General features: G+C 39.5%; 2 protein-coding genes across 6 annotated transcripts; one reads left to right on the forward strand and one right to left on the reverse strand.

Moving 5' to 3' along the window:
- Positions 1–58,470: 58,470 nt before the first annotated feature.
- On the reverse strand, positions 58,471–187,499 carry SIPA1L2 (signal induced proliferation associated 1 like 2). 5 transcript variants are annotated; one of them, XM_072330959.1, is made up of 23 exons: positions 187,364–187,499; positions 157,907–157,979; positions 135,818–137,525; positions 130,159–130,292; positions 128,213–128,401; positions 124,759–124,933; positions 122,893–122,996; positions 116,906–117,063; positions 114,848–115,424; positions 108,549–108,823; positions 96,002–96,259; positions 92,984–93,067; positions 91,408–91,508; positions 90,905–91,008; positions 87,557–87,945; positions 83,387–83,611; positions 80,836–80,989; positions 77,871–78,090; positions 71,899–72,030; positions 65,207–65,260; positions 64,130–64,253; positions 61,405–61,486; positions 58,471–60,570 (listed from the first exon to the last, which is right to left on the reverse strand). In XM_072330959.1, the coding sequence occupies exons 3-23, from the start codon at positions 137,280–137,282 to the stop codon at positions 60,424–60,426; spliced, it is 5,151 nt and encodes a 1,716-aa protein (XP_072187060.1). In that variant the 5' UTR covers positions 137,283–137,525; positions 157,907–157,979; positions 187,364–187,499; the 3' UTR covers positions 58,471–60,423. The 5 variants fall into 5 exon arrangements, with proteins under 5 accessions (XP_072187060.1, XP_072187062.1, XP_072187064.1 ...); XM_072330961.1 differs by lacking the exon at positions 187,364–187,499 and adding an exon at positions 181,593–181,660; XM_072330963.1 differs by lacking the exon at positions 71,899–72,030.
- Positions 187,500–249,052: 61,553 nt separating this feature from the next.
- Positions 249,053–255,083, forward strand: MAP10 (microtubule associated protein 10). Its single transcript, XM_072332206.1, is given in 5 exon segments — positions 249,053–249,126; positions 249,678–249,786; positions 252,398–252,478; positions 252,480–252,565; positions 252,567–255,083. Coding segments are annotated over 5 exon segments (2,832 nt in total). The 3' UTR covers positions 255,049–255,083.
- The last annotated feature ends 33,275 nt before the right edge of the window (positions 255,084–288,358 follow it).

Raw genomic sequence — 288,358 nt, forward strand, 5'->3', positions numbered from 1 at the left:
CTGATGTGTCTCTCTTCTGCTCTGTCTGCCTTCCTTTTTAGAAAGGGGTCAACTAAGAAGCTGATCATGTCAGGGAAGTGGCACCTATTCCAGCTCTGAAGTCCTACCAACACCTTTAGGATGAGCCTGTCTGGTTTTCAGCCTCTCTTATGTTGCTGACACTGGCACCCAGTCACCCAGGCAGAGCCCTTTGCTGCAGCCTGGGCAGGCTCTCAAAATCAATTAAATTACAAGAGGAAACAAAGGTCAACTTAATACCTTTCACAAACCCATGTGAAGTGGTGGGGCACAATCTTCCTTTTCTTCCACATGGACACCCAAGCATTGGAAGAACTCTGGGTGCCTGTATGAAAATCTGCAGGCTGTTCCCAGCCTGCACCAGGTCAAGAAGATGGTGCAGAACAAATGTAGTTTTATTCCATGGGAAATGTATTTTTACTGAAACTGCAGCACATCTGGGGATGTCCAGGAACTGACAATATCTCATTTTGTGGTTTCAGGCAGCACTTCTCTGTGTCTTTATTAGTTCATTTGCAAAAACACAGTCCTCATATAAGTATTTGGAACCCATGTAATTCAGAGCATTTTACTATAAATACCATAGACTTCACTAGGTCAGTGAGTAAAAAAAGGCCCAGAGACTTAAAATGAATCGCCCAGAGTATAATAGCGGCCTCAGGATGCATCTGGTATGCCAGATCTCCAAAATCATGCAGTAATCTTTTATTCACTAGATAGTATTGCTTCCCCGAAGCCGATCTAATGATATTCACTAATGAGGTTGTTAGGTTTAATTAAAGCTGGTAGAGTGCATTACGTAGCAGGAATGAAATTATTGTTTCATTATTGTATATTATAATAATTACAGAATAGCTAGACTTCTGCATTAACCACAGAAAGATACTACCTAAATTCTGTATCCTATAAATGGTTAGACACATCATACAGGAATTGCAATGGAGAAAAGGACTGATGGGCTCAACATCAAGTGTTAGTACTTACTTAAAACCTTCTGGGCTTTTAGTCACTGAATTATTTAATATGCATTCAAAATAAAATTAATTGAGAATCAGATATTAATCATAGAAAGGCTGATCTTTGAATCTCTAACTTGTTACTGAAGGTCTCTTATAAGATACGGAGATATATGCCAAAATAGTTGGAGGAGGGGAGACTTCAGAATACTGAAATATGAAATATGGCATTGTAACAATTTAAGGAAAATACTCTGCTTTGTTTCCAATCCAGACTGACTCCTAGCTGGAAAATGTGAGCTGAATTTAAGGCAAAGTCAAAGATAAAACGGCTAAAATTGGAATAGAAGATTTCTAAATTACTCCAATTGGGTTTGTTTACCCCTTCATTATAAGTTTACAATTGCATTACTACAGAGTGACACGTGTTCTTTTCCCAGATGGATTTCCCTAAGGACCAGATGTTGATCCTGTAAGTGTACCCTCAAAGAAGATAAATATAAGCTGCATAGGAAGATCTGCAGTCTTGGCACATACTGAGAAGCACCTTGTTTCACAGAAATCCACTCTGACTCCTCTTGTGCTATATTATGAAAGTAAGGGCATCAGAATCAAATCCATAATTTGCTTGCCTGATATTTATTCCCTGAAATACTATCAAAGCACAGCAGCAGTATGCAATACAATTCAAGTGCATCAGATTTTCTTATGTGAGGACACAAGCACTTTGGGAGCCATTGCTCACCTGGGTGCTCCCCAACACAGAGGTGGGTTAGGGCAAACACCTCAGCCTTGGAGAGCAGAAACCATTCCAGAGGTCCCACTTCGGTATCTATGGGGATGAGACATTCATGCTGCTGGGATCATCTTCAAATCCAGTAGAAATGGCATGGAAGGAAACAGCCAAATGAGTTTATAGCTAGCAGCCTGAGCAGTATATAAATAGAGCCAGTCTTTTGTTGTTGTTTCCTATCCCTTGCAAGCAATCGAGAAAACCAGGAACAAGCACAACAGCCATAACAAGTATTGCATAAGTCTCATTTTTTCTTGTAGTAATTAACAACACATACACTTAGAAACTGCAGAGAAGATTCCTGCCCTGTGCAGTCTGAATGTTCACATACTGCAACAAGATGCCGCCCATAAAGCCTAAAAATATTTCCTATATTCGGTAATGTTTTTTGTCTCCTTTCCTCCCTTCTACATTGCAAACAGGGCAAGGCTTCCTATTTCTGTCTGACTGCTCAGGCTCTTTGTGGTTCACAGCAGAGACACAGATTTGGGGGTTTGTCTTTTAAGCAGCTTCTCCAAACATGTTGGATCATTTCAGTCTTAGAGTGAGTACAGTCACACATCATGTAGACAGAAGCATGCACACGCACTCAGATAAAGAAGTTCATACTCCTGGTTACACAGAATAACTAACTATTCATGATAGACAAGGAGGTGTGCATGTCTGTGCCTAACTGCTCAATTTGTTCCTCTGAGCACATCTTCAGTTGTGCAGTTCACTACCAGTTCTCTTGAAGGATCAGACTGAAAAGCCACAAACAGAAGCAGCAGCAAACTTTCTACTGACTGCCAATAGCTTAAAGTTAGGCAAAGGTAGCTTTTCTAATAACCTTTTTCAAAAGCACTTCAGCTTAAGGCTACGTTGTCAACTCCATTACTTATGAAGACTTCTATATATTTGTTACAGTTCAGCATAAAGACTCCATGAACACCAAATATCTCAAAGCATTATACAAAAAAAGTGGAATGCCGGGAAATGTTACTTCCAGCCCCTGGAAAGGGACAGAAAACAAGGCATGGATTCTTTGTCTCCAACAGAAGGATCATATGACCATGGTGCAATACTCAGGTGTACTTTCCAAAGTTTGAGCCTAGAATCCCAAGCAGGGCTCACTTGTATTACCTGCATCCCAAAGTTAGAGCCTCAAAATTTGCCTGATCTCTCGGTTCTGGCCAGTTTTGCAAACTAATATTCCTTCACAATTGTTTTTGCAGAGACTAAACCAATAAATATGCCCTCAGAAGGTCAAAGCTCTCAACTACATTACTAGAGGATCTACTAGGGACATGAGAGGGCTTCTGCCTGGTCCATATGTATGTGACGTCCAGGGTAAGATGATAGAACAGTTTCAGTAAGGGATCCCAAAGAAATCTCTTTCTTAGGAGTGCTGAAGTCAGAAGAAGAGTACCAAGGGTACCCATGGAACCCAATGAGATGCATCCCAGGGTTCTGAAGGAATTGGCTGATGTAGTTGCCATCAAGTCACAATATTATTTGAAAAGTCATGGCAGTCAGGTGAAGTCCCTGATGACTGGAAAAAAAGGCATCACACACATTTTTAAGAAGGGTGGAAAGGATGACTCGGGGAACTACCGACCTGTTAGCCTCACCTCTGTGCCAGGGAAGGTCATGGACCAGACCCTCCTGAAATTTATGCTAAGGCACATGGAAGAGAGGGAGATGAAATGGAATAACCAGCATGGCTTCACCAAGGACAGGTCCTACCTGACCAACCCTGTGGTCTTCTATGATGGGATAACTGCATCAGTAGATAAGGGAAGAGCCACTGGTGTTAAAAGGCTTTTGACATGGTCCCCCACAACATCCTTCTCTCCAAATTGGAAAGAGTACTGGGTTATGACAGTGTACCCAGAGAGTGGTGGTCAATGGCTCAATATCTGGATGGAGATCAGTGATGAATAGGGTCCCTCAGGAGTCAGTACTGTGACAGATGGTCTTTAATATCTTCATTGATGACATCAGCAGTGGGATCAAGTGCACATTAGGCACATTTGTGGATCACACCAAGCTGTGTGGTGTGGTCAGCACACCTAAGGGGCAGGATGCCATCGAGAGGAACCTAGACAGGCTCAAGAAGTGGGCCCAGGAGAACCTCATGAGGTTCAACAAAACCAAGTACAAGGTCTTGCACCTGGGTTGTGGCAATCCCTGCTATCAATACAAGCTGGGGGATATAAGGATGGAGCACAGCCCTGCTGAAAAGCACTTGAGGATACTGGTGGATGGCAAGTTGGACGTGAGCCAGCGATGTGTCCTTGCAGCTCAGAAAGCCAACCATATCCTGGACTGCACCAAAAGAAGTGTGGTCAGCAGGTTGAGGAAAGTGATCTTCTTTCTACTCTGCACTAGTGAGATCTCAGACGGAGTACTGCATCCAAAAGTGGAACCCTCTGTACAGGAGAGATGTAGACCTTTTAGAGTGCATCCAGAGGAGGGCCACAAATGTGATCCAAAGGATGGAACTCCTTTTTACAAGTACAAGCTGAGAGAGCTGGGGCTGTTCAGCCTAATGAAGAAAAGGCTCTAGGGAGATCTGCGAACAGCCTTTCAGTATCCAAAGCAGGGAAGGAAGGGGACAGACTCTTTTGTAGGAGATGTTATGATAGAACAAGATGAAATTGTTTTAAACTAAAAGAGAAGAAATTTAGATTAGATTTAAGGAATATATTTTTTCCAGTAAGTGTGGTGAGGCACTAGAATGGGCTGCCCAGAGAGGTGGTGGACAGGATTCTGAGCACCCTGACTGAGCTGTAGGGGAGTTGGACTAGATGACCTTTAAGAGTCCCTTCCGACTCCAATGATTCTATGATTCCATGAAGAGTGAAACCCATGATGCTGGGAGGATCTGAAAGAATGAACTCATTTCTGGTAAGAGTGTTTCACGTGAAGAGAAACTACACAATTTTCTGCAAGGAAGGGCTGATCTAGCTCAAGGGCTCAGCTGATGAATATGTTAAATGCCAGATCCACCCCCTTTCCTCAGAATTTCCTACCAGCTATTGTAGGCAGCACCTGGTTGGCACGCTGGCTTTTGCAAATACCATTTGCAGGTGCCTGCTTCACCCCACGAGCTGGGGCCTCTCACCCATGCTCTCCTCCAGGCAAGAGGCTATGCTGTGGCTTTGGGGTGAGGGCCAGGCCACAATGCCAGGCTGCAGATGGGGGCAAGATATAACCCAGATAAATCTGTGAGGGAAGTGAGGCTGAGGCACATGCTGGGCACCAAGATCCATGCATCTGAGCCATGACTTTCAGTGGGGTACCTCAGGTCATGGCTCCAGGTCCCTCCACCCTCTCCAATTAGACCTTCCTTACTGCAGCCATCAGCCACAAGGCAGCCCATCTGGTGGGCTAAACATTAATTCCATCAGTTAAAGATGGAGAATTGAGCAATCTACCATGTCCAGCCAGGAAATGGGGAGCTTCAGTAATTTGCACTTGTACAGGAAATGTTTCTGTGCCAGTGGCAAAGCCACATCAACCACACATAAGCTTCCAAGAGTACTGAAGATAACATCTTCTTAAGCAGCAAATATAGAGACTTAATTTAATGAGTTGTAACATAGCAATTCTTCAAAATGTCTGAGACACCCTCCTAGAAAAGAAATGCAGTTTAAATGAAAATAAAAGCAAATCTATACGCATAAAAGGGGGGAAAATTCAGGCATCCATTCTTTTCTTACTCTCCCTCTGCTTATGTTTCCCCTTACTTGCTATCCTCTTACTTTCACATTCTGAAACTCATTGCATCATTACAGTGATGAAAGGGAGAGAAGGAGAACGCTGAAGAAGAGAGAGAATACCCATAGCTGCATATTATCAGCAAGGTCTGCTTAGCTTCAAATTAAGGCTGGTCTTGGTGAAAGTACTGATCTGAGACCTGGAGGGAAGCCCAGGAGCAAAACAGGCTAAAGCAGGCAAAGAAACAACAAAGCAGTTTAATAAAGAGGGTGTAAGGAATGGATGGATATCAAAATGTCCCAGTACTTACCTTGATTTTAATGATTTATCTACTCGGGTTATAGCTGGAAAGCTGATGTAAACAGATGCTTTTGTATGTTTCCAAGGCTTCTTGATTTCTGTCAGGGGATTTGCAGAAAATAATCTTCTTAGAGTTTTTCCAGATGATTCTCATAGCTGGAACCACAAGCAAGCAGCCATGTAAATCCATGTATATGAGTGGCCATTTTCTAAGCTCAAAAATGTCTTGAGCTTCATTCAGGCTCTAAGCAAACACCCACAGTGGTTATTATGCTATCAGAGGGGTTCACACTTCTGCAGTTGTTTCTGGCTCTATCCTGAGACTAAAAACAAATGCCTCCTGTCAGATTTACATCTCAAATGTTCAACATCTTGTTCGTCAGTGCTTGCTGCTTATCAAAGAAGCAAAATATTGCAGTGAAATAGACTGTGGTAAGGATCCAAGAGGGAATTTAAATTTATGACAGCTGTGATACAAGAAACACATTTTGCTTTTAAAACTGTATATATATCTTTTTCCTACTGAAAGAAAAGAAAAGTGTAGAGTAAAATACAGAGAAAAATGTTTTGCTAGAACTGGACCATCAGTTGTTATTTCTTCCAAGCTAAGCCCTCTCCTACAGAGACCATTCAACAGAAGCACAGAAAAAGCCTTTTGTTACACTGCACAATACCTCCAACAAACCAGTTTCTTGCAAGTGGGTCACTTTGCACATAAGACAAGATTTTTAAGTCCACGAGGTAAATTCTAATTTGAATATTCTATTCTTCTTTTCTATAATGGGGAGCTAAATGATGACAATAATGAAGCAGAACATGAAAATATTATAACTGGCACTTCAAATGGCTCTTTTTTTTCTTTCCCCCAGTGTGAACACGCATTATTTTCAGTCTAGCTTCCAGTAGATGGCTACGTACATGTGAAATGTCACCAGGCTAATGCTATTGTACTAATTGGCCAAATAATGAACAATTGCAGAGCCTACTCTAAGCACGCCTGGGGGTTGACTCTTCCAAAGCAGAGCTAAGACACACCGCCAGTGCACCAGCTGCACAGGAAAAGGCCTGTGAGGCTGTGCCTATTCAGTATCCAAAGGGAAGAGAGCAAACACCCAGGGCAATTCAGCACATCCTCTGTCAGAATCTCTCCATCTATCGAAAATTTTTTTAGAAGGGTCTCTCAATGAGCTGCCATGTCTAGGTGTAATTTAACTAGGTTTAGAATTTGATCCAAATTTCTTCTCATCCTTATTATTTTACATTTTCACACAAGACTTCATGATTATTGGTTTGGAACATTAAAATGCAAATGATAGAGGAAGCAATACATATTTAAATGTACAGTGTCAGCTTGGTATAAAAGCCCTTCTGGAACAGAATGACACTATTTTCTTCTGTAACTTCTAAGAGTAGGAAAATAAAAATGAAAGGGGAAAAAATAAGGGACCCAGGCCTATTTGTATTCATGCTTTATTGGTCATGCTGAAAGAAAAAGCTTAGTAAATAAGCCTGGGAGGGGTAGCAGTGGGAGAAAAACAGTCATTAGTGTAAATGCAACCTACAACCCACAGCTAACTGTGACTTCCCAGACAGAGCAGGGAGGAGGAGAGAACACCAGAAGCATTAGATTTTATACAAGGGTAACCTCCTCTCTACAGAATAACAAAGAGGAGTTTTGACTTGTCTTTGTCACTTCCACAATCAATATACTCTCCAAGTAAACACAAAGAAAAGAGAGAAAAGAAAGAAGGAAGCAGGGCAGAATGCAGAAAGGCTCTCTGACTCCCAGCCCATCCTTGCTAGATGCCCTGTTATTTTACTAATCTAACTTCTGGCTATGAAGTGACAGAAGGTCACTTATTCTCTCTGAGCATTTTCAAAGCTTGTATGGTTTGCAGGGTAATTCACATTGCTTCCCACTACACCTTTTTATTAACAATTTTCCCACTGCCACATTCTGTTTCCTGAAGAGATAAGCCAATATTTTAAAGGTATTTTTCATAGTCTAAAGCTGTAACTCTGGGTACCTGTGAATTCCCTCTTTTTACTGATTTTCTGCTGCACCTTTTCCTTATGCAACTATGAAATGTTCATGCTAGCTTTTCTTGCTCCATTGGACATGGCTTTGCATCCCATGAAGGGACTACACAGCTGGGATCTATTTTAGCAAATGTGCATATTTATTAGAGATAACCCCCAAAAGTAAATCTGTATTTAGTGTCTAAAATCCATGAAATTAAAGAGTGTCAGAACACAGGCCTGGACCAGTCCATTTATGGAACAGCATGTCTTAGTGAATTGACAAAGTCAACATAAAACCTAATTCAAGGCCCACCGTGTATGTACATGCAATTGCACACTGGTACAAACAGTCCCTCTCAGGTAGAGATTAAATCAGTTCCCAGAATTTAGTCTGAATGTGTTGTCAAAAAATGTTTTTTGTTTTTTGGTTTTTTTTGATGGAGGAGTTGTTACTTTATTAGCTTTTGGCAGGATGGGTGGTATAGATGGAAGATTAACAGTCTTGGCTGATGGAGCTAATGACTTGGCAAAGGTGAAGAGTGCGCCAGCCCTGGTGAGGGTGGAATTAGGAGCTTTGAAACTTGTCTCCTTTGCAAGTATTTGCATTTGAATTATCACATGATTGGAATTCCAGAAGGTTGCAGCAAAACAAATTTGAAAAAAAAATAAAAATAAAAATAGGAAAAAGCTCTCCTTAGAAAACCTGGAATTGTTACCCCTTAAGTTATAACTCTGGCAACGCTCTAAAGAGAACATGTATTACTCACAGGGATCAGATAGCCTTGAAAAGGGACAGTATTAAGCTCACAAATTCTGAGCTGCATTTCCGTCTGTAGATAATCAAGCCATAACTGAATTAGTGTGCTAGAGTCCATTGCTGGCATTTCCCTTCACCATAAGTTCAGGCATCCTGTGCTCTCTCTTTGGACATGGTCACCACATCAGGGCCGCAGCCAGCAGGATGAGTGCCTGGGTGGTGGCTGCTCTTTTTTTGCTGCTCTTTCCCTTTGGCACACAGAAAGCTGCTGAGCCATGAATACACTTCAGAATCACAGAATCATTAAAGTTGTAAAAGACCTCTAAGATTGTCTAGTTCAACTGTCCACCTATTACAATGTCACACAGTAATTGTGTTCCTATGTACCACATCTACAGTTTTCATGAACACATCCAGGAGAAGTGATTACACCACCTCTCTGGGCAGCCTGTTCCAGTAGCTCCTCACTCTTACTGAGAAGAATTTACCCCTAATATCCAACCTGATTTTCCCCTGATGCAGCTTAAGGCCATTTCTTCTCATCTTATCACTGTTACTTGGGAGAAGAGACCTCCCTCCATCTCACCACAACCTCCTTTCAGGCAGTTGTAAAGAGGGACAAAGTCTCTCCTGAGCCTCCTCTTCTCCAGACAAAACAATCCCAGTTCCCTCTCTCACCCATCAATAACATGTCTACCATAATGCTGATTTATGGTTATAAATAGAAATTAATTCCAAATAGTGTCACCCGTTCATCCCCACACAGGCATTATTCAAGTGAAAGGCTGTCTGTTCCCCGGAGTCAATCCAACTTGAACCAGGCAAATCTTGCTCTGGGACTCCAGCTTCCTGTGCTAGTCAGTGAATCACACTGGAAATTATGATGAATGTGAATTAAAATATTCTGTGAAAACACTCTAAAAAGCTCGTCTTTATCAGCTGAATGTCAGCATCAGGGCAATGGCCACAATAGGAAATCTGATTCTATACTCCAGAGGATCCAGTCAGTTTGCTAATGTCTTTCTGGAGGAGCTGCTGTCCCCAAACAAGACAGTTATTTATTTGTGTTCCATTTGGCAAGGGTCAGACTGGCCAGGCATGCTAACTGTTTCCTTATAAACTAATCACCTCTTTCAAAACAGGCTTTGATTTGCCCTGTTCTGAGTGTCTCTGTGGCTCCCTATTAATTGCTGAAAGAGTGAAAAATTTCCTTCTCAGACTTCCATCACAAATAGCCTTGCCTGGGGTGTGTTCTGACACTAACAGAAGAAGTATGTCCTTGTTGTCCTCATTCTAGAGCACTTCCCACAGATCAGGAAGCTTGGTGGTATTGTCTCTCATTAATATCAAGATCTTTTTTCTTCATAAACTGATACCAGTGTATGAAATCCATAGGTCAACTCAGTTTTTTTACCCCAGCCATTCCTTAGTTTGCAGATTTTTCATGTATCCACTCACCCGAGTGTTTTCTTCAGTATCCCATTCCTATGACTGAATCCCATTCCTTGGATTCACATCTCCTGGCCTCTTCAGTCACTTCATTTTTCTTCTCCATTATTTCCACTATATCATTTGAAGATCTATTTTATTTTGTTTCCTACCTGCTGCTATCCTTTTCACGCAGTAACTCGCTCCCAGTCAAAAGAGCAATGGGAATGGAGTATAAAATGAGCCTTGTATTTTCCTGAGAAGTTTCCATAGGTGCAACGAGCAGCTGTCTTAGTAAAACTGAGCAAATTACTGCTACTTCAAGTCACTCTGCAGTCCCATGCTATCCCACTTCAATGGGAATAAAGAGGTCAGTGAGGTTCAGAGACGGCCATGATGTACAATTCAGGCACGCATTCCTACACAGAGAAATACAAAGCAATTTTGTTACATGATTTTTCTCCAAAAGTGTATCTATTTTCTTAATGACCTGTCCTGTTTTCAGCTGAGGCAGCACTAACAGCAAACTGGTATTTTGGTTGTTGCTGAGAAATGGGTATGAACCCAGGGCCGGATCAAGCCTTAGCAGGGAAAAGCCACCACAACCAAGAAGGCACGGGGGACAGGGTGGAGCCATGGCAGGCAGCCTGAAATAGGGCAGTAGTTATTCCATACCATCAGGTACCATGTAGAAGATCATAAAGCTTTGGGGAGTTAAACCACAACGTTACCCTTGCAGTTTCTCACAGGGTAGTAAAATATGGCTAAGCTGTGGTAAATCTCATCCTCAAGGTACAGATTTGGTAGAAAGGTAATAATTAAAGATAATCAGATGACAAATTGAATGTTTCTGTTTAGCTATCCAGAATGAGCAGGATATCTGGAGATGCTGAACAAAGCACTAGTTTTGCACCATGCATAATTTGCTGATAGAGATCTAGTCATGCCATACCACTGAGGCCTTGATTTTTAGAACCAGGTTTAGACATGTATGTGGATAACCACTAATCACTAGCAGTAACATTAGATACATTTTCATTTTGTTTTGCTTTAAGCAGGGATACAGAGCTTCTGTAGGTAAGGTAATCATGAGGAAGAAATTTCAGAGTAGTTTCAGTTCTGTCACAGAGAAGAAGTACTGACCTTGTGCTTGAAACCAAGAATGTAAGTGTAATGGCACCCTTCATCACCGAGGACCCTCAGGTTTTGACAGGGTGGGGACTGCTTTCCTGCATTACCCTGTGATGTTGTATTTCCATCTGGAGCCTGATGTGGCTTCTGCTTCAGTGTAGTTTGTGCTTCCTCTAGAAACTACTCTTATGCCTATTTTGCTTTTCAGTCAGGATCCAGCTTTGCTCCTCAGATATGCATGGAGATGGCTTGACACATCACAAGGTGATAAGTCAGGCTACATGCCTGGTAGCCTCCTGGGCTATCTTGGCTCCTTCTACCCCTCTTACAACCTCACAGGCTGGAAGAACCCCTTGGACTATGCCCAACCTCTGAGGAGGCCAGCCCTGATATCAGTGCACAAAGGTGCTTGCCCAAATGGGCCTGACCAGAAGCTGGACAACTCCTCCCAGCTGCTGTCTTCACTGCCTCTGTGGCTGATGGTGACAGGGCAAGCAACACGGCCCGATTCATCCATCCCATTTAATCCAGGAATAGTGGTTAGTGGGATGAATCACTGTCTGGCACTACCTCCACTGACTGCAGAATGAATTAAGCAATAAACTTAGATGAGATGCTTCATCTCTAAGTGACTAAAATTAGGTTCAATTAATCCCACCTTGTGTTGCAGTGTGATGAGGAAGGCTAATGATGGCATATTATTTGAAGAGAGATACTTTCCCTCAACACAGTAAAACAAAATCACTTTGTCATTTGTTTTCCAGCTGTGCTATTTGTTCTGATGTGTGGATCGCTGTTTTCTAATACTGCAGGTAAAATGAGAGGAGACATCTAAATCACTGATGCAATATTGCCAATTGTTTGTATCTTATTCCTGGCCTCTAACAGCATGTGCTACTTCTTGAAGCCTTAGGCATTGAAAACAGATGAGAATATCACCTTCCTTTTTTAATATAAACCAGAAGTTTATACTTCTAGTCATCTGGAAAACAAGTGTGAAAAAACATGATTTGAGAGATCTACAAAAGCCAAAAAAATAAAAACCAACAAAAACCCACAACAAAGGCAAGTGAAAACTACCCTGGAAATACTAAAAAAGGAACAACTGTCCTTCATTTAAATCTAGCTTTCAAGTCTAGTGCATGGTTTTCTCACTTCTGCTTCTAGTAGTTATGCTCATGACATGTACATCTACAAAATAAAAAAGCAGAATGGTCCCTAAGATTATTGTAAACACTTACAAATAGTTTTTTTTTTAAAAAAAGGTCTTGAGCTGTAGTAGCCATTATGGCACAGTCAATGAATGGCACCAAATATATTAGCTTTGCACCTGAGTCAGACACTCCAGGATTTCCATTCTACTTTCTTCCACACACAGGGCCCACAGGCAAAACTGAGAGTCCATCTCTGACTGCTGCTTGTTAATTGGGCTCTTGTGTAAAAGCAGAATAGAGTTCAGAAGGGCCCCTTGACTTTCTCTGCTTCCCTGCAGATGGGGTCCTAGGTCACGTGAAAGAGTCGTGCAGTACTGGGCCAGGCAAAATAACCCTACTTTGACTTATTGCCCCCTGTAGTTACACATTCCTTCAGGTCTCAGGGCTCTATCAACTGCAGGTGAAAGCCTTCAACTCTTCCACCACAAAAAATCATCCGAAAAGACAATCTACTTGGCGCAGAAGAATTGTGCATATCATAGAATTGTAGAATCTTTTCAGTTGGAAGAGACCCTCAAAGGCCAGCTAGTGCAACTCCCCTGCAATGAATAGGGGCACCTACCACTAGATCAGGTTGCTCAGAGCATTATCCAGCCTGACCTTGAAGGTATCCAGGGATATGGCATCCACCACCTCTCTGGGCAACCTGTTCCAGTGCCCCACCACCCTTACTGTAGAAAACTTCCTCCTTATATCCAGCCTAAATCTCTCCTCTCCTAGTAGTTGGAGATCCATGAGCAGGACTCATGTCTTGACAGTTGATTTCTGTCTTATTTGGGCAAGACACTGCTCTTCTAGACTTAGTTAAGTAGCGGACCCGTTCTGCTTCATCTTTTGTGGTTGACAGCTTAAATCATCTTAGAAACATTCTGAAATTCTGCAAAGCAAGGAATTATACATGGCACAAACTATGACTAATATTTTTGTGAGTCATTGACTGTGTTACCAATGATAGTTTTAGTAAAATGAATATGCAGAAAATAAGGCTGATCCTGCAGAACCCACAGATTTTCCACTGTGTATGCCCTGTAGGTGAGCACACCAAATGGTGCACTGGGATTTTCCCTAGCACCCCACCACAGCCTGCTCCAGCCTGCTTCAGAGTGATGCAAAATGCCCATGCCAGGCCATGGTTGAGGGCTTTGGAAGTCTTGCTGTGTCTTCTTGTTATGTATGAAAAAGCAGAAGGGCCTGGAAGTGAAAAGAAAAAGGAATCTTGCCCATAAGCAGAGGAAATGTCAGGCCGTGATGCTCTGGCTGGCCATGCTGCACTCAGAAGCACTGATGGATGTCGACCCAGTGAGCTGGCCATCTGGTACCCACAGTGTGCTGCAGCAGGAAGAAAGAAGAGCTACTCTCCAGCAGCACTGTGGCCAAGCAGCTAGCAGCAGTGGCAACCAGGGAGATGTCCTTATTCTTTTGGCAAAAGCCTCTCTGTGCATCCGTACGTCTGTTCCCTCACCCACCCCCTGCCTGAATGAGAAATCAGAGCCTTCCTGACATGAGGCAGCACGTGCCAGATGCTGAGCAGTCAGCAAGACAGATGCTGCCAGGGGGACAAAAGAGATAATCATATAAATACTTAAAAGCTCTTTTTAATCAAAGTGCTCATTGTCCTTTTTAAAAGGAAGGTACTTTTTAATAGACATTTAATTCATTTTGAAGGCGAGGAAAGGGCGGAGGAAATATTTCTTTATGAGCATGAGATATTATTTTCCTTTCATAAAACGCAATAACTTAGTTGAAACTTCTTTATTTTCACAGTGATTTTTCCCTGAGGGAGCTTATAATGAAAGAAAACTTGGGGCTGACTATCTCCAACATTTGCTTTTATTATTCATTTCTGTATTTATTTCTAATATTTCCACTGACCCTCAGCACTGCTTGTAAGGGTATATAGATGATACACCTTTCTTTCCTCCATACATGGCAAGGCTGAAGGGGAAAGGAAATGCCTGCCCCTCCAAGAAGAGGAGCAGCTGCCTTTGGGAGCAGCAGTACCAGCTTTGCCCTTGTCTGTTGCGTGGAGGAAAGGTGGAGTGATGGCAGAAGGATGTGACATCCCAGGTTGAAGTGCTTGTGTGCTCCATCCCAGCCCCTCTGCCCTCCCTGCTCCCTGTGAGGATGCTGGCACCAATCACATGCCCAACATGGTCCCAGGGGCTGGTACCATCTGCACTGAGACTGATGAGTTTGGCTCTGCATGCCTGTGGTGGGCAGAACAAGCAGTGACTGGCCCACTTGGCTGATGTGGAAGTAATGATGGGGGAAGAAACCTTGTTCTGTCATTGTGTCTCTTCTTTAGCACATCCCAGACAAATGCTTCCCTACCTCCTCTCATTTGTGAATGCAGCCCTCGTTATGGCCTTCACAGCAAATCCACTGCTGATGGTGCCAGGTTCTGTGCACAGCTCTGCTCTGAGCCATCCCTCTGGATCTGACAAGGGCCCAGCCAGGCTCTGCTAAAGCATCTTATTTCTGGTATGTAAATAGCATGAGATCAATGTCATCTCCCATATTACACAGCCTGTCTTTCTTATGCACTAAGCACCTCTTTACGGTGGGTGGCACAAGCAATTCAAAAAGGTGAAGCTGGCTTAATAGGCACAGACAGGCCCAGTGCTGGATGTCTTACTCAGATCTTGTTTCCTCTCACTCAGAAAGCAAGGCTAGAATTTCACCTGGTGACGGACTTTGCTCAGCTCAAAGGAAAGCATTCAACGTGGCCCAGAATGATTACTCAGGTGCATGTCCCAAATGTGTCACAGTTCCATGACTGATGGCTGCCAGATGGTGCCTCTGGAGAGGGCAGAAACAGGCAATATTTTACAATATTTTTGTCTTCAGAAGAAGGCAGAAATGAGGCATGCAAGAGGCAGCATCCCTGGAGAGGATGGGTTAAACAAAGCTATGTCCTGTTTTGGCTTGGGCCTTCAGTGCACACTCAATGCACACTAACTAGCCATTGCCACAGGATCATTGGAGTTGGTCCCCTATCCACACAAAGTGAAGAAAGGCAAAGGAAATCAGGAAGAGAAGACAGGCTGTCCCCATCCTGGTGAGAGCTGAAGCACACAGACACTGACAAAATCCTCTGTAGGAATCACAACAAGACTTGTAGCAGAGGCTATGCATTCATGCTATCTAGTCCAGTTTGAATGGGCACTTGATCCTCTCCTGGCAGGCAGGGCATGTTGGGTGGTGTGGTGAGGTCACTGCCAGGCCCCTGGGGCTCCCACCATGTGAGAGAGATGTGCATTTGAACCAGCCTCCAGGCTTTCAGACATCACAGTTCAAGTTCCTTCACAATTCCCCTCTGTGCATAGGAGGTGCCATCCAGCATACAGCCACAGTGCAGGAAAATATCAGAAAAAGACCAGCTGATAAGGATAATTAGCATATCGAACAATTGCTGCTTGATTTCACATGCAACGCTTTCATTTCTGAGGTATTGCCCCTCCCACATTGCTTGAAATCCGTGTGAAAAACAATGAAACCCCTGTGTTTCATTTCTCTTAAGAGCAAGGAAGAGTTCAGCGAGCAACACCAAAAATGGAAAGCTGTTTGTCTTTCTCTGCAAATCTCTGGTAAAGAGATCAGCTCCTTTCATTAGAGACCATGAAATAACGTGCATCAACATTTTATGCTGCAGAACTCTGGTAACTTCTGTGCCCTCCAGTAAGTATGAAAGGAAACCTCCTACCTTCAGTGAACTGCCTGGTTTGGAAAAGGTAACTAGAAGCTGCAAGGTGCCTGATAATGAAAGAGATTCAATTTGAACATAAGCAGAGAGCAGTTCTCACCAAACCTTTCACGCTGGTGGTCCTTTCATGCCACCCACCCATGCTTATATTTCCACACCAGTGGGAGGAAACTGCGAACACTCCCTCAGGGGAAGATCCCTTGGTGGCTTCCTGCAGGGTCAGAACTCATTCATGTCAGTGTGAATGCTCAGGGCTGGATCTTGAGTTATTTACCGCTACTGATCTGTACAATCAATGCAACTTTTGTTCTCATTCATGAAGCCTCCACAAAGAGTCTTTTACGAGCATCTCCTTTCTTCTTCTTTTTTTTTCTCTTTTTTTTTTGTTTGTTTGTTTGTTTGTTTGCATTAGTTCATGGTTTGTTTTAACTCTAATAGCTCAGAGCATTAGAAGACCTTTTCTACAGACAGACAGAAAACCTGTGACCAAAGCTGTCATCCAGCTTCTACCTTGGCTGGGACAACCAAAGAATTACAAGCAGGACTGGAGCTTTCTCTCATTTACTACTGATTGTCAAAGATTTGCAATCACTGAGAAAATCTAGCATGAATTTTGTGAAATATTTAAAACTAGGCTGGGGACTGCTGTCTGGGCCCAGCTTCTTACACTGCTGGTATTTATGATGCTTTGATTTCTATCAGTAATTCCACAAGTCAGAACCTGTCCATGCCTGTAAAAGGCAATGGAAAGGACTAGAGGTGCAGCAACATGAATCAGCAGCTTTTATTTTCAAAGGCAATTGTGAGTGCTTATTTGTTGTGTATTAACAAAAGGTTTCCTTTCTTGCCAACTAAACAGAAAATGGCAAGATGTAGGGTCTCAAAGCTTCTCCTCCCTGCTCTCTTGATGGTTAGGCACACACAACCCACATGCATGGTGGGTGCAGATACATATAGCATCATCAGTCCATCTGGGAATCCACAGTTTCTACTTTTCCAAACAGCATCAGTGAAATGTCACTGACTCTTTTAACAGCCTGACACCCACCTCACAGTCTCTCCATGAAAGTCCCATTAAATTCACTGGGAGGTGGAACAAATTAGATTGTTCCCTACTATTGGCATCCCTTCACAGTTCTGAAATACACCTCTTACGACCTGTTTTCAGGTGCTGATGTTCAAGCCAGTGCAAAAACAAAGACCGAGGATTCTATGCATCTGCAGCAGCATCTCTGATGTTCATCTGTTCCTTCCGGTAGAAGCCAGCTGATTCATGCTTCATTAACCTGCGCAAAATTTGCAGTCTTCCCTCTATCCCTAAGCAATAATTAACAGCTGAGTGCTGTAATGACTTCATGTTTTACTAAGACTTCATTTTTTACTAAACACAAAACAGCACATTTACTAGCACATTATGGAATATTGCCATCAATAATTAAAAACTGAACTACAACTGTCCAAATAAATGAAAAGAGCATATTTTATAATGTATGCTTCTTGCTCTCATATTGCACTTAGTCACTTCCTAATTTGCAGCAGCTAGTCATTCACCACAAATTAACATTATTCTAATGCACATATGTTTTAGGAATGAATCTTTAAACATCTGTTCTTCCCCTTTCTTTGCTAAAGGTACCTGGGAGTGCAACTGGGAGGAAAAGTGATCCGTCAGCAGAAAAGAATGAAATATAAAGAGACACACAGGAACCACACAAAACAAGCAGGGAAATTCCTGCTTCAACTGTCAATAACTATCAGGAGGCAACAGAAGATGTTTTGATTTGCAGGGACCAATTGGGACCAAAAGGGTCACCAATGCTGTTCTTATAAGCCAAACTTGCTTAGGACAGGATCTGATTTAGCCCAGTTATTTAGACAGCAACAAATAGATTAACACATTGTGTTGAGAGATAGAGGGTGAGACAGAAAAGGAGATTGATAATCATCATTAAAAATCTATGAAGCACTCATAAATGATGCTTTGTTATCAAGGTAGGCTGTACTGTCTCTGTGACAGTGGAACTTAATAGCAAGTCATTAGCTATCAAATCAGTAATGCTAATTTTAAATCAAATAATGTCTCTTTAAGATTTATCTATATGAGCTTGAGTGTCTAAAAAATAATGTGCTACTTAATCATTAGACCAATTAGGGGCTACAGGTTAAATATGCTGGGTAAAGGAGAGACAATTTTCTGCACGACAATAGGCCTGGCTCTGATTTCCTTTACCCAGACAACCTTCACTACATCTGATATCTGAAGGCAGACCAGTCAGATTAGAATTCAGACTAACCTTTCAGATTATCACTTTTTTCACCCAGTGTATAAGGAGAAGAAAACCTCATTAGATGTGATTGGCTGCTCTGTGAGTTTTTCAAGGTGCAAGAAGGTGAGAAAACCAAAGAGGATTAAATGAAAAACACATGCCTTTCCTTTTTGCCCTGTAGTATATTTATATATATACACACCTTCCTGTTTAAATTGCAAAAATAGACAAAACTGATGAAAATCAAACCGGTTTCTGGTTAGCACTTTGAAGGGAAGTTTGAGCCTGGAGGAAGTTTCACAGCTGAGGGAATGGAAGGCTGTGTAACAGCAGCTCTGCTGACACAACCTTCAGAGCTGGAGTGCTGGCAGTGTGCAAGGTCTTTTAGCCTGAAAAGTGCTAAAAAATATATGAAAGCTGTTTGTTTTCAAAAGCATCACTTTGTGGGTAGGTTACAGTTATGGGGATACGTATTTATGATCTGTGATCTCTCTTGCCCCTTTTAACACTTTTTAACCAGAATAAAAATCAGAAGAGGGCATAGTTATATGTAATTATACAGGAAAGCATGATGGGTGGCAGGGACACAGGAGCAAACTCACATGAATTTAAAGAGAGACCTTTGAGGAGCCCAACCGGGTCTCCATGGAGAAGCATTACACTGCTGCAGTGCGTGCTGAGGTAACACTACTAACCATTCCCACATCATGGCTCGGCAGCTCTTGTCAACCACAGCAACATCAACCACACAAATCCCTACTGCCCACTGGGCTTACTGCTGTAGTGCTTCGTGGTCACTTCCCACTATTATTTGCTTGTTTCTGAGGCACATTCATGAAAAGCATAAGGAAGAAAATGAACCTGACCCAGAGCGATACATGGCACATGTATTTAATGTATTCCCTTTAATGTCACACAAGGGACATTCATCCAAATGACTCGCCATACATCAGCCAGGGGCAATGTTCCAAGCCTTATTCTTGTAGGAAATCTTAGGGGGTGAATAGAGAGCTGAGCTTTCTTAAATTATAACTACTCGCTGCCAAACCCACACTATTTTTCATGATGTGGGCTATGGGCCTCTTACTCTGCTGTTTGTAATCTAGAAAGTAGAAATTACACATCCTCCTCACCTGCCATTTAGCTCCCAGTTTCAAAAACACAAGCTCTTGTTTTCTCCACTGTTAACCATTTTCTTGCAGTTTATCCATTTCAGCTGTGGGGAAGTGCTTATCTTTTGCACTAGAGCTTCACAGAAGGCAGAGCAGAGCCTTGGGGGTACATCTGCAGTGTCAGTTGGCCTAATCTCTGTGGAGAGCTGTGGAGCAGTGAAAGTCTGAATGAAAATGCCCTCCCCTCTGCCTAGGGGTTACAGCCCCGTCTGCTGCACAAGCCACTGACCTCCAAGTCTGCACCATGTGCCTATGAGGGAAGGCAGGTAGCTCTGCTGGAGCCACAGCCCCAGGCTGGCACTGCAGATGGTATGTGGGAGCCCTACTGCCTCTTTCACCTCTTGGCTCCATCCCTTCAGGGAGGAACTGCAGATCTCAAGCTGAGAGGAAGGCTCAAGGATGTGGTTTGTCCTTACCTTAACTGGAAGATGCTGGAAGCAGCCAGCCAGCCAGCTGGCTTCTCCATTGAGTTACTAGTACAGTCTTTGAAGCAGATTTCTGTTCAGTATGTATGTCTGCTCATGAGAATCCAGGAGCTACTAAATCTGTCAGATATGTTTTAATAACTCAGCAAAAACCTAAATTACTAATCTGTCAGTACAGAAAAGGTTTATTGTTGTGGGAAAGCAAGTCCACTCAGTGCAAGCAGATATTTTGCTGAATGTTGGAGGATTATGGACACAGATATCTCTCACTTCTGCTGCTGGTTTATTTTGTCTATTAGCTGTCCTCTATTCCAAAAGCTCATCTCTTGCCACTTGTCAGCTTTTAGGTGGAATTTGCAAGGTATGTATAATTGCAGAGAGAGACACACACGTAAAGAGCTGCATGTACGATACACATATGTGCTGTTTTCTACATTGCAGAAAGTGCTGTCTAGGCATTTCCACTTAAAATAAATAAATAATATAAATAATGTAAATAAAATCTTATTAATTGCTGAATACTTTTTCAGTCATTAAAATTTCTGTCTGAATATGGCAGATCTGAACAAGCTGATTCGTCTCTCTGTGGCTTGAAAATAGTATTATATTACATAGACCTGGTCTAGCATTAAATGGGGAGGTTGTTGGCCCTGCCTGGCAGGGGGGTTGGGGGATTAATGATCCTTGAGGTCCCTTCCAATTCAGGCTATTCTGTGATTCTGTGGAAAATGGAGTTAGCAGACCTACATATGCAGCTCTTCAAGGTTTCTCCTGTCCTTCAAGAAGGAAGGAGATCTCTGGGGTAAAAGCAGAGGACAAAACATGGAGCAAGTTCAAGTTTGCATCAGAAATTCCTGATGGGTGATATGGGAGTTTCATCAGGCTCTGGATGAGACATTGGGTAAGGCAGCTTCTGATAAGGACATAAAGAGAAGCCAGAGCAGGTACTCTGTGACTGCACAGCTGCAGAGCCCCTACTTCCAGAGGAAGACATAAAGGTCCTGGTGAAACCATTATGTGTGGCTGCAGTGAAAGTCTGCTTTGTCCTGCACAGCATACAGTGTTACAGATGTGAGAACTCCAAGGGCAACTTTATCACATCAATTTCCCTGCAGCTGGTTTTGCAGCTGGGAGAACCTAAATGCTCTTCAAATGTTGAACTTTCTGTATGGAGTTTTATGACTTCATTTGTCATATAGTTATATCTTAGGAGGTGCTGTCTTTATTTGTGCTCAAAACCAGAAGCTGTGTGGAGAAAGGGCAATAACTTGCCTTTAATAGGGGGTAGAAAGAACAATTTCCTTGCCTCTTTTTGCATGAAGCTGAGGCAAAATATTCAGTGTAAGAGAGTTTTGATGATACCTTATCTTTCAAGTCTTTCTCATATTTCCCAGTAATGGTGCTATTATGTATCTTTGATTCTTTTTATGATTACAGCCTGTGACATCCTAGCGCAATGCATGAATTTATCCATTTGCAATGATATGGAAGCTTTCATTTCCACTTCACTGCTTCCCTTATCTGCCAGCTGCCCATCACTCTCTGCCTCCTTGGCGCCTTCTCTTTTTCCTCACTCCTCATTCCCCTTTCGTTCCCAAAGGAAGAAATCGACTTTTGATTGAAAAATAATCTTTGTATGATAACTTTCTGACCCTGTGTGGAAATAATAGCTACAAATGGGACCTGCTGGCCTCATGCTGATCAAGGGGGAGGGATGTTAAGACAGCACCAAAGGTAGAGAGTGCACAAAAGTGCATCAGCATTCCCTGTGCAGGACTGCAAGGCTGACAAAAGTACATGTCTTTGCTCACATAAGTGCTTTAGTCACAGTGCCCAAAACTATGGTGTCTTTCTTTACAGACAGGTGAGGACACAGGAGCCCTGGAAAGATGATTACTTTGGTGACAGGATATACAGGAACAACAATGATTAATAGATTAGAGAGACCTGATGTGACCTACTTAATTGCAGGTACTTAAACCTGCTCTGCAAGGAAGGGAAGGGAAGGGGAAAGAGAAGGGGAGGGGGAGGCAGATGGGAAGGGGGAGAAGAAAGGGAAGGACAAGAGGAAGGGGAAGAGAAGGCAGATCCATTACATCATGGCTGACAGGGGGATGGGAGACAGATTGACTGCTATGTTTCTCTGGTTTCCACCTAGTGCAGTGCCAACATAAATGCAACCGCAGTGCCTTGGCCTTGGAGCTCCTCATCTTCACCACTTGCCAATAACTGCTTATTCATTTAGCAACCCATAGACCACAGCCTCTCCTTCTGAAGAAGGCTACTTCATTGATTTCAGTGAACACTTCAACTCTCTCTCCAGATAATTTAACCACAGATGTGCTTAAAGTATCTCCACATACAACCTTGGAGTTAGATGTGACTTTCCTGGTAGCAAACCTGGTTCACTGAATCGTATATTTGATATACTTCGCTATGCAAAATGTAGCTTCAAAAAAGTATATTTATCACATTCTCAGTAAAAATAAAGAGAATAGCCACAATTTCTCCTGATAAAATAATACCTGCTCAGTCTTCAAAATTTTCTGTATGAAAATTAAACAATCAGTTAAGTTCTGTTTCCTCTTCCTTTCCCAAGAATAATATTAGTTTCTGCTTCCACAAAGCTCATAGATCACCCTCAGCAGGAAGCCAGGTAGAGCACATTAGAGAAGAAATGATACAGTGGATTAGGTTTTATGAAGAGAAGAGACAGTGCCTGCTTGGTCTTACCACGAAGCATTGTCTGGCTGAGGTATGTTTAATCTTCTGCTACACAGACACCTACTAAGCAACTTATCTTCTTATGGGATATTTTTAATAGCCTTTTTGGAAACACTGAATAAAGCTCTTCTCAGTGCTGTGCAGTGATCCCGTTTATGGCAAAACTTTCTGGACGCTAGGGGTGCACAGACCTTAGGAATTTCACATCTAAAATACATATTTGCTCACCAATTTGGTTAGAGTCTGAGGCAAAGCAGTGATCCAAACCAAACTTTTTCAATGAAATGTAGATCTCATTTAAACAGAAAGAAAAGGAAACAAAGTCTGAATCCCTATCCATATCAAACACATCCTGTACAATACACAGGGACATCCACAAGTGATGGAGTGGAGGTACCCTGCTGGTAAGCTGGTTTCCTCCATGAAGCAGATCTATTTAATTAGAGATATAAAGTATACTTGGCCACCTCATACACAGAGGTCATGACCAAGCCTAGGACAGCACCTTACTCATCAAAACAGAAAGGGTTTTTATGCAGACAGAATTTTTTCTTGCATCTGCTTTGGGGGCCAAAAAGCAGCCAAAAAAATTGCTGGATTCACCTGAGCAGGTTGCCTGCAGCTCACTTTATGCCCTGTGGAGAGCAAGAGGTTGGCCAAGTTTCCCCTGCCCCCTTTTGACACCTTTGAAGCCAGCCCTTGGTGACAGTCTACTGCTTTAATTTCTACCTCCAAAATGGGAAAACACTGTTGTGTGACTCCACCTTCCAAAGCTTATGCAAGATTTAATTCATCCATTTATCTGTTCACTCCTGCTTTGGGATTCCTGGAGGGGGTGAGTGGATATGTGTAAGGTCAGGTTAGCTTACCCACCTGTCATTGAGGTGCAGGTATGTGTCATCCTCTTGTAGAGGAAATCTTGTGCTCATACAGTGCTAAATTCTCAGACCCTTCAGTGGGAGTGAAAAATTTCACAGCACTTAAAAAGTACATTTCTCTTTTGGCATTCTCTAATATGCTCATTCCTCATAAGCATTCATGTTGTTAGTTCTGCTTGCCTTGCAATCTCAGCCATGAGTAAAATGTTGCAGGAGCTAAAATAAAGGACCTCTCTGCACAGATCTGTGTTTGCATTTTTAGTGCTACAGTCCATGTGTGCTGAGGCTTCCCCTGAAAGCTGATTTACAGTGAGGAGTGCTTTTTTTTCCCTGCTGTGTCTTCATCTTTACCACTTGTCATGTCTCCCAATGCTAGCCCAGGAACTGCCTGGATGCCAGCAGGATGCTGGTGGGATCGTGCTCTGATATCTACTGAGATCCTGGGGCTTCCAGCAGTGCCTGGAGGAAGTGCTCATGTTGGAGAGCATCTGCAATGGTTGCTTTTTGGCTGCAGTAGGGGTAAGGACAAAGGCAGATGGTGAAACCAGCAGCTGGCTGGGATGTGCTGAACCAGGTTCTCATATCTGCTTGTCTACAGGTCTGCTGAGGTGACCAGCATACTTTGTGGGGTCTTCTTAGACCTTTGTGCTTGGTGCAGCTTCTTTCTCCCATCCCAGCACTTAAAAAGAAGGAAAGTAGACGTAGTGTTTTCAATCAAGGTAATTATGCATCAGTGCTGAGTTTTACAATCATCCTTCTTGTTAGCTTCTTCTGATAACGCTACCAAGCTGAATCCTTCACCGTGCACATGCATAGTCTCCACCATCTCCACTCAGGCCCTTGGCTGCTCCATGACCTGGGTATAACATTCAAACTGGATATTAGGAAAAATTTCTTCTCCATAAGACTGGTGACATATTGGAACAAGATATCCAGATGCAGTCATTGTCACTGGAGGTGTTCAAGATAAGGGTAGATGTCTCACTCAATCACATGGTTCAGAACGGCCATAGGCATGAATAGTTGGTTGATCTGAATGATCTTAGAGCTCTTTCCAACCTTAGTGATTCTATGACACTAAGCAAAGTGCTCCCAGAAGCACAGCAAGCATGTGGTAGCAAGGTTTAATTCAGTTTTATTTCTAGGAGAAAAAAAGTTTGTAGCTGCTATTTGAAAAGATGTTAATGTGGTGTTACTTTTGAGGGTACTGGACTGCAGAGGGGAAGAGGCAAAGACTGGCATGGGGCCACCACACAGAAGGGTCGTGATGGGAATGGGTTTGGGGATGGGAATGAGTTTGGGGATGGGAATGGGGTTGGGGATGGGAATGGGTTTGGGGATGGGAATGGGGTTGGGGATGGAGATGAGGTTGGGGATGGGGATGGGGATGGGGATGGAGATGATCTGCACATATGTCAACTTACTGTCTGTGAGAGAAGGGCTGTGCCTCTTGGGCACCACACATGTACAGGGATGGGCCATGGCTCCTGGCAGACCTCCCAGAGTTTGTCATGTTCCCTTACAGCAAAGTCAGGGAGCACTGCTAACACACTGAGTTGTCTCAGGAGCAACTATAAAACAAAAACTCTTTAGCTGAAATTACTGCTAGGAAAATTTTGCTCCCAAGCAGTACAGGTTTATATGTATGTATATTTAAGGTACCACTGAAAAGAAATGCACTGACACAAGGAAAACGTCCAAGGAAATTTTGATGCACACTAACAATGTTCCAATTAATTAATAGCAAGTGACATAGGAAGGCCACGTGCGACGCAGGACCATCTGCTTGGCACTGTGGCAGTGCTGCGGCATGGGGCAAGGGAACTGTGCGTAAGCGAGGGCTCCCTGCCGCACTTTGACGCAGGTGGCTCTGGAGCTGCGAAAGGAGATTTTTGAAGGGCACAGGAGTTTACTAATTAAAAAGATAAATCTTGTAAATTGCACTCCCATAATTGTATTGTCATTACAGCAAGCACAGCTAAATTAACTTACAGGAGTATGGCTTTTGCCTTGCCTCCCAATGTTTACATACAAATCCCTTAGTGTAGCAGCCCCTTGGCCGCTTTGCTGGCTTGTTCAGTACCATATGTTTCACCCTGTACACTTCAATGGGCAAATCCAGTCATCTTGATAACTCCAGTAACCACATCTTGAAGGCCAGAACATTGACTTTGGTCATATGGTTCCCTGTCTCCCCAGTGGCAGGGGATTCTGACTCACTGCCGGAGCTCAGATTGACTGTCGGAACTCATCTTTTCTTCTTAAATAATTGCATTTGTTATTCTTCTGCTGCAGCAACACTCTCAGACCTTTATTTCTTTCGAAACTCAGCCTTGCTGGCTCACTACTCATCTTTGTGGCTGGGGATTTGTGTGCACAGCTCTTTGAGGCCATTCAACCAGACTTGGACATAGGTTGCTCTATAAAGGACAGTTCTACCAGAGGAAAACTGGAAATTTCCCCCTTGTGAAACACAGAGGAAAGGGGAAACATGACATGACAGGTCCACTCTTTCTGGCCAGAGGCCAGGGAACACCCCATTCCAGGGTTCAGTGGAGCAGCCCCAGCTGCTTGCAACCACCATCATCAGCAAATGTGGGGCATGGACCTGCCTCCTGCCTCCCTATCTCCCATGAGCAGGTTCCCAATGGAGCAGGGAGGGAGCTGCTGTTTAAAATTAACATTAAACTATCCAGGGTCACTGTCTGTAACAACATGAGGGGTTAAGAGTCACATACATTTCCATTTGTAAGGCTTTTAAGGGCCTGTTGATAGGGAGGAGCTCTTCATTTTATGTCACTTCACAAAACAGAATGTCAGTGCCTCAGCAGCTTGGAGCTCTCTGTACATCTTTGCAATTCTTTCCTCTCTGAAATGAAACAAAACCAAGGAAGGTGACTCCCACTGTTTGCTGGGCTCAACACCCAGCTGTGTGCCATTCTTGTAGACATTTTTCCTAAGGCACTCGGGGAGCAGGATCATTGTAAGGAAGAGCAGAGTGATCATTACCTTCTTGTGTAACTGATGGGAAAGTCTCTACATTACATGCTTCATTGCCCTTCATTTCCCATAACCCGACAGACCCATCTCAGGACAGAGCTGCAAAAGTAACTGCTGTTCCTGAAGAGCCACACAGTGACCAAATCCAGGCCTGCTGCAGACTGAGGTGAGGGAATTCTTTTCTAAGGCAAGGGTCCATATGCAGAGGGATCTGTCAGTACTCTGGCAATACAGTTACCGTCATCACCAGTGAATGGAAAAAAAGAAGGATGAAGAACCATCCTCAAGCTTTTCTATGCCCAGCACCATCCTGTGAAACCATACATTTAAATACTGCTTCAGGCCTAAGTATTCTCAGACCAGATTTCTTGTTTGGAGCACTGCTTCTGCATTTTCACTCTGTTCATTTTCTGTACAGTAACCATGTCAGAGGAAATAGTGACAAGGTGACATGCCTGTCCTGCGTCAGGGGCCTCCTAGAGAGAACATCTTACTCAGAGCATTACTTTTTAGCATATCATCCTTCTACTTCTTGAAAAAGAAGATTTGTGGATTTATTTATTTTTTTTCCTGAAGTAGGAGCGTGATCACACTGCTGTCATGGAGTAAACTTCCCTCTGGGATATCAGAGCATGTTGGATGGCAGCAGGGCAAAAAGTCACCATCTCCCTCTCCATAGGGGGAGGCAAGATGGTGGGCTGTGAGTTCAGGGAGAGAAGGAGGCCTGCCATGCTGCAGGGCTTCCAGCTCTCTGTCTCCCAGCACCTGCTGAGGATGCTCGGAGACACAACAGAGCTGCTAGAGCACTGTGGTACATCATGGTGGTCTTTGTGAAGCCCCAGGAAAGGGTTTCAAGTACACACAAAGCTCTGCCTTGATAATGACCATGCCTTTTATTTGTCAAATCACACAATAAGTCTGGCTCTTCTGAGGTCTATTCAGTTTGCAGCTCACACAAACAAGGCTCCCAAGCATCTAGATGTGTTGTTGTGCCCCTTCTCATAAAGCTTTTTTTAAAGACAGAGTACAAAAGAGTCTGGAATGTGCTGGAGATCTGTGCCAGAGCTGGCATCCTGGGGAGAAAAAGGCTGGAAACAGAACTGGTAGTTTCACTGTCTTGATTTTGTAAACACAAAACCACGCATACCTTTGCTTCACTTAACCAGAAGCAGAATGCTGGAAAACTCTTTTGCATCTAATAGCTTTGCTGCAGGTGTGCAGAGCTCAATAATTAAGAACAATGCTGTATTCAAGACACATACAAATAAATCTTGATTACTATAGATGCTTGTCTTCTATTTAAATCCAGCTGAATCTGTACTCAACAGGTTCCTGTGTTATTGCTATTGCAATATGAAAGTTCATGCAGGTGTTGTGATCAAGGATTGGTGGATGACAGAATGCCTTTTCTTTCTTATTGTTTCCTCCTAGCTTCTGCCAGAAGCCCATACATTTCTCTCAGAGGTGAAGTGCAAGGGCTGCTCCAAGAGTAATGCCTCCTATTTTACGATGTCAGCTCATGATATCAGAGGCAGATGTTGGTGCTATGGCAGTAGAGATTGAACCTTCCCTCCAATATTCTGTTACTTTGTGTTGCCTTGTGACAGATGACAGCAGAGGGAGAGTCTGACAAAATGACATCTGATGTGGAAGTGCATATAAAACAAAGATGTGGCACTGAATTCCTCCATGTGGAAAACATTGCACTCACTGACATTTATGGACAATTGCTGAACATTTCTGGAGACCAAACAGTGGATGTGAGCACAGTAAGTTGGTGGGTGGTGCATTTCAGTGGTGGTAACAATGATGTGAAGGATAAACTATGTACTGGATGGCCATGAACAACTGTCACACCACAAAGTGAAGAGCATCTTGGTCAGCTCATCCACAGATTACGACCAGGGAACTGTGTACAGAATTGAATATAAGATTCAATGCATTGGAAACAATGATGCCAAAATTAGAATATCACAAACTTTGTGCCTAGTAGTTCCCATGAACTCTCATCCGTGAGCAGGAGGAACCCTATGGAGTTTATCAGTACCTACTAAATCAATACAAGACTAAGGTAACAATCTTCTGGAATGCATCACTACTAGCAACAAGAATTGATGTCACCACCAAGTGCCAGAGTCAAAACAGTGGCCAATGAAATGGCAATATGTGAATTCCCTAACAAAGAAAAAGTTCCAGATGAAGCCCTCAGCGGGTAAAGTGATGTGCACTCTTTTGGGATAGGAAAGGGAAGATCCTTCTGGATTTCCTGGAAACCAGATGTATCATCAGCTCTGACCACTACATCAAGATGCTGAATAAGCTGAAGGCTCCAACTTCCAGAGTCAGGACAGAGAAAAAAACAACTTTTTTTCTTTTCTTTTCTTTTTTTTTGCAAAGCAGGAGTAACCTTTGTTTTTCACTGCAAGTGTTCCTATCCCTAAGCTTCAGATGCAGATGTCCCTGCAGCCCCCAAGTAAAACTTCAGTGGTCTGCAAGTAGTGTGAGGCTGGGATGGCACAGTGTGACTCCAAGCGAAATGAGCAAGGAGACTGGACAGAAAGAGGGAACAGGGCAGGAGGGAAACCTGAAAGTTTACATGCATACATCCCAACATGAAGCAAAGAAAAGGATTTAGAGCATGAAGTCCGGGTACTCAAACTCTAGAGAATACTCATGTAAATGCAGCTTCTCCCTTTTCTTCACATGTCCATTGCATACAATGCAATGGCACATTTATTCAGTCCCTGCAGCACATAGGATGTGAACATTTGTGGATGAATCACGGCTGAGTAGAGCAGAAGTCTCTTTTGGTGAAAATGTATAATGAAAGAGGAGGGAAAGGACTTTTGCAGGAGAAAGAGCAGTTTCCTGGGAGTTAAACTATCTGAACACTGCGCAGGAACACAAGATGTGAGACCAGCTTTTGCCACTAGTTCCTTGTGTAAAGCTGGGTGAGTCACTTACCTCAGTTTCTTGTTTTCTACATACCTAACACAAAGTGTGGTTTAATTCTGAGGCATGGACAAGCCCTCAGAGCCATGAGGCTTTTCCTCCTTCTTGTCCTTTCTCAGTTACACAGGAAAGAAATTCATTGATGTCTGAAGTCCTCCCATAGCATGGAGACAAGTCTCTTACAAAAGCCTGAAAGAAACAAATTGCTCCAGCCCGACAACAGTGCTTACACAGCAAACTGCAAACAAGGCAAGGGGCCACGTACCCAACAAAATAGCAGCTGCTGCTGAAGCCAGATCTGTCTTTTCTGTACACTTGAGCAGGCAAGACTGTGTAAATGCAATGTAAAACCCCCCTTCCTTGCAATGTCTGCAGTAAATTTGACAGTGGTGAGGAGCCAGGAGCTCTAGGCTTCTGACTTGCTTTGTTGATAGGCCCTTTCCTCCACTACCTTATCTGTGTACCTGGATCCATCATTTTTGCCTTGTCCACCACTCTGGAGCAGGGATGGAGCAGGGTAGAGCTTACATTGATGTAGATATGAGTGCAACAGCCAAAGCAAGTTTTAGAGGCTATTTCAGTGTGTATACTAAATGACTGAAATAATGTAAACATGCACACAAACTTTGTTCCAGTCTTCTCTTTTGCTTGCACAGCTTCCTCTTTGCCTATATTTTTCCCTCTCTGCATTTGTGAGGCAGCATCTCTGCAATCCTTTACCTCAGCTTATCTAAGTTCTCTGGCTTGCAGCCAGCTCCAAAATGCCTTCTGATTGGAGAACTGGCAAGTCATGGGCCTGAAGTGAGGGGGTGAACACAGGATCAAGGGGTAGCTCCCTGTACTGCTTCCAGGCAGCAAGCAGCAATCTCCCGGACTCCTGGGCTCCTCACATAACACCTTGGGACACTCCTCTCTCCTGTGCTCCCAGCATCCCCAGAGCCCCCTCCAAACAAAGCCCCAGACAAGCAGCCAGGGAGGCTTTTCAAGGGCTGTGCGTGCTCTGAAGTGGAAACGGCAATTCTTCTGCATTTCCCAGGGGATCGCGGTGTGAGAGATTTCACATTAAAGAGGAGGGCAAGCCAGGGCACACTGACAAGAAGCTGTTTTTCCCTTCCAGATTATCAGCAATAAGCTGTCCCCTCATAGTCCCTTGCTGCTCACCTGCTTGGCAGTGCTTCTCTGACTGAGCGAAGTTGGCTATGCATCCCTTGGGACGCAGTCTTGCTGAAAAGCCTTGTGGTGCTGTGTCCAGGCACCACTGAGAGCTGTGCTGGTGTACAATGGCTCTACTCTTATCCAGCTCCTGACTTTGGGATGGATTCTCAAAAGTACTCAATAGCTGTGATTTAAGAACAAGAAGCCTAGGCTTTCTGTAAAATTGCCCTAGGCACCTGCTGTAAACCCTCAGATTTCTAAATACATTTGAAAATATTGACCCAGAGGTGTTTAAACAACAGCACCCCATGCTCTAGGTACCTCCCACGCATTTTGCAGAGTGACCCTTGCCAAATCCCAAATGCGCTGCAATGTTTTGCCTACGCTCAGATTTTTAAGGGAACAAAACAGCAGCTGAGAACATCAGTTACAGCAAGGACTGTTTTGGCAACACAAAATTCTGGATTAGGTCATGTGCAAATGGCACATGTGCAATTACTGCTTTTGTTACAGGCTGAAATGTGGGTATCTCACATAAAAAGGACTTTTTTCTTCTTGGATTAAGTATTTTAAAAAATCTTGCAGTTGAAACGGGAGAAGAGGGAGATAATGTGAAAGGGTGGGTTATCATCACATAATAAGTGGCCATCTTGTCATGACACGTCCCTTCTGAGAGGCTGGTGAAGAGAAGGGGAATGTGGTAAGAAATGTCTCCATGTCCCCAGACACAGGCAGCGTGCGCATTAGCCTGACCCTCAGGCAACAGCAGTACCCAGCTGCTTATGCTGTTCCTCCCAGAAGTGCTATTAAAACAGCCTCACTTACTAGAAAAACCCTATGGCTTTAAGCTAGCTGAGAGGCTGGTGGCAATGTGAGTCAGGAGAGAAGAGTGGGATCTCTTTGCATGAGCAAGGAAGGAGTTTAGCTTTCTTCTCCCTGAACAGGAAGGTTGACCTTACACAACATGTTGCAATGAGGTTTTGCGCTGCTTACCCTTTTCTTTTCAGCTTTGTTCATACAATGGCAAGGTCCAGACCACACAAAGTTTACAGGAACACCCATCATATAGATAGTCATGCAGTCAGGCTGGTTGGCTCACTGCTTCTCCTCTTGATAGGGATGCCTACGTGCTGTAGATGTCCTTGCCTCAATTTCTGTGGCTGGCCAAAGCCCTGCCAGGAGCAATGGGCTGTAGAACCTGCAGGGTGGGTAGAGCTTCCCCCCACTGCCTTCGAGGTGTTCATTATGGGAGGCTGCAGCTGGGGCCAGCCTTGAGCTGGTCTCCAGCCATCACCACAGCCTCAGTGAAATCATTGCCTCAGCAGGATGGAAATAGAGAGGCCGGTAGTGAAGCGTAGAAAACTGAGAGATTCGATTCCAAGAATAAGCTCCTTTTATTCCTTTTTTCCCTCTTTTTAACAGAAGTATATTAATGGCAAATATCCATGAAGCTATTGTAGCAGATATGAGCCAAATATATACCAGAAATCTGCGTCACAAAGCTATTTCTAGCAAGCGTTGCTTCTGTTTCGCCTTTTATTAAAGGTATCCACCAATGTCCCTACCTGCCTTTAAGCCATTCATGTGGGTACGCTGTCCTTCAGCCGAGAGCACACTGATGCATAGCGGGGTACAGGATCAGGCCCCTAGGAAGTGCTGGATTACAGGAAGAGAGCAGGGAATGAGGGTATAGTTTCAAAGTGGGGGCTGCTGCATGGAAAATGCATCTCATCCAGTCCTGATGGGAAAGGGACAAAGGAATTAAGGTGTTACATAGAAAAGTGAAAGAGAGAGAAGTGTTGACTGAAATCAGGACTATGTCACAGCACCTCCTTAGGATGAACTTTCTATTTCAGCTTTTGCTTATCTGTTTTTTGGCCACTCAGATTGCAATTATGCATGTCCTCAGCAGTGCCACTACTTCTCCTGCTGTGGGAAGCTGGCCTCCATCCCCACAGGCTTACAGCCCTGCCCATCCGGGAGCTACCTGTCTCAGTGCCCCCGTGCAAGACCAGGATTCTTGGGATGCACCACTGACCTACAAGGATCCCACAGAGACAGCATGTCCCATTGTGGGGACCACATGTAGAAGAGACCTGAACAAGTACAAGGCCAAGGGACTCAGGGAGAAGAGCAGCTCATACAGTGTCTAACCTGGTAAGGGGACATGAATCTGCTGTTAGCATAACGAAGGCTCTTTCTTCCTTATGGCTTCACAAAAATGCTGCTGAAACTTCACAGAATCAAACTACAGTGTAGCTTTTCAAAGCTCCTGCCCTGAGCAACACCTTCCTTGCCTGTTACGCACAGCCTTCCTTCCTCCTGATCATCAAACACCACCTGTATTCACCCACTTCTCATCAACATTCTCCTCAGCTGCTCTCTGAAAGCTGTACCTGGCTGCAGACCAGTTCAGGATCAGTGGGTGGACGTGGTGATGCAGCCCAGGTCAGCCATCCCTAAGCAAAGACTTAGGAGCATGCAGCCACCTGATTCCTGCCAGAATAACAGCCCCAAGACCTGGAAGGCTCTCAAGCATCAGGCTTCTGGCCTGAAACTACTGTGTTTGGGTAATTAAATGGGAACACAAGGATGAGGAACATGCCAGTTCCCACCAGCTCTGCTTATCTCAGTTTTTCTCCACACTTTGGAGTCACACAGCCACCTCTCCCCAAGCCACAAGTAACACTGGAGTGTGAGCACTGGAGTTTGGAACTCACCTCTCTTCTTCCAGAGGTCTGCAGTTTAGTCATGCCAGCTTTAAATACTCTACATGGGCTCCCTGAACAGCCAGGTAGGAATGATAGTCATTGGCTTCTGGAAGTAAATGTATGTCATCATTTTGACAGCCTGGTGACCCTGAGTGAGTTGGTAAGAGAAAGTCTGAAAGACAAGACAGGGTCTCTGCAGGTAGAAGAGAATCAAACATGGGCTGTATCTTTGAGGCCTTCACTCAGTTTGTCACGAGCAGCATCATGTGAACATAAGTAAACAGTGATGTAATAAGTCCAGTGCATTGCACTCTTTTCTCTAGGTCCTCCAAAAGAAGCAAGAACAATAAAATGTCTGCAAATTCAATTGTCACTGTAAAGAAAAGATGTTCCTTGCTGTTCTGCTCTCTAGAAATCCCAAGGACACTTGTTGGGTTAGTGATGGCCTCAAATGCTTTTTGTTCACCTTGAGAAAACGGTATCACACAGCAGACAAGAAGGCAACCTTTGTGAGTACAGCCCTGCAATTGCAGCTACACTGGCATGCATGGGAGAAAAAAAGTCATCAGTAGGTCTACTTAATGGCAGAAAAGAAAATCCAGGTCAGTTAGATTCTAAAGTAGCTCAGAAAACCTGGCAGCTACCCCAGAGAAGTCAGGAGAAACAGCAGACTATGAGGGATCAGCGTCAAGAAACACAAGCCAGTATGAAAATCTTCTCAAATAAGAACTTGGGAACCAAGTTAATCTGAATAGTATGGATCTAATGTAATAATATTGAAACTCCTGTCTATGGCCAGAGTGGACTGGCTGCACAGGTGCCTAGGGAAGAGCTGTCATGGGCCTGCAGCCACAAGGCAAAGAATGGACTGGCTCCCAGCCTGCTCAGCACCAAGCTGCCCCTGGGAAGAGCTGGCTCACTTAGTGGAGATTAGAAAATTAAGGTTTTGAGTACAGAGGTGGAGCAATTTCTTGTCACACAGCTGGTAGCAAGGCTGCAAAATCTGCCGCTTAATGCTCTTTGTCTTTGAACTCAAGACTCACTGTACAGTCAAGTCTGACTGTATCAAGTTCCTCTCTCCCTGTACTGCCATTAAGTGTAGCCAGCTGAAAAGACTTTCCTGGTGGTGATACAGTCTTCCCTCCTCTTTGCCACATATCTCCAACTGGAAGCTTCCCTCTTCTGCACCCTCCCTGAGGTCTGGAGGCACAGGGTACCTGAGGGTCTCACTGCATTAGGAGTAGAATGTGCCAGGTCTTATGGGGCTGCATGGGAGTACCCTGTGTTCTGGACCTCCAAAAGGGGCCCAAGTGCAGCACAGCTATAGTGTGAGTTTCTAGGGAAAAAGTGGTTTTTACTCAGAAACTCTGGAAGAAGGGAAACCAAGAAAGGAAGAGCTGGTGGGTGGACAAAGCCAGTGAAAAAGAGAACAGCAAAAGGTTTGCAAAACAAATGCAAAACTTTCATCTTATGCTGTCATACCCTGACATAAATCACAAATACCTGAAGGATGCTATAATTAAATGCAGGTCACCAATGATCCCATGAACAACTGCAGCAGCTACCATTACAAAATGAAAGGGGACTTTGTGAGTAGTATCCCCACTGTAAGGCAGAGTTAGGTGGGAAAGCAGTGTCTTCTGCATGGTATTTTGGGAACCAGCATGGTGTTTTGCCACGACTGCACTGCTAATGATGGACTCTGCCTGGAATATGCTGTTTGGCTTCAGTTCCTGGCTACTATAACACTGTGATGGCTCTCACACTCTCAGGATGCTGCGGCGTTCAGCCAGGCAGAGCAGCACTTCACACCACTCACCCCAGCATGTCAGCACAAGTGGCATAAGGAGATATGACTCAGAGTGAAATTGAGGTGTTTGCCTTGGGGAATCTGCAAAGAAAAGAAAAAAAAAAAAAAAAAAAAGAGAGAGAGAGAGAATGCTTTTAACACTGTAAATGAAAAGCAAGCTTACCACAACAGACCTGAGGGTACAGGTTGGGTGTAGGAGTTTCCCAAGGGGAAGGATGGTGGGATAAGCATGGTGTTTGCAGGGACAGGTGCAGCATCACCCCACAGAACGCAGAGGCACTGGGCTGCCTCTGACTTGCAGTGTGCGTCTCCTGTCACATGAACAAAAGGGCAAACAGCACCAATAGCTTCTGGGCCAGAGTGGTCAATTACAGATGGCTTCAGAGAAAGTGACTTGGCAGAGCTGCACAGTTTTTCAAGATGACAGGATACCAAGGATCTTAGAGCTGAAGCCTCACTTGCTGTGAAGATATTCACCTCTGGCCTTGCTGGTCAATGCCCTCCAGCTCTGGGTCTCATCAGCTCCTTCAAACATGGCAGGCATCCCCTGCAGAGTCCCTGACAGTCACATGCTCCTCCTTGCTAGTGCAGAGGTTAAACACTGAGAGCTGTCCCTCCTGCCTGAAAAAGCACTGAGCGAGTGCTTTGTGCCCTCCATTCCCCAAGGACTTTCTTTGCTGATATTAGAAGCACTGTTCCCATATGAACACAAAGATCTGCTGTGCTTTCCAAGGAAGAGTGACAAGAGGTGCCTAGTAGGTCCCTGGGTCAGGAGATTTGCTTCACAGAGGAGAGACAGGCAAGTAAAGAATGAGTGACAGCCTAGCCATCAAGTCCAAGGAGGAGAGGTCCCTCTAGACCTTGCTTCAAAGAAACAGTTCAGAAAACACCAGAGGGGTGAGGGAGAAGTAACCTTGAAATGCCTGGTGCCTCTGCAGAGGAAGGAAGGAGAGGGAAGAAGGACTTAAGGAGAACTTGGGATGAGCTGAGCATATTTCACACTGGTACCTCTGCATCGCTGCATTTGAAATGTTAACATCTTTGTGAGCTGTTAATGAGCTCCATACCTTTCAGGTGAGCTAATTAACGCAGCTTCTTTCTGGCTGAGAAAACGTGGTTGTGAATAAGTTGCTTGTAGGCAGTGGGAAAGGTGGTGAGCAGAGCTACCCACATTGGTTCCCAGAGTAAGGAGATAATGGCACTTGCATCGTGACACCACACTGGAGCAGCAAGTGCCACGGCTATGCAACCCCTGTGAGTCTTAGTGCTCCCCAGCTTTAGGGTTGCTGGCTGCAGAGGGACAGCTGATGGTATTCCTCTCTCTGCACACTGTGTATTTATGTTCAATTTCAGCTCATTTCTGGTAACACTGAGGCACCTTTGGCAGCTGAGAAAAGCTGAGGGTTCACACGGATTCTGAGAGAGGAGAAGAAAACATTAGGATGAAGAAGGACAGGTGATTGAAATTTTGAAGAAAAACAAAAACAGTTTTACTGCAGCTGACATTCTGTTTGGAAAAATAGTAAGAATATTTGTTATCTTCTGTGCCAGAATGGTCAGGTCCTGGTTTATTGATGTTATCTTGAAATGACAGAAAAAAACATATTAATCTACTTGAAATGAGAATCTGGGCTTTAAGAACAGCAGTTGACACCTTCTAAGGGACAGAGTGATAAGAATCGACCATGTTTCATAACTCATAGAAGTCAGTTTTTGTAAGAAACTCAGACACTCAGCTGCTCCACAGCTACCACCTCCTTCAGTTTCTCCCTCTCTGCTGTATACTCCAGCCCTCTAATTGTTGTGGTAGTTGTCTGCTGAGCTTGTCCAGAGAGCCACAAAGATGACTGGGGGCCTGGAGAATCTCCTTAGGAGAAAAGGCTGAATGAGTTGAGGCTGCTCACCCCGGAGATGAGAAGACTAAAGGGGGATCTTATCAACACTTACAAATATAAAATCCTGGCTGTTGATGAAGATGCTAAATAGTATCTACTCCAATATTAAATCTTGCAGACAACCACTCATTACAAAAGGGGCCATTTGGTCTTTGAACTGTTGACCCTTTCCCCTAATGATCCAGCCAGAAGAAGCTGTTCAGATGCTTTTTCTCATCTCTTTCACTTTCTGTTTTCCTCCCTGCGTACTCTTTTATCTGGTTAGTATTGCATGTGAAGATGGGGAAAATGCATAACAGAATGTGCATATGGATTCCAGCATCACACTTTTTCCTTTAAAGTAACGTCTCTGTTTATATGTCTGGCAGCACTGCCTGTGTAATTCCCTCCTGGTTGATTAAAACTATCAGCAGGAGACAGTAAAGTTTCCTCAGAAATAAAGCATGACAGTTGTCTCAGCAGGCACCAGCCTTACATGCAGTGCACATACTCTATCGTGAAAGCTAGGAAGAGCTGATTATTGGTTCTTATCAACTTATTTGCATTAATACATACAGAGATCCCACTTAAGAGACTTAGAGAATGACATTGCTGAGTGAGTATCAGTGGTCTAAAGGCAGCAGAAAACCAGTTTCCCTCAGGGACTGTCTAAAGCTCTCAGCTCTGCACCATGCTGGTTTCCACACACCTGCTGGTGTCATTAATGCCTCACGACCATGATGATGTAGGGCAGAAAGAGCATGGGGGCAAAGGTGCCAATTCATGCCAAATGGGATACAAGCACTCACCCAATGGCATAGAGGCGCTGGCTTTTCCTCTGCTTGTCTGCTGTGTCAGTGCTTGCTGTCTGTTTGCACAAGGCCTACCTTGCTGAGCATGCCGATAACAGCTGATGGCCATCCAGCCTGTCAGCCACTGGACACACAGCCGCAGCCTGAGCTGATGTCTGTGATGCTGTACCTCAGACTCCTGTCAGCAAAAAGTAACAAAGATGGCATGTAAAATCCAGAGTTATAACAGGGAGAAAGAAACACCACCTGGTATATCCTATATGTTTCTGTACAGAAGCTCTTTACCACAGCAACTGCGCTCATGCTTATGACCTGTAAATCACTGAGGCAGTAAGCACAGCCATTTTACTCTGCTTTCTACAAAATACTCACCAAAGATACCCCTGATGTACACCAGGTTGAAATCAGAGCTTAAAGAAACTTTGCAGTCAGAGGGGCCAAGCATAGCTGTAACCACAGCTGTCTGAGGCAATCCATGGGGAAGTCCAAATATTCATTCATGCAGAGCATACGTGAGGGTATGTGATGCAATCAGTGTAGTTCACGCTGTGCAGCTGCCACAGCTCCAACCTCAGCCAGCTCACACATACAAGCCAGCTTACTGTGCACACTCAGCCTGAGTGCCTCCCTGAGAGACAGGTGTATAATTAATGAATTACTCAATAAAAGTAGGCACTTGCTTATTGTTTGTTGGTCACCAGTCATCATATGGAGCTATATTTATCCAACAGCACTAGAATGATACTGCTGGAAAGACCTATCCCCAGCCTCTCTCTGCTTGCCACTGGGTTGACTGCTGGCCACAGCAGAGACAACATTGGGCTCAAGGATTACTGCATACCTGTAGAGCCAGTTGCTTTTTCTTTTGGATATTGCTGAAGCAGTCCAGACCCTTGCTTTATGGAAATGCTTCATTTGCACGTAGATCTATTTTTTCTCAGTCAGGCTGGATGCCTTGCAAGCCTTCTAGAGCATAAAGTAGTGCCCCGTCCTTTTTTTCTCTTGGTAAAGGGATGCCAGATTTCCAGCTTTTTCTACCAGCAGATTAGCAAAGTGGAGCTGATAGTTCCTCTGTCCAACATTCCCATTCCCTCCTGCACAGGAGGTTCAGCCCCATGACCTACAAGTCTGAGGACTTCTTAGAAGGCAATAAAAAGCTTGTTACTTCTGCATCCGGGTGCCTCACATCTGAGGCTGCAGAAGTTAAGTAACTGAGTCTTTTCCTTGGACTTTGTCTTCAAGGATGTTGTAATATTCCTTAATAAGTTTTAATTTGGATAGGAACAACATGCTCCTGAATGCAGTTCTGCTCATGCTCTAATGCTTTCATCCAACTATAATACTATGGAAAGTGGGTAATACTGGCAAAATAAAGCACTAATTCAAAGTGTTTAGTATAGAAGGGATCTAAATTGAGTTTTTGAACTTATTCTTCAGTAAATACAGCTAGGACCAAAAGGCAGTTGCTGGCTCTCTCCCAAGAAGCCAGGCCAGAATTTGGGCTTCTGAGTTTTGCATTCCCTTTATCAAACCCTTGAGTGCACAGGAATTTGTTGGCTCTTTCCAGAGCAAAAGTGGTGATTGTCTGCACTGAGTGTTTTCCAGTGAGTTTATTGTGCCCACAATAGCATTTTTAATATGTGACTTGATTTTTTTCATGATGTTTTTTGTGCATCATCAAGCATAGTTAATTACATTATTTATGTTTTAAACCCAGCCAGAGTTTTCAGTGTGTATTACATGGACATGGTACACATGATTTCTCCAGTAATTAAAGTATTGATGTGAATGGGGCATGCCTGCAATTGTAATGCTTGGAGTACCTCTGCTCTCTTTGCCTGCCTTGTAGTACATAAATGTGTCCTGTCAAACAGTACATTAAGAATTCTTCCATTCACAGAATCACAGAATATTCTGAGTTGGAGAGGAGCCCAACTCCTGGCTCCATGCAGCACCACTCAAAATTCAAGCTCTATGTCTGAGAGTGTCATCAAAACACTTATTGAACTCCAGCAGCTTGGGGCCATGACCCAATTGAAGGTGCCCATACAAATTTGGAAAAGGAATGTCAATTTGTCATATCATCAAGGCTGTAAGTACATACACCAAAGCAATCGGTCACCGTGAATGAGGCAAGAGAAACAATTTGGTCCTGTTTGATACTGGAGGTAAGACATGGTGTTTACCATGCTCCTTTCAGGCTTGGTCATTCCCCATGGGAAGCCAGCTCTGGTCAGTCTGCTTTGTAGGGTAACACAGGTGGCTTAGGGGAGATATCCTACTCCTGCTGAGAATGTAGATATCCTCAAGGAGATACAGGCAGTGCTGTATGAAGGAAATCCCAAGTTCACCAGAGTTTAAGGAGAGATGGCAGACCTTATGGTGTATCTGTAACTGAGTGTCTGGTGTTTCTGAATTTCCTAAGCTTGAATACCTACTTCCTGTGCCCGGAACTCTCTTTCCAGCATCACCCCAAATCCTATGACTCTCTGCCCACCCCCCTCTAACAAAGAGACAATTGAGAAGAGCCCATACAAGCAAACAGCTGAAGTTTCCTAGGTGAGTAATCCTGACACATGGGGAAAGACCCAGGCCCTGGTGCCTGGCTAGCATGTGAAGCAGTGCAGTGTACAGGGGTGAAGGATGAAGACCCCTACATGTACAAAGATGTATGATAAATTGTATCTGCAAGGGATTCACATTGATTACAGCTGTTATTCCCATGGTATTGCTCCAGGTATTGTGTAGGAAGCAATACTTACTTGGGAAGAGAGATTGTTAATTTTTTGAGATTATTTTTGTTGCTTCATCTGCCTTACCATACTTCATGCCACTAAGAAATGCTGAAGGAAATACTTAATGTTGTACCACATAAAATCACAGAATACTTAGACAGAAGAGACCTTAAAGATCATCTAGTCCAGCTCCCCTTCAATGAACAGAGACATGCACAGCTAGATCAGATTGCTCAGGGCCTGATCGAGTCTTGCCTTGAAAGTCTCTGGGGACAGGGCATCCATCATATCTCTGGGCAACTCGTTCCAGTACCTCACCACCCTCACTGTAAAAGACTATCTCCTTATATCCAAACTAATTCCACCCTCTTTAAGCTTGAAACCATTTTCCCTTGTTCTATCACCACAAACCCTGCTAAAGAGTCTGTCCCCTTCTTTCCTGTAGCTCCCCTTTAGATACTGAAAGTCAGGTCACCTTGGAGCCTTTTCTTCTTCAGGCTGAAGAGCCCCAGCTGGCCATGCTTCATTTGATGCAGCCCAGAATATGGCTGGGTAGAAATATGGTATGAAAAACTGTCAGTGAAAAGTTACTTGGATATTTATTTTTAAATAAATGCCAGTCAAACTAGTGAATGTTTTGTCTTTGCCAGAACAAAGACATTATTCAAGGGCATTATTGTGGGGACTTGAATCTTTTATTGCAGGCAACTGTCTCTTTCCAATAGTCTCACTTTTAGTTACCTCCATAGCTGTTGCTCAGTTTGAGGTCACATTCCCCAAGAAGATGCAGGAATCTCACATGGGTGGTGGTGAAAGCATCATGTGCTCTACCAGACTTGTCATTGTACAGTGTAAGCTGAGGACTGAATTCACAGCGCTGAACCAGAAAACTAGAAGAAGGGAGATTTTCAGGATGGCAGTGAAGAGGACAAAAAATAACTAAACTAAACTAAACTAAAATAAAATAAAATAAAAATAATTCAACCCCAGCTACTAAATCTTCTAGTGATCCATATCTACTTTTAGTGAGGATTCCTACAATGTTTCTGTGACAGACACACCTTTCTGCAAATCTTCTCCCAGCATACACACTCACACACTTTTGGATACTCAACAGCATTCTGTATTTTCTGTAGTTGTCAAATTGCTTTGACGATTACAGCAAGAAACTTTACTAATATATTATTAATGCCGTTATTCAAGCTGTTTCTTCATTAGAAGTTATGAAATATGGATTATGAATAGAATCTGAGTAAGAACGTATTTCCTTTGTTGTGTTAATGGCCTGGCAGAGGTCCACAAAAACAGATTTGTGTGTACCGCTGACTGTTTTGTTTCAAACCTCTGGATACATTATCTACACAGGCTAGAGAGAGGGTACTCTGCACAGGTTTGTTCAGTTGTGCTAACTAAACCAGGACAATAGCATCATTTGAAAACTTTTTACTTGAGATATTATTATAAAAACAGTTTCATAATTGACACTCGGAAGAAATTTCTCCTAGTAATAGATAATGTGAGAGATGTCTTTTTTTTCTTTAGGATAAGAGAATAATGGCTTCAAATTGTGCCAGGAATGGGGAGAAGAGGTTCAAGTGTGATATTAGGAAAACCTTCTCAAAAAGAGGTGTTGGACACTGGCACAGACTTTCCAGGGAGGTGGTGGAGTCACCCTCCCTGGAGGCGTTCAAGAAATGTGTGGATATGGTATTGAATAAAGGGCTAATCTGTTATATTGTTAAACTTGTAAGAGTAGTTGAGCACCAACAATGGGAACAATATGGGGCCATCAGTTAGGGGTGGAGTTTGGGGCCTGGAATAGGCATACAAAATTGTAACAAATTCCTAGAATTAATTGTAATAACCACTTCTTGTACCGTGAATATGCATGAATTCAAATAGGGATCTTCACCTGCTTTCAGTGTGCAGGCTAGGAAGGAGTTATCCCCCTGCACCCAGCCGGCCGAATAAACATACATGCTCTACAACTACTTCATGGTTACAAAGTTCGTTCCACAAGTCAGTATTAAGGAACACAGTTTAGTGGGGAACATTGGTGGTAGGTGGATGATAGGACTAGATGATATTGGAGGTCTTTTACGACCTTGGTGATTCTAAAAGACAGAGTCTTATATTTGTCAAAACTTACTTCAGTGTCAAGAGGTGATTCAGTACAGATACAATATCACATAAATTAACCAGATACTCTAATACTTTTTAGTTTCTGTGATGTCGATTCTTGCCCAAGCAATGAAACAAGTTAAACCATGAGCTAAAGAGATGGGTAAATAACCTAAAGGCTGACCACTAACTTCCATCAAGACATACATACTACCTCTCTTTAGGAAAACTGCTGGAAACAGATTTTTTTTTTCTGATTCACAGCATTTTGGTCTGATTTGAATAGCACAGCAGTGTGAATATTTTCAGTTTTTCCACCTCTGATTGTAGCGACCTTGCATTTTAGCTTCTTAGCTGATCAGCATTCAGGAATGTAATTGCTTTCCTCACACTCCAAGCTCATAGCAGTCTGACAAAACACCATCACGAACAACTTTTCCCCAGTAGGCAGATGGGCAGACTATATAGCTGAGTCTGAAGAAATACACAGCCACCTGAAAACAGTGAGCACATAAGATGGCCAAAATAACTGCCCTTCAGACTTCAAAAATTTCCAGGAGGCACTGAGATAGAATCTTGAAATCAGGTCTCTTCACCCACTAATAACTTCAATGGACCCTGGCTATCTGACTGAGTCCTGGCAATTTGCTTCAGAATAACTTCTAGTGAGGTCATTCCATTCAGAAGGATTAGTAAATTAAGCTTCCCCAATGACTTCTTCTGAAACATCTGATGTTCACCTCTATTCATGCAGTTAGTACAAGCTATCTCAAGCCTTCGATCAGAGCCTTCAGCTTCCCAGTACTATGCAAGCATATGCTGGTATTCACCAGAAGCCCTTGCTTCTCTTTTGTTTCACTGACATGGATTTGGAGCTTGTGGGAGACTCCCCTCTGCCAGTGTTGGCACAGGAGCACTGTGTGCAGTCACACAGGACACTTGGAGGCAGAGTGTGCCATGCCGTGGTTGTATTTCATGTCTGGACTGGACTGGACTGAGCTTATAAGAACCTTGTCTTTAACTCAGCCTTTTGCCACTCTTTCAAGACTGACAACAAAGTGTCAACCAGCATCAGCTGTGATATTAATACCTTTTAGAGATGCTCCTAAGTACCTAATTGAAGTATGACAGCATTCTGCTGCACCACATCAAAGCTACCAAAAACCTGCTCTTTTCTTTGCTCCATGCGGGCCAGGGAGGAGCGTAGGGAGTGGGGTGGGGAGGAGGAGGCAGGACTGCTATTGTAAGCATGTGAAGTACAACCAAACCTCTGAATCCTCTCCTTTACTTTATTCCTAAGCCAGAAGTAGTTACTGTCTTTTTGAGAATAACATTAAGTCATCAAAGGTGTTGTGCTTGCCAAATGACTCACCAGAGATGAGGTTCTTTTGAGTGGTGATGCTTCAGAGCCATTGCCTCCTCAAAGCACAATGCTGACACCACCCCGGGTAACCAAATAGGAGAACTAGTTCCCAAGGAATTGCAGACTGTGGGATCTGGCATTTCACCTTGCTTTTGAATGGAGTTTAAATCAGTCATAATGCATGCCTATGAGTGACCTTACACCCAGGCTCACGAATGGAGACACAGAAGCAGACACAAATCCTTGGGCTATAAAAGCGCAAACCATTGGATGAATTCTCTCATATGGAGTTTTCAAAAGACATAAATACAGTCCTACAGTTTCCTTTTGGAGCGGGCCAGAACCCATGTGTTTAGGGGAAGCACCTAGAAGTAAGGTAACTAGAGAGCTGAGGCTGGCAGGAGCAAACCTGCGTTAGACCTTTCACCCAACATAAATGTGATTTGCTGGGTCAAGAATGTTGCTTCACCTGTCTCACCCTGTCTGCTGCGTGCACTGCTCTTCTTACAGGATCCTGGGCTGGAGCTGGCACAGGCAACTGAAACTGCCCAGGCCCTACTGTGGGTGAGAAGATTTCTTCAAGGGGGGAACCCTGCCCAGAGAATCCAGTAGCTCTGTAAATCACAAGACCAATGTTCCTTGTAAATTAGAGTAGAATCAGCCAGGCAGGAAACTCCAGTGGCTGAACTTATCATGAATTATAAATAGAAGTAGTTGCTCTCTACAACCTGGAATAACCAAGAGGCAACAGGATGCCCCTTACATTGCACCAATAGCGACCTTTTCCATGCACCTGCAGGAAGCATGTGCTGCAATAATATCATGTATTTTATGATCGGTGCTTAGGCTTCAAAGACAAATTCACGTTCTTTTTTCTTGGCTACTCTCGGGTGAAATTGAGTTTGTTGCTTGCTTCCTGTTGTAGAGAGAACAAAGCTTTATGCATTGTTCATCCTTTATCAGCATCAAAGAGAAATAAACAGATTTAAATTTAACATTTCCCTGGCTCCAACTCTTATCAGAATGCTATTGAGCCTGCTATCAGGTTGAGGCTTAATGACATACTTAGACCTATGGAAACACCCAAATCTCAAGGCTTCTCTAGGGTCAAGAGAGAGCCCTATGCACCAGGCTCAGAATGGGCTGTCAGCAGAATGTGTGGTGGGGATAGCAGTGATTCTGCCTTCCAGGTGGGCCTCCCCATCTGCTCAGCTTATTGCAATGTTCTCTACCAGCATAAAAAGCCTGATTCTGCACAAACATAGAAAACACTGAGACAGCACATATTTAGACACAATCACCCCTACCCAGCCTACTCCAGATGTCTGCAGCTTGAGGCAGCAGAAATCAGCTGCTGAGAAAACTGATGTATCTCCAGAAAGAAGTCAGATGTCTGTCATCAGTGGGTTGTGTCTGCCTTCCTTCATAGTGATACTCCTTGAGGCTGGCCATGGCGGTCTCAGATTGAGCACTGCTGGGAGCTGGGGCAGGTAGCTCCACATGGGATGAGAAGGCCCATGGGACCCCCAGTGGATGGAAAACTTCAGGCCAGTGCTCCAGGAGGGATATCTGAACAGAGCCACTCATTCCCATGCTCTCTGTGGCCTCCCTGTTGCTGTAGCTTCCTTCACCACGCCTGGACTTGCACTTTCTCTCTTGGAAAGAGCTTCCTGAACTTCCCATGCTTTTGCAGTTATTGTAGGCATCTGAAATGATGATATCAATGGTCTACAGCACAAGCATCCAGGTCAGGGGTCCTCACTGCAGCACTTCAGTAAGAAAAAAATCATTCACACGTGGAAAATATCAATCCTTTCCATTCTTCATGGGGAGATCACAGTCTTACAGTGTTTCTAGAGGTTCTTCAGATTTTTCCCCCCCACACTTTTCTTCTTATATGTCCCAAATATGAAACTTTTGCTCACCCATCAACAGCACTGAGCAAAACATGCTCAAGGTAATGAATATCAAGCTTTGCTCTCCCTGTTACAGTCAGTCTGCAACTTTATAATTTCTCCTGGTTGACAGCAACGTTCTTTGCAGATAGGGGTGGGAGCCACAGATGGTGTTTTTTGATGCTACCACAGTTTTTCTTTAAGATTGAGGTAACCCATACTCCCTCGTAGTCACTCGGGCCTTCCAAAATACCCTTTTGTGTCTTCAGTCTGTGGCCTAAGAATAGAGTTCATCCAAATCATTACCAAGCACAGCACCAGATCAGCAAAAACAGGTTAACACTTCACAGCTAGTAAAATAAAGGCAAAGTGTGTTTGCCTAGTAGAATGTCCAGAGGACATGTAATAATGACTCTGTGCTGATGAATCAAGTATCAGTATCTGTTTGTGGCTCTGACTAGTTGTCATCTTGGCACATACCTGCACATCCCTCAGGAACTGATGCAGTGTATGAAGGATCTGGAATTCATAGCAGATAGGAGGATATCTAACTCTGCTGCACTTAGTGGAGCCTAAGCAAAGAGATTAGGCAAAGCAGACCACAGAGTTCAAACACTTCTTCTGTAACACGTGCTATGTGGCTTAACAGGACTCTTGGAACTGCCCTGGGGTCGCTCAGGTGGAGTGGCTGCAATTGCAACAGGAGTGCATGGGACTCTGTACCCTACCAAAAGATGTTAATGGGAGAAGGGGAGATTGCACCTCAATAAACCTGTCTGATCATTCACAGATTCATAGAAAGTAGGAGGGGTTGTTTGTTCTTTCTTTTAATTTGCACTCTTTATCTTCAGGTGTCCCAGTTCCCTCAAGCACTGCCACTTACACTGAGACTATCAATGAGCATTTTTTAAGGCTTCAGGAGATGGAGTCACCCTATGAAATCTTGCATGTCTTGAACGTAAAAGGACATTTGAAAGATGGTTAGAAATGATTCAAAAGCATACAAGTTCCAAATATTGTCTTGGAAAACAATTTTATTATTTTTCTAAGGGACAAGAGCCATATACAAGCTGGAAGTCAGGAACAGCATGATTTCCCATTCTGAAAACAGGTCTCCTCTGCCATCAGACTAGTAGTGTGCTTTTGTTTTTAGTGAGGGAAGCCCAAAATACGGCATTCAGCTTCAGCTGCTTTGGCTTTCTTCCACTGCAGTGCCTGAAACAGCCTTTTGGAAAAAGGAAATGGATATTTTCTCAGCAATGATCAAAGAAACTCATGATTTCAGAGAGATGCCATGACTTTACCTGTCATTTGTGAGACAGGCAGTAGAATCTGTGTGTCCTCTGCTACTTACACTTTCAGTGTGGCAACTTATTCATCTTATAACCTTATAACCTCCCATGTATATGGGCTCAAACAGTTATTTAGAAAAATCTATGGGAAAAGTTTGCAACCGAAAAACTGAAATGTGGTATAATCCTAATAACTCCTCAGTATCTGTACATAGTTCTTATCATGATCTCCTCTCCTCTCACTTGATTTTGCTACTAAATCCCTCACGCTTTCTCAAGCTACTTATCCTTGCAGACTGGAGGTCAGGTTGTACACAGAGTGGCAGATTCTTCCTGATAGCATGCCCAATATGAGGGAGATTCCCTGCCTTCAGCAAGTTTTTTAAATGAGGTTATTGATTTCACTTTGCAATCGAATCAAAGTAGATTACCTGACTGAGTGTGATGGGATTTCATCTGTGGGGTGAGGACAAAAGGTGAAGGTTTTTCTGTGGAATATGGGCAGAACAAGCAAGGAAACTCCTAACTCTGCCTTGGAGGTTATCAGAGAAAATGGAGTAACAAAAACTCCACTTATATTAGTTCGTCGACTTGTGGTTGTTTAATGTAAGATTTTCTTGAAGACATTCACCTAATACAAGGTTACCTTCTTTATGTTGATTATCTGATCTAGGTATTGAGACCGTTAAGTGCATCCTCACCACAAATACGTGTGTGTTTTTGCATAGCTGTATAGACAAAGGTCTATTTTCTGGGCATTAACAATGCTTTGGTCAGTCTAAAAGAGAATATGAGGATATTAATTAATACTAATGGAACTGGCAAATATGTGCTCCATATTGGCTCTCAGATAGATATCCCAGGATGCAGCTCAGGGAGCCCAGAGCATGAAGAGGGAAAGGCCATGTTGCTCTTCCAGCTACTCTGGTTTTCAAGAGGCTGGCTCTGCTTCCCATGACCTTGAAGAATGATCCAAGCAACAATAGTAGTACAGTCTAAACTGTATGCAAAAGATCCAGAGGTGACTCAGTATGGTGCCAAAGAGGCGCAAATGTAGCAACATACCTCCATCTTCCCGTTCTCACTGCCTCCTACGCAACAGTAGTGTCAGTGGAGGGGCTCTGAGCACCACCAGTAACAGGGGGGAGCAGCAGCAGAAAGCACAGCTCTCCTTGACATCTCTTCTACAGTTGCTATATCTGACCCCCAACTGGCACTTTGGCAGAATCCAGAAATGTTCCATTGTGCTAGGAAAACATCCTCCAGAACAGTAAGAGTTCCTGCACTTGTTATTGGGTTTTGCATACTTTTGCTCTCTAGAAACAATCAGCTGCGATCTGTTAGACATGCTTTCTTTTTTGGATGATGATTCTTATACTTTACTGCTGATGACACTTTAAACTGACCAGAATAATGAATCTATTTATTGGTTACTTGTATTACGTAACATATTGAGTTTCATTGCAAATATCTGGAAAATGTTTCTGTCCTGATAAACCTTCATAGCCCTCATGTTCAAGGATCAATTTATCCCACAAGATGAAACAGAGGTCAAAAATTCAATACAGTGTGGCAACATTCTGTTATTCTACTTATTATTGTGGCAACAAGCACTGGTACCACAAGTGTTAAGGCTTGCATAAACATTCCCGTTTAAAATCTTATTTTTAGAGATCTGTAGCTCAGTCAGAAATTTGCTGTAGGCAGAACATGTCATACAAATATTCAGCCTAGAACTCATTTTCCTTAACATGTTTAAACACCTTCCAAAACAAATAAACATACACTTCAGCACTTTTAAAAACACAAATCTCTCCATCTTGATCTAAACATGAGGCTTGATTCAACAATGAGCAGCTCTACTTTGAAGCTAATATGAAGTACAATAACATTTACTGAGTTGGGTTAGCCTAGAAGTAAACCAGAATGACATAGTGGTAGATCAGGCTCAAAGGCTCTTTGTTTATTAAAAGCTTGATGTGCCTTTACTCGAACCTGCTTTAACACCAGCCTGGAAACAGCTGACCTCTACTCATAACAATCTGTCCAAATGGATAGAAATCCTGGGTTATAAAACTGGCTTCCAGATGACCATATATCATTTTCTAAGGCATCCAACAACACTTCAAACTTGCCTCAGCCAAAATATGATAGGTGAGTGCATCCCACATCCTCTGTTCTCATTTATTCAAAATCCCCTTTGAGGGATATTACTTTGTATAGAGCATAAAGCAGCACCGACTTCAAACACCAACACTTCTCACTGCACCTATCAAAAGCATGTGTGCAGATCTTCACCCTTGTTGCCACTTCCACAGATGCCAAACACAGCAAAGCATCTCCTGTGCTCTGACTGTAGTTAGATGTAACAAAAATTATGTCATCTCCAAAAAGAGCTTGGAGTGGTGGGAAAGGGAGGAAAACAACAGTTACTCCACCTGACCCTGGATATACAAGATTGGTAACTTCACCAGTAAGGCACATTGGAATATTGTTTGAGTTTAGACTCCTGGTACAAGAGTGATGGCAACAAACAGGAGAGGGAGCAGAAGAAACATTACTGAGACAGTTAGGGGCCTTCAGTGCATGGACAAAAAGGGGCAGTGGAGAGAACTGAGCCTGTTTAATCTGATATCACGGAGGTTAAGGGATGATTTAATAGTAGTCTACAAATACTTATGGGGTATTCACACATATGAATCAGCCAAAGGAATGTCAGATGACGTAAGGAGGGGTAAGGATCACAGATCATGTGTTGGGCTGGACATTAGGAAAAAAACCTTTATTGGGAGTTAGTGTGAGCTACCCAGTTAGACTGTGGATTCTCCATCCCTGGAGGTCTGTAAAACCATAACTTACAAAGTATATTGGTGATGATAGTCCAAGAGACTGGACAGGATGACCTCCAGACATTCCTTCCAGCTAACATTTCTGGGGCAAATTGTAAGTTCTGTTAATTCATAGTAACTCGGTAACCAAAACAGCTTCAAAAGGAAATGTGGTTAATCACAGAGAAAGAAGAAAGTCTATGCATGCATGAAAAATAGACTCTGGACCCTGCAAATCCAAGCAGGCCTAATGAAGAATGCTCACTTTGAGATGAAGGAGAGTGTTTACTCTTCTGGCAATGTTGCTTCAGCTAGTTTAAAGTCATCATGTAATAAAGTGAACAAAAACCAGCCTCTCTAAAAACTGAGAGTTCTCCATATGTTCTGCTCAGAGATGGAATAGAAGCCTCAGTAGTATGAGGTTCATGGAGGAGTGCTTTTTTCAGACATCACAATACCTTAAGCATATTGGAGGTTAAAAATGCTTTCGAGGGATAGATCTTTAGCTGTACAGTTGTCCGCTTTTGATTGTCAGAAAAGTTACCCTATGCACAGTGAACTCCTACATTCACTTCCAAAATAACCTATTTGTTTGCCACCAGAAACATTTCTACAATCAGTCTCAGAGCCTTCAAAGTATTTAAAGATTCTTGTGCTGCTTCTCCTTGTAGATGACTTCAATCAGACCAAGCTGTTTACATTTTTTCAAGCCCACTTTATTTCCTGCATTTCCAGCTGCAGTCCACAGCAGGTGCTTAGTACTGGTAACACCAGATTTTCCAGAGTTCTTGTTATAGGACCACATGCAAACATTTCAGAAAATGAGTAGATAATTGTGAGGGATGGTATCAGCTGCACTTGTTTGATCACTGTTTACAGTATGAGCACTGTGTGCTAGGTACAATTTAAAAGGCTGCAGCTGGACAGCAGAAAGGAAGGCTGCTTTGCTCTGGCATGCAAGAATTCAGTTTGATGCAGCATGTGGGGCAGGTGAAAACCAGTGGTGGAAGCCAGGGAGTAGATAGAAGGGAGCCTGTAGGCTGGCTGAGGACTCCCAAAGGGAGCAGGAGGCCCTCCTGTGACACACAGACTCACACATAACCATAGGCTGCCAGGGGAAAACAGTTTCCTCAGGTATCAGATGAGACCCTGCAGTCCAGGAAGCTGCTCAAAGCACCATCGTACAAGCAAGAAGAAACAGCTAGCCCTCAAGGGCAGAGAATGTAGATTCATTTTTCAACACTAGAAAAAAAAAGGTTTGTCTCCATCAAAAGATCAGAGTATCTCTGTCAGCAATTACATCGCTCTCATCTGTATTCTAATCAAATTATGCATTTGACTGGGAGGCCTTCTGATATTTCAGGAGTATTCCCTTCAAAGAAAGGTGCAAGAATATCTGCCTCTGTGTTCTGGGTATCTCAGTTTCCTGTCAAAGTAGATCAGCAATCTCAGTCTCATTCATAACACTAAAGGCTTCATAACATTAACAGTAAGTAAGTATTTATTTCCACATCATTTCCACAAAAATGCAGCTGGGGTATTAATGAGAATTTTCTTTGGGATGAAAACAGTGATTTTTATGGAGGAATTTCACAGCAAGTGAACAAGTCATGACCTCCATATTGTCTTCCATTCACTGTAATGTGGTTTGCTGTCTGCATGGTTTGACAGACAATGCATGGTGTACTCAGGAATTCTACAGTGGCCAGTTAAATAAGCACATGTAATCATTTCTCTCCTTTTCTCTCTGTGAGGATTATTAAATTATCTCTATGATGTTATAGAAACATGCAAAAAGGATGCTCATCTGTGCTAGTCTGAATCTTCTTACATATCTTATATTTCATACTTGTTTTAGATACGAAAATAACAAATCAGCAGCTGAACAACTTCGACTTGCTCCGCAATAACAAACTAGGACAGACAGAGAAGGAAAGTACCTATACACATTCTTAGCAACAGTCCACATTTCAAGTATCCAAGAGGATTTTCTGCATGAACCTTAATAAGGCTATTTACAAATGATGAAACATTCCTGTCAGCATCCCTTTAACATTTCTCAGCAAAAACGTTTCTCTTGCCGGACAATTGGCGAGACGTTAGGAGGCTTACTGCATGCTGTGCTGTGAGGCTATCTAGTTTTAAAGAGCAAATGACTCATTTAATAGATATGGTTCTGTTGAAAGAACATTCTTCAGAGCTTAGTAAGAGGTTTAAACCACATTAACATTAGAAATCAATGAGCCAAAAAACTGCGGGCTACTGAGGTCATGGTTAATAAAGACAGACTTCAATTTTATTTTCATATCCTGTTTTGGTCTAATCCCTTGACCTCATTTTTTTAAATATGGTCTGGATGTAATTCACCATTTCAGACAACGAGACTGATCATTTTTGCCACTTTTATTCTCTTCAGTAATTTTAATTATATTAAACTTGATTAACACCAGAGGAATTTAATCATATTTACTGATATTTCCAAAGAAATCTGCCACCCTGTATGCACCCACCCACAAAATGCAGTCCAATTTAATGGTGCCATTTGGAATACTTCTGGCGAAATGATAAGCATCTTCTGATGGCCAGGTGACAGTAAAATATATCGGAACGAGCCCATTGTTTTCTCTTTTGAATGTTATATGACTCATTCCTCAATGTCCAAATCAGTGTAAGCTGGAATTGATGGAACAGCATTTCCCTCGCTTGAAACAAGTTCACTTCCGGTTGTACGCAGTCTGAAAGTACGTTGAACACTTTCTAACATTAATTACTGCTTATACTTATGTTACCATACGAATCAACAAACATTTCATTAAAAAGGACTTTGAATTGTTGAGGTGCTGAGCCACCTTGAAGTTCTGTTTTGAGCTCCATGACAGAAGAAGGCCCAGAAAAACAAACAAACAAACAAACAAGAGAGGACTTTTGTATCTCTGAAAAAACCATAATTTTTACAACATGAAGATTCTTCAAGTCTAAAGTTCTGTGCTTATTTAAACTGAAACCTCTACTGATAAACACTTTGCTCTTAGCAAAGGAAGGGATGATCAAGAATCTGGGAGTTATGAGGCAACATATTGAAACAGTTCAATTTCAAAAGCACTCCAAATCTGTTAAGGAAGAACCTTGAGCCCTGCAGCTTGAAGTTTGCTTAAAACACGTATTTCCTGGAGCACTTGTTCTTTAAAAGAAACAGTATGTATTGGGTTTGTGAATAACATGTCTTCGAAGCAAGAGACACAGAATCAATGAGAACACACATCTCAGATTTACATACATTAAAAAACAAAACAAAACAAAAAACAAACAAAAAAAACACAACCACAAAAACTTAAAAATACAATATCTACCAAAGTCATGAAATAATGTTATGGGTAGTGAAAGATGGGTCGGCTGGTATTTTCTTCTGGACACCTCTAGGGCACATATTTATTCTATAACTGATAGCTTTGGTCACTTGAATAGTCACACACTCACCAGTTTCAAACAGGAAACAAAGATGAAAAGGACTGAGCTACCAACACTTTACATTTCAGACTAATGAAGTATCCCAGTTTACACATTATGTCGGAATAATGTAGATTTTCTTCCAGATTTCTTCCAGGGTTAAGTCATGAGAAAACGTTTTCCTGAGGTAGTCACGATTGCTTTCTGGGTTCTAAACAGTGGATTTACACAAGAATAGGCAGGATACATAAATATTTCCAATTTTATTAAATTCTAATATTTGGACATAGAGCCATCTCTCATCAATAGAAGTACAACTCAAGTAATGCCCCCAGTTACTATTACTGTATTTTACACATCCCACTTCCTGACATGGTACGTTTTGTCTCTTTATTCTCCACCACCTTGCCTCAGATTTACTGCAAACACTTCCAGCTACTCTATAGATATGAGGACACATGAACTGATATCACAGAATATGTAATCATCTTTTAGGTTTTCTGATGTTGGTATGCCCATCTACTGCTTTTCAACTTTTGAGATTTAATGGTTTGCTATAACAGGAACACAGAAAAACACAAAATAGATTTATACCTTTTCTGCAAAGCTAGCATATTTGTATTGCTCCCCTACCAGCTTCTGGTTGTTCCTGCTACAATGTCAATGTGACTTTTACCATATTAAGGAGACTTTAAATATCAATGGCTAGTGGAAGCATAAAGCTCGTATGCCTGAAAAATAGAACAAAGGGAGTAAAACTACCTCTCTAGATAAGTAAATAAAATAAATAAAAATCCCATACTAAAAAGTTTGACACCTTCACATGATCTCTTAAGTAGAAGGGAACAATTAACTGGAAAAGTGGAACAATTAAGCCCACTCATTCCATTCTGTGGTCCTACTGGTTTCCCATAATTTGGCATAACAGCCAAAAGTGTCATTTGCCTGTCTGGAAGGATGGAAAAGAAAATTAAAAGAATTGAAAATGTAAGCAAATATCCTCCCTGCAACCCCCCCCCCCCCCCCCCCTTTTTTTTTTTTTTTTCTAATTGCTTCCCTGGTGAAGATTTTAGGAATTGGCCAGATACGGCTATTTTGGAAACACAAATTCTTCACTGGTGGCTTTACTTGTGACTCAGAAATGATTCTGAAAGCAACTACTGTGATAAGGCAGTGAGAAACTTAACAAGTTGAATGTTGAATGATAATTCACTCTTATAGCACAGAGAAGTTTTACATTTTGCAAGGCTGGATGGAGGTCTGTCTGTCTTGCTTTCTATTCTACAGGCACTGTGGAGAATGACAGAGGAGCAAAGTCTGAAAAACACTTAGTCTTCGCCTCTCTGTGGCTTTGTCCAAACACACATAAAACCATTCCTAGTCATCCAGACCAGGGGGCTATTGCAGCTCAATGTGTGTTCCTTCTGGATCATGTGCCATTGGATTCTTCTTGAGGAAAAGCAAGGGAACTTGCTAAGGAATGAAATAAAGGAAGCGTGGGGAATCAAACAAAAAGGCATCCTGCATGCATAGAGAAAAGAGCTTAGATTAAGGCTTATTTTCTGGGCAAATTTATTTCTGGATTCCTAACATACATACTTCCTCCCCAGTTTGCGTAATCATTCCCAAACACACAGAAGCAAGCTTTTGTCTAAAAATTTTGCTTTTGGATTGAAATTTGTGTGCCCCGTTGGCACAGCGGTAGAATTGCTGCTTGCAACACTGGAGGCCTGGGTTCGAATCCCCCCTGTGCGCAAGTGGTAGAAGTGCCGCTCTGTTACACAGAGGGTTCGAATCCTGGGAGTTGGACTCGATGATCTCTGAGGTCTCTTCCAACTCACACAATACTATGATACTATGAAATACATTCTTCTCCTTCTAGTTTTTGATGTGGAAGTGAGAAACTGGGATAACGAACAACTTGTTTAGCAATAATTAATGTTCGGATTTTTTCAAATCATAGAACACCAGCTCCCAGATTTCACTATGTTTCTTAGATACAAGAACAAAAATCTGATTTTAGAGCATTTAAGAGTAAGAAAGAAGTATTACAGAAATTTCATGGAATACTGGTGCAAAAATATCATAATATGTCTAGGAAGTTTTTTACAGACTGAAAATTGTTTTTCTAAATGTTTGCTCTAAAATTTACTTACGTGTTTGTATTACAAGTAATTGAAGCATTTATTTCTCAACCAACTTGCATTGGGGAACCAAAAAAAAAAAAAAAAAGGAGAGTTAATTTCAGAATTTATATTAAATGATACACAGAAGACATCAAGAATCACAGGATCATAGAATGGCTTGGGTTTGAAGGGACATCAAGGATCACCAGGTTCCCACTCCCCACTGCAGGCAGGGTTGCCAATTGCTAGATCAGGTACCAGATCAGGCTGCCCAGTGCCCCATCCAACCGGGTCTTAACACCTCCAGGGACAGAGCATCACAACTTTTCTGGGCAACCTGTCCCAGCATCTCATGACCCTCCCCTGATCAAATCTAAATCTTCCTTCAACTTTCCTTAACTTGAAACCCTTTCTCCTTGTTCTGTCACTGTCTATCCATGTACAACGTTGATTTCCCTCCTGTTTGTAATTTCTCAATAAATACTGGAAGGCTGCAATGAGGTCTCCCTGCAGCCTGGTCTACTCCAGGCTGAACAAGTCTAGTTCCTTCAGCCTTCATAGGAGAGGTGCTCCAGCCCTGTGAATGTTTTTGTGAAACTCCTCTGGACCCTCTCTAAATGCTCCTCCTTTTTCCTGTGCTGGGGGCCTGAGACCTGGATGCAATGCTCCAGCTGAGGCCCTCTGAGGGCAGAGCAGTGAGGGACAGTCATCTCCCTCACACTGCTGGCCATCCCTCTTCTGATGCACCTAGGATACCATTGGTCTTCTAAACTGCTAGCACACACTACTATCTCACACTAAGTTTTTCATCTACAAAGATCCTTAAGTCTTTCTTAGCAGTGCTACTCTCAAGAAGTTTTTCTCCCAGTCTGCATACATGTTTGGGATTATCTTGACCCAAGCGTAAAATCTTGTACTATTGTTCGTTGAACCTCATTAGGTTCACATGAACCTACCTTTTGACATGATCAAGGTCCCACTGGATAGCGTCCCTTCCTTCTGCTGTATCAACTGCACCACTCAGCTTGTAGTCATCAGAAAATTTGCTGAGGGTGCACTCAATCCCACTGTCTGTGTCACTGATAAAGATACTAAAGAACACTGATACCAAGACAGACCCCTGAAGGATACAACTTGTGACCTGCCTCCCCTTGGACATAGAGCAATTGATCACAACCCTCAGGCTATGATCTTCCAACCAATTCCTTATCCACCAAATAGTTCATCCTTTGAATCCATATCTCTCCAATTTTGAGACAAGCACATGGTGGGGGAACATGTCAAAAGTCTTGCACAAGCCTAGGAAGATGACCTCAGCTGCCTTCCCTTTGTCAACCAGTGCTGTCACTCCATCATGGAAGACTATCAGATCAGCCAGGCATGAACTGCCCCTGCTGAAGCTATGCTGGCTGTCTCAAGTCACCTTCCTGTCCCTCAAGTGCCTCATAAAGATTCTGTACAAAGCTACCACATGCCCACTGACCACAGTAAAAGCATGTTGTCAACAAAATAGAAAAATTAGCCCTGATTTTTGTTAATAGCGATCTCAGAAAAGAAATCTATACACAATAAAATACAGTCCATGTTGTGACAAGTCTCAATAAGGATCCCTTTGAATGAGGATCTATATATAAGTTATGGTGTCATTTTTAAGGCAGAAATAGAACATTTGGTAATCTTGCCACAATTTATATTTTTCACTTCTACAGAAATAAATGCCTGAGTTGGTTCAGTTTCTGCATCTTGGTATACTTCACAGCATGGCCTACTGTGCTAGAAAGACTTCTCTGACATCTAAATCACTTCCACATTATTGTTTCAGTTCAGTACACAAAAGAATCTTTGAAGTGGATTTTCAGACCATCCCCACTTACTATGCTTTGGTTCATATGGATTGGATTTATTGCACAGTGCCTGGCATCCTACCAGATAAAACTAAACCAGAGCCAACCTAACATACGATCTCAACCACCAAAGGCTGCCCAGTCACGAGACCGGACAACAAAGAGTCCGAGTGATCTCCTCACACTCCTAAAGCTTGCGTTATCAACAGTGTCAATTTTTCTTGTGTTCCAAACTAGTTGCTAACGTTGACTTAAGTCTTTGTCTCTCCATGTATTTAAATCAGGCATGTCAAACAGCAAAATGTCTCAGAGTATTATTCTTAAAAAAATCATATAACTGAAATGTCCAGTTAAATACTCTTTGCCTTTGCCAAATCTGTATTATGATCCCTAATAGATATTGTATTCACATGTCATCAAAACATCTTCCTACAGTGAAAGACACTTGAGGAAGAAGAACACACCTCTGACAAAACTACTTTTGTGAGGAAGTGGTCAGCAAAGGCAGTAAGAGATTTGTAGGAAAGGTTTTCTGCCACTGTCAGAAACAAAACATTTTTAATTGGTGGGAAAAGGAGAAAAATAACTACGGAAAATCCCTTCTGCACAGCTAATTAAAATAATGCCTGTTTTCAATAATTGAGAGACAGAGATGAACACTGAAATTAATGTTGGACTATAAAATCTCACACAAACCTAACAGCATTCCTTCAGACAAAGCTTATTCTCCAGCTCACTTCCATTAACACGGCTTTTCAAAGAGGGCGAACCAGTCCTCACGGAAACATGTTCACAGACAAATTGCAGGAGCTGTTCAGCACTGCTATTTTGGCAAGGTCTCCAGCCAGATGGATTTGCTAATGACTCTTGTAAGGTGTTTAAATTAGAATCTAGTGTAACACGCGACTGCCATGTTTAATTACTCTATGTTGATATAGCTTAATGAATATTCTTTGGTATGTAAGAGTCAGAGTTTTTGATGAAAAATACAAAGACAAAATAGACTTTTTCATTTGAATATAAAGATATCAAAGCGTTAGTTTACTGCCCATGTAACTCTTCCTAAGACCAGTTAATCAGAACAATCATTAGAGCAGGAATATACATTTGTCTTATGAAACATTTCTTAGCCAATATAAGCTAACAATGGATACAGAATTTTATTTGCATCAATTGCATATATATTTTAACAATTCTACAATTTTCTGTAGGTCTGCCTGAATGCACTCAGCCACTGAAATGTAAACGGGATACAAGCATGATCTTGAATGATTTCTTTTTCTTTCAGAAGGATAACTTTAAGGGTTCTTATCAGCTTCATTTCATTTTGTAAACTTCTACTTTTTTGGAGCAGACTTAGTACATATAGCTCAATATCACACACAAAACTGTTACAAAAGGAGAGGAACAAAGTAGTGCAAGCTATCATCAACCTACTTTCACATCTCACATGCTAACACTGCAATCAAATCTTCAATTGCAGACACAAGAGGAAGATGGAAGTTATTTGCTGCTTTGATAAGCATAAAATAATACAGGAAAGCTAGATATCTTTTCAATTTTTGTTTTTTTCTTTAGAACATATTTATGTGAAAAGCAGTTTCTGTCATTGGTCACTAATGAATGCCTATAAACAGTCAAAATAACTTTTACTCCTTGACCTATGAAGCTACCTCCTCAGTTATAGGATAGGATCCACCAAATAAATCAACTCTGATAATAGTGACAATCCCTCATCAGTAATAAGGGATTGTTAGAGCTATGGGAACTTGGACTGATTCCAGATTGAGAACCTAGACTGAGCTGAAAAGAAACCTGAACTATTAGTGATGACAGTAGTTGTAGGTGATACAAGATAATTTTTTTTCAGGTTTAGATTTTGAACATTTATTAAAAAAGCAGGATGTATGTTCATTTCAAATTAAACAGTTAAAAATGTTAAAGCATACAAACAAATCAGTTGTGTACTAGCAGCATCCAATTGTTAGAATTTTCTAGAACTCCTCAGTACAGTCTTGGCAAGCTAAAAATATTACAACTTGCAACCAACTGACCTCACCATAGTGCAGATAAAACAAACTTTATAAAATCAACAATTTAAGGTTAAATAAGCTTAAATAAAGGTGTTAAATACAAGACACTTGATCAAAGCTTCTGTACAAAGATAAACAAATTTGGCATTGTACAATTGATTGGCTGGCTCACACCATATATGATTCCAATGGTTAAGCAGTATAACTGTTTAGCTGAACATCAACTATACAAAAGTAAGAGAAGTTGGGAGTGGGCTAACCCCAGTGAGCCATTTACAAGGCATGTGTATCTTTAGAAAATCAGAACACTGTTTATATTCAGGCACCATTTGTTCCTGCAAATAAATAATCTCTAATGTATCTGCATCCAAACTAGTGTTAAACACATCAGTGCTAACATTTTATAAACACAGCTTTTTGACTATTCACTATACCTCCATTCTTATTGCTATGATGATGTGGACTGTGGAAATAAAACTACTGTACATACAAAAAAATAGAGCACCTTTTAAACATTAAAGTATACGTCTGGTTATTCTTTTTATCTTACAATACTGAAGCCCAAGCTAATGTAAATTGCTTTAACATCTCCACCAGTGCACCTGAAATGCAGGAACTAAAATCCCAAATATTCCTCTTCAGGCAAGCCCTAGTCAGCGCATCCTCTAAAAATGTCTAAAATGACACTAGGAATTTTTTTTACATTCATCTTCACACAAACAAATATCTGCTATTCTCTGCTTTCTTCATACGAGTTTAAAGACAGGTTACCACAGGTCTCTCTCCTTTTCAAATGAATAAAACTGGATTGAGAATGTAGCAGAAACACCTACAATGGATTGTGAACACAGTGAAATTATTACCCCGTTAATTCAAAAAAATACAGCTGCTACATAACAGCTGTTCCAAGTAAGTATTTTCTAGGGGTTTGGCCATTAGGATTTTTTGTCTATCGTATTGAAGAACCATTCTGTAAATTTCCTCAGTTGAGCAGCTGCTGTTTGAGACTCCTCTTGAAGCCTCATGTTATCTTGCCTCAGATGCTGCACCTCTGCTTGAAGAACTGCTTTGTCCTGTTTTTCCTGGTTAAGAAAGATACAAGTTGAAGAAAGTAAGCAGTCAAGATTCAAGCACCTATTGTTACTGTTAATATTTCTGTGCAAACCATTCAACTATATTCTGTTGAGCACCCTAATCCATTCTGACAACCACTAACTGTAAGTTGATTCCCAGAATGTGTTTCAAGAGTCTCACTCCTCCTTGCTAAGTTGTTCTGAGATAAAATGATGCAAGCTAAAAAGAAAGCTAGACACTACTTCAACTTCAAACTCATAGAAATTCACTCAATTCAACAAAAATTCGAGGAGTAAAAAAAATAAGAAGATTCTGAGTATTATACATGATATGTGAAAGCCCAGGAAGGAAGAAAATTATCTACGTTCAAAATCTTCCACATAATAATTATTTTCTGACCAAAAGCAGACTCTTTTCCACCAGTTCTTGGCATTGTTCCCAGCTCAGGAATTACAGCAATTGAGATAAATCACGTCACTGTTATATGACTGAAGCACACAAGAGGCAAGAAGGGTGACAAATCTAGAGTGCCACCTGCTTAGCAGTAGCCCTGTCCTTTGTTAAATCTGAAACATCACAGGACAGGGATAAAGTACATTATTTATTCTAAAGTATGTCAGTATGTAGGATAATTTCTTCTGCAGGGGTCAGTGACCTGCAAACTAGTTAGCCTTGTTTCAACTTGTTGGTGCAGCCACTCCTTCATTTATCACTAGGTCCTATTATTCATAATCGTCATTATGTTACCTATTTTAACTTACTTTTTTCAAGCCCTAGGTGAACTCCACACAAAAATCTAGCTATTAAAATTAGGGAGCAATAATACAATAGCAAACTCTTACCTTTCTCAGGTCAGTTTGTAGTTGCCGGAGGATCACTTCCAGCTGGTTAACTTTTCCAGTCAGAGTAGTTGGAGCGTGCTCCCTGTAAAGACAACCACAACCTTCACTCTGGGTTACTTAAAAACATTTCAACCCCTGTTTTCTCCTCCCGCTTCTGCAAAATAAGACTTCTAGTGACAGCAGAGGAATCAATTTGTTTTAGGGACAGTTGGGGAAACCAAGATAAAGGCAGCAGCAGTGGAAGACTACTTATTATCAGAACACAAACCCATTGGTATGCTATTTGAAATATGACACCGCTTCTCATGCGAGTCTCTCACAAATTAAAATGATTTTAAGGAGGAATGTTTCGGTTATTATTTGCATATACCTTCCCACTGCAAGTCAAACTTGCTGGTAAATGGTACGCTGAGCACGTTTGTTAACAAGCTACTTTCAGATAAGGACTGTACTAATCTGAAGCAAGCTGCAGCAGTAATTTTTGCAAATTAAATGAGCTGTTTGAATTCTTTTGTCTGGTCTGCAGTTGTGTCATTTCCAGCAAAAGATAAACCTACAGCTTCGTGGAGACAAATATTTTGTTTAAAGGTCAGAACATATGAAATATTGCTACAGGTTAATCAAATGCGTGACTGGGGGAAAATATTGAGAATAGCTCCTGTTTCCTGTATGACACTGAACACTGGGAGAGTTTCATATATGTTAGAGATGAAATTAGCCATAACGTGAATTATTGTCTAGAAAAAAAAAATCTGAAGAGAGAGCAATTTTGTTTTTGCGGAGCTGTATCAGTTGCTTCAAGCAAGTGCAAAAATCAGTCATTTTCCTGTGCTTAAAGATGAACAGTTAAAAATCTTTCTTCAGTCCTTACTGATCACTAGCTGGTGAAGGATGCGAACTTAAAAGTAATGGAAATAAATGTATTTAATCAGGTAGGTTAATTTGTTTAAAATGTGTTCAAATTTAAATGTGACATTCTAACAAGCAAGAAGACTAAACCCCTTTTTATCCCTTCATTTACTGTTCCTCCATTCCTGCAACTGAAGAGTAAAACTGATCAAAGATGGGCTTCCCTTCTAACATGAGCTAACGGACAGAATCTGCTCCCCACAACAGAGAAGACAGGATTACATTCAGATCACTGAGGGTGAAGAATTCGGGCAGTTTTGGCATGCAAGTTTCCTGCAGCCCCCAGTTGCAGGTTCTGATTTATTTCTCTCCCCACAGATGAAAAAAAAGTAGCAATTTTTCCTTGAACGTGAACAGTTGCAAAAAATAAGTAGGAACACTTGCTCCTAGATCTGAAATGTTTGCTGCAGATAAGAGTCTCGCATCCTACTGAGCTGAGCTCCTTTTAGCAGTCCAGATGAAAAACAGATATGAATGCAACACAAACTACTATTGCAAACGAGGAGCACAGAGAAAAATCGAGGCTTTGAGGTGGAATAGATCAGTTCAGGTTAACTGGTTAAACTCTACGTCCACCTGTATTATTCTAATGAGAGAATTTTCCCTGCCTATGTTACGAATTTCCTAGATGAAACTGCTTTGAGGTCAATCCCAAGAAACAACATTTATCAAAAGTAACGTGAAGGTGTGATTTGTCAAGGCAACAGCTCTGCTATGAAGTAATGAGACATTCAAGTAGACAATTAGACATCACATGTTTTGAAGGAAAACCCTAAGAGCCATTTTCACTGATAGTTCTGAGAGGGTTTTTTTTTTTGCTTTGTTTTTATTTATTTATTTATTGTTTATCTGTTATTTTAACAGTAACATACATGGCAAAAATACAACTGTGAAGACAAAGGCAGTGTTCACACAAGCAGAACTGTGTGCGTTAAACACAGATTGCTTTGGTAGATTGAGACTCAGAGGAGGAGTCCTTGTTCAGTAAATTAACGATCTAAATGAGGACTGTAAGGAACTGCTAGGATTTTAATTCTTTATGGCAACTATTATGCAAGGCAGTGCCACTGAGAAGACTTTTGAAGTTAAAGAGCTTGTCAGTCCCCTTTGGTTAAAATCTGTCAGCTGAAGAGCAGTAAGGAAACATTCTCAGCTTTCATAAACTGGACTGAGATAATTCCATCCAACGTCTTATTTTCTTCCTCAGGTCTTATAATGTATTAATTTTCAAATAGTTTCAACAAAATGCTAAACCGCTCATAGCCAAAAGGTAGGTAATATCAGAATAATTACAGGATTTGTTCCAAAACACTGACCTTGAAGCAAATATCCAAGTATATCTCCTACCCTTTTTTCTCTATTTATTTATTTGCTTATTTGCTTATTTAATAATAAAGTAGTACATTCGATTTTGAAACTTGCATATTTTCAGAGCAGCGGTGCTCTGCTTCCTATATTCCTCTGGTTTCTTTTTTCCACATTGAATCGCAGGATCATAGAATGCTTTGGGTAGGAAAGGATCTTAGCTATCCACTAGATCCAAACCAACTGCCATGGGCAGAGCTGACACCCACTCCATGACATGACACCCACTCCATGACAATAGGAGTCAGCTCTGATTTTCCTTCTTAACTTTTTAGATGCACAAATTATTCATTTCTTCCAGTTCTTTCTTTCCATCTCCCTCCATGTTCCCTTCTCCTTTACAGCACTTAAGGAAAAGGATATGTAACAAACAACATTAGGAGAAAAAAAGCTACTCTTTTTTTTTTTTGCTTTGTTTTGTTTTAAGAAATGTGCTGTAGTTTTGACATACCCAGCAGCCTCAAGAAAATCTTTTCCATCTGTGGGACTCTCATCCAAAGGTAATTCTTGTGCTCCTTCCAAACCCTGAGCGTGCTGCATATCATCCAAGGTACAAAAAGATGCTACTCTCTGATCTGTAAAAAAAGTAACGTAAAGTTATGTTTAAAGCTGGATATGCACATATATATATATATATACATAAAATAAAAGGCTATACTACAGCCATTGTTCTTGCCCAGTTCATCAAAAGGATGTAGGTTTCTACATCACAGCTTTGAAGATAGTCAGCAGATGTAAAGTGCATTCTAATTAGTTGGCTTCCCCACATCTGCATCCAAAGGCAACCTCAAAGCAAATTTTTTGCACCTCAGATCTGTTTGGACCAGTTAAGGTTGATATGATCATTGAATTGGTCTTGATGAAATCCACAGAAAACCACTTGAGAACTCAGGGCCACAACCAGTGTCAATATGAATTCAATGAAAAAGTTTGTATTTTCCATGGACTTAGAGCCCTTGGATTCCTCAGAAATCTCTACTGCCCATTTTGTACTTTTTTGCACTGTTTAATATCGTCTCAAGCATTTTCTGGTAATCTGCAGACTGGAAAGAAACAACAAATTCATACTAGTTTTTATCAGTTGAAGGGTTTTTTTTGTTATATATGTTACAAAGGCACACAATTACCTACATTGGATTGCACTAGAGTGTAATCTAACAAGCACAGGTTTTACCTATGGATATACAGTGTGGTTGCCAAAATAACTCAGTTATCACTTAATAGAACTATGCCATGCAGATCATAATTGCACAGAATGGGAGTAAATTATGCATTCATTAAGATTTAATTTGCCTTCTATAAAAATACAATCCATATTCTGTGGAGATTCATTTAACTTATTTCCGTCAAACAAAATCCAAGTCCTTAGGTTTGTTTAAATTCTGGTGACAACATGCCTGCCTTGCCTTTTCTCCCCTTGCTCTACCACCCCGCAGACCCAAAGCTTGCATTATCATGCAAACGTGCAAACATAGGAAATATTAAAGAAAGTTTACAAAATATAAAGTCATCAATCCCAGATCATCACCTAGAAACGGCGTATGATGACAGAACGGCCCAAGTTCTTCATCTGAGTCAAAACCTGGAATAAGATTTAGAATGTTCCTATAAACAAGACAGTCCATCTCCACTAAAGTAGCTGTGGCCCTTAAGTAAAGTTCAGATAATGGGATACTCCCATTGCAACTCAAGCTGGCTCTCACTGCCAGCCTTACCAAATCATTTTTGTACACCAACATTAGAGTAAAGCATGCGATGTCAGGCCCAGTGTCTCTAATAGTAATAACCAATGTTGTGATACACAGCATGGCAATTTGGCACAACACACAAAAAAGACAGTCCTCCAAACTCCAAGCACCCAAACAGCAAAAACAGGTCAGAACACTTTAAATAGGATGAAAAACTTGTTTTAAAACTCCTCTCAAATAAAAATAGGAAATCATTTAAAAGCCTTTTTTTTTTTTTTTTTTTTTTCCTTTTCAGAATAGCAAGTATTAACAATTCATTCATATATGAAGAACAGAAATTGGATATCATATTTTTATCTGGTTTTTAAGACCACAGCTCATTTATTCTGATTTTATCTTCATTTCTAACTTGTGATGGACCTCAGCAAATTTCAACATGATGTTTTCACATGAGTTGAAAATAAGGTAAGAATATAATTTTAAACACTAAATCAATTTGAAACATACTATGTTAGATAGATTTAATAAGTTCAGATAAACCAAAAGTAATTTCCCAACTCAAAAGCAGTATGTAGGCCAGAAACAAAGCTGTATAAACAGTCAGACTGACAATGGATTGGGTCAGAAGTTTGAAGTACATACCTAATTATCAGTTTCACTTTTATACTGTTTACATTTTCATTATCTCTTGACAGAAGAAAACAAAGTCAGCAACAGATGTTATCCTATGCTATTGCTATTTTTTCTATGGTCACTAATATGTGATGCGTGAGATCGCATCTCAGAGGCCATACTATCTGTAAGATAAAAGCCCGTGTTTTTATTACACTGCCAAGTAAGTTTAATTAAAGAGAATGGCTACTCATTCATCATATTTTGTCAGTTGAGAACATGTTTTGTCAGTTCTCTCTAACAGTGTTTTAAAGTAGCTTTCTCTTGTTGGGTAAAAGCAGATGTAAAAGTAGATGCATGCATGCAGCTGTTAATGAAATCACATGATGAAAGTTTTAAACCCAGTATTTTAAAATATCTTCATAACATTTCAACACATAACAAAATGAAAATGCAAACAAAACAAAACAAAAGGAAAACCAAACAGGTGCTTGCAATTTAGTATAACTTGTGGATTGACTTTTTCTTCTTTGTATATTCCATACTGAATTTCAAATGCATGCCATTAAAAATAGTAACACTTAGAATAGGAAGTAAATTATTAACCCTTCTCTATTTACATAGCATAACTTAAAAAATATTTCTGAAACATTCCTATGTTCATAAAATATGAAAACATCTTCTCCCATTTCTCAGATGAGGAACAAAGTCTCTACACGGCCATCAATAACCAGAAGTCTCCAGTTATATAGCATACTACAAAAACACCTGTGTTCCTCTTCAAAATAGACAATTTTCAAAAGCCTGGTTAGTGTCAAAATCATTCTCTGAACATGTTAGCAACACAATAAACTGTTACATCAACAAGATCCATGAGTACTAAAATATTTTGCCTTTGAATAATTTTCAAGTACTTTTAAGGATGGAATTTTTATTTTCCATAACTCCACCATCAAGCCTCATAGATCTCTCTGAAAGCATTCATGCTTCACAATAGTTTCACCAAGTTACTATTTAAATCAGGATGCCTTCTGAATCTGAACTGTGGTTAAAATTGAACTTGTGTTTCAGAGACCAACATTTTCCTACAGGTTTTGTTTTTATTTATTCCCAACTGAACTGGCTTGACTGTACTCACAAAAAATGAAATCAATGCCACCTTTCTTGATGCTTAGCTTTTCACAGAACAATTGAGCATATTTCTGCCTGTTATACTGTAGATACTGCTTCCTCAAAATTATGAGGACACCTCTAAATGCTAAAATCTCAGAACTTTAGTTTTCAGCTGGGACATTCTTGCCAAATCATGCAAGGACCCAGGTGCATAAACAAACTGAGAAGATAATGCAATGACAGGCTGAGAGAGTTGGGGTTGTTCAGTCTGAAGAAGAGAAAGCTCCGAAGAGACTTCACAGTAGCCTTCCAGTACCTATCCAGGGCCCACAGGAAATATGGGTAAGACTGTTTATCAGGTAGTAAGGTAATAGTGTAAGGGGAAATGGCTTTAAACTAGAAGAGGAGAGATTTAGGTCAGACATTAGGAAGAAACTTTGTACTGTGAGGGTGATGAGGCACTGGCACAGGCTGCAGAAAGAAGATGTGGGTGCCCCATCCCTGCACTCAAGGCAGGGTTGGATGGGGCCCTGGGCAGCCTGAACTGGTAGAAGGTTGGAACTACATCATCTTTGAGGCACTTTCCAGTTCAAACCACGCTATGATTTTACAATGTATCAGCATTTGTACAAAAGTTTAACAATCTCAAAACAACTTTTGCTTAATGGAGAGCAGAAAGGCTAAAATAAGCACGGAGCATGAAACAGCCATTTCATTATAAGGCAAAAGCTGCCTTCAAACATACATTGAGATTTGCATGGAAGCAAAACAGAGCCACACATGCATGCATTAGAAATGACCAAATCACAGCTGAATATTTTCAGTTTTTATCAATCTAACAGTTTAACTTACTAATTTGATTTGAATAATTTTCTCTTGTTGAATGCTTCACTTCTTTCTCATTATGTTGTGTGTAGCATTATTTGCACTGAGCCAAAAAGATTTTAAATGGAAATATTAAAATTATATTAATTATAGTAGAACAGATGTTTCTGCAAAGATAAGTTGGCATTAAGAAACACTACATTCTGATTGGCATGGCTAGTAGATGATCACAAAAATAACCTGGAAAATAATCAGAAGCTTAAACCACCTATTTAAATTAACTAAATTAAAGACATCACAGGAATGACTTCTAGGTTGTTAGCTCCCAAAATATTATTTATAAAACACAAACCTTTCCAAAGCAGAACACAATAAGTTTAAACAAACAAAAATAGAACAAAGATCTATTCATAGTAATAATGTTTATGTTTGGGCCAACCCTCTACTATAATGGCAGTAGAATATATAGACACCTTGAGAGACTTGACATTTTATTCCACAAGTTCTCTAAAAATTACAAAATGAAATATCAGCCACATAACACGTATTGAAAACCTGCCATTTTCCCTTACTTGGTGATCTATCAAAAGGATAATACAGAAAGAGAATTTAAAAAGCAAAACAAAACAAAACCCACATTCTCTCATTTTTCTTTTCTTTTTAGATGTCTTTGTTCTCCTTCTTCTTGTTCATCTTTCAACTTTATACTGTAAATATCCTCAAAAAGTTGTTCTACTTCTCTTTGCTTCTTTTCCTCTCTTTTGCTACACAGTCACATGCAGTCCTATCTATTTTTCTTACGGTTTGTTTCAGGTGCAGATACAAAAGTACAGATACAAAGATAAAGCAACAATGAACTTCCAACATGTCAGCTGTCATCCTGTCTCTCTATAGCTTCTACCAAAGTAATATATGGGAACTGGAAATAGTGAATCTATATATAAGAGGAATTAAGTTATACCCCTTGCAACTGACTGCATGAATGCTAAAAATAATCTCTGGAGAAATATCAGAGTCAAATCTATGGCCTGCAGGGGAAGGTAGTGCAAATACTTAACCAATGTTGCACTGAACTCCAATTTCTAGATATTAATCCTCAACACAAACAGCTCCAACAAAGCTTCTTACAGATGCAGATTCCGGAGTTTGTGGAGGTAAACCCTGCACAGCTCTTCACTGCACTATGGAAATCATGTAAAACTGGATTTTCCTGCAAAATTTGAAGTAAATATTCAGCTTCTCACAAAACTTCTTGCCAAGCAAAAGTATCAGAAATGAAATTCTCACAAACCATATATAAAAAAAGGCCTATCATGATAATTTTAAGTTAACAAGTTACGACTTCCTCCTACTCTTTTTCTCAACCATTTAATCCACCCTTGTTAGACTATAGTTCAGAAACTGCTGTTCTGCATGAGATCAAGGCATCAGCAGGGTAAAGGCTAACATCAACCTCCTCAACTGTTCAGTTAGGTGGAAAAAACTTTGAGACAACGATAGGAACAATGTCGCTACTGGATATAATTATTTATCCAAATAATCCCAACAGTATAAGTACCTCAAAAGGCTACGCAATATGCATATCATTAAGCAAAATATAACTGCATTTACATACAGACAGATAAAGGATACCGGGGCCCACCGGTTGTATGGATTTTGAAAAGAGAAGAATGTAAGTTCTTAGCACACCGTCTAGAAAAATCATAGGGGAAATACCATAACCTTGCTATCAGTTTGGTAATTCTAATCAAAGAACACTAAGAAAAGACATTGTACAAATTAAAAAAAACAAACAAACTCAAATGAAGACTTGTGTCTAGAAAGGAACATAACTTTTAAACATCAGTTTGATAAAGCCAAACTAGAAATCAACTCTAACATCAATTTCCCATCTTTAATCCTTTTCCGTTGATCTTCTTTGATCTGTCCTATTTAAAATGTGACCTTATTTCCATCCCATTTAATGAAAAGATCAAAAGAGTTTTATATTCATCAGTTTATGATTTTTAGAATTACCCACTCTCTCTTTTTCATATTGATAGAATGCAGAACAGTAGTTGCAAGTTATTTTTAAATGTTAAGATGAAGCAGCACCTCCATTATCAACATTAAAACACATGGGGAAAAAACATCTGCTAATTCATATCCAACTCCTTCCTTCCCAATGATTTTTTTTTAATGATATCCCTATCAGTTATTCTTTTTAAAAGTGATTTTCCAACTGCAGGACATAGAATAGAGGAAGATGAACAAGAGCTCAAAAATTCTCCCTGTCAATACGTTTAAGTTGCAGTATTATGAGTAAAGTCAAAATATACTACAAATCTGCTTGCACAGATGTGGATATATCTACTGCAGAGTTCTAAACGTGAAGAATTGCATTCCTTCACACACACACACACAAATATATGTATATATATTATTATATATATATCTCCCTCAAGTTCTTCTAAAAAATCAGGTTAAAAAAGTTTCCATCTTGCAGTTCTTCACCTTAATCTACACAGATACTAAGATATTTGTAAATAAAATCCAGCAATATTTGCCCTCCGTAGAACAGGCACTGTATATAGTTGTGTTTGTTCTACATTTATCTCTTAAATGGAAACATTAAACAGTAAAGGTAATGAAAATTGATTCCAGTTTTCAAAGAAATCAACCAGTATAGGAGCAAAACCTTTTAGATAGCTGAACTCAAATTCTGTATTTGTATTAGCATTTCAAAATATTCTTCAAGCACCAAGTTATCAAATATATAATTTACTGCTGTTTCAGTTATTTACCAATAACAAATAGTACGATGTTTCCTGTGCAAACATCCAAATGTATGGGGCCACTTGTCAGATTCCCAGCGTTACAATACTTTCAGAGAGCTACAACAGATGTGTAAGCAGTAGTGAAGAGTAATGAGTGTATTTAAAACAAACAATACAGTTCTTTTGGATGCTAATCATCATTGTTGATCTCCACTTTTTTTTTTAATACTGTTTGTTTTGTTTTCTGAAATTTTAATTATTCCAACTAAATTAGTAAAGTAAGTATTTCTGAAGAGCTTTTGAAATTTAATCACTTCATACTCAGGGAAGGAATCAGTACCTGAGATCTTATTATCACGGTTGCTTTTAGTTGAAAAAAAAAACACAACAACAAAAACCAAAAACCAACTAAACACAACAACAGCTCATTAGTAACTTAACCCATTCAACTCATAAATACGAGACCTATACATCATCATTACTCTAATATTTCTGATTCACACATTTTCTAGTGAGAATAATACCAGATAAAAAATGTTTCGTGTTCTAGGATAGTCTTGTGACCCAACCAAAACACTTACAGGAAACCAAGAAATACAAATGTACAAATGGATAGATGGTTAGACTCAAACATACATCCACCTTTCTGTGTTTATACATTAAGTGTATGCTTAGCTACCAGAGAGGAGAATGAGGTTTTTCTTTGTTAATCCAGTCTTACAATTTAGTAATGCAAACTTAGTTTATATCCCGCACCTCAAATTCTGCTACATGCTTTCAATGGTTTATGAAAACCAAAAGGGACGCAACATCACTTGGACTATGTACACAAAGTTTTTGAAGACAACACAAGAAATCCAGAGAAACTGCTACTCCCAGTCTCATTTTAAAGCATCTAACTTAGGTGCTTTGAATCTCTCCTTCAAAGCACCTGATTTGTCCAATAGATTACAGACAGCACTGTGGTCCGTAAGAGACAAATGGTATTTTAGACAGACACTGAGAGTATTTTAGAGAATACTCCTACTTTTCAGTGACAATCATCAGCACTGAGAAGGAATACGGCTAAAAGAACAAAAGGTCTTTGGAGGCAAACACTGGATTTTTGTTAATTCAAAATGTATTCATTTGTATATATATATATATATATATATAAATATATATTCTTTTTCCCCAAAAAATTTTTGTGTAGTGAACAGTGATCTTTATTTAACTTTTCCTGTTACCTTCAAACGCTCGTGCAGCATCTACCAGGTGGGACCAGTCTAGCCCTGTGGCAGTGTCTGGCAGGGGCATCAGGCCAGGATCATTGAATTTGGCTTTATCAGATAAGGACCCATCTGAGAACCAGAATTCATCTAAACAATAAACACAATAATTAGTCTTCCTATAACAATGAAGTACAATTAATTTTGAACCTGTTATAATGAACTGTAAATATATATATATATAAAATTAATGACTGCTTTCTTCATTTTTCTTTTTTCTGTTGTTTCTTTTTTCATACTCAGTAAGGGTGGACACACAACAGTTAACTCAAGAAGAATGAGCTGGGAAGGGTTTCTAGAGGTTTTTGTGCCCCTCCACACATTATGTGCTCTTTGCACTTTCCTGCGAATTCTGTGAGTAGGCAGCATTGATTCTTAAAGCATACAATATTAAACTTGGGCACTGAGCAGAAAAGTTGCTAGGTGAACAAAGGCATGTTTTAAAGAAGGCTGTGAATCAACATATGAAATATTTACACACAAGGTTTCATTCTGAAACTTAAACCTTTTAGTTCTTGAAGCAATTTCAGAACAATCATGTACTGCTATTACATTTGTAAGTTCTAACCTGTATCCATGACTCACTTTCACACTGAAAATATTATCTTATTAACTTAAAATCTGTGTATCTGAGAATGCAAAATTTGCATGTTGATCCTTGAGCTGCAGATTAAGGTGTAAAATGCCATATACTGAAGATCAGTGTATGCATTTCAGTTGATCTATAATGTTAGTTTATACAGTTATGCAGTCTTTTAGAAAGATACTGCAAACATATCATAGTAGAAGAGATGTTGATTTTCATAACTATCTTAAATAGTTTAACATTTCCCTTATCTTCCTATAGCAATCTTCACTGTGAATGAATATTGTGGAATAGACACAAAGATGCTTTTAAAACTGCATTAAACACAAATAGATTATTTTAAACCAAATTTCATCTAAAGCCATTGATGCAATCAACTTTATTAAACAGTACAGTCAAAAGAAAAATGATATTTGCTTTTCAAAATGCCTATTTTTTCATTAAATATTTCAGAAGTAGAGGACTTTTCCATCTAACTATCCTAGTGCTTCAGACTACAATATTTATAAGTGATGTTTTTTTCCAGCACAGCACCATACATAAAAATCACTGAAGGAAAAAATGCACACACACGCACGGAAGATCTATTCTTGTGTAATAAAGTGGCATGTTGTCATTGTCCAGAACTATAACAGAGAATACTGAAGTTTATTTGAATTAAAGATTTCTGACCTAAAAATCCCAAAGCAGTAGCCTGTTACAGAACATTCTACTGCACAGAGCAATGATTATGGCATATAAAATTAGTGCTTTGTAAAAAAATTGGGGCTTTTGTTATTTGTTTTTAAATCTGAACATATAAGCAAAGGAGTTTTGGCAATTCTCTGTCAAGAATTGGAAGTCCTGAGAATCAAATTCAACGCCTCTGAGGTAGAAATCCTATTTACTGTGGAATTTATCTTGTTCTACAACTTACATGAAAGTAGTGTTCCACTACAAGTGGAAGAGAATAGACAATTCTCTGTAGAAATGTATTCCTTAATAACCATTTTTGGTATGCCAAAGTGGATGCTATATGAAATGTAACTACTCATACATCTGTACTAATATTATATTTTCAATTTCTTATAAACACACACAAAATCTTATCCAAGGTTATCTTGGGGTAAAAATGTTTTGTAAGCTCAACAGTAGAGTATGGTCTAAACTGTTGTATATGATTTGGGAATTGTAAGAACCACATTCATGCTAGTAGAAGCGTTTTATATATCACTGTTGGGGAAAACAGACAGAAAGCCTTATTTGAAGACTGGCAAGCCAGATTTTGGTTCTAGACCAGCAGGCAGGCCCTAAGGGGCAGCCATTGCTTTTATACAATCAGCCTACAGAGGCTGGTTGTGAAACCTGTCAGAAAGATGCCTGTTCTCGGTATGTTCTGCTGGCTATCCAAATTAAAGTCTAGGAGTGATATATTCACCAGCAGTCAAACTTCATTACACGTTGTCTTTGTGAGAACCTCAGTTCACCTTAGGGTGGATTCTATTTGGTCCCTGACAGAGTAGCTTAACTGCTGAAAGCCTCCTGGAGTAGCAGATATGAACACTGATAGCTCTGGAAACAAAAGAGCTCATGTTGATGGCTGTTATTATAAGCAGGATAACTGAACAGGCATCAGTGAGCCACTGCAGAATAATTTGTTTCCAATACACGAATTATGCAAGGGGGTGTTTGGAATTAAAAAAGAAGCTCTAAAGACATAGGCCTTTTTGTGAGCCTGAATTTCAGAGAATACTATTCAAGAACACTAGCTAGGAAGAGTTATTTCTGTTGTAGTGCATTTGCATTGCTACCTTGTTTCTTTAACCTTCCCCTTGCCTACACATTTCCATTGTACTAATGCAGCATCAGCAGCATGCAGGCTGCTTGCTGTTTTCCTTTTTGACTTGTGCAAAGGTGACAAGATACACTGGAACATGTGCACCTCTGCATGTCCCAGAAAGTATGCGTAATCTCAAAAGTCATTCTCTTCATTGCCCACTAGTTTGGTTTTGAACCAATACAGGCTTATAGCTTTATTTCCTTGAGGAAATAATGCACGTGTTATGTTTCAGTTTTAAAGATTACTTTATTTGTTGTACTCCAATTTAGCACAAAATCATTGATCACCTGGTTTCTGTTCCTTTGAGTCATGCCATTTATTTCCTGTACGTACAAATTTTCTTTATTTTTTTATTATTGTTACATTACAGTAAAAGCATTTTCAAGAGTTCCTATTTTCACCAGAATTATTTATTAAACTCTGTTTCCAATAGAGATCTCCTAAAATTGACTGCTGTCAGTCCCACACCCTCCTGTGTTACTAGTTACTCGAAGAGTAACAAGAAAGAGAAAGAAAAAAGATTCATTTGGCTTAATCTTTTCTACTTAGAAGATAAGTATCTTGCTTCAGTTGGAACTGCTGTTTTTAAGTAGAAATTGTAGGCAATGGAAGAATATCTGCTATGTACTTACTGTGTTCATAAAATTACGCATCATTTAATAAGAAGATTATACTCAAAAGCTGCCGCAAGTGAAGGAACATAGCAAGACATATGCGGACATAAATCCCAGTGTCTGCTTCCAGTTCTTATTTCCTGCAACCAGCAATTACCTGCCAAGCCTCTCCCCCCACTGCATCATTGCCTAGGGATGATCAAATCCTCCCTTCAAACATGCCAGCCTACTAGTAGACTTTATCATGAGACTATGTTTATGTTACTGTGAGAACAGTGGGCACGTGCCCCAATAACTACTTGCATGCTGAACTTCTCACAGTCGTTTCCTACAACATAAAAGCAAACATTCAGAATTTGCTAGTGTCTTATTCCAGAATGTTCCCTTCCTGAAAGCCCTTATCAGTGAAATTATCCTGCACTTTTTCCCAAAGCACAGCATTTTTCTTTCCCTCTTTTTTTTCATTACAGGAGTGGACCACGGTCTCTGACTGCCTCTGTATGTCTTCCTGGATTATTCTCAGTTATGTTTGTACGCTAGTTCTGTATCTGTAGTTCTCATTGTTTTCATTTCTTCACTGCTAGTTCAGCTGCAATGAATTGGCAAGACAGGGATACATTTGTACCTGCAACTGTGCATGGTATGCGAGAATCACTCAACACGAAAAGCACTGTCTCAAAGAATCTTCAGTGTCCCCAAGGTAAAATTACAGAGTTCTCAGCTACAAAAGTTCTGCTTTCTGGTTTAAGTTAAAAACTAAGATAAAACAAATCTTTCTGCAGTTGTGTACTGTGTGCAATCCATAGTACTCATTTCAAGCTCTACTGAAAGCAATATTTTTTTTCAGTTCACTTCCTCCAGTGATAAAATGATAAAAAAGTCCTACAGCTTCATTTTCTCATCTCCTTCCCACAGTGAACATCACACAGTTTAAGTTCCTGTTTCCATATTTGCACAGTCTTTTTGTCTGATAATTCTGATTTTCTAGTAATCTGAAACCCTTCAGGTTGCCCATTATGCTCTGTTTTTGCTGCTGCTTTGCTTCCCTATTAATCACAGTCAGTTCCTTGCTAGAGGGGTCTCACGAGACTTGGTGCTGCCACAATATGCATGCTGGGTAATAACATGCAAGAGCGTAGCTAAAAATGAATTTTGGTCAAGACTACACTATTTCTACTGATTTCTGCTAACATTAAATATCAGTAAAATTTAAATGTTTTAAGATCACAAATGGATGCATTTTATGAAAGACAGTACTATCACAGCTAGGAGTGCAGGTATCTGAAACTACAGCCTCAAACTATTACTATAAATGCAGTAGAATGGAAAGACGTGATATGTGCTAATTACAAAATCCTCCCTAACAAGAGTCAAAATTAGTTTCTTATAACCAGATATTGATTAGCAGTATTTTGAGAATAATGGTGGGCAAGTCATTATGTGTTTGTTTTCAGGTGGCAATTACAGAACAATTATAGCTTCCTTAAGGCAGTTATCATAACAGATCTTTTATCACTGGCATTGAAATGCACTTTTATAATAAAAAACCAGAAGCAGAAAATAGGGGCTGTGTATGAAAATAACACTATCTTGGCTATTAACAATTGGCTTCACACTGACTGACAAGATCTTAATTTCATGTTTTTTTCACCACTATGCAAGTGTCTGTATCTAAGAAGCACCAAGAGGAGGAAATAATGTAAGATAGCACCAATACAAAGAACACTAAAATTCCACTGCTGGAAGAGCAGTATAAAGCCTGAACATGCACCATTAGGTGCCATGTACCAACCTTCAGAATGCTGGAGCCTCCAGCATGATGAAGGTTTGATCACTCTGCATATGAATCTTTCTAACAAATAGCTCTACAAGCACAAGTCTAGAACGTGTAAGAAAAACCAAATGCAATCAGGAAGCCATTTTAAAGTCCTTAACACGCTACAAAATTTCATGAATTAGTCTCAAAGGAAAGAAAATGGAGCTCCAGTAAAAGTAAAAGATCTTCCTATTCTGAATTTATGCTAAAGAGTTTCATGCTGATGGAAGAGGAATATTTTCAAGTTTGGCTAAAAGTACATTAAGCTTGCATTTCCAGCTGAAGCAGGAGTTTAGAAGTTTATCATAACAGTTTAACATGAAGCTCAGTGTTATGCACCTCAGTGTTACAGGAAAGTATTTTTTCATATAATTTCATTTTGAAAGTAAGTAACTGCCAGTGCCATAAGGACATGATAAATGACAGAGGCCCGTCATTATTACTTCAGTCATTTGTCCATATTCTCTCTGGATATGGGTCTACAAGCAGTCATGAAATCCACCCACAGCTCCTGAACTACCAACTTCAGAGTTTACAGTTCTACTATTTTCCTAAGTAGTAGTCAATTGTAATACTGTATTAACACAGTTAAGTAAAAGTACTTCTTCATTTCCAGATTTCATGTCCCCTGTAGCCAGAGTAAAATAATTGAGCAGCATTGAAAAATAATCAAATTACCCTTGCTAAGTATATAATTATGTGGCCTACATATATGTATCTGTGTATGCAGGTTTGGGCTGTGGTATATAAGCATTCATGTTTTACACCATGAATGTAGCATTAATTTGAATATACACACACACAGAAACAAAACAGGCCAGCTTGGCTTGATTGGGCCACTACTAGAAAATAAAATTATAACCAGAAATATCTTCAGACAATTGATTGTTAACTATCACTGATCATCTGAAAATTTCATAGGAAGTGAACACCATCTCTGAACATAATAAACCTGAACTGATCCCCAAGGTAAGAATAAGCATGTACTGATGACCAAATATGTTTTCACTAGGATACGCAGAAGACTGATGTGACATTTCATAATAAATTCTAATATATATTCTGAACTCAGAAACAACAGTAACAATCACTTACTTCTCAGATTTCCCATTCCAGGTGTCAGGCTCATTCTGGGAGGCAACGTGCTATGATATGGTGGAGTAGTGCTGAATAAGATATCATTTGGAAGAGCCTGGTCTAGCATTGAACTTCGAGAGCTGGCATATGAAGATCCTCTTCGATTGCTACATATACTTTCATCTGAGAGGGTACGATAAAGTGTCCTCCGTGGAGAAAGGTTTCCATAAAATGAAAACTAAACATCAAAATATGGAGATAAAAGATTATACATTACCGGTTAAAACAATTTCCACCAGTAGATCCCATCATCAAGCTGAGAGTATTTTTCTGGGCAGGCATTCTGAAATTGGTGAGCTAATATAGATCACAGATTTGTTCCATCACATCAGCCCTACTGAGGGCTCATAAAGTCGAATTGGATTTTCATACTTCCTCCTCTTGATATTTTGGAACAAATTTCCATGAATTAATCAGATTCTGTGCAGCTTTATTAACTCTAAATGTTAAGTGAAATCTCCATAGCATTATGACAGCAATCTTTTTTTTCCAGCAATACATGTATCTAAGGCTACCAGCTCTTGGTAACATTTATTGAAGACTGTGCATATAACTCTTTGATTTTAATTTGAAATGCTCTAATATTAAACATTCTGAACTGATATAGGGTGCAATATAATTCATTGAACAGCAAGAGTAATTTTAGAGACTGCATTTCTCCAAATATCATGAAACAGGCTCAGTAAGTGGGATAATAGAGTTTAGTGGAAACTGTTACGTATTTCAAAAAGTTATTTAACCACAACCCAAACATCTACAGTAAAACAAGATGTTATTGCCATGTAAAACTGGGCCATTTCACTTCATAAGTCACTCTTCAGCACTGAAAAACCTGTTATTTCTCACAGCTACAAAGGTCAGTTATTGTCCTAATTATTTTAACTGATTTGTTTTGCTTATAACAGTTTAACATCTAGCCCTATTTTCCATTTAACTAAGTACAAGGAGCATACTCTCAATGAAGAAAATATGCTTAGGACCAGTAACTCTTCAAAACAGTGAATCTAGCATAGAGTTAAAAATATCTACGTTGTTATATTTCTGAACAAAATTCACTCACTGATGAACGCTTCTAAAAAGAATAGAGAGAAACGCTCAGTCATGCCACAAAGAACAGTCTTTGTAGAACAGTTCAATATACTTCATATCTTTAGTTCAGGAAAGCATCTATATTGAGGACAATACAGAAAATACTTAATTGTTAGAATGTTTAGCTACGTCCCAAAAAAGTTTAAGGCAGATACTCAGATTCTAATCTAGGAAAGCATCATAATACCAGCAGGGGGGGAGAAAGAGGGGCAGTGATCAGAGATACCAGATAGTGGTATCAACAGTCATGAGCAGCAGTCCTAAATGGATGCAAGACATAGACGACATCCTTAAGTATATGAACACATGGTTAAACAGTGGTTGAAGAATAGTAAAAGCTGCTGAGTCCTAATAGGGACCACACTGAGCAAAAGACTGAAAAATTAAAAGCATCTGTAAATTAAAAGAATCTCCAGTCCTCTTTGACATACTTGAGACTCTCAGCAAGCATTCTGCTACAACTCTTGTGTGTTTCTGAAGTCTCCCAACATCACTTTGCATTTTTATATAAAAAGACTGGCCAGTAGCTCTTCAGATACGTTAAACTTTGATTGTTAAAGCTTTATAGAGTTTAAGAGCGTGACAAATATTAAACTACACATTCTAGAGAGTTCACTATTCCCTGACCTTTGAAGAAGGTGTGATAAAACAAAACCAAAGACATGACTCAATTCTGTAGAATTTTACATACTCACAAAAATTACTTTCTGCTTTGCTATCAAAGGCAACTGACCAAGCTATGGCAAGATAACTACTATCTGTGAGGACATTATCAATGACTGGATACTGCTAATTCCTGTGGATGGAGGCCCCTTGCAAACCAGGGCCCGTGGTCTCTCTTACTTAGTTGCCTTGGGAGGAGAAGGGGACAGTAGCCATACAACTCAGAATGGTCATACCACCTCACTTTTTATGTAGGCAGCCAGAAACATTCGCAGCTCTTGAAATCATCACAGAAAGCCAATTTTTGCACTAATCGTAATTCATAAAGACCTCTAGGATATAATTCATAAGAATTCAATCACATACTTAATGTACTTAACATACTTAACATATTGCACTTTAAAAATACATATAATCTGAATTTCAAACTCTGCACTTAGAGGATTCCCATGTGTTTCTTTTGTTCAGACATGATGATTATGCTATTTAGCACGCTGTATGAACACTGGGGGTTAAGAGGGCATTGAATTTATATCTAAGTGTGACAGTTACTCAAGTAATTCAATTGCTTTGTGCTTTATTGCAAATTAAGCCCAAAAATGAGAATCATGTATACGTGAAACATAGTAAATTCTAAATTCCCTATACTCTTCCTGTGAACTTTTTAATATTCCTGACTGTCTTCATACTGTATAGAGTTATGCACTCCTCTAGCACCAACAACTATGCCTTCTGAGTACTTCCAGCAACTGCCTATGCAAAACTGTGATTCAAACAGAACTGTCTGTACCGAGTAGAACAGGACAGGGAAAAAAAGGCTTACTTTTTATTCCTCTGCCTAAATATAATTTGAAGTGAATAAATGTAACAACCCAACCATGAAAATGTTACTCTTAACCTTTGAAATTATAATTAACTTGCTCAACCTTTACAGTTAAGCAGAGTCACACTTAGACAAACGCTGTATTTCATCCATTATCATGAAGTAGGTATCATTTTCATAGTGTGGGAGACAATGTTTTGGGATTTATGGTCAGCATTTAAAGCATTCCCAAGGAATATACTTAGTTTACACAAAATGATGTTGCCTTTCCTATAGAAATTTCTGGAATCCCAGAAGATCATTTCTAACATCATTGTGTCTGAATTACATACAAATAAAGTAGCTAACCTTTCTTCTCCCCTCCTCCACAGATATATTTTCTGGAAGCATCAACTTCAGAAAATCTTCTTTGGACAACACTTGCTGGCTTTCAACAATGGCATTCCTCACGGAAGTTTGAAGTGGACTTGATGCAGACACAGCATCGATATCATCGTATACTCTGTTGAAACAATTGCAAAATAAGCAATAGTGCTCTTGGATTTATTTTCAGGCACACAATAAAACATGTTAGAATTATCTCCTGCTACAGCATGCTTTGATTTAGAACACGTTCCAGACATTTCACATGAAACCGTTTGTGGGTTTTATGGGTCCAAGATGAAATTCTTAAGTCACTGAACGATCTGAAAGGGGAAAAAAAATATAGAAAAAAGAAAAGAAAAAAAAAAGAGCATAATGCTAGTTTATCCCAACTTGCCTCTCTCCTTTTCGCACACAGCATTTCTCTATTGTTGGGGTTTTACTCGTTATCAACATTTTCAATAGTTCCTCACAAATCAAAATATTTTTTTTAATTACTTAGCAAATATGACAATCAAGATTTTTTAGTGTGGTATTTTATCCAAACTGAAAAAATTACCATGGTCATCAACAGCAACATTTGAAGTATATTTATAATCAATTGTGCCATGTGCCAAGTGTGTTTCATTATCGGCAATTTCATACAGCTGTTTAGACAAATAAAACAGCTGTCTTCTTTAATTATCAGTATATAAAAATGTATTTACAGTCAACAAAGGACTGTCAAGCTGAATTATGATTTTTCACCCTCCTTCCAGTGAGAAAGGAGAGAATTTTAGCAGAGTTACTTTTGAAATGCAATCTAAGGAACCAGAGATCTGCAGTCACATAGAACATGCATTTGAATCCATTACTTACTGTCAAGTGCAGCATAATCAGTGACTCTGTCCTCAGCGGAGAGAAAACAAGCTTTGCTATGGTAAAGTGTAATTCTCAGTGAATTATATCCTATAGTGGCACAACATTCAGCAATTGACCTGATTTCCAACATCATTGCTAATTAGAGATGTTATTTTATTTCAACATAATTATCCTCAGAGGGATATTTCCTCTCTGTGATGTATAGAAAGCTTTCCTAGAAAGAAAGAGGTGAAGAAGTGCTCTAAACCAGGGAAAAACCTGAAAATGTTTTCTGGTATCAGAAGTGCTGCCATATTCAATTAATATTTCATAAATGGAACTAGCTCTTGAAGATGCTTTTCAGAATAGCTGTGGCTTCAGTCTAAATGCTATGCCTCATTATGCAATTTGGTTTTAAGGGTTCTATTTATAATTTAAAAATATATATATATTTCATGGGTTCATTAACTTCAAAATACAAAAACTAGGAATCAATGAAGCTATTATTTTTCAAACGCAAGTACTACTATGACTGAACAATTTAATATTTGAAAGCCTAAAATAAATAAGTAAGCAAATAAACAAATCACCTGTACAATAACACAAAGTAATGTAAATAACAAGGACAGGAAGGTAGTAAAGCAGTAGCATTTTTAGATTTTGAAAATTAGAAATGTTAGAGATAACATCAAGCTCTTATCTCATAAATATGCACACGTATTATAAAGTACTATGTGCAAATATCCCATTCCTATTAAACAAAGAATAATCCTGTATTAGGCACTTGAAAATCAGGGTCTGCGTGTCATCTTGTAAATTTATCAAGATATGAAGGACTGAATATGATTTACTGAGACACAGAACTAAACAGGTTATGCACAGAAAGAAATCAAAGAGGTTATCAGACAAGATGATTCTGAAGGTAACAAAAATTTAAACATTTGTTTTTAATAGTAGATTCAAATATTAGTTATTATTGCTGCAGTACTTGGAAAGTTTCATCTCTATTTGAAGTACTGCATCTTTTCTTTTGAATGCAAGTGTTTTCCTTTCACCTACAAGTAACACATTCTGAAAGAGCTATTCCTACATTAAGCTGTACGTGCAGATGCTGACTATAACTGATAAGAGTATCTTTGTCTAAATGTTACTTGTTTAAAAAAGTAATAACAATGCACTTCTAATGAAGCCTGCACGTTGTGCATAATCTCTCGAGCATCAGAGATCACAAACTTGACCTTTGTCTTGTGAGGTCCTATCCACCAGTTCCTACCTATTTGTTAAAATATGTCAGAAAAGCAGTACATGAAAATCACCCAAATACCTCAAAATGGCATTGATTTTCCTAATTATCCACATATACTTGTGCTCAATTTATAGTCATCTTTCTCAATCTCTAATGAATTTGTTGACAGAGTATGCAACAAGGTAGGAAGGTTTAATACAGAAACATTAAGAAGTAAGCTATTTTCAAATAACTCTAATGTTTCCAAACATTTCTTGAAAAGGCCTTTAGACATAAAACTGTGGCTTCCCAGCTGTTTCCCAGAGATTTAAAAAGGACATACATAAAAGCACAGGAATAAACCAAACATTTGAATGTGAAATAGAATCCATAATTTTTCATCTTTCTATCCTATTTTAAAATATATTTCCTTTGCCTTTCTGCCCCAAACATAGTTGAAAGAATTCTTACTCGTGGCATTCAGAAATTTCAGATTCTTCAGGTGTAGGACTTCCTTCGGATTTCTTCCACCCAATGACGTATTTACTCACTGCTCCTTGTCTGTGGTACGGTTTCGAAACTGACCCAGAAATCTGTTGACTACTACTCTGCGACACTATATAGACTTTGGAGGTATCTAGGGAGCCACTCTTTTTAGAGCAATGTGTTGATGGGCTTCCAGAATGATGTGACCCACTGGAAAAGCAAAGGAAACATACAAAAGCAAAAGCAAATTCTGTTACAAAAAACCAGCAAATGAAAAATTCTTCCCCATATATTCAGATATAATTCTCAGTGTTAACTTCTTCTTAAGTGAAAATCAAGGGAGCAGCATCAGTAATTTTCTGAGTATTGTTTATAAATATGTATATATAATAAAGGTCTTTGATGACAATAAAATAATAATGAGCTTTTAAAACAAGTAATATCCAAATTAACTTGCTGAAATGCAAACACAAACCAGGATGTGAGCCAAAACTAAAGACACAAGCTTAATAAAAAAACAGGGATTTGTATGTGCTTTTTTCAGTAAATACACACACACACACACACACATTATTCATAGTATAATTCAATTTATGCAAAAATACTATATAGGGAATTACCCCAAATACTACTCTAAGTGTAAGAATTCTATGTCTTTTCCCTTTCACTTTGATTTTTCAAGTTAATGCCAGTTTAAATTCGGTCTTTCATTCAGTACCATTCTCTGGATGATTTTAATAGTCTTTCTTATTACAAATAACAGCCTCTGACGACTCTCAAAATGATTCAAAATGAACTAACTCAAACGCTTCCTTGAAGAATGAAGTTGTTCTTTTCATCTTGCAGGTGAAGTAACCAACACATTCACAAACCAAGAGTATTAGACTGGAAACCAAAGCAACAGCTCCTAACTTTCATTGCTGATTTGCAAATACCAAACACAGTCCTACCTATTAACATAGCACAGGATTCACTCACAAGGGACAAGAAGACGTTGCTGAATCAAATGCAAGCAAAGCACATGCACTGTGCATTAGATGTCATTAGATCTGATTAAACTATTTGATATGGAAGAAGCTTCAATCATCTCTCTTCTTCCCCACAAATGCAGAAACAAGATCAGGAGTTTTATGAGGAAGACAATAATGGAGGTGATGTTAAAAGAAGTATGGTTGCTTTCATGCTTGTTATGTTTGCAAAAATAAACAGAAATTATATAAAGACATATATGTAAAGGCATAATCAGAATAATTCAGCAATGGAAAACTAAAGTCTAAAGGTGAAGCAAGCATTGAAGCATAATGTAAAAAATATATTGGACTGACAGCAAGGACACTATTGAGAGTATTTTAGATTTCTCTATGTAACTAAACTCCAGAAAAACTGAGTATCCAACTTCATTCTGTATATTTTAAATAACAGGATATTTTTTCTAAGAAATGAAATACTCTTAGAAACTTGCTTTTAAATGAGTTCAAAGCAATGGTTGGAATAAGTACCATATATTCTCAGCACCCGAACGATACTGATGGTCTATGAGTGCGAAAAAGCCTAAAGGCAACGGAGCTGTTTCAGCTACAGTAACCTAAAGGAATTTGATAATTCATGTGTGTACTTAATATAAAATAAGAGAGAGAAAGCCATTAACAACACAGCTACAAGACACGGTGTTGTGCACAGCTCAAGTCAACCCTGTAGTTTGAAATAGTGTTTCACGCATCAGGCTTAATTCCCAGACAGTTTTTTCAGGGGGCTCTTTATCTGATCATGTTAGAGAATCAAACCAATTGATGTCCAATTGAACTTAATTTATTCATAGAATCATCATAGAGCCACAGAATCATTATGTTTTTTTATTCAATAAATTCAACTTTAATAAGGAAATTTTTTATTTATAGATCTATGACTATCCACTACTCTGTGGGTTTTTATTTCAGTTTTATACTGTTTAGCCATTGTAGAACACGCACACTGTTTAACATTTATAAACTAATTTTGAGTAAATGCCTCATTTAGGCTAGAGCTTCATCACTGCAAATTATGAACAATTAAAAACTCAGTGTCAGACCAGCTGAAAATATACATGGGATGTGGCAGTAGATAGCACTAAAATAGTAACTTTCTTGTTCCTGTTTGAACATTACAGTATTGCAACATCACAGTTATATAACGAGAGTTTAAAAAACTAATATAAGCCTGCAGGTGCTATAAAGGTGATGTCAGCTTTTGAAACAAACTGTAAAATCATTTATCACTCTGGGATAATTTGAAAGACATAGAAGAAAAGTTTAAATAATACGGTCAGGTCACATAATGTAAGTCTGAGATTGTCTTGTGGTGAAAGGATTTGGTACACAGATTAGAAGCAGAACATTGCTACTGCAAAGTAGAATTGGTCATTCCTAACATGAGTTGTCACCTCAGTGATAATTGCATCTTTGTAAATGTCTGAGTAAACTCACTTAAAATCTATATAAATCCATATGTTTTTCAATCGTTTTTTAGAGTAATCTATGGCATGTTTGCTCCAAATAAGAGAGCAGCATAATACTTAATAGCTGCATGAAATCTTAATTATGAATGCAGCCAACACAAGTGATGAAAACGCATATTGATTACAGCCCTCTATGATGAAGTCACAGAAAAAGAGCATATTTCTTCCTAATCTGTAAATCTAAATTTCAACACATACAAAGTAGAGTAAATGTGGAGCTTCTACATTACCACGGTTGTGGTGAAAGCTTAGTGTGAATGTATTTACTTTTCACATCAAAACTATAATATCAGTCAAAACTATCTTCCATAAGTTATAAAGAAAAATACTAACATTCATAGTAAGCATAGAAGACTAATTCAGTCAAACATATGAAGACACGAGAATATTATTTTGTTATTTTCCTGTCCTAATTGACATTGAGAACAGAAAGACGAGATGGAAAGAACAATTTCCTTCAACTACTTCACAGAGTAAAAAACTTCCACATATAGACCAAAGTCTCAAGTTCAAAGTCATCATAAAGTGGGAAAAGGGAGACAAAGGCAACCAGCTAAAAAGAGTACTTTCACGGTTTCCTTTTAACAGATGTACCGTGCACACATTCCATTAGTAACAAAAAGAAGAGTGAAAACACAGCTAGAAATACAGCACAAGATACAAAAGCATAAAGTATATGTCACAATAGGTAAATTAGGGTTGATTGTATGCAATCACTTTATGTAAAAATTGCCAATTTTAATTACTTTGATTACTTCAACATCATTTATTGTCTGGATGAGGAGCTACAAGATATGGTTTAGTAGCTTGTGGTACTAATGGTAATGGGAGGACGGTTGGACTAGATGACCTTGTATGTCCTTTCCAACCTTGTGACTCTATGATCATCTGATGTAATTTCTTGTCCAGTACTAAATAAGTTTGAAGGGAAGTAAGCTTTAGGGGAAAAAAAAAAATATATTAAGGAAAGCCGATGTCAAAATGACATGACTGAAGTGTTTGGACCTGCTCTAATCCTTGTAACCAAGAAAGATGAGGAAAGACTAACTTTCAATTCACAAGAATAATGCAAAGTATGAAAGCATCTTAGGTTTCCTTCTTTACAAATGAAAGTAAAATTGTGGGTTTTCCAACATTTTAGCTCTCAGATGATCATAGGTAGAATATCATGGGTTTGTCAAAGATTAAGTCCAATAAATTTCAGTAAACTTCTCAATAATAGTACATGGTGAATTCTCAAATATAAGTGAAATCAGTGTCAAAACATATCCTAGAAATACACTGTGAGAATGAGCTTCACAAATACTAAGAAAACAAATAAAAATGAAGAATTCAGTTTATCATACCACTTCATTTCTAATCAGATGTTTCCCAGCTTTGAAAATCTAAGCAATTTGTATAAAGCTATACACAAATTCCTGATCAGATCTGGAAGCAGGACTAGTCATGCTCCTTAAGAAGACTCATCAAGAATTGCCTGAAAAATACTATAATTCCTCACACGGGTATTTGAATAAAACAAAAATCAGTATCAGTTAGGTACATTTTCAAAGAAAAGCAAAGAAAATAACTCCAACAACAACAACAAAAAATCTCTGAACATCAATCTATAAACCAAAACCCCTGATTTATAAGATTTATAAGACGTATAAAACACATACCTGGAATGAGAAGAGATTTCACTGAGGTCTCCCATACTTCCTTCAGCCGTATGACTGGCAGAAATAGCAGAGGCATAGCTATGAACAGCATACATCTTAGCTGGATCCTCATCTAGCCCAGGAGTTTCAGAAGACTCAGTCCATTGCTCAGTACGACAATGCACTCCAGACCTGCTGCCAGCAAGATGCAGAGGAGCCAGAAGAGGAGCAGACATACAAGGAGCTGTATCAATTCCACTATCAGTTGAAGCTCCTTTTATATAGGTTAATCCAAGCAGCTCAGGATCCATAAGATCTCCAGAACCAAAGTGTTTTTCATCACTGTTGCTGGATGTATTGCTAGATAGGGTATTGCTGCTTGAGTGGCTTGAACAGCTTTTATCTCCAATCTTAACAGCAAGAGGAAAACAAACAAAAAAGAACCAACTCAAGTTAAATGGTAAACTCTTAATTTTCATGCAAATTACTGAATTTGTGCCATTCAAAGATTATTATTTTTTACAGCATGCTATAACTACAAATATGAAAAAACAATTTCACAACTTGTTTCCATTAAATAATTGCACAATTGGCTAGACAGACTAGAGGTTGATGTGGATAGGATTAGAAGGAATGGCCTAAAGTTGTGCCGGGGGAGATTCAGGTTGGGTATTAGGAAAAATTTATTCACAGAAAGAGTGGTCAGGTGCTGTAATGGACTCCCCAAGGAGGTAGCTGAGTCATCGTCCTACATTTAGGTGTGGTAGTAAGGAACGTGCTTTAGTGGGGAAATATTGGTGGTAGGTGGACAGTTGCACTAGACAATTTAGGAGGTCTTTTCCAACCATGGTGATAATACGAGACAGCAAATAAAAGTTAATACTAGACACTACTTCCATCCTATATTGCAAATCATAAGATCAGACTTGAATTTTTTGATTATAGGACTTGCTTAACATCCATAAAATTGAATTTCTGGAAAGTTGAAACAGGCATTTGCTACAGCAAGAAGCATTCATAATTATATAAACAATTTCTGCTGCAAGTCTGAAGAACACTGGAGAATGAATTATCCTTGGCTTTTTCTCATTGCAGGTGAAATACACTGTTTATTGAATCAAATCCAATGGCTGCTTGAACTCCAGCCAAGTGCAATGTATGTGAACCAGATGAAAGTAACTTAAGTAATAGGCCTCCAAACTAAGTATGGCAACTGAAGTATAAGAATTATGTCACGCATTTGTGTCAATAAAGTATTCATGCTTTGTTTTGTTTTTCTACAAAGAGATTTTATAGAATCTTGGATTGACTTTATCTTTGTATTATCTTTGAATAGCCAGAATAAGGACAGATGGGCTTCTATTAGGTAGAACATAAGTTGGAAGGGAGACTAACTCTTTTTTTTTTTATCTTTCATTTTTTAATGAATTCTTCTTCCTAGGAGATGTATATAAACATAGTTGTTGCTCTGTAACTGTAAAAGCAGTTTGAAAAGACAGACTCCAAAAATAACATTCCTGTTCCATATGGGAATTAATGTGCCTCAAAATTTGAGAAAATTATTTTTTCAAAAAAAGTAAGGGTTATATTTGTATTTATAATAACCCTTATGAAATGGCTGTGACCTTAAAACCAATAGAACAACTGACAAATATACAAATGAGCAGTTTTTCCAAGGAGCTACTCTGTGAAGTGTCCGGCAAAAAGGCACGTCTCTTTCTATTGTAAATGTGAAATGGAACCAAAGTGGAAAGGAACAGAAAAAGAAAAGGGCAAAGTCATTAAATCAGCCTCAGAAGACACAGAATACATGAACCCTCCCAAAGAGTTCCTGTATGTCATTGAATGTAAATGCTTAGGCACCCCTGACTCTGCAAGCAGCTAAGTATCTGGACAACATCTATTGATTCAGACATTTTGAACAGTTGGAAGTTCACCACAGCTCAGGATTGTTTTATCCATTTCCTTGAGCCATGAGAAATTTTTGTATAAAAGCTCAGTGTGACCCTAATTCTAACTTGTTTCTGAATATTATGTCGTGGAGTAAGATTCATAAAAAAAGAGTAAAATCAGGAGGAATACGATAATCATCCAAGGCCAAAAAAAGAAAAAAAAGAGCTTGAGGGTATTAGGTAAGATTTGTCTCACTTTTTTTCCCCTACATAAATCTGATTTAAAACAAAAAAACAAATAAACAACAACAACAAAAAAACAACCAACAACCAAACAGGATAGACGCTTAAATGTTCTACAGAGCTCTTGTATGTTTACAGTGTGAATTTCACTGGCTATCCCATAGCTGGCAGTTATATGGCAAACTGAGTTGAATAAAAAGGGGGTGCACAGAAGAATGTTAAGGTTCCTTTGCAAGGTGATGACCATTTTTTCTGTTTTACAGCATATAACAAGTAAATTGTATTATCTTGTAACAACCATCTTTATTGGTTCCTATTTAGTACAGTGCAGTTCTTTATTATGTGCATTACACAAATGAAACACAAATGTAAGTCCACCATCGAATTTTCTGTTCAGGAGCCCATCATAAAACTTGAGAGCTGTCGGTAGCTTAAAAATCGGAATGGATTTTAGCAAACTCAGCATTAATTTTGGGATCAGTACTGTGTCTATATAATTGTTGTATATACTGACTCCAGCTTCATGTAAACTTAGGCTTAAGGCACAGAAAGTATTTTTGCACATAATGGGTCAGCATGATTCTGCTTTTGATAGTACTTTTTTGAGAAATATCGGGCTAGATTTTCAGAAGGAATCAAAGTATATAATATGAGAACATGGCCTTAGATTCTGACCAGTGTGAGTCTACAAATAGCGTATAATTCCTACTATGTAACAAGTTTCTCATGTGTCAAGCACAAAAGACAATGGAAGACGAAGACTGGGCATATAATTAGATTCATTCATTGATGATTTTGCCATTACTGAGGACAAACCTCTGAACTAGGAGACCTGAAATCTTTTCAGCATCCCCAACATAGAAACTGCACGTATACATTGCTTACTGGTGAATATAGTACATGTGTATTATATGCATCATGACAATTTTCTTGTTTCATACAAGAAATACTTCACATATTAAACAAGCCAGTACGAACGAGTCTGTAAACAAACAGCAGAGCGTAGCCTATATTAGTAAGTGTCCCAGACTCAAGCCCTCTTGGGGTATGTAGTTTACAATCAAGTCAAGCATGCCCAATTCATCTCTCATTCAAGAGCTGTTTATAAATTACCCAACCATAATTTTAATGTGTGTTTCTTTAATCCAAGATTGGATTCCTTCCCAATCCATCCCCACCCCCTTTTATTTATTTATTTATTGGAGTTTTGAATGACACTGAGGTAAAGACTTACATGTGAAAGTTTATTTGGTGACTCCTTGCCGCTGCCATCTTTTTGTAAAGCCCGGTCTTTGTAGGAGCCGAGGATTTTGGTCGATGGTGCATGCCACTTGGTTTCTGCCATAAATAATTGTGTTTTAATTTCTGAATGTTAAAAAGATGAGTATACTGCACAAAGAAAAGAGCACATGGCTTAGCATCAGGTTTCAAACCTGCACACTGTTTGGAATCAAAGATGTGCAACTTTGCAGAATTATTAAAATCTAGCTTTTAAGTGAAATTCAACCACTTTTCCATCATTCATGATGCTTTCTAAAGTACCAGAGCAGTTCATTGGATATCTAGATATCCCACACCATATTCTACTAGATTGTCTGTAACAACTTCAGTTTTCGCTGTCATATCACCACTTTTTGGGTATCAAACTGTTACATCAGAAGGTGGCTGCACTTCAGCGAGTAGTACAGTAGAAAGAACAAAGAACATTTGTTTTTGAGATGTGGTATTTGTTATTACCAGAATGTCTAGATCCTTCCAAACTTTCATCTCGTTCTCTGCCTCCTTCAATCTCCAGTGAGCCTGAACCTTGGTGTTCATGAAGCAAAGGGGACTGGCACCTTTTAACATAAGCAGAAAATTAAGCCGTTTGGTTTTATTCTAGAAAACCATTTACATGACAAACAACAACAGTTTCTACTCTTCAAAGCAAATATTTTGTAAAGTGGTTTGTTTAAGCAGTCATTATTTCTCCCACCAAGCAAGTATAGTGACATTTCCAAACACTGAATAGATGTATTTACATACAATTTTCTCAACAGCACACTTAAGTCTTAAGTGTGAACAAACCATGATGACTTTGAGCTTTAAAAACAAATGCATTCTTGGAGCAAAGGGTTTTGCAGGGGATAACTATGGTAATGCATACTTAACTGCTTAATAAACTAAGCCCTGGAGAAAATAAGAGTATTTTTGCAAGGTTTCACACTCAGAACACATTTGCTTGATCAATTGCTTTATATTTTGTAAAATTTGCTACTTCATTTTTACATAACACTATGGATGTCTGCACTCATGTCAGAATTAGATCTGTATGAAATTCTACAAATATTTCGATCTGAAGTACAAATTCTACTGTAAAACTTGCATAAATTATATTATTTCACAAGGCCACATAACGAAAATAAAGTCACAGTTAGTAATCTCTGTCCTGGTAAAATAACACCAGAGAGATTTTTGTGCATATACAGTAATAAATAATAAATAAATACATTTGCACCTATTTAACTATCAGAGATTTCAGTGAAAAATCTCCAAGATATTGCACCTATATCTGCACAAACAACTATGCCAAAAGAATGTTTCACACAGTCAAGATGATGCTTTCAATATTTACATTTCTTCTTACAGATAGTTTCCAAAATCTTTTTCATTATCCTATCTAAATGCTGCCTCATCCCAACATTTTATAAGCACTGTCAGTTAAATTTGTACAACAAAGTGATTCATTTCAAGTAATGAACAGATTTTTCCACACAATATTTTTAAAACTTGAACAGCATGTTGGTCTTTTACTCACAGATAACTAATTTATAAAACGTTCAGCACCAGTGCATGCAAACGTGACATCTACATATTGCAACGGTCTTAAAAGGAGAAGAAATACCGCTACTCTTTTGAGGAAAGACAATAGGGAATGGATGCCACTGAAACAAGAACAGTAGGAAATAAAACCTTACAAGACTACAATGATCATTTTAAAATTAAATCTTCCCCCAGTTAAACTGAAGGAGGAGAAATTACTGTATAGTTTCAGTTCTGAGTTACCAGCTGATTTCTGACCCATTCCTGGGAAAGCAAAACTAAGAACTTTTTGTTATTTACCCAAAATTGTAAAATAACAGTTTGTTCCTAAAGAGTTAAGTAGCATGAGTAAAATTTTAACAGCATACAGATTAAAATACAGTAAATCTCAAGAGTCTTAAAAGTTTACTAATAGATTTCCCAGAGAAATTTACAATATGCAACATCCAAATAAAATCTGTTTTGGAAAGAAGATGCATGGGAGATTAGAAAAATGAAACAAAATCAATACCCATCATATCCCACTTGCTGTCGCCATTGGCTGCTCCCACTGGGACCTGGGTCACTGGAGGAAGATTGGTTGCTTGGAGAACTTCTGCAATATTGACTAGAGTCATTAACAGTGCACTGAAGTATTTGTAGACTTTCAGACTTGAACTGTTCAGTTGTTTTTTTTTTATAAATTCTTTTTTTACAAACAATGCAGATAAAATATGTATCCTTAATGTACACTCTTTATCAGAATTTTTGAAATATGCTACTTATTTCATGATTAATCAAGTATTTCCATTTCTTCTTCTAAACAACTTGGATTACTCACAAATCAGAACAGATGGATTAGACCTTTAAATTCATGCATAGGAACCTCTGCCTTTCTGAGCAGCTGAAATGCAATGCTGAAATTTGTTTTTGATTACCCTCCAACTCTTCACTTCTGTGAGTATCAATCCGTAACTGCAATTTCACTCAGCTACCTTATCTCAGTTCTTGTTGTTTTTTCAAGACTATATGTAGGAATGAATTTATATACTCAGGGAACACTTGGAAAAAGGTTGTTTTAGATTTAAGCGCCAAGAACATGAAGTTCAATAAGCAACTTCACAGTTCAACTTGAAAATTTCAAAGACATTTACTATTATATTTTGTCTAACCATCAAACACACATATGATAACCACATAGATGGTTGAGTGTCTAACTCTTCACCATATCCTATTCTGATAGGCACTGACAGGACTGAGCCTTTCACAATCAAGAAAATTATTCTGTGAGCTACAGCTGAGTATCAGTTGTGTGTTCTTTCTTCTTATTGCCATGAATGTGGCACTTCTTGCACAGCTTAAATGAACCAGCTTTAAAGAAATGGCAATTTATCATCCCATCCATGTCTAGCCTTCAAACTAATATTTAGGACATTGTCCTCAAAACTGAGATACTGGTGTATAGAGACAAAAATCTAGACCTCAAACCTATTTCCCAGACAAGTGTCTACTTATTAGTCTGCTACACAAAAAGTGGCAACATGATTTATTCTGTGGATGCCTCACACAGTTCCTTCACAGAACAGTTGCATCTGTCTGATAGTTGGAACAGATTCTGGACTCCAGGTGAAAGAACATGCTCATCTACCACTGTGACTCAAAGACTAAAGTACACAGAATCTTCTGGGTGTGAAAAGCCAGAAAGTGAGTCCAACTGAAGCTTCACTTCTAGGCACTAATTGGACAAAGCTGTCACATAATTAGGCAAATTGTAAAAGAGGTAGATTTCAAACATATCCGTGTATTTCTCAAGGACAAATTACAGGAAAAACCTTCCTGAACACAAAAACATTTAAATTGCCTTCTCAAAGAACTCTCCCCAGGAGGAGATCTTGGAGTACAGGTGTTCAGCTCCCAGTTTGTAATTTCATTCTGGGCACCTAACTTGACACACGTCTCAGTTCTTAAACTGTACCTGCTGATGTCTTTTGCTATATCTAGCCTTTCAAAGCCTTTTGCTGTATCTACAAACATTTCTGTTGTTTCTTCCTCTTTTTATCTCTAAAAAGAGCCCCTTTATCACAGACTTCAATGTTAGTTCATTCTCAGATCATCTGTGATAATTTCCTTCTTTTATCAACCTACTTTTCCCTGCTCTTCAGTTTGACTAAAATGTCATTGCAGCTCCAACCCTCTAAAAACTCTTCATCATTTTTCTAGTCTGAGTACAAATTTTCACATTTACAAGACTTTAAGTACTAATCAACCTTACTTCAAACTCGTGTTTTAAGCACATCTCTCTGTCAAGCTATTAACCATGCCTCTTCCTATGTGGAAAAGACCTTGCCAATTAGGAACAGTTCATGTTTCAGGACCCATACATCACAACTGATCATTTATCTCCCTTTTCTTTATTTATACTCTGAATCATGTCTTCCCCAGAACAGCTCTCACGCAGTGCACTTGATTTGTTTAAGTAATTTAGAAATTTCTTCATGAGAAGAGAGAGCCTCCGTATTCTGAGCTTTTTATGTGCTTTATGGAGAGTAAGAATTGAAATTTATGTTTGTGAACATTTTTTGGAGATGAGTAGCATTTCAGGAACCTTTCAATCTTTTCCTATTCATTCACATTTAGTATGCTTAACAAATACCCATCAAACCTGATGTATTTGAGGACATTCAATGTATTTTTTCCTTATTTTACCAAAAAATTCTGTAATGAGACATTAGAACTCTTCTACTAATAAGGTAAACAATACAGCAATAACAGCATTTAATGACTTCAGCCAGAAATTTTAAAGCTGTACAAGAATTGTACTTTATAGTTTTATATAAATTAAGCTATTCCCAACATTTTCACTCCAGTGAAAAGGACATAAGCAGAAATAATGAAAACAATAAGGGACAGAGAGTACAAGACCTACAGTTTGCCTAAATAACTGAAGATCTATTTATAATTTTTGAAAAGAAATTGTTTTCTTACGACTACAACTAAATTAGAACAGAACTAAGATTTAAAGACACCATCCCATCATCTAACATACATCACATATTCAAATCACAAGCTCTGCTTTGTTTAATTAAAAGCAAGGCAAAGCATAAGGACTAGTAATGAGTTACACAATCCTTTGAAACTATGCAAATAGTGTGGTAATGAGATTAAATCGTTCATTTTTAAAACGATGGGTTCATTTTATTTACACTCATTATTTGCTTAAATAGGATCCCAAAAGGTGGAGGACAGGACATTGTTAAGATCAAAAAGTAATTAGAGTTTCCCATTTTATTGATTTGGGACTAAAAGGAAACGTAGGCATCCTCATCAGTAGGATTCTCTTACAGTACACTCTCATCACAAACAACATCACTTGTTTTATATAGAATGAACTAAAATCAATTCCCTCTCATTCAACCACAGAATTATTGTTGAAACTCACCAAAATAAAATGAATGTTCGGAAGGTGTTTAAAATCAAGTACACTAAAATTCTAGAGAACAGAGATATTTAAGGCATATTAGGAAAATGACAGTCATTAAAGGTATACTACCTTGCACCATCTGGCAGTTTTCTATCAAAAGAAGTGCTGCGAGGAATGGCTGTCTGAGCCTGCTGGAGAAGCTGCTGGCACTGCAGTCTGTCAGATGTTCCTAGGATTGGAGAGGCACGAGAGAGAGGCTGCCCAGCGGGAGTCGGCACCCGATGCCAAGTGGTATTTCTTCTGAAAGGGGTTTTATACTCACATGGGGTGCCTTCACTGTCAAGTTTGTATTCCACCATGGGTATACGACAAAGTTCTGAACAACCCCTGTTGGATGAACAAAAATTATGATCAGCTTCACTAGAGAGAACAGAAAAAATAATCTTGTATTCAGATGTACAGGCATTTTTTTCTGGATGCCTAAAGGTGTTCATATAGCATCATGCTGCCTTATGCACGCTTCAAAGCTATCATGCCAACCAGGTGGGAAATGTTAAAATAGAGTATTTGCTCTCATGTGCTCAAAGGTTTTGATCTCTCACATTTATCTTCAAAAAAAGAAAATATGAAGCTTTTATGTATTAATGTGAAGCAAGAGTACCTCTCCTATGAAGACAGGCTGAGGGAGCTGGGATTTTTCAGTTTGGGGAGGAGAAGGCTCATGGGAGACCTCATTGTAGCCTTCCAAAACTTGAGGGGAGCTTATAAACAGTAGGGAAAGATCAACTTTTTTCAGAGTGTGATAGTGTGGAGGCTTCAAACTAAAAGAAGGGAGATTATTTACTCAAAGGGTGGTGAGGCACTGGCACACACTGTGGATGCCCCATCCCTGGAGGCATTCAAGGCCAGGTTGGATGGTCCCTGGGCAGCCTGAGCTGCTGGGTGGCATCCCTGCCCACAGCAGGGGTTTGGAACTAGATGGTCTTAAAGGTCCCTTCCAACCCAAGTCATTCTATAGTTCTATGATTAAAGTTTCACATAACAAGAACTACTAGAAATAAAGCATTCAGAAATCAGCAAACATCAAGTTCTTCAATAAAAGCATTTTTGTTGTTGTTGTTTAAATTTCTTAAGTTCAAACAATTTCTTAATGTAAAATTTAAATATATGAAACTACAAAACACCTAGATGCTTTCCAGCAATCTAGACATTTCTTAGTGGTATTGAGAACTATCCTTCATAATCTGTTCTGCTCCCACTGACTACACTGTGATGTCAATGATTTGGTAGCAAATAAACATTTTTTTCCATTTATTTCTAAACAGTACTTTGTAGTATCTCACTGGGAATCTCCATTCTGAGAAGCCAAACACTGAAGCAGAAGACAGAGACAAGTCAGAAAGCTTACAACTTTGGTTTGAATCTTACAGCACATTTGAATATTACAGGTATTCCAAGAAAGCTCAGATAATATTAGTGACACTACTGTCCAAAAGATCAATCTGTACCTCAGGGGTGTTTTCTGCAGACTTGAGCTGAACTTGTATTAACAATAATTGTTTCACAAATTCATTAGCAGATACTACCAATGATTATCACTGCAGTAATATCTCACATTCTCACATATAGTATCTATTATTTCTGTGCTTGATAGACAGTATGTACTAATTCTAAGAACACCATAAAAAATTCTATTGCCACACATCAAATTAAAGCAAGAAACAGTCAAAATTCACTGCTCTGTCCTTGAGCTTGGTCTTAATTAAACTTTGCTTTTGTTGAAAACTCAACATTCATCATTTCTGACTTAATTAAAAACACTTAGAGAAATTGTAATAGAATGATTATAAAGTGTTTACAGTCTTAACCCTGAAAACACTTGGGGACAAATGACTTAATACAAATACATGGTGCAGATTCATATAGAATCTGTTCAAGACTTCTGAACAAAATCTTAAAGTAATATCTTCACTTCCAGTGTTTCAGTAAGAAGATCAAAATTAGGTATTATAAAAATGCTAATAATGTTATTCAAGGCTGTTGAAAAGAAGATGTGTGTAACTGTAACAATTGCACGCCACAGATTCTGCATCCACCCAGTGTAAACCACCAAATGCTTTTGGCTGCTGAATTTTATGGTATTAGAATAGGAAAAGTGCTTATCATGAGGCATAAAACCTCAGACTCCAAAACAGGTAAAGAAAGAATTACAGTCATAATACAGAGGATAAAGCGTTGAGGGTGTATATCAGTAGCTAGTGCAGAGCAAAGATGCTGTGATAAAGATGAGATAAAGAAGGGTCACTAGAATAAAATAGAACTTAGAATTCCTGCTTTTTCAAGGTTATTCTGTGGTTAAAACAAACAAACAACAACAACAAAAAAGAACAAAACTTGACACTAAAAGTTAATGTGCAAACTCTGATGATGTAGTTGGACATGGAATTTCTTGTGTTACTTTTAACAAAATCTAAAGAATCATGCTAAAACTGTATATTAAAAGAACGTTACTTTTGCAAGCTTAAGAACTCAGAAGGTAAGAAATCTCAAAATTAATTTTGCATACAACTTTATTCTCTTTCAGTCAGTGGAGTGAAACAATATATTTAGTACTTCACTTTTAGCAAAGAGCTCTCTATCTCATTCCATGCATATAAAGATCAGAATTCACTGGGGAGATGCTGTTCAATATGTAATTATCATTATGATTGAATGTGTTAGATATTCAGTTGCATTTCTGCACTGATTTATGATGAGAAATTATTTGATAGCTGCATAGTTTCACTGGGTATAAAACTCATTTCTCTCCAGCTCCTCTGATCACAAAGCATCAGAGAACGGCTTTCTGTTTTTAGCTTACTTTTGGAGGTAAAAAAACCTTAACAGTCTGCTACCAAAGAAGAAATGGAGCTACAGAGAAACCAATATTATAAAATAATCAATTAATTTCAAAAGATCAATTTGATACCAAAATCAAATGATTTGCCTCTCCCATCTCCCCTGCATGAATGTCACATTTATTCATCTACCACTTCAAACCAGTTCATTTATGAATATTTTTAACATTGTTTGACACTTCGAAAGTTATGGAGCGCATATATCAGACTACTAAGATGACGAGCCATGTGGTAAAGACAAGCTAAGCAAATTGCATAGAATTGCACAAACATTTATACTGGAAATAGAATGAACTTCTTCAGTGTCATATTTAACTTCTCATATCCCGAGACCCTCTTTGTCTTCCTAAGATTCCCCACATTGTTACTATGTGCAACAAATGAGACCAACATCTAAGGCACAATAGCCTCTAGCAGCGCAACCTTGATTCATTTCCAAAGCAGGGCCACAATTTTATGAACACAGAAGGTTCTCAGATAAAAAAAAAAAAAAACAAAAAAAAAAAAACAAACAGAAAAAAACACAAAAAAACCATGATTGATTATTCAATTAAAGACTTTCATAAAACCCTACATACAAAATAAACAGAACAAAGAACGTGCAGATGATAAAGCAATGTTAATATTAGGTTAGCATGCTGTGCAATTTTTCATGCAGTCGTATTCATTATTTGAATAGGAAGTTCAACAATTAAGTAGGCAACTATTTCAATCATTCCTCTGTTGATTTCTATGTACTATTTCATTCACTCCTTCATTCCCATAAATCTTAACTGTTGGAAACAAAACATCCCCTCTCTGACTTTAATTATTAGGATATTGATTTCACAGTTTGTCTTAGTAATTGGGAAAGGCAACTACTGTTCTGTCCCTTACTAATTACTCTGTAGGGTTTATCTAAAGTGCTGTAAGAATAACCATGAGCTCTGAAGGCAAAACAGATTTTACTACTATTAGTTCAACTTAGCTTGCTGAATCCTTGTAACACAATATAAGAACAGCCAACAAGTTCTCCATCAAAGAAAATTATTTCCAGTGCCTTCAAACAAGTATGTTTACTACACTCAACAGGACAGTCTTCCTCTAAAGGACAAATTACAATGATTGAATATACTGTTATACTGTTTCTGACAAAATTAAAAAAAAAAAAAAAAAAAAAAAAAAAAAAGCTATGGAACTGTTATCTTGTATGAAAAATAACTGATGAAATTCAATGCAATTACCTATTAAACACTTAATCAAACCATCATCTATCTCCTATTTATAAAATCACAACTTATTCCATCAGATAAAGATTACAAATTTGTGCCAGTAGGCCACGATATATTTACGTAATTAGTTTTTAAACTTCCAAAATTCACTTTAAAGAGCACGTAAAGACAAATCTGTATCTGTATCTCTTGCCTAATAAAGAGATATTATGTATATGTATCAGTACAATAACTACTTGTAATCCTCCAACTCAAACTTCGAAAGTAATCTCTTCTATTACTGTGTATGTTTGTCCTTACTCTATAGCAATTCTTGAAAGGTGTCACAATGAGAACTTACCACACATCTATTAAATCCACATGATAAAACACATTAATTTCATATAATTGTAGGGATTTGATTAAAAAGCAGAGTTTATTAGCTTAGTTTTTCTTAGACTTGTTGTGCAATTAAGTAAGATATACATATGCTTTTTTTTTTTTGACTCTCTGAAGTAGCTCCCAGAGGTAACCCCTGAACTCTATTGACTCTCTACATCAACTACAAAGCAAGCTCAAGATATTGGATAAAATCCAAATGGCCTGAGACAACTTGGTAAAAAATGAAAACACTCCCAAGTTATGACATCTAAGAAGTCTATTAGCAATAGACAGGCATCAAACAAGGAATACATATCATTTGAAAAATATTAAATGAGTTTTAGTTTACACCAATTTCTTTACACAACAGATGTATGCAACTGCTTAATGTAATCTCAGGCCATAGGGCTGCTCTCACTTTTTCTCTCCTAGTTTTTGGGGGATAATAACTGTCTGGTTAGCCCTTCTCTGAATAGCTGAAGCTGACATTCTCTCCTTTATGAAAGTACTTTTGTTGTCTTTTGACCTTTAATACAGAATCTTGGCTTAGCAAACTGACAAACAATTTTGAAGCTTCTTAAAAGCCTCTATGCCCAAAATGTTGTATGAAAAAAAAAAAAAAAAAATAGGAGGAATACTGACAGGACACATGCATTGGATGAAAGGAACTAGTCAGGAAATAAAAAAGGGGAGAAAAAAAAACCACAAAGCAACCATGGTGTTTGACTTCATTGAGCAACCAGTGAGGCAGTAACAATCCTTGCAGTCTCCACTGATTGAAAGCGATACAGAAAAAGAGCAAGACACATCTCCAGTTCCCAGAGAATAAGAAGATAAGCACATCAAAAGATAACAGTTATGGGGGGTAAAGGCTTGAGAAGCTATTGGCAAGAAGTAAGAATCAATGAGAAAACAGAATAGAACTTTGTGACATTAAAGAGAAACAGTTTCAAGATTAATCAGAAGTCTGTAAGAAGATTTGAAAAACCCAGGACTGGGATTCTTCTAGGATGAAGAATTTATATTATGCTCCAGATTATGAAGTAGAAAAGGTAAGTAACAAAGAGCGTAAACGAAGAACCACGTAGAGACCTAACGTTTTGAGTCAAGAATGAAATCTGATTTTGGAATTATCTTTAAGATAGTTGAGATACAGGATTAAGATGAATGAGTGTAGATCCCTCAATCATACACTAAATGGTTATGCATATTTTACTTTACTTTGGCTGATGTACTAAATGAACAACTTGAAGCCCAGAGCTTCTATCAGTTACAGTACATACATAAAGTATGGTCTAGATGCATGCATAGTGATGTCAACTGAAAAGTGTCAGACTCACAGAGATGTGATCAATGGTATAGTTGATCTAGATGACTGAATCTAGCGGTGAACCCCAGGGTTCAATACGGAGTCCAATCCTGTTTAACATCTTTATTAATGATCCAGATCAGGGGACAGAATATGCGCTTAGAGATTGCTGATGATATAAAACTGGGATGAGTGTTTGATAACCCCAAGATGGTCGTGATACCATTCAGGGGGATTCTCAACAGGTTGAAGAAATGGGCAGAAAAGAAACTCCTTAGTTAAACAAAGGAAAATGCAAAATCTAAGTGAGCTAGAACTTTTCAGCTTGAAAAGAAAAGGCACGTGGCTAGGGAAAGGATGGAGTTTGATCAGTGTATACAAAAACTTGATGGAAGAATGAAAATTGGACAGAGTCAGGCTCTTTTCTGTTGCGTTTAGGTGCCAGTGGGTTCAAAATAAACAGAGAAGGTTCCCTCTGAACATTAGAGGCACTTTTGCATAAGATTTGTATTTCTTTATTTTACTAGTGAAATGTGAACAGTGAATAAGTATGTCAGGCTGCTCAGAGAAGTTGTGAAGCCTCCTTCCCCGGAGATATTCAACTGCATACACAGCCTTCTCTAGGTGGCCCTACTTGAGCAAGGGAGGCTGGACAAGACCTCCAGAGTCTCCCAACCTCAATCATTTTATCATTATGTGAATGTGTAAGTTCGACTAAGTCAAATACAGGAGAAAATCGTGCATACAATTTTTCTTTGTCACCATGCTTGCTGTTACTCAGAAAAAAGAAGGAAAAAAGGAAAAATTATCTTTATTAAGCAAAAAAATCAGTAACAGATGTGTGATTCAATTGCAGGACTTTGTAATTATTTTACCTGAAATCATAATTTGCTATACTTTAAGTCCTATAAAATGTAAGCAAAGGTCATTTATATTTCCATTAACTAACCATGGAATCTTTTTCTACTAATGCACTTCCCCAGAAATCAAAGTTCAGTTGTAAAGATAGTAACATAAATTATTTCCTTTTAATGAAGTTGGATTTTTTGTGTTTTTTTTTTTTTTTTTTTTTTTTAAAGGCATACAAGTCTTGCCTTAGTGAACAAATATAATAAATTGCATGAGCTAGTATTCTGCTCTCAATTTGCACAACAATTAGCACTGTAACATCTCATTCAACTTACATGGCCATACCTTCTAAAATTTAGGTATATCCATGAACCTGTCAAACATATGAAGACTAAAAAGAGGGCAACCAGAAATTGCTTCAAATTAGCAAATAATCTGTCAGTAGAGATAGAACTTCCTGTTTGATACTGGTAGATACTGGTAGATACTGGTATTCTTGCAAATGATAATAAAATGAGAAAGCTTTAAACCAAATAGAAGGGATATAATATGAACCAAAAGGAGGAGACAATTTTATCTCGAGTCACTAGGATTCTTTTGAAATTAAGGGAAAAGGTTTAGTTCAACAGAAAAAATACCCAATAAAGTTGCCCAGTAGATCAGCTGATAGCACTGAATGCTACACTAACATTGTACAGATACACATTAGTGCAGATATATAGCTGGAGTTTCTTAAATAGATATTTATGAAGTACACACACACAGACACTGACATTTTTTCCTCTATTTTTTGTGGTTAAAATAAATGAATTAAAACACATCAAATACTTTTCTTATTAAAAAGCAAATGACTGTCACTGAAGTACTACATCTTTCCCAAGTTACACAGTTTCCATCTTTGGAGTTTTTAAATCTATGACTAGATAAAGCCCTCGATAACCTGGAATGACCTCATTGCTGATGTGGTTTTGAGGAGGCCGGACCAGATAATTCCCGGCATCCATTCTACCCTGAATAATTCTGTGTTTCCATGAATGAAAAAAGTTTTCAATGAAGATCAAATCAGCCACATTTTCTGTACAGAAGTTGCACATTCCAACCCACATATCACATCCATCCTGGATCCTTAAAGAATGCTGTGTATAATATTAGGTACATACGCCCCAAGGTATCTGCAACCAAAAAAATTCTCTGCTGATGCAGAATTGAGTAAGCAATGAATTAAGTTTCAAAACACAAACAATATGTGGCTCTCTCAAGGATTTTTTCTATCATGTTGAATAACAGAGAAGAATTAAAAGAATTTCAAAGTCCAGTTTACACCTCCCCATAGAAGCTTTGTGGTTAGTATTGCCCTTTTCATTTCTCACCTACAGTAACTGTATGAAACTTCAGCAATTATAAATAACTCCTGCTATGAGTTCAATTCATAACTCAAGTGTGAGGAAAACTCAAAGACGTTTTGTCTTGGATCAGAAACATGATAAGCACTGCACAATTGCTTTCAATTTTCTACCTTTTTATCTCACGCTCTTTTGTTAGATTATTTCCGGGTAGAGGACATACATTGTATTGCCAAGATTTTCCCTTGTTTTGATGCACACCAAAGTAGAAAAAGATGCTAGTTTTAGCTCACCGAGGATTACAGCAATGCTGCATACTTATCCCCACTTTCTCAAGCATGCTGGATTTAGGGCAAGATCTTAAAATGCAAATTGTAGGTACAAGCAAAGGTCAACTTCACCAATTCTTTTCTTTAAAAATTATACTGAGGACAACAAAAGAAAAGTAACTTTTTTTTTTTTTTTTAAATGAGGAAGTATTTTTCCTTTTTTTTTTTTTTTCAGTACAAAACCACAATCTTTTGTTTATTTAGATATGAGACAAAACTTTTATTTTTTTATGGTGTGGTACATGGACAGCATGCGCTGTCCCAGTCCATGTCTAAGCTCTGTGGTTTGCTGCTGCTGTCACCTTATGAAGGCAGGAGTGGCAGACAGTTCACAGTGATGGGAAGAGCCAGGTCTTACTGTGACACAGACCACATTATTAGGAAATGACTCAGCCCAGGGGCCAAAAAAGAAAAAGCGGCCTACAAACTATTCCACCAGTTCACAGCAAAAAAACCCTTGAGATTTGGACTCTTCCACTAAGTTAACTTTTCCATAATTCTTAAACTCTTTTTTTATCCAAACGTTCAATACTCTGCTGGTTTTCTGTTACTTAAAGGAGCCTTAAAAACACAACTGCCTGATGCGATCACAACCATTTAAGAACAAGTAACAGAACTGGAAAGCACCAAAGGTCATTACATTTACTTTGCACATAAAAGTTTGCAAGATTCAAGAGAAGAAAATAACCTCAAAAGAAACACAGTAGTGTTTAATAACAGCTCCAAGGCAGTTTGAGTTACAGGTACAAAAATATCTCCATTTTCAAAATTACCAGCAACAACGGGGAAAAAAAAGCCTGCTCACAAACAAGTGGAAACTACCACTACACTTCTCCTACAGTGGTTGTACTTGGACTATTGCTTCCCACCCTGAAATTTCCCTGGAAAGTTTACTTTAAGCTTTATTCATTTTCCAAACATAAGGGTCAGTGTAATACAAAATATTCTAACTGAACACAGATGTAAATCTGTTTCAAACTCTAGACAAGTACTCAAATTCTTTGATTGGATTTGACTGATTAAGGAGATAGTGTTCTTGAGCATGACTGGGACAGCACAGTGAAAACATATTAGAAGTGAATGTTGTTCTACTCTTGTTAAATTCTGCATAATTTTAGCTACTGTGCCACAGTAATATTGACAACAGAAGAACACATGAACAATTCTGAAGGGAAAGATATCAGAAATAAATATGACAAGGATATTTATTCAGATCTGAGCATACTAACAACCATGTTTGCTCTCAAATTCTTTAAATTAAAAGCAGTATATTTTTCAAAAACCCATTAATCCTTTCTAACTGAATATCAGCTCAGTGCCATGTAAATAATTACAATTTCTCTATTTGTTCATGATTATTTAATTGTTGGAGCAATCTGAAAAGAGTAGGAGCTCTATCTCAAATTCATTAACTCCACAGGATAGCAACAGGAAGTCCTTACCCCATGATTGCTTTTGCATATTTTCCTATCACGACTATAGGGAGAAGGATGCACCTTAAGTAACAGAATACATGTAAGGAGTAAAATTTCCCACCATTTTCCTAACTGTTCTGTGACACTCATTTCTAAGCACTTCAACTTTTGAAATAGCTTCATGCTAAAAAGATATTTAGTAGCAAAATAAAATAAAATAATAATTGTTAGTAGCTCCTTGCAAATGTTCTCAGAGAACATTTGACTACAGAGATTAAAGCTCTTTGAGTAGCAAACATCTCTTGGGTGGAAACGTGTTTTAGCTTTGTTGATCTATTGAAATAGAGGTGGATACTGAGAACAGACAATTGGCATACAACTATACAATGAATATAACCTACATCAGAGCACATTTAATCCCACAAAAGGGGTGCTTTTTTTTTGTTTTTGTGGAACCACTGATTATGCTCACATGACAGACTATTCTACAGGTGGCCACTGTACAATTGGTAGAATTATATTCAATTATAATTTGAACATCCTGCCTCACTTAGCTACAAGGGAAAGGCTTCCAAGCCTAGATTCTAGATTACATTTGTAATCCACATCACTTATTTCTCTCACACAAGCCATTAGGATTTACATTAAGTTTGAGAAGGGTCCCAGGATTGGTGATATGTAATTACAGGCAGTTGGCACATGTAATAAGAGCTTTGGCACAAGAACTGTATTGAACCTCAAAAGTTATTTTATCACCTAGTAAGGAAATGAAAGAAGTGTGACATGCCATTTTGCAAAACTGACTCATAATAGATTATTTAGATTATTACTTGAGGCATGAATAATCATGGTTGTTAAGATTTTGTGGTTTGCTCTTTTTTAATAAATCCAGTGAGCAAGTTGCCATCAAAAATGATCCTAATCACATCATAGCCATTATTCAACACCTCCAACAGAAGGTGGAGGTGGATGGTGGCGGGTGGTTAGATGAAATCTTAAGTGTTTTGGGGCTTTTACTGAAAGGATGTACTTGAAGTGCAACCTCACTAGTGCCACATACAGAGGCCTTCTTTTCCTCCCACAGTGTTTCAGGTCACATTCGCTAATAGAAACTGTCAGTCTTATTAGTTGGTACCTATATCACTTTCTGTCTATTTATATTATAAACATTTGGGTCAGGAAGCTCAAATTTTTTTATTTATCAGATGCTTTTCAAACTAGGTGACCAAGAGCACTTCATGTGTTCTGGGAAGTTAAAGGGGAAAATGAGGGGCGGTTTCAGCAAGAAGCTGGAATTTGAAAAATACAGACAAGGCTGAAAAGCACAGAAAAATACTTCTGTGTGCTCTTCACGTTTTAGAATAGAGACAGGTTTTAGAAAAAAATCATTTTCCTTAGTAATTAGTTACACAGTTGACAAAAATGCAAAAAATTTATAAACAAGAACAGCTTTTGCAGATCTTTCCCAGTTTGGTGGCACTCCTTAGTTAAAACTCCTACACACAAGACAGAGTGCCATGTATCTTATGCTGATTTGGAATGTTAACGTTTTATTTCTAAACACGTAACTAAGATATAAACAATTCATACAGTACATACGTTTCTATCAGAGACTAAAAAATACACACTTTACCTTCAACATAATAGGATCAGCTCATTAAGCTCATATTCTGCAAACAGCTTGGAAATGTATACCAAACAAGCGAGTGAAAATTCATACCCAGAAGCAGATGGTGAGAACAGCAAAGCTAAGCAAAGAGATGCTTAATTGCAAGTTCTATCCAACTAAGCAAAACGACAGTATTCTACAGTCACAGACATTTACTTCAGAAAGGAACCCCAATGCTTCAACGTGCAGGTTGAGGCAGGAAAGGGCACTTCTGTGTCATTCATCAGGCCAATGTCTACTTGGATAATTGCCACCAATTAAACAGTATTCATGTACAGCTGGCACCAACTTCACAGAACTGTATGCTGTATAAAATTTCATGGATTGTTGTCTTGCCAAAAGCAACACATCTAATGTTTTTTCTGTTAAATTAAAAATCAACAAGAGATTTAAAGATGGCCTTTTACAAGTAGACAAGTAATTCAATTTACTCCAGTACAGTTCTAATTCAGAACAAGCCAAATTAAAAATGTCTGGAAAAGTATGTGAGAAAAGACATTTCAATAAAGTTTTATATTTTACCTACTTCTTAACTATCTCAATAATATTAAGAATAGAGAGAAGAGCACACATTTGTCACAGAAGAAAAAAAGGAATGCCGACAAAAGAACATTGCACTTCATCCCTGACAACAACTGTACAGTCACCATAACAACCCCTACTACAGTCTTTTCCTAAATGCATGCAACCAGTTCTTTCATACTTCAATGGGGTTGTTTTGGTTGTGTTTTTTTTTTCCAAATTGCTTTAAGAGATTCGCTGGTGCAAAGTAACATTGAAGAATAAATTAGATTTCTGTGGAAAATGAGGAGGACTCTAAGAGTTGGTACTGTTTATGTCCAGAATCCAATATTTCTCTACATTTGCTAAAATTTCAAAGCAAGAAAATAATAGCAATCCTTTTCCATAGTTAGCAGTCAGAGAAACTTGGATAAAATAAAAGCTATACTTGTTACAGGATACCATATTTCAAAAGTTATTACTCAAATATAAAAATAGCCTGTGGAAGGAAGGACATCACACAAGCTTTCATAATGGCTCAATCATTACGCAAGGAAGGTTACTTCTTGCTCTTTCAAGCCACATAAATGTAAATTTCCCTTTAAATTTCTTATAATATCTCACTTTATCTTTTGTTCTGAACCAGTAATTGTTTTGGGGAAAAGATTGCTTTGAGAGCTTCAATATTATTATCATTAAACATCAATATCTATTTCCAAAGGAATAATGTAAGCAGTGTCAGAGGAAAAACAAAACAGATGCAAACATCACATTGAGGACTGTTGTTTCTTACCTTCTAGGTGCTCCATCCTCATGTGGCTGAATAATCACCACTTTTACAGTTACTGATGTTCGTAATAGGTCAATCATTTGTTCATGAGTCAATGTTGCCACAGCCACTTTACAGATTTCAACCAGGCGGCTCCCCTGCCTCAGGCCCGCTTTCCATGCAAAACCAAAGGGCTCCACATCGGCCACTATTCCTTCAAAGTTCACGTGGAATCCAAGCTGGCCCAACCCATTCCTCCGAAGGGTCATTTCCGTTGTTTCACATCCTCTTGTCACTATCTAAAAAGGTATCAAATTGTTAGGACACTCATTTATTTGAACACACAGACTTTTGAAACAGTATTAAGCTATGTATTGTTCATGGAATCATTTTGGCCAGTGAAGACCTCTAAGATCATTAAGTCCAACTGTTAACCTAGCATTGCCAAGTCTACCCTGTCCCTAAGTGCAAGTTCTACACATCTTTTAAATACCTCCAGGGATGGTGAGTCAACTTCTTCCTGAGCAGCCAGTTCCAATGCTTCACAACCCTTTCAATGAAGAAATATCTTTTAATATCCACCCTAAACCCTCCAATGTCACTTGTCACCTGGGAGAAGAAACAGACCCTCACCTTGTTACAACCTCATTTCACATAGTTGTAGAGGGTAATAATGAGCCTTCTTTCTTCTAGGCTAAACAATCTCAGTTCACTCAGCTGCTCCTTGTAAGACTTATTCCCTACACCCAACTGACATGAAAGATCATAAATACGTAGGTCACTCCAAAAGTAATGCCTCCTATTTTACTTCCATGGAAACTACTACAGATACAAAGAGCACAACAACTTTATTTGATAGAGTAACCTCTCAGCTACAAAACACTGTTTTTCAACATAGTCACTACCATTAGATACGCATTTACACATGTGATAAAAACAGGAGACTACATGCCATGTTCTTAACAAATTTGTACCAGCGGAGGTGACCCAGTGTCGCCACTGCTGAAACACACCACATCTGCTGTTTATTCTCCATAAACATTCACTAAGCATAAAGGAATGTCAATAGGTGTAATTTTTTCCACATGGAGAAATTCAATGACACACCTTTGCTTCATATGCATTTCTATGACAAACACCATTTTGTCAGACTGCCCCTCTGCTGCCATCTGTCTCTTAGTATTCTTTAACAGAATACTGGTGGTAAGATTCAATTTCTTCTGCCATACAACCAACCCACACTTCTGACATCATGGGCCAATATAAGAAAATAGGAGGCATTACTTTCAGAGCACCCCTCATATTTAATTGATGTTATATATGCCCAATATACTAATACTAATCATAATTCTGATATTTGTGGTTGTAGGCTTCTTCATAAAATGAGTGGAACACTTCACAATATTAAAATCTTACATACATAGCTGCCCTGTGTCAAATTGCTTTCCTTTCCTCACCCCAGCCTAACATGTACTGAACACCATTTATATCTTATTGAAAACATAACAGCTGCTTTAGCTTCAAAATTCAAAACAAGCAAAAAAGAAAAGTGCTATCCTGTCAACTGCTACACTCTTGTAGGCTGACTGCAGGCGTGTAGGCATTCTTTCTTCAATATTAGACAGCATTAAACTCGAGATATAACATGAGCCAAATTAAGTGAAGCAGTTCTAGCAGAGAATGTTACCTCATATTCCTTTAAAATTATTTCTGTCACTATACAGAATAGTCAAAAACTTTTAAATTCACATTTTGCTAGGAAGGCTCCAAGATCATCCAGTCCAACTGTCTGCATATCACCAATGTTTCCCACTAAACCATATCCTTCAGTACATTATCAAAATGTTGAGCAGCCCATTCCAGCATCTGATGACTCTGACATTAACAAATCACATTATCAAAAATTTTTGTTCATAACGTATACCATTCTTTCTCCTGCAAGACAAATATTTTCCCTTTACAGAGGTGTATGCTAACAGCATAGATCAAGGGAACTTCCCAAGGTCAAACTGCACGAAGAACATGCCTTGTTCCACTGAGTTATACTGTTTATGCTTTATTTTAGTGTGCATTACAAAGGCATGCACATTATCCAAGATTTGACGTCTAACTTAACTACTTTAGGTTAGGAGGCTGGTGTCTGTATATCAGTTACATAGGGTAGGTATTTTAAAAAGTTGTTTAGATCTTGAACTTAGTTCAAAGGGATATTTGGAACAATCTTTCTCCCTCTCCCTCTACCTGAGCCAGAATTTGGGGAGAGTAGCTCAATAGATTACTGTGTGTACATCCTACAGAAGCATGATCCAATCTAATTCAGGGCTTTACAGCTCTGGACAGTGAGATGTCACTGCAACTGCAACTGGCTAAAAGCCTTTCACTACCTGACCCAGATGATTTGACTAGGTGCAATTTTCATGGGATGTTTAAACAGATCTAATGCCTAGTTACCTTTCCCTTGCATTACATTAGCTTTTGTGCAGCCATGCAGACAGAGATATGATTCATCTAAAAAAACAGAGGCTTTTATTTTTTTTATTTCTTTGGCTTTTTTTCTTATAGTATTTCAAAGGAGTGGCAGGTAGGGAATGAATAGACTGTCCTTTTCAATTACAACTATGATCAGAGCACATCAACATAAACAAATGGACTTAAAGCAAACCTTAAGCTGCAGGTTACCTTCACAGCTTCCTTTTTACACTTCCTGTTTAGACAAATCTTTGCCCAAGTTTGTTTTAGAACCAGGCATGATGGGAGGCCTAACTTTACTCCTTTCTCAATCCAATGTTTGTCGAGAAAAACTCAGGTGCATTTGTATAACTTCTGCATGCAAAATGGCCAGCTGAAAGTCAACATTTTCAGTACCTTAGTAAGTCTCAAAGCACTAGCACCTTCACAGATTACTTTTTATTCTGATATCTACTATCAATTAGGAAAAATTAAAACTAAGGTTGTAAGGTTGCTAATCTCAGAGAGCTGATCAACCTAGGAGAAAATCAAGGTAATAATTCATTAAGGTCTAGCCTTCACTGATCTGTGAAGCACTGGAGAGACCTTGCAAGGATCAGATGTTTCGAGAATCATTGACTGACAAATTTAGGCTATGTAAGCTGTAGCACATTGACTTTGTGGACCTTCTGAGGGTGTCAGCTTCAAAGTTAAAATGTGAAAGTCTTTATTCAAATGCCCAATACATATTGTAGAGTTTTCTTTACTAAATCACGTTCTGGATCTTCCCATTGAAAACATAAAATAGTTATTTCCTTTGTCACTGCTCAGAAATAAGTTATTTGTATGTTTTAGAAGGCTTCTTTCATAAACATAGCTTTATGTTGTGTTTATAACTGTACATGTAGTATTATCCAGTAGGCTGAAAATACTAAGCTTTAGCTCTTCTTTTCCAGCTCTCAGCTTCACCTCAATCCTGGCTAATTTTCAATGACACTTCATAATTTATAGCCTAGATAAGTGAAAATTAAAACTTTCAACTCCTTGTTCCCATCCTTACATTTCTGTCACAAACTTCTGAAATATATGCAATATTTAGTCATGCAATGAAAAGAAGAACATGCTGTTACAACTGGGAGCTGCTCATGGATCAGATTTTATTCTCTCAAAAGCACACAATAGGATGCTGGGGGGAGCAGATACCTCTCTGTTGCTATGCCCCAATTATAGAATACTGCATCACAAGTATGCCAAAGTATAAGAACTTCCTCAGCTCAGACCAGTCAGAATCTTCTTCAAATTGGTTAAATATTTGGAAGGTTAAGAGAGATGAAAGTGATCATTTCTACTTTAGATTCAACAAGTCCTTTACAAGGTTAAAAGATTTCCAGGAGATCAAGTTCCCCATAAGCATATCACCTAAAATGTGGCATGGCATTATGCCACATAAACCACAGTACTGCTCCACTTGAAAGCAGGTCCTTCTGTTTACTTGACTGTTGTTTCTGTAAACACGTGGCTGTGCCTGAAGGAAGAGATGGCTTCACATCTCTGAATATACTTAACATTGATGAAATTAAAAGACAAATCTTCTAAATTCTATGAAGGAAGCAAGAAGCACAGAGGCTTCCAATAAACTCTTTTCTACGCAAATTGATGTCCAAGGATCCATTCAGGGTTCTCATTTAATCCCTCTCTCTGCTTTTGTTCTATTATCCTAACATTCAGACCCACTGCTTTTCTGCCTTAAAAGACAGGTCTGTTAAGATCATCTATAGTTTTCTTTTTCTCCTCTGTAGCGTACAGCTTAATATTCAGGAATATTTTATATATCTCTAATACAGAGCTGAATCTAGATTGAACAATCCCAGCTCTTTCTTTTAGTCCAGAACTCATTCTTTTGCTTCAAACTGAAATCATAGTCCACAGCTTTTCACTTCATTGCTTAATATAGGTATTCAGAGAGACATCTTATTCATTTTGATAATTTAAAGTCAGACAATAAAGTTAATTCTCTGACAATCTCAGTTTTTAAAACCACTGAATGAAACACACTATACATAAAGAAATGTTTTTACTGGAACCTGGAAAGATGTAATCATCTGATCAGTAAAGCTTGCTATTTTGTCACAGTTAGAGCTTTCAGGTTTACCTTGTGTGGCTGTCAGCCTTAACTGTGTTCTGAGTCAATTAGAAAGGTTTTAAAGTACATATATGTGAAGTGTTGAATCAGTTTTAAATGCTTTTCTAGTGGTTTTATGTGCCATCTCTGAGCGTATGAACAAAAATACAGATAAGGAACATTCAACTTCATATAACAACTAATCACAATATGCAACTTTCAAAAGAGAGGAAGAAGCAGAGGAAAAGAAGAAAATAAGATGTAAGAAAAGAAGATGAAAAAGCATTTTCCAAAATGTATGACAGTTACATTTTAAGCAAATGAAAGCTGTAAAGATGGTAGTGAAAAGAGAAGGAGGCCAGTGTTCATTAGAATAGCAATCTGAACATAATATTCAGGTTATTTTGGCAATAACTGATACAAACTTTTGAGGCCTAAAGTCTACATGGCAATATTTTTTTAACCTAAAATTTTGTCAGATAGAGAAAGTATTCAAGTAAATTAAGCAATATTACTATGACAGATGCTTACTTCTTAATTAAAACAGAACACCGTTCAACTTAAGAGCTGAAGCTGTGGTGACAATCATCCCTGTGTAATCATAGCATATAGATTACCATTTTGCATTCAATTACTCTATTATAATAGAGCAAATAAAATTGTAAAAACAGCTGACCATGGAAGTTTTCGCTAGAAATCTGAACCTTTTTTCCACCTGTGTTAAATAGGTGGAAAGTTATATTGTCCATTTAGGAATATAGAAGGGGACCAAGCATGTGCTAGTTTTCAGAAGGAAAATATCTGTGCAAGGAAAGTGGAGCTGAATGCCCTGTTGAAAAAGATAATAGTGAGAAAAGGAGTCTAAAGGCCTTCATCCATTGAAAGAAAAATATGACTATTTATTCTAAATAGCCTACTCTATATTCTATTTAATATTCTACTCTAAAATATCATGCAATGCCACATGTGAGAAGCCCTACAATATCAGTTGCAATCCAGCATGAAAATGGTAAGCATAACAATTTCTGTTCAGTACGAGGCTTTTTAATATAAAAAAAGCTGGCACCATCTAGGGCACTTAAATTAAGATCAAAGGGGCAAAGTGTAACCATATGGAGGAGATACATCAGCTGTTTTACTTTGGAGCTCTTGTCTGTCCTTTCACACTGACTAGTTATAGGACAGTTAGCTAACAGGGTCACAAGTACCTGAAAATCTTTATCCAGTCAGCTGTAAAAACTGGCATTATTAGGTCTAGTTTTCGTCACTCCCTGCCATTGCTCAGAATAGAAAAAGCAAATCTGCAGAACCTTTTCTACTAAGATTCACACTGTTTTTTTTTTTTTGTTTGTTTGTTTGTTTTTTAAAATAAAAAATTCAAGTGAGCATATTTTATACAATTCAGATTTTGTGTATTTTTAATTTAAGGTACATTTCTACCTAAAAAAAGCGTGAGTTGAGAATACGCTACATCAAGGGAAGGCAAGAAGTTAGCCTTTTGGTACTGATTTCAATATTGAAACCATCCATAGCCTAAAGAAATCTATCAAATTATCGGTATTTGTTTTCTCACCCCTGAAAATGGTTTAATAACTTATATGCTTTGTGAAGATTACTCTTTGTAATTCTCTCTGAAGACTGAGAACAGTTCTGAAGTACAAACAGAGGACGTTTTTAATTATATCTCAAAGGAGTTATAGACAAGCAACTCTTCATAAAAACTTTGGGATTCCAGTTTGTTAATTGTACTTACTTCCAGTCTTTGAACAATTTCTCTGATGTCTTCAGCACAGTTATCCGCAGCAGACAGAAGAATACATTCTCCCCTTTCATAAAATATTTTGATGCTCATTAATCCAGATGTCCATCCAATAACATCCCTGCAGGAGCAGTTGAACACAACATTTTTTGACTCCTTTTCAATCAGCATGATAAATTCATTGGAGATTCCAAGGAGACATTCAATGTCAGCAGACTGGCCAAAATCTCTTGCAATCACATTCCACATAATTGCTCCAACACTGAATAAATGGGCATCTTTCCTTGGTTTCACTTTCTCCTTTTTTTTTGCCCCTAAGGTAATAAAGCTAAACTTGGCTGAAGTATCCACTGTAGCTGTGGTAACAAAGTTTTCTGCTAGATCTTTCAGGTATTCTTGACGCGTCCTTGTGGCCATGGCTCGAAATTTTTCTGACTTATGTGCTGCATTTTCAGCATTAATAACTTTGGCTAAAAGAAAGTCCCTAAAGACTGCTGATTTGGGAAAAGTTACTCCTTTGGGAATAGGCGGACCAAATGGAGGTACATCTTTTGATCTGGAAACTCCAACACTAGAAACAGAAAGAAAAAAAATGCAATTGTCAATTCCGTACCAAAACATCAGAAAACAAGCAATGATCTGTCCAGATCAGTTACAAAGGTAAGTTTGGTTTTAAAACATATATGTTCAGATATTTTAGACACAAAGAAAACTTATTTAGACATTTGTTTTTAAAATGTTTTTTCTTTCTAAATATGTGGCATTGTGAACGTATCTTACTAACACAAAGATTATCAAGGATGAACCCTTAAGTTGTCAGTGACTCCTTTCCTTAATGGAATAAGTTTATATATTCTTTGCAAGATATAAAAAATGCTTGTCTCATTTAAAATGTTTTTGTTTTTTTTTTTTAAATTTAAATCTTTCAGCTTTCACGTAATTTCACTAGAATTAAGGAAGATATAAATATAAATAGAATTGATTGCAATCCTCAGACATCTTGCCATGCTAAGATATGAAGGCAAAAAAGGTATCAGTGCCAAACTGTCTACAATGGAAGCGCTGCCATGCAATTTCTTAATATCTGCCATTTTTTATAGGGGAAGTTCTCAGCAAAATGTAAAGGAAATAAAAACATTTTTTGCATTGATACTCAGTTATAACTACAATTTGTAGCTAAGGAACATATTTAATCCATAAAAGGATTTGAAAGTAGCATGCAAACTAGATACAACTACTACTAGATGACTGAAATGCAGTCACATTTGCCATCATCTAGTAATAATAAAAATGAACTGATGAAATATATCATGCAATAGTATGCGCAAAAGAGCTATTAAAAACAAAATCAAGTTCTATAAAGATATCTTCTCCAGCAATATGATTCAACCTCATGGTGCATTCTGAATTTCATACTAAACAAAAATATAAAATTCACAGGTGTTAAATCTGTGCCACTGTCCTTGAAGTCCTTCCCATTCTTTGCACACATCCCATTCAGTTCAGAATTATGCTTCTCCTTTGGTAAACTTGTTAGAATTCATTATACTGTAATTTAACTGTGACAGTGAAGATGAACTGAAATTTCAAATCCCGTGGTCCCCAAAAGTCCTAATTGAAATGTTTAACAGCCACACCTCACACTGGTGCCATATAGTTAAACTCAGGGACTCATATACATTAACAACATTCTAAAATATTTTAAATTATTTTCCTACTTTCCTACTTTAAAAAGTAGGATTTTATTTTTTTTTCCTGAACTAATTTCCATTGCTCTGATTGCAAATCTTAATTTCAGCAACCTGTCTTAGCCCCTTTTTGTGCTCATAAATCAAAATGCAGAGCTCTGTACAAAATCATTTAAATCTTACAGACTGTGATCAGTGATTCTAGATATGTGCAAAGAAGACAGTGGGGTTTCAAACTCACGCAAAATTAAGTATAAATCTTAAAAACTATATACATAATACCTCTAGGAAGTATCAAAAGGTTAGAAAGGGCAGTTCAGTTGCATTCTTAGAAGCAAACAAACATTTATAAAGCTCTACTCACCTATAGCACACATTTTCAGTGCAAGGATTGTGCACTTTGACTATGACAAATACATGTTGAAAGTGGGAACGAATATTTTTTGGAGTAAAAGGAAGTGCTCCTGGCTCTTGGAAGACAATGGTAACTATATCATTTCCTATATGCCTTTTTCTTAGCAGCTAGACAAGAAATACGCATTGAAAAATTAGTTATAATAAATTAAATCACAATTTCTTCATTTTAGCAAACAAAAATAAAAGAAAATGAATGATGCTTTTGTTTTTCTCAGAAAAACATTTTCAATTAATCATACTTTGGATAGCTAGAAATAAAGGATATTGAGCTGAACTGTAAAAAGACAGGAAAAACACCAAAACTGGACTAAGTCCACAGATGAGTTTTTTCCACATAGTCACAGTAGTTCTGCAGAGTTTCAGCTCACTTCTCTCTTATTTCACAAGAAAAAACATTTATCTTAGTGCAACAGAATCTTATTTAAAATCATTTCCTCTTTTACAGCATAATATCCACCTTTATACAAAAAGCAACACATTTGATTGTATTTCTCAATACAATTTCCTTTTCCGTTTTTATTTAGCATCATCCTTAACATGATTAATTTAACTTTTATTTTAATAGATAATCATGAGTATCATCACAAACTACATAGAGCTGCATACTTCAAGAGAGCCAAGACAGAACACTCATGGAGAAACAACAGCTGTCAGAATCTGTAATATTGTAAGACTTCTGATGACACTTTACTACTTATACTATAACAGAAAATAACATTTGGTTAAATCATGTGATCTGATCATATTTTCAGATGTAAGATCAAAGTGAACACAATTGCCTACTTGAACAAATTACAATGGGCATCCTTTTGTACACAAATTATGCCGGAATCTCATTATGTGGAAATTATCACAGAAATAAGTGCATCAGGTAAATCTTAATTTGTTGAGCTAGTGAACCAGATATTTAGATCACAGTAGTGAAACAGAAATTCATGTTAAAGAGGTTATTATTATCTCACAGGTTTGAATTCACACCACAGTAAAATTTCTAGGTCACTTTCCAATTACAAAGTACAAGGTGAATCATTACTGTTTTGGTTTAAGTAACTGTATCTGATCATTTACTCTTTCTTGGCTCATACTCCTACCTAACCTACATGTTCCCACAGTGCAAAATGACAAAAAAATAGAAAACCATATCCTGTTTAAAATTAGATTTATTTCTCCAGACAATCGCTGCTTTCAAGAATATTTTCTGCTTTTGTAGAACTCCAAGAGATTCTGCTTGCTGCCATAGGTTGCTTAAGCAAGTTCCTTACAAAGAGGTAAGTTTTAGAAATGTTTGAATTTGTACTATGAAGAAAGTCTTTTACAAAACAATGTCAGTTCACATATCCTGTGCTTAAGACTACTATTTCAAGAGCTTAAAACATTAAGAGGCATAAAAACTGTAAACACAAAGTCATCATTTTTAAGAACCTTACCAAACTTGCTGAGATCTTAGTGTTTTCTTCAACATTTTTAAATAAAATCAGCACATCACTATTATAAATAACTATCATGCATAAGTGGTCAGTGAACATTAACACAATGCAAGGCGCAGTCATATGTCTGTCCACAGAGAGTCAAAATGCAAGGAAGTAGAAAGGGAAGAGAAAAACTGGGGTGATCTGCAAGATGGAAAGAAGTGCTCTGGATAGGATAAAGGAATAGGAAAATAAAGTACTGAATGGAAAAGAAGGAGGAAACACTTCCCCGAAAATATGTGAATTAAGGACAGCATACTGAAAATGAAAGAGGAATTGAAAGAAACTGGAACTAAGCAAGAACTGTAAGAAACTCTCTAGTTTATATTCTGTAACTTATGTAACCCTCCCAACTTTCACATCCTTCCCCAAACTCTGGGTTCTCAGTTTCCACTTCCTCTCCCATTTTGAGGTCTGCTCATGTGTTGTATTCTTTCCTTCTCCTCACCCCCTCACCCTTCTGCCTTTCTAACATACTCTAAAGATTCTCATGCCAATGCAGAGCACAACAGGAACTCTCAACAGGGTGCACAGATCACAGAGAATTACTTACAGTAAGGAGATACCAAGCACTCTGACATCATTCCAGTATCATTACAAACTGGCATGGTAGAATTTAAAAATGAACCCAGTCAAGTGCGATAGGCAGCCAACAGGAAACCAGCGAGATTTTATTTGGGAATACAAGACACACAAAGGGGAGTCCAGTAAGGAAAAATATGTTAGAAAAGCAGAATCCGTTTGAATAAAAGTATTTATACCAAATAATTATATTAACTTTGAGATTCTTACTAGAATACATAATTCTTAATTTTCAGATATGCATCTCTGAAGCAAAGTATTAACTGTCATAAAACTTAGGACATTCACAGGCTACGTACAGCCATACATACCCATTCGTGCAGAATTTACCTCATCAAACTGAGAATTAACAATGTATTCTTGTCGTAGTTGCAGTGAAAAAATATTCTTCATTAAAAGTAAAATCCAAGAGTAGAAAAAAAATAATTCAGAATTCTTTTAGCACATTTCTAAATTAAATGGCTTTAAAAGAAATTCAGTTCAATCTGTCATTCATCTGCATCCAAACCAGAAAAAATATCAGAAGATATTTTATCAGATCTGGTAAAAATGAGTTTGACATAAGTTTATGTGTGGTTACCTCATACAATTCAGCAGCAGTAGGTTAAATTCAAAAAGTTCATTGCATTCTTGCATATCTGTTTCAAGTATTCATTAAATCTGGTAAAAACTGATTGCTTCAATTGATTTGTACTATTCAGCTCTTCCTATGTGTACACAGGCAGACTGCAAATGTGTGAATGGGAAAACTGCAAAGGAATGATTTGGAAAGGGACTTTGCAAAGGTAAAGTTTAAAGGAGAAGGCCTTAAACAATGACTTGAAGAAAAGGCCACTAAAGGAAAAGGAACTGGCCACACAAGGGCTGGCAGTCTTTTCTGTCCTAGGGAAGGAGCAGCTGACCTGGAAGTTCTCAGCCTGTGTTGCAGCCCAAGTGAATATTACCTTGCTTTTTGGTTCTCCTGCTGGCTCTAAAACTAGAGGGATGTCCTGATCAGTGACCAAGCAGGGCGTAGTTATGTCCTGGAAGAAGCAACAAACAGTTCTGGTGTGGCCTGGTTTTGGCTCACAGGCATTTGGAATCTAAGAAAAGCTCAGCGCTTGCTCATCAAAGGTCTTATTTCTTCATGATGAAGAGTGATCCAGTATTTTGTTCAGTCATTATCAAACATATAGGGAGAGGATGAGATCACCTCATTGCCAGTAAATAGACAATATGCTAATAAAAACTAACTACTGAATGGAGGAAAATTACCATAATCCCCCCAAAAAACCCCTTCTTTGGCTATGTAGGATTAGTGTGACAACTCCTGAAGAGACAAACAACATTTGCGTCCCCCAGCACCTGTGTCTCTCTGTTTTGAGCAGAACTTACATAACTGTGTTTGTGGTCTTCAGCATCTAAAATATCTCAAGGAAAAAGACCTAATCCAATTTTAACCTAGTTTGTGACAGCTAGGTTAAAATCATCAATAATTTTTTTTCACAGTATTCATTTTGGTGATAGAATACAATTTAATAATGATTATAGATACTTTTTGAACATTAAGGCTGGCTAAATTCTGTTCATTTAGGTGAATTTGTCACACTTTATTAAGACAGTGTTCATGCTGTGCAAATAGTATTAGATCCCTGCATCTAAAAGTAATGTGGAGTGAGATGCCTTCAGATAGGCATAGTATTAAACTTGGAAAATGGCAACAATATCTTGATCCCAATAAAGCAACGAATAAAAACATGACGCTTCTACTAAATACTGAACCTGTAAAGTGACAATGAGTGCTTACTAAAACACTGTGGGAAGGGAGTGCTTGTTGCTGGGGAAAACCATGGAGTTAGAAGGTTGTTATTTACAACAACTGGCACCTGTCTACAAAGAAAGAGACAAAAAGATGTAAGGAGATGACAAGAATGTAAGGAGAGTAAAAGAATAAGTGAAAGGACAGGAATAGGAGGTGGCTGAGCAGCACAGCAGTACAGCTGACAAACTGCAAACAATTGTGAACATGAGCAGATTGAGTCAAAAGGATTTTCTTTCCTCACAAACAAGGGAAAGTCATGAAAGATGATGAAAATAGTCAACCCCAAATAAGGTCATATTTACTGTCAGTGCCTGTGATTAACTATGAAAATATTTGTTTTTTCCTTTAAGGCAAGCTCATTCAGTGCATTATATCATAATAAAGTGTATAGTTTTTCCAGTTTACACGTACGTTTTCCGGGTCAATATATTCAGAAATTTTTATACAGTTTCTTCATCTGTGCCTTTCTAACTTGTAAAGGTCTTGCAAATAAATTATACATATATTAACAAATTGAAATATAGCAATGCTTTAGGAGTATTTCACAGGATTTCAGAACCTCAGCCTTCAAGTCCCTATTGAAAATATACAGTACCTCAGGAAAACTTGAGCTATTTTACAAATATGTAAAAGCCACGTATTCTTGTGTGCAAACCAAAGCAAACACTTTAAAGGAGAATTAAACCATTCTGACAAATTACAGAAACAGCAACTCCTAATGTGCTTACTAAATTAACCCTGTATAGTAATTAAAAATTTGGAGAAGAGGAGATACTGGTGATAACAATTTGCTACCTTGATTACTTGCTGCTGTCACAGCTGAGTGCGTGAAGCAGCTCAACATTCTGCCCTCTGAAAGGCACACACTTTCAGAGATTATTTGTCTAAACATTCACATTATTCACATGATAAAGAATTCTTACATTTTTATGCCTAATTTAATTTCTTTAAACCACATCCAAATCCTGAGTGTCACAGAGGAAGAAATTCACAGCTGTCTTAACTGTTTTGATGAAACTGTTCTTTAAAGAGTTCAGAACTGACTACTTGAATCACGTTACATACTTCCATTTCAAACTTTATTTACACTATATTAGGAATTTTAATTTTTTTACTTGTATCTTTTTGTTGCTGCCTTGATACAACTCTTTGCCTGCCACAAGTCCTACAGATAGGGCAAGACACTAAAGGTGCAAATCATATAGTTTAATAATAACTAATCACATCTGCACACCGTGCACAAAGAAAAATGAGTTACCATCTTCACTTCATGACAACCCACCAAAATGAATAAAGTATTCATATCTCACACCACAAAGGGATAATATTCTGTAAATGAATAAATCCAGTACTTATTTCTGCAGAGTTGGAGAAACACGGACTAGTAGCGTAGAAAGTTAGAAACTATCAGTAGCCTGAACAGTAATTCGGCTGTTGAATTATAATGTTGATATATTATACCAAATGTGCTTGTAGTTTTTCATTTGGTCACAAGACAGGCAAGACAGAATAACCTTATTGGTGCACACTTTGGTTGCTGTGCTATTGTTTAGCCATCCTTAATGCTTTAAAGATATTTTGAATATCAGATAAGCAAAGAGAATTATCCAGAAATAAGTACGCGGCAGTTTTCTGTCTTCACAAGTAGACCTATTGAAGAATACAATTAGGCACCGAATCTTAAGCTGATGCATTAAAAAACATGTTAAGATCTGTAGCATGAAGCAGAATTATTTAGAAATCTTATCATATGCACATTTTTACCATAAGACTATTCTCAAGCTTTATTCCATGCAACATTTAAAACATATGTAAGATAGAAACCAACTACAAACTGAAAATAACTGATTGTCCATAGGCAACTATACTGTGTATTAGCACTGAGAAAAGCAGGTATAGAAAGTATGAAAACATTACAAAAATCATTTGGTTTAAATAATAAAAATAAAAAAAACAATCATGAGATTACGAGACCTACTTTGTATAAAAACAATTCAGCTCAATTAAAATCAGTTTTATTAAAAAAAAACACTGTGTTAATATTGATAAAATAAAATAATATAAAAATGGTTAATAACATACCTGCTGCCTGTTACTGGGCATGTATGGAAGCATTGTTGATACATGAAACATTAACTCATAATCTTTGTAAGTAGTGTAGAGGGAATGAGTTCCTGTTGAATCAGCTGAAAACAAATTCAATCATAAGAAAATCAGAAAAACAGAATATTCACATGACTTTCTAGGACACCACTCTTTACATGCTATGATTTAAATATATTAATGCAATTTTACACTTTCTGCAATAGAATAAAAACAATTTGTATCAGCTAAAAAATCTATTCTGTAACATCATGTTATGAGAGACGGATTCTGCGAGAAGTTGCTCTCAGAAATTGCTGTCTATGAGATGAACAACTTTTGTATATATAAGCCAGTACTGTAAGATCTTAATATTTCATAGGAAAAATAAACAAATTATTTATTTTTATATTATAGATACCTATTATCATTATTTAAAATCTTAATGAAGACAATTGGCTAATCCCATTCTTTACCAAAAATAAACTGCTGGCAGTGACACTTCAAATCTCACAATAAATCACACACAGCAGATCAGACATTTTTAAATCACAGAATATGTACATAATATGTTGTAGTATGGAGCACAGATAATTTCATTGGGAATTTTCAGAGTATTAAAAAATTTAACATATTTTAAAATGAAATATACTTTATATCAGATATGAATTTTTTATTTAGGCAGCTTAGAAATACAGTTCACATTTCGGCACATTTACAGCAAATAAGATGGGATTTACTTTGTAGTCAGAAATTAGTCCTTGTTATTCACTTTGATTACCTAGGTATGACTAATTACCTTCAAAGAAAGAGCTTGGGAACTCTACTCTGTCAAGGTAGTTCTCAATTTTTCTTCCTTTTTTCAATCTTCACTTATTTCTTTTACATAATTTTACATCTTTCATAGCAGCAAGCATTCTCTAGCATTCTTTTTCATACTGTTTATTTACTTTTAAAATATGACTATATGTTATTATTGCCCAGGGAGGCTGCGGAGAATATCCCTTTCTCTGGACATATTCATAGAAACACAGAATCAGCAGGGCTGGAAAAGACCTTCAAGATTATCCTGTCCAACTTACCACCATTATCTCCCCACAAAGGCATGTCCCTTATTACAACATCTAAACATTCCTTGAACACCTCCAGGGACAGTGACTCAAACGTTTCCCTAGGCAGCCTATTTCAGTGCCTGACCACTCAGACCATAAATTTTTCCTAACATCCAACCTGAACCTCCCCTGGCTCAACTTGAGGCAATTCCAAACCCATCTGGATGCCTTCTTATGCAATCTGTTGTAGGGAACGTGCTGTAACATTCAGCAGTAACTATGCTGTATATCTATAGCACTAAATCTGAAAGTATTTAAGTGTGTTTGTGATATTAATGTATTCAAAACAACAATTGGCTTACTCAGTTATGTTTGCACAAATTAAAATTAAGGTTTTTTTGTTTTGTTTTGTTTTTTGTTTTGTTTTGTTTTTCCAGGATGTAGCAGACAAGCTACAGAAAAGGATACAAAACAAGACAAACAGTATATTACTGAAGAGTACACAAGCACCTTGATATCCTTAGATCACAGCTTATCATGACCAGTGGACAAAATCCTGTTAAAAGCACATTAAACTAAAAGAACGAATTAAGCTGAAGCTTGCTAATGAGTTAAGCTGAGCAATGCTAATAAATATGTGTCACTGTATCGTTAACATTTCAATTCCTATTTTTGCTATACTTCATCTTCCTTGTCTACCATATAACATTACTATGAAGATTGAAAGATATGACAACGAAAAGATAAAAATCATATTTGCAGAAGATTAACCAGAAAACTGCAGTTCCTACCATAGGTCAGAAATATAACTTACTTTTATTATCTAGCTGAGCCCTGTATTTACTAAACCCTTTTAGCCGTACTCTCTGGCCCAGCAGATCAAGGAACTCTTCAAAAGCTGGTCCTGCCATCTCATTGTTATACATTTCTTCTTCTGTGCTTTGGCCTGCTTTGCAGTAAAGGATACCAATCTTATGTTGAAAACTCAGCTGAAATTAAAAAGGAAAAAAAAATCAATTACAGAAGCAAAGGAAATTAATATTATTATGAATAAAAAATATAATATCGACACTGCTAATGTTTAACAGAAAATATTTGATAATGAAAAACCGTGTTTTTATTTGGAAAACGAAGTCACCATATAAAGCAAAAAGCAAACACATCTTGAAAGAAAACTGGATTTTCACTAGTTCAAACAGCTAAAAACAGTGCAAGATGACATCTGACTTACTGATCTATTAAAGCACAACCTCTACTGCATGTTATAGTATTGGAACTTTAACTGGTAAATGTTGTTTATTTGTCCAAAGTGGGTTTATTTTCCCTTAGTTCTACTTCTTAAGATTCAGCCAAACCATCCCCTACATGTGAACTTCCCCCTCCATAACCTTCTAATTAGGTAACAGCAGCCATTCAGAAAATGTGCTTCTCAGAAGGCAGTATAAAACAGACTCTTGAACAATAATTTCCATTTTATTGTTCAATAAATCTTTTGTCCACCCCATAAAATCATCTGTTTAAACAACAACAACCAAATATTCCATTTCCAAAAGATCTAACGCATAAATAAATACAAGTTGTATAAAGAACAACATACTTCAAGCTAGAAATCAAGATAGTAGTTAGAGAGTTTAAATTAAACATACGAATCTCAACACTATGATAGTAATATTAAAAAGGCATTATTTCTTGAGTGGAATATTGTCTTGTTTACTTAACTTTTATGTATACTTAAAATGACGAATTGGAAACCTCTATATTGTAGTCCTGTTATTCTTAACTGACAACTAGCACAGCTTCACAAACTGACAGCCACCATCCGCTGTCTGTATACACACCACTCCACTATCCAGATGTTCAGACATCTAATCAAACTGCAGAATTAGTGTCCAAATTAGGAATTATATTTACACAGTCTTTCACATTAGATCAAAGGTGACAGGAACGATCTGCTTCGTCTCAGTCATTCATAAAAGAGTCTGTGTTAAGTACATTATATTCACAGCATGCTACTGCACTCATGTTTTATCACAGCAGTTTCTAAGAAAAGATGTAAAATTAAAACACTAAAGGACAGAACCAAGGAAACACACACAAAGAAGAAAAAGCATCAAAAATATAATTCCAAACTTTAAATACTCCTTAACCTTCCTGCTTTAATAAATGTAGCATTTCTCCATTTTACATGGAGAGTTTTATATAAGGTGGTTACCAAGCATTAGTTAGAACAAACAGAAAAAAAATCCCTGTAGCTACCCAGATCACCCCTGAAGGAACAGAAACTCTCACTATGCTTTTACTAACCTAGCCTTTTGTGCTTCATGATTTTAAAATTGATGTTCCTTGTCTCCCATGAAATTCAGTGTCTACCTTGACAGCATTCTTGGTTTAAGCATTTACCTTCAAGCACAACTAATACATAGAACATCCTAAAGATGTCCAAATTAATGAAGGCTACAGACAGAATCAGTGACAATATGAATCTAATGCTCCAAAGCTAAACGTACTTAAATGAAGTACTAGGATAACAGTAGACTATTAAAATCAATAGCAAAACCCTTCAAAACATCAACTGGGCTGAAGTTCATTTCATATAATGAAATAAAGGTATCAAGTGGGACAATTTATTCCCATGTAACCTTGTATAAATAGATCCGCTGAAATTGCAGAGCTAGGCCTATATACATGTAAAAGCACAATACAGAACTAGATCTACTAGTATGCAACAAACTGTGATAATATACAATGGCAGCCCTTTCCCCTCTCTGGCAAGCCTCAGTCCATCTTCTCCATTTGATACCTGCTTTTTGTAGGGGGAGTCCTTATGCCCTCTCTAAATATTCTGACTGAAGGTCATTAACCAGGAATCAGGAATATAGAATACATACAGGCTCAGCAGAGACAGGAATGAGGAATGACACTGCAACAACATTGCACCTAGGCCACACAGAGCACTGATTAACTAGGAACTTTACCATAGCTTGAAATGGAATGGATCATCACATAGAAGAAGAATCAGGGGCATGGATGTATACAGTGCTGAAGGTGCCTAAGTTAGACCTGTTCCCCTCTGGGGAAAGGCAGGGTTAAGATCCCATTCTGCTCTTGCCATTTCCTTTTGATTGCCGTATATACTATCCATCCAGAACACCTCCACATTGAAAGAGTGCCTGGGAAGAGTTCGGTAGCTGATAAAATATGCCAGACTGCATGCCAGAAACTATTTATTCATTGTAAAACTACCATGAACCCTAAATGGAAGAAACTGGAAGAACTGCTGATATAAACATCAGATTATAGGAAATAGTACCTTGTGTTCCTTGAGATGTTTCAGCAGAGAATGAAAGCACTTGTGAGTTCAAGTCACAGAAAAAGATTGGCAGACACCAATACATTTGACACAATCACTACATTTGAAACTGAATTAGCATAAAAAAAATACTTATACCACTGTTATAAACAACAGGATCCATCAGCTTCAACAGCTGGATATTGACTTTCGCACAGAAAATGTAATCTTTCCTTTAAGTGAAAATAAGTTTTTAACACTTGAATGAAATCCTTCATAAGTCTGTCCTTCCAAATTATTCAGAAGCTCTGAATTTACCTACAAGCTTCTATTGAGGCTGACTCACTTTATTGAACACAATAAACTTCATATGCCTAAAGTTTGAGGGAAAAATGGTGGATATTTTATTATTGGTGCAGTTAGTTAATTACATAGTCTCCGTTGTAATTTCCATTGTTTGAACCCAGAAGCATTCTATTCAACCTGCTGGAGAAGTTAATCAGAAAATCAAAGTTAAAAGAAATGAAAATTTAAGACATAGAGATATAACATTATATACTTTTGCCTCCTTGCCTGTAAGCAGCATTAATGAAAAATATTAGAAGACTTTTCATTTGCATACAGCATTTGTACACAGTATATACAGGGCAGAAAAAAGATCACGGAAATAACTCAATACAGACATTAGAAGTTTAGTTATAATCTTTCTCCCACTCACTGGTCTAAAGAGGATCACTATAACCTAATCATTTTTCCCAAGCTGTAACATATTTTTAAAATAACTTGCTTAGAATAGTTAACCTCATTCTGTCAGTAAAAACGCAGAGCTCATAAGTAAATATTGCCAAAATAAAAAATGCGACTGATCTGCATTACAGATCCAGGTTTATCAATATTATCTGCAAAATATTTTAGATCCCCACTGCCACATATGCTTTCTAAATGAATAATCTTTAAATAAAAGTCATACGCTACATACCCCTTGCTCATCCAATTTAAGAAGCTGTTCAGGTACTTTGGGTGAGTTGGATGCTTGCCTCAGGCACTGAATGCTCAGCTCTGGTATTACATATTCTAGCACTTCTTTGAGAGGCAGACCTCTTGCTGTGCCATGCCTTGCAGTAGATGGTATAGCATCTTCTAAAATTGCTCCTCTAAGTGTAGTAAGCTGCAATAAAGATACAAAGCATTTTTAATCTAAAATTCTTTCTAATATTATAATTACATCTTCAGGTTTTACAAAGGCTCTCACTATCTCAGTTACGTATTTACAGTCAATAGGACAGAAGTGACTGTCCATTCATATGTGGATCTGGTGAGTTCACAACTCAAATACTGTGTTCAGTTTTCAGCCCTTGTAACAAGGACATTTAATTGCTCCAGAGAAGAGCAGTAAAGCTGGTGGAGGAAACAGAAAACAATAAGTCATGTGGAGCAACGGAGGAAATTAGGCTTGTTCAGTCTGGAGAAAAGGAACTTGAGGGGAGACTTCATTGTTTCTACAACTGTGTCAAAAGAAGTTGCAGCAAGGAGAGTGCTGGTCTCTTTTCTTAGGTGACAAGCAACAGGACATACAGATGTGGTCTCAAGTTGCACCAGGGCAGGTTTAGATTGGACATTAGGAAAAATTTCTTTATGGAGAGGTCGGTCAAGTGTTGAAAGAGGCTGCCCAGAGCAGTGATGGACTCTGCATCTCTGGAGATATTTAAGAGACATCAAAATGTGGCAATGAAGGAAATGGTTTAGTGATGAGGCTCAGTAAGTCAAGGACTTAGTGATCTTGAAGATCTTCTCCAACTGAAATGCTTCTATGCTTTGTTTAAAGAAATTCACTGATGACCTTATTAACTTATTAAAATTCTTGAGATTTATTTTTTCCAAGAAAGAAAATGAATTTTAAAAGACCAGGATAGCTAAAAAAATCATTAATTTTAATGTCATATTACTCTAGAAAACATGGTACTTGAATGTGAGTGTTGGACAGACAAGGTAAGCCATGCCTAATAGCACCTTCATTTACCTTATCCATCCATTTTTTAAACCATTCTATCTTGTCTTTATTGGAAAAAAAGAGACGTTACTTAGAAGTGAGTCAGCTGAATCACTGCTCTCCAATAAACAGAGGCACATCTTTTTTGGAAGGAAAAAACTAGCCTTTAAAAAAAATTTGTTTCTGCATATATTTGTAAAAAGTACATGAGCCCAGAGTTATCAGGAGTGTGTTTTAATAGTAATAAAAGGCAAGCAGTCCAAAGGATGATAATGTTGCGTATATCATACAAATCAGACCTAGTTGCTTGTCAAAGAAATTACTTTTTCAAGAGACACTAATTGATTTGAAATAAAAATTAAGAGAAAAGTCCTTCCACAATAATAATGAAAGCTATTCTTCCAGTTAAAGTAATTATCTTATTAACATAATAATAGAATAGAATAAAATAGTTCCACTTAAGAAGTAACCTACAAAGACCTTTAAGTCCAACTGCCTAACCATTTCAGGGCTAACCAATAGATATGCAGATAGCTGAAGGCATTATCCTTGAACTCTTTTGAACCTGGCAGGCCTGGGGCATCAGCCACCTCACTGTGAAGGCCGCTTCAGTGCTTGACTTTTTCTTAATAGCCTTGGCGTGGCTTTCTGCCATTCACATGCATCCTATCATTGGTTACCCCTGACAAGGAGAAGAGAGAAGCACTTCTCTATTTCTCTTCGTTAGGAAGTTGTAATGTTCTTTCTATAAATTATTTGAAATGCACAAAGCACATCTCTCAGAAAAAAAAAGCTACTAAGAAAACAGTTTAAAATAGAATACACAAAAGTACGCTTAAGTTTTAGTACTCACTTTCATATTTTTCCCCTCTCTTTTCCCCTGCATTTCTTAATCTTAATCTTCTTAATCTGTGGAATTTCTGAAATAATATTACCTCACTTGTCCTGAAAACTATACGATAGTTGAACTGAGATCCTTCTTTCTCCTTAGCGTCTTCAACTTTCTCCCTCCGGATGCTGACTGCTACAGGTCCAAGATTTTCATCTATTCCAAAGTAGTTCTGATGCTCTTTCGTGCAAAATTGAACAAAGAAAGAAGAGAATAATGAATCTCCCAGAAAATGTTTAACCTACATTAAAAAATTTGCATCAAGAAAAAGTATTATTTCTAATTGAGCGCTGTGATTTGTAAATATACTGGGTATACTCTTTACTGTAAAGTAAGCATGTAAATCACAAAATATGAACTGTGATGAGTAGAATAAGTCACCACACAACCCATAATTAAGTTCAACTTCTGATACCAAAATGATTTTTTTTCACGACACCATAGGAAACTAGTTCAAAGAAACTATCTAGTTAGTCTCCAACAGAAGTTAGTAGTCTCATAGTCTCCAAACAAATAATGTACCACATAGGTTCCTTCATTCAGTTTATTCTTACTCTTGCTTAAAGCTTTACACTCAGCAATTCAGTTTTGACAAGTGAAAAATTGATACTAGTAACTCTTCAATGTTTGTGTAAGCTTAAATTTGTCATTGAGCTAAATGGTCTTGGCCACGTAGGCGTTTGTCTGTGGCATACAGAGGAAGAAGATCAAGATAGACAATGTTTAAGCAGACTGGGCATACCCAAGTCCTTGGAATAAGACAGGACAAATACGGAGGAAACTGGCCAACATCACTGTAAGACCACTAATATCTCTGAAATATCATAGTGAGTGGCTGTATCCACGAAAGAGAACCTGGGGAACTACAAGCAGGCCCCACAAGTCTTAGGATTAAAGAAAAAAATTACAATGGAGGCCAATAAGAGATACTTGGGAATAGCCTGCATAGATTTAGCAAATGCAAATAATGCATCACCACACCAATTGCTTTCTACAATGACATAACCGGTTTTGTGGATGAAGATGCAGCAATGAATGTCAGCAATGCTTTTGATACTTTTCAATAGTATCTGTGTAAGTAAACCGAGAAGACTTTCTTTGTACATAGAAATTACAAAGAAGATAAACTGACTGTACAGCTGGCCTAAAATGATTCTGATAAGCAATATAAATTCTATTTAGTGGCCAGTTGCTAAAAGACTTGTATCAGAAGATGATAGTGGAGCTGTTACTTTTCAATACCATTTTTTAAACATTCAAAAGATAGGATGGAATTTCACATACAAGTCAAAATTCAAGGGAAAGTGTTCATGTATTGGAGGTTATAGCTGCATTTCTGAGGGACCTCAGCAGTCTAAGAACATGAAAACTGACACAGACCTGCATATCAGACAGAGAAAGCTCACAAAAGGGCATGGGTTTGCAACAAACTATTTCAGGAGCAGCTCTTTGGAAAAGGACATGGGGCCCAGGTGAGCACTAAGTAGTACAGCAGTCAGCAGAACAGCCTGGCAGAAATGAAGGCTAAGCACAAACTGGGATGTGCCAGCCAGAGTATTCCAGTAGATCAAGAGAAAGATTATTCCACTTTATCTGGCATTTCTGAGACCACACGTGCAATGCTGTCACCACAAGTCCAGCAGATAATTGCCAGGAAAACTCTGAAGACAACAGGGAACATGTAACAGAAGAGCTGAAGCTTGAAGGAGATGAGTTTTTGCAGCCCTAAGACGAGCATAAGGGGAGCAATTGTCTCTCCCCACTACCCAAATGAGAGTAACAGTAAAGGGAGAACCAGACCCTCCTCCAAGCTAATAAAGGAAGTACAAGATTCCGCATGTTACAAGATGCTGCTCCCCATAGAGGAGAATCAAACCAAGGAGCAAGCTGCCAGGAGAGTTTGTGAAATCTCTATTTTTGGAAACAGAATGAATCTAGAGAGACAAGGTTTTGAACAGGTTGCTCAGAAACGACTTTTAAAGGTGGCTTTAAATAGGGAATTGGACTGATAACCTTTGGAATTTTCCTTTGAATCAGTTTATGCTATAACTCTAGGTTTTAAATAGTAACGATGTTAATTTATTCTTTTAAGAATACCTCAATTTAAATAGTTTGATCAACGAATAAGAAAGTTTTCACCAAATTTCTTTTACTGGGAAGTAATCCCAGAGATCCCACGCTTGGAAGGGATACAAAAAGATAAAGTTATCTCTAATTATGTAAATGACAGACTTATTTGTCAAACCAATTTTCAATTACATTTCCAGTCATCTTCCAGAGATTTGTCTATAAAGTATACTGGTGGTTACAGTCCATCTCTCACCGGGAAGAAAATGAATAACAACACATAATAGACATAAACCTTATTATTTTTTTTCCCTCAAGAAACACCTGGGATCAAAGGAGCACAGACACAAACCTATTCTTCCATGCTCATCAGCTATATTCTTCCCACCTTCTCCACCCTGTCTGTTATACCTGCATGGATTAATTATAGCTCATACTTCATAGTGTTAAGTCAAAACTTTAAACTTCAATTAGTAAACTTAACAAATCAATGGAACAAGATTGTACAGACCATAAAAACATTAATTTGCATGAGCATGAGAGAGCTAAATTCATAGGTCAAACACTCCAAACAACGTAACTCCCCACAGCTGCATATTCAGGCTTTGACAAGGGGTAAACTTAGTTACAGTTTCTGTAGCTCTCTGTTTGGAAGTAGAGAAAACTGTATTCCACAGTTACCAGGCACCTTGGCAGCTATAATACTGTGCAGAAAAAGCAAGCTTGGCAGATATGTTGTACAAAATGTTAGTGGATAAGAGATAAAATATTTTAAATGTTATGGATGTAAATATTCCAAGATTTAGAGACAACATTTTTAACTCTAAGTTGTTGTTTTGTTTCTTATTTTTTTAATCTCAAGCTACAAACTCGTGAAGGTCATTAAATTTATATACGTTGCATTAGAAGTATCATCTAGAAATGAAAGAGGAAAGTGCTAGTTTTTTTTTAGCTGAAGAGACAGTAAATACTCTTTATGTGCCATTTTGAGGAACAGATGTCAGCATTCCTTCTTATGTGAATGAATTCTTACTTATAGAAGTCTGAGTTAATATCAAAAGCTTGCTAAGCCTCTACATTTCTTTTAGGATGTTTTTTCCCCACTTTGATATCAACACATAAACCCAACAACTGTGAAATTTTTAGCAAGCGTCCCACAAATAAAAGGCATAGTAATAAGTCAAGTCTTGAGATATTATGAGGATAATCACACAAAAGGACTGCTCAACGACAATAACAGCATGCTTCAATTATCCTTAAAAAAAAATAAAAATAAAAAAATAAAAATCAACACAATTTTCCCCCCCTCTCATCCCAGTCCATCACACAAGCATGTAGTTCACTGAAGGACACGATAAATCAAAACTGTTAGATAAAACACGATGTTCTAGCTTTTGATTACCTTAACTGGAAACTTGAGAAGGTATTTTTCAGAAACATTAACATATTTGACATCAGTCTTGTTGGATTTGATTTAACAATAGCTACAATGCTTATAAATATGCAATATACAACTACAGCTCATTTCAGAAGACTGAATTCCAAATCTTTCATTTCTTGAAAGGGAAAGGAATAATTAGTGCTACACATGCCCGGGTGTTTCTTCCATGCATCTTAAAACAGAAATAAAACTTGTATGCTGACAAGTGCCAATTACAAAACTGTGAACTAAATCAAATATGCAGAAAGTTGTTTCTCTATCACAGATATGTTGTTAAAGGCAAAGAAAACAGTAGCATTACATATGTCTCTATATATAAGTAACTATTGTTTGCTATATTTTTCATTTCATCAAGGTTTCTCTTGTATAGCTTCTGTTACTGTTCCATAGAAACTTAATATGGAAGAGGGCATGGCATATATATTAAAGGTGAAACTGTAACGATTTCTTCCTGAACACTAAATGCATCACAGTATTTACTTTTGAAGAACATTACCTACAGAACACAGAGTAACAAGGACATTAACAATTCACATTCACCAGTATTATACAATACGGGTAGAACTCTCAGATACTATTTAAGTTTCCAATACTACACTAACATAAATACACTTTATTTTTAGTCAATAGATTACTTAACATCAGAACATTAGTTCATTAAAACTTGCATCAGCTTCCAAGTGCAATTTCAAGTACCTTATTAAAGTGTTTTCTCTCTGTATTTTCTTTCTCCTTCCAACACTGTTTTTCATTGCAAAAAAAAGAAACAAAACAAAACAAAAACAACTCCAAAAAACATTCAGCTCTTTGGAACCTCTAACACCTTCACTGCAAAAGCATTTCACAAGCAAGTCATCTTTTATTGGGCTCAGTCCTTGTCTTTTTTTCTTCCTTCCTATCCTGTCACAGATTTCTCCGTTGACAATTATTTGTCTCTTCTGCCTCTCAAAAAGCACACACTATTCTCACAAGTTTTCCTTCATTCTCTTCCACCCTGACTCCCTCAGCACCTTATGGTCCACTGCAACCTGCCTAACACAGGAGCCATTTTGAGTATTTGAGTTTACTGCCCATCCTTGCTTAAGTATATGCCTTTTTCATCCTCTTATATCACAGTTCTAGATTTCTCCCTTCTTTTCTTTTAAATACACCATCTTTACAGCCTGTATGTTCCAGGTTTCCACCACATCATTAAACTTTTCTGGACTTTCTTTGGAGTCTCTCATGTAGGGTCACAGGAGTAAGGAGTACAGGAAGGAATACAGTATAGAGCTTATTTCCTGCTGTTCAAATACAGTTAGAAGGCAAAGGAAGTATGATTTCAGGAAGACTTGGGCAGTGACAAACAATCCTTTAAGGATAAAAGTGTTTGGGGTTTTTTGTTTTTGCTTTTTGTTGTTGTTGTTGGTTTTTTTGTGGTTTTTTGTTTGTTTTGTTTTTTGTTCTTTTAATAGCAATAAAAAGATTGAGCAGGAACTCCTAATGCATATAGGCCAGAGAGGTACTTTGGGTTTCTTCCCCTCACAAAAACAGGGATTAAAACACACAGAGCAAGGCAGTGTTGAATACAGAGAGACAAAGTAGATCAGAGTGGAAATCTCTTGTCTGAATAACAATTCAAGCCAAGTTAGCTACCCTACTGAGAAGAGCATCCTGCCACTTTGCAGTGTGAAGATACCCAAAAAAGAGAGGAAAAAGGCACAAAACAATCTTAAGGCTCAAAAATGAAGAACTCTCAACAGCTATGTGTTTAAAAGAGTATGAAACAATCCAGTGACACAAGACAACAGTTTAATCTAGAAGGCAGTCATGAACTTTGATAATGAAATGTTTTCTTTTGGAAACACCTTTTAGGAAATAACAACCAATTCTAACTATTGGTATTACCATGGGTAATTTTCTGGGTATAAAACTGATCTTTATTTATCCTACCCTCCAAGAAAGTCTGGAACAGAGAAGTTCATCTACCAAATTAAGTGATCCAACGTTTAGTGAATTTAAGCAAGTACTGCTTATCATTATACACAATCCACTGGACTCCTGCTTACCCAAAGGGAAATATTAAGAGCCTTAATTTTAGTAACATGTTTCAATAGTATTACTTAGGTTTTCCTATAGAGAAGAATTTTTTCTTTTTCCTAAGCAAATAAAATCTAATGCAACCAATCTGGGACATGCATGCATTAGAAGAACTTACCTTTTCCATAGAAGAACTTGCGATAATAATATGCTCCAAGATCAATGTGTTCTATGATGTAACGCTTCACTTTCTCTCTGTGAATTGACTGGTTTTCTCTCGGTACTTCTAGCACTGAAACACCAGCATTTGTGCAATGGGAACTCAGAGAAGACTCAAAAGAACAGCTTTCACCTGAAGAAAAAGATGCTGAATTTGCCCTAGAAAGTGCAATCCGTCTGTCTCCTTCCCCTCCAGTTTCATTCCTGAAGTAAGGACAACTTAATACTAAGTCATTACTTTTCCCATCACCCTCATCAGCATCTAAATTCTCTTTTGAATTGAGATCTTCTTTGCTTCCCAAAGGTGATTCACAGTTTCCCGTCTGGCCTGCTGGCATCTGAGTTTGTGATGCAGCAGAAGCCCCAGTGGTTATATTTTTCCTTTTTCCCACATTTAATCTGGTAGCCATTGCTTCATTTATGTTAAACAAAATGCTCTGAACATCGTAATGTGCAAAACACTTCTGACAGTTCCAAGAACGAACATTTCGGTCGAGTCTATCATCCAAATCAGAAGAAAACTTAAAAGTTTCATGTTCACTTTTAACAGTTCGTAATTTTCTAAACAGAGACGTTTCTACCGTTTCTGATTTTAGTCTCCTCTTGAAAGATTTCTCCCTGTCTCGACCAAGAAGCAGGGCACTATCCATATAATCCAAGCCAGAAATCCTGACAAATTCTCCCCTGGAAATCTGTGCAGCAGCATGTAGACTTGGAGAAACTGAAGGATCACAGTGGAAGAACTCGGGAAATCCAAAAGGAGCAAGAGTTTTATGTTCAAAATTTTCCACTCTGTATCCTCTTAGCATCGCAAAAAAATTTTCCCCAGACAATCCTTGCCTGTCAATTGAAGAAGTACTGCCATATTCTCTATGAAGTGCTGCTCCAGTATTTGGGTTAACAGCATTCTGGTCTAAAACGTCTTCAGCATCAATATCACTTATCGTCACATCGCTGTTGCTTCTCTGCCTTATGGGATGAAGTCCCCTTTGAGGGGAATGAACAAAAAGATCCCCAATAGAATATTTTCCCTCTGCAAATTCCAGTTCCAGCTCTTCTTGCTGCCCTTCATTTTGGTCATTTTGTCCACTTGGATGTACCGATCCAACGCTTTCATAACTAGCTTGTGGTCTATTTTCCCAAGCAGCTTTACTCAGCTCTTTAGAGCAATCCTTTTTAGGGGGCCATTCAGATACCCTTGCTCGAACACCCATTTTAGGCACAGCTGGCGTACCATTTGATTGATTACTTTCAGACTTGCTAGATGCATTTGAAGGAACAGGAGGACCCATGCCACCATTCAAAGCTTTAAGTTTTCTAGCAAAATAATCATCAGACTGCATGCTTCTTGAAGACTCCCTGAACTTCGAGGAAGATCTGCTGATTTTGTGCTTATCTTCTTGCAAAGACCTTTGATCACTCATGTCCAGTCAGTGGGAGGGGAACCACTAGAGTTACATAAATGTACTGTTAAGTTTTATTATTACATTGCTTTTTATGGGCCAGTAAACCCCAAAGTAAATACACAGTTACAGCCTTCCCAGAAGAGTAAGCAGAAGCCTCAGTGTCCCATTTTTGTCCAACTTCTGCCAGGAGAGCGATCTTAAAACTTTTCCTTCCGTTCAGATGCATTCAGTTCAATATTAATCCAGTCAAGCGTCTTTTATCTGTTTACAAAAAACAAATGAAAACAAAGCATATTAAAATGTTTATAGTCAACAATGGTAAGCTTTTAGTGTTGTTTGTATATATACGATCCCCCCATGAAATTGAAACTAATGAGACTCACTTCTTGTGGTTTTATATTCTCTGCCTCCTAAAACACAAGTGCAAAAATTCCATTTTCCCATAAGATCCCCACAGGATGTATTCTGGACCTGCATACCTATTCACTGGCCAACCACTACATGCACACTGACTAGCCAGCTGACTAGGTTCAGCTATGTACAATTCTGTCTCTCCCCCACCCCCCTCCTCAATACTGACAGTAACAATATATGCCTATTATTTACTTAATCACTGCTTTGTACATAACACGGAAGCACAGTCATCTCTAAGACATCCTTTAATGTTTGCCTGAGACTGATTAATACAGGAGTTACTGAGGCAAGAGTGGTAAAAATGTAAGCAAAATATACAAAAACAGATAGGACCATAGGCAAATCAAAATTATCCATTTAAAAGAGCATTTTAAGGATTAGTAAACTTTCTACAATAACTCAGTGAATAAATATATTTTTCCCCCCTCTCCAAAGAAATTTCTTTATGCTCCTTTACTTAGTGTGCAAAACAGCTCTGATTGTTCGTTACATTACATTCCTCTAGCTGGAAACGTACATTGTTAATGTAGTTACTATGCTAGAGAACACATATGCTGTCTTCCATAAATAAGATGGGAGAGTAGCCCTACTGATAAGTTTTAAATTACTTACAAATTTGGAATTTCTTCATTCACAAGCAGAGCACATACTTTAACCCATCACATAAAACTAGACAAACAAACATACATGCCTTTATAAGAGTTCAAGAAAGTCAGGTCAAATTAGACTGAAATATGAATTCTCCACTTACTTACACTACCAACCACAAGCTAGAGTTACAATAGCATCATGAATACAATATGTTTACATATTGCAACATGAACCACATATGAATTCCTCAAAACTCTTGTTTGATGGCTGATTATGTCAAGCAAAATAAAATTTGGGGATCCTTACAGGAATCCAAAAATTCTAGAAATTAACCTGTTTGGAAAAACAATCATTCAGAAAAAAGTAGGTAGAATTTTTAAATTCAGACTTATGAAAATACGAGATAGAAAGAAAAGTACCAACCAGTATTCTTAACATTTTGGTGTCACAAGTAATATTGCAGTGTCGAGGCACATTAAAACTTCCATGGGATTCACATCAACATGAACAGCTGACAGCATTCTTTTTTTTAACAAAACATTTATTAGACATTTTCTTTATATGAACAGTGAAGTTTTCACTTCAAGTCAACTTAACCAAATAAAAACAATGAAAAAAGACTAAGCTATTCCAGAATCATCTCTCTAATTATGCAAGAAAAAGAAATACTGAGAATAAATATAGAGTGATTTTTCATATCAGGAAGAATATTTAGCTGCTTACTGAAGATTAATTTTTTTAATTATGGAGAATTACATCTTCTACATTTCTTGTCTTTTCCTACACAAAACAATTCATAGAAGTTGCTGCTCTGTGAACTTATTTTATTTTTTAATCAAAAACAAGCTCTTACAAAATGGGGAAAATACATGTAAGGCCAATACCACTTACCCTACAAAAATTCAATTATTTTCTTCCCTCGTATTAACTCTTTTCCATCATATGCATTTGTGCAAAAGTAGAGAATTGGGCCAGGAATGCAACTGTAGGTCAAAATTAAATGGGATATGAAGTGGTGGAAGGCAAAAAGGGGTAGTAACAAACTGCAACCCTAGTTGGTTTAAATCCAAATCCATAATGTGATTTACCACTTAGTCTCACAAACTGCTCTATTTGTACATAGCAGGAAAGAACCCAGAGGCAATGTGAAAGCATGACAATCTTTTCTGGTAGCATGGCCTTTAATACTTTGTGTAGTATGGCCTGATCATTTTAATTAAAGCTATTTTGCAGAAGTTAACATTTAGAAAAAGTATTATTATTCTTTACAGAGCAAAATTGACAAGAAGAAATACCTATTTTAGAACTCCTGATTGGTATTTTATTGAAAATTTTATCATGCCTTCAGTACTAAAATTTAAGGTATTCTAGGAAACCCTTAAAAAAAAAGAAAAAAAGAAGTTGGCATAATAGTCAAAATATGTCTGTTTTTAATATAAAATATGTGTTTTGGCACTGACCATATTTCTGTAATTTCCCAAAACTTAATATAACAGCATGTTTTGATTGACAGCTGGCCTATGCTGATGGATAGCATCATATTATCCTGCACTTGTTATTTTTAATGTTTTTCTCTCTCCATAATAAGAATTGAGCAACTCAAACATCTAGAGATGACACAGATACTAAGACAAACTTACTTGGTTTGATAAACGTAATGAACCATTACTTCCACAAAGAATGCTGTCAAGTAAGACCACGAGTACTCATTTGTCCCCATCCTTTCCATCAAGATCTTCACATCTTTCTCTTCTCATTGTAGGATTTAAGAATGGAATCACTGACAGATAACTCAGAAGATAAAAAGCTCGATGCCGCCTACTCTGCTGTTGTCCTCTTGCCAACTCTTCCCACTAAGGCTGCTGGATGTTATGCAAATAACTTAAGTTCCTTCCACACTGCTACAAAGACTTCCTTCAGAGCTCAATACAGCAGCTGGTTTGTTAGCCACAGTTACAGTTCTTTAAAATGGAATGTTTCCAAGTTTCCTGGGGACCTGGATATATGCCCACAGACACTCCTGTGCCAGCAGCAGAGCAATGAATAAGAACTGTACTACTGCACTATCCTGTCAAAAGGAGGCCGTTCGGTAACCCTGCCTCATGTCAGCCTTGATAGATGGAAATGAATTATTTAAGAAGTCTTTCTGTAACCATTTTGTTGATCAAGAAATTGGAAATCTGCCCCTATTATTATGTAATGTTATCATCCTAAAAAGGATGCATCATTTGGATGAAAGCATTAATCTCTACTACTTATCAAGATGACAATTCTACAAATCATGACTCTCAGAAATCTACTAATCTTAAAAAATGAGAAGTGCAATTTGATAAAATAGGAGCGTAGCAAGAAATAATATACAAAAAGCTGAAGATAAGACATATAATTTGTATTCATGTAATTCTATGCAACATTTTACGTGTGCTCAGAGTCTGCTTAGTTTCCACTCTTCAAAGAAATACAGAGAAAAACAGCATTCTCTTTTTTGCCACTACAGCAGAGCAGCAGTGACACAATGGATACTTTACAGGAATTTAGAGCAAGTCTGCAAGAAAACACTGTTTAATGAAAAGGAACAATGCAAAGGAAAAATGTATGTAGTTTTTCAGCTCCTGATATTTTCACAAATTCTGAACCACGTAACCCACTGAACAAATCTGATCCAAAGTATTAATTCCTAAAGCTAATATAGGAAAGAAAGAGCAGCTTTTCAAAACAAGAAAATTCATACAAAACTATTTTTAGCGTATATATCAAAGGTATTTATTTCTTAAACCCGCAGCCAAATTCCAAGTTGATTCTGAAATCAGAATAACCCAATGGTCATTAGCAAAATAAGGGCTACGCTTGGATTTCAAGCATGTGTCCAAGGTAGAAGATTTTGAGCACACATAACTGTGATCTCATATCATAAGACAGTTGACTATGCTATCACAGGAGAATTATTACTCTAGATTGGAATATGAAAAAGGAAGATGAGCTCTTCAGGCATTTGTTTTAATGCAAATGTCTCTAGAAAGCCATGATATTTAAGAATAATTGTCTTTAAATAGAACGCTTCTTTCAAAGTTTTCTATGAGGCACAGCGAATATTAAAGGATGACACTAACTATAATTGAGCTGCTTATTCAGATTGCAGCTGTGCAAAATGGTTTGGAAATAATAAAATGAACAAATTATGAGCACAGTTCATGAAAAAGTGGTTCATGTTATAATATACCAAATTTACAATTAAAGCTATAACTACTAATGTATAAATGGTTACTTCTCTTATGAATATTTCAGACACAATTAATATGCAGACAGATAAGAGAAGAAAGATGTGAAGTTCTTCATTTGACTGGAGGAAATACATCTGAGCCACTGTGTAGTGAATATTTGTTACACATTTCTTTAGTTGTTTTGTCTTTCCTTACAGTTACCATAATTACTGCAAGAGAAATGCAAAAGTAGAAAGTTAAAAGAAAATGTCTTAATATTAAATTCTTATAATTTTCTTAGGGCAGGGTTGAAAGTACATCTACCAGCACTGATCACTTTTTGTCCCATGACGAAGAATAAAGAACAAAAACAGCACAAACACTGAACTCCTCACAAATATTGTTAGCCAAAACCATCTTTTTTTGGCAGCATAACTTTTTGTTAATTGCAAATAGAAGCTACCTACATGTCAGTCAAGTTCTTCTATCAGCGCAGATTTTAAATAAGCAGAAATCACCAAAGAGTCTTTGTTCCCTTTCATTCTTTCCATTTATGAATCCACACGTCAAAGTAAATGGGGAAAAAAAAAGAACTCTGCTTACTGAAAATCAAATAATCTATTTTCTACAGGGAGACTAAAATGACATCTGGAACATATTTTACATTTACGCACATTATCTCCTTAGGACAGATGTATAGCAGGCTAGATGACCGTAAGATATTTCCATATCTTTAAGTATTAAGACATACTTATCTCTCTGCCTGCAACATTTCATAGTGATTAGAATTTCCTTGTAAATAACTTTATCCTTAAGAAAAACTGTTTATACTGATTATTTCTTTCAGGTTTATTTATTTATTAATTTAGAATGATCCAACAAATGAGAAATAACAGACAGCAGATAATTCAGGTAGATTCTGGATAACGCTTTACATAGCCAGTGTATTTAAAGAGCTTCCAAAATAGAAGTAAAAAGCTACTTCTATGGCATGTATTTTGCCTCAGCCACTAGAAATGACTTCATAAGAGAGGTCAGGTTAAAGCACAAATGATTCATCTTTTAGAAGAATCTTTTAGAAGTAATTTCAGTTACAAAACTGAAATAGTGCACTGCAGTAAGCTTCACTCAAAACCAGAAAGAAGTCATTTTCAATGGTCTCCTCAAGCAAGCTGCACAACATCAGAATTCTTCATAAAAACAATGATGTCTGCAGGCTCAGAAATGGTCACATGTTCATGTTTTCCTGAATTGCCCCTTGCTGTTTGAAGGCATGTATTCTCATTTAAATTGCATAATCCCTCATATGCCAGCCCTATCATACAGGATGCTAAACACTATGATAATCCTGTTGGTAAGAAACAAATGCACCAAATCACTTTCAGAGGCAAAGCTTAGAAAGAAAGACAGGACTTGTACACCACATTTTGATCATTCAAGCACAAAGAAAAGGACTACTACCTTGTACTGAACAGTCATTTGCATAAGGCAAACAAAGTCAGTAGTTGCTGAATAACCTGCTGCATGACAATGAGTTTTTGACAATTTTACATGTTCGGATAATGCTCCAAGGAAAATTCTGCATCTGTAACTGACTAGCTGGTGATTACAGAGGAGAATATTCATATTATAATCAAGAAATGAATGTACTACGTGTGATATATTTCAAAGCAAACCTGTTACCTCCAGATTGCTCGTAAACCCTAACAAATACAGTAGTTAAAAGTTCACAATACAATTGTTGTAAGACACCAGAGAAAAAAGCAAATCACCATTTAAGAAATAATGGATGTGTATTCCATTATCCTGAAACAATTAAAGAAAAATACATTCTACCTATTACTAGAGTTAATCATGTCTTAAGTTATCATGTTTCCTTATTATTCAAGCTCAGTGCAAGAAGTAGTATCAAAATTCCATTAGAAAAACACTGAGCAGCAGCAGGTACAGGGAAAACCAGGAAAAAAGAATAAACAGGCTATTAAGAAATGGCCTATCCAGTTTCATTCTAAAAGTAACAATAAGAAAGCTCTCTCTCAACATATAACAACTTTCTGCAGACAAAATGATATGATGATAGAAAAATTACAAGTAGCTAGATAATATCATTAACATCCCCCCCATTTGTGGGATGTGTGTATAGCCATTTTCACATACTGCTTATAATTGCTTTCTATTATTATGAATTAAATCATGAATACTGGAGACCCCTGGGGTATCTGAAGAAAGGGCTTTTAATGAGAAGTTTGTAAGCAAGAATTGTTAACATTTTGACTGGTATTTCACATTTAGAAGTAGAAATCTGGTAGTAGGTTCAGAGGCTGTATTCTTTTGAATAAAGAGTCAAGCACTGGGAAAGACAAATTGTTCAGTAAGGAAAAAAAGAAGATTGCAAGTTTCAAGTTTCACAAGTCAACGCACCCCAACAGTTAAAAAGAGGCATTTCTATTTTTCATAGGTCTACTATATAGTGAAACTCAAAAATCAAGCTGGTTTGTCTACTCAGTAAAAAGATAAACAAGCAACAAAACAGAATTATTAAATAGCTGAGATCGCCTACTCCATAAAATAGGTTTCTAATTCTGACAGAGTACTCAGAAGAGCCATGGAAATGTACAAATTCACTGTTATTTTCTGACTAACACAATAGCTTGAGTAAGAGAAAAAAAAAAAAAAAAATCAATTCCAAAAAAAAACATTTGCTATTTTACTAAATTATCATCAGTGAAAGTGCGAGTGTCCAAAGGAAACAGGTATTACAGAGTGGATTCAAAGGTACAAAGTCACCAAGCAGTAACTGAGGGAATTTGACCTCTTGCTCTGTTGATGTTTGTGAGAATTTAACATGTCTTCCTACAGGGCCCCATATGCTTTCTCACACTGGATCAAAATGTTTGCCCTCTTAAGACTAGTTCATATATACAAGAACAATGCTTACAGGTAGCTACACTAAGTTGTGTAGCTTAGTGATGTTATGAACAAGTCATAAGATTTAAGGGGGAAAATAAACACCCATATTTGACAGTTTTAGTAACTTACCTTTAAACATCAATCTAAATAGATTAATATGAAGTAACATTGCAGGGAAATATGAACAATACAAATGCGATTCACTAAGAGGCAGCATGGGAATATGAATTAAATTCCACATTTATCTGGAATGGTACATTTATCGGTCCCTTTTTTTCCACATTCAAAATTCAGATTACATAATTCCTCATCCAATAGCTCAGACACTGAATTTTACATTCGTTTTATCAAGTTCTGCTCGTTATGTAAATGAAAGTGTTGAGATAGGAGGGTATAATTAACAGATCCAAACGGTTCATGCACAAACGTAGCTATGAACTTCAAGCACTGCAAAAAAAAAAAAAAACCCTGCCTTTGAATTTTATTATTGGCCTCAATTTAGCACAAAGTTTCTGTTCAGCTAACAAACCATTCATACAGATTGCACATTTCTGGAACTGCATTTTTACTGGGTATCAGTGCATATTTCTCTTCTGCAACACATTTACACTGCAGAAACAACAGAATTATTTCAAAAATCAAGAGTTCTACAAGGAAAAGTCACTTGCCAGGCTTCTGACTCTTAGTAAGATCATATAAGATTATTACACAAACTACACTTCTGACACATCCTAATGAAGTTGAATTCCTTTCCCTTCTCAATTCAGGCTTCCTATCTTTGTCAGTAAAATGAACAATAGACCCCTCCACTCTTCCCAAATTCAGAGTGTTATAAAATTCTATTCTTTTTATAACCTAGAGAAATGTTCATCTCTAAAGTAAATTGCTTCTGCATTTGCATATTTGTCAACAGATTATAATTTGCTTATAAAAGGTTTCGGATATTAGCATCACCATTATGTATGGCACTAAGAAAAAGTATATTTATCTAGGGTAATTTATGAAGTGAATGATTTTAACAGAGTTTCTACAGACTACGCTCAGCTGGCTTTTCCTCGTTTTTAAACAAAGGAACACTCATATGCATTAAAAAAATGCAAAACAAATAAACGCAAATATATCCATGCAATAAGGTAACAAGAATTTCTACAGGCTTGAAGGTCAGTTTGACAGAACTAACAGGATTAGACATAGCAAGAAGTAGCAGACCAGTTTATTAGACTTTGTAGAAATTTAAGGCCTATAGTCACATTTCTCAGGTAAAACAAAGACCTTTTCCCATTTTCCTAATAGATCCCCTACCCTCTCCCCCATCCCACTTTAGATGAAGGTGTATAACATTTTCAAATGAACTTGAATAAACTAGTCTACAACCAAATGCACATAAGAGATGAGACTGTTTTATGCAGAATAGCTAAAGTGGAATTTTCGAAGAGAATAGTTCTTTTCCTGCTGTGTATTGTACAAGAATGTAATTTCCTTTCTGATCCTTACTATCAGTTACCATTACGGCTGTCATAAGGACATGCATTTTGCCAGACACACCTGTCAAATCACCTGAAAATAAAGCAAAGAATCAACTAGTTCCTTTGCAGCTACTTAAGAAACTAGAGTAAGTTAGTTAAAATTTAAAAACACATTAGCAATGCAACATCTTAAGGCACAGTGAGAACTGGTTTTGTAAGAAGAGCAATTAAAAGCAACAAAAAAAGCACAAAACTAACTATAATCCACCTTCATGGAGCAGTACTTTTAATATTGAGGATCGTATAATCATAGAATTACACAGGTTGGAAGGGACCTCAGGAGATCACCCAGTCCATCCCCCCTGCTAAAGCAGTTTTCCCTATAGTAGGTCAAGTAGCATCCAGGCAGGATTTAAGCATCTCCAGAGAAGGAGACTCTACAGCCTCCTCCAGTGCTCTGTCACCTTCACAGTGAAGAAGTTCTCTTGTATGTTTGTGCGGAACTTCTGTTCCAGTTTTCACCCACTGCCCCTTGTCCTGTTATTGAGTACCACCAAAAAGACCCTGACCCCATTCGACTCCTGCCCATTAGATATTCGTAAGCATTGATGAGATCAGTTCTCAGCCTTCTCTTTCCTCATATGGGAAATGCCCCAAGCCTTCAATTGTCTTTTTTCAGCCCTCCACTGGGCTCTCTCTAGATCCCCAAATTTTTTGAACTGGAAAGCCCAAAACTGGACTCAGTGCTCCAGATGTGGCTTTGCCAGAACAGAGCAGAAGAGGAGGATCACTCCCTCAATATTCTGGCCACACTATTTTAATGCAGATCTGGATTCCCCATTGGCCTTCTTGGCCATGTTGGAACTCTGCTGGCTCATGGCCATCCTGTTTTTTACCAGAACCACCATGTCCTTCTCTGCAGAGCTCCTCTCCAGCAGGTAAGCACCTAAATCTGTACTGATGCATGTGGTTATTCCTCCCCAAATGCAAGACTCTACACTTGCCCTTGCTGAATCTCATCACATCCCTCTCTGCCAAACTCTCCAGTCTGTCCAGGTCTCAATGAATGGCAGCACAGCATTCTGGTGCATCAGCTACTCCTCCCAGCTCAGCATCATCAGCAGACTCCTAAAGGTGGACTCAATCCCTTTGTCCAGAACATTGATGAAGACATAGAACAAGATCACAGTCAATGCTCAGACAGTGTATAGCTCAAATGAGCACTGTTGGGTCTTAATTGTTAAGATTATTAAAATAAATATTGTCAAATTAAGGTTATTAAAATAAATTCAAATAAACCTAATTTTTATTAAGCAGGCACCAGAGCAGAAAGTTCATTACAGCATCCGTAACTAATTTTTAAAAGCACAAAAAAAGAGAATGCAATTTAGAGATAGTTAATTGTTCCTGAACACACAATGACCCAACATTAGTTTGCATGGTGCATTGAATTCCATCTCATTCTGATATGCACATAAAAACTTGGACAATACTACAATGGTAGCATATTGTGCTTAAGCTAAACAAGGCTGGTATTGTTTCCATTGAGCTCTAAAGAACCTCAGTGACATTTGTAAAGACACTGATGGAAAAAAAAAGACACATTAGCATAAAAATTCTGAGTCAACTGGAAAAAAGCAGCTTTATGGAAAACTGTGTAACTGAAGTATAAATACAGAAATGATTATCCAGAGCAGCTATTAAAGTACAACACACTGAACACTTTCCTATTCTGAAATACTATCCAAACAGGTTGACTTGTAGATTAAGTGAACCACTGTACAAGGAATCAAGTTTAAATTTGGGTTTTTGTGGTTGTTACTGTGGAGATCTTTTGTTCCACATTTTAGAACATTATCCAGTATTCGGTTTGCTCTGTAAGTTACATCTGTAACTATGTATTCCCACTGTGTTGCAGTATTGTTAACATCCCAGTAACAAATAAGTTCCCAATTCTCTATTTGAAACAGAGAAGGAAATTAGACCTTTACTGCAAAAAGTCTACAAGACTGAACCTCAGCAATCAACATTCTTGTTAAATAACCATAACTGCCAAGCAATCCTCCAAAAAAGAAAGGCAAAAAGAGAGTTTAATAGATCTCCAGTTCATCCTCACCAAATACATGAACACTTTGAAAATTAAATATTAATCTAATAGGAAAAAAACAAACCACATAAAACCCAGATCAAGCTACCTTCCACATGTAGTAATTAAAGACATGACAACAAAAGGAGATACTGAGTCTGAGTAATCAACACATATGCCATACTATTTTAGAAATCTATGCTTTCTACAGAAAGAACAAATAACATTTAAGACCACATATGTGATCAACAGAAAGATTCTTTAAATATCAATCAAAATCAAACTCTACAAATAAGCTCTTCTATTATCATAATTTTACTACTTTCTGTAGAAATAACTGTTGACATTGTGCTTAGTTCGTCTCCTCCATAGTAGACAAGAAAACTTACAATAAAATGATTTCAGTAAAATCTCCACTGAGTGGTGTAACCAACATAGTTCAACAGTTGCTGGGATAAATACTTGAAAAAAAAAAAAAAAAAAAAAAAAGGTAACTTTTTAAAAGGACCGAATTAATACATGAATAAGCAAATTAAAATAACAAAGGTAGATGTCTGCATGAAAATCACTATAGTTATCAGTGACTGAAAGGAGACATTAAGTATATTCTAGCCATAGCAGACACTTAGACATAAAAGCAACAAAAACATAAATAAAACTAATTTTTTAAAACAAAAATCTATCAGATAGAAACTTAAGTTACAGATGTATGAAAAGTCAAGGTATAAGAGTTGGGAGAAGTGGGGAACGTGTTAACTATAAGAAGAATTGCTAGAAGAAATTTCTTTTTAATAGGATTAGACAAATAAAGCAGTATCAAATCATTGTTGACTAAAATTAAAATTTCCTTACTAGCATTTCTCTCAGTCTCTACATCTATGCAACATCCAATGCTGGTCAATTTCTAGGCTTCCTATTACATGCAGTCTGAGCAAGAATGGATTGCTCAGTCCCTTGGGGGTAAGAAGTATATGGACACATGCATACAATACATAACATATATAAATGTACATAGCAATATGGCCAGGAAGGTTGCATATGCTAGTTGTGCTCAGTTCTTTCCTCTTTTGTAACCACATGGACTACACACAAGCAACAAGAAGAAAAAAAGGAGGAAAAAAAAAAAAAAAAGAAAAGCTGCTTGAGAAAGGGAAAAAGGAAGTAATGCACAAGCAAGCAAAACTCAGAACCAAAGAAGAAAGATAAGCACATAGCAGATAAGGGACTTGCAAAAGAAAGCATTTCCCAAAAGAACACACCTACCAGTCCTTTATCCCCCATGCGTTTTGTTTGTGGACAACACTGAGGTTAATGAGGGATTGATTTTTTCCAGCAAAATAGAAAGGTAAGATTTATTCATACTTCACTAAGGTGGATTTAAAAAACAAACAAACGCATGCACAAAATAAATATATAAATCAAACAGATAATGAAACCACTTCAAATGGATGTTCAGAGAAGGGAGGACAGATATGAAGCCTTCACAGATAAAATTCCCTTTTTTCCTGAGTATTCCAAAATATGCTATTTCTAATAAAGCTTTATAAAAATATCTAAACCTTGTTTGACCATAAACAAAGCATCTCCTGTCTCTCCAGAACATTTCTTCCCTTTTGTTTCTACAAGACCTTCCTAAAATAAAGTTTAAAACTACTTGGACTAAAAAGCACTGGATGTTGGCTTTTAAAATAAAAATTAGAATTTAAGAAGCTATTTATCCATGAAAAGTTATCAGACATACCCTGAATCACTGTAGCATCAAAATAGAGTATAAAGTTCTATTTCTCACCCCAGAAGTACATCCACAGTTAGTTTCCCAGAGCCTTATAAAGTCTGTAGACTTGCAGCTGTTACACTGGCAACTGTAACAATGTTCCTGCATGTCATGAGTATGTCTGTTTCAAAATCTGCTTTAACTCAACTCTATTAAATCAAGAAAGCCAAGTTTACAACGGTGAAATAATTACTTCAGTATACAGTCGTAGAAACAAAGTTTACAGCTCAGCACAGAATCCTCCACCTTGCTTCAGCGTGTGGTTTAGCCAGTTTAGTTTCCTGGATGAGCTTAATAAAAATACAAGGGCAATAGGAATAAAAAACAGAGTTTACAGACAAAACTGTCTTTATATTTCCTTAAGCACACTTGTCAACTACAATGTGACTTCAGTATGCCAGTTTTTGTGTTTCACATTTTTATTTTCACAGTTTTAACAAAGAAAAAAAGAAAGCTTAGATTAAACTTAGCTGATAGGTTTTTAACTAGATCACTACCTCAATACAGAATGACAATCCCAACAATTCATTGCAGTGGTACAAGTTTCCTTTCTACTTCATCCAAAACCACACCACTTTAGTAACTTAGAATCTACCAAGATTATACATGCTACACTTTTTCCTTCAGGAAAAACCAAGTAATTCATTTATCTCACGGTGTTTCAAAGCATATCAAAGGCAAAATAAAAGAACCAAGATTACTTTGCTAAACCTAAAAATACCATTAAACACTGGCTGCCCTGAAGACTGAGTTAGCGGCAAAGCATGCAGTTGTCATTTAACACTCACACTTCCTCTTCCTCTAAATAAAACCACTAACTGCCAAATGTAATCTAATTATTAGCATATGTAAAGCAAAAGGGCTGAAATATGACATCAACTTACTTGCTCCCTAGAAGATAGGTTCTGAATTAAACCTGCAGACATATCTGACCTTCAGTGTTTTATAAGCCTTACCAGGAACAAAACAGAATATATGTATATATATATATATGTATGTATATACACACACACATTTACAAAAGTATTCTAAACTTTAAAATGAGCAAGAAGCATTCTTGTCTTGTAAAAAAGAAAAAAAAAAATAAAAAAAATAAAAAAAATCAGAGCCAAACATCAAAATCACATTCTTTGCATCTAACTTCTAAACATGTTACAAGCAGAGCACTCATCGTTGAGTAGTAAGTAAATAACTGTGAATGGTGCTTTGGAGCCAACTGAAGATTTAAGGAATGTAGAAATAGTGTATCTAATCTGTCAGCCTCCCAAGCATAATTAGCTGTTATCATCACTAACAAGAATGAAGATCACTTGTCTTTGGGAGGCTGTAGAAAAACAACTGAAAGAAGCATGCCACATACAGAATCAGCTCAACTCGTTTCTTCCAAGAAGGCAGTTAGTATAGATGCTTAACAAAAAGTATATGAAATGGAAACGTGCCCCTGTCCTCTTATAAATAACCACTTCAAAAAATGTTTTTAAAAAAATTTAGTTTGTTTTTAAGAAAACTTTGTTGCTAAAAGCAGACTTTGATCCTCAGCATTTGCTGGCATGTAGCCCTACCCCTCCCAATGTTGTCCAACATTTACTTTCATAAATGACAACAAAGAAATCTCAAGAAATGTATGAAGAAAATCTTCCTTCCCTCCTCCTTCCTTCCTGAAGTGTGATTTTTAGCCATTCATATCACTTCCTCCATTTGTAATATGTTCAAACAAAACCAAAATGCATACAAGATGACAGCAGATGGAGTATCAGGGGAACTATTGTACCACTCCTTCCCCGCTCACCTTGGCTGACATACATGATAGATTACACAGTATGTTAAAATGAGGAAGCTGACAAGCAAATCTAGTTACTAGGCTAAATGGCATGAGAGGGCAAGACAAAATTGCAAGTCTAGCAGGTAAAAACTATGAAGTATCATTCAGAGCAAGTAAATGACTTTCTAGAGGACTAAAAAAGACAAAATACTTGTGAGATTTCTATTTTTGAAACTAGATACTTCCTCACCTCCTCCACCATCCCTGACCCCATCTCTCCTCACTCTAGTCTTCACAAATAGACAAGGCTCAGAGCATGTCAGGTTAATAAGCAGACCAAGTCAGTCTGCAAAGAGATTTTTTTTAAGTTGTCTGCATTTTTTAGATAAGGAGTGAATTTGAAATGGTAACTAAGAGAAGACCAAGTATGACAAGAGGCCAATCTGTACCGTATCACTGGTATTTTAAGATGAAAGATTAAGGCTAAAATTTATTCCAAACAAATATTAGATACCCCGCAGGAAGGGTAAAAACATTATAGCACAGCCAGTTTCACAAGATCAAAATTGAAGATAGTTTTCTCCACTTGGATCCTGAAACATACTTCAAAAACCTCCATTTTTTTTTTTCCACTAGGAAAGGGAAGAAAAAACAACAACAGAACACCAAACACTGATCTGAGCCCGAGAAGCATATATTTTCTCTTATCACCCCATCACCTAAACTACCTAATCAAGGGAAAAGTGGCTTATGCATTATTCCTGCATCTTGACTATGAAAGAAAGAATTTCAAGTAACCTTGTGACCCAGACAAGACCTTTAAAATCATGGAATGTGTCAACGTGTTTTAACTTTTTTTCTGCCTTAAAAATAGACAGTGTTTCCCCTTTCCTTATAAACTGTCACAGAATGACATAATCACTGAATAGGTAAAGCTGGAAGGGACCTCTGCAGATCATCTAGGCCAACACCCCTTTTCAAGGACAGTCAGCTACAGCAAGTTACTAAGGACCACAGGTCAGGGGGCAGTCAGTTTTTAAATACCTTTGAGGATGGAGAACCTACAGTCTACCCTAACAGCCTGTTCCAGTGCCTGAGAGCCTACACAGCACTCAGATGGAATTTCATGTATTTCAGTTTCCACCCATTCTCTCATCCTGTCACTTTGACTCTGCCAAGGACTCTATTTCCCTTCCTTGATTTGCCTCATTGGGTATTTGCATACATTGATAAGAATATCCACCATGTGTGATAAGCACAACCATCTGGGGTATCGGACATTCTTCCCAGTTTTGTATCATCAACAAACACGCTAAGTATGCCATCAAACCCATCAATTGGATCACTAATTAAAATGAAAGAGTACTGAAGACAGCATCAATCTGTAATGTACACACTAGTGATTGGCCTTTGGCAGGACTCTGTAGTGCTAATCACAACCCTCTGAGACTGACAGTTCAGCCAGTTTTCAGTCTTTCAATCACTCTCACTGTCTGTTTTTCAGCCCGTACAGATTGCTTAAGAAGATACTCCAAGGAATAAATTGGAAAAGCTTGCTGATATCAAGGAAGACAACGTCCACTGCTCTCTTCTTGTTCACCGAGCCATCCTTCTGTGATGAGATGGCTATCAGGTGAGTTAAGCATGACTTTCCCTTTTAAACCACCAGGCTAACCACTCTGCAATTCTCCGGATCCTTCTTGAATAGATTGACCCATGCTTTCTTCCAATCCTCAGGAACTTCTCTACATTGCCACGACATTTTGAAGAAAATCAGAGTGCCCTTACGCTGCTATCAGCCATCTACCTCACATCTCGTGGATACATCCCATCAATGCCATAGATTTCTTGATGTCCAGATTAAGTGTTCATTACCATAATCCACCTCTTTTAACAGCAAGTCTTTCTTATTCCAGGCTTAGCCTCCATTCTTAGGGGTCTGAGATACCTGAAGTCCACACTTATCAGTGAAGACAGAGGTGAAGAAGGTACTGATTATCTTAGTTTATTCTGTGACCTTTGCTATTCCCATACCTTTCTCATCTCCCAGTTTAATTAATCAGCTTAGCTTTCCTTTTACTACTTCAAGCACTTACAGTAGTCTTTTTCTTTTTGTTGTTCTTTACATCCTCACCATCTTTGCAATTGTAGATGGTGTGTGGCTCTCCCTGAACCTTTTCCAAATTCTCATTTTCTGATTTCTCACATTACTCATTCTGCTACACACTTCATTTCTCCAATCTCCACAGAGAAGTCGCTTCTTCAAAAACATGTAATTATTTTTAACCTACCCCTTCATACTGCACAGTTCTGGTAACAGCTGAAAATAGGTTCATAGAATATGTTCCTGACCTATTTTTGAGTTGATCTTCAAACACATTTGCATTAATTTTTCATTACTTCAAATATTTCTTTAGACTTTTTGCAAGAGCCAGAAACAAAGGACTTCAATTAATTTATCATAATCCTTCACTTTCCATGAAAGAAAAATATATATTCTAATTTATTTCAGTAAATGGATCTGTATAAAGAGATTAAGATGGTGTACATCTTCAAGTTTTGTCTTTTTTTTTCCTTCCCCTCTTCTCCCAAGAACTTTCTTTCAGTTCTTTTTATTTGGCTACTAGGGTGGTTTTATGTTTCTTCTTAGATCACTTTAGTGTGCACTAGAGTTATGTCAGACTTTTGCTCACAGAAAATAAATTCGTGGAGGGCTTTAAGACAACTTTATATTAGTTACTCCCAGTTTTTAAAAACAGCCTCTTCTTTCCCTTCCCTTCTAAAAGTTACCACCCTTTAGCAACTGATCCCAGATCTTCTTTCCTTAAATCCAACCTACTCCCTCCATTTTCCCTATGCCCTCTGCAAAACAGACAGCACAAAACTAAAACAGGAGACCTTATTATTAATTTGCATGTTAATCCAGCCTGACTTGTAATTTTAGGGAACCTTGCCAAAATTATATCATATGTCTTAAGTGATCAGTTAGGCACACCCTCCTTGCAGAAGCAGAGCCACCCACTGAAGGCTACCTAAGACCAAGTCTAGAGTTTGTGGAGTCTCCCTCCCAAGAAGATAAACTATGCCACTTCTCAATCACCTGCAAGGCAAAATAAAGGCTGCCTGATTTTCAGACGCAACTTTTTTGTGCAAGATTGATCTTGTTGACTCCTGTCATGGTTCCATTCAAATGAAGATATTTTTGATAACTTGTAATATTACAGCATTGTTCTCTCTGTCTGATAACTTCTAAGGCAAAACACTGCTTAAGCAAAAAGCGACAGATAAGATTCAGATATCCATATCATATTTCTGTTAATAAAGCAGAGCTTCATCAGATGTACTAATCATGCATTTGGTTATCTTATTTCATATTCAAGAATAGAATATTTATTGAACAGTCTTAGATGAGAAAGGGAAGGCAACTATTGAGATAAAGCAAGCAAAGGAAGACTATTTAAAGCAGATAAACTGTAACATGCAGCTATTGAGCATCCAGCTAGTGTAATTCCTCAGACAGGAAGACCAATTTTGCCCCTTGCAGCAAAGCATAAGATAGCCATAGCAAACCAAAGGCAAAGAAGGTCAGCTACTCAGACACTTCTAAATCTGTAATTATCTGAATAGATTGACAAACTTGTACAGATCTAAAAGGAATGCAAAAGCAATTACCTCAGTTAATACAAATCTCTGAATACATAGTAAGTTACACACACACAAAAAACATTCTTTCAGAGGACTTTCTCCTGGAAACACTATGTAGTTGGAAATGAAAACTAAAAGGATTTTTTATGTAATCAATACAATACAAACAGGAAGCACTTTTTAAAAGCACAAAATACAATTGCTTTTAAAGTATTATGAAGTGTAAAACAGAAACTGCCTTCAGTATTGTGGAATATTGTGGAAGGCCAGTCCTACCCACATCTGCAACAGGGATAGACACTACATAGGCAGCTGGGGTTTGACATTTTGCACTTGCTTCGGTCTGTCTCAAGTTTGTTTAGCTTGCCTAGTCAGATATTCAGTCTACAAAGAAAATATCCATGATGTGAACTGCATGACTGTACCTTGCTCAATCAGAACAGTAATGGTTCCTTGACATCGTACAGAGATAACTTAGAAAAGCTAAATACCAGCATGAACATTAGATGCTTACACATGATCTTTTACAAGGTTGGTTTGCCACCTAAGTAAACATAACCTAGACATGAACTTACAAACAATAAAACATGTGAGGGCATCTATCTAGAAAAACGCTCCATCTATTTTAATCTTGTTTTCCCACTCCAAAACAAGAATATTCTGGGAAGAAACATTCAAAGTAAGAACAGAAGTTTCTGATTGGCTTCAGTAATTATCTCTTACACAGAAAGTATGGAAGAGAACCGTAGTGGAACACCATCTTACTGCAGAAGTATGATGCTTGAATATACAGGAAATAAATAGATTTGAAGGAACACAGCGTCAGGCATCATTTAACGCAATTTGCTTATAATTATATAGAACATAACTTGTTTACATAAAATTAACCTAATAGTACAAAACCCAATATTTCAATTTTACCATTAATCAAAAAACTAGAATAGGCTGATCTCAGAGTATCTACTTATTTTCCCAAGTCTAAATGTACACAATTATTTATTTTGTGCTTTGCATTACAGAGATACAATAAAAAAGAGACTAATACTAAAAAAAATTATAGAGGCTGTCTTAGAAGCAGAATCATTACCCAAAGATTCTCTGCTTTTGCTTTTGACACTGTTTGATTTTACATTCATCTTATCCTCTTAATATTATTCAGTTAGAAAGAAGGGAGATAGGAAGGACTCATCTCCTCCTGCTGCCCCACCAAATCAGTCCATTACACTGAAAGAAGAAACGTGTACATAACATTTCCCTCCGGTACCCACTGAAGGTTAACTTCAGTGCTAATGCAAACACGCCAAAACTGTGAGTGCTTCCCTTAAATTAATCTTTTCACAATGTTATTTTCTCTTACAGAAGATGTAGAATTATAAAAAAATAAAATAAAATCTTTAATTATATCACAGCATACCTTAATTCTGTAAATTGTTACTACCTTCAACTTTGTATTTCCCATACACACATTTGATACATGCTCTACCTTAGACTGCCTTGTAATTGAATGAACCACAAGACACATTGTGGCTTTGTGCTATTTTGTTTCTTCTCTACAAGGGACATCACCTATGACTACTTTTCCCTCCCTCCATTACCTCTCTCAATCTGCAATATGAGAAACTTATAGAGCTATTTTCCAAGTATTTCATATATATCACTGCATTTACTTCAAGTTAATTTTCTTCATCTGAACGACAAGCAACTAAGCACCATCTTGAAATGCTTATTCAACTCCCACACAATTATACCCACTGTATCTTCTACTATTTGCCATTACCAATACTACAATATCCCAATCTTCAAAACAAAAACAGTCTTGACACATATTTACCAATGTCTGACAGTGATCAGATCACTAGACTCGATCACTGAAAAAAAATATTGATAAGGCAGACTCCTCTTCATGTCACAGCATTCCCGGAGAAGCCATAGGATAATACATGGTATTAATTTGATCAAATTGATGAAGTTTGTATTAGAATATTCCTCAAATGACTGCATATTGTTGAAAGTACCCAGTTTCATAAAAAAAACAAAAGCAGTTTTTATTCAGAAGTAAGTGTGCATTTACACACGATGTCAGGTTAAGTGTCCAAACTCCAAGCAAGTTATTATTCATTTCCTCACTGTGATGTAGGGAGCATATCTTTGTTAGATGACAGTCTGACTGTACTGAGCAAGCATGAAGCATTTATGATGCTAACCGGCTTGCTAAAGCTATAAGCAATCCAATTAGGCTAGATCAAGGAGCTTGCAGAATTAGGAGCTATAGGAAGATGACAGCACCTCATAATTCCTGTCACAGAACATACCAAGATAATTTTTGGTAACTGTAGGCTCAGAACTTTCTACAAACAGCTTAATCAGTCCTTATAAGGACACTAGTATAATATACTGGAAGAGTGTCACATTGCTGGTCACATGAGCTCTTTTCTAGAGGAAGGCGAGGCTAAGAGTTTTCAAATGACCAAAACTTAAAAAGCACTTATCCTGTGCATTAAGGAATGCAATAGTACTGTTTAACATCTGTATGATAACTGTTGCCTCAGCGATCGTATCATATACTTCCATATTAATGAGAAGTAACCTGCCAAGTCACAGATTTAAAAAAGACTGAACTTCACTTGTATGCCGAGCTTTATGAGCAATTCCCTTCAGGGTATCAAGAAGCATTTTAACAAATCTGTAAGAAATACAGATTTTGAGATGCCAAGCATCATGACAAACAGAAACAGAGCTGCCAGTTTACTTAAAAGGTGGGCTATATTTGTCATGGGTTAAAAATCTTGCTTACCTTTGGTTGGAAAGATTCTCAAAGGATGCCTACTTGAGTCTCTTCTTCTCTAACTTAAGTAATAAGGAGATACCTGCAAGTGAAACAAGACTGGTTCAGCTTGGTTGTTATTTTATTTGTTCATTTGTTTCTTAAACAAACACGTCCACTTATGATGTTAAGGCATAAAGCCAGAAAGCCCAACACAGTAACTTCAGAAGTGAACATTTGTGTGAGAATCTAATAGCATATGGAAATACAATATAAATAAACCCTAATGGCTTAAAAATTCAGCACAGTGCAACACATATCACGTTTATGTGGTATAACAGAGAATTTAAAGATGTTATTTGTGCAAGTTCTAAGCAATAAATTGGAACAAAAAGCTTCGCTGGGGAGGAGTGTAGGATGAAGGTGTAATAAACCACTAGCTGCAGGACTATCTGCTTGTTTCTTTATGGCTCTGCTTCAGCGGTCAAGATAAAGGGTGCACAGTTATTCATAGAATTGTATTTTTACAGCAAGTAACTCAGTAATATTTTCAATTACTAGTCTGAGAAATATTCATTATGTTCCATAAAATATTTTGAGGGAAGGTAATAGTCAGTTCTTTCCACAAAGTTTAAAAAAACATTCTGCTACAACCTGTGGAATGAATTCCAGACAACAGAGCATTTAACACTCTAAGCTTCACATTCTACAGGCAAAAAGAAAGTCCTTTAAACATTAACAAATTCGTCTAAACTAATGACTAATATAACTCTACCTCAAACATACAGAAATATTGCTAACTCAGGAAGAAGCAGAACAAAATATATATAAAATTATTATAGAGGACCCTCCTGAACCTCTAGGTAAAGGTGTGGGGAGCAGATTTCACTTCACTGTAACAGCAGAACAAGTCCAAGACCTCCTTATGAAACTGAACATATAACTCCATAGGGTTGATCTCAGGGTTCTGCAAGAGATGGCTGATGTGGTTGCTGAGCTGCTCTCCATCATATTTGAAAAATCCTGTCCCTAGAGACTGGAAAAAGAGAAACTCCCATTTTGAAGAAAGGGAGAAAAGAGGACTCGGGCAACTACAGGCCAACGAGCCTCACCTCTGTGCCAGAAAAGATCATGGAGCAGATCCTCCTAGAAGCTATGTTAGAGCACATAGAAAATAAAAAGGTGATCCAAGACAGCCAGCACAGCTCCACCAAGGGCAGACTTTGCCTGACCAATCTGGTGGCCTGCTATGATGAAGGAGGGGATGGCTTCAGTGGATGGGGAAAGGGTGACTGATGTCCAGGCCAGTCTGGATGTGTCTCTGGGTAGCCCGGTCTAGTGGTTGGCAACCCTGCACACAGCAGGGGGGTTGAAACTAGATGATCTTTGAGATCCTTTTCAACCCAGACCATTGTTTGATTCTATTTCAGATAGGTCTCTCAGATCAGCATACAGAGATACAGTACATAAAACCATCTACCATTATGGTTATCTAGCTATGTATGTTATCTGTGTTAACACACTTTCAAAAGCAGTTTATTTTATCATGATCTCAGATAGTAAAATTGAGCTTGAAAATACACAATGCTACATTCATTTTGAAAGAAAGGAAAACACACAGCAGGAAGCAATGCTATTTCCTCTACTAAACAACCACCATAAGGATAAAAATAATTCTACACAGTATTTTACAGAATAGTGTCTAAAACGAAAAAGCACACAGAGTTCCAAGATTCTAAGTCAACTACAAGTCTAAGTATTATGGTCCTTTCCAACTCTAAGGGTTCTATGTTAGATAAAAAAAATAAATAAATAAACAAATTGAAAACACCCTGCCACAAAGAATTGTGATTGCCTATTTATTACGTGTAGAACGTGGAATCCATTGATCCATAAAATAAAGTGAACTTCAGAGAATTGAATGGCTCTTTCAAGAGACAGACAAGCAAGAAAACACTAGCCTTTGTCCACATATTGGTATATTTTTAATCCCAAGTTTGAAAACAGCACTGCACTGAGAAAAGAAATTAAGAACTGAAAAAAATTGGCACGTGTATGAAGAATTCATGGTCTTATCAGCATTCTAAGAGCTTTCTTCATAATATCTTGCCCTAACATGCATGAAGATGTGCAATTGAAAAATTACTCAAAACACAAGTTCCTTTAAGTTCATGTAAGTTAGGAAACTGCAAATCAGAAATTAGAGGAAACCATGCTTATTTTCTTCAGTGTACCTTAAGACATCTTTGTAATAAAAGACTTCTTAAGAATCCTCTGGGTAAGACAACTGTCATACATCTGGACATCTCTCATTTCACTATTCCTAGAGAACAACCAAGGATTGATTTTTTTTCCCACCACAAAGTAATACATGCATCTGTTCTGCATGTCTGTTAGTCCTCTCCTTCTGTTTTTCTAAGTGTCCCCTGGAATTGAAAACCAAGGCTTTGCTCCCACAGGGAACATCACTGAGGAAGCCAACTTGGTCAGCGACAAGGCAAAGAAATGGTCATTTAAGATTTTAAGTTTAAGGAGGCCAATTCTTATTATAATTCCCATTTGGCAAAAGGTCAGACATTCAAACAGCTGCCTTGCCATATACCACACACTATTTTCAAAGGTTAGAAATACACTCATCTTGATCTCAAATTCCCATAAACACAACTAGTTGGTACAAGACAGAACACAGAAAACAAGCAGGAAAAAAAAAAAAAAGGCCAGTATACAAAGCATGTAATGCTGGACATTAAATCACCACAAATTCTTCCTTCCTTTTCAAACCTGATGTGAAAACAATCTTCCCCTGAACCCCTGGTGTTATTTACACCCAATCTTTTAGTATCTTCTCTTCCTATTTTCCTATCAGAGAAAAAGCAGAGCATCAGTACCAGACATTTTTTTTCTGGAAAGTTTTATTCCCCTCTAAAAAATGTTTTGTCTATAGAGAAGAAACTGATTGTCCAGAAAGAATGGCTTAGATGGACAGCATCCAGGTCAGGAAAGCCCAGTTCCAAAGTTGGCTTCCAAGTGCTCTGAACACTATACAGATGGTCACTATACGGATAAGCTCCATAGCAATACAGTATATCCAGAATAACAGCTTACTGCACATTCACTGTAGAGTTGATCTATATAGCAAGTCTGAAGTATTGTGGACACACCTGACTACAGTAGAAGAATTATAGATAAAACAGAGGAAACACACATATGATATAATTTGTCATTAACTATATCTATCCTGCTTGGATTCCTAGGCAAATCTGCTGTCTATCCTCTCAGCTTATATACACAGGTCCCTCTGAAGATAATGCCTCCTACTTATTTCCATTGCAAACTACAACGTATGCATAGAATACAATAACACTATTTGATAGAGCAAATTCTCTGCTTAACAAAAAAAACTAACAAACATAACACTGTTTTTCAACATAGTCACCACCTTTAGCCAGTTTACACAGATAAACTGATCAAGACGCTCTTCATTTTCTGGTGTGATAGCTGTGCATGGCCATCCAGAACATGGCTTGCCTCATCCAAGCCTGTCACCACTGCCGAAATGCACTACCAAGCAACCACCTCACTGTGCTCACATCCACTGTTTGTTTTCCAGAAGACTTCAGCATGCATCAAATGTCAACAGGTACAACTTCTCCTCATAGAGGAATACAGTGTCACACCTTTGCTTCATATGCATTTCTATGATAGATGTCATTTAGCATAGAATAGTCAGACTGCCCCTCTGCTGTTATCGGTCAGATAACAAAACAGAATGGAAAAATCAGTGGGAAGGTTCAATCCCTGTGCTGTAATGTCACTAACACCTGCCTTTGACACTGTAGGCCGACATCATAAAATAAGAGGCACTACTTTCAGAGCAGCTCTCATATAGAAACATGACATTTCAATATAACCAGATTATTCTGAAATATTTGGAGATATTTAAAATGCCTAAAATTCACAATTCTTACCAGCTAAAAGGTTCTTGTTGGTTCTAGAGAAGATGCATGAAAACTGAATAACTAGCCACAGAAATTAATTTCAAAACATAAGCAAGAATAGGACAACTCGATTCACGCAAGAATTACTGTTAGCATATATCACAAGTCAAGTAAACCTTTGAAGTATACATGTGGACTGCACATATTCTCAATCTAATTATGGTATTTCTTCAGGAATGGCGACAGTAATTCAGAGGTGGCAGATTTTTAAATAAAATTCACATTCCATAAGCTCTTACCTTTTATTCTGAAGTTCGGCCTATACCCAATCAAGATCTTAAAATGATCATATAGGACTTTGGACTAAACCGAAGCGTCCCGTTCTAACTCCTGCTTTGATTTCAGCAAGTAAAGGGGTTATCTAGCACTTCTCAGGGTCAAGACTGAATTGATTACATGTGCTTTCCTGCTTGTTTCCCCTCTGAAAGCTAAACTCAATTTATCTCCATATAAATTCCAATATTCTAAACACAATAGGTTGATCTCTGTAAAGGCACTTTTCCTTCCTTTCATACAGAAAATATCCTGTAAACAGCCTATTTCCCACTCTTTAAGCCTTTGTTTACAGGAAGGAAAGGCAACAGAAACCTTACCGTGGAACAGCAAGAGCTGAAAGGTTCTGCTTCATTTCTTACTGTGCAGGTGTTTCATACATGAAATCTATTGTAATTCTTCGTTTCAGAAAGAAAACACGCTGCTTCTTTTTGGAACACAGACCAAGAAACAAATCAGAAGAATAAGCAGCATGCCTCACTGAGAAACAAAACAAAAATAAGAAATGAACAAGCCATAAGTAGGATCCATAGTGTGCTTTCTTCTCTCTCAGCTCTGGTTAATGGGACACAATAGTAAGAGTCACCAAGGTTTAGACAGTGAAACGTAAGAAATGCACGGACCCAAACATACAACTAATAATCCTGATTAAGCATTCACTTGCTTTGTTTTGCATTCCTGCTCTCCCAAAACTCCACCCTTACCTTTCCTTTTTCCATGCAGCTCCTGTTATAATACTATCAAATAAAACATTTTCTCAAGGCTTGGGAACTTAGTAGCTGCACAAGCTAGTACCTATGCTTTTAAATTTGAAAAAAGCCTGGTTTGGGACACCACTTTTTAGTTATATTTTTTTTTATGCTGACATATGAACAAGGCTTTTCCTCTGAATCCATAATTTTTCTTGATTTCATGCTTCCCAGACAAACACAAATCAGGATCCTGGCCATCTCTGACCATTAAAAAAATAAAAATTAAAAGCCACAAACAACACTCCCTTAATTTACAGGCTTCAGTAATACCAATTCTGGTTGCAAGTTGAAGTCTATTTACAACTCAAGCTGATACTCTCCATCTAGAGTTTCTTCTCAAGCACTATCTTGAATCAAGCATAACTAAGCATCAAAGAAGTCATGGAAAAAAAGGAAAAATAACTCATGTTGGCTCAAGACAACTGATAACTCAGTTTACACGTGCTTGCGAGTTTCTAAAATACTTAAACCTGTTCTAGTAAGAGTTACATTCTAAGATCAGTAATTCTCTATTGCACATCAAGGTGTGCAAAATGCAATTCAAAAAACAGCCAAGCAGACAATGATTAATAATGTAGCGGTTTACCATTCCATTTGAAAAGAAATCTTGGGAGTTAACACTATCACTAACTACGTAAAAGGTACTTTATTTGACCCAGGCTGGCTAAAGTTCATCAGCTACAGACCCATTTGGTTACAGTAAATGGTGGACAGTGATTAGTGGGATTCCACAGAGCTCTATTTTATGGATAGTCCTCTTTAATGTTTTCATCAGTGACGTGGATACAGGATTTGAAGGTTCTGTTTAATGAATTTAATCTCTTTTTTTTTTGACAAGGTTACCCACCTAGTTGACCAAAGGAAGCCAGCTGATCAAATCTTTTTGAATTTCAGCAGTTTTTTGCTGCCACACAGAATCCTTCTGGACAAAGTGTCCAGCATGTAGCTAGACAAAAAGATAACATGATGGGTGAATGATTGGCCGATAAATGAGGCTCAAAGGGTGATAATAGACAGCCTTACATCAGGCTGGAGGCTCATCACTAGTGGAATTCTCCAAGGCTCCAATTTTAGGGCCGGTTGGGAAGATTTAGGCAAGGGTGTCTTGTCAGGGAAGGGGCAGGTGAGGTTAGGAAAAACTTTTTCACCAAGATGGTGATGGTACTGGGCACCAAGCTGCTAGAGTTCGAGCAGCACTTGGAGAACATTTTCAAATATAGGGCTTGAATTTTGGGGTGTGCTACATGGAGTCAGAATCTAGATCCTTTTGGGTTCCTTCCAACTCAGAACGTTCTGATCACAGTAAATATTGCTCCTAGTTCTATGGAACAGTGACTGTGTATTCACTGAAGGAACTATATGATCTCCCACCTACGTGGATGCAGTGCTCAACTCTGGACATGTAGCTGACTGCTGAACAAGGTACAAAATTCAGATAACCAGACAACACCACCCCAAATGCCATTTCACAGTTCAATGTAACAGGAAGCCAACTATAAGGACTAGGTAGACCAAACACAATTTGAAGGTGAAACAGTGTGATCCACATGTTAAACCAAAACATTTTCATTAAAACATACAGTTACTCAGAGCTTGTTAAAAACAACATGACACAGTTCAGCTTGAAATGGAAAGCAACGTGATCAGTTGGGGAAACAAATTACATCTCTGCAGTCTGAATACTTAAGGAAAGATTTGCTAATTAGATGTAATTAATTACACAGTAGTACTTGAAAAGTGATATCCATTCTGCTTTAGACTACTTAAGTCTCAGATTGACTGATGAGAAGAACTGTCTATGGGACCTGCTGAGCTACCTATAATTTCAGATAATCCTTTCTGAGATGGAAAGTAAAGAGCACTCATTAGATAAGTGATGTAAGGTGGACAGTACTCTTCGGAACATAAATAGGTTCACCTTTAGGACATGCTAATTTTCCGATATACACTCAAGAGCAACTCTATCCTTCTCCTGAAGAAGAAGGAAAATCAATTAGCCCTGCTTGAACTTGGAAGAGTTCTTCAAAACTCAAAAGTGTTATTGATCAGAAAAACAGAAAAAGTAAGCTAGAGAAAGCTCTGCCTTCTGAAACTCCTTTTCAACAAGCAAATGGTCTGTGCGCTATGCTAAAATGATCTTTATCACAAATAACCCATCACATCACTATATGCTTTCCTATATACAATACATTATATGTTGTCAATTTATTCCTCTTCATTAAAAAGTAATAGAGCTAAATCTTTACAATCTACATTTTTAACATGCCACCCTTGTACAAACAAAAAGGGGCTTTTAATGTCCTGCACTGAGCAACACGAGTTTCACAATGAGAGATTAGCAGTACTTTTGATACCCACTAAACAGAAAAAAGAAATGACAAAATACAAAAGTGTAAATGCTTAAAATTTTAATGATATAGACAAATTATCAGCCTGAACTGAAGTTACTACACAAGGCAGAAATCACTGACTACATCCATAATCAAGTAAGTAGATGAAGTAAGTCAACTATAAAGATGAAGTAGCATTGATAATTTTCTATTGAAGATAAGTGGAATGGAAAGCTACTGATGCTGAGTAAGTGCTTAGAAAAAGCAAAGATGCAGGAATCATTCGAAAAGTCATAAAAGAAACACGCTATTCACAACAGAAATTTAGTTAAGTTTACAACATTCACACAGAAAATTTTAAAATTTCAAATTTTGAAGAACTTCATGCTGTTCCCATAAGACTGCTCAATATTTTGCCCGTAACTTTTGTTTGGCGCTTTGTTTTGTTTTGCCCCTCTCCATGTGATGCAAAGAATAAATAAATAAATAAATCTTTATCAGCTGTTTTCTTCAACAGCGAGAAGTAGGGCAGACTTCAAATATTATCAGTGGAGAGGATTTTTCCTTTGTAGTGTTATTTTCTCTCATAAACAGGATTAGAGCTTTGGGAATAACGCCTCACTGTGTGTACAATATGCCTTCTTGGCAGTGTTGCTTGCTTTTTCAAATAAAAATGAGCCACAGTCACTCTAGAATGTGGTAATAAAAGATAGTGAATAGAGCATGAGCAAAAACCTAATTGGATGTAGATGCGTTCTTAAAAGTTGGTACCACTGCTCTAGTGGCAACACAACCAATAACACAACCCAACCAGGGAGCTGAAACCTCAACAAATCTACCAGGGATGAAGCAAGTTTAACTGTACGTTTTTGAGTATGGATCATAGAATCATGACAGTGATGGTTATAAGAGACCTCAAGAAGTCATACTCCTGCTCAGAGCAAAGCTGTCATCAGCACTAGAAAAGGTCAGGTATGGCTTTGTTTCACTGAGTCTTGAATATCTCTAAAAATGTAAAATTCAACAGCTTCTCCAGGCAGCCAAATCCTGGGCTACACTTCCCTTCCAGTAGTGTTCTTCCTCATGTCTAACGGGAGCCCTACCAAATCACAGTCTATGGTAACTGACCCATCTGGTACTGTGGAGAAAAACTACACACTATTGTTTTTGTAACTGCCCTTCTAGTACCTGTGTGATGCTCTCAGGTCACCTACTAGTTGTTGCTTTGTCAGGAAAAATCAAGTCTAGCTCTGTCAATATCTTGTGACAGGTCATGCACTCCAAGCAGTGGAGCTACTACCCAAGCTGCTGATGCTTTCCACTTCCTCAACATCTCCCCTGAACTGTGGGGAACAACAATGGATATTTAACATCAAAATATTTAATATACCTCCTAGTTATTTTAGTGGACAATAATAATATGGGTATTTAAAAAAACCAACACTTAGTTCACTACATTTAGTAATTGATTTCATCATTTTTTCAGTCAACACAAATATAACATCATAACACTTTCCATAGACACTTGTACATTTGATTGAAAAGCCCACTCAAAATTCTGTACAGCCCTCTTTCAACCTTAATTCTGCGATCCAACACTGAAAATACAGACAATGCCTCCAATTGCATTTAAATGTCTCCCACTTCCCTTTGAAGCATAGAGACAAAAATAGCATAACTGGTCATCAAATTCATTCCAAGAATATGAGTCTCATAATTTACAGCCATTGCTTTTTATAGTCAGCATTCAATTACATGGAATAACAGTAGAATGGAATAAGCCAGATTAAAGGGGCACACACTGAGTGCAAAGTACAGTGGAATATATAAGGAAAACATACCATAAAACATAAGGAATTAATAATCACTCTTCTATGGACTGCAGAGATCTGAGCTGAGAAATACACAATAATGCACTCTAACAAAAAGACTCTCTTTCACATTCAGATTGACTGTCTTGAAATCAATCAAAAAGTTCCAGCCCCTAAATAACATTAACTCATATCCCACAGATCACCATTTTGGTGGCAGATTTTAGCTACATGGTGAGTCTATTGTCAGTGACAACAAAGATAGAAGTCACCACAATTCCACCCAACAGGCAAACTGGGAGGAATAATACTTATGGAAGTTGCAATGCAAGATGTTTTCAACTACAGTAGTTATTCTGCATTAAAAAAAAAAAAAAGTGAAGCCCATAAAAGTGTAAACTTAACAGTGAGATTGGAATCATAATACATTACTATATATACACACATACAAATGGAAATGAATTCTTCTGCAATTACTTTGATAAAAAACATCTTTACTAAGTGTTTAAGATTCCCATCATAACTAAGGCCCTATATTTATATACTTACATTACAGTCTAGCACCTATTCTATTTGCCAGACAAAAAAAGAACCTATATGGCACTTTCCACATGTTTTAGTACAAGACATTTTGATTTAGCTAATTTTCTCATCCCTGATATAGCTGCAAAGATGGTTCATTCACAAGCAGTTTTAATAAACACAACAAAGCAAATTTGCAGAATCGTGGAATTTTTCATTATCTACAAGAGATAGTTTGAAAGTAATGTCTCCTGTTTTATTATGTTGGACTACAACATCACAGGCAGATACTGCGGGTAAAGCAGTAGAGATTGAATCTTCCCTCCAACAATTCCACTTCACTTTGTTACCAGGTGACAGAGAAGCAGCCTAACCAAACAGCATCTGACACAAAAGTGCATCACAAAGTGAAGGTGTGGCACTGAATTTCTCCATGCAGAAAATCTACACCCACTTTCAACTGCACTTGCTGAACACTTACGGTGATCTAACACTGGACACTGGTACACTGAGGTGGTTGGTGGTACATTTCAGCAGGGACAACAGCAATGTGAAAGACAAGTCACATTCCAGATGGCTGTGCACAGCCATCACACCACGAAACAGGGCATATTGATCAACTCATCCACATGAACTGGCTAACAGTGGTGACTACATTGAAAAATAGTGCATTGTTATTAGAGAATTTGCTCTATTAAATAGTGTGGTTGTAGTCTTTGCATCTGTTGAGGTTCCCATCGAAGCAGGAGGCATTACTTTCAGAGCAACCTAAGTACTGTATGAAAATCAGACACTATAGAACTACAGAAAGAAAACAATGCAAGAAAATTCAGCGTTAACCTTGTGTTTTACAGAAATTGGATCTACATAGTGAATCTTATCTACAGGTAAAGATTCACATTTACCAAGAGATATGTGAAGACCTTATTTAACAAGGATTTTCACAGACTCCATTGTCAAAGGGACATAAAAAAAACCACACAACACATTTAAATTACTGAATAATTAGCAAGAATTGACAGTTTCACATTGCCATGTGCCATATACAGTTATTTTCGTTCCATCTTCAGTTAAAATATTCTCTGGGTTTGTATTTTTAAAGAGGCCATCTGCTTCTGAACTTAAACAAATGGCCTTCACTGTGAAGCAGTTACGGCTATTGAGTATTTGTGAAACAGGAGCAATAGCCGCCTACGAGATGCTTAAAAATAAAAGTTTGCCAAAAGACTGTCCATGCTCCACATTTTTGGGCAGAGTTCAGCAATCAGCAAGGCTTTGCACCTCCTTGCATTCTGCTAAGTAGTTCAGACTGAACAGCACTCTGTAGATTTGGCACCAACATCATTCCCCATCTTCTGCCTTTAAAGTACTCATTTAGTACGCTGACCTCCAGTCTAGTGAACACAGTCTTCGGACTCATTAAAAATATTCATTAATTACAAGGAATTTAACCTGACCTGAAGCAAGCTTTCAAAGCTGCCAAAATTCTGGAAATACACAGCCTTTATCTCAGCCACTGAGTCAAATCTAAACCAAAACAAACCATTCTATTACAAAGTTTCAGTTGCTATTAGGAAGAAGATTGGAATAAAACAGCCTCAGAGTGCCTCGCAATTCAGTTACTTTGTGTGCAGCCACACAGCTTTAGCTCAGTGATGCACTTGTATAACAACTTACACCCACTAAGGACATTATTGACATTATATTCAGATCCAAAAACTGCAATAAAGAGCAACAAAACATAGCTGTCAAGTGATCCACCATTTCCACACATAGATATCCAGCATCCAAAAGAACTCCACAATTTAAATAATAAATATCAATTGCCTTAAATAGTAATCCCATTTTTGTGTCAATGACATTCTAACAGTTTTAAAGTGTAACAAGATGCATAAAAATAAAATAAAATAAAACAAAACCCAACAACAACACCTTGTATTAAGCCAATTCTACAGGCCAATGGTAACCTGTTTTTTTCTGTTCAGTTGCAAACCCAACATCACTGAAAGAACAAAGTGATCCACTTCAGTTCTAAGAGGGTTTTACTTTCTTGGTTTATGCATGGAACAGACAATGAAACTGCCAGTCACAGGTTTTCTCTTTCTGTATATCTGCTATGTGCACAAGCATGTACACACACATTTACTCAGCCTATCCCAAACCCAACAGTGGCTTCTGTTGCATTTTATTGCCTATTTAGTAGAAGGTTCTTCCCAAGAAATTCTAACTACACTGCAAGAATGTTAAGAATGAGACTGAGTGGCATTTAAAAAGTGCTTGAGACAACCGTACAACCATGATGCACACACTTAACCAGTCATTAGATCTAAGTACCTTAAATATCATCTGGCCTTACATTCCTCTTCTAATAACGTTATTTGTATTAATTGTCTGTCATGATTATCAGCTAGACAGTTCCTAAACAACTCACATTTTAAAACAAAACAGGTACAAGAAGTATTTTTTTTAAACTTAGTGTACTTTAAAGATGTATGGACTACAAGAAGAACAAAAAAGAACATACATTATATTTCAGAGTATGAGGAGGACACAATATTTTTGTCTGACATGACTTTTTTTATTCCCCAAAACAGGTGAAATGCAGTATCCAATGCTGATTTCTAAATCCAAGGGATACTGAAAAACTATCAGTGAACTTTTCTATGCAAACACAGGGGAAAAAGAAATCAGGATTCTGGACCTTGAGACTATGAAGGGAAAGATGAAAGATAACCTTTTAGGCATCAGAAATGTTTTAGGGAAACAAAAATAAGACAAGTGCAACAGGAAGGAGTAAGTTTACACCCAGACTTTGATTCTATTGTACTGAAAGTCACAGGTGAAAAGAATCTGTATCAGCTCTGTGGAACTGTGACAGTTCCATACAAAGACAGGCTCACTTTGTAGGGCTTTTATTTATTTCACGCCATTACAAAAGATAGCAGTCAGTTTTCAGGCAGATCTTTTTTTGTTCCATTGAGACCATAGGGTTAGGCCAGTTAGACTGGCCAGCCAAGTTACCCACTTGTGAACTCTGATATTAATAAGTTATTTTGTCATAAATTGCTCTTGATATAGTAATGGAAAAGTACTTGTGAACAACAACAACAAAAATTAGCAAACCTCAAGCTTGCTTTGTATGTCTTTCTGCTCAAAAATATCAATGCTGACAAAATTTTAGACCTACAACTCAGTCTGACCTAGTCAAAGAACAGGCAGACAGACATGAAGGAGATTCTTTTGATATAAGAAGGGAAACAAAAAAAAAAACCAAAACAAAAACACATAACAAATGAGTATAGCAATTTATACATAAAAAATAAACTTGAGGGTTTTTTTCCCCTCCAAATAATTATTCTTTTAATTTAACAATAAAATGAGAGCATTTTGAAAACATTTCTATGTATGGAAGTTATTCTTAATAAATACATGCTTCCATTCACTTGGCCTCCTCATTCTCCCTGCATTTAAGATCATCATAAAGGCAAAAAATATCCATTTTTCATTGATGCATTCAAGTATGGAGAGCCAAACAAATGAGGACCTTAAGCCCACCAATTCATTGAGAGAAATCACTGTTTGATGAGACAAACTTACAGATTCTTACTTGACTGCAAATATTATTAACTACTCTAATAAGATGATGCGATCTTTTTTAACCTACTTTCTCCACCTGCTAGTGCTTTGCAAGTTGCTCAACTTTGATCATAAAGATGTTACAGAAAAACATGCTAGTGGCTACAGTAGTCACACAGGAGGGAGGAAAAAAGAAAAGTGAATTAACAAGGATCCTCTATTAAAGCTTCCAGAGGTCCCAAGTCTTTGTATTGACTGTACACACCATGCAAGGTGTTAAGAAAAAAATCTAGTTCTACAGGACATAAAACCCTTTGGTCAAATTATGAGATACTCACGACATGCAGAATCCGAGGTGCTTAGAATCACAGAATATCCAGAGATGGAAGGAACAAATGAAGGTCATTAGGCTTATCTTCTGGTTTCAAAAATCCCAAACCTTGCGTCTGAAAGCTTAGTTTAAATGTTACTTGGCAGACTTGGCATAGAATATCAGATATCCCAAGTTGGAAAGGACTCGAAAGGTTTTAATCACCATCATACCTGAGTGCCAGACTTTACTATTTCATATATGCATATAACAGTCAAAAAGACCAACATAGTGGAATGGCAATACAGGAGATACAGTAACAAAGGGACTAGCACAACACAAAGGCATTACAAAGAAAAAGTGCTCACCTGTCTCTAAAAATCTAGGCTCACAGGGAAAACTCCACAATAGAGGGATCTCCTGGAAGAGACCCTTCCCCAGTGGCAGCCAGCCCTGAAATGAGGTCTAAGAGAGATGCAGCCAGGCTCCATCCCTTCTGGTCACGCAGCTGAATTGCCTTCACCTGGGCTCCCAGGGCTGACCAGGTCCTTTCCCCAGGTGTTCAATCAGTGGTTCAAGGCTGTGACTCAACAGTTGCAATACTACATGATAAAGCTTGCTAATCCTGAAGGTACCAAACAAACAAAAAGGCTAAGATTTGTAGTTTGGAATGTATTCAGGCACTGAAAATCCACTGAGTTAGGAACAAACAAACAAGACCAGTATCTTTGTGTTCTATAGACTGACTTTCCCTCAAACTGAGGAGAGAGAAAAACATTCAAGTCTAACTAGCATGAAAGGACAGAGTAGAAACCATTGTCTATTAATGAAAAAAAAAAAAAAAAAAAAAAAAAAAAAACCACAAAAAAAAAAAACACCTGCATCACAGGAAAGAATTCAAAACCAACAAGAAATCTCACTCTGCTCTGAATTTCCTTAGATAAGATACTGTACTATTCCCATACAAGACACTGCAAGATAAGTAATCTCATTCATTTGCCAGAAGTCAATGAGTAACTTGTGCTTTTGGCCTAATGTGGGGCTGAAAGCATGTCCCCTTGCAGAAGTAAAAATGAAACCTTACAGGCATGAGCAGCCAGGAAGCAAATCTGGGTATACGCTTTCCAAGGAGGTATGAACTGAGAGTCAGCCATCTTTCAATAGGATGTACGTTCTGCCTCCAGCCTCTGGTTAGAGGAACAACACACTCTGCCCCTCTGGGTACAGTAACATTTCCAGGGTTAGAGTGAACTATGCTGGTGCTCCACAGGCCTACACTTAATAAACAAAGAAAAGTGATTTTGTTATTCCACAAGTGGATAATGGCAGTCAATAGAAGGGTGTAGGAGGCAGAACAGAGCATGGAGTAAAGGCCATGAAGAGCTTTATTGTACAAGGAAAGATTATGTGGGAGAAGAAAAGTATTAGAGTGGAAATGATGTTATTGTATTTAAGAAAAAAAAAATGTGTTCTAAACAGAATTTTTCTTAATCTATTGCCAAAAAGGTTGAAGGTCATAAACATTTAATTAAAAGCTGAAGTTTGATGTTCCATAACATCTCACAACTGCAAGGTCTTACTGCGGTCAGTTCAACTGTAAGAGTTTTTATATTGTTGCTATAAATCATCTGAGCTACCGGTAATTAGTTGCAATTTTGTTTCAGCGTTTTTGAAGCCACTGTTTCCAAAAGGCTCAGTACAATAGTTACTATCAGTTTATTCCCAAGTAAGTAATCCCATTAGGATTTGAGCTGACTTTGAATTACTAGTTTCTTGGGGGGAGGGTAGAAGCAAACCTAAGAGCAAAAACACTATGGTTAAATAAAACAATTTGAAAGCAAAATAAAGCAAGTGTGTGCCAAAGTTCCTGCTTCAAAGAGGAGGTGAAGAAAAGAGTTTCCTGGGGAATAATTGGAAAGTATAGGTCTGACTGACAGCTATTTCCTTAAGTCATCAATAGCTGAACAGAAGGACACAGTTCTACCCCATAACTTCCACCCAACCATTCTCTACCTTTTCTCCTTAACCAAAACTTTCCAATAAATGAAAATTTCTTCAAATTCCATCATACATCCTGATCTCCAGAATTTCAAACTCATACACAAAGGTAGGGGGGTGGGCAAAAGAAATAGTAACACAAAAAGACACTGTTGGAAATAACAACAATTAATGGCTAAAGTGAGCATGTGGATGCATGGTGGTGGGTAGACATACGTTCTGAAAAGTTCTAAGTACCTTAAAACACATTTGGTATCTGATCAAACATTATAGTTCTCTTGCAATGTTCTAAGAAAGACTACTGGTAGATTAGGACCTCTCTCAAACTTGTACAATGGAAGCTAAAAATATATAACTTATTAGATATAATTCCAAAACAAAGCATAAAGAAAATCCACTTTTCCATTGTTAAAATGCTCATACATCTGAGGTCTTGCCTTCAATGTATTTCCATAATTCTTTTTGAAGTTCAAGTGAATGGCATGCAATTGCTCCAAGAGCCCACTCCAGTAGTAACCCTTCCTTCAACACTGGCAAATCCTGAAGGACAACAGTCCTAACCTTGAAAGAGCAGAAGTGACATGATGTGGCAGTTTGAAAAAAAAAAAACAAAACAAAAGAAAGCAGTTTTTATTAAGTAAAATGCTGAATTAGCAGAGGTACCCTCCAAATCTTTAATTATATTTTGGCACATCTTAACAGTCACTTCCATTTCAACAGAACACATAAGATGATCATTATTTCCACAGGTTTTATCTGCTTTTGTCACAGTTTTTTGTTTAGTTTTTTAAATTTTAAGAAAAAAATTAAATGGTGAGAAAAATCTACTATACTTAACACTGAAACAACATTATTTTAGGTTAGATTTTCCTACTACATCACATATATATGATTTGCTATACCGGTCTGAAAAGTGCATCAGCTCATTTAGAGCAATGCCTTAAGGCCAGGAAGCCATAACAGCACTGAATGGTATCTAGCTGTATCAAGAGCAGGAATCCCTTCCTCATCTCCAGAAAAAGTCCACAGTAAAAAAAGTAGATCACTTTATTATCCATGATCATATAATTATGTCGGTAGACACGAAATTGTAACAATTTTCAGTCCATCCTGAGTATTTGATTTTGTCCTCTTGGAACAACAAAGTAGGGGATAGACCACAAATATTAAGTCTTCTGATGTCACTTTAGTCATTAGACTTTTGGCAATGCAGCACCATTCTACTCAAGATCCAATAACAGGGCACAAATTGCTTTAACAGTTTTGAACAGTTGGCATGAAAGCCTCACTTAGCAAAACCTGTTTCCAAAATGCTCAACACTTTGGCTTCTCTGTATTTCCACTTCTACTTTTTTTCTGATTGATATTTTTCTTCATATCTGGAGCAGATGAAAGAAAATAACAAGTTACCTACAACACTGCACTACTCTTTCACAATGCGCTTGTAAGAAATAAATAATAAAGAACATAGATTTTTCAGGATATCCACCAGGAGAGAAAACTGACCCTTGAGGTTGGAGAAGCAGTTACTTAAGGACAACAGTTTGCTCATCACAAATACAGAGAGGAAAAAAGTTAGACTTGAAGACTAGTATAACCAATAAAACAAAGTCTATCACCAAAAGCTTAATCAGATATCATCAGGAAACTTTAACAAATTACTATTTTTTTACAACAATTCCATATGTTCTATGAACTTCAGTAGAACTGAACGATGATTCAAGTTAAAATGAACAACCACAAACAAAATCAGTACAGAGATCAATATAAAGCAAATATAGGAAGCCACATGCTTATTTTGGTGTTTGTAACAAAAACACTGGTACATAATCAGCTATGCGAATGTGAGTCAACCTACCACAGCAAGCAAAAGCAAGAAAAAAAAAAGCACTCAGGAAAAAAAACACTACTATATAGACATCTGATTTCTCTGGTTAGTAATTTAGAAGACAGACATACTGCCTTAATGAGGAGAAAAACAAAGACAAATGAGGAGAGGGTTGGCTTAGGGGACACCTTTCCCCCACACGCACTCTAAACCTCACACTGAAACTGAAAAACAAAAACACAAAGCAAAACTTAAAAACAAACAGTGCCACACAACCGAAGAGCAAAGTAGCATGCCATACTGCTACTACTGTATTTTAAACTACTGTACTGTCACTATCCTATATGTATGCCATATGGTTTGCATACATTGATACATTCATGAATACTACTGCTTCAGCTTTGATCCTGTGAGCTCTGCAAAGCAACATGATTTCCCTACATCAACTCATCAGTGGAATTAAAATAAAACCAAGAAGACTGTTCATACAACCTGGGACAAAGAAAGTACCTGGCACAGTGGCATACTGAAAACAGTACAAGAGAAAATACACCATCCTGAAAAATGCTAGAAATAAAATAGCTCATTAGATGTAGCCAAATGTCAATAATGAACTAAGACTGGCTTCATACTTTCAATAATGGCCTTGACACTAAGTGGAAGTTACTCATGAAATCTGAATATAACACAGTTGGAAAGCAGCCACACTGTGAAGGAAGGTGAAAATGTTACTAAGAAGAACAAAGTGAGATCTGCGGAATAATTTCATTTCACTTTTGCATGCAAAGTTTTTCATTGAAGAATGAAAGGAGAATTTTTCAGTCTGATAGCTCATCAGAACACCAGAAAGCATAACCATGACATTGTACTCAACAAGAACACAAAACTGCACAATATTTCCAGTAGAAATCATGCTTCAGTGCCACCTTATTTGCCACAGATATTTCTTCATATAATACAGCTTAAATTCCTCTTAGGCATAACAGAAAATAAAAAACCTGAAAAGGACTTGGGCATACTTGTGGATAGCAAGCTAGACATGAGTTAGTAATGTGCCCATACTACAAAAAGCCAACCATATCCTGGGATGCATCAAAAGAAGCGTGGCCAGCAGGGTGAGGGAGGTGATCCTGCCCCCCTGCTCTGTACAGGTAAGGTCTCAACTGGAGTACTGCACTGAGATGTGGAGTCCTCAGTATAGGTGAGACATGGACCTACTGGAGCACATGCAAAGGGCTGCCACAAAAACATTCCAAAGGATGGAACACCCTTCCTATGAGGACAGGCTGAGAGAGCTGGAGCTGTTCAGCCCAGAGAAGAGAAGGCTCCAAGGAGACCTGATAGCCTTTCAGTATCTAAAGGGGACTATGAGAAAGAAGAGGACAGACACTTTAGCAGAGACTGTTGTGACAGGACAAGGGAAAATCATTTCAAACCAAAAGAAGGGAGAATTAGATTAGGCAGAAGTTTGTGTTTTCTTTTTTTTTCTCCTCATTTTTTACAATAAGGGTGATGAGGCACTGGGACAAGCAGTCCAGACAGGCAGTGGATACCCCATCCTTGGAGACATCCAACATCAGGCTGGACAGGGCTCTGAACACCATGATCAAGCTGTGGGTATACCAATTCATCGAAGGGGAGTTGGACTAGGTGACCTTTGCAGACAATTTCTGAGAACAGAACCTTCAATCTCAGCATATCATTCACATACAGCTCAGAAAAAAAAAATTCTAGTCCTCAGTAAAGGAAGTCCTTGGAACAACCTTCTATGACACATGAGATCAGAAAAGGAAAAAAAAACCAACACAAAAAACACCACAACACAGGCAATATCAGCGAACCAAAACTGAAAGGAACTGGTTTATTAAAGAGATCAATGATCCAGTTGTTTAATAAAGTAATAAAATTAATACTGATGCAAATACTTGAGTTTGGGATAAAGGAAGTTCCAGGCAAGGCCTGCCCATCTGCACTTATCATCAGCCCTAAAATTCAACAATTTTTGAGATCTTACAATTTTATCAAACTAAAGTTTCGATTCCTTTTGTTGAAAATGTGACTCAAAAGGACATAAAGCTGAGTTTCTCCACATCCTTTCCAGAAAGTGGACAAAATTCCTTCCCATCTTAAGGAAAACCTCATCAGCAGTGAATCTGTAACCTTCTGCCAACTGAGAAGCACTATCAGGATTATCTCAACATAAAGGAGATTTACACTAAAGGAAATTCTTTCCATTCCCTTTCCTGTTTGTTTTGCTTAAATCATCACACATTTACATTCTCTTTCATAATGAAGCTAAATGTTATATAAATTCTTGATGGTTTTTAAAAAACTCAAGCATACAAATACCCAAACAGTTCTAAAGGTCTATTTCATGCGTTGGTAAGCACAGAAATATTTTAAAGTAAACTACTGTGGAGTTGGATGAGCAAGAACAGAAATCGACTCAATCTTCTGAGGTACTCCTGGCTTTTCTTTATGGTTAATGAACCTAAGAGGTAAGACTAAAGGTAAGAAGAAACAGGTAGCAGCTGCTTTCAGAGCTGAACGCTTTATTTTGGATTTTTAAACTCTGATTTATCACACCATTTTCGAAAAGAAGTGCAGATAACTTCAGTATAGATTATTAGAAGTTTGACAATAATAAAAGCAGTAATCAACACAAGAGAGATATAAATTCAGCTTAACAGGCTAAGAGCCAATTTCAAAATCAGACTGTCCTGCTCTTTAACAGTAAAACAATCTTTTTGGAAGAAATCCAATCGAGTAGTTCAACAGATGTTCACACATTCAAATTCTAGTACTGCTAATCATGTTTTAGAATTCAGTGACAAGGTTAGCAACATATATCTGAAGCAAAACCTGGTATGACGCCATTGTCTTTAAATGCCTATTCTTTTGTTATGGATTACAGCTATAAAATATTTCATCTGCCAATAATTTCTTTGGGAATTTTTGTCAATTGGTTTAAACAAAGAACCTACAATGTAAATCCAAAAGACTTTTTCTTAGGCTTAAATAATAATCTTTCCAATATCATAACAGAGGAATACTCTGTACTGCAATAGATGAAGCACAAACACAATATCACTATATTGATAATCAATCACATATTGAACGTCAACTACAATTCTCAATTATCAGGCCAACTATCATCAATGAATGTGGTATTATATGGAATAACTCACATTAGAATGCACTTTGGCACATCATCGAATTCAACTGCCTGCTCAAAGCACTGAATTCACACCGGTATTTTGTAGCTGAGAATTTACTCTTTCAAGTAGTGTTATTGTGCTCAAAGTATCCATTGTGGTTTCCACAGAAATAAAATAGGAGGCATTACTTTCAGAGCAATCTGCATGGTAAGTCTCACAGAACACAGGCACGTTGACTCCTGTCCTCAGCAAACCTATTTCCCAGGCAGGCAGCCCCCAGCATGTACTATTGCAAGAGATTCTACAACCCCCACCCCAGACATACGACCTTACATTTATCCTTGTTGAAGGCCACAATGTTTATTATAGGCCATTCCTCCAGCCTTCCTAAGTCATATAGCACTGTTCTTGACCACATCAACAACTTCTATAATGAGATGTCACATTCTAATTTGATGAGGACAGGTTTAATTTCCTCTTCTATGTCACTGATAAGGGTAGTAAACAAGACAGACCCCCAACCACTTATAACTGGTCTCTGGGCAAAGTATGAACTGATTGTAAACTTTTTGAGCCTGACAATCCAGCCACTTTTTTCATTCCTCTAATCCTCCCATTGGAAAGATAACACTGCAACTTGATTATACAGATGCTTTGAAATCATGCTAAAAGCCTGGATTAGAACCAAGACAGATGATGAACAAACTGCCATAAGCACTATTAAATCCTAGCTAATAGGATATATTGTTTAAGCAACATGCAGAAAGATCACAAGCTTATCAATAAGCCACATGTAAAAGATACTCAAGGACTTTACAAAGGGCTACCTAATGATTGCTTAAGTTTTTAAAAACACAACAAATAAACAATTGCAATAGATTACTTCCTCGTAACAAAGAGGACACAGATAAAGAAGAATCTGTTTATACATAAAACAGAAAAGATTTGAATTTTAGCATCTCTAGATCTAGTCCATGGAAAGAGACACTAATTTCACCACCAAAGCAAGAAAACTCAAATGTGGTATCCCCTTTATACATGAATTATGCAATGCAAAAGACTTCATGCTGTAACAAAGTATGCAGAAATACTAAAACAGAAGTTATTATTTAATCAATATAAATTATTAGACTTTCATACACAAATGCAACAAATACGTTGACATCTACTTGGATTTCCAGCTGAGTGAGTTTTCATGGTGACCCAAAGGTGACTTGCAGGGAGTCCATGAAGAACAGTTTGGTTTCCGGCAGGTTTTTTTTCTTAGTTGTTGTGTTGGTCTATTTTTCCCCCAACCATATAATCTCATATTAAGTCACAGTGAGGAGGATCTAACATATTTGACACACATATTATTTCTTTTCCCACAGCTATCCCTGGAGCTGTCACAAACAAGTATCATACTGAAAGATGTGGCTGAGACAGCTGGTAAAGAAAGGAATTGGCTCAGGAGATGCTTAAGTTGCAGTTTTAAACACCTCTGACCGACAGGCATCCTGAATGTAGGCAAATGAGCAAATGCTAACACTGCTGAGTACAGTCTACATAAGGAAAAGGAAAACATGACATCCAACATCTACTACCTAGGAGAAAATAATATTACTATGCATATATGCAAATTGCAAATGTTCTGTTTTAGCATGCAGCCACTGCATTTTCATAGAGCAAGGCAGATATTCAGTTAACTGCTTGTGCATACAGAGATACAGTTTGCATGCACGTTACCAGGCACAACAGCACACTCCCATAATTGACAGTACAGTGCTACATATTTAACAGTACTTAAAAAGCACAACAGTAAAATTAAAATAAGGAATACTATGAATTTTCATATCTGTTTGCTGCAGGGCAGTATGATGTAAAAGAATGGTCAGGTATTTCTAACAATTATTTTTACAAGGAAACAAGCTTTATCCAATCGTACAGTCAGACTCTTCCCTCTGCCCCAGTAATTTTTGAGCCTGTAGTTTGATTCGGCAAGATTTGATAGAAAAGATCAAGGGTAATTATACTTACAGAAACTTCATTAGTGAAAGTTACATAACCACAGAGAAAAAGCACAAAGCATCCCCTGAGTGAGAGAAGCACTGACATTAGCAAAATTATCAAATCTCAGAAACTCACAGGCTAATGAAGCAATGCTTGACCTTCATTCAGAAGTCTCCACTGATGATAATGATTTTTCATGGAACCAGGCTAAGAGGTTACCAAAAGTTCAGGCTCCCAGCAAGTCCCTCTAATCTACACCAGTAGCAACCTCAACTCACCTACAAAACACTGTTGGAGCTCAACAGATATTTGCTTGTCTGTTTTGGTGTAGCACTCTGAATGACCACCTTCACAGCTCTTAACCAATCCAGATAATCTCATCTCTCTCATCTCTTCCCCTTCACAAACTGGTTAAATTCTCCACTTGAAGAAAAGGGGAAATAAGCCTGTTCTCACGTTGCTATGGATTACAACGAGCACTGTGTTTACCCCGCCTAGTCTCATCATCTTTAAATAGATGAATTTGGAATGGCTTCCTAAGCAAACAAGGCTGCGCAACTGAAAGAAATATACAAATATACTATGAAAGTCACAGAGTAGCCGTCAAACTGAGAGGAGGAAGAAAAGCACCTCCAGACTAGGTCAAGTAAGGGAGACAACATCTGAGCATTCACAGGTTTATCCCAATAGTTTCTGATTCTGTTCAGCAGTTTCTCCAACTGTTTATATATCTTTATCAGTTTACTCTGTGAATAAATTGTTGTTTCAATTGGCCAAAAAAGGAATTTGCAGTAAAATATTACTGTTCTGACAAAGGATTTTTGCTATTCGGACATCATTTAATTGACTTATATAGATCAACCCAGATTGAAGACTTAGAGGATCAGACTAAGGGATATCTTTATATCAGCAGTACAAATGCAACTATGGAAGTGTCAAAACAAATCCCACGTGTTAGCACATTTTAAGATTTGAAAAGATTAAATCCACAGTTATTTGAAAGCCTTCTTCATATAACTGTTCCAGCTGAACATCTCAGTAAGTTTCCTGGCCTTAAACACGCTGTAGCAATTGGACAGATTAACACGGAGGAAAGGCAATACAGGAATGTAACAGTTAAGGGACCTGTGTAGATAAGATGGTATTTCACAGGAAAAATAAAGGTGCTCACCTATCTCTGAAGACCTAGACTTGTAGAAAGGACTCCACAATAGAGGGATCTCCAACTAGATATCCTTCCCCAGTGGCAGTCAGCCCTGAAATGAGTTCTAAGAGAGGTACAGCCAGGCTCCACCCCTTCCACTCAGACAGCTGAATTGCTTTCACCTGTGCTCCCAGGGCTGACCAGGTCCTTTCCCCAGGTGCTCAATCAGTGGTTCAGGCAGTGACTCAACAGTTACCATACACACACTAATAACCTTTAAGTTATTTCAGCCAAAATTACTGCCACTCTTGCACTGCACAGAAGTACCTTTCAGTCGTTCAGCTTGCCACATCTCATTTGCTGTATAATGAGATTAGTGGCCATTCAAAATGGCAACACTAAAACAGTGATTGTATAGTTTCTCGTGGAGCACCATTTGCATACCATGTTTTTGTGAAATATACAATGAAGTAAACTAACAAAAATTCCCAATGGTTTCACTTGTTAGCTTTCTAGTGTCAAACAAGTGCATGCTGATGTAAACTAATTCCTACCTTGTCTCAGCTCATATCACAGGTTCCATACTGCCAAACATAAAACGCTTTTCTCTGGGATTCAGATGGAAGAGAACAGAAGAGTAATGACAATACTGCTGAGAAAATAGGCTATGGGTGTATAAATACAATGGGTTGTTTTGCATCAGTCCAATGAATGAAATTGTTCTCACACTGGGTTTGCATTCATCATCAATTAGAATTTTTACATGACAAACCCAGAGCATCCTGCTGAACCCAAATCACAGCTGGCAATCCTTGCATGGCAACACAACCACTCTTTGAAACAGCTCCCTTCATTGCTACAGAGGGGAAAAAAGACACACAACATACTAGGAACAAAAATAATAAGCTGTTGTCCTGACAACCTCACAAAGGCTTAGTTTACTACAGCAGAGCAGTGAGATAACCTGATCACCTTAAGCTGCTCCTAATTCTTCTAGAGCAGCTGGCCACTACAATAAATAAGAGATGTATGCTTGCATACACACTATATACGATATCACATTATGAATGAGGATGTATGCATACACAAAGACACATTGTTCCCACTTTTTTCCCCCTACTTTATGTCACACACATTTAAGAGTGAATTCTCATTGCAATACATGTCAAGTATTCATTTTTCAGTGCTGAGAGCCTAGAAAAATACTTAAAGAACATCCAAGGAAACAAAATCCTTCAGTATCTAAAACTAGGAAATAATTGGCTTTGAACTGAAAACCACAAATGAAAATAATCAGAGAGGAAGAACGTGTGATTAGCTCTTAGATGAATAAATAAACAAACAAACAAGCAAAAGAAAAACCAACAATAAGGAAAAAAAGACCACAGAATAAAATATCCTATCTTTCACAAATGCCTCCTCCACAAAATGTAAGAGACAGAGAAAGAGAACACTCATTTGCAATGACAGTTTTGCTAACTGTGCATTAATTGCAGAATTCATTTCTACTCCCCCAATGAAAAAAAAAGCAGCAAGGATTTTAATACTCAGTGCATTTATAACATCTACAGAAAGCTGTGTTCTCTTCTTACTCCCCTTTATGTTCTTATCCCCTTTGCTTGCCACTTAATTCTCATAACCTTTAACAACTTATCAGATGTGATGGGAATAAGTGTGAAAATCCAAGATGAAGGACAAAACAGGGGTAACCAAACAGTAGTTCAGAATTTCCTTTCCCTCTCATACATACAGAATAAGCGAGTGCCCAAAGAAAAATCAAAAATCCCAAACCAAAGGAAAACAGCTTCATAGGCTGTATAAAATACGGGCTGGTGAACCAAAAGAGAAATAGAAGCCCAGACTATTGGCTTGTATCAGAGCCGTATCTGTATTATGTATCCTTAATATAAATCCCATCAAACCCTTTTCATACCACTTAAGTCTGGGAAGTTATATTTTGAACTCCCGTGATTCAAAAACCTACCTAGAAGATGAGGCTGCAGAAAGCATCATCACAGTCGATAGTTACCGTGTCAGTGAGAAGTCAGGGGGCAACAGGGAGCGAAGGGAGAGGGGGAAGAATGAAGGAATGGCAAACGCTATGGGAGGATTATACAAATGTCTGCAAAGCTGGATATGTCACACTGCAGGATGCAGGGCAACAAATGAAGACATTATGTAAGAAAAGAATCAGAGTCAATAGCAGAACTCCAAGTCTTGTGCTCAGAATTTCATTTAAGCATCTGAATTCACAGAGCAGCTGAGGGGGAGGGGATGTCAGAAAAACTTCAGCTACTGCCACCTTCCTAGCTACTACAGCACAGCTTGATACCTCTCCTTCAGGGCTTGCTAGATTCCCTTATTTCCAAGAGATTCCCTCCTCCCACTACAGCATCTTTCTTCATTACATCTCTTAGTCCTAAACAAATAAACAGAATTATTCTTAAGCAAGTACAGGCCATTTTCTTCAAGAATACAGAACTCCCCAGATAACAGTAACCAAAACAATGCCCACTTCCTTTCAAACACCTACTATTCTTAAAACGTTTCACGACAGATCCAAGAAGGCTGTTTGCTGCTGGGTTCGAAAAGATGGAGCAGCTGCTGATTACATTCATTACACATTCAGGAGATTAATTCATACCAAGTCCAAGCATTCCTTAAAAAGAATAAAAATTCAAGTCATATGGCATCACTGCTGAGTGCTATGAAGAATTTAGGGTTTTCTTAACACAGTCTGTATTAAAAATAATTAGTGTTTCTTTAATAGAGAAGTATGTTTAGCACTTTTCTATCTACTGAATGCAAATTGCACAATTAAAGCTTGGCACTGGATTCTCAGATTGGTAGACAGTTATTACAGTATTTGCCCAAAATTGTACAAACAACACAAAAACAAAAAACAGGGCAGAAAAATACTGAGGTGCACCTAAAGCCTAAACTTTCTGAACCACTCAGATTTATAAGAGGATGAAATACCTCTTAAAATTAAAGAGAGGAAGTGATACTTGTCTTAACTTTGCAGGATGTTTTAAAGATTGAATGCAAATGATGCTGCTTAGGGTACTGGTATTCTTTTACTGTACATATAGCACCACAATAAATAGTCAGCCATCTCCTCTTTGCTCCTCTGCTTCACAGTGCAGCTTGCCCAAACAACCATTCAAGCTTGAGCACAAAGGGAATATGGAAGTAAAACATTTTAAAGCAAAAACTGCAGTGAAAGAGAAAGGAACATTCATCAAACCATGACTTCATTTCAAGCTGTCAGTATGGCCACTGTTAGGTAATCTTGGGTGACTAATGTGAGAAACAAGATAACCCAGCTCCCCACCCTCCTTCCACAACCAGGAACTTGCAACGTTAATAAGAAAATGCAAGATACACTTCTCACTCCTTATTACCAAACTGTAACAGCAATAAAAAGCATGAACCTACTGGTAATATTTTAACAGCCAGCCAACTAAATGTAATTTTAGTCCCAGTTAAGGCAAGGAGCAAATACATTCTCGTGCTGACAGGACTGCTGCTCTGCACATAACAGTCTTAGGGGCAATGCCTGACTACCACATCCAACATGAAGCTGACGGTGATGAAAGAACTGCCTCAGTTCACTTGTAAGGGTCATCAGGCAGAAAAGAGGCTTTGCCTGTGTGACCACTGCTTTGCTTAGTTCCTCGTTTCACTCAGCATCTGCAAGAACATTTCACAATGCACCTGGGTAACAGTGCTTGTCAGTAAGTGCCCACAAGAAAGACTGAATTATCTTCCTCTTATGACAACAAAACAGAAACCTTAAAGAACAGTCTGACTGGCACAGTAAGCAAATGCCAGCTGGAAACATATAAATAACGAGCTTTCATTTAGCTCTAGGTTTCACATCATACCCTTGGCATATACAAATGACACCTTTAATTGATCCAACATGATTGGTGAAACAGCCTGGCATCCTTACAAGTAGATACTCCTTCTTGTTACATCTAAAGTGCCGCATGACCTGGTAAGCTACCCCAATGGACTTGCCAAACCAAGACAATACATTCAGAGCCTTCCCCGTGTTCTTGTTTTATATGAATGCCACATAAATTATAAATAAACTATTGTGGAGCTTAAGTGATGTTTAAATATCCCTAACGCATCATCGCTCCTGATGATTTAAACATTTTTGCATTAATAATGAAACACACTTCAAAGATCAAATGTAAGATTCGAGTATTTCAGAGGTGGTAGCAAAGAGACAAACAGAGAGGAAATGCTGGACTGCACTGACAACAGGCATAGCTTTGGAAAGACTGAAGAACAAGATGAACAGAGCATCAGGCCTACGCATTCCTATCCCCAACAGGCTGCGATGCATCGTGTTCCTGAATCCAGCTCTATAATAAACTGTCTAAAGCAGTTACGGATAGGATCCGGAGAAAAAATTAGCTGACAAATATACCGTGGTCCTTGAAATGCAGTCCAACTAAGTAATAACCAAGACTAAATCAGTGCTGCTTTCGATTTTCAAACAACCTTTCCTATCCAGCTGCCCTCCTTTAAAGAAATGTAAATATTGTTCAGAACTATCTTCCAACTAAACAAACTTCCTTTAGCAGTTGGTAGCAGCACGTAGAAAATAATACCTAGAAACACGAAGACAAGCTGGTCAGATCGCTGAATGATGTCAGCCAGTAAGCAAACTAAATTCTGCTCTGCTCCCATCAGCGCCGAACTGATGTAGGAGACAGTTTACTATTCACACGAAGGAACAAAATAGACAAAAACAGAAATAGTAGGCTGCAGAAACAGATTACACGCTTCCCTTCCCTGTGGGATATCTGATATAAGAAAGCCATCTAGCGTTAACTCGTAGAAGTGAAAGCCGCACACAAAAGAGCTTGGGAAAATTAACGTAAGCAATTCTCTGTTAACTTCTAGTTTTCACGATGCAGAAAACCCAAACTCATTTCCCTAGCGAAGCCGGACCGAAAGCAAACATTAGAGCCATGTGCGCATTAAAGCGACCCGGCACCCATCCGCCTCCCTGCCCCGCTCCGTGACCGCTAACAACCACATCTGACGTTTGGCAACTTCAGAGTTGTCTTTGTCAGGAGCGCTGCCTCCACACCCGCACCGACACGCAGCCTCCAGAGTGACAGGGCCGAAAGAACAGATCCGCGCCAAGTCCATCCCGAGGGGCTGTCACGTAACGAACCGAGGCGGCGAGTCGGGAGATGCGGCACCCACCCTCGAGGAGTACACGGCAACAAAGAGTGCCGAAGGATACCGACTGAAACGCAGGTTGAGCCTCGTATGCGGTAAATAAGTAAAAAGCACGAAATCCACTTCGGGAAGCAGCAAGGGCTGCACAGCCTCCCTCCGCTCTCCCCGACGCGAGGTGCCCCCCGCACCGCAGCTCCGCTCCGAGCAGCGGCCGGCCCCGGAGCCGAGCCCTCCGAGCAAACTAACTCCGTGGTTGCCACGATCCCTTCAGCGGGCTTCGAAGCTCGGAGCCCCGTGCCGGAACAGAGCTGCTCCCAGCGGGGCACGACAGCCTCAAAGCTCTCATCCCCGCGCCGCTCTCCGGGCTCTATGGATGTGGAGGATCGCGGCGCAGCTCGGAAAGCGAGCGGTCCCCTTGAGCGCCACGCCGGACCGCTGCCGCCCTTCGGCCCGAAGAGCCCGGAGAAAGCGGAGCTCCGTCGCGCACAGCACGGCGGCCCCCCCGAGGCACCCGGCGGGGAGAAGCGTTCCCGTGTCCCCGGAGATCCTCCCCCGGGCGCCTCGTCCGCGGCCGGCTCCGCTCCCTCCCTTACCTGCAGCCGCTGCTGCCCACGCTCCAGCCGCGGGACCCCCATCGCCCACGCGGGCTCCGCCGCCCCCTCGCCGCTCCCCCCTCTCGGCCCGTCCCTCGGGGCGCGGAGCCGCAAACAGAAACAGCCGGAGGGTGACCGCTGGGATCCCGCGCGCAGCCGCTCCACCTCCAGTCGCCGCCCGCTCCGTCGCGCTCTGCCCGGCGCTGCCTCCCGAGTGCTCTCCGCCGCCGGACGGGAGGGGAGGCGGAGGGAGGGGCGGGAGCAGCCCCGCTCACGCCCGCTCCCTCCGTCCCCCGCACGCACTCGAGCCCCGCCCCCCGCCGGCCCCGCCTTCCATTGGCTCCGCCGGCTCGGTCCCGGGGGAGCCCTAACTCCCCATTGGCCGCTCACGCTGTCGCGCAATCGAACAGCCGGGCCCCGCCCCACGGCGTGCCGGCCGCCTCCTGCCCCCGGCGGGGGTCGCGGGGCGTTTTGGCGTTGGGTTGGGCTGGGCTGACCGGCAGCGCGCAACAGGTGGGGCGGAGGGAAGGAGCGCCGGAGTTTGCCTGCCAAATGAACCTCGGCCGGGCACCCGCGTTTTCCTCCCCCTCCTCCACGCATTCTGGTAGGCAAACCGAAGTCTGCTCTGGGGATTTGAATTTCCCTATTCCGATTCTGCGGCCAGTTCTGCAAGAAGCCGTGCACGAGGAAGCTGCAAAACATTAGATACTATCAGCACCGACTCGCTTCCATCTTCTTCCAGCTACATCACTGGAAATAAGGGCTGCTCCGACAGAACCCAACAGGACTATCCGCGGCTGTTTCTTAGCCCTCCTGCTCGTTCCCCCTCCACCCGCACCCACCTCTCACACACAGGTGCTGTTCTGGTTGCACCGGTTGGTGCAGTGCAGGCGGCCGGCTGCCTGCTGCCGTGCAATGCTGCTCTGCTGCCCCACAAGCTTGTCCTCACTGCCCATCCCGTGCTGGAAGCTGGGGAAGGTTTTAATAGAAATGAACTGCCAAGTGTACGCCAAACATCCGAGGCATCGAGGACAAGATGCATTTCAGGTGATAAGGAGAAGTGTTTTACTGTAAGGGTGCTGAGGCACTGACACAGGTTGCCCAAAGAGGCAGTGGATGTCCTAAACCTGCAGGCACTCAGGGTCAGGCTGGACGGGGCTCTGAGCAACCTGACTGAGCTGCAGGGTGTCCCTGTGCATTGCAGTCATGGCCTTTAAAGGACCCTTCCAACTCAAGCATTTCTATGTCTTTGTGAGCCTACTTACTATGCATTAAAAATAAAACTCAACCCAAAACCGCAAGTGAACAAAACTGTATTCTTCCATTTGAATCATATCATAGACCATATCCCCTTCCTGGAAGGTTCACTTCTTTAAAAGCTCGCCCAGAAAAAGTCAGTGGAACGATGGGGAAATACGGGACCTGCAAGGAACACACAGCGAGACCGTCAGCACCTGCTTGTGACTTCCCTGCTGGCCGAGCTCTCCTCATAGCAGAGCTTACAGGGATGCTCACCGCGGATAATCTCCTTCACTCCAAAACCCGGCTGGCTTCCTGGAGCTCAGACTCCTCACAGCAATTGCTGACTACACCCCCCTCGCTAACAGTCATGCTTTAACTCTGCACCTCTCGCTCTGAAGGAAAACTGAATCACCAGAAAAACTATCTTCTCTCGAGGAGTCCCCTCCAGCAGCCCCAGCGCTTTGCAAAGGAGCAGCTCCCCAGCTTAGCAGCCGCCGCTAGGTGTCCCCTGCGCAGGCACTATGCTCTGCCCGTTCCCTTTGCGCGAGCCGCCTGCTTAATGACTGAGCTGCCTCCACCGCGGCTGCTTTCTGCAGCCTGTATCGTCAGCCAGGATACACTGTTCTTCTTAGGAGCTTGGCTACACTTCACGTGCAAACGTAGGAAGGCGGTACAATGCTGTACTAACAGGTTACAGAGCTGCAATATTTTGTGTGCTGAGAGCATGTGCATTTCCTTTCTGACGTCCACAGGCTACTTATGGCACTGTGTGTGTGGATGGGCAGATCCTTCTCAGCTGACAGAAGGTGCTTTAGGATGGAATGGTTCTACCTCACTGAACAGGTCTACATGGTTACAGCCAACAAGCCAAATGTGTGTAAGTTGCATTCCCATAATTATTTATTACCTGCATCTTGACAAGATCCAGCACACTGATGCGCACCAGGGTTTTGCTGTTAGAAGAGTCTGTGAGCACAGCTTTCTTTTCCCCCTCTTTTTTCCCTTCCTTTTTTTAATTATCCCTCTCACAGTCCCTCAGAATCACTCCATTTGGCTTCCAGGCTACCATCTGTGTACCCTCAGGGAGTCAACAAGAGAAAAGAAAGCCAGAAAGCAGAGCACAGGTGAAAAGAGGTAAACAGGAGCTTCTTAAAATAGTAAAGGGCTGTTCAAGCCTCTAGAGCACAAAAGCGTGTGACTAAGAGGAATACGTTGCCCAAACTAAAAACCAATATACATAAAAATGTAACTGGAAAAAGTGGGGAGAAAGAGGAAACTTCAGCTTCTAATTCATTCAGTATTTCACTTGAATTAAAGGACATTTGCCTCAGATATGGGATAGATCACTTGCAGCAGAACAGTCTGGCCTTGGACAATATGGATGCAGAGCATACCATGACAACCAATGGCCAGAGAGCACACAAACAGAAGTCAGGCAGAGGACATCCCACAGGACACAGTTCAGATGCCTCTGATCAGAACGGATGCCAACACTTCTCAACAGCATCTTCACTTGCCCCTTCACATTAAACTCCGGAGCAGGGGCAAAGCCTACTCAGCTCAACCATGTTTGAAGCCAGCCTTCAGACGCTGTTAACACACAGGGAGTTGATCCAGCATCTCCTGCAGACTGCTGCCAGTGGCAAGGCTAGAACCAAAAACTGACTGTCCCATTTGTTGTGGTGGAAGTGGGCTGAAGTGGGATCTGTGGAAGTGGTGCAAGAGGTGAAGAAAACATCCGGTAGCCACATGATCAGACATGTTTTGCTGACACAAAGCACTCGTGAATAGGCAAGCTGAAGAAAATTTAGGTTTCTTTCCTCAGCTTTGGGCACAAGCCTAAAATCTTGCTGAACTAAGTAGGCGCTGAGCACAAGGTCTCACTAATGCTGAAAGATGTCACTTCCGTCACAAAACCTCTTCACTGGCATTGCTCAGTTGAGTTCTGAGGCATTTAATACAGTGAGCTGCACTACAAAGCCTTTAAGGCAACCTCACCTCCCTCTGGCCACACTGGAGGAAAGCTGCAAGAAGCAGCCGCATGCTCTGCACTCCTTGTGAGTCACCAAGCCATCCACAGGCTGGTGCTACTGTTGGCACTGTAGGCAAACCCAGGGTTTCAGGCTCTGGAAGCTCCAGCAACCTTGGAGCCACATGCGCAGCCTGGGGACACATTAATCCTTTTTCCAGTAACCACAGCTATTTGGAAGTTTCTTGCTCCTAAAGGTATAGGCTGAGGGTGGATTTTGCTTCTCTAAACCCAAACTTCCCTTTCCCTTGGACATTTTAGGGGTGAAACCAGTTACATTCTGTAAGGGCCCCATCTCACACATTGCTCTTAGAGCACAAGCACAATTTACTACATTGCTAGTATTTTGTCCCAGTGAATTCCCTAAACTATAAGCGATTCAGTGAAATAAAACATCCTCTGTTCTTGAAAACTCAGATGGAGGAAAATACTATTGGTTTTAATTAGCAATATCCTTCAAATGAATCCCCTATTAACCAGAGGAGCAGGCAATATTTCATCTTACTTCCACTAGTTTACTTACTACTGCCTCCCTTCGCTGTGGTTTACCAGCAGGAAACCGCTGGAGGGGACATATCCAGATGAGATTAAACAACATACAATTATCATCTTTACTATTACCAGGCTGGCAGTTTTTCTGCTAGATGCTGAAATGAGATTCACAACCATTTTGGCTTCCATTCACTGTGGGAAGAAGCTACTCTTAACTCCACTCTCCCAGCCCCCAACTATTTCATTTGCAAAAGGTTGTTTTCTCTTTGGCTGGGTTCACCCTAGCCAAAGGTAAATAGGAAGCAGCACCCGCATGTCCCAGCAGTGGGCATTTCCAGGGTTAAGAGCATGGTGCAGCACAGCAACTGTAGCTTCTTTTCTGCTGAGATGGGAGGGAAGCCACCAAAGGGCTTCTTTCAGTGGTGGTGAGACAGATGATCAGCTTGGACTTGCAAAAATCTTCTGTAGTCTTTTATGGGGCCAGTACTCTTCCCACAAAGTGCTGCTGTGCTCTTTATCAGAAACCTTCAGTGAACTGAAAAGACATCTCTAATCCTTTAGCTACTTCACAGATAGCGAGACTTCATTCATTCCTGAGGATTTTCTCCTGCCAGGTAAAAGAAAGTTCACCCAAGAAGGAAATCTCCTCGCTGCAAATAAGTTGCAACACCTGACTGCTGGGGAGGGATGGGAAAGGACTGGAGCAAATTGGCATGATGAGGCTTGTGAATGAAGTCAGCCAGGGGAAAAAAAAGAGCCCAGGCACCATGAGACAGGCTGTTTCAGCACATCTCCCAGGCAACTTCTGCTGGCAGGTCCCTTAATGTTTGCATCTTACTTCAGGCAGTCTGATAATAGGCACAAGATTTCCATTATAATAACCACCGAATTCAGTTCTTAATAAAACCACTCCTCTTTCTTTGGTTGCCATTAAGTTGACAAGCTTGCTTTCCAGGACTGACATTTTCCAGATTTGGTTTTAACAAACATCAAGTTTGGGATATTTGAAAAATGAAAGAAAATCCATGGAGCTATTAAAGTATGCAAAGATTATTTTTCATGTGGTCTAACTCAAACTTTTCCATTGACTAACTAAGAAAAAAAAAGTGAAATTGAGACTGCAAACATAATTATTGTGTAAAACTCCTTAGGTCTTGATAAAACATGGCCAGAGTTAAGTTTTAAGAAGTTTCAAAGTTGTAACATTTCTCGGTTGGTAATTTTACTATGTTTGTTAAGACCTCCTCATGAACTATTCTAATATTCTGTAATGAGATATGATTGGATGCCTTTCAAAAATGGAATAAAAGCTTTTTTAATGTTTTGACTAGACGTTTCTTCCAATAGCTGAGGCAGGCTGAAATAGCGAAGACACTATGAAATCTCTATCGATCTCACTACATAATCTATTTGGGAAAGACGAAAGGCAGTGATGCAAAGTATGGGAAATCCATTCATAGACAGAGAGATTGATCTTTGTTAAGGGCATCCTACTGGAGGAGAATTTGTTAATACCATTTCAATCTCCCATAAATTCTTGGACTTAAAAGCTCTAATGGCTCATTTGTGATAATCCAGTCTGACCTCCTGTATATAACATGTCATTGAACTTCCATGAATTAATTTGCGCTTCAACTAGGGGGTCTTCTATAAAAATGTCCTGTCTTTCTATATGCGTTCTCACTGATGGAAAATTTAGTGAAGTCCTTGCTATATTGCTTCAATTACATTTGCTGCTAAAAATGTGTGCCTCATTCCTAGTTTGAAGCGTCTGCCTCTCAGTTAATGCCCTTGGTTTACTTTTATCTGCTAGACTGAAAAGTCATCTCGTGATATGTTTTCAGTGATGATACACGCTGATCATAGCTGAGTTATTTCTCAATCAGTTCCTTTATGAAGTAAATACACAGCACTACTCTCAGAGTTTTTCACTTTGAATTGTTTTTCATTTTCCACAATACACCCCATGGCTTTTCCCTGATTTTACTTCCCTTTAAGCTCTTTCAGAATTCTTTCCTGAAATAAAGGAGGCCATAGGTATAGATGATAATGCTCTCAAGAACCCCTTTCTTAATCACGTATCCTTGTGAAGTTCCTCTTGGATGTGTTTGCTAATTGCTTTTCAAACTGTGCCAGTAGAATCTAGGCTCCCATTTTACCTTGCATCTCCCAATTCTGTTTTTAAGATGTACAGCTTGAAACAGCAGAATGTCAAGAAACAATCATGACTTATTCTGTCCACTTCTTTCTTAGTTGCTCTGCTGACCAACACATGAAGTTGAAACACAGAACATTTTAATTCGAAGGTAGACTCAAAATCTTATAGAAGCCATTTGTTTTAGTTCCCTAAAAGACATCTAGTGCCATACAGATTCCTGTACCTTTAATGGCTCACGCACATGACCCAAAGCTGCATTTAACTTTATCTTTGGTGTTAAGTGGTAGATGATAATGCCTTACATGGGTCATGTACATGTGAAATGAACTTCTGGTAGGTTGGGTTCACAGAAGACAAACAAAAGTGAGTTACCTTCAGCCTGGGCCTCATAACAACCTCTGAGCTGCCCTTGTTCTGTGTTGTGACACTCAACCGATAATGCTTCTTTCCAAACCTTCCCTGCAGAAAACACTTTCCCCACAGGAATTCACAAAAGATGCAAACTGAGGATTGCTAGGCCCAACATGTTTGTCTTTCCATTGGTGCCATTTATTACACGCCATCTGATGGATCCACTAGCGGTCTCTGCATAGAATGAACCTGCTCCTGCCTACTGAAAATAGATGGAATATAACTTGGAATTTAATTTCTCAGATGTGTGTCTCCTGGTGTTTTGGAACTGCTGAATCACGTCTTTCAATTACCCTGCAAGTTGTGGGCATTTTTTTCAAAAATGATCACTTCTTTGTCATCCACAGCTCCATTTTCTAGTTTTGCCGCCTGCCAAATGGGTAAGAGCGTAGCAGGAAACAAAGAGTTTCTGACTCATCCATCGTGAGACATCTTAACAGTTCAGTGAGTTTTATTCTTCTGCTATGACTCCTCTCTCGGCACTTAGAGTAGTATCACAACAGTATCTGTATGTTTTTTCTGATGCTGCATTAATACTTGTGAATTCACTGAGCGTTCTGCTTCAGAAATGAGCAAGTCACAAAAGACACATTACAAATACCCTCCTTTTTTGCTTTTTAATGCTTAAATTACAAGTGATTCAGGCCAAACTCAGATGTTCTTAGACCTGATTTCATCCCACATAGAATGCATAGCCTTCGCAGCCAGGCATGACATCCTAGAAGATCCAGGCAATGGCAGCTTTGCTCAGTTGCATGCCCACTCTGTGCAATATGCTGCACAGGGGCAATGCAGTTTTGAGCAGGAAGCTTGGGGTATTCAGTCCCACAAAGAGCATTACAGCAGAGGCTTTATTGCTCAGCCAGCTGCTGTCAATTTGAGCAGCTTGGCTACTTGCTGCTACTTAGGTGGCCAGAGTCTGCAAAGTGATCCAGTCACAAGGCAGACAGGTCCACACTGCCAGGCCTGGAGAATTGGGATGTTTAAGGTTCTCAGACAAGCCAATTACACTGGCGAGACAGCACAAAGAGTTATGACAGGCACACATGGCATTAGCTGAGTCCTGTGATTTTCTATTGCAGTTATCTAATCATTTAACTATTACTCGAGAAACCTCAGAACACATCAGCTTCTCTTTATCTTCTTTGTTTTTCCAATTTTTCCTGTTTTATCATTTCCATTTGTTGCTGTTGCTTTTTTCCATTTTATGCTCTAAGGTCATTTTATATGAGTTATTGGATTTGACAGCCTGCCGCTGTGGACACTGGAGAACTGGAGGAGACAAGCAACCATATAACCTTGCTCTTTTGCCTGATTGGAAGCTTCCTGGCACTGTAGAAATTTCTTCGTTTTCTTCAGTGAGTTTTATTTCAGAGTCTTCTAGCACAAATTTGGTACAATGTAAAGGGTAAGGTGAGCAGCTTTCAAATGCCAGAGACCATTGCTCTCTCTCCTCTCCCTCCTAAGTGAAGAACATCATATTGCTTCAGAGCTTGGTGATGTTTAGATCACCAGGAGTAGGCTCTGACTTGAAGAGGCTGCAGTAGCATCAGAGCAGAAGGTGCAACAGCTGGGCAAGCAGTGCAGCACCCCAAATTGTGAGCTCTGCTGAGGGATAGGTCCACAGAATTTGGCAGCATAGTGGACAAAGGGCTGTGCTGCTTTCAGGACATGTAGGTAAATACAGTGTTAAAGTCAGCCACAGGAATTTATCTCTGCAAACTTGGTCAAAAGTGGCTCTTCGCACGGTGCCTCAGAACAAAGCAAACATCCCCATTACCTTATTTCATGGTTTGATTGCTGCTGTTCTTATTTGCCTTCTATCCTTTACAAGTCAGATGCAGAAGTAAAAAGATCATTCATCCATTAAATAGATGGCTGGACACAATAACATTCACCATGGTGTTTGCCTGTTCTACCGGTTGGTTGATAATGTAATTACTCTTTGCATAATAGCTAAAAACTGAACAGACATGGGGATCATGTTTCCAGAGAGTTTTGCACAGGTTCTGTAAATGAGATACTGACACTCATGTAATCTCCAGATTCTTATTGCCTTTGAAAGGCTGGTATTTCTGTAGATACTATCTTCCTAATTTTGTTGAGTGAGCATGTCTGCAGTAGGTGGGAACTGTTTCTTTCTGGCCTGCTTTCCTTTTCACACACATTAAAGGGGGACTGGCCACACAGATTTTTCTCTCAGTACAGCGAGGTATGTTACCTATCAAAACAACATCACTTCATAGTGAGGTATAGAGAAGCTGAAAATTGGCTTTTATTTTTGCACTGTGTCTTTCAGCTTTCCCCACACAGCAGCACCCCATCCTGAATGTGGATGGAGCCAGGCACAGCTGCTCACTGAAGTGATCATCACCTCTTCAGTTCAGGTTACTACAAACTCAAGAAGGGTTGGGAAAACCTGAAGGACCACATAACTCCTCTCAGGAAAGGAACAATGACAACTTAAAATAAAGGAAAGGAAAATGCATTTAGTTTAGTTATTTGTTTGGGCAGCTGGAAGATAATTATGCATAATGTTTCATGAAGTGCTATCTTACAGCCAGTTGAAACAGGCCACTGTTGAAAAGACATAATAACATGAGATAATGCTGCTGTACATACTGCTAAAACTGACCTGAGCTGTGAGAAGGATCCATTCTTTCTCATGCAAACAGGGGCTCACTCTAGTGAAACGCTGAATGTTGCAAAGCCAGCTTAAGCACCACTATCTCTAACTCCTTCAGTACCGTTGCTTCCACTGCACACAGCATGGCAAGTGTGCTGAACCTGCTTTGCAGAGCAGTGAAGAAAAGGGGAGAGCCAGGATCTTTTCTACACAGGCCAGTCCTGAGGAAGTCAAGCATGATTGCTAGCACCACTCAAAAGCACAGAACAAAGCATTCCACTTGAGGCAGGGCAGTGCATGGACCTTATAAACATCTCCCTAATTCTGATCCACAGGGAACTTGTCTTCTGTGTGCTTCTTGAAAACAATCCAACGTTGGGTCCTCACTGGGGGATGGTTGGACTAGATGATCTTGTAGGTCCTTTCCAACCTTGTGATTCTATGATATGCAGGCAAACAACTGTCATCCCTAGGGCACAGAGTATATTCCCCACTGCTCCTCAGCAAGCTGCCAGCTCTGTAGGGCAAGAAAGGAGCAGCAACATGGCAGCAATGCTGCAGGGAAGTACTGGAAATAGTGCTGCTGCAAGCAGGTGGCAGGATGGGTACTGAAGTCCAGTGATGATCCCTGGAACTAAATCAAAGACTCCAGCACAGACTGCAACCCTGAGGAGGTTTCCAGGGATCCAGCAGTGATCCTAGGAAAGGAGCATAGAGAAAGATAAAGCACCCTGAGGGAAGTGAAGTCTTCTTGCAGAACAAGTGAGTAAAGGCCAGCATGGAAGACATAAATTTCTGCAGTCTGTCTGTGTGGACTACTCAGAGTCTTGCATTTTCAGAGCGGTACAAAACTTTTTTGCTTTCCCCAGAACTCTGTATATGACTTCCTATTTGGCGCTCTTTAATTTCAAATATCACTCCTAGCTTACTCAGTCCAGGCCTATGGAATAAGCAGCAGAACTCCCATCACCTCCAGCTGGAACAAAATCAAGCCCAGGACACAGATAACTTTCTAAATCTCATATGATGCCACATCACCAATTTAGAGCATAGCATGGATTTCTGCATGCTCATTTTGCTTGAAGCCAAACCCCAAGAGATGCTGTGACCAACAGACCATCAGCTGTGTACACTCTGCTGATGGGTTCCAGTGCATATGCAGGGGAAGAGAGTTGCCTTTATGAGACTATCAGGAAACTATCTTTAGAAAAGTAAGGAATTCCCCCCAAAAAAATCTAGAATAAGCTTTGCCCTCCATAGAAACAGAACTTCTGTTCCAACACATTAATAAATTGTATTACTGGCATTGTTACTTATCATAATAGTATATTAATATTTTATTGTATTTACATTTACAATTGCTCAATGAGGAGCTGAAACATGTTTTCTCTATTTTATAAATAAAAATAGCTACAGCACAGAAGTAAGGGACATATTCAAGGTGACAGAAGATTCTCAACACAGCCAAGAGCTGAATTCAGGTCTCCCATGTCTCGCTCTGCTTCCCTCTTACTCAAGCTGCAGTGCCAGGCACTGTGCACAGGACCATGCAAGGCATGGAAAGCTGCCTCTTTATTTTTTTTAAGGTATGTTGTTTTCATTACATAAAATAGCTTTTTTATGTGCGTATTTCTATCATACTGCAGCTGCTAATCTCATTCAATTCCTTGCCAGTTTAACATCTGGAGGCTCTAGACTCTGAAGATCAGACAGAACTGAGGAACTTCAAGGTGATGTAAAGCCAGAATTTGTTCTTTCTGCAGCAGTGCCCAAATGTCACACCAGCCAGACAACAGGTCTGGCTATGACAACAGGTCATTACTATACAGGCCCAGCTGGAGCAATTTGCAAAGTCCAAGAGCAGTAACAGTAAGATGTTTCAGAGGATGGGATTTGCTTTTGAAAAAAACAACTAAAAGAACAACAGAGAAGGAAGAAGGAAATTAGAAGAAGTTGTAAGGAACAAAATTGAATGTACTGTCTGAGCTGGAAACAAGTTTACATAAGGTTTAATGGTGATACTCTAGGCCTCACCTTGAGTATTGCATTCAGTTTTGGGCACCTAAGTACATAAAGGACATGGAGGTACTGGAGCAGGTCCAGAGAAGGGCAATGAGGCTTGTGAAGGGCTTGGAAAATCAGCCCTATAAGGAGAGGCTAAGGAAGCTGGGGCTGTTTAGTCTGGGGAAGAGGAGGCTGAGGGGAGACCTTATTGATCTCTTTCAGTATCTGAAAGGTGCTTACAGTGACAGCAGGGCATGTCTCTTCTCACTGGTGACAGGTGACAGGACAAGGGGAAATGGCCTCAAGTTGCACCAAGGTAAGTTTAGGTTGGATGTTAGGAAACACTTCTTTACAGAAAGGGTGGCTAAACACTGGAATAGACTGCCCAGGGAGGTGGTTGAGTCATCATCCCTGGATATGTTTAAGAGCCATTTGGATGTGGTGCTCAGGGATATGATTTAGCAGAGGGTTGATAGAGTTAGGGTACTATGGTTAGGCTGTGGTTGGACTTGATGATCTTTGAGGTCTTTTCCAACCCGTGTGATTCTATGATTCCGTGATTCAATACTTACTGGTACATTAGCGTATGTGGGGTAAATTATTACTGACACTGAGGCATAAAAATTACATCCGTCAGGCTCTAGGAGCAAGAAAGCTATCTGGAAACATCTTCCTAAATTAACAAGTCAGTGAAACTACAGGTTAATCTACTTCAAATCTGTTGAGCAGATGATGCTTTGAAATGGCCATGGCTGATGCTTCTAAAAGTAATTTACAGGCATGCTTTAGAAGCAACACTTAAATCGAGATAGAAAAGAAGCAGCACACTTAAATGTATTCCTCCCTTTCCCCTGAAAAAACAACCCCAAAAAACCCAGCACATTCAAATTTAGCTTCAGCCTTTTTTTTTTTTTTAATAATTATTTGGCACATATGGAGAACTATGGTGGGTACAACCACCTCCTGTAGCTGAAGTTGTCCAATAAAGAAAACTAGCACTTGAGAAAAAAGCCAAGGTAAATATTCCAAGGTAAAGTAGCAGATGAGCCTGGTATCTGCACGTCTGTTGTGCTGTATTTGATGGCTCCTCCAGTTACAAAAAGTTATTTTCAAGGAACTCTCAAAGAAGTTAAGCCCTTTGGCACCTCCAATGACATGTCTTTGAGTTTTCTCAGATGAACACTCTTTTGCCAGGAGGCTGCAAGGAGTGGAGAAGGTAGATAAGAGATGTTTTCTAAAATAAACCACACAACTGGCATTCTGGGAGGAAGCCATATTCCAAAAAAAAAAAAAAGGCTAAAAATCAAGGATGCAAAATTGTCAAACTTTGTTATCTCAGAAGGTCTCAGCATGAAGGAGCGTATGGTCCTGCAAAGCAAATTTATACTAGGACAACAAACTTATCACCATTTTACACTGCTTTATGCAGATTAATAAACCACAGTCCACAGAAGATCTTTTTAAAAAAATCATTCAGTGTGTGTTTGTGTCTGCATCTGTATGTGTGAGATCAACTAATTAACGCAAAACAGAACAGAATACTTGTTGGAAGTGACCCACCTAGAAACACTGAGTTCAACTCCTGGTTCCATGCAGCACCACCCAAAATCCAAACCCTCACAGGACAGAGATGCCCAAATGCTCCCTGAGCTCCAGCACTGTGCCCACTACCCTGGGCATCCCGTTCCATGCCCACCGCCCTCTGGTGCAGCACCTGTCCCCAACCCCCACTGCCCCTGCCCTGGCACAGCTCCATGCCGTTCCCTCGGACCCTGTTGCTGTCACACAGAGCAGAGCTCAGCGCTGTCCTTCCGCTCCCTGTGAGGAGCTGCAGCTGCCAGGAGGGCTGAACAACCCAAGAAACCTTAGCTGCTTCTCCTACCTCTTGCCCTTCACCACCTTCACAGCCTTCCTTTGGACGCTCTCTAACAGTTTTATGTCTTTCTCCTATTATGGTGCCCAAACCTGTACTGAGTGCTCAAGATAAGGCCACACCAGTGCAATACAGAACACAGAAGCCATTTACAAACCAGTGACACAGGAGTTAAAAAGGACAGTGCATTTGAGAAAATTCTTGCTAGAGTGCAAGTCACTACAGACAAGTGAGCACAAGGCATCCTCTCCCACATTGCTCTTGAGGCGTCATCTATCTGTTCTCCTTGGCTACATATGGGGAAGGCTGCCAGTCCAGCTAGCAGCACTGGGAGCCCTCTGCTCCTCAAACAAAGACACAAAAGGGATATTAAGACCAATGGCTGGCACCAGGAGAAAAATTAAACCATCCCAGTCTGCCAAAGAAGATAACACAAGAAGATGAGGACAGCATTACTAAAATGGCTGGGAATGCTCAAAGTGAAGAAACTGGATAGTTATCAATGTAAGACCTGATTCTCCTGTTATGCTGGTTTTATGACAGTATAACTGCTGACTGTGAAAGATTTGCTTCTGATTCAGAGTGAACTAAGCACTTTGTGAACATAGTGATGAGCATCATGAGAAGGTCTTGCTTGCTTGCTGCTGATCCTGGTACACCTCCGTATATCTGAGTCATGAACTGGCATGACAGCCAAGTCTTGACAATCCTTGCCTCTTTTTCACCCCACTCTTCTGACCAGATAAGCCAAGCCTGCACTCCACCTGCTCTCTGCAAGGGAACTAGACAAGCTACTTTTGAGAATACACATGACCGAAGTGCACTTTACTTTTTGCAACCTGGAAACAAGACCATGGGCAGTGAGGTTCTTCATCTGGTTCTATGCTCTTGGTGCCCTCCTTGCACCAGCACTGGTGTTGGCCAGGCACAGACAAATGATCCAGCAGATCATAGATTCAGATGAGGTACTTCTCAGCAGGATCTGTTCTCACGTACCATTCCTTCCACTGAAGAAGAGGCAGAAGCAGGAACAAGGGGTCAGAAAGGACAGGAAACATAACCACCTTTTCAAGTGCCTGAACAAGTTTATGCCAGAATAAAGCAACCGCAGCAACCATGTAAAGTGAAAAGCTCAGTAAAACACAAACATTCTTTTCTTTCTTTCGTCAGCTTTTAAGAGAATTTCTGTGGCAATAATTTTACTAATGTCTTAGAAACACCGACAAATTCTGCCTAGATTGGAAATCCCACAGCTAGAGCTCTTACTCTGCTTGCCTCTAGGACAGCTACTTGTCTTGAGCAATAATATCTACTCATAGCCATGCCATACTAGTAGTAGAAGTGCTAATGAATAACATGTTACTTTTCCAATGTCTCTTTTCTGGTTCTGTTTGATAGACCATACTTATAAAGACCCAGTCAGGCAGAAAGTGCCACTGTCAAATACTATTTTAAAGTGGAATTTCCTCCAGGAATATAATATGAACTATTCTAGTCCGTTGTGTCCCTCCACCAACACCGTCACATTAAACAACACCTCTGGCAAATACAGCTTCAACTGAAAATTAGCACACATTGAATGTGTCATGCATAAAGGTGACCAAGTTTTTCATTTCAGATTTAAAAAGCAAGAAATTCTATGGTTTGTTTATTTCTGCACTGCACGCACATCCCATGGCAAATAACAGCTCTTATCTAGATTACATGAACCGGAAGCTTTAATAGCACCAATATATAGGTGTCAGTGTCTCTGTAATGACTGCACTACATGTCAGGGGCTGACATCTTCATAAAAGAGTGTCAAAACTGTAGAAATCAAGGCTATGAGATTGTCTTCATTTATGCAAACTGGTCTGTAGCAGGTACTCGAACAGTTAGATGAAATTTGCAGCTTTATTTAACATCATAATTAGAGCTGAGCTCTCTTCACAACGAGGAAACTGCCATGTCAGCATAATCAGTATAGAAATCAAGGGAGTAAACATAATAGGTTAACTATCTATGTTGATGGGAGTTCATGTACTTTAAGACACCTGTTGCCACAGAGAGAAGGATCTTTCTCACAAGAAGACACTTCCAGCATTTAAGGGAGAGGTATCTGGAGACCAACATTTTTTTATAATAAATAAATACGAAAGAATCAGTGGTTTCAAAAGCGGAACATTCACATATCTGTATGCAATCATATCAAAATAGCATTCTAATTCTAAAAAAGACCTCTTTCTTTCCTTTCGTTTCCCATTTTAGTCTCCATTATTCTTATTCACCCTGACCAGATGGCTTTGGAATTCAGGATGCTCGTGTGAAATTTTGCAAATGAGCAAAAGCAAGTGAAAGAAAAACAAAAACAACATTTAAAAACGCTGTTTTCACACAGCAGTAAAATTCAGTAGATCTTTCTGCCTGCCATCATCAAATCTTTCACTAAGAAGTTACTGTTTACTTTTCGTAAGACAAAAAAGAAATACTGTCAAGTAAGAACTAGTAAGTAGAAAAGAAGATCTTATCCCAACGTGAAGCTGAAGAACTACTGCTAGCAACATGACTGAGTATTTGTGATTTCCTGTTCTTCTTAAGGCAAAACCGACATGATGAACTGCGACAAACTTTCTGTCTGATCCCTTACCTTCATCCTTGAAGAAATGCTGATTTCTCTATGGAACTCCCCCTGCATTCAGTGTTTTGTTCTCCAGAAGTCAGAATTCAAGACAATAGTGATTGAAGGGAAACAAATCACAGGGTAAATGGGAGGGTCAGACATGATCAAAAACTGAAAGCAGAAGAAAATGTGGACATGTTTTCCACTTTTCAAACAGCTGCTGAGAATAGAGAAGGGAACTTCTTCAAGTTCCCTTCTTAATTCTGCTCACTGGGGTGGCAAGCTGTAATGGCTCATGGGCATGGAGCTGTCATCTGAAATCCCGTCCTCATCATTGTGCATGGTGTGTGGAGAGTGCTTGTGAAAAACTGCTCTGTAATTTAAGAACTTGATGAACACTGAGACCTTTCAAAATTGGAGGGAATACCATAGTAGGGTAATTCAGTCAGACTGGAATCTAGGGTAGATCAATCTTCATTTAAATCTCACCTCTGCAATTACAGAAATCACTGCCAAGATTTTTGATTCATGTGGAGATGGCAGAGTAGCAGAAATGTGGCACATTCCCAGCCTCTGCGCTGTGTTTGATGTTTCGTGTAAGGGTGGCACCTTCAAGACCAGGAAGTGGAGAACTGCAAGTTCAAGGGTGGCCATCCCCCCCATGAACCAGCTCTGTTTCTGCACTGGTGAAGTAGGATTTACTTCTGGATATATTTCTAAAATGACAATCTGCTCTCACGGTTGAATATATGTTAGAAAAGAAAGCTGGGAATGGAAAAAAATAAATAAATCCTTAATGTGTCCCCACACTGGAAATGACTTCTATATTAGCTTCCAATGGCAGTTAAATTTCAGATTAGTCTGCTATATATCCAACAGTTCAACCCAGTATTTTGAATTCAACATTTCTTTTTCTAAATTCTGAGTATTCTACCATGTAAAAATGAATGCCAGAAACAGTAGGATCATAGTCCAAGATTTCATCTTCAGAATTGCTTACGCTGCTAAAGAGTCATTGAGGCAAAATATAGAGGGAGGGCATTATAAGTTAGTTTGCCAGGTGCTGGCTTTACCCACACCTCTCAGTCAAAGGAGAAGAATGTGAATGTCCACATAGGCTACACATTTTTTGTCTGGTGTCATAGCTCTAAAGCAATAAACTCAACACATTTTTTACTGCCACAGGCCTATATCATACAATCATAGAACGGCCTGGGTTTAAAAGGACCAGAATAATCACCTAGTTTCAACCCCTCTGCTATGTGCAGGGTCTCCAACCACCACACCAGGCTGCCCAGAGCCACATCCAGCCTGGCCTTGAATGCCTCAAGAGATGAGGCATCTACAACCTCCCTGGGCAACCTGTTCCAGTGCATCACCACCCTCTGAGTGAAAAACCATATGAAACCTTGCTTTAAATAAGCTGGTGGTATCGACCCAATACAGAGTAGGTAAGTATGCAAAAGTAGGTAAAATACAAAAGATACCATCACAACTGGTGCTCACTGGCACTGCCAAATGCCAGCATAAGAGGACAAGGGAGCAGTGTAGAACACAAACTGATCATCACAAGCAATGCTCCAGGTTGGAGCATGGAAGCATGCACAATGCAGCCAAGGTCACAGCTGTTCTGCCAATAGGTAAAAAAATTATAGTATTATGGAGTGGGAAGCATGAGCAAAGTTCTACCAATCAGAAAAAGAACTGAAGAACTGAAAGACAGAAACGAAACGAGACAAAGAAAAGCCAGTCAGTGACAAAGCTTGCCTGTTTCTCAAGAGAACTGCATGCAACAATAGCCAGGCACTAGCAATGCAAAACAGCAGTCATTTCTTGAAAAATCATCTGAAAGCAAACAAATGCTCTTTCATCCAGAGAGTGCAGCTTCCACAATCTCTGTATGTGAAATACACAATTGATCTGTGTTAGAGTAAGCAGTTTACATTGTGCCTTCCTCATAAAAGGCTGTTCCAAGGCTTCCTCTAGACAGAGCCCAAAATCTGAGAACTACCCTTGAGTTCACCAGCTTCAACATATTCCCTGCTGTTGGTCATGCATTTGTTTCACACGTTGTTTTTAAGTTTCTTCTTCCTTCCTTCAAAGCATGTAGAAGAGACATCATCTGTAGTGGAAAAAAAATCTTTAACCCATTTGTTGCAAATTATTACTATACAAGTGGATAGTGATAGTTAAATCAGTGTGAGACCCATTGATCACAACACAATTACAATTTCTATACAAGCTGAAATGCAGTCTGTCTTTTGCGACAGTATAAAATACACTTTTCAAATCAATACAGCATTTAACATTTCCTGCCTGGGTTCACATATTTAACCTACTGTGTCGTGACCTGAAGGGTTGCAGTTCAAGACTTAGCATGAATTTAATGTATCCATGCCCAAAGGCCTTTGTTACAATCAGGATTCTGTTCTCTTTAGTACTTTCTTTTAAACGCATTTAACAACAGCAACAACAACAAAAAAGGAAATGGATTGGGAAAAGCTTACAGTTGAAAATGAGTGGGCAACACCATCAAGCTTGTTCTAACGAGGAAACTGGGAAGCGTACCAACAGTTCATGTTATGTTTGAAACATCGCTCTCCTTGGCAAAACAGGAGAAGGTAGAAAATCTGCCAGCTCTTTTAAGCAATCTTCTGGGCTTACTCAGGAACACAGCTTTATACTCCAAACCTACTTACAGAGCAGAAAATCCTTGTGTATAAAAAGGTGAAAGAAAATATTTCCTTGCTCTAGAATTGTTTGTTTAGCTTCTTAAGAAGAATGTCACAGTGAAATAACTGTATCTGTAAATAAAAGTTTGTACTGGTGTAAAATACAAGAATCTCTTTAGGGCAAGTATTTAGATGGGAAAGAGGTACAGAGGTGAAGAAACAGATTATAATCTGTCAGCTGTCCCCTGCCATGGTCAAGGTGTCCAGCTGTAACAGGCAAATACAACAGCACCAAGATTAACTCTTTTTTAAGAGGTGGACTAGAAAGTCTAGACAGTACAAAGAAAATTGCACACACAAAAAAATGCTCTTTTTCAGGCACTTTCCTTGAATGCAAATAGCTTCAAGTATCCTTGCAGTTCATTCTCACTGGGCAATAAAGCAAGCAGTTGATTTTCCTGTACTTAATTCTGCATGTCTATGTATCTTGATTTATATATACAGAGGAAACAAGACCATTAAGGATGAAAGTAATTGAACAAAGGGCAATGAAGAGGAATGATGTAAACTCACCTGACAGTGATTTCTCTCCTTACAGTCCTTACATCTTGCATGAGATTTACAGGCTTGAAGAAATCATAAAACTAAGAGTGTGAGCAGAGTCTACTGGAAAGAAAAGGAGGAAGATTCGGATCTTCATTTTAGCTTTTGTACCCAAAGGATATGGGAAAAACCATGCTATGCCTTATTACATATTTTCAAAGGTATCTGCATTACTGCCTAATTTATCCTCACAGCTACTCTAAAAGAAATTAGTAATCTTGTAATACAGTTACAGTAAAGGCTTTGGATGATTGGTCTCAACGGTTTACCCATAAAGTAGATAAAACTACAAGCTACTCATTGCCTGTAACAATTTAACAAATCATGCCATCGATGATGGCAATACTTTATAAATGTGAGTATTTGATTGGGTTGGGGTCTGAGTACTTTGCCCCACTGCTTCTCTGGAGTTAGTAGTAGTAGTAGTTAGAGACAGGTTTTTATAAGTGCATCTGTGATTAATCTTCCCCCAAGGAGAAACCCTTGTGTGAAGGCCTAGAACAATCATATCTATTCTTCTCAAAATAATTTCAGACCTTACATACACAGCTAGTCATCCATCCTACAGTTTTCCTTCTGCTCCTATGCCATTAAAGATCCCCAAAGTTGAGCCTGACATTGGCAACGTGCATTTACTAGTTCCTTTTGTGACAGCAGCTGTGACTGCTGACAGCAGTTGCCAGAGCCAAGCGTACTCCTTGGGCTCAGCCAGGAATTCTGCAACTGCAAGAAAACTCACTAAAATATTTAGGAGTAAAATGAGTGTTGAAGTCAGTAGAGTGCATCATCACTTGCATGGAGTTGTATTCTTCTGTACCAAATATATGATTACATTAATAATAATAATAATAAAGAAGAAGAAGAAGAAGAAGACAGTCTGACTCCCGTGTTACTTATTCCTACTTAAATTCAGAGCATTTAGAAAAGTGTCAGTCTTGAAGACTTTTTGTCCAGGGAATTCAAATTGCTCAATGCAGTCACACAGCATACTTTTCTTCTGCGCAATGATTCATTCCCCAGGTGATGTAACACTTAGTCTAGACCTGAATGGAAACTAGAACTCAGCCTTTGGGGGCTTAGTGCTGTATTTAAAGCACACATTTCTCAACTTGGAAGCTGTAACCCCAGTTGTTCAAAGACCTCTACTGCATGCTTTGCATCTGCCTCCAGAGATGTCATGAGGATTGTGCACAGTGCATATTGCTAAGTGTGGGTATGAATCTTGTCAGGTTGAGATTTAGATACTAACTGTATCAAGGTTCTGGGCATTCAGGCCCCAAACTAGCAATCAGCACAATTATTCCTGTCATCAACTCTTTTCAAAAAAGCAATATTGAGCAAGTTAATACCAAAAAGTCTGTGATTTGAAGTATGGAATGGTTTTCTGTGTCATCAGACAGTAGCATTTAGCCCATTCTTTAAACAAAAGATTTTCCTTTTGCAACAGAAAAGCTGAACCACGTGAAAATCAGGTGAATAAAATGATGATCTGCTGGCAAAATGGACCATGGACAACGTTTATTTCCCAGAGGGAAGTACTCAGCAAAAGAATTGCTTTAAGTGTGCACATATCAAAAAACACTCTCTGCAATTCTTTCTGCATTCATTGAGTTGACAATTTTATTCTGTATTCTGATGAGTTCTTTGTGCTATAGCTAAAACAAGTTTGCTAAGTTGAAGGCATGTATATTAAAGACAACTTAATTTTTCTTCTGCTTTGGCAGGTATATCAGCTTGCATCCTGCCAATTTTAACATAACTCAGCAGTTTCATCATGTGCAAAGTACATAATAATATGCAGGTGCATAACTACTTAGATGCTGAATGTGTTCTGTAAAAAAAAAAAAATAGAAAGAAGGAAGGTCAAATGCAGGCGTGGGAATTTCCTTTAAGCCTATATAAAGCATCAGCCATATGCAGTCTTTGGTGAGAATTTTATGTTATATCAGATTTTCTTTTTCCCTCAAGTCTAAAAAAGTCCATGGAGAACAGGAAACACCATGTTCTTTTTGTGCTTAGTGAGATGTTACTAGCAATCCACTGAATTCAGACCAATTTGTCAGTTGTGTCTAATTTGAACAACTACTCCCTTGTTCTAAATCTGGGGCTGACACTTCCTGCAAATGGCAAGTATCCTCAGCTTCCCTTTCCATCCTCACAGCTATCAGGGGTGTGATTCACCAGACCTTAAGACAACTGCACTAAGCTAAGCTGGGTCATCTTTAGAGACTTTGGAGAGAAACCAACATTTTTAGAGAAAGAGCTGTCTAATTAGGTTGGGATACATGAGAGGAAAACATTTCTCCTTTGACTTTAAAGATAACTTAAGGTTACTGTCTCAGAGATATCTATTCAGAGTAGCTCTTCCCTAACACGGGTTATCTGTCAATTCTCCTGTTATAACACAAGCTGAAATTGATCCCCTGGAAGACAGAGTTGACTTTCCTGCAGACAATCATGGGATGATGTAGATTCAAGGATTATAAGAACGAGCATTCAATTTATATGAACAATGGCAAACAAGGCTACATCCAGACAAAGTAAATAAAAGCAGACTAAGAAAGGTCAGATAAACCATTCATTTTACAGCAAACTGTTTCTCCTTCCCTTTTTTTCAAGATGATTCTTCATTATGACTTCCAGGCTCTACTTCTTCAGTTTTCAAGAAAGCTGAAGGTTTCATCAGCTTCAGATATGCATTTGCCCAATAATCCTCAGCCTCAGCAAGAAATGGTCAGGACAGAAGGTGGCACTGAGCTTGCAAAATATAGAAATGTTCTGGTGACACCAGGGGTCAAACCAAGAACAGGGAAGTGATGGTGTTCCTGTCTAAGAGCAAAGCAAAATCATCTCCCTACATGCATAGATAAGCTGCATTTAACAACTATGCTCCTAAATGAAAGCGAGCTTCCAAGCAGAGTTCTATTCTAAGCTATCAGTAGTTACTTCATTTTTAATTTCTTCCTTTTTAACATATACATAGAATCTCAGGAATAAGAGCATTCTGTAAGACATAACCAAAGGCAAGGAAAGATTTATTCCAGGAGCCCATTGCCAGCTTTGGAACCAATGAAACAAATGTTGAATTATTTTCTTTTAGATATAAATACCCAGGGATGCAATGATCCCATTAGAGCAAATACCATTCGGAATGAATGCCAAAGACAATGAGGCCTAACACAATAGGCACGTATTTCACATAATAAAAGAGAAAAAGAAGAGGTGAGTCATGGAAATAGTTCATCACCAACAGCCCAGCTGCTGCATGGCAGAGGAGATACTTTTTTTCTCAAGCCAAGAGAGGAAATCCGACGGGTAACAAGGAAAATGAGGACTATCAGGCAGTAGAAGTGTTACTAAACATTTTATGTCTCATTTAAAATTATCTTTGAGCAATGATATCTTTCTCTTCTTATTACAGAAATCCATGGATACATCAGTTGAAGTCTGGCCCCAAAGAGCCAGCTGTTGTTCAAAAATTTCCAGTTTTCTCTACCCAAGGTTAGAGATGCATTTCCCACTCGTATATGCATCTAATTTTCCTGCATATTTAGATGGAACTCCAGGCATAGCAACCATTTCTGCAGTGTTTGTTTCCTAAGGTCATTCTTTAAAAGCCATCTTTCTTTTCTTCCCCATTTATCATGGTTTGCCTGCAGGGAATCTGAAAGCGAGGTATGGACATCTGTACATAATGTAAGTGTGGTGAGAGCTTCTGCTGAAGAAGTAAACAATGAGGAAACAAATAAATAAGGCCAACTGAGAAAACACCCAACTTACTGAGCCACCAAGAAGTTTCAGAGAGGGACAGACATATTTCTCTTTCTTTGCACTAGTCTCTACCCCACGTAGTGCTGCCAGGGTAGGATGGCTGTGTGAAATCTGGTGTCCAAAAAGAGTCTAAAAGTGAAGCAAGGCTGAGGCTTATGCAATGTGCTGAATTAATAGAGTACTGCACTTTAGAGGCACTGTACCAAAGCGTACCAATAATAATCAGCCATCAGTGGGGAATAGTCATCAATTTAAAGCTTTTAAGGCCTCAAACTGGATGGCTTACTGGTGTAAATTACCCCATCTCCTTTCAGTTCAGTGAAATTACACTTGGTTTTGCCACCTTGCAGGTCTAGCCTCTTCTTTCTTCCAGTATTACTGATTCTTAAATGAAAGTAGAGAAATCAGGCAAATTACTGAGGGTAAGTGAGCTCCATAACGCTCACAGGTCCCTGCATTCAGTTTTCAGCAGCTCTTTCAAACTTCCTTACAGTTTGACTGGCAAGAATCAGCACGCAAGTCTCCTCAGAATAAGCTTGCTCTAGACATTGCAGTAATTTCCATTGTGTATTAGTGCGAAGCCCTGGATGCAGAGATATGGCTTTTTATTATACCCCAAAGGAGGCAAACATGCATAGGCACCAGCACTCAGCCTTCAAGCCTTTGTATGCTGAGTAATTTGGATACAGATCATTTACTGTCACCCACAGCTCTGGCACCATAGGACATCAAACTACACTGAATCCTGCTGTTACAGGATGAACTGTACCCTCCCATGTCCTGCTGTGATTAAAAAATAAAATGAGAAAGGTAGGGGCCCCTCCGACAGGCATCTTTGCTCTCTCAGCTTAGCTCCACCTACAGCCTTCCCAACTACAAAAGGTACCTGGAAATTAAAAGCAGCAAAGGCCCCACTCATTTTAAGTGAGGAGGAAGTACAGATCTATGGATAATCCTCAGTGTACACTCAGGCAGACATGGGGGATTACTTAGGGAACAAGTCCTGCCCATTCAAGTTGCTTCCAAATAGCAACTTGCAAGCTACTAGAAGCTAACGGAGCTTATAATGAGGTCTAGAAATAGAATTCAGAGTCACGACCATCCTTAAGAGAACCAAGTGACAGACTGTTGTCGGCAAATAATTCCCTCAGGGTTGTATCAGGACACAGTAGAGGCCCCTGGGGCTTTTAAGGGATAGCTGGGGGTCAGACAACTGACTGCTGCCATGGTTATGGCTTGGCATGAGGTCTGCTTCAGAACACTTGCCCTGGAATTATTTCCACAAGGATAATAAGTTAGAGTAGCTAGTCAGCATCAGCTGGAGCCATGTAGATCCTGTTTTGATCATCACCAGCCCTGTATTTTCATCATGTGTGAAAACGTCGGGCGAGCTAAGGCAGCCTAGTGACAGTCATAGCAATGCTGACTCAAGACCAATCTTGGTATTCCAGTTTCTGAGTCAGTGGTGACAGGACACATTGCACGAGTAATGGGCTTCTTATCTGAGGATGAGCTGCTGTGCTATTGCAGCAGCCCGGTGACTCATCCAGGGAGTATCTGCACTACTATTTGTCTAGCAGGGAATGCTGATATTTAGTTAGGGGGAAATGGCCCTGTTCCAAGGGAGTGAAGTAATGGTATGAAAGTAGTAATAATTTACTTCTGCAAAGTGCCTCTTATTGTGAAGAATCACTCAACAGATTATATACATGTACATGTAGGATCAATCAGTCCATTCTGCAGAGGGCTTGCCAAAGATTAAGAATTCTGCACAAAAGCATTTTAGAGAAGAAAATAACAGTTTCTCCAAATGAGTACACAGAAAGAGGATGTTGTGCAGGGAAAAACACCCAAGTCATGTTTACAAGTATTCGTTTGTTCGAACAGGAGTCTCTCTTGTCTTCTACTTTACTAGTGCCAGTGCAATGCCAGAGCAAGGTTTGGAATGAGCTTTGAAAAATGAACATCTAGGATGAGAGAAAAACCCAAAGCATGAAGGAAAACAACAAAGACATAAATATTAGAGAGATAGAAGCCCAGCAGCCTACCTGCACCGTTGCATTCAGCCAGATCCACACAGATCCCCTAGTCTCTGCACACACAGAATGCACAACAAAGCCCAGCCAAGACCTCCCAAAGCATGGTACTGCAGCTTCCCCTGATGAGGGGACCCATCTAGACAGGATCAAGCTGACATGGGTGAACCCAACAGGGGAAAAGAAGAAATATCCTCTTGTGCAAGAGAAGTCACCACCCCTGCTTTGCATGCTTACCCATGCTGCTCAGCACTGTTGGGTTTTATACAAGCACAAAAAGGCCCATCTTCAGCTCATGGAGGTGGAAAAGCTCCTCCGAGCTCCACAATTTCATCCCAAATTAGGCTAGCTGTGGGTGTTATCTGTCAGCTCCCACCTACTCTCTGCAAGGGAGGAGCCTGAGAGGACAGGAGCCTTCTCACCCAGAGAAGCATCTGCTCTGCCCAGAGCAGCAAGCAGTACTCATGCTCTGGGGCTGCTCCATGGGGACTGGGATCCTTCTTGGCATCCTATGCCCTTACTGACCCTCCAGTACTTCTACACTTTTGTTCAACTGCTCTTTTGCCTCCAGCACCACTATAAAAAGGGGTGACCCCATCTTCTTTCCTACCTTACCACACTGCTTCACTTTCTCCTTTATGCTGCTATCAGCAACCAGCTGGACAAAATAAAATAAAATAAAATAATTTCAACTCTTTCAGCTCCCTGACCCAGCTCAGTGAAGCAGGAGTACTCATGCTGATGCAGTGCAACCTTTGGTACCTACCTTAGTTCCCGCTCTCCACACACAAGTGGATCCATAAGCCTTGGCCTAAACCTTACCCACACCAGAGACATCTGTGAGGATGTAGCAAGTGGGCACAAGTGGCCACTTGGCAGAGTGACAGAGTGCCTCAAAGGAGGGTTATTTCATATCTTCATGGCACAGTGTTATTATATTGCTCTTTTCACAATAATCTTGCAGGTAAGAACAGGAAGGTTCAAATAACTGTGGTTATTAACTCTGCATGAGGTGCTACATGAACATTTTCTAGTGCCAGCAGTCTCTGGAAGTACAATAGGGCCATGAAAAAAAGTCACATACAATTAGGAAAAAAAAACAAAACCAAAAACAACAAAACACTTGTCCTATTCTTGACCATTACATGTAGGTTTTAGTATAAGAATGACTGCAGTTAATATATGTAAGCAACTCAGAACAAAGGGGAAAAATGCCAGAAGGTTTTTCAAGACAATGCAAGCCAAGCAAACAGTAGTATACTCAGTGTGGGATTTCAAAGACAAACAACAGTGACTTAATTGTTCCCCTCTCAAAGTCTGTGGGGGTTTTGGGATTGATTTCCAATGTAGCTACCCTTAGTATAGGCTGGACTTGACAGGACTGAAAAGACCTCTTTTCCACCTTCAGTTTTACAAACTATCTCTTCCTGTTTGTAACTGCAGAGTTCTTCCTTTCACTTTTTATATAGAAAAATCATAAATATTCAACCCTACTAAATTTTCTCGTAGTGTAGTTTGGAAGCGGGAAGCGAGGCAGGAAAAGCAACATCACAGAAGCAGAAAAAAAACCTGCGCACATTGTGAAGTCCCTCTGCAGCAAACCACAGCTACTGTCTGGTGTGTGGGTTTTTTTGGAGTGTTGCAAGAAATGTTAATCTGGGAAGATATGAGGTAGATTCCATGAGCGCCTGACTCACTGCACAGAAAGAGTAGTAGGTAAAAGCCAGACTGCGATGCTGTTGCAGTCCAGGAACCATTGAGATCAAAATCCTATCAGATTGCTGGTATAATTTAATTAAAATTATACACACATACACTTGCATTTATGTATATGGAGCATCACACCCTCAAACTTCCTCTGAAAGCAAATTACATATTCGCATTGCAGTAATAACTAAATACCATTGGCAGTGATGTTTTTAATTTCTTCCCTGCCATCACGAGCCTCATGCTAGACAGCACACGAAGCACTCCCCTCATTACAACTTCATGCAGGGAAAGGGTACCTGAGAAGGGTGAGCAAATTAACCACACATGGGTCTGGTGCTCTGCCACCAATCTGTTTGCGTGGTACAGCTCACCACCCTCTCAGCAGCTATTTTTCATATGTTAGCTATTTGGAATGTCAACAAATACATGTTTATGTATAAATGCCGATTATGCCAATGTAAAGGAAACCAAGATGATATTAATGATCCTCTCTGCACTCCACTTTGATTTTGTTTTCATTTGATTCATGGAGCTGGCTTCACTCTGTGTTGCGGGGTGGCTGAGGTTTAAAAGCACGCATGATGGATCTCTCCTGCCGAACTACCCAGCAGCCTTCAGAGCCAAGGTCACATCTTAAACCATTCCCTTGCTCGTAATCATGTCAGAGTCAATAAACATTTATATCTGAATACCAAATGTAGCAGTGCTGGTGGTTTAGATTAAGGAGGAAGGAACACAAGTCAGGAAAAGAGACTGCTCTATTGGTTTTCTCCGTCAAAACATCTTTGATCAATACCACTAGCATCTCTCACCACCTGTCCCATCTCTTGAGGATATCCTACCTGCAGTTCCTGGTAAGAAACATGATTACTCCTTCAGTGTTTTTACAGAAGCTTTAAATTTGATCAGTTCTGGTCTTCCTTCAAGGCGAGACCTGATCTCCTCTGCCATGAATCTGCAAAGCTAACAAAACAATTCAGACACGTTCATGAGGGTGTTTCCAATGTCATCAGGACAGATCATAAATTTCACCTCTTCTGCCAAAAATGGAAGATAAGCTCTAGGCTAAATTGCAGACTCAGCTCAGTCAGCTCAAGGCTGAACCCAAATGCTTCTGACACCCCCGCACATATGTTGAAGTATTTGCAGTTAGCCTCTGGCTTTCAAAATTGGCATTTAAGTAGGTAGAGTTTGTGCTCCTCTGGGTCTAAAATAAATTCTACTGAGTGGAAAATAAAGTATGTAAATTATTAGTCTCAAGATTGGGGTAATTAGAGGGTTAGTCGATTTGTATCGGCAATTGCAACAACAAACAGAATGCTGCTGCCTGTTTCCTGCATCCCACCAGACCGATCGGCACTTAATGACAGGGAAATTCAAAGCATGCTGCCGAAAAGCCAGCCCTCCAAATGGCAGCTGGGCTCAGGAACTGCCTTCCATTATTTTTCTGCCAATGCTGTGTGCAGGTTGCTTGATATCTCACCTTTGTGGGCAATTGGGGAAAATGAGGGACTGACCCAAAATTCACTGACAAAATTTCATGTGGAGCAATGCTTGTTTGTAAGTGTCTTCGAATCATCCATTCAGAGCAATCACCAGAGGAATGGGTTCACGGTGGCAAAACAATAACACTTCAAGAAATGTTTTCAGTACACTTGAGTAAATTCAGAATACCTTTCTGAGAACCTTTCCTTTTTGAGCAAGTATTATAATTTAGACAGTTTTAGAAGAGAGAAGTGGGAAAAAAAAGGAACAAGCAGAGATCGAATCCCCGGCCAAAAGCAAAGCCTGATGTAAGCCCATGCATGCCAGCTGCAACAAGCCTAAAACAAAAGCTGCAGACGAATTCCTCATTGTCATGCACCTTACCCAGATATTCATGCCAAGAAAAACCTATAAAAACTCTTCTCTTGCTTTGTAATGTCATACAACATCTTTTCTTGTGCCTGTAAGAAACACCAACATCAAATACAGTGCAGCAGCGATCCAGGCTGGCCAGAGTAATGGTCACCCATCTGAACTCAAGCATGGCTCACCATGGTCACGCTGCTTATAACTGCTATTTACACATCAAAACCCGCTCACCTTAAAGCTTGGGAGCCACTGGGAGCACAGACCAGGGCTCACTCTCCCACTCTGGCACAGATACCCATAAGGCGAAAGGCTGGTTTTCAGAAGCCTCAAAAATGCTCCTGAGGAGCTAGGCCCATCCCTTCCCATTTCTGCCTGGTATAACTCATTACACTCTGCAGAAAGTTTACTGCACCCATCCCCGCACAGTACCATGCGGTTGAGTTAAGCAGTTCTACATGGTGAGTAGCAAATTTTGATGCCATAGAAGTTTGAAACGTTCTGACAAGTTAATCAGTAAATAGTTGCTCTTAGGAGAAAAAAAAAATAAAGAAAGAGAAATTAGAACTCCCTAATTGGTTCGGAAACAGAAAGGATCAAGAACATTTTGGATTATTTATTCATGGTTAACAATTTATCCAGACCTAATTATAGCCACTAGGACATTTTCTTAGCTGCAGTAACAACTATACTTATTTCATGGCTGCTATGTAAACGAACAGAAGATGAAATATGCAATTAGATGATCGGATGCTACAAAAGTATCATTGATAATTTTTTCACAGTAGGTATTATCCTTTTAAAACAGTGCTAAAGTCTGTGTGTAATTGCTGCCCGTTATTTAACATGGAGTTACAGAGACTCCCACAAGAGCCCTTATGGAACTAGAGTGGATCCAAGACATCTTCTGCCCAAAAAACACCCTACAAGTCACCCAAAACAGAGGAACAAGCAAGCAAAAAATGTTTTTCTGCTTGTGAAGGTTTGAGCATCAATTACAAACACAAAAAGAAAAAGAAGAGCCCAAAGCTGCCAAGAAACACCAGAGCCAAGCCAGGGCAATGCAAGGCATAAAGTCCTCAGAAGAGTTAAGCAAAGAGACTTCTGATCCAGCATGCTGAGCTCAGTGAGGTCTCAACACCACAGGCAAGGACACCAACCAAGGACACCGACCAGCTGCAGTCCCCAGACCAGCAATAAAGCAAGACTTGCTTTGCAACAAAGAAAAAACGCAAAGCAATCCCTGATTCCAGCACCATTTTCTCCAGCTATGGAAACAATCATCTATCATGACACTTTATATTTAGCTCAATGTTTGCGTCAAGAAAGATAAAAACAGGAAGAGCATTGATGTCTTTTTTTTTTTAATGCTGTTCCTTGTATAATGCTCTTCAAAGGGGGTAACGTTTTATTTCTGTTCTGCAGGTAGTAAAGCTGAAGTGCGTGACAGACAAAAAATATGGAAAGGAAAAGGGCAGACACAGTGTATTTCATTTCACAGAACCACGGAGTGTATTACCAATAGGAAAAGATCCATATTCAAATTTGACAAAATGCACACTGGTGTTATCTTAGCTTATGTGACACCTCAGATGCTTTGTTCCCATTAAGTTCCTTTTCCAGCTAGAAAGATAGCTCTCTAGAAGAGAGCTATCTTGGGGCTTCAATTTTCTCACAAGTCAGAGAAGGAGAGTTTTGCAAACTGTCTCCTCTCATTCTCTCAGCAGGAATCTATTTTGGTCAGTGCTGTGAGCCCCACTTGTAAGGTTAGCTACTGCTTGCCTTTTCTGTGTGGAAATGAGAGCGCTACCACAGATTCAAGGATTTCCTTTTAGAAAGAGAAGTATAAATATAGGAGGATTAGCACGCAGAATATTTAAATCACAGCAACCTGCATGATTTATTTTTGTCAGTCCTGCTAAGTGCCATAAGCCATAGGACACAGTAAACTTCAACTAATAGGAAGCTCTCCCGCTTCTGTTTTGCTAGGACACAGAAAAAAGCCAATGACTGTAATTTATAGAATTCTGAGGGATCTAAAAAGTGATGTATGTGTGCAGAAAGTGGAACACATTGGGCTGTGATTTGCTGTGGGCGGCGCAGCCGTGCGGCTGAACCTCAGAGCGGTGAGGTGTCGCCAATCACACAGCCAGCAGCAAGAAATGCCGCTTCACACAGAACTGGTGGGGAGCGGAGTGCTGCTCGGAGCCTGCCATGCTCTGGCAGGGTGCAACTGTCACCCCAGGATTGGCTAAAGACTATGTGGTGGGTGGGAAAAGGATTCTTGAAAGCCATGGCATAAGGGAAATTTTTAAAGGGACTGCATTGCTCTGGGCCAAATTATGAATAGGTGAAAGCTTAGATAATTTCCACTGCTTTATGTTCACATCAGCTGTTGCCCTCTCTTAATGCCAAGCTGGTTTTGTGAGGCAAACCTGTTCCAACCAACCCGATTAGTTTGACTTTTAATTTTAAATACTAAGGTGTCACATTTAATAATTGATATTAAGGTGACCAGAGTGAAATGATCTACTATTTCTAAAATACTTCAGTCTTCATTCTCTAATCAGCTTTTGCTGGTCAATGTGCCTTATGGCTTTGCAGTTTGACCCAAATTTCACTGTTTCTTTGTCCATTTCATAAACAATATCTCTTCCTACAGCTCACTTGGAGTTTGTCGCTGGAAGTAGATTTCTGTAGGGAGTTCTTTTTTTACAGCCATGACATATTTCCTTTCAAATTTTAACTTGTTGAACTCCTTTGATTTCCTTAGCTGACCTGGGTTCAACTCATGTAGCTTAATCTATTGGAGGTAATAACAGCCCTCCTATAGCTGATGAAGCAGCACTGGCTGAGGTTAACCTGGAGAAATTCTCCCGTTAGAAGATGCTCAGTGTGCTGACCTAGAAATCAAAACTAGCTGGTTGAGTAAAGAAGGCATTTTTCTTTGAATGCAAACCTTCAAACTGAACCCCAGTCCTGTTTCTCAGAACCACGTACCTCTCTTGAGGCCTGAGACACATGACGGATGGCCTACAATATCTGAAGAAAAAGCTGTTTATAAATATCCCAGCCTACAACAAAAGGTCTGATCTCACTTACACCAACTTCAGCCCATCTTTATATAGACATATGTGAAAGAAGATCTGTAACACATAAGCTCTGGAGAGTGAATTTTCCTCCAGAAAAGTGTTCTTCTCCTTGTATTTAAAAGACACGCTCCCTCCCTAGCACACTGAAAACTGCAGGGATATTCTTCTGAGGAAAGATTGCTTTATGATTCTCTGCTCGTGTTTGTATGTAGTCAGCCCCCTCTCTATTTAGAAAGTCATTTGGTTTTGTTTGTTTTTTTACTTTTTGCCTTTTAACCTTCACCATCAGGACTTAGCAGCAAATGCACAGAGAACAAAGGGATAACCAGTAGAAGATGGTCACCTGACAGTGAAAGGGCAGACAAAATGTGATGTAGATTTCTGAATCTGATAACAAAAACCATGAAGACGATTGCTTAAAAGACTAGATAGGCAGATAAACTACACCATCCCCTCATTTGGATAAACTATATCCTTGCAGCACACTGCCTGCTTGCCCTCCCTCCCAGGCTGGGCGAGAAACATGCAGAATGTCTCAAACACATACCACTCAAGCTGACGGACTCGCATGTCTGAAACACAGTGATGAAGGTGAGCCAGAAGATTAGAGGAATGCCTCAGCAGGTCATCCAGAAGAAACAGCTCTGGAGGGGAAAGTAGAGTGAGAGCAGGCACAGACCATTAATAACAGACGTGCTTCTTTCCACTTCAGAGCTCTCGAGGTGCAAAGCTTCAGATGTGCAAGAACTGACAGGCCTGAAGCACTTATAATTAGGGTGTGTAGACAGCAGCATTTGGCACCAATGAGATGGTTTGTGGAGAAAACATGCCATTTTGGTCCAGCAAAAATATCTAGACATGTTAGAGGCAAAAATGGGAGGGAGACAGCAGCAGAATGGGTGTCAGGACATTGTGGCCAGGACAGTGAGATGCCCAGAGCTTAGGAGGTGGTATACCTCAGTCACCAAATACCCAGAGAAGAAGGGTAGGTGTAGGAGACATCAAGGGAGAGCAGCAGTGCAGCTGGAAGGAGTCAGTAGTGCTGAGCTGAAAGGCAAGGCTCCCCAGCACCCAGAGGAAAGAGTCAGTGAAGCCAAAGCTGAAAAACAGCAAAATCCACTGCTGCAAAGCTCCCAAAGGTAACGAAATCTGGTGAGTCTGCTGCAGAAGCAAGGGCTCAGCTCATCTGTGGGTGAGTCCATGTTCCAGGAGGTAAAGGGCTCACACCTCAGGTACAAGCAACAAAACACAATCAGACTCCAATCTGAAACACACTGCAGCATTCATGATGCTTAGGAAAAGCTCTCTAGTATAATCTCCATAATCAAAAAGAAATAAGACCACTAATTCAAAATCAACGAACAGTTTGAAAGTGAAATTGCTTTTCTTATTGCAAATTATTTTCCCCTTAAGTTCATGTTCTCTTAGATTTGTTTTAGTATCACAAGCACTTAAATTTTTGTGTTTTTTTTTTCTTTCCTACTCTCTTCAGAGCTAGATTTTGATATCAGCCTCTGCAGAATCAAAGTTTATTTTACAAGGGGAATCTAGCTTGCTCATGATTCTGCTTTCATTAATACTAATACCATCTTATACTAAGATGGCTTCACTCAAGTTAGCCATCTGAAACTAGTGAAACAGTGGAAAAATAAAACCTGTGTTTCCTCCACTGCTCCACAACCTCTAGAGAAGTCAGCTTTCTTCTTCTTCATTACTACTTCTATCCACGCTCCTAAAGCTTAGCAGTGCTAAAGGTCCCACTTTTTATAAACAACCTCACCCCTGTCATCAGTTTGGAGCATAGTCTTGCACAGCTCCCCAAGAATGCTTACTTTAACATACCTTGGACATGCTGGTGGAAAAAGAACCTGTGTCAGAGAAAGCAAACTGCAAACATGAGCTGGTTACTTCACCCATGCTATGAGTAAAGATAACCTACATGGTAACTGTGTATGCAAAAGCACTTCCGACAGAAAAGTGGATTTATTCTACTATAGGAGGAAAATAAGGGAGTATAGTAGAATGATCAGTGTGAGAAACATACATAGATGAACAGTGTGCTTGGCCCTCCTGTCATAGTGGTGTAGTGCAGATTTAACGCAGGTTTACATCAGCTTAAACTTATACTGGCTGTGACTTTTTGGTTAATGTGGCTGCAAAGCTCACCCGTCACTGCTCTGAAATGTTTCCCTTGGGGCATCTATGAAAGGGTGATGACTTCAAGAAGGCTGTCATCATTACGGTCATGTCACTTAATTGCCCATGGAACTAAATGAGCTTTAGAAACCAAAACTGAAGCATTTGTTAGACCAGCTCAGTTCAGCATGGAACCGGAGGGGAAAATGGTGAAGAAAATAACACAGGATAAAAGGTCCTGCATCTTTTATACAAATCCTATTTCTGCAAATAATGCAGGTGTGTGACAGTATAAAACCAGACCTCTCCATCAGTCTAGGAAAATGACAGCTTTCTAAATTGTCTTTACATTCATTTTTCACCGGTGAATCACTTCCTGTGCCTGTTCTTGACACTTACTCTTCAATAATGATGACGTAAACTACTGCTGTAAATGATAAAAGAAAAATAATATTTCCTTTCTTTAGACAGGAAAGTTGAAGTTCCCATGGAAAAGGAAAAGCTCTGACTAGTTGGCACCTGCAGCTATGGCAACCGGCCAGCACAATCATCTAATAAAGTTTGGAGCAGCAGCAAACTTCTATTACAGCCTTCCCAAATCAAATAGATTTCTGGCATGGAACAACATGTACCTAAAACTCCACAAAGTGATGTGGGATTGCAGTGACAAGAAAAATCAGTGCAACATGTCACAAGCAATCACATATCCTGTCCAATCCTCCAGAAGACAAGGAGACATTTTACCTCTCAGAGAGAGTTTCACTCCTTTGTTCATCTCTCAAAAGCAGGGCCCAAATCTAGCACAATCTCACGAGCAGCATCTGTTTCATGTTGTCAATTGGACATTTACCAGCATCCAGGCCATCATAAATTCACCAGTCTGGGACACACCTGAGGGGAATCCTAGGGCTGGAGGAGCAGGAATGCTGCTGGTCCAGATGAAGACGTTGGCAGCTCAAGGATGGGAAACAACCCAAGTCCCACTGTGCTGCCCACTCACTCCCTGTGCACTTCAGGTGCAGTGTATAGTGAGTCCCATTGGGAGATTACTGCAGAAGCAAGTGCTTCTGGAAACACCCTTAAAAATTCCACTCCTCATAGTTAATTTTTATATAAAATCAAATACAAGATGCTAGGAAAGTCCTGGAAGGTTTTGTCTTATTTCAAGGCTTGTCTGCATTCTTTCCTGCACCAAAAAATCTACAATTTTCCTATATATCTGTGACATTCAGGTAATGAATACATATTTGGCGCATATAGAATACTTAATTTAGAATTTCTGTGCGTAAAAACTGACCAATGTCACACTGGAAAACACAGGAAAGTAATTATGAACATTATGTGAGATAGCAAGCACGTGAAAAACATCTCATGGGTGCTATATTGCGGTTTCTTTGACTCAGGAAGGGAACTTCAGATTTTTTTCTGTTTGGGGACATGTAAAGTATGCTGGACATATCCAGCACCATTTGAGACATCCTAGGATGTCCAACCCATCTCTGTCAGTGGACGTCTGGGATAATTCTGCCTGTTGGAGCAAGAGGTAAGAAGATAAACAGAATTCTCTCAGAGCATCTCAAATGATGCTCAATGCTTGCAATTTGCTGAATTCTTTCCTAAATTTGGGGGCTTTGTTTGTTTTGTTTTGTTTTTCGCAGTGTAGAAGAGCAGGCAGTATCCCACCTTAAAAATTTCATGCCTACAATCTCATCCAGCCCCTCTCTCCCTCTGTTTCATTTTAAACTCAAATTTCTGCTAGGGACAGAAGAACATTTCCTTAGCTGCTAAGTTCATTTGTGCATTCAAAAACCTGGAAATCCCTCAGTCCATATCATTCAGCTCTGGCCCGCCACGGAGGGCTTCACATTCAGAGACAAGTGAAAACTTGAAACAACCTCAGATAGGTCATCAGGATTGTACCTTCTCACATTTATGGGTACACATAAAAGAGCCTCAATGGGTCTTTCATGCCCCCATGCAAAACAGGCCAAGTCATTCAGAAACCAGGCACTTTCCAAAACTGCTGATAGGTGCCCCTATGTATTGAGTGGTAAGTCTCACAGACCTAGCTAGTTCTAATAAAAAAGCAAAACTGTGCTGATGCCAAAGGCAAGTATTTGACTTGCATAAGGTGACAGTTTCTGGATCTGAGACTCACATATTCACAGTGATTAACATTTTTTCAGGCTATGAGTGTGTCATTAGGAGTCTAACAATGTCAGTGTATCAACGTATAACAAGTAACAAACCAATTTCAACCAAGCATTTACAATGATGGATTGTTACCAGTTTTTAAATAGTTGTCATACTTCCTTATGTCTGGAGTTGGGTGATCTCTTCACATGCTCCCTGGCCAATGTAACAAAACACAGACCTTTCCTCTTGAGATAGCCTCCTTCAATCTCCTCACAGACAGGGAGGAGAGCAGACACTTGCAGGCATGATCCATGTGTCTCTGTGTGGGAAAGGGCAAATGCATCACACCATATAAGGGCCTGCTTCTTCCTCTAATGACAAAGGGCATACAGGGTGACCAGCTGAGTTTATGGAGACCAAAGACTTTCACATTCAGCAGGACAGGTCCCACACAGAGCACCTGCCTCCTTCCTTCTGATAACGGCCCCAGGTCCTGCAACAGATTGAAGGGAAAGATAGGGAAACAGGAGGCCAAGGGCTTGACCTAGATTATCTGAGAGGTTGAAAAAGAACATGCTGCTCTTTTGACATGTTTTCTCATTTTGAAAAAGCAAAAAGTAGGTATCGTTGTTATTTTCTAACATGGGCCATTTCCTATTACCCTCAACCACATCGAAGACAGCTCTTGGTGAGTAGCTACATTCAAATGCAGGAGGATGTGCCCTGCTTTGTCAGTTCAGTAGACAGGGATGTTTTGCTGGGATGTTTGCAAACAGGAATATAGTCATGACTTATGCTGGTCAGGAAAAATATCTTTGCCTTCATAACTGGAAATGCAGCTCTTAATAGTCAAAATTTCTGTGGATAAAAGTAATTTTTCACTTTTTCATTAGAGCACAGAAATGAAATGCTCCTAAATCACATCAGCCTAAATGGAAATGTGTCAGATGAGATTGTGGTGTCAGTTCAGTGCTGGCAGTGCCACTCACTAGAAAGACCAGCATAACATAAGCTTTCTCAAGAGCACAATTGTTCAGCTGCCTCAACCCCTGAATCACTGCACCTAGAGGGGCAGTGCATGACTGTGGGGTGGCCAAAAAGCTTCAGTCCTACTGAGGCACTCAACGTGGAGAGGTGAAGGAAATGAAAGACCCATAAGACTCTGATTCTCAGCTGGAGAGAGAAAGAAAGGCGAAGGGGAAGGTGAAGGGGAAGAGGAAGGCAGCTCCATTACATCATGGCTGGCAGGGGAACGGGGGACAGATTGACTGCTTATTTCCTACCTATCAGAAAGCTCTCAGGTTTTCTGTATTTAAGAAGGTTGTGGAGCGGAAGTTAATTAAAAAAGGGGGGTGGGAGCTCTTTCTCAGCAGACTCTATAGGTATACATTCAGAGGCAGCCTTTTCAAAACAAAAATCAGCAGGTTTTATTTAGATGAAAAATTAAATTTGTCAGAAAATAAAAGATAGAAATCTTACGGTACATATTTCTAGGAGCTATAATTATAGCTCACTCTTTTCAAGGCAAATTAAATCCATGATTAACAATGCTTTTGCTCAGAACCAAAATGATTATTAGGCAGTTCTATGCCTCAAACTTCTTTCTTGTTACATTTCCAAAGACAAGATATTGCCACAAGTGAAAAGTTCCTTGAAGGACAGATGTTTACAATGACTATAATACTGAGAAGTTGATCACTTCATTCTAATTTAACAAATAATGTGAAATCATTTAGCAGTAACTCTTCTAATTATAAAAAGAGAACGTATTTTTCTTCTGACTTTCAAACAGCACAGGTAGAGCTGTTGCTTTAAACTGATGCTTCAGGCACACATTCCCCGATCACCTTATCATTTCACATACAGGTAGTGTGCACATCTACTTGCTCTATGTGCCCAAGGGTCAAAGGATGGTGTAGGCTGCACAGTCACACCTATCAAATATTCATGCAGATGTATAACAGCTGGATATGCGTTAAGTGCTCCAATGCAAGAAACAAAATATGGGTGTAGAGGAAAACAATCTGTGCAATCAAAGGCTATCCACTTGCAGTAGTTGCTCGGAACTTTGTTCAAGTAATATTTCCCACCTTCTGCATTTTAATGCCAGCTCATGCATAAGATGGCATTACTAAAATAAAATAACTATCACTGCTACTTTTAGTACAACTTCTTCACCTAATTATCTCCTTTCTAAATATCTGTATACTGCAACGTTACAGCAATCCTTCTTTACTTCCTACTGTTGTAACTTCATACAGCCATTACATATATAAAGAATTTAAGAATGTACTGCCGTGATCAAAGGTAACTTCATACATCTTGCCAAAAGGCAATAGGTTTCCCCCTCTGGGATGCAGACTCAGCCATAACTGTTTCCAGATAATTCATGAAACAATTTTATACTCTCAGGATTCCAAATTAAGGTGTAATGAGGTGGAGGTGATCTATGGGCTATCCCATCTCATGATAAGTAACCTTCAAAGGAGTGTTACATGAAATGGGTGGATTCATACTTTAAGTGCATTGTTTCTGGGACATTACTCCAGCCCTGCTTTTATAGGGAAAAAAAAAACCAAAAAACAGTTTGCAAGTTACTTGTAAAAATGGGAGAATTTCAGGTTAGTGACTCCAGTAACCCTGGGAGCATGGAGCTGCTTATTTGATGGCAGGACTTCACGCATGGCTAAGGGACTTCCAAGTAGTACCAAGTAGTAGGGATGTTCATGCTGGCATCTGCAGACCTGGGACATGCCGAGAGTCTTTCCAAGGTGTCCACAAGGAAAGATTGAGGAGAGCACTACTACTGTATGAGGCTTACACACTTCAGTACCTCTGCTGGTACTGGCCCATCAAACAAACATAAATCCACAGCCTGCTCCAAGTCAGGGACATGATTTAGCAGTTAGGTTGTTAGTTAGGGTAGGATGGTTAGGTCATGGTTGGACTCGATGGTCTTTAAGGTCTTTTCCAACCTGAGCGATTCTATGATTCTATGAAGTCAGTGTGTAGCACAGCTCAATCTTACACACACAAACACAAAAACCAAACAACTAGGAGGATTGCCTCCCACAGTTGGAAAAAAACTGACATTTAATGACAGATGCTTCTAACATGTTCTCAGAAATAACATAGATCTCGTCTTTTAGACTGCATACCATTTGTTGCCCTGTCATCTTGTTGCTGTTTTCCTTTCAGAATTAACTGTGTAAATTAATTCTTCATCTCAAGAAGCAATGGATGCTTCATTCTGATGTCTTGCTATGAATGTCAGCTTTTTTGCCTAAGCAAGTGTCACAGATCAATCTGACTGCATGGCTCAATTTGCGAGCAGTAGGCAGATTTTTTTCTGGCTACAAAGTCTGCTATCAGCTTGGATATGTTGCATACCCACTCTATTTTCTAAAATGCATAGTGACAAAACGTTGGACTGCCTCAGAAAAACCCTTGAATGTTCAACAACTGGACTCTTCCTCTGGACTTGTGTACAGAATGGAGTACACTCCTAGTCCTCTTATCACTGGCTTGCTTAAGAGTCAATAGCCACACTGCTGTCTGCAAAGAAAATGGATGTGCCAGGAAGCACAGACAATGGTTTAAGGATACAATAGCTCTGTTGATTACTACTACACAGGAGCTGTGCTTGAGGGGTCCTTTTGTATCCTCAGGGGAAAGTGGCTGGTGTGACCATGCCAGAGGAGCAAGGCCTAGTATGGGACTTACCACAGACACAGTCAGACAGAGCACGGGACTGGTAAGGGACAGGAACCTTCTTCAGCATCACACCCATTTCCCTTCTTCCTTATAGAGTACAGAAAGAGATATCTGTTACCTCTGATAATTAACCAACCCAAGCACCGTTACAGAACAAACACCATGACCAATCCTGGCATAACCTTGCTCTAATTGGTTTTGCTTGGGTTTGCATTGAAATTGGCTCTCCCCTATCTCTATGGGACCGGTGCCCAAGGGGCAGGACTCAGAATGCTGCACATATCTTTTAGAAGAATCAACACTTGACAAAGTATCCTGAAATGGGTTTTGCTGCCAGAAGTTATACAGAACCAGGTTGAACTGAAAATTCCTTGTTGCTATGGTTGCCGCTTGCTCTAAATCTCTTTACTATTCCTTGATGAACAGCAGCAAAGGAGAAAAAAACATATGCAACACTTGTAATTGCTTAGTGCATATTTTAACATTTCTCTTTGGTGGCTGCTTTAAATTATGCAGTAATATTGCTGGCATGTTTCTTCAGTCCCCTTTCCTGAAGAGAATACATTTTACAGTGCTGAAATTGGACACTGGGTGTAAGAATCACACATTTGAACACTTTTTTTTTCAGTAGCAAATGCGTCACATGCAATGTATTACAACTCAAGCTGTAAAAATTAAGTGGCATTTGCATTCATTAAGCATACATGAAATCTAATTCCATTAGGTCCAGCAGCATTAAGGTCTGTCTGTTCCTAGTGATGTTACAGCTTAAGGACATTATATCTTCTGGCTAGGTTCTGCTTCTTAACCTAATAAATATAGGAATTAGATCCTGGCTTGATGCCTCTGCAAATCCAGTTCGATGAACATATAACATGAAAGCTTTAAATGATAATTATTTATATTCATCATTGTCCAAAAAGGTTTAACAGATTAAGCAAGCTCACAGCTGAACTAATTTAAAAGACAACAATATGATTTGCTGAAGCCAAACCTCAGATATAATCTTCCAGTTCTGTTACAGATACGGTACAGAAGATCTGCTAACATTTCATCAAAGCTATTTAAAGACTGAAAAGCTGCAGTTACATTTCATTCAGCTTCCCAGAAACGTTGATCTGCAAAATCCCCCAGGAAACTCTGGGATACTTTAGTTTTTCAATATGATATTTTCAGCTGACATAGAAATTAGATAAAAAGATATAATAAATAAAGGAAAAAAATAAAGGAAGGCAAACCCCGACACGGTTTGATTTGCAGTTTGTGAGAGTTGTTCTGCTGAAAGAATAGTGCAGGTGCAGTATTGCAAGTGCAAGCTCCAGCTGAACAAATAAGCCAGTATGGAAAAATCACTTTGGTCTGCATGTAGTTTCACAGAAGAAGACATCATGACTGAGAACACAAGACTACCCTCCATTCTACCGAAGAACCAAATCAATTTAAAAGGATGAAGATAATTTTTCCTGGCATTTGCTATGAGACCAGTCCAAGTGCCAGCAAAGCTTTCAGCCACCGTCCTCAGTTCTAACTACCAAATTAACAAGGGTTCATTTAGTAAGAGTGCTTATCTTTCAAACTCATTTCTTCTCTAATTCTCAACATCACTGAGCTAGTGTACTCCTGTTGGAAGTACCAGCAAAATGTTTATTTCTAGAGAGCTGAACAACAAGTCTATTTCCATGGAGATGTGAGAAACAGAAATATGTTACTTTCTTATATACAAATGATGCCTTATTTTCCTATGAGTAACTTTCAAGTGGTCTGAGAGGTTATTTTTAAGATAACAAAGTTCACAGCTGTATGTACAACATAATATCAATGGCAGAGTCCACCACAAGAAAGATACACTTATTGCTGTTATTTCAAGGATTCTTTACAGACAGTCCTATCTTTGTTTAACCCAAACTATGCCAAGTATACTTATTTTTTATATAAAGATATATATAAATAAATGAAATATAAATGAAAATATAGAATGAAACCACAGCTTTAGTTCCATGTTCAAACCATTACATCACCTGGTAAGAAAAGCCCCAAAACTCCCAACATAGGCCTTGAAGTTTTTCAGAAGTTAGCATTTATTCTGCTATTGATACGTGGTGTAGAATTCATTGAACATAACAAAGGCATCTAAAAACCCACTGTCCATATCTAATGCAAATCAATATACTCAGTGAATAGAGATACGAAACGTCAAAAAAAATTAACTTCACCTTATTATAAGTGTCCTGGATAAGAGAGTTGAGCCATGTTGGAGGTCACTGTTTCATCTGAGGAGAACACAGCAGGGCAGCTTAGGTCATTAACTCCTAGAAAGTTTAACTTCACCAAGATCTAAGTTAGTATCTACTTTAACTTGAGTCTACTTGAAGGGCACAGTCTCAGCAGTATGTTTCCTATAAATTGACTGCAAATCTGTGGGAAAAGGCTGCACATCTCTTTATGAGTCAACGTAAACCGTTTCGTGTGTAACAACGATACACAGGGGATGACTTAGCAACAAGCAGTCCAGGCTGCCTTGTATCCAACTCGGAGAAAAAGGCATAATGTAAAGTCCCAGCCATATTTAAAAATAAGTATATATATATATTTAATGAAGTTGGGGGAAAACAAAACACCACAGTATAGCAGTATTTCATTTTCAGTTTTCTAGTTGTCATGTTTTCACATTGGTGTCTGTCTGAAACCTAATACAAAAAATGAACTTACAGCTATGACACTTGAAGCTGGAGAAATGCAGAAGGCCTTGATCAGAGTCCTTGTCCCTGTCCACTTTGCACTGTATCAGCAATACGGCTCAAGCACAAAAAGCTTTTTGCAGGAAGCTGAGATCACTCCCACCCACAGCTTCTTTGCAGTGCTTCTCTGCACCACTGGTCCATACCTGGCCATTCCACCACCATGTTCTATACCAGATCTGTGCAAAAACATTCACCCCATGTGCTATGGACTCTGAGTCAAGAAATAGTTTTGTGGTGGACAAGATGCATATTTTTCGTGGGTTCTCAGGGCTCAAGACTCCAAACTACCCTTTCTTTACTGCAGGCACTTATTCTCCTCCTTCTGACTCTGGCACAGAGCTCCTGTTGGCAATGCAAGACAAATGTTTTATGTAAATCACTTCTCAATGAAGTCTCATTATTAATGCAGACAGCTCTAAAGGGAGAAACCTATGGCATTTGGCAGTAAGAACTGTTAATGAAAATGTCATTAGAGAAGTCAATTTACAACAAAAAAGCTTCTCTCAATTTTACTTTTTTTTTTTTTTTTTTTTTTTTTTTTCTTCTTCTTTCTGCAACTCTGCACCTTTAGGGACATTTCTCTTACATTAATCTTTCTTGGCACCAAGTCACAGCTTTACCTGGCAAACTGATGACATTTGAGAGGAGGGTCTCTCTTCAAATACTATAGAAATGTGACAGAAATCTATGAGGACGATTGGGACTAAGTGGCAAGGCTAAGGAAGGGGAGATGGCCAATGACTGGCTATAGATTAGGTAATTTCTAGCAGCAATGCTCTGGAACTCGCAGTGTAGTCCCTGCTTTGCTGTGTATTCAGTAGAGATGCTCTCTGTCCTAGATTCTGCAAGTTCTTCATGCTTGTAGCTCCAACTGCTCACCAGAGAATCCTTTTGATCACATCTATGTTGAATTCACTGAGCTGACTGGGAAAATTGAATAATTTTGATAAAAAGTATTCCCTGCTCATTCAAGCTACTTATTCCTTAGCATAACAGACTATATTACCTGGAAGCAACCCTCTGATAAATTGATTCAAATTGACAGTGAGCATCAACTTTCTCCCTGTTCCCTGAGGACTTCCCATCGCCACATCTGACTGGTAAGGGGTTTCACTTGGAATGAGCAACTATTGGGATCAGTGAGAGGTCACTTCTGGTCTGAGTGCACTTGTACTCATCACAGCTCAGGTTCATTAGTCATAAGGGAATGAGGTGCCTTTCTCCTTAATCTCGAGGTCTTTCAGAGTCAGTATTGTATGCATGTGTTCATATTAAGCCAGAACACATTGTGGAGAACAGTATCTTCTACTAAAGTAGCTACAGTGTTTAGAAAAATACTCAAGCTCTTAGCCACATAGAATACTCCAAAAGCACGTGTGGCAGTCCGCTCTTCCTTTTTCCTAGCAATGTTATTGGTCTACTAAAAAAAAAAAAAACTATCCTACTCACAAAATTATCTCCTTCAACACGGCAGCCTAAAGTCTATCACTTTAGGATCACAGCATGGCTGAAGTTAGCAGCAGCCATTAGGTTTATTTGCCTGGGCTGCAGCAGGGACACCCAGAGCAGGGTGCCCAGGGCCATGTCCCAGTGGCTACTAAAAATCCCTAAGGAGACTCTACAGCCTCTGGGCCTCTGTGCCAGTGCTTTGCTACCCACACAGAGAAGCACTTCCTGACATTCAGACAGTACCTTCTGTTTAAATATATTGTTCAAACTGTGCTCATTGGCCCTCACTTGTTCTTAGTAAACACTACCCATTTTTTTCATTACATTCCTTTTCCCACCAGCTTGGAAACTGGTTTGTTATTTTACACTGCAGCATTACAAGCCACTGGTGGCAAAAGGAAAAATCACAATGAGTTTATTTCTTGTCTGCATAGCGTGGCAATGAAAAAAATAAAATAAAATAAATAATAAAAAAGCAAAATTTCCCCCTTCTGCAAAGAAGTCAAGTCACAGGGAAACTGCCACAAACATAAGTCTGTTTCCCTTTCCCCTGTTACCGTAATTGGCAACAAGAAAGCAAGAGTACTGAAAATGATCACACCAAGCAATAACAGACAGCCAGTCATGGGCGGGGAAGAGCAAAGCAAAGCTGTTTCTTGCTGAAGTGCTAAAAAATAAATGAAAGCCCAACAGTCAGACAAAATATAACCAGCATTTCAGCATATTGCTTGTTTTGCCTTGGAAACCTGCACCTCAGTTTGGCAGCTGGCACTGAGATAGGCCACTGACACATCTTGGCTACTGTGGGATGCCCATTGGACAGCCAGCAATGCTGTGCTGTAGCCCATATTGATTTGTTGCAGATCATCCTGTAGCCAAAATGCTATTTATTGTGCAGGACACATAGAACATGATGCCTCGGTGGATATACTTCACTGTCATGCCTGATCAAAAGTGTTGCCTTGGAGCAATCTTAGCTTGAGAGAACTCCTAGCAGTTTTATAAGCAAGAAGACACCCAAGGTGACACTTGAGAGGAACAACATTAAAGTGTACTCCTCTCCCTTGTGTCCCTGGCTATTTCAGAAGCTGACAAACAAAGCCAAGCTCCACTAGCTGATACTCGGAGAGCAAAAGGACCCCTATGCCCTTGTTCATGCTCTATCATTGCTTCCTAAGTAGATAACTAAATAAAAATGCAGACTCTACTATAGAACGCTAAATAAAGACATTTAATGAAAAGATCTTCTTTCAGGATACATAAGTAAGGTAATGAATTCACTCTTTCCCAAATTCAGGCAGAACCCAATGGCATAGAGACATTTCAGGCATAGCTCGTGGATGCAGAGTCAACACCACTCCATCTTTGCACCACACTGCTACTGACCAGCCAAGAGACAGCCTCAGTGAGAGCAGAAGGAACTGCTCTCCCCCTGAGTGCACTGGTGGGCCATGCAAAGAGCAGACACTTGTTTGGAAATATTCTGGCTAGTGCTTATAGAGTTACTGCCAAGACCATGCTTTCTTACTCTTCAATTCAGCCTGCCTACAGAATTCTTGCTATGCTACCTAAAGTGATTTTCTCCTCATTACTACAGTACATAAAGAAGACAAACAGACCAGATTCTCTTTCTGCTTTTCTCTTCTTCCGGCCAGCTTCATTCATAAGAGTAAGGGCCATGTGTTGTTTCACAGCCTTCTGTCAACTCTGTGCCCAACTCCTGAAAGCAGAAGCACAGATCCCAGATGTGATGCAGCTAGCAGCCAAAGTGGTTTATGTGAGTCTCTTGGGCAAAATTAAAAATGCTACATCTCTCTTAGTAGCTGAGATAGGAGCTGGAAAAAAAAGCAGTTGGGATAGGACTGCCAATATGATTTATCTCCTCAGCTTGACAAGCAGTTGGAGGGCAGGATTTGCTCAGAATTCAGCAACCTTTCTCATTTGGTTAAGAGCTCAGAGATCCCACACAGCGGCCCTCCTCTGAAGGCACGGGGGAGTCCTCGGGTGAGAAAACAGGAGAGCAGCCTGCTTAGGAGAGATAAGAGCAGCATTCTCACACAGCACCCATCTGAAGAAAGCAAGGCAGGCAGCTTCTCTTTCCCCAGCCATGTCAGCAGGGCAGCCTCAAGTCCGTGCCATGCTTGAGGTCACAGCAGACACCAGAATGCTCTCTTGGCTTTCATGGCAGACACAACTTTAATCTGCCTACACGGATTCCAGCATAGCCACAAAATGCATCTTTTGTCAGCAGCCAGACCCAAAGCATACTGCAGCATCAAGGAACCCAACAGATTCCTCTTAATTTGCTCTACATTTTTTCACTCACATCAAAGTGTCAGCTTTTCCCACTCTGGAAATTCTCTTTGTTTCTCCTACGTAGTGTGCCAGGCTCTACCAATCCATGTGAAATCACAGAACTATAGAACTGTAGGGGTTGGAAGGGACCTCCTGAGATGAAGTCCAATCCCCTTGCCAAAGCAGGCTCTTTACAGCAGGTTAAAATAAAAGGTCCACCATTAAAAAATTAAAAAAAATAAAAAATAGAAGGTTCTTTGAGACCTACAGAAAGCCTCTGCAATCCCAGATAAGTAAAATTCACTAATTTGCAGAGCTCTTTGAAAGACCCCATGTAGCTAAACAGCTACAGATAGTTCATGAAGCTCTTCAATAAAATGATTTCTCATCAGAAAGCAGAAAGTAACAGAAACAAGCATTTTGCAGGGAAACACAGAAAGACTGTCAGAACTTTTGTCAGGAAGTATTTCTCATCATGTGATTTATGACCAAAACCCAAGAGAGGCTTAGATTTGACAACAGCTTTAAGCCCTGGGCTCTCACAGACCTGAACTCAGGACCCTCATGTTCTAGACAGGTGTTATAAATCACCAAAGTATTAACTACCTACCAAAGTCAGCATCTCACTTTTGCTTGCTGGCACCGATCCATTCTGCATAAAAAATTAAACACTGCAAAGGAGATTCCTGATATTTCTGTAGTCAAAGCACTTTTCTGGAGTGTGGGAGGCCAGCAAAGCTGAATCTTTTGCACCTGATGTGAGTTGATTAATGAGCTGTTGGTTATGCTCTGTGAGGATCTTTCCTCCTTTCTGCATTTTTTTCCCAGATAGAAATTAAGGGAGCTTGGTTTCAGCCTCATAGGTAACAAAAAGAGTGGTGGTTTTCTTTTCAAACTAGGAAATCATCTCTCATCCAGCTGTTAGGGATGACTCAACCGTAGGAGATGGCCATGGCTTTCTTTTGGTATACTCAGCAGCTGCCAGGTGAGCAGCAGCACATTACTTACCAGGCACATCCTTAATTGTAGAGGCTTCTAAAGCAAGTCTGAATTAAATGAGGCTCCTTGGAGTTTGGCGGCAGGGACCCAATTTTAACACAGTTAGATGGTGAGAGCTACAAGAACTGAGAAGTTGCATGGTTTATACTTTGCTTGCTTCTTCACCAGGTTCTACTGCTTCACGCTCAAGTGTAGAAGTATCAGAATTCAGAAATTATATATATTTTTAGGGGACACAGAATTTTGCAGTTTGTTTTGATCCAGGTCCCATTTCATCCCTAACACAACACTGGGATATAACAGCTCATTCTAGTCTAGTGCTCCTGCTTTTACCTTACCACAGGTTAGCTAGGGACCATCATGCAACTAGCTATTGTTCCATGTAACCAGCAATAAAACTACCTGTCTGGATCACGGCACACACGCATCAACAATAGGATATGATTTACAAGTCCTTGATCCTGCCATTTCAGATATGAAACAGCAGCAAAGCAGAGCTACCATATCAAAAGCTGTTAGTGGGGTCAGGGATTGGGCAAAGTGGAGTGCATTCAGGAAATTTCAGTTTCACCTACACAAGATAGATGTGTCTAAGCTCTGCTGTTACAAAGACAGTGTGCATACATACGTGCATGCACATTATAACCAACACAACAGATCTGCATGCAGCCCAGAAGATTTACCTTTGAGTGACCCAGAATGGCTAAAAGCGTGAGCAAAGAAGGTGGCAACCTACTGGATAGCAGCAAAACCTGCAGGCAATTAGATATTCATAAAGTCCAACCATGTTTTCCCACATTAGCAGAGCGGGAGCAGCATGTAGCATTAAACTACTCACTGCTTTTTTCTAGAGTAACTGAAATCTCCTTTTCCTCCAACCCAGGTGAACCTTACTGCTCCCCCCCTCCCCCCCCCCCCCCCAAACCCTGTGCAGGCTGCCTCTTAAGTGGTCATTTCTCAGGTCCCACCAGCTACAGGAGGGAAATGTATCACTTCTCTTGCAGTCATAAAAGCATATCAAGCCTGTGTGTACATTGTCACACTCATCCCTTCATCCTTACACTCACATTTCCTCAGTCACAGGGAATAAAAAAGAAAAAGAAAAAAAAAAAAAAAGAAGAATAAACGAGTAACTTCATTAAAACTACATGTTTCACCTGTAGCAAGAGTATATTCCACTGAAAAAGTATCCCCTTTGCAAATTGAAAGTCAGCTAGTCAGACGCATAGTTCCTCGGAACAGAATAAAAATGAGTTAGTCTCCTGCAAGCAAACATGTACTTGGGTGTCTGGGGATCTCTTGAAAATCTCCACCTCATCTTAGCACTGGAATAGGTAGAGAGCTGGGGAAAAAAAGCAACATGATGAAAGTAGAAAGCAATCTATCTTTTCCACTAAGTCCCCACGTTCATCTGCCCCAAGGAAGAGCAGATCACTACCCTACCAATTCTCCAGCAATTACTTATTTTCCTTCTGTTGAAGATTTCAGATGGCTGAAGTCTCACCATCCCTCTGAAAAGCCAATAATGGTTGTTCTTCTCCTTTCAACCCTCCAAAATAAGTGTTAGACCAGCTCTTATAAATGGGAAATACCAGATTTCTTCCAAAAACATGAACATGCACTAACTATCCAGACCTGGACAGAAATCCTCTGGGTTATAAACAGCACTGCCTGTGTTTCAGGTATGCTGGCTGGCAGCTGATGTGTACTGACTGTAAACATCAAATAGTACAACCACGTTTACCTGTACATACCACTTAGGTTGTGGCCATCACCACATATGGCCCCCATGTCCCATTTGATGATAGATAAAGACAGATAAAGTTTTAGCTTAGAATAAGAATATCGAGCGCCTGTAGTTTTTCCTGCGTGACAGACTATGCTTGTTTGTGCATATGCATATGATGGACAATGCTGAATGTTTTTAACACTAAACTGCTGCATCCAGAGATTGGTAAATTAAATAATCATTCATTAGTTACCATAGCGATGCGTGTGCAGTCAGGGTGAACAAAGGAGTGAGGCGGGGGGAGAAAACAGGAACAAATGCTGACAGGAGCAAGGCCTAGCATTGATTTCTGTTAATACATTTTTATTTATTAAAATCCCCTGGCTGTTCCATATTCATTAATACTTCACCTGCCTGAAAAGGGAACACGCAGATATCTTGATACAGCCATAAAGAGCTGGAGTAAATTGGTAATAGTTCTATTGACTTTGGCAGAGTGGAGCTGGCTCTCGGCAGCTGGGGATCTGGCAGGAAGCACCTCCAATTCCCCTCAGCTTCAGCATCAGCCTCTGCTGCTTTGGAACTATTTGATGCAGCACTCTCCAGTAAGCACACCCAAGCAGGGAGAAGCTGCCTTGCCCAAAGCCAGTTGGCAGCCTCAGCCATCTCACTGTCATTAATTTCAGTAGCAGTTGCATAGCTCAGCCTTCTAGTCAGCCTTGAGGACCTGCTGATAGGAGAACCCCATAGCATGGGATTAAGTGCCTCTGCCCGTGGGTAGCACTGCACCTACCTGCCCTGATCCCTGTGGCATCCAGGCACAATGCTCCACTGGGGAGCAACAGAGAGGATGGGCCTGCCCTCCTCAGGGGGTAAATGTGGCTACACTCAAATGCCTGATGATAATGGCAAGTGACTGACCTGCAGAAAGGCCTATTAAAAATTCTTCTTCTTCATTTCTTTCTGCTCAGACATTTAGATAGAAGAATAATGGCAGACTATCCACATGGGTCAGCCAGCTGGGAACCACTGCCCTGCAGCTCACATTCATTCCCACTGCCTTGTGCTTCATGCACAGCTGTTTGTGTCTATATATAATTTTAAGGAGGGTCTGTCTGCACAGATTCAAGATGCAGCAGATAGAGGAAAGAGCCTTCCTCAAACCAGGGCAAACTGGGAGCAAGGTAAATCACTGACGTTAAGCAGAATTGCAGCCCTGCCTTAACACGTGTCTTAATCATACATCATTGAGCATTTTCTTTCCCTCAGCCCAATAAATGGGATCCAGCCCTATTCCTCTGTCATAAACCCCCTTTCCCTACCTTGTGGCAGCAGGCAAAAATGTGTCTGGCCTCCAGCTCTGTCCAGGAAACAAGCAGGAAAGGGTGGTTTGCACCAAAACAGACCAGAGGAAATCCTTGCCAAGGCACAAGTATGATACTCTTCAGGCTTCTGACACTTGGCCAAAAGCAGTGTCAATCTCTAGAAAGGTGGGACCAGAGATAGCTTTTGGCTAGCTATTCTCAACTAAGTCTGCACAGAATGGGTGGCCTATTGTGACTCTTCTCAGGAAATCACATCCATCTACCATACGCTGTAAATATTGAGTAGATGCTCCTAGAAAACACATTAACATCCTAGTGGCAGAGGAGAAGATAGAAGACTGAGCCCAGAGGCCAGTCTGCACTCCATCCTCACAGTACCAGAATTCTTCTGACCAAAATGACCACCAGTGACCACTGCAGGAATTATGGCCAGCCATCAGGGCCATGTATGTGAAGCTGGACATCCCCGATTGGCAGTCGGGATACTGATGGAGAAGTCAAGCACTCCCAGCCAGCTAGGAAGCAGACAGACAGGCAGAGAACCTTTCTCCTAGCTCTAGATCTGTGCTACAAAAGAAAAGGATGCACAGGCATAAAGGAGATCCCCAAACATGCAGTGAATACCAGTGGCTACACCATACCCACCAGACACCTGCCTGCATGCCAAGGTTGGAGGTGCAGTACATGTTTTTGCTGTGTGTGGGGAGTTCATTAGTATTGCTACAGTTAACACAACACAGAAAGAGCATTTACAGCCAAATGGATTATTGTAACTGCTCCAGCAAACAACACAAGCAATATTTTGCAAATGGGCCTCCATCCCATGTGCTTTCGCTGTTGCTATACCTTGTTTTCCCAGTGGGTTGAGTCACTCACTCTCTCTGGCCCTTGAAGGACATGATGCTTTCCAGCCAGACTCTATGCCTGTAGCCACTGGTCACACACAGGATAAACATGCTTGCTGTAGTTTACTGGGTGCCCTCAGGTCTTCATAATTTTGTGTCACTCAGAGTAGAGGTGATGCACTCAGAACAGCGTATACCTTGCTGTAGATTTCCCAGTCATGGGACTTGGGCAAGAGCCCAACATCATGTACCCTTCTCAGCATCACCAGCCCAGGGGGCAGAGCACATGCTGTGATGAAATCAAGGGACTCACCTCCACATCCCAAGCCCAAGGAGGTCTGTTGATTTCCCTTCTTGTCAGTCCTGTTTCAGGTTCTTCTCTGTAATGGATATTACTTTTTTAGGGTGGTGAGAGCCTTTGACAAGATTATTTGTTGCAGAAAACACAGCAGTGAACCATGGCTTTCGTATATATGTTGACCAGCCTCAATAGCAGAGCCTGGGTAACACAAGAGTAATACAGCTAAATCTCAGTGAAGTATCAGGTTTCTGTGCTATACATCAGGAGATGGGGGAGCCTGAGACTGTCAGCTGAGCAGCCATGGTTTCAAGACAGTTCTGCTGGCATGGTGGCACCAGGAAAAGCATGCCACAATGAGAAGCCTTTCCAGCCAGACAAGTGTTTACTCACAATTTAGTGCCAGAGGGAGAATTTGGGACAGCTGGAAGTGCTAAGGAATATCACGCTTCTTCTGCAGATAGCCAGACCTGCCCACAGGTAAAATTCACGCAGAGACATTTGCTTTTCCCTCTGATGATGTGCCCCCATATAAGAAAAATCTCTGCCCGGTGTAGAACTACCTTTGAGACTCATCACGCCTGCCATCTCCTTAGGAGCTCTTTGAAAATCTGACTTGAAGAGTCCCCATATCCACCAAGATAGCAGTTGCCTTTTTTATATAAGTTGTGTTATTGTAAGTTGCCTTATTTATTGTCATAGACTCAGCATCTGTCCGTGTTTGTAATCTCTAAGGAGAGCTCGCATAATAAATGCAAGCATTTCACTTTGTAATTTTTTCTTTAATACTCTCAACGGGGGCTTAAAAAGTATCATCTACTATAATGCAGAATGTTGAGATGAACAGAAAAGAATAATACAAATTCAAACGTTTCTGAGGTTAACTTAGAGTCACTTAGTGGATTTCTATTTCTGGGCTCCAATTAGAGAAACATAATTTGTAAAAAGCCGAACAGGTAATCAAATTGCAATCAGAAAATCTTCTTTAATAAAAAAAAAGAGAGATACAGAGAGCAAAGATTCAAGCAATGAGCTACAGATATGAGAATAAAAGTAAATTCACTTCTACAGCCCCATGGGATAATCTAGATGTAATCAATGCAGGGGAAAATTTAATTAAAAGAGAGAGCAATGAGATGGGGACAAAATTCAGGTATATAGGAAATCTTTGAGAAATGCTCCTGCGAGAACACAGTAAGATCATTGTTATTCTGCTCGTACAGTTGAGTCATATCAGTAAGTAATCTATATACACGCATCACCCTGCTTACAGAAAAGAGAAGGTAAGGCTCATTTGCTCTCCCTACTCAAGTAACTCCCATCTGAGAGGGGTTAAAGGACCACAACAGCTTCATAGCATGTCAAATATTTTTGTGCCCATCCCCAGAATAGGAACTGGTTTGTCAGTTCTGCCTTATCTAAATTACATGGCAGGCCAGTGAGGAGCTGCAATTTTGGTTGAAAATGACCTAGAAATTAAGCATAATAATAATTACCAAAGGGAGGGAGAAAGATTAGGGAGGGTGAGGGTTTTCTTCAAGTAAAAGCAGCACTGAGTTCCCTGAGAAAGAAAACCTATTCAGGAAGGCACATAATTCATTATTAAACACGGTTTTGTAACTCATAAGAAACAGTAAGTTAATGTACTCTACAAACAGCAAATTATGTAAAACTGCACAAACTGTTATATATTTACTACAATCCAAAGAGTACACAGCTCCCTTAGAAAACACTTGGGGAATGCCAGCCACTGAAATACATCGTGAGGAAAAGAAACAATGAAAATGATGATGCATGATGTGGTTCATGTGTTACATTTGATTTAAAAAGCATTAAAAAGAATAAATATCAAGCATAACATTCTGAGAGATAAATTACTGAAATTCTTCACTACCTGCTGCATTACCTACTACATTTCCCTTGGCAGACTTCCTCTACTGAGTGCTGCGGAGCATGATGGGCCAGACCTCAGCCAGCAGCAGGTACAGCTGTGCTGTGACCCAGCTGAGGTGGCAGCACTGCCCGGGGGATGCTGTGAGCAGGCCAAGCGACAGCAGAAGTAGCTCAACAGCAGCAGCATGCTAGCAGAAACCACAGGCACCTGGCAGGTTGCTCAGGCACCTCCAGAGATCTGCAAATGGCACCTTACTGGCCATGCTTCAAGCTCAGGCTAAGGTCAATCAAAAAAACCTGAGCATTTCAAAGCTCCACCCGAGCAGAGGACATTTTGTCAGGACAGTAAACATGTACTTCTCTCACACAAGTGAATGTGCAGGATGATTTCCAGGAGGCCAATCAACTCTGCCAACCCCAGGAGGACACTCAGCATGTCCTACCAAGGGCTCTTCCAGTACAGAAGTACAGCCAGTGGTCCCAAGCTGTTCCACAGTGAACTTCTGCAGTCACTGTCCCAAATATAAACAGGTCTGATCATTCACTGTCACTCTTACAGGCTACTTACACCTCAGCACATAGTTTACTTGCTCCTTCATTGGGGTATCACTGCCTTTAGTGAGGCATCAAGGCCCCACAGCTGTGGGAGGAGGAATCTGGAGCTCAAAACTACCACTGTCCACACCAGACCTATTTTCCAGATAAATATAGGGTTGTCAGTAGAAAAGCTGCCAAGATTTTCAGATAACCTAAAAGAAAATAACAAGCCCAACCCTGATTTCAGAGCAGCTTTATGGCTGTACACCTGTAACTCCCGCATGTTTACTGGAGCTCTGCACCTGTGCCCTTAAAACTGTGGTGTGCCCTAGCTGCAGTGGGATGGGAGCCTACAGATGAGCTGTGGGGAAACTTGGAGGCTAGGCAGGAAGAAAACTGTTGAAAGGAGGAGGAAGCAAAAGTAGAAAAGGAAAAATAAATCTCCCTAAGCTCTCAGTAAATTTAATGCTGTCCATGTAACACAAGGAGGTAAAACATTTCAGTAGAGATGTAGTTGTGTAAGCTGACAGCGCTCCTTGAAAGTGATGGTAACAAGAGTCTCCTGTTTGTGTTCTCCTGGCAAAGATTTTCAACTTCCAAAAGGAAAATGAGAGAATTTGCAGAAGAGAGATGAGAAAGTCTCTTGCTGATAGATGCAAGGAAGACACCGTTCCGATTTGTTTAAATGGCCTTTATAAAATGTTCATTGCCTATCAACTGACGCATTAATTATAGATAGGGGAGGCTCAGCAGGCAGCAAGCAGCGCTGTGCTCAGTTTAACTGAAGGTGGGGGAATGCGCTGCCTTGTATCACCAAACACAGAATGTATCTGGCCCACAGGATGCTGTCCCAAATGCAAAATCATTTTCAAGGGGAAAAACTCCACACGAAAGGATGACACTGGTATGAGACCTCTTCCTCTCTCAATCTCACTTTCTCTGAGTCAATGTATATGCCAAAGGGCTTTTACTTCCACTGAAATTGTGTACCAAACTCACATGCTTTTTAAAATCTGTATTCTAATCTTTAGGAAAATAAAAGTGAAAAACAGGTTAAAAGCACCCATAAAGAAATGAACAGCAAACCCCTTAACAACCTGCAAGGACACTAATACAAAGCAGAATAAATACATACATCATGCAAATGTAGACAGTACTTGCTGGATGCCAGCAGACTGCTGGCTGGAATTCTGGATTTGCTGGAAGAGCCACACTCGGGTTTTGCTTAAAATGTTCAATGTATCAGGGGTTAAACTGTGTGTTACAGAGACCTCTTAGGATTTTAGGTCTAAATAGGAAAAACTCATGACAGCAGCCATTTTCAAGATACTTTGTCATCATAGAGCACAGCAAAGAGTTCAGCTGAATAAAAGTTGAGGCGTATCTGGAGTGTGTGCTGGATACGCAACGCATATTGCCCAAATCGTGATGCATTTTGAAAGGTCACTCTCAAAGGCAACACTGGGATGGTGTTTTTTCCAACCTAACGATTCCTCACACTAATATTCTTCCCTTGAAAGAACTCACATACCTACACATTTCAAAGGAAACCGTCCATCTAGCAAAAGCTCTTGTTTTTCCACTGTTGCTTTTCCCCGAATCTCAGTGGGGGTGAAGCTGCACACTTGAAGTATGTATTCAGTAGGCCAGCACATTGCTCACCCAGTATATAGTCAAAAACCCTGCAGGCAGGCAGGCAGTTCTTGATTCTAACAGAGCAACTGCAGAATAAGAGATTCAGAAGTGCTAAACAAAGTCCTGCTGAAGAAAATGAAGACTTTTCCAGACACTGTAAGAAAGCATTCTGTAAGCAAGTGTATAACTACTCACCATGGTTCCCACATGAACCCTGCCTCACCCCAAAATCTTACTGTTTATTTTTTCTTTCTCTCTTTTCTTCTTCTTCTGCACAAACTGTGCTCTTGGCCGTCTAAGTAGATATACAAGATCAACTCCTGACCTACTTTTCTATTGTTTCTCCTGTAGCTCTCATCAACAAACTTGGCAGAAACAAAAGGCCTAGGAGCAAAGCAGCAAAGTCCTCCAAAGAGCCGTGTTAGTGAGCAAATCTTCCCAAGCCACAGTGCTGGTGGGAAGATTCAACCTCTACTGCCATACCACAAACAGCATAAAATAAGAGGCATTACTTTCAGAGCAACCCTTCTACATTCAAGGATAAGGAGAAAGGACAACATGGTTAATTTGAATATTGCATCTGTCCAAAGATGGCAACAGAGAAAGTGTCAGCAAAAATGAATAGCTTTGCTTTTCCTTCTGCTCATTCACTTTCTGCATCTGGCAGAACTTTGTTGCTTTTCACTCTTTCATCTCCCAGCTGCTCTCCATCCCTGCAGGACAGCCCATCCAGCTGGTGCCTATGCACATGCACAGCTTCCCCAGGGCTCCAACAGGGCTATGCACCAGCAGAGAGGCACCCCATCAGCAAGCAAGCAGGATTTGGAGTGTGATTAATACTTCATCCTTGCTGAAAAGGTCCTTTAGAAAGCCCAACCAAACTCTACCATTCCTAACTAATAAAGGGGGGGAAAAAAAACTAGGAAACTGTAAGGAATTTTAACAAGTTGTTTCAGTGCATGCTTTTTTCTTTTCTTTTTTTCTTTTTTTTTTAACAGGGTGTTATACCAGAAATGGAAATCTTTTGCAACTTAAAAAGCAGCTAGACATGGTGCATAACCAACAACGCTTCAAACACAGGGGATGCTTCCGTTGCAGATCTGGAGCTTTCCATTATCTCTAACCTTCACACATCCCATTATAGCATCAGGGCTTCAGAAGGTGCAACCACTGACATGATATAAAGGAAAGTTTTCAGTTGCCTGGGCAAAACTGGTGTTTCCAACTTTCCTAATATTCTTGCTGGGCTACGGCTGCAATGCTTAAGGGAAGCCTTTTATTCAGGGCAGTACAGCACGGTTTGTTTTCTTCAAGCAAACAAAGAATACGTGAAAGCGGCCAGAATTACTGCTGTAGAAACTAATGTACATTCTTATCCTCAGTAGGAGCAGATTCATCAACACCACTAGCTGCACTTGGTTCCCAAATTATACTAATATGCATGTCAGCCCTGATCCAGAGGGAGTACCTCTCAATGGTGCAAATTTTTCCATCAGAAGAGTCTACTGTGATAATGTAGCTTAGTCTCTTGAGAAGTGCCGGCAACATCCATTCATTTGCAGTTTCTTTCAAGTATACCAGCAGAGGAACCAATTAATTTTGTTTGTGAGGGCAGAATGCCACCTCTCACTGATGACTTCAGACCAGCAGCTCCTCAGGGCCCCCGGATAGCAGCAATGGAGTCACTCCACAATGCGATCTGTACAACAGTGACCAAAGGCCATGACCAGCATGCTTTCCTGCAGCTGGCTTTGAGTATCTGCAAACTCCGTTCTTTCCTACTCTGAAAAGGACACGCAGGCGCTGCTGAGCTGACAGCCTCACTTATCCCAGCTAATAGTGTCTCCTTGCCTGTGAGATTTCCGAGCAGTTTCCAGCAAGCCTCACCACAGCTATGCAAATACCCTGCCACCAATTATACTGATGATATATTCTCCAGCTAGCAGATCAGATAAGATCACAGCACATTGTTTAAAGATCTGCCTTTTAAACAACTAGAGACTGTGCCAAGAAGCAGTGCATTATGTAGCACAGCCTTTGTTTGTAAAAGAAGAAATAAACTTCCACTGGAGTATTTCTTGTTGTGTACATGGGACATTATAGAATTAGAGAAGTACAGTTGAACAATTAAGATTATTTTTCCCAGGGCTGACATTTTTCTTGAATAATATCCTTTTTTCCTACCCCCTCAGTCTTTTTTTTCATAGAGTATTTTACTTCACGCTGGGGCGGTCTGTGGTGTAAATATGGTCACCGAGAGCTCCCTGTTGATACCTCAGTGCTCCCCAAGGTTTGGGCACCCATCAGTTGTTTGCTCTTCTTTGCATGCTTAGGGCTGAATCAATCACCAGATTTGGAATTGTAAAGAAATTCTGTTTCAGTCCAGTTCATCAGAGGCTGTCGCTTTTCATGTCTCCCTCTGCAGCTCAATGTGTGGTCAGGCAGCAACTGCAAACATCATTCAGTAAATCTGCTAGTCAGAAGGACTTCAAAATGCCCACAAGCTCTCCTGTACACCTCCCGTGGCACAACTGTTTTGGCACTTGGTCTTTTAGCACCAACTGCTGTGAGAAGCGTGGAAATGTGCAGCATCTTGGGGTGAGATGAGCTAAAGTGCACAAGTTTGTAGCACACCTTTTTGCAGTCCCAAAGGCACTGCCTCCAGGATCTAGGTGCTGCCCTTTGGCCCCAGAATGACAGCCAGGGAGGGAGCTCTGCTGGATTTGCGGATTCAAATTAACATTACAAGTACGTGATACGTAGAGCTACTGGATTTAGGTTCATTTACAGTGTGAGAGGTGAAAGAAGGTCCTTTGGGGTGCAGTTCATGTCTGTATTCAGTTTCCAGTTGGTCAGATGAGTTCCACCTGCAGTACCAATACCATATCAACCTTCAACCCCAGTGGCTATATAAGCAATGTGCTGGACTTTGCTTCACTCCTCTGGTTCAGAAGACTCTTAACATTAGCATAAGAAAAATCAAGCAACTGTTTGTCTGCCAACATATCCAAACAAAGTCTGAAGTGTAGAGATCAAGAACAATGCTCTCAATTTTAGGCAATCAACCAAGCCTTGGTTTCCTATACAGTCATCAGACAAAAAGAGGCTGTCCCACCACAGCCAGGTACTGCCATGCCCCTCCAAGTTGCGGTGCTGCATTCCAGGCGCACACAGGAGAATGAACTATTTTCTGTTAGCCCACAAAAGCACAGGTGAGTTTTCAGAAAGTATTTAACCCCCTGCCTGGTACAGACAGCTCTCAGTAGAAGTGAGAAAGCATTGGGGGGGGGGGGGGGGGGAAGGAATCCTCCTCAGAGAATTTCCAGTGTTAAAGCCTTCCATGAAAGATGTCATTATAAAGAAATGAATGAATGCATTTGTCAGCCTCTGGGAGGTTTCAGAGTGGCTTCTATTTTTATCTTTTTTTTTATCCCTTGGAGGAACTGAGAACTAATATTTGCAATGCCTGACTGAGGATATTAATGTTTTCAAAGAGCTGCCATTCCTTCCAGGGAAGGAAATAGAGTAACCTGTTTGGATTTTTTTCACTGGTTTGTCTCTTGAAATCAAATTTCTACAACTGTATTTCCAGTAAGATGTGCCTGCAGGACCATCCCAACCTTCTATTCCCCTCTATTTATCCGTTATTGAATCCTAACAAATCTGAATGATGTGCGAGCAGCTAATACACATCCAAAATACAAACCCTTCTTTCTTTTTTTCCCCCCATTCTTTCTGCAATGCTACACTACATGCTATTGTTTAGCCTGGATTCACAGACAGCCCAGGCTCACATAAAATCAGGATATGCGTTTACCGAAGATAAAACGCTGAGACAAGAAAGAAAGAAAACAACAGCGAAAAGGATGTTTTCAGAACAGACTAATATCAAGTCTAACTGTTGTATCAGTACCAAACTCCGAGCGTAATGATCTGCTTGGAGCAGAAACATTTCTATTTATAGTTAGCAAAGCGATAAATCATTAGTCCAGTTACTGGTGCGTTCGTGCCTCGTACAAGCAAATCTGAGAAGGCTTTTTGAAAAACCATCACTCGCTCCTGCAAGACCGGATGAGACTTCTCTAAGAGACAGTAGATGTTGCATTTGATGAAGCAGATGAGGCGGTGCTGAGCACACACTATTTACCTTGCCAGAGGCTAAGTGTGTTGTCAAAGCAGCATTTCTGGCCTCCTTGGCCCTGCACAGCAAATGATCAGGAATGGAAATTGAAGCTAGAGATCCAAGCAAAAGGAGAAGGCAAACAGCTCACTGCATGAGGTTCTATGAAGGACCCTCCCTTGATGGAACAAAGGTCTCATATCTATTGTCATTCCTTACATTTTGAATTTCACTCTTCAGGACCAGAAGCCATTCCCAGTGCAGTCACATGACCACACTGTCAGGACTTAAGGATGAGAATAGGATGAGGTGCAGCAGCCTCCAAGTGCCCTGCCACAGAAACAAGGCGAGCCTACATTTTCTAGAACTTTTTCTCCTTGATTATTTTCCTGGCAAAATTAAAATAAGCAATTTAAAAGCAAATTTGCATTAGCATATTGAGGACGGTTTATTATTTATGAGATGGAAATCAGAATCTTGGATGACTGAACTCATTAGAGACCATTTGGTGTAGTTCCCATCTATTTCTTTCACGGCACCCACACAACAAATAATTCACAGAGTAATTAATGCCATGTCTTCCCAAACAATGCATGCTTCCGACAGGAACAGTTCTAATAGGAAATGCACGAAACTGCACTGAAATAGCAATAAGCTTAAAATACACACCAGCAAAACAAGGAAATCATGTGTCAGGGTAATCGCAGCTGCTTTAACTGACCTTACTGGGCCACAGACATCCCAAAATTAGCCCAGAGAAAGCCCGTGGAGTTAGACAAGGGATGACCAGGCCTTGGCCTTGGCACAGCTCTCACCTGCCACTGCAACAGGCAGCACTTTGTCTTTTTGCCCACACAGACGACACAGCATTGCAGGACAGAGCCAAGTCATTTTTCCTCCCCAGCTGTAGCCCACAGGACTATTTGTATAGCAGCAGAGAATTAAATACTTATCCAGCGTTGCTGCTATCTGCAAAAAAATTCCTAGATGCACAGCTATGCTCTGCAATGGAGTGTCACCCTGGGATTCCCCAGCCAGGGCCAGCCCAGGAACTGGTTAGTAGGACAGCTGTGTCAGCACAAGCTGTGCCTGGGCTAGCCCTCTTAGGAGGCGCAGAGATGATTAGATCAGGCAGGCTGACACACTTTTGGAGTCTAGGAGCATGCATGGCAATGCAGTGAGTTACATGCATGCATCATCCTCTCTGAGCTCCTTCCCATGTGCTGCAAAAAGCACTCCTGAAATGAGGGAAGGAGTGAGATGGGTCCCTTAGTAATGAATTGCTCCCTTCCAGCCTCTCTTCATCTCCAGCAAAGCCCCCACTATGGGGCTGCAACTCTCTGACTCAGGAGTGAGCAAAACAATCCTAATGGCTGCTCAGCAGATCTGTGGAACACTGGCTAGGTTTTGTTCAGACACAGAGAAATGAGATGCATGGCAAAAGAGGCTGCAGGTAGATCTCTAGATTCCCATGTTTAGCACCCTGAAACACAGTTCATTCTTTCTCTCTAATCAGTAGTGACATAATAGGGCAGGACTTTGCTCTGTACATACATTTAAGCTTCACATCACAGCTACCACCATGATAAGTACTGGTCAGCAAGTTACTGGCATCAGTAGGGCACCAGAGAGAAATACTCCTTGTTTACTGTCTAGCTGAGTGTGAGGACAGAAGCTTGAAGGGATGGAGTCGGTTAAGATCCTGAGATCCCTGAAACAAAACGACTGGCCAAGAAAACGACCATATATTTAGAGCTGAAATCCCACTGCCAAGCAAGTCAGGGACAGATGTTCATTAGAGAGCCACCTCTAACATCTTTCCACCTTACTGAGCCACAAATTTGCCAGCATGTCTCCTTGGAAAACAGGAAGGGATGTGAAGAATACAGAGGTAATTGGTTCCTCTTGTTACCACCTCCACAAGCAGCTTCACACCTCCCATTCACTAAGTGGGATGGGATATTCCTGTCCCCTTCCTAGCAGGCACAGGCCCTCAGGTATCCCTCAGCCCTCATGAACAAACAGAGGGGGCTGGTTCTGGTCCAGCTCTGCAGCTCAGCTGTAACAACATCCTTGGCTCTTATTTGCTCTCTCAGAAGAGTTCCCAAAACAGAAATTTGTATTAATTTTATCTTAAAGCGAAAAGAAAAACAGCTTAGAGGTTGAGTGTGTGCAGTAAACAAAACAGCTGTATTGTAAATCCTTAAAAAAAAACATACTTTACAATGATAATTATGGCAGATTAAACAATTAGTGTCATCAGTGTGATGGTACAATGCACACAGTACTGTTTCCTACTCAAATATTTACAGACGTCTCCAATTTTTTATTCTAATGAAATCTCATCTCACTTTTGAATTGACTTTAGAAACCATCCTGAGGCTCACAAGAGCTTTCACTGTCAGAGGCTCTGTCAGATATTTGAACTGCAATTTGCCCCTAGTGGTTCCCAGCTTGAGCCAGAAGAGTGCTTTAAACGGTAGCTTTGTAGGAGGTGATGAGCCTGAAAAATCATTGCCTATGGAGAGAATTCTAAACCTGGAGAGGGGCTGAGGACTTACTTACCCTTCTGTACAATTACTACACAAAGGGCCCCCATACCTTGAAGAAAAGTTCTGGCATGTATTTTTTCTGCTCCACGAACACATGCACACACAGCTGCGCAGTCATGATTAAGTGGTCCTCCTCGGATGGCCACGCACCTGGAATCCTGTTGTCATTCAACACATATGTGTGTGACAGGTATGGGCTGAAATAGTGAAGCCAAATAAAATAAACCAATCTCTTTGAGAACTTTCCAAGAGCTTCCCAGCTATTGGATAGGGAATGGCATAGAGTAAATTATGATACATTAATTAGTGTTGAATGACAGCACATGAACCCAGAGGGCTTCGATTAATACCAAGCGAGTCTATGATGTTCATGTTTTATAACAAGTAAGTGGAAAGGCTCATGGTAAAGCCTGCATGTGCTAATGACACCAGTTATTTAAGTATATTTGCTTTGTACATTGCTGGGCATTATTCAAGGAATATTCAGTGGTCTGAATCCTAAGGTTGATTCTTCACTGTTGTTTAGTTTTAAGCAAAATGTCTATTGGCTTTAATAAGACCTTTGTTTAAATAAAGGAAATCACCTCAGGCATGACCCTTATGGATATGTCTCATTGTCATGTTCAATATAGTTGTCTAAGCTCCTGTATTTGTGACATCCTGCTTCCTCTGGGCTCTCACAGTCATTCTCCCTCAAGTACTTGCCAGATTTTTTGATGTTTTCTCCAACTATTTGCTCAGACTGAATTTGCCCAAAGCCGAGAAAGATGCTGAAGACTTCTCAGTACAGAAGGAGAAGCTGTGTTTTGCCACAGCCCCATTAATTGTCGAAGAGATTTGGAACCAGAAGGCGAGTTGGTATGGGCTGCATTTCCAAGTTGGCTGTGAAAGCCACAGATTCACACATGCCTTAAAGGCCAATTCTCCCAGCCCCAGTGTAATGAGAAAACAATCCGGCGTGCCTCCCCTGCTGACTCTGCAGAAGTAACTAAGCCATGAGCTTTAACTCTCACCATTCTGGGAAAGTAAAACACAAAGGGCGGCAATGAAATCTTTAAAGAGACGGGAAACAAACTGGTGTTTGCCAAATGGAGAAGGGCCATGTGACTAAGGCAATGCTGTTTACTTAAACACTTTCCAAAGCCTGCTAAAGATAGTAGAGCATAAAAATAAACGAGAGCTATCAAACTGAAGTAAGAGGAGTCAACAAGCATCTTTAGGGTAGCAACATAAGGAAAGTGGTTGGCAGCTGGACATCTGAACAGGCTTTGTGCCAGCTTTTCTGGCCACTCAATATGAGGGATATCTTATGGACAGGAAAGTACACCCTGGGAACTGGGGAGAGATCCCAGTATCCTCCATTTTAAGTAGATTTTATAAAGCACCTGTCCTAATAATACCATTAGAGCCCTTCCTAGACTGCTCCATACAGCATCAGATCTGAATCAGCACAAAATTAAGGAGCACGAAGTAGAATTTGAATGTTGGAAACAGAAAAATCCCCGCAAACTCTGCAAAATATACAGAAACACACATAAATAGCAATTTTTGAATAGGTTTAACATTTCCATCTGACTTTATTCCTTTTGGAAATATTTTCTGGATTATTCAAGAGAGAAATCTAAAGTACTTCTGGGGGGAAAAGAAAAAGCTTATGTGGTTTATCATTCTTCATTTTTCATAGCAAAAAACTAAGAGTTATCAAAAGCTGCACCCTTATTCCTGAATTTCTTCCTGTTTATCGCCCTTTGACAAGTGGCTGACTCAACAGACAACTGAGAAAAGACTGAATAAATCTTCTCTGGGTGGTATTTTAAGTTGGAGTATTTTAAGAACTGCTGTTACATTGCAGCTGAATATTCCAGCAGACTGTCTGACCCCTGTCTGAATCAGAGTGCCACCAGGCTAAATATTTGCACAGATTCCAAGTGTAGCCCTACAGATTCTGCATAGAGAAGAGCTGTTTTACATCCAAGTGAACAACAGCTCTTCACTCTGGCATTTGATCTGTAAAAAGTGCAATCTTTAGAAATAATGATACCAGAATGGGGACTGTCATTGTAGATTCAGCATAATCCATGTTTTCTCAAGTGTTTCTTTTAAGAGTCATATTTCCTAACCCATAAGCAGGTATACAACTGTACAGAGAGACCTCTCTCCGTGTAGCAAGATCAATACATATATCTATCTGAAATCTTACAGATGTTAAGGGCAAAGCAGAGGCATTTCAGAGCACTCAAAAGATTTGAACAAAAGTTGCTGAGCTGCTGCTAATGATACCAATTGTCTGGGTTGGAATTTTTCGAGAGGAAACGTTACCACTTCAAAAATACAAATAAGGTCATTGAAAGACTTTACCAACTCAGCAACATTTCTCACTCTTCCAGACATTCAAAAACCCAGACAAATTGATGTCTAGTCTGAGAGATTACATTGAAAAGAAAGAGAGCTATTCAAAAAAGTTTACTGAATGTACCTGAGGTAGATCATAAGAGGTACCTGCTGTCCTTAGGGCAGTAGCAGGTAATGAAATTTGATTCTATAATCCTGCTTCTCTGAAGCATGCCCAGTCCCTAAAGAGCTCCTCTGTGACATGCAATCTAAAAGCGTGTTATCACAAGTCTCCTTACAATGGTGAGTATCAAACCCCAGGACTATTGGAAAAAGAAATGACTTTTTTTTTTCACTAACTTGCAACAACAATGAAATGTAGTTTTCTGTTTATTCTGAAATGTGCTCCTGTGATCGGAGCACTGAGTTAATAGAAGACATCAGTGGGAACAAACTTGAAATCTGTACCTTTCTGTTTGAGTACTTGTTCTGTTACTGACTGACACTGCTTATTCACACCTAAAGTTTTCACGGGTATTGAGTAATTTGATTCATATTGCACATACAGAATGAAATACAAGAGTAAGGCTGATTGTCAGATTCACATGGAACTGCTGAGCAGCTGTTTGACCAGTGCTAAATATGCCTGCTGCCCTCAACATATCTGCAGTCTTTTGTCATCCTCTCTTTCCAGAGAATGGCAATTAAACTGTCAGGCCCTCCTTGGATGGGAAAGGGCTGGAGGAAAAGGAAACAGAAGGAAAACAGACAAGTGATGACAGGAGACAAATGTGTCATGGACACAGGCTGACCATTTGTTTCATCTGCCACAACGCCAGTACAATGGGAATACCTGAACACTAGCAGTGTTGATGGCAAATGACTTGCTTTAGTCCTTAGACTCACATGCTCAGAATAGAGGCAGGAGAGAAATTATGAAGAACTTGATTATTTACTACTGAAGCCCTGGCCACAACTCAGGTCAACTCCTCAACTGTCTTCTCAGAACAGCTAAGGAAAGACATCCTTTAAATAACAGCGATCAAGGGAACTGACTAACAGTGAAGAGCTGGTTATTCATTTCTCTCTATTGCTTCTCTAAAAAGCATTTGTGATTTGGTAGAGGTTAGGAGGCCTCGGAGCAGCGCTCATCCGCTCTATCTCTGCGTACCTTTGGAGGACGTGGGAGACCACGTGTGGGAGCCCGTCCTAGAAAGGAGCCCGGCCCTGCCCGGCCTACAGCTCCCAGCGCCCTTTGCAAGGACGCGTTGCCAAGACAACAACCAAAGGGCCTCCTCTGAGCCGCGCTTCTCTCGCGAGAGCTACACTTAAACTCCATCGTATTCAAGCGCGAGGTGCCGTCATGTCGGCGGCGGGCGGCGACGAGGGGCTGTTCGCGCTGGAGGTGCTGGTGGAGGCTGTGCAGGTGGCGGCCCCGGGCCCGGCGCTGCGTCCGGCCGTGGCGCTGCGTCTCCTCAGCTTCCCTACCCTCCTTCTGCACCCCGCCGCTTCCGCCCCGCTGCTCCGGCCTGGACGGGCCTTCCCCTTCGGCCGCGGCAAGCGCTGCCTATTCCGCTGGCTCCGCGGCTCCCTGTGCGCCGCGCTCGACCGCCAGCCGCTCCGCGCCCTGCTGCTGGCGCTGCCCGCCGGGCTCGGTGCGGAGTCCCCCCGGATCCTCGGCAGCTGCAGCATCTCGCTGGCCCCCGCTGCCGCCGAGGTGCTGCAGCGGCCCGAGGAGCCCGTTCGCTGGGGCCGACGCGGCCGCTTTCCTCTCAGAGACGCAGAGGGCCGCACGGTCGGGGAGCTGGTGCTGGGCTTCAGCCTCAGCAGCCTGGAGGCCGGGGAGCAGTCGGGCCCCGCCACGCCGCCCCGCGCCTCTCCTGCGCCGGAGGATGAGGAAGAGGAGGAGGAGGTGGATGAAGAAGAAGAGCAAGGCGAGGAGGACGGCAACATCATTTGCCCTCCTGTGCTGTATTACAGCCATGAGCCGGCTGAGTCTCGTCTGCCACTAGCAGCAGCCATGGGGCACTGGGATCGTATTGTGGTACAAAGCCCGCAAGAGCAAAGCAAGGTCCAGAGCGCCCCACACCCCAGTGCAGGACCCTCCTTGCTACACCCCAGCAGCCCCCAGCAACTCCACAGCACCCTGGCACAGTTGCCACTGCTCAGTGCCTTGCTGGCAGAGCTGTCAGTGCTCACACGCTCTGCTACACCTGCTGCTGTCCATCCTCATCTGGCCTGGCTATACCAGACCCCAGGGTACTGTGACACACATCCACAGCCATCCAGCCATTCCCCTGCCCTCAAGCCTGCAGAGGTGCCGGTGAGGCCAAGCGGGAGCAGTGAAGCAACCAGCTCTCAATTGAAGCAAGGCCAGGAGCAGACTACTTTACCAGGGTCTTCTCAGGCTGGGAAAAGATCTAAAAATGCTGCACCCCATGGGGAGAGAGAATTGGAAAGAAACTGCAAAACTAAGGAAAACACATCTCCCAGAAGGAAACTGTTGTATGGGCTGACAAATACACTGAGGCTACGGCTGAAGCAAACCAATCCTGATAAGCTGATACAGTTTGAAAGGAGAGAACAGTACAGAAAAAAACAAATGGAGATGTTGAAGGTGCGAAGCCCATTATCCAAAAGAAAGCTGCTCAAAAATGCTGGAGAGCAGTGTGTGGTTTCTCACAGGCTGTGTAGCAAGGGAGACCATTCAAAGCAGAATGGTGAGGTTGATGAAACTGTTGAGACTTCATTGCAAAACGTTCCTCTCAAAGAGTACTTTCCCAGTACAGATGCTTTCCCTGACCTACAGAAGCAGGCTGCTGAAAGTCCGTTGAGGAACAACATGTTTGCAAGCCAAGAACATCCATGCAAAGCAACAGCATCCTCCTTACTGGGGAAAACTATATTAAAGTCTGCTCATAAAGAAAATGACTTGAAAGTTCAGCTCCCAGCAGCTTTCGCATCAGATGCTAATGTGAAGGGAAATAATGATAATGAGGAAGCGATACACTTAACCCATCATAAAATCATGGAGCACAATAATTCTTCTGTTGCAAGTGATCAGAAACGAAGCCCCAGCAGGACTACTGAAAATAGCTCTGAATTCATATACTCAGATGACTTTGTTGCAAGTCCTGACAACATAGTTTATTCAGAAGATTTCACCAGTGCTGAGTGTACAGACAGAGACTTGGAAGCTCTTGACAGCAGTCCTGAACCTCTCTGGCCTGAAAGCCCAAACCGTCCTCAGTCAGGCACAGAAGTGGAATCCAGCAGGTCCAGAGTTTCAAAAGCAAGTGAAAGAGCTGAAAGTGTATCAGATTTTCTGCCAGTGCATTCGTCTTCATCACCAGTCTCTTCTTTGAAAAGAAACCATGGCTTGCAAAACAGCAAAGGAACTAGTGGTGAATCTGCCGATTTACTTAATGACACCTCTCTCTGGGCAGGATTATTAGCTGAAGAGCAGGAAGTCCACCAGATTGATAAGGAACAGAACAGAGTTGAGCAGCGTATTAAACGAGCATCTATACTGAGAAGTGAACAAGTTAGCTCTGATACTGATCTGAATATAGAAAAAGGGCAGACCTCTACAGAAAAAAGTCAGTCAGTAACTCAAGTGTGCTCCTACTTACCAAGTAACTTGTCCGATCATGAACTTAGCGATGTGGAAAACAGCAGGTCAAGCAAAAATGATGATGCTTTGGGAGACCTACATGCTCCTATTCAATACAAAGACATGAGTGAACTTGTAATATGCAATCTTCCAGGGTACACAGTGTAATTATGAGATGTCACTGTCTGGATTAAAATATAGTATTTAAACTATTTGTATAAAGTTTGTTACATTTAGATACAATTAATACAAGTAAAGGCTATATCATGCATATTTAATATATTGGTGAATTTACACACAAGTTTTTCAGATAAACTACTAGAACCTCTTAGTGGATCTTGATCATTATCTAGAGAATGACTTCAGTGTCGGTATGGAATCATAGAATCACAAGGTTGGAAAAGACTTACAAGATCAGCTAGTCCAACTGTCCTCCTATCACTATTACTACCCACTAAGCTACTAAACCAAATCTCGTAGCAGCTAAACCATATCTCATAGCCCATATCCTAACACAAAAATAATCTGATCATCACAGGAAATAATAACTTACTGTCAAAAGCAGAAAGAAAAACAGAAGCAGGAAATGCAGTACTCAGAATTTGCCCAAGGTAAAAATAATAACGTATTACAGAAACAGCCAAGTACAAAATGCATTCCTAACTGAACATTAAAATTTTATCCCTCATGAAAATAGTTCCATGCTTCATTACAAATAGCTGCTTAAAACATACCGTCACAGCCAGTAACAGCACATACTGTTATCAACTAATCTGTCTAACGAGGCATTTGTTTCATTGTTCTGTCACTAAATATACAGACCAGAACTAGATGAGCCCTTTTCCGTTATTGTAGGTTGAAGTTTCTCATTTAAGTTAGATTTTCATGATTTATTCTAAAATAGCTTAAGAATTATTGATGACTGTAAATCTATATAGTAATCTGGGAGAGCTTTAAGGAGTTGGAGAAAGTTACTTGACCTTGAAGAGTAAGAGTGTGCAAAGAGAAGGAAAAGCGCAGTAAATTTTCCGCGCTTCACAACTCCCTGATTGCACTTTCTGACGGTAGGGGAGGGGTAGGAGGGGCAGGACCCACAGTCAAGAAACTGAACCAACGAGCATATTACATCTTGATTTAAAGATTCAAGATAGTGAGGAATTTGCTATGTCTCCTTTTCTGTTCCGTTGGCTGAACTCCTACGTGCTACATCCCCTTTTCTGGTAAAATGCTCGAACTACCATCTGATGTTACCGTTTGGTTTCATACTTCATTTCCACGGCTTCCAGTTTGATCACTGGACTTACATCTTCTGTTTTGCTAATGAGGTTGTTGGTTATTTTTTGTTTGTTTTTGTTGTTGTTGTTTGAGACTATTCGTATGTCTGTTAGAAATTTCAGAGATAGTCTTTGACTTGAATCTGAAGAGAGCTCAGAATTGCTGCCTTAGCTTTTAGGTCTCTTTTGTCCTCCCTTTCTACTCTTGGACTAGTCTATTTCTTTTGCCAGCCTTACATTCCTAACCCACTCATCATTTACATCATTTATCCTCAAGAATGTTAAATGACAGACTTGCCAACTTCCCCTTCCCCTGTAATTTACAATGACTTTTTCCATTTCTGTGCCTTTATAATATGACGAGTCCTCCATGTACTTCTTACAAGAATCTCTGTTTACACTTGAGTATCTTTGAAAGATTTTTTATTTCTATCCTATGTGTTTATTTTGTAGGAATGACAGTATCTCCTTTACTTACATTACAAACATCTGTGAGGATTATTCAAGTATTCAGCATTGACCTCTGAGGAGAATACTACTAAATACTACTACTTAATCTAAAGGTAAACAGATGAAAATGCCCATGCATTAAAGGAGTTTGGGCACAGCAGTTCTGAAATGTTATATAAGGTACCTTTACTTCACCAGCTTCACTTCCAGACAAAATCATTTCTTTTAATGCCATGGATGTCTGGTACATGGGAACTCAGACTGTCACTTCTACATGGCAGTAATTCTGATTTTATTGATGGAATAAGTTCTGTGCAGTTCCCATGCCACTGAAATACAATGATGCCCAACTGTTTTTACTGCCTGGCTATATAAATGATCTGCTAACACTAAGAATCAAAGGTTTGAAGGTCATTACTTAAGAAAAGTTTATTTTAAAAAGATTTCTCAGCCCCACATTGATTGAAATTCAAAGGCAAATTCCCACTCCTCTTTCTATTCCCTACCACACCTTCAATTTTCAATTTCCAGTACCAAATATAGTAAGGATAATATTTCAGTGATTTAAGTAACAGAACTCCACAGTCTCCTTTCAGTTAATTTTATTTGGGATAACTTAAAAAAAAATATATATATAATAGAATTTATAATTCAATCTGGACAATGATAAAAATAACAGAAAATGTGCACTAAGAAGACAACAGGAGACACAACACAAGAATGGGAGGTCAGCTTAATGCTTATGAGTTTTGGGTGCTTTGTGACTTTTCAGATGCAGGCTCATGTTAGTCACTGTTGCACAGGGAGATTCCTATCCTCAGGGATAATAATCTTTTCAGATATTATCTATGTTGTTACGAGAGTAAACAATGTTTTATTTAATATTCAAATAACATCCCCCAGTCAACACAAATGGGAAGGAACTTCACATCGCTGATCACTGAAAACTCATAAATCAAGAAGTACCTGCTAATGCCAAGAAGATTCTGTATCTCAACCCAGCAGGGTAAAACAGAGGTATTAACTGTTAGTATAAAATATAAGGAAAAAAAAAGCCAGCAACGAATTCCCTTTTGTACAAATCCTATAATCATCTCCACTCATACACATTATGTTACCCAGACAATTTTGTCATTGTAACTTACATCCTGTATTCCTATGACCAAGTTGTTAACATTAGAAGTTTAATAAGATTTCTCTACTTTAATGGAGGTACTCAACCAATTTTCCATAAAGACATCATTTCTGAACTGTAGGGGCCAAATTACACAGGTCATGATTGTGCACAGGACACGGCAATACTCTGGGAAAGGAAAATAATAGTAGCATAACCTCCATGGAACCATAGCAATGGAGCCGTGGTGTCTGAGTGAAACAGCAGGAGAATAGAGAAGTGCTGCTACTCTGGTAGTTCTGCGCTACATCTCTGCACTAACAGGCCTGATCTAGTCCTAAAAAGTCAGTGCTTTGTAAAGCTTTCCTAGACACATCTCAACTAAAACCACTCTTTAGAAAAGGAGAAGATAGCTGAAGAACCCTACCGCTCCTGCATGCCAAGACTTTGAAAACTCAGCATTTTGAGCAAGAACAGCTAATTCTTCCATACACATTCAATCCCCGGTTGTTTGTCAGAGTTCCTGGAAGACTTATTAATTTGTGCTCATTACAGGATGTGCCCCTGTCTACTGGGAGATATGCATGAAGGCACGCTGGTTTCTTACAGGCCCCCAGCTGTCTGCTTATAAGAGCTTTCAATAGTTACTGAATGCTGAGCAATCCATGTAAACAGACGGTCTGTTACAGATATGGCATAGATACAGAGACAATGGCTAGTCACAGTGTAAAGTGTGACAAAACCAAAATATTTACCTATTATTTCCTACTTTCCAGTAGCCCTCAGATTTTATATACAACTGTAACTTGATTGAATTTGCTGTAGCTTTCATTTTGGCTTCACAGTCTGTAATTGCTCCACAGTATTAAGTAATAAACTATAGTTACTTCAAATTTTATAGTTTCTAGTTACACTTGGCTATACCAAAATTAAAACGTTAAAATTATTTACCTAAGTTTATTATAGCTCATGACTAAGGAAAGCCACCTAGTATCTTACAATTGACTTGCTACTATAGCAACTGATCTTTCTCTAAGCATGTACCATACTCCAAGAATACAGTTGTAATACTCTGTATGTTGTACAGATGGGTGTTCAAAACTTGCTTATGGTAAGGGTAGTTAAATCAGCTAAAATAAAACTGAACTCAATGTTTCACCACACACACAAGTCCCAAAGAAAGAGAGAAATAAACTCATGGACATACACATTAATTTCTCTCAAAATTTATGACCCTATAGCAATAGTTTGCTATATCTGTCTTCTAAAAATATATTTCAGCAAACTATTTACTCAAACTTAGGTTGCACGATATAATTGATGGTGAGATAGGAATAGCAGGATGCCAAGTAGTGACAGTTCGGGTTCTTCTGTTGTGTGTTTTTTTATTCTTTAAACCTCTTCTACTGTGAAGCTTTCCTGCTGTAGGGCAGTTCTGGTCAGTCTTATTAGTCAGCCTTCTGCCCTTGTTGCCTAGGAACGTCTTTTAAGAAGTCTTAGCTGAGGATCAGTTTCATCCACTTCATTCTTTATTCCTCAGCTCTCAGCACCCTGATTAGATGATACTGTTTCTTCTCTACTTGTGGTTTTGCTGGTTATTATTTGAAATCCCTTCATTTTGGAACTCCAGCTTTCTGAGATTGTATTCAGCTTTGGTAATTGTGCAATTTTTAATTTTATTATTATTATTATTTATTTATTTTTTTAACAGAGTTCCTCATTCTTACTACCTTAATATTCTGTGTCCCAGTACTTTATGATACCTGCTATTGCAATCACTTTGTTTCTTGTTGTGAAAGTGCTGCTCAGAGTTAAATGCTCTTCCCATCTGGATACCTTTGGGACTCTGCTTTTACTTTCTCAAGATTTGTCACCAGCAGATACTTTGCTGTTTACTAAGCTTTGACTGCCTAGAAATGAGTGAAATCATTGAATCTTACATTCATATCCATAAAAGGCTTTGTTGACTTTAACTGTGGCTCCCGTGAAATATAAGGCTGCTCACTCAGAGCTGCAGGATGGCTGTCCAGAATACCACGGTTGAACATTTACCCACGGTTATCAGACACCAGGTTTCTCTACCTCTGCCAAACAATCCTATCTTTAATCCTTTTCTGAAGTTTCCATTTGCAGAATAACCTGATTTCAGAGAGCTGAGGCCATCCTTGTGAGAACATACGCCGACTGTAATTTAACATTGATTTTGAGCTAATGGCAATCACATCTGCCGTAGCTGATGTTTGTTACCAGCTAGCTGCTTGCACTTTCCATCCTCCCTTTTAATCAGCATCCTGCTGGATTTTAATTTCTAGTTTGTTCGCATTCAGAATCTTCCTGCATTTAAACTCCCTTTATGCATGCAGTTCTGTTATGCTGAAGTCACCCAGATGAGCTATAGCTTCACTGCCTTTTTCTTGTTTGGCATTGATATTCACTTGTATTAAATGGTATTTGTTTGTTTGAGGGAGGGGTGAAGGGGGTTAGGATTGTTCTATGATTTCACTGAATCCCTTAAATTCTTACATGAATTTTGTATTGCAGCTTAATGTAAACCTCCCTTGACAGGACGGCTTGAATCTTTCCAGAAAAGCACGGTCAGTGTTCTCTATTGGTTTCTAGAGGATGAATTGGAATGTCTCATGCTGTAGCAACTGGCATTAATCTTTAGATCTGCAGAGACCTCTTCAAGAGGCTCATTCACCAGTTGTTCAAAATAACATGACTTGGCAGGGGAAATGTTTAAATAACATCTGAGATAGATATTACTCCTAACTAATTTTAAATTTAAAGTTTGATTCAGTTACAGTTAATTACAAAAATAACCCCCCAAATGGTAATAGAAAAAATAAATATATGGTCTATTATTTTTATTTATTCTTATCAGAGATGTTTTTCAAATATTCTGGGTGATAACCTAGAAGCCTTCGCACTGTTCCATATCTGAGCTAAATCAGTTAAGAACGCGTCTCTATGTATCCATTAACAGCAGGTAGGTAACAAGTGCTCAAAAGGAAGCAAAGGTATTTACATGGTCGAATCTGCTGAAATTCCATGGGAATTAGTCACCTCAGAAATAGTCACAGAATGGAAATCGACACTGAGGGCTCTAACAGTATTATCTCTTGGAATGCAAAACTGTTTCTGAAAGAAGATAACTCTTGCTTCAACAAATATTTTCAGAGCCATTTGGAAAGTTTAGTAGTATCACCACTGTAAGAAACTCCGCTGGCGTCAAAGAAATTCCAGCTCTTTTCTCTTAAATTGCTGGCAGATTCACTATTTTTCCTATCCCTTAGGCTTATGTACTGAGAGTAACCCCTTTGACATTCCCTAAGTTTCAATGTCATAATAGAGCCCTGCCTGTTACTGCTTACAGTATCCCCAGTAACTTATTTTAGGAACCCCTCAAATTCTTGTTGTTCCCTTGACTGTATCTTGACTGTTCCCGCTTTTCCTCACCACTTATTTTACACCATCTCTAGAACTCAGCTTGTCCATATTTATCATTCAAAACAACCTCCAAACACTTCTTAGGCACCTTCACTGGTTTCATCTCATCTTGAAAAATCAAACTGAAGTTCTGCCTGCAGTGCTCAGCATGATTTGGCCCCTTCCATACATCTCAGTTTCTTACTCCGTACCAACTTCTATGTAACCTTATCTTTTTCCATTTTCAGATCATAAAGATCTGGAAATGGATGCACACCCATTTCCTATGTGCAGCTCAGTCCTGCCCTTTTTTGCTTGCAGGTAGCTGTATTCCTTAACAGTTTTTAACAGGAACACTCCATACACAGAATTTAAGACAGACAGAAACCACCAGATTGTACCCTGACCTTTTCTACATTGTGATCCTTGGCATTTCATTTGCTTACTCGTGACTGCTGGTGTCACTGGGACAAAGCTCTGCTAATAAAACTGATCAAAATGAAATGGCTTGAATAGCAAAGGAAATGCTTCATGAAACAAGGCCAAACCTTGCTAGAGCACAATATAAGGAAAGCTCTGGCATACCCTGGGATACATTTTTACACACAGCGCTAACCAGATTTTGCAACAAAATCATCGTATGTAAGAAAATCTGCTTTCTGACTCATAGCCATGACTCATAGCCATTGCTGTCCTCTTCTGAAACACAGTCAGAGTCTTTTGATTGCTGCATGTGTCATCTCCTTCTGCTCCTTTGCATTGACCACTTTATTTGTAAAGTGGAATAGATGAATAAAGGTTTTCTTCAAAATCTAATCATTTGCACTAAGGTAAGGCCCCAGAAAACATGAAACTTCAGTACCATCTGCTGTATACCTGTTTCTATTAACAAAACACTGGAGTAGATTCGCTGTTATCAAAACCTTTGTCAACATGACATTTTAGTTCTTTTTCAATGAGAGCAGCATGTTTGCCACTACTTCCACAGTACTCATAGCTGTTATAACACCATTTTTCCAAGCTGTTAGTTGGCAATTAAACTCTATCAAATTACACGTGTTGCTTCAATTTAATTTGGGTCGACAGAGTCAAGGGCTGTATCTCAGAAAGCACTAGCAGTAGTAAAGTCATAGCTGAGGTTTGCTTTCTGTTTTTCTGAAACCTTATAACTACCTCTATATAGACACAGAGAGAGAGAGGGAGAGAAAGAGAGAGCGGGGAGTTTGCCAAAGAGACATTCTTTGTCTGCTGCTGGCATCACATTTATATACCCAGAAAAAAAAAAGAAACAACTCATGAGCAAACAGATGTTTGGTGTAAAGCCGGGGACCATGTTCCAAATGTTTCTCTCAATCTTTATTTGCTTCTTTTGAAGTTTTAAAATGGAACTGACATTTTGTTTCCCCAGCCTCTGTGAGACTGCTAACAAACCAAAGGAAAGACAAAAACTAATCTTCTCAAAAGTATCCCTGTCTTCCATAACACACAGCAAACCTTTACGCAGGAAAGTTATTTAAGGAATGTTTATAGAAATCATTTTAGAAATATTTTGAAACACTTTCCCATTCAATTTAACATCCCAAATAAATTGAGAATAGCTTCCTTCGCTGTATTTATCACTTCTACTTCTGATCCCAATAGAAAGGACTGTGGAGATAAGTATTTTGTTTTGGTTTGAGTTTAACAATAGTTTAGATCCCAGCAGTCCTGCTTTTACTGGAGCCACCTCACACAGGCCTGCCAACAGTTCAGCAAGTGGAGTAAATACCAAAGTTATGGATCAGATGTAAAGCATAAAGCAAAACAAAGCTGTGTTGATGCAATACTAACAACAGGAGTTTGCTCCCCCACACTCCAGGTCAAAGAAATAATATCTTTCTGGGACAGCCCATCAAGTCTTGCATTTCAACTGGCAAGACATTAAAACAAAGACAAGAAGAGGAAGGAAGGAGTAAGTTTTAGGGAAGAATCCTCTTGGAAGAGCCTTCATTTCATTTGTTCTCATTAGCCTAATTCAAGCATCTTAACTGTTCTCTCAGTTACCTTTCTGACTGCACAGGGAAGAGTTTGTCTCTCAAGGCACATGGATAAAAATATATATATTTATACAATCAAAAGTAAACATCGTGTTGGACTCTTAAAATGAGTAATAGACCATCCCTGCACAAAACACCACAAACTGTTCTTTTCTTACCTTCCTTTCAGTTTCTCAGTCATTCTGGACATAGAGTTAAAAGCAAGCGGTACACATAGAAAGACACGCAACAACAAACACATTTTGCCACCCCTATTGAAAACAATAGGGTAAGATAAAAGCAACAGAAGAAGCAAAGGGGAAAGTATTGCCACCTGAAGTTTAGAAGTTGCTGTACAACCACCAGCAGTGACATGGTTTGCTTGTCTCCTCCTTATCTGCTGGGGAACATCAACAAGACTTTTAGGCGTGTCTGGAGGGTAAGTGCAAAAATGTCTCATGATGCAAATGAGTTCCTCCAATGCATCAGCCTTCCATTCCCAAACCTGCAAGTAGTCTGGAAACCCCCTCAGGCACCATACCATCTATCATTACAGAGTGTGTTCCAAAAGCTGCCTTTGTGCACGACCTCCATAATGGCAGTAGGCAGCTGGTTCTGTTATTCAGTATCTGCCCTCCAAGTACTGAAGAGTCCTAAATAGTTCTATTTCCACACGCAAGCTTCAGTCTGCTCAGAGCAAGCCAGATTCCTGCTCTTGTAAGAATTCTTTGCAATGGTGTTACCTCCTATTGCTTTATTACTCCCAAATACAGCCACAGAACCAGCTACAGGGCAAAGGCTGAACTGCCACTCCTTCGGGTACACAAAAAGTCCAAGTTCTTCAAGGACAGGAGCCAGGCAAGAAACCAGGGTTCAGCCCATATCTGTGACACTAATGTACTTCAGTGATCATCCTTCTTTCCCGACATGGATAGGCTTGCTCTCCTGCAAGGACTGAGCTCATGATGTACTTAGAAAAAGCACAGTACAGTGAGTGCATTTGACAGCCCAGAAGGTCCTAAGAAAGACTTTGAACAGTAGCAAGTGTGTTTATGCACATCCTTACAATATGTATCCCCTCTTGCCTTTCAATAACCAACCATGAGAGGCAGATTTTTCTCCTCTGTCCCATTAGCACCTCCAAACCTATGTTCCCACTTTGGGCGTCCAATCCCAAGTCCTGGAGTATACCTGCTTCAGTTAAGTCCTCTCATGTTGCATATACTGATATGCTGGGTCGCTGTTGCTTGAATCACCTCCCAGACTGGATCACAGCTTTTACAATCTCATAAGGTGTAAATTTTGAACAGGAAGTCATTCTTAGGATCCTATTTGTGACTTAAAACCCCAAAGCAATAACAACAAAAATAAACACCTTTAAACATTCCACACAGAAGTGTATTACTTTACACCGTTCGTACTGAAGGAATTATTTTTACACTGCTTAAACACTAAGATATATGTATTAAAAATGTGCAGAATATATGTAGCGCTTGTCCTGGTAACATTAGTCCAAACAATATATGCTGCAATCCAGCACAGAATATGTGAACATAACAATCAACAATCAGGAACCACCTGGTGATCCGTCACTTACCGGCATAGGAATTAAATTTCAATTGAGTTTTATTTTACGCTCCCACTTGAAACCCCAGAGCCACTAACCTGTCCAAATAAAGAGAAGGATGTCACGCAGTTAATAGGTTGGGTCACACTGCCTGATGACATACCTTATAAATAGTATGCTCCCTTTCCGTGTTCTTGGGCACAAATTGCTTGTACAGTTGGATTTTTGAGAAGATCTGTCCATATTAAAGGTAAATTGGGGGTCACGTTGCAGTCCACTGAGAACAAGGTAATAAGGAGTCAATCATCTCTCATGTTTTACAAGCCAGGATTGCATCTTGTGCAAGGTAAGAAGAAAAGCCCAACTGAAAAGCTGTATTCTGGCAATAAGGTTATGTCAGCTAACACTGCAACTGTGTTCTGTTTACCTGGAGCTCAGGAATTCTTCTCTCCCACCCCAAAAGCTCACCTTACTGTCAGATTATCAGTGATCCTGATGATGCTCTTCAGTGTCTCAGAAGAAAACCAACGTATCAGCAAGTTTCAAAAGAGAGGCTGTTAACAGCGTAGCAAGGACAGATTCACAGTTTTCACTTCATTTCATTTTAGCAATGAAATATGTTCCCATACTGAGTGAATAAGCCCTAAATTTCTTGTCTTTCTTGCTATGATTGTTATCTTTTATATGTAGTGTAAAACACTATGGGTCTGTCAATATATATATATATTACAAAATTAAAAAAATAAAATCAGTCACCTCATCCAAAAATGCTTCATCTTTTCCACATTACAGTTTAATTATTTTTCATAGACTCTGCAGCTACCAACCCATGAAAGTTATCACAGATCTCAATTTTGTAGTCAATATATTAATCTGTGGTAGAGACCTGGAAAAGGTCTCTTCTGCTTCATCCAGTCACCAGTTCTCTAATCAGAATCAGAATTTACCAATAAGGAAAGTTGTTGTGATTTAACCCAGTAGGTGGCTAAGCACCACACAGTTGTTTTCTCACTACCCCCACCTTTCCAGTGGGAGGCAGGAAAAGAGACGGGGAAAAACAAAAAAGTAGGACTCATGGACTGAGGAAAAAAAACCACCATCTACTATGATAGAAGAAAGGAAAATAGTTATGACAATATATATATGTGTAAATGTATATAACAATTGCTCACCAACCCTTGACTGATGCCCAGCTAGCCTCTCAGCAGCAGAAGAGAGATGAACTCGCAGCCCCTTCCACATGTCATATAGTACTGATTTTTGGCCAGTTTAAATCAACTGTCCTAGTTCTGTTCCCTCCCAGCTCCTTGAGCCCTTCACCGAGAATGGCCTTGGCTCCATACAGCACTGCTTAGAAGCAGCCATAAAGATTAGTGCATCATCATCGTTGTACTTCTCCTAGAACCAAAGCATAGCACTATACCCAAAACAATTGCACCTCAGCTGAAACTAAGACAAAAGAAAGCCCAGGCCATGACCCACTGTGCTTAAGCTCATTTAAGAAAAACTCCACAGACCCACACCTTTCAAACAGGTTGCAGCCTCTGTTTCTGGGGAATTTCTCTAGTGTACATTCACAAATACACACTTGACTTTGCAATGTTATCCATTAGTCTTAACGTATCTGCCAGCTTAAGAAGATAAGCAGAGGATTTTCAAGCATTCATTTTTAAGTTTCAGCATTCTTCTCTTTCAGCAAAGATGACTGCACAGATATCCCTGCCACCAGAAATTGGTTACTGCATATATTTATGCTTTTTGAGCACTTTATATGAACTATTTTTTGCCTCTTCAAATGGTTACTTGCAGGCCCTGTATTTAGTAAGACGGCAACCTTTGTGCAGACAGAAGGTATTCAAAGTTTTGAAAAACCCAAACAGAAGTTGCCTCTACTCAAGCAAAACATCAGTAGCATAATCCTGTTCTCAGAGTAAGCTCTGCTTGGAAACTAAATGACCAAAGTGCTCCCAAGGGTAGCAATTAGTATTTTAGCCAGTGGAATCAGTTGGGGAGACTCTTGTAAATTTAATGAATTCCCCAGTAGTCACTCCATCATCATCACTAATATGCTGGCAATACTGCTAGAGGTAATGTTGCCAATCCATTATAAGTCCTCGCTTATTGCCTTAAATTTTAAATTAATGGATTCTGCACGTGAACTCTTCTCAGATGGTGATACTTTGTGCTAATGCAATCACAGAAGAGCCATTTGGGAGCGTAACAAGACTGAGCTCAGTACACTTGGCAAGATGTCACTAGGAAGTCAAGTCAAGGCATTCCTCACTGAGTTTCTGTTCTTTATCTCCTACCTCCCTAAACTTGTGCCTCTAAACTAGACCATAATTAGATCTACCCTTTCTGAGATTCGTTTTCCAGATTAGAACAAGGCACAGAGCGTGAAAACTCAGGCTCACTATGTATTCAGCCAGCATTTGGATGTCAATATGGAAGTGCTGAATACAGCAGTGATGTGCAGCTACAGAAAGCAGTTCTCGAAGGACTCGAGACTTCATCTAACATATCCCCTTGCCCTCAGGTGAAAATCAACATGTAGCTACATCACTGCTGACAGATTTTTTGTCTAGCTCATTCTTTAAAACCTTCAGTAAGAGAGATTCTGCATCTTCCCTAGGCAATATGTTCCAGTACTTAATTATCCTGAATGTTAAAAGTTTCTCCCAGTGTCAGACGTCAGTGTCCCCTGGTGCTATTTAAGTCCATTACTTCGCAACCTCTACACTACAGAAAGAACAAGTTATTCTCTTCCTCTTGAAAACAGCTTTCTGTACATTTAAGACTTGCCTTTTTGCATGGTGTCTTTTCTCTGGACTAGACAACCATGGGTCTTGCAGCCTTCACACAATGGCCAAGGCTGGCGAAGACCACTGAGCCCATCTGCTCCATCCCCTGCTTAGGCAAAGCCAACACAGTAGGGTACCCAGGGCAATGTCCAGGCAGCTTTTCAGGATCTCCAAGAAGGGAAACCCGACAACTATGAGGAAGCCTTCCTTCATAGGCCACAGCTCTCTGGTCATGCTTGCTGCTTTCCAATGAAAGCCTCATAACATTTTCCTCGAAATAAATTACCCTAATCTATGCACACCCAAGCAAGTTTTCATAGGATCTACTAGACAGGAAAAACTACTTCATATGCCTTCCAGGCTCTCCCTGGTTGGCATCATCTGCAAGTGTAATCTATCCTTCCTCTTTTATCAAATAGTCAATAAGTTGTGAATGAAAATATTGACTATGCTCAGAGCCATTACAAACCCTCACAATGCCTTATTTCTACTTTCACAGTGTCCTACAGAGAACCGTTCACTGAGAACACAAAGCCAATCACATTTCAAATTTCACATCCCGAGCACGTTCCCCAGCTTATCTGCAGGAATGTCAGAGCATCCCAGTGTCAGGACACATGGCATCTATGGATTGTTCCCTATCCAAACAGCCTGTTACACTGTCACAAAAGAGAACAGATTAGTCTGACATGATTTGTTCTCGACAAATCCATGCTGACTGTTACTCATTTCCTTGTTATCTTCCAAGCACTTACAGAATGTTTATATGATTATTTGTTACAATATTTTTCCTCTTGGATCTCAAAAAGAAAAGTCAGGCACCGTGCAGGTAATCAGTGGTAAGAACAATCTGTCTAGAGAAACAAATGATGAGTAAGTGAGCGCAACATACCTCAGTGGTTTATGTTTACAAGCAATCAAAACTCTAATAGACAAAAATGCAATTGAATAAAGGGGAAAAAAAGGCTTTTAAAATGACGCTAAAGAAGTCCTTCTCTTTCTTTACATATCTTAGTTCACTGTACAGGCAGATCTATCAGAATCCACAGAAATTTAATAATGATAGCCTTAAACAGTAGCAGGATGATTGGATTCATTCAACCCCATGAAAAACTTTGACTTTCCAAGATGACTTAAGTGTTACAAAACAGCACCTACAAGATGTCTTGTTCAAGATGTTTGAGGCTGGAAATTACTTATGGTCCAGATTTCTCACCATCAGTGCTTAGGAAGAAGTTTCCTTCTAGAAACAGGAGGGCCCAAATCCCAAAGTCAAATGTTTGTGGGAAACAGTACTCCAGCTACACCAAAAATAACAAACTAAGCAGGGGCAGACCACAAATCTGTGTGCTGGTAAATAAACAATCATGTTGTTTAACAGCTTGCACATCAACAACTGGGCTTGTCTGTACCAAGCAGCCTCATCCCACACTTGCAGACTTGGTTTGGGAGATAGCAGGGGCTGAGGCAGTTCTCAAGAAACAGACTGGATAAGAACCTCTGTCTTGAAGACAAAGAACTTGATGATCTCAAAATAATCAAGGCTCCACCACTTGCTGACTGGCTTCTGTAGGATATAGCAGCTTTGGCAGCCAGCCTGGACACAGGAAAATTTTCACAAAGTATAGTGAAGAACCTTACTGGGAATCTGTGACAAGCTCAGTGCATATCTCTGCCCAATTTTTCATCATCATCACGTTGAAGTCATATTTTTGGCTTAACCTGGTGACCAGCTTGCTCTCTGCTTACCACACTGAGAGGTCAGGCTAGGAATCCAGTGGCACGCATGGAGGGGGCAGAGAAAAAGCTGCCAATCCCTACAGCCTTGCCCCTGGAATGTGCATGCCTGAAAAGAAGGGCATAGCTCCATTTTTTCCCCATCCACCAAAACTAAAGTCATCCCCACACATTGACAGATCCCAGTTTAATATTCAGGAGAGAAAGGAATAAGTCCTTTTCCATCTGAAGGGGCAGAATGTAGAAGTGACCTCTTTGCTCCCAGAGTGATGTGACCCCTCCAGATCCCAGCATTTATGGTAGACCACCTTGACTATGGCTGAAAGGACAGAGACATTGCAGGTCATCACAAACTTCAAAAGTAAAGCTGAAAATTGCTTCCATACCTCCAGATCCCATTGTCTCCAATCTTTATCTCCTCCCTTGGAGCTGAGACATCCTGAACATCTTTTCACTCAACCCAGAAGAACCAATTTCCTTAATAATTGTTTAAACATCCATTTACCATTTCCTTTTACAAATGCACCCTTAATCATGCTTTTTGAACAAGCTCTTCCTGAATTGTCACAGCTGGACTCAGATTACATTTCCCCCAAATAAAAAGCTGTAGTATCCACTGATCCCTTAATTTTCAATAATGAATTTCTCAGTGCTCAGACTTAAGCCTGCACAGAGTCACGCACTTCATACAAGAGAGAGAAGCTTTGCAAAAATACTGAATTTTCCATTCACTCATCTTGACCATTTAATCTGCACTTTCATGCCTACAAATATCTTAAAGAAACTGTGTTTTCAGTTTATTGTTATTTGACAGTCTTCTGTGTATTGAGCTTCAGAAGGAATGAAGCTGAGTGACAGATAACTTGAAGGGCGAGATGTAATTGTCACGTCTCAGCAAACACTGGTGAAATCTATACAATCTAAAAGACTATTTAGAGTGCTCGAAGAAAGTACCTCATTATTGTTCTCATTGCTTCTGCTAACAAACGTATCTCATTGTTATTGTTAAATAACCTCAAATTTAAACAATAACATTGTAAAGAAAAGCAGATGCACCAAAATTTTTGTAAGATAGGTCAGTAAAGAAAAAGAGAAACTTAATTTTCAATGATATTCCAGTTATGAACATCAGGACCACTAGTAGAACTTGCGAAGCCAGAAGAGAGCTACAGAATGCTTTGTTTCAATGCTTATGCGATGAAACCTTGTATTCATTCTGGAATTTTAGAAAGATGTATCAAACAGGTTAAATAACTTTTTTACACCTGAATGTATCAAAACACATCTTTTAAATACTCCCAATAGGGTAAGAACTGTCATTTTTAATTTTAAATTCAGCCTCCAAGCCCTAATAGTCCATTTCTATCTCAAAAGGATAAAAGGAGAAAAGACATTACCACCCACAGTTGTACTTTCATTCTTCTGGACTGATTTGACTTCACTCTTCATAAGTAACCATGATGCAAGAGCTTAACATGGCTTTTCTTTACACTCTGCCCCCAGAAACTTATTCCACAACAACTTGGGCAACATGTCTGTGATGTCTGTGTTGTCTCTTTTTGGCACAGTCTGTAATAAAAAATAAATTTTCACTCTAAACTTGGTTTCTGTTCTTAAAAGGACAAGGTACAGACAAATCAGAAGTGAATTTTCTCGGTTTGGAATTTCAGTAAAAACTGCTTTCAGCATGGATGTAGGGCTTTTAATACTATGATAGTTACACACTTCAAGCTTAAACCTACTATTAAAGAAGTATATTTGTAACCTGTACAGAAAAGAGCAATAATTTCTTTACTGAGTCAGATTTCCCAAGCATCTCAACTGGAGACATAGCAAGAGTAGAGGCACATTCATTCGGTACTGAATTTTAGCTGATTTAACAACTTCCTGATTTAACAACTGAGAAAACCACGAACACAGGAGTATCCCTTGACTCAGTGCAAGTAAGGAGGGAGAGAGGTCCAGACCTCAGTTAGGGATTGGGAACAACATGGAAAATCTGTCACCTTGCCAAATACGTTGAATGACCTTATGTTTGAGTCAGCTGTTGTTACATTAAGGTTATCATTTTCTTTGAGTGTACCACACTTAAAGTTACTTGCCTTTAGAGTATTAAAATCCAAGAGTTAAAAGTAAGTTATGGAACAGATCTCCCTACAGCAGAGGGCAAACTGGAGAATTTATGATAGAGCCAGGGCACAACAAAGCCCTGTCTTGCAAAGATAAGCTGAAAAGACCTTTCTGCTGGGAACTAACCACTTAGTTAAATAATGCTATGCTAAGTTTTAAAAGCCATTTTATCTAAGACTTTAAGTGGCTATCCTTACTGTGCATAAATAAAGGTCCACTAAAAAGGTATATGAAAGGGACACAGGCACAGTAGCTCTTTCTCACTGTACATCCAGCCTTTGCTAGTTTATGTTCCCGGTGATGCACCCTTCACAATATTCTGCTGAATCCCATAGACTGATTCCCTAAAGCAATCACATCAGCCAGCTGCATCCCAGACACCCTTTGCTTCATCCTTTTATTCCTGTGGGAAAGCACACACACGGCTCTCTCTGATCTTTCTGACTTCCAAGCATGCGTAGTGACAACAGAGCCCCTCTTCCAGAAGGAAGAAAGTAAAAGATTATTCACCACAGGCATCTCAACTACAATTTGGGAAAAAAAATTAAAAAAAAAAAAAAAAAGAAGCAAATCTTCCTATGATCTGTTCTTGAAGATCAGCAAAGAAGAATTAAATTATCAAACTGAAAACGGTTTATTTTAAATGACAGTTATTATCTACACACACCATTAGTCAGTCTTTATATCCAGTGCCAGTGAAGTGTGTTTTGGAGTTTAAGACTGCTATGTGGATGAATGCTGGATGGAACTCAAAGATAAGCTGGGAGCCTTCTGCACCTCTTGGCTAATAATGAATGGCACCCTGCCCATCTCTGATGAACCAAAAGGACCGGGCACATAAACATCAGTGTGATTTCTGAAAGACTGAATCTTGACTTAGGACTCTACAGTGGTATTGACAATGACACACCAAGACAGAAAAGATAACTGCTTTCCAAAAAGATCCACTGAGCATACATTTCTGAAAGCAGGAAGAGACTGTTTATGCAGATAAGCCAAGCAAAACAAAAGTTGGAGTTACTGACAAGCTGTTGGAAGAGCATTGATTTTAAAAGCTCTGCTTCCTTCTAACAGGAAGGCTCAGTGACCAGGGGTGTCCATGTCCAGGTTCCACTGTGCCCCATCCTACCTTGGAATTGTGCAAGGCTGTGAAATGTTGCAAAACTGAAGGGGAAAAATGGATTGCTAGGCTTTCAAAATGCCTGTGCTTTTCTCTGTCCTTTAGCACTGCTTCTACAGAGAGGTTGGAAACGTAGCAAACTCTTTTAGTGCCCTGAGAGTCCCTCAGGCACAAAAAAGAGGACATTTATTTTTCTCTTAGATAGCTCAAAATTCAGAAGTAATACAGGCTATTCATCAGTGCCAAGTTTTGAGCTTCTTTTTCTTCACAAGAAATTTTTCAAATATTAAATATTTACCGACCTGGAAAATCTAACTTCTTTCAGCCTTTCTCACTTGTAGCAACATAAAGTAGCACTGTATTTTCATCCATATACTCTCCACTCCCAAATGTCCACTCTCCTTTAGAAATACAAGAGTTCAAATAACCTACAATAAATTAGACTGAAGAGTTATTGTGGGAAAGAAAGACTGTGAGGGACCAAGAACAGGATGATGGGAAAACCTTCCCCTGGGCAAACATCCCAAACAGTTATTGAGTCACAAGGTTTTTATACTCGCTCGTAAAATACACTTGGCTACTTCCTCTCTGTAACTCTGTGTTATTCCACCTAGGTAAATGCAGCAGACAGAAAACAGACTTTGTAATAACCGATTTTTAAGCCCATCTCAGACTACCAGCAGTAAGAGAGCAACTCCTGCTTAGTTCAGTAGTGCCTCAATACTGAGAAATAACTAGCTTAAGATCTACAGAATGATTCACTCTTTCACATTCACTCAAAGCAGTAACTTCATCCCCAGGATTTTGCTGTCACCACAAGGACAGGCTGAAACGCTCCCAGCTTGACCCAGTGGAGCCAACAGCAAGGTAGAGCCATAGGAAATTGAAAACTGCCTCTGCAGGTCATCAGAACACAAGCCAATGGCCCTGGGCCTGAAATGGAGTGCTGGGCTGCAGGAAGAGTGATCCCAAGTGAGGCTCATCAGGGCTGTTAAGACTACTAGGAGGGCCCCAGGGCCCTGGCACTCTTTCCAAATACCTTTATCTAGTACAATATGAATCTTAAGGCCGCAGGCACAATTGCTCGGAAATTCAGAATCAGAATGTGGTGGAGGTCTTACAAAGACCCACCATCTTTGAGCTCACCTAAGGGGTCTCAGAGCTGTATCCCCATCCATGCAACTCTCCCCAGCCTGAGATGCTCTCAGCCATCTGGGATTGGCTGCAGGTCTTTCTTCCCCATCCAAACCCACCTGAGGCTGCATTCACTCCTAGACTTTCCTCACATTCACCATTGAATGGTGCCAGCATGCAAATCCCTCTTTTCTCCTCCCCTGTAGCCTCAGTTGGGCTTTGATGCAGCATCCACAAGCACCACTCAAAGACATGCCTGCAATTTAAACATTGCTGGCTGCCAACTAACATGAGCTGGGCTACAGAACTCTGCTGCAGAACAATGCAGCACAGTAGTGCTGAGCCTCATGACAAGCAACTTAACCCTCTCTGCTGCATCACTGCAGCACTCTGCATACTTTATCAGCACTTATTTTCTCAATAGCTTCCCACAGACCCAAACAGGGAAACAGCAGTGAGAGTAGCCATTTGGTATCTAATGGCACAGAGGGGTTTCCTGCAAATACAGTTTACTTAAATACCATCTGCTCTCCCACTTAGTTGGGAGCGTTTTTCTTGTATAAGGAGTTTTCTCAGATCTCATTTATATAACCCTCTGAGGCACATTAAGCCCAAAACCTAATTGTTTTTGAGATGAAGACATACCATTTAGACAATCAAGGTCTAAAGTTATGTGTTCTGAAATTTAGTTGTGGTTACTTACCAAAAAAGAAAAAGGACTAAAAAAATGCTTTTTTTCCTGCCTTAGCCTCTGCCTGAACTCCTCCAGTTTGTTTTTGCTAGCTCTCTTGTTTATAGCCAATGCAAATCTCACACTGCATTGCCCCAAGATGCTCTAACAATTTCAAAGCACTCTGCTCTTCTGCGTGTTCCTCAGCCTTGCAAGAAGAGGTTATTAATCACCTAACCATCCCATACATCTCCAAGCTGAAAAGCCTATGGCTCCCAGCAGAAGCATCTTCTTGATACCTCGTGGGTGAGCCTGCCTGTTCTCACCTCCTCTTGCTCTGCTGACCCCCAGAGTACGCAAAAATAGTGCTGACTTTTTAAAAGGAATGACTGCAGGTGCCCAGCTCTTTGTTTATTCTGGCAAGGCTGAAAATAGCAACCGCTAACAAATATTTTGCCCTTCACAAGGCTTCTCACAGAGATGCAGCTGTTATCTCATCTAGTAAAAGTGCCAGCCCTAAGGGGAAAACAGGCACCTAATTAGGTTAGGATAAGCTTCAAAAAAGGTGACTATCTAAAATTAATACCCATAATGCTGCGTGGACTTGGATCCTTGAACTGAATCGTCATTTGTGTGGTAGAGAACTGTTATTCCAAGCCTTCTGCTTCCCATACATTTCTCCCAAGGATTGATGACCAAGTTTAATCATCAAAACCAGCATGTAAAAGGAAAAAGTACAGCTTTGGCAAGGTGGACAGGACCCGGGACATAACACTGAACTTCTAGGGAATATCTCATTCTCTAGACTCTTGAATTTACCAACCTGCCAAAACAAAGTGCATCCACAGAGAGTCTGTTCAGGTTTTATAACAAGACCCACACATTATGAAGAACTTTGGAATTTCTGTCTGTGAAAATCCACACAACAAATGGTGGAAGCCGAGACACCTCTTCCCCAGTAAACTTTTGCACCTTGACACAAGAAGCTTTCTGTAATTAGGGACACCGTGCCAAATTTGAAAGGTCAGATTACATTCATATTTCAAATATACAGGGCTTCGGACAAAGAGCCAACAAAGTGAGACAAGAAATGATGTATTTTGAGCTTCTAACATCACATACAAAAAGGAAAAGTTATTTTAAGAAAATGACAATTAAAACATTAGGAAAACAAACCATAATTTGGAGGGGAAAATTGAGCCACATATGAAAGCCTCACCAAGGAATTTCTATTCACAGTCCACTGCAACAGCATCTACAGACAAAGCTCCAAAAGAATGACTACACAAAAGGTCACGCTGGAACATTTATTATGGTTTAGTCTGAAGGATCACAAAGCTTCAGGTACAGTCCATTAATCCATCTTTGCAACACCCCATCATCATCCCTTTTTATTGAAATACAAGAGGAGAGACATAAATCATGGGCCTTCCCACTTCTTCTTTTTACATTACATCTGCTTGGAAGACTTGAAAGTTTGCCTCAAAAAGTTTATGAGGACAACCAGGGCGGTCTGTCAAGACTATGGTTCCCTGTTCATATAACTAAAGCTATTTTTAAAATCATAGGGTAGTATAGCCTGGTTAAGAAGCAGAAGGGATTAAGCCTGATTTAAAACACTTGAGGCTAAACAATGTTTGATATTTAAACAGAAATACCTTCCTGGGATTTTGTGCAGCATATGTCAAAGTTATATCTGTAGCTTCACATAAGCACATAGATACACTCAATACTGCAATTAAAAATAAATAAGCCAAGACCTTGCATCAATCCTTGAGAAGTAAATGTAACAGAAAAAGAAGTAACAGCCAAGAAGTTTTGAGTTAGCAATACATTATTTTTTAACACTTTTGACTATTAATGTGTAGGCACAGAGAAGATTAGGAAGCCAAGAACCTGCAGCAAATAAGAAGAGACCCTTCACCATTTAGCTGCCAGTTCAGACTACCTTCCTATTTTTCTTCAAACATGCAGATTTTTGTGCCCTGCTGCTCCTGAGGCAAATGCCTATTGTAAGAAAGATGGAAATATTCCCCTGTCACTGACCTACACAGTATAAGGGAATAAAACAAATTGCCTTCATGTCTCTGGATAGATTCCAGCCTCTGTACATTTTGATAGTTAAAACAACAATAACCATTCAGACCCATCAATAAATGAATCATTAAAATGTCACTGTTTCTCCCTTCTCACCAGGAGAAGAAAATCAGTCTGAAAATAGACATTGTTATGGAAGAATCCAGGGCAGCTTCTCTTCCAGATAAATTTTTGAGTGTGCCCTGGGCCGTGGCTCTGCTTTTCCCATGAAAAATGTGCAATAGATGTATGGACAAGGCAGGATCTGGAGCCACGTATTACAGAAGGGTAACGTGCACCACTGCTCTTCCTTTTGTAACACTGCAGCACAGGCGTCTGTAATGAGGGCTGGAAGAAGCTGTGGCTCACAGCTCCCTTGGGCCAAAAGCAACGCCCTGTGGGCTGCCCTACAAACTGAGCTCATGCTGGGTGATAGCTCATGAATAGGAAATGTCTAGCCCAGCTTTCACTGCTTGTGCAGGTAACAAACCACACACGTTCTAGTTGCTCAAGCTTATTCTCTTCATTTCACAGCACTGTGACTCATAACTGGATGATATCTAGAGTCCCCACTTATAAAGTGGAACAACATAAGGGGCAGCTTCAGGTGTCCCAAAAGGATGTCACACACACTGAGCCACCCTGGCAGGTCTGCTTAAGAGAAGAATCAACCTTGCTGCTCCACAAAGCTCACACTGCTGCAAAGGCTGCTGAGCCCTAAGACAAACAGGTCCTGATGTTACAACACCTCACAGAACTACACAGGGTGCAACTCTCTCAGTTTTCAAAGATTTAGCTTGAAAAAGTCACCACGTCACAGAATCCGAGAAATCCAATAACAAATAGTAAGTGAAAAGCACCTATACTTACTTGGAAAGTAAGTATATAAACTCACAAGGAAAGAAAGGATGAGGGAAAGGGAGGGCCTTAAAATGTTATGCAAAAAGTAATCACTGCTGAATCTCACCTGCAAAAAATACATTGCTGAGGTCAGCTGATAACCTCAGTCACAAACCTTACTGAATGTTTTCCCCAAACTGTACCAAGTTTCAGACTTCACAATATAAGACCAACTGAACTTTGCCTGATTTCTATGTTTTGGCAGAGCTGTTGGAGAGCTTTAGTCTATACTAAAGATATAACTTGGATCATAATTGCTCACGTTGCAAACCTACTGAAGTAGCTGGAGTTACACAAGGGAGCAGTCTGACCCACCATCTTCCAACATTAAATTAACTACAAGAAGGAATTTAACATTTTTATATTTTACTTTTACAAGTCATTAAATATCAATGTAATTGCTGTGCTGTTTCATTTCTGGAACATGAATTCTAATTAATAGCATTGCAGTAAGTTAATTTAATATGGTAATAGCTTTCAGAATAGCTTAATTGTTGTCATTACAGAGCACCTGCAGATGTTCAGCCAATCAGCTCATTCATTATCTGACCAATTCATGTATCCATATGTAGGGAAACCTTTGCCTGCAGGAAGGGTAATAAAATGTTTCCAGCACTGCTATTGGAAAAAGCTTTGTCTTTTCTAAGGCTAAAAGGTCTAAGGGGAAGGAGCAGTTGTGTCTATACAGGAGAATTTTTTTTGACATCACTGGCATTTTGAAAATAGAACTCTTTCTTGATGTCTGTAACCAGAACATGCTGTCCTATATTGCCTTTCATTCGTGAGGCTTCTGTTTAATTCAGCCTCACACTGCAAATGCCCACAAGCTCTGTATAAGTCAATGCTGGGCCACTTCTATATCATTTAAAGCAAATTCTTGTGTGGACATGTTTGGGAGTGACCAGGTGGCACCGTTCTTTCTACACTTAATGGCAGCTCATCAAAGTAAAACAAACCCAGCACATTCTTTAAAACCCAGAAGAAGGGAGGAAAACTGGAAAATATTCTTTACTATTTCAGTTCTTCTCATCGAGGAAAACTTTTTAAAGGCCTACTGTTTGGTTATATTTGGGCAAGAAATAACTGTTACAGTAAAGTATCTGAACTACTGGCCTGCCTTTTTTTCCCCACATTTTTGCCTTCCTAAAGCCTGCTGTTTCCTTTACGACTCGTATTTCTCAGCTGTGGGAAGAGCCTGGCTCCATCCCCTCAGCCCCCACCTGGCAGCAGCAGCCAGATCCCCATGAGTTTTCTTCACATGGAACAGGCCAGGTCCCTTCCTCTCACCACACACTGCTGCTGCTCCCATTCAGAAGTGAATTTACTTTTATCCTTGGCTTGAGGTACACAGGTTTGCCCGTCCTTGTCCCCACATTAGAGTTGGTTGCTCTTCAGGTCTGGCACACAAGACTGTACTTTATCTTCCTAAATTAGAGGCTCTGCATGCTGGTGGGAAGCCAGCGGGAGATGCTTCCTCTTCAGCAGGCAAGTTAGTGCCAGTCAGCCCACAGGCCTGGGCCTCTGTGTGAACGAGAGGTTCCTGGCAAGCCAAGGTCCTGGGGCTCCTCTCACCTCAAAGGCTGCCTTTCCCCAAAAGCTGCAGGCCCCACTTCTTCCCTCTGCTTGAAAATCTGCCTGCAGTTAGTACTGCCTGAATTATCTTGCACATAATGACTCAAAGAGATATAACCTTGTTTCTGAAGCACACTGCAGTACGTAAAGCATCAAAGAGCCGCTCATCTCTTTGTGAGAGGCAATGGGAGTTCTTCACAATTTATCCAAGCTCTTACTCTGCAAGTTAAAACTTACACTGTTAACAGAGGCTCCATCCTGGCAGCCTTTAAAAAGGAGGAGGACAGATGACCTTTGTGGCATGTTCTGTAGGCTTCTATGGCACAAGAAACACTATAACATCATTTTCAGGATAGGAGACACAAATTCCTAGCAGAGGAACAAGACTGACTAAAACAAGCCAAACTTGCCCTGCAACGTCTCCTTTCAGTAGCAGAGATGTTATTTTGCTCTTAGACTTGTTCAAATACAGTAACGTAACAGCAGAATTCAGCAAAGAATAGACTCTTAATTCACAGCTCAGTAAATGTGCCCTTTTTTCTGCTTCAATACGGATCATCCTTATCTATATATTTGACATCCAGGTTCACTATGTCCAGGGACCATTGTGAAACAGAACTATAAAGAACATTCATTCTGATTTAGTTTTGTAATTAAGCTGAGGTCCTTGGGTCTATTTCAAGGCCATTCTAATCTCTGAACTTCTAGAAGAGTTGTTCTGATTTTAAACCAGTGTGTGTTAAAGACAATATTGGCCTCCTTTCTCGGAGCTGGACTTGCGCAACGCTTACATTTAAAACTAATCCCACTGAGGCCCCCATAGCTGCTTTGATTGCAAAAAGCCAAATGTTTCTATCCACTACACAGCAAGGAAAGGAGCAAAGGGCTTTGCAAACTGGAAGAAAGGACAAGACGAAAGCACAGATGAGATGGGAGAGAGCTTTGCCCTATATTCCTGGTGAGTCTGCAGAATCTCTTTGCTATTAACATTACAAAGTTTGATATCTGAAAGTTTCAGAGAAGCCAGAGAGAAGCCAACATGCAGCACCTGGAAAAAGTATAATGTCTAACTACCAGCATGTTTTTCGGGCAAAGTTAACGCTGCTTGCAGCATTAGCATGAGCTTGGTGCAGCTGTAGCTGCCCCAAGGCAGCAGCAAAGCAGTTCTGGCAACAGGGATTTCTGCAGGCAGTGCTACCACATTGTGGGATGGCGAACAACAGTGAAGCAATGTTGCTGCCATGATGAAAACACTGCCCTGCCTAGCCTGGCTGGGGCAGGGCCCTTGGATCAAGTAGAACTTCTGGCAGGCAGTGCAACCATGGGGAAGGTGAAGTATCCTGAGAAGCCAACCAACTGTGGATCCTAGGCTTTCAATTCTTGCTGTAGGAAAGTCTCAGATCTGGGAGTTGACTAGATGACCTCCTTATGTTCCATCCAAACCCTGTGATTTGTGATCTGCGGCATGCACTTGCAGTCTGTGGAAGGCCCTCTGTACCTCTCATGCTATCTTCCCTCTCCAGGAAGGTGCTTTGGGTTTATGTTTCAATTTGCAGAGCACTTCAGATAGTTTTTCCTTTCTGATGAAGATGGAAAGGTAGCAGGCATTTGACCAAGATGAGCAAGGACTAGAACAGAAATAGAGAAGTAACACCTCACAGTTTCACGTGTGAGGAAGTCTAACCAGCATGTGGCTGCCAACTAGGAAAAAAAAAACCAAATGAAAGAGATGTCCTTTCTTTGCCTTCTCTTGCTCCCAAAAAAGACTGTGAAAGGTCTAACATCAGTGAGAATTGGAAACTGAAGAAGAGAGGCATGGAAGGTAGGAAAAAAGATGACCCTGAGCTGCTCACTCTCTCCTCTGTGATTCATCACAACTCACCTACCTGAGCCACAGACAATTCCTCCTGGAAGTGAAAAGTATCTCTTTAAATGATGTTCTTCTTTGAATAGAGAATATCTAGCTATCTACCATTTCCTCCCTCAGCACATGAGAGACTGCAGTCCAGAATGAGAACAGGAGGCCTGTCGAGGCAGGAATGGTGAATAGGGTAAGTCATCTGCTAATGAAATCAACGCCTCAAAAAGAATAAAGAAAATTATCTTCTCCCCCATAAAAAAAAGAAAAATGAAGAAAGAGAAATCTACATTACCTCTCTAAGAAAAGTTCTTGTGTTCTTCGTTATCTCAGTAATGCCACTGAACTCCTTCAAAGGGAGCATTAGAATACAAACAAGGAAAGTACTAAGAACAACATGATGAAGTTTTGTGCAAGAGAAATCAGAAACTCTGAGATGTTCACTCACAGCAGTGTGTCCTTCACAACTGCCTTGTTTGACATTAGTACCTCAAGTGGTCTATCCCATGTGCATTCACCACTAGCTAGTCATGATGAAAGGTGTCAGGCCAGCTCTACAGATGTACCTCCACTGCAGCCATTAGCCTTTGGGGAGGTGGCTGGAGCTGGGAGGAAATGCATGGATGTGGAACTGCTTCTCCATTTATTTCAAAAAACATGAAGTAAAACAGGAGGTGTTGTTCTTCCTCTGCCTTTCCTGGATGTGGGAGGAGAGGAAGGTAAAATAAAATCTGGTTCAATAGGATAACAAATTTTCAGCTCCAGTGAGTTATCGCTATCATTAATGTCAGTACTTTTACTTAATGATGCATCCAAAGAATCTAAGTGTGCACATTACTTTCTCCTAGAAAGCAGAGAACACAGCCAGTCTTACTTAAATTTAGATGCTTTGTATTTAGAAAACCTCAGGACGCTATATTCTGAGCTTCTACGTGCAAGCTATAAAATTCATTGTAGCGTACTGTATTTTACTCCTTCTTAACACAGTTGTGCAACAGTCAGCAAAGAATTTATTCAGAGATCTTTCCAGTTATGAATTTTCCAAAGGAAATTCATTTTCCAGGGTTGCTTTAAAAATGTGTTGCATTCCAAGCAGTTGGAGGAACATTTTCCTTTAAACCGATTCCTCTCTTTGTTCTCCACTACTCACAGGTAATATTACAGCTACAGTGCAGAACCCACCACTGAATATGTGTGATATTGGGTCAGTTCCTCAGCAGACCAATCCTACTTCCACAAACATGTCATTAAAAGCCAGCTACTTCCATCCCCCCTTAAACAGTCTGCACACAGGGGGAACATTAATCTTGAAGGCGATCTGTTTTATTCTTGGGGAACAATTCCTCTTTGCAGTAACACTCAAACAACTACAGAAAGATATGAACACAGCTTAGGTAATTACTCAAGTGCTGAGACTTTTTTTCCCCCCTCTTTCTGCAGCCAATTCTCAAGCCCTAGCTGACAAGAATGCAGTTTTCTCCTGGGATTTAGAATTATACCATATGCTAAATTCAGCTAAAGATGCCTTAAAAATGCCTTAGCTGCTGGACTAGAACATCATACAAACCACTGCTCAACCCTTAAACAGCCCTTTTTCTAACCATGATAACTGACTGCTGGTAGTGATTCAAGTGGAAGATAGCAAACACTGTGTTATGGCAGTGAGGGAAGCAAAATCTGTTTAACTCTTGGCTGAATTTGTCCCTTTCTGCTATCAGCCAAAGGTGACAGATGAAACATTGCCGTAACCTGATGTAATTAAAAGATAGAGCTCAGGAAACAGCACAACTGACAGCTGTCAAAACATAGTTCAGGCACAATATTCAAGCACTTCTTATCACTGTTTATTCATTCAAAGGTTGCAGTAATAGAGAAGAGCTTGTGTACAGCTGCCAATGCACGTCTGTACTTGGGAAGACAAGCAGTCCTTGCAGGCTTTGCAGGAACTGGGCAACAGTTCAGCACTGGTTGTTAACAGACCAGCTCAGAACCGTGTATCTTTGCCTACTATACGATACCTCACATTGACAGTAAGTAGGAGCCCAGGGATTCCTTGCTTGATGATCCTTCTTCTCCATTCCAGTGATAACCAGCGGGCTTAGCTTGGTAGAATTTGTCACTTCGGATAACTTCAGTTCAGGTGATTTCTGACCTGACAGTGCTGTCTTTGTAATTAAATGAGAATAGTAAAAGATAAAGAGTGTTTGTCTAGATTTTACCCTCTATTGCCTAATCTTACTACAGCAGCTTGTCTGCCTCTTTGACAGCCTCCAACCGTTAGGATCCATCCCACTTTCTTCAAGAACAGTAACCTAAGGAGTACCTCAGCCTTCAACCCAAACTGAAAATGAGTCTTCACACTTAGGTCTTGAAAAAACAAATTCTGAGCCATTTGTCTGCTTCCGTTCATAGTGCTTCCCTCTACAGTCCTATACAGGGAAATTATACCTAATCCACTTGTAAACTGTATTTGCCCCATCAGCCACAGGTTCCCATTCCCATGACAGCACTACACTGTCACACATTGGATGTCATCCTTAGATTAAAGAAGCCAAGATGTATAAATAGGAATGCACATATAGACGAAAACATATTAATAAAATGAGAAACTTGTACTCCATGAATTGCTGATAAAGCATGGCCTGAATTACTACATCCAATTTCAATAGCACACTTCAAGGAAGAGATCTAGACAATGTGTGCAGGAGGAAATGATCAAAGAGTTTGGAAAGATTTAATCTGGAAAAGAGAAGACAGTGGAGAGAATGGTAACTTTCATGTATACAAAATGATACTGCAAACCAGGGAACCGACTCTTCCCAATGCCTGTTGCAATAGGACAGAATTAATGGCTTTGATTACACAATGGAGATGCAAATTTGACATTCAGTAAAGCTTTCTAGTGGGAGGGTTGGTTTAGCACTCAATGATTGCCCAGAGAAGTTGCGGAGTCCCATCAGAGGAGGTTTTTAAGAAGAGATTAGACAATTGCCTGGTCAGAAAATATGGGGAATGGATTGAATGAATTCTCATATTTTCTTCCAGTCCAGTTTTCACAGTCCTAGGGAAGCCTTTTTTTGTTTGTTCAGTTTAGCTGTAACTGTCCTATTAAGACTTCTGCTGTCAGAAACAGTATCCAAGAAAAGTGATGGGTAAAACCCTTTAAGTGATGGTTCTACATTTGCTTTGCATGCTACCACATCACTGGAGCTCACCAAACTTAATCCATCCAAATGGAGTTAATCTATCAAAACAAGCTCTTTTTTGCTTCCAAAACTATCAGCTTGCAGTGGGAGTACGGATGGATAATGAAACCTCAGTCCTAGAAGCTCCTGAGTGGCTTTGCTTTGATTTTACAATCAAGATAAGGTTCAGACATACATACCTAATGTATGACAGAGAAAGAATTAATGGTACAATTTTAAAGCACAGAAGGTTCACTTGAGTACAAAGCATCCATGGTTTTCCTCACAAAGACCTCAGCTTCTTAAGCCTCCTTCCTACAGGTAATCTCCTTGAAATCAAAAGTACAGAACCCACTAAGGAAATAGCACAGATTAGAACAGGAATCAAGACGAGATTTGCAAGGCTAAGGTACCAGTTCATACCAGTTAGTTATCGCTCTTACATGACATCCTAGTAACTACTGGCAGCTGGAAAAAGGAAGATGTTATCTGGAATGAAAATCAGAGATTAGGCAAAATTTATTTCCCTGCTGCCAGTAAAAACACCAACACAGGAGGGCAGATTTTAAAAAAGAACATGTGTCAATATGTGGATATGCATGTGTTATCTTTTAAACACAGGGTGTTCCCCGCTGCTGTATGTAATTTAAAGATCTGTTGCCATCAATAACTTCTGTATCCAGTCTTGCCTCAGCTTCATTGCTACTTCCTATCATTCCTATTTTCAAGCACAATTCAACATTTTGAGATATTTATTAAAGGGAAACCCCTGCTGTACTTCTTCTGTTATACATCAGTTTGTATTTTTGACCTAACTATAAACAGATTTTAGATCTCCTTACATAATGCACGTATCCAGACAAAGTATCATCTAAGCCTTGTCCTTCATCCCTTTCCCACACATTTCCCCCTAGGCTTTACCTTAGATCTCAGGATTCAATTTTTTTATTATTATTTTTTATTTTATTTTTCACAATGCAAAGGGAGTCGCTTTTTGGAAGCCCTCCTTGCAGTGGTGTAAGAGTTTTAGTGTCAGAGTTTTAGTGTCAGCTGCTTTCACCTTCACAAAGCACAGACCTGGAAAGTCTCTGTTCCATAATTCTTGTTTGCCCATGCAAGACACATTTCAGTGTACATTCCTTACTTAGCCAGGGATCCTCTAGTCTTAGAGTACAATTTCTACTTATCTGCGGATATTAAACGAAATTAATAGGTGATGAGTTCAAAGCAAACAGATTCTGGATGACCTAATATGTGGTTAAGCTACAAAACATCTACTCAGCACAGGGATAAATACAATAAGATGTTTAAGTTGAAGAAAGCAAACATTCATGATGAAAAAAAATATATATATCTGTTAAGATTCTTGAGTGAAAAGATACTGCCACCATCTTAGGCAAACCCTGAGCCAAAAACCTCTGGATTTTAGGCACATTTGGGGGAAGTCTTATCACATTCTTCTCCAACTTCCCCCATTTGGCCTTCACTAGATCCTAGACCTTTGCCCTGGTTCTAGAAACACTGTGATATTGAAACCAATCACATCCCTTTATTCAGAGTCATGCAATCTACAGTGGGCAGAAAGTAGGAAGAGATGAAGGTCGCTACAAAGGAGTGCAGAAAAGCACTATTTTGACAGCAGCAATGGGTCTGTATCGCACTGCATAACTGCAAACAGACAGATGGACAGCTGTTTCCAGATCTGTTCAAAAACCACTGCAGAGAGAAACTCTCTAATTGAGCATCCTCTCAATTAGACATCTGCCTACCCTGCTGGACTCCGTTTTTTTCCCTCAACTGCCTTCTCCACTCTTGTACCACAAACACCGTGGAACAAAAAGTGGAACCAGAGCAAACATGAGCTTAGACCAAGAATTTGACACAGCAGAGTTAAAAGTGAGGCTCCCAAACTCACAGCACACTTCTACCTGAATTTCAAAAGCATTACCAGGATGACTGCTGCTTTAGCTTATAAACAAGAAAATGAATCCCACACCACCAGAGTTAAAAACCCAGCCCTCAGACAATGAACCAGGTCCCCATCACTGGGCCTATGCCTCATCTGGTGAGGGGCAGGCACTCAATATCTGCAGCTTTTACTAGAGAGTTATAAGAGTTATAGATATCGTTAACTCCAGAGAAAAGAGACAGTGAGAACAATTATGTAAGTCCATGATATAAATTGCCTTTATATTTCAGAGGAGTTAATAAAACATGTTATTCTGGGGATACTGAGCCAGGTTGTGCTTAGACTCAGAGCCCCCTGAGCTCCTAACCAATGCATGCTACGTGGGAAAGACAATTTCAAACCATTTCCTAAAGAACAAACTCCTTTTTGTGCATATTTGCACAACCAGACTTAAAATGAATTCTCATGTCTTTGCAGACTTCATGCAGTTCATCAATTTCTCATGATCAGTCTGGGGAGATGTAGAGGAAGGCTCATGGTACTTTCATGTTTTCTCATTAAAAAACACCCATTGTTACATTAATAAGACAGAGCATCTCAACAGGACGTGCAGCTATGTGACATTTCAAGGCTTTTGAAGAAAATACACAGAAAGGAAGTGAACCCCAGCAGCTACAGCCAGCAAAAAAACAAGTAAATGAGCTTTGGGTGTGGATAACAAAGAGGAGGGAGTCAGGGAATGCATAAACAAAGTGGAGATGTAACAGAGAAGGGGAGAACATTCTGCCTGGAAATCTCATCAGTATCAACAGACTCAAAAGAATGAATGATTTTGGGGGGGGTCAAACCATTTTGATGTGCTCCCCTCACTGGGACCAGTATATGACACTGAAGAAACACTGCCCCACTCCTCCCAGTGTATCACACTGTAACGAGATCCAGTCTGAAAGGGCAAAAGGGACCAGAACTCCTATACATAATTACCAGAGAACGCATCTCACTAGTTCTACAGGCATGACTCTCTTCATGGCTTCATCCCTCTTTATGCGACCATCCTTTCTTAGTTTCTAATACTGCTAATCTGATACCATCATGCCCTATGGGATAGGATAAGCACTCCTCCAGCAGGAGTGGCAGTCTTGCCCCACCAGACCGAGAAGTGGAACAATATCTGTAGATATTGACTCCTGCTCTAGAACATGAGCAGCTGTTGGCAACAGAAGTAAATAAATGCATGCTTTACAGACATACTTATTAGTAGCAGAAGAAATTAATTCTAAAAGTTAGGGTTCTTTTTCCTTACTGTTTAAGACTGCTGTTCCATGAGTCTCACAGTTTAAGAAATTCTGGTTCAGTGTGTACCTAACTTAATGCATTCCCTGCCACATAAAACCTGTTTCACCTTTATAATAAGAGCATCTCCCTTCAGGGAGAGAAAAGCACAACCCTTTTATCTACTCACTTCAATAGTTTTCTCTTATTCCTTTGTGCCTGAGAAGTCATCCTTCCAACCAGCTTCTATTCTATACTATTAAACCAACTTCACAGTCTGTTGAACTCTCACTGTATCCCCTCACGTAGACCAAGCAATTCAACCCTTCTGGTCAACGATGGAGAAAACTTCACATGGCTCGTATCTTCTACCAAAAGTCTTCAGACCTTTTATATACGTTTGCATATTTTGGCTTACAATTTTGAGGGAAGTATCATAGTATTGTGCGAGTTGGAAGGGATCTTAGAGATCAAGTACTCTTACATTAAAAAAATAAATAAATAATAATAAAAATTGGGGAGCAGCTGCTTAGTTTCTTTTTGAAAGAGTAAAATGGTCTCCCACAGACACCATGCATTACAACCAAGCTGTTACAAACAATTACCTGACCAGTTCTTTGAAGTATCTTGGATTACCAATGCATATTTGTCACATGCAAGAATAGAATGAAGTATCTTACTGGTGGCGTCTTCAAACTGATGCTAATATTAGTAGGCAAATGCAAACAGTTAATTTATGAGCTGGCATTTATTGCCATTTCAAGGTGATTAGGAATATGTTGTGTGAAGTAATAGAACTCAGCAGTCCCAGGGAGCTGTTCTGCCAAAGCACAGCGCTCACCTCCAGAAGCCTGGAAGGCAACTTAGCAGGAGAAGTTCTAAAAGAATATTGCTGAATCAAAATGAAGTTGAAGGAAAATAAATCCCTGCTTATATTCCTGTATGACATTAAGAAGCAAAAGAGACTTTTTTAATATTAAAGTGCTTCAAGTTGACCCTTTGTTATTAAGCTGCAAATAAACCTTCACTAAGAGGTGCCACCAATCCAGTATTCTCTTCACAACAGAACTGCTGAGAGTCATTGAAGCAATAGTTTACATTCAGTACAACAAGCTGGGCATTAAGATCTACAGTCAAGGAAGTTGAACAACTTCCCTTGAATTAAATGTTAGGATTTGATTTCCAATTCAGTAATAACAAAGGTATCATGGCAGCACACAGATGAATTGTGGGGAGTATTCACCAGTGCAAAACAGTGCAAGAAA

This window comes from Excalfactoria chinensis, chromosome 3 (genome assembly GCF_039878825.1).
Source record: "Excalfactoria chinensis isolate bCotChi1 chromosome 3, bCotChi1.hap2, whole genome shotgun sequence".
Classification (NCBI taxonomy): Eukaryota; Metazoa; Chordata; class Aves; order Galliformes; family Phasianidae; genus Excalfactoria; species Excalfactoria chinensis.

What these genes read in the sequence shown, in the direction of transcription:
- SIPA1L2 (XM_072330959.1), bottom strand. Translation starts at nt 137,282, where the DNA reads ATGAGTGATCAAAGGTCTTTGCAAGAAGATAAGCACAAAATCAGCAGA. An exon ending in GGCTCAGCTAGATAATAAAA is followed by an intron (nt 122,997 to 124,758) that starts GTAAGTTATATT and finishes ATTTGTTTTCAG; the next exon opens with CTGATTCAACAGGAACTCAT. An exon ending in TGGAATGGGAAATCTGAGAA is followed by an intron (nt 72,031 to 77,870) that starts GTAAGTGATTGT and finishes TTTATTGTTTAG; the next exon opens with ATGAATTCTGGTTCTCAGAT.